This window comes from Pyrus communis, chromosome 4 (genome assembly GCF_963583255.1).
Source record: "Pyrus communis chromosome 4, drPyrComm1.1, whole genome shotgun sequence".
NCBI lineage: Eukaryota > Viridiplantae > Streptophyta > Magnoliopsida > Rosales > Rosaceae > Pyrus > Pyrus communis.
The window spans coordinates 11,315,102-11,573,710 of record NC_084806.1 but is presented as its reverse complement, the minus strand read 5'-3'; the positions used below and the strand labels follow the sequence as shown (position 1 = coordinate 11,573,710).

At 37.1% G+C, this 258,609-nt stretch overlaps 24 protein-coding genes and 5 pseudogenes across 28 annotated transcripts; 19 read left to right on the top strand and 10 right to left on the bottom strand.

Annotated features, from left to right (window-relative positions):
• Positions 1–5,344: 5,344 nt before the first annotated feature.
• On the bottom strand, positions 5,345–7,939 carry LOC137732166 (uncharacterized). The gene is made up of 2 exons (XM_068471465.1): positions 7,776–7,939; positions 5,345–7,607 (listed from the first exon to the last, which is right to left on the bottom strand). Exon 2 carries the CDS (start codon positions 7,595–7,597, stop codon positions 5,657–5,659), a length of 1,941 nt encoding a protein of 646 aa, XP_068327566.1. The 5' UTR covers positions 7,598–7,607; positions 7,776–7,939; the 3' UTR covers positions 5,345–5,656.
• An 11,594-nt stretch (positions 7,940–19,533) lies between these two features.
• On the bottom strand, positions 19,534–24,182 carry LOC137731751 (UPF0613 protein PB24D3.06c-like). Its single transcript, XM_068470947.1, has 9 exons — positions 23,830–24,182; positions 22,472–22,548; positions 22,145–22,250; positions 21,649–21,741; positions 21,473–21,538; positions 20,901–21,046; positions 20,571–20,679; positions 20,110–20,174; positions 19,534–19,863 (listed from the first exon to the last, which is right to left on the bottom strand). Exons 1-9 carry the CDS (start codon positions 24,046–24,048, stop codon positions 19,716–19,718), a joined length of 1,029 nt encoding a protein of 342 aa, XP_068327048.1. The 5' UTR covers positions 24,049–24,182; the 3' UTR covers positions 19,534–19,715.
• An 11,469-nt stretch (positions 24,183–35,651) lies between these two features.
• Positions 35,652–37,776, top strand: LOC137732532 (adenylate isopentenyltransferase 5, chloroplastic-like; annotated as a pseudogene).
• A 24,294-nt stretch (positions 37,777–62,070) lies between these two features.
• LOC137731468 (DUF21 domain-containing protein At4g14240-like) lies at positions 62,071–66,601 on the top strand. 3 transcript variants are annotated; one of them, XM_068470581.1, is made up of 13 exons: positions 62,071–62,407; positions 62,519–62,595; positions 62,866–62,949; positions 63,062–63,175; positions 63,735–63,818; positions 63,956–64,027; positions 64,420–64,487; positions 64,859–64,946; positions 65,082–65,155; positions 65,251–65,629; positions 65,718–65,764; positions 65,855–65,951; positions 66,104–66,601. In XM_068470581.1, the coding sequence occupies exons 1-13, from the start codon at positions 62,167–62,169 to the stop codon at positions 66,113–66,115; spliced, it is 1,437 nt and encodes a 478-aa protein (XP_068326682.1). In that variant the 5' UTR covers positions 62,071–62,166; the 3' UTR covers positions 66,116–66,601. The 3 variants fall into 3 exon arrangements, with proteins under 3 accessions (XP_068326682.1, XP_068326681.1, XP_068326683.1); XM_068470580.1 differs by having other exon boundaries at positions 66,100–66,601; XM_068470582.1 differs by lacking the exons at positions 65,718–65,764; positions 65,855–65,951; positions 66,104–66,601 and having other exon boundaries at positions 65,262–65,427.
• Positions 66,602–103,214: 36,613 nt separating this feature from the next.
• LOC137732032 (uncharacterized) lies at positions 103,215–106,312 on the top strand. Its single transcript, XM_068471322.1, has 6 exons — positions 103,215–103,507; positions 104,044–104,280; positions 104,969–105,080; positions 105,161–105,335; positions 105,425–105,662; positions 105,822–106,312. Exons 1-6 carry the CDS (start codon positions 103,333–103,335, stop codon positions 106,112–106,114), a joined length of 1,230 nt encoding a protein of 409 aa, XP_068327423.1. The 5' UTR covers positions 103,215–103,332; the 3' UTR covers positions 106,115–106,312.
• Positions 106,313–112,383: 6,071 nt separating this feature from the next.
• Positions 112,384–113,097, top strand: LOC137732683 (uncharacterized). Its single transcript, XM_068471978.1, has 2 exons — positions 112,384–112,646; positions 112,779–113,097. Exons 1-2 carry the CDS (start codon positions 112,384–112,386, stop codon positions 113,095–113,097), a joined length of 582 nt encoding a protein of 193 aa, XP_068328079.1.
• Positions 113,098–114,055: 958 nt separating this feature from the next.
• Positions 114,056–114,876, top strand: LOC137732682 (uncharacterized). Its single transcript, XM_068471977.1, has 2 exons — positions 114,056–114,463; positions 114,571–114,876. The coding sequence occupies exons 1-2, from the start codon at positions 114,056–114,058 to the stop codon at positions 114,874–114,876; spliced, it is 714 nt and encodes a 237-aa protein (XP_068328078.1).
• Positions 114,877–116,415: 1,539 nt separating this feature from the next.
• Positions 116,416–119,379, top strand: LOC137731895 (uncharacterized protein At5g19025-like). Its single transcript, XM_068471143.1, has 2 exons — positions 116,416–117,187; positions 119,222–119,379. Exons 1-2 carry the CDS (start codon positions 116,526–116,528, stop codon positions 119,247–119,249), a joined length of 690 nt encoding a protein of 229 aa, XP_068327244.1. The 5' UTR covers positions 116,416–116,525; the 3' UTR covers positions 119,250–119,379.
• Positions 119,380–120,436: 1,057 nt separating this feature from the next.
• LOC137731894 (pentatricopeptide repeat-containing protein At5g19020, mitochondrial-like) lies at positions 120,437–122,594 on the top strand (annotated as a pseudogene).
• A 1,384-nt stretch (positions 122,595–123,978) lies between these two features.
• LOC137732134 (mediator of RNA polymerase II transcription subunit 33A-like) lies at positions 123,979–132,351 on the bottom strand. The gene is made up of 12 exons (XM_068471434.1): positions 132,032–132,351; positions 130,707–130,817; positions 130,262–130,609; positions 129,615–129,931; positions 129,415–129,506; positions 128,406–128,766; positions 127,846–128,056; positions 127,095–127,209; positions 126,776–126,937; positions 125,859–126,519; positions 125,482–125,688; positions 123,979–125,338 (listed from the first exon to the last, which is right to left on the bottom strand). Exons 1-12 carry the CDS (start codon positions 132,304–132,306, stop codon positions 124,221–124,223), a joined length of 3,978 nt encoding a protein of 1,325 aa, XP_068327535.1. The 5' UTR covers positions 132,307–132,351; the 3' UTR covers positions 123,979–124,220.
• Positions 132,352–137,982: 5,631 nt separating this feature from the next.
• On the bottom strand, positions 137,983–142,404 carry LOC137732154 (ribonucleoside-diphosphate reductase small chain A-like). The gene is made up of 9 exons (XM_068471454.1): positions 142,089–142,404; positions 140,595–140,755; positions 140,363–140,411; positions 140,130–140,256; positions 139,380–139,445; positions 139,127–139,243; positions 138,736–138,898; positions 138,526–138,596; positions 137,983–138,423 (listed from the first exon to the last, which is right to left on the bottom strand). The coding sequence occupies exons 1-9, from the start codon at positions 142,258–142,260 to the stop codon at positions 138,309–138,311; spliced, it is 1,041 nt and encodes a 346-aa protein (XP_068327555.1). The 5' UTR covers positions 142,261–142,404; the 3' UTR covers positions 137,983–138,308.
• A 192-nt stretch (positions 142,405–142,596) lies between these two features.
• LOC137731914 (endo-1,3;1,4-beta-D-glucanase-like) lies at positions 142,597–145,514 on the top strand. The gene is made up of 7 exons (XM_068471174.1): positions 142,597–142,822; positions 143,123–143,144; positions 143,709–143,835; positions 144,156–144,246; positions 144,485–144,574; positions 144,675–144,775; positions 145,166–145,514. Exons 1-7 carry the CDS (start codon positions 142,675–142,677, stop codon positions 145,322–145,324), a joined length of 738 nt encoding a protein of 245 aa, XP_068327275.1. The 5' UTR covers positions 142,597–142,674; the 3' UTR covers positions 145,325–145,514.
• A 2,275-nt stretch (positions 145,515–147,789) lies between these two features.
• Positions 147,790–150,517, top strand: LOC137731507 (endo-1,3;1,4-beta-D-glucanase-like). Of its 2 annotated transcripts, XM_068470627.1 has the most exons (7): positions 147,790–147,972; positions 148,272–148,293; positions 148,705–148,831; positions 149,156–149,246; positions 149,474–149,563; positions 149,666–149,766; positions 150,154–150,517. In XM_068470627.1, the coding sequence occupies exons 1-7, from the start codon at positions 147,825–147,827 to the stop codon at positions 150,292–150,294; spliced, it is 720 nt and encodes a 239-aa protein (XP_068326728.1). In that variant the 5' UTR covers positions 147,790–147,824; the 3' UTR covers positions 150,295–150,517. The 2 variants fall into 2 exon arrangements, with proteins under 2 accessions (XP_068326728.1, XP_068326727.1); XM_068470626.1 differs by having other exon boundaries at positions 149,474–149,766.
• An 8,396-nt stretch (positions 150,518–158,913) lies between these two features.
• On the top strand, positions 158,914–161,205 carry LOC137732405 (endo-1,3;1,4-beta-D-glucanase-like; annotated as a pseudogene).
• A 1,585-nt stretch (positions 161,206–162,790) lies between these two features.
• Positions 162,791–165,843, top strand: LOC137731862 (endo-1,3;1,4-beta-D-glucanase-like). Its single transcript, XM_068471106.1, has 7 exons — positions 162,791–163,102; positions 163,694–163,715; positions 164,171–164,291; positions 164,612–164,702; positions 164,866–164,955; positions 165,215–165,315; positions 165,395–165,843. The coding sequence occupies exons 1-7, from the start codon at positions 162,955–162,957 to the stop codon at positions 165,533–165,535; spliced, it is 714 nt and encodes a 237-aa protein (XP_068327207.1). The 5' UTR covers positions 162,791–162,954; the 3' UTR covers positions 165,536–165,843.
• Positions 165,844–177,591: 11,748 nt separating this feature from the next.
• Positions 177,592–183,493, top strand: LOC137731117 (mitogen-activated protein kinase 16-like). Its single transcript, XM_068470208.1, has 10 exons — positions 177,592–178,346; positions 179,152–179,560; positions 179,693–179,820; positions 179,939–179,998; positions 180,633–180,782; positions 180,904–181,059; positions 181,139–181,350; positions 182,134–182,235; positions 182,394–182,554; positions 182,763–183,493. The coding sequence occupies exons 1-10, from the start codon at positions 178,323–178,325 to the stop codon at positions 183,053–183,055; spliced, it is 1,695 nt and encodes a 564-aa protein (XP_068326309.1). The 5' UTR covers positions 177,592–178,322; the 3' UTR covers positions 183,056–183,493.
• Positions 183,494–184,452: 959 nt separating this feature from the next.
• Positions 184,453–188,659, bottom strand: LOC137730943 (BTB/POZ and MATH domain-containing protein 2-like). The gene is made up of 4 exons (XM_068469961.1): positions 187,821–188,659; positions 186,796–187,144; positions 185,563–185,842; positions 184,453–184,801 (listed from the first exon to the last, which is right to left on the bottom strand). Exons 1-4 carry the CDS (start codon positions 188,240–188,242, stop codon positions 184,620–184,622), a joined length of 1,233 nt encoding a protein of 410 aa, XP_068326062.1. The 5' UTR covers positions 188,243–188,659; the 3' UTR covers positions 184,453–184,619.
• A 1,889-nt stretch (positions 188,660–190,548) lies between these two features.
• LOC137732239 (guanylate kinase 2, chloroplastic/mitochondrial-like) lies at positions 190,549–192,504 on the top strand. The gene has a single exon (XM_068471540.1). The coding sequence runs from the start codon at positions 190,670–190,672 to the stop codon at positions 191,555–191,557; it is 888 nt and encodes a 295-aa protein (XP_068327641.1). The 5' UTR covers positions 190,549–190,669; the 3' UTR covers positions 191,558–192,504.
• A 2,898-nt stretch (positions 192,505–195,402) lies between these two features.
• LOC137730468 (uncharacterized) lies at positions 195,403–198,522 on the top strand. The gene is made up of 2 exons (XM_068469459.1): positions 195,403–197,708; positions 197,906–198,522. Exons 1-2 carry the CDS (start codon positions 195,615–195,617, stop codon positions 198,329–198,331), a joined length of 2,520 nt encoding a protein of 839 aa, XP_068325560.1. The 5' UTR covers positions 195,403–195,614; the 3' UTR covers positions 198,332–198,522.
• Positions 198,523–198,698: 176 nt separating this feature from the next.
• LOC137732681 (uncharacterized) lies at positions 198,699–204,965 on the bottom strand. Its single transcript, XM_068471976.1, has 15 exons — positions 204,756–204,965; positions 204,596–204,670; positions 203,987–204,068; positions 203,619–203,722; positions 202,917–203,043; positions 202,417–202,511; positions 201,702–201,825; positions 201,369–201,449; positions 201,114–201,212; positions 200,661–200,819; positions 200,498–200,558; positions 200,319–200,452; positions 200,020–200,064; positions 199,570–199,740; positions 198,699–199,474 (listed from the first exon to the last, which is right to left on the bottom strand). The coding sequence occupies exons 2-15, from the start codon at positions 204,631–204,633 to the stop codon at positions 198,965–198,967; spliced, it is 1,830 nt and encodes a 609-aa protein (XP_068328077.1). The 5' UTR covers positions 204,634–204,670; positions 204,756–204,965; the 3' UTR covers positions 198,699–198,964.
• Positions 204,966–210,130: 5,165 nt separating this feature from the next.
• Positions 210,131–214,840, top strand: LOC137730724 (glutamine synthetase leaf isozyme, chloroplastic). The gene is made up of 14 exons (XM_068469683.1): positions 210,131–210,290; positions 211,786–212,055; positions 212,177–212,216; positions 212,308–212,411; positions 212,496–212,544; positions 212,638–212,744; positions 212,974–213,061; positions 213,190–213,318; positions 213,420–213,494; positions 213,615–213,668; positions 213,750–213,787; positions 213,897–214,056; positions 214,162–214,222; positions 214,402–214,840. Exons 2-14 carry the CDS (start codon positions 211,802–211,804, stop codon positions 214,539–214,541), a joined length of 1,299 nt encoding a protein of 432 aa, XP_068325784.1. The 5' UTR covers positions 210,131–210,290; positions 211,786–211,801; the 3' UTR covers positions 214,542–214,840.
• A 399-nt stretch (positions 214,841–215,239) lies between these two features.
• LOC137730525 (membrane protein PM19L) lies at positions 215,240–216,809 on the top strand. The gene is made up of 4 exons (XM_068469516.1): positions 215,240–215,506; positions 215,669–215,888; positions 216,090–216,135; positions 216,595–216,809. The coding sequence occupies exons 1-4, from the start codon at positions 215,380–215,382 to the stop codon at positions 216,712–216,714; spliced, it is 513 nt and encodes a 170-aa protein (XP_068325617.1). The 5' UTR covers positions 215,240–215,379; the 3' UTR covers positions 216,715–216,809.
• Positions 216,810–217,495: 686 nt separating this feature from the next.
• Positions 217,496–220,686, bottom strand: LOC137731596 (protein FAR1-RELATED SEQUENCE 7-like). The gene is made up of 2 exons (XM_068470751.1): positions 220,405–220,686; positions 217,496–220,033 (listed from the first exon to the last, which is right to left on the bottom strand). The coding sequence occupies exons 1-2, from the start codon at positions 220,446–220,448 to the stop codon at positions 217,705–217,707; spliced, it is 2,373 nt and encodes a 790-aa protein (XP_068326852.1). The 5' UTR covers positions 220,449–220,686; the 3' UTR covers positions 217,496–217,704.
• Positions 220,687–225,782: 5,096 nt separating this feature from the next.
• Positions 225,783–227,700, top strand: LOC137730597 (BI1-like protein). Its single transcript, XM_068469584.1, has 4 exons — positions 225,783–226,141; positions 226,723–226,836; positions 226,978–227,135; positions 227,226–227,700. The coding sequence occupies exons 1-4, from the start codon at positions 225,862–225,864 to the stop codon at positions 227,430–227,432; spliced, it is 759 nt and encodes a 252-aa protein (XP_068325685.1). The 5' UTR covers positions 225,783–225,861; the 3' UTR covers positions 227,433–227,700.
• Positions 227,701–227,995: 295 nt separating this feature from the next.
• On the bottom strand, positions 227,996–229,877 carry LOC137730596 (protein DOS2-like). The gene has a single exon (XM_068469583.1). It carries the CDS (start codon positions 229,531–229,533, stop codon positions 228,184–228,186), a length of 1,350 nt encoding a protein of 449 aa, XP_068325684.1. The 5' UTR covers positions 229,534–229,877; the 3' UTR covers positions 227,996–228,183.
• Positions 229,878–230,396: 519 nt separating this feature from the next.
• LOC137731738 (uncharacterized) lies at positions 230,397–234,602 on the bottom strand. The gene is made up of 11 exons (XM_068470930.1): positions 234,297–234,602; positions 233,483–233,647; positions 233,284–233,402; positions 232,607–232,681; positions 232,224–232,317; positions 232,066–232,125; positions 231,818–231,883; positions 231,629–231,727; positions 231,448–231,492; positions 231,019–231,121; positions 230,397–230,886 (listed from the first exon to the last, which is right to left on the bottom strand). Exons 1-11 carry the CDS (start codon positions 234,417–234,419, stop codon positions 230,804–230,806), a joined length of 1,032 nt encoding a protein of 343 aa, XP_068327031.1. The 5' UTR covers positions 234,420–234,602; the 3' UTR covers positions 230,397–230,803.
• A 1,631-nt stretch (positions 234,603–236,233) lies between these two features.
• On the top strand, positions 236,234–240,503 carry LOC137731985 (F-box/LRR-repeat protein 4-like; annotated as a pseudogene).
• A 477-nt stretch (positions 240,504–240,980) lies between these two features.
• Positions 240,981–245,581, top strand: LOC137731145 (AP-5 complex subunit mu). 2 transcript variants are annotated; one of them, XM_068470250.1, is made up of 8 exons: positions 240,981–241,192; positions 241,598–241,744; positions 242,144–242,455; positions 242,875–243,167; positions 243,306–244,201; positions 244,550–244,606; positions 244,760–244,807; positions 245,200–245,581. In XM_068470250.1, the coding sequence occupies exons 1-8, from the start codon at positions 241,125–241,127 to the stop codon at positions 245,299–245,301; spliced, it is 1,923 nt and encodes a 640-aa protein (XP_068326351.1). In that variant the 5' UTR covers positions 240,981–241,124; the 3' UTR covers positions 245,302–245,581. The 2 variants fall into 2 exon arrangements, with proteins under 2 accessions (XP_068326351.1, XP_068326352.1); XM_068470251.1 differs by having other exon boundaries at positions 240,984–241,192; positions 245,159–245,581.
• Positions 245,582–245,768: 187 nt separating this feature from the next.
• LOC137731146 (probable galacturonosyltransferase-like 4) lies at positions 245,769–247,197 on the bottom strand (annotated as a pseudogene).
• Between the last annotated feature and the right edge of the window lie 11,412 nt (positions 247,198–258,609).

Below are 258,609 nucleotides of genomic sequence, written 5' to 3'. Positions count from 1 at the left end.
ATGAAAGATACTTAGCCCTTGGTCGGCTTGGGACATGAACTGTTAAATACTCGACTAAAAATGAACACAAGAATATATAGTGGTTTACCTATAAACGGGATTACATCCATTCTAGTCTGTAAATACTGGGCTAAAAATGAACACAAGAATATATAGTGGTTTACCTATAAACGGGATTACATCCACTCTAGTCTGTCTATATATTTGCTTAAAATTACATAAAAATGGCTCAAAGCTCCCTCTTTTCTCTGCCACTCAGTACTATGTTCTGGTGGTATTCCTCTTCACTAAGAGGTCTTAGGTTCAAATATAGTAGATGGCGAATTCGATACAAAATTAGGTTGCTCATTGTGTGGTTTAGCCGAACTCCTTCTTCCCTTAGTGTAAAATATGTCGTTGTACTAAAAAAACAAAGGTGGTGTGGCATTTCCCTAACCACCCTATTAAATATGCCAACTAACATATCTAGTCTAATAAATATCTGATCTTGGTCATCGTACTGGTCGTCCGTAGAGCACTGTGTTCTGGTAGAGAGATGGTCTTCCTAGCACTATGGTGTTCTAATTAGAACACTTTAGTCTGGTGGTCTAATTAGAGCACCTTGGTTAGATGGTCTAATTATTTCTGGTGGTCTCGGTAAAGAGATGGTCTTCCTCACACTTTGGTGTTCTAATTAAAGCACCTTGGTTTGGTGGTCTAATTAGAGCACTTTCTGGAGGTCCCAGTAGAGCACCTTCTGGTGGTCTCGAAAAAGCACCCTTCTAGTGGTCCTGGTAAAGCACCCTTCTCTAGCACATTTTCCTAACACTCATGTCTAGCACTGCTGCCTAGCACGTTTTCCTAGCACTCCAGACATGGTATATCATGTGCTAAAGAGTTGTCTCCTCTTAACTCCTAAGGTCTTGGTTTTCCCCTCTTACTTTGGGCCTTGGTCTTCTCTTATTTCCTGGGCCTTTGTCGAGCTCCTTCTTGGGCTTGCACTGTTGTAAGAGCCTAAAATGACCGCGTTAACAATTAGAAATACACCATATGAGCATTATAAATGCATGTCGGACGGATTTGTAAATGATTCCTTTCAAATAGAGATTTGCAATTCTCTCACACGTTTTTCTAATGCTCATATAGGTTTTCGAATTCTATCTAATATTTTGTGACGTATTCCTTATTAACTTGATCAAAATCCTTTAGGGCAATGTTTGGTGGGTTGGATGAGATTGAGCTTTAAGTATAGGATTGGATTGGCATGAACTTGTAAGGCAGGACTTATAACCTATGTATAAGAATAAGTTAGATAACTCACTTTATTGTGGATTCAAACCTATCTTGTCAAATCCTGTCCATATCACATTTTGACATAGCAAACAACATACTAGACTCAAGTCCATTTTAATTGATCACAACCTATCCCATCTAACCCACCAAACGGATCTTATGACTTGGAAATCAATCACACAGATGTAGCCTTTTAAAAATGTCAATTTTTTTCATTTAAATATGATTTTGCTTTGAGTTTAAGGATCATAAAACTATGGTGTAATAGCTCGTCCCTAATTTTACGGTTTTCATAATTGTAAGTGCGATACCAGAATGCCCATTGAGGCAAAAAACGGTGACTTTTGTTGACCATCATGTCATGTCGCGTAAGACTCATTTCCTTAGCGTATTCTTGTAATGCTCGTTGCCACGAACGCATGGGCGCAAGAGGAATTAAATTTAGAGTTAGAACAAGGATTTTACGACTTTCAGAATGTTGAGGGTAAATTGATAATTTCACATTCGGGAGATATTTTATGTTTGTCTTTTATGGGCTTGTCTTTTATGCCATGTGGGACCCATATCCCACTCAAACTCTCATCCTCTCTTGCCCCGTGTCCTTCCTCCCCCCAAACTCCCAACTTTCTCTCTTCTCTTCCCCTCACTTATATCTTTCCCTTATCTCTCCAGTCCCTTTCCTCTTCTCTGTAACACTAACAGCGGCACCACCAACTCGCCACTTTGGCGAGCACCACCACCATCACCTCACCCTTTTTTTACTTCTACTCGAGTCTAAGAACCTCAGATGAAATGCTGGGCTCGAATTGAGACATGGGCCCCATTGAATCCGACAAGTTTCCACCATCTCCGACTAAATAAGCCTCGGGTCACCCTCTTTCTTCTTCCTTTCGTTGTGTACAATCGAATTTATGCCATGAATGTCTGATTTGGTGGAGATGGGATGCAGAAATAGCTCTGGGAAGGCTTACCCTGTTTTTCGGCAAGAACTGCGGCCTTGCAAGCCATTTTTAAGCCAACTCCGGCCATGGCAAAGAACTCTAATGGTATATTTCGATTCCTTATTTCCTGGGCTTCAAATTGGTATATTGGATTACTAGTTTTAGCTAAGTTTTAACCCTTAACGGAGCCTTTAAAATTTCGATTTTCTTCTTCGCGAAAACCTACGATAGAGATTAGGTTGACCCGACCCGACCCAATAACCAAGAACCTGTTGACCAGACCCTTTAACCCGTTGCCCTGGGACCCAACCAGTGAACCAGATCCAAACCCAGATCTGACTCGATCGGTTCCTAATTGGATTTGGAATATTCCTTGCGTTGACTTTTACAAAATTTTCTTGAGAATCCTCCTAGAGTAATTTTGATGTCCTGAATCTGTTTTTAGCATCCGTTTGGTGAAATTTTGAAGTTTTAACGTAGTTGACCGACTTAGCGTTTCGGTTGACTTTTCCGTTGACTTTTTATGAAATTTGCCCGATACCCTTTTTAGGGTATTTCGACACCCTGATTCCAAATTCGCGCTCCATTTTCCAAAATTCAATCATTTTAGTAGGGCTTTACTAATTGTTCCTTTTATGTGCTTAGGTGCGTTTGTTAGTGGCGATCCAGTTTTCTCTTCAGTGATGAAGTATTAGTGAGTGGACCATTTCTCAAATTGCATGATTTTATTAAAATGCTAGGATTGCATTCATGAAAAGCATGATTTCCTAATTTTACGTTTCATGAAATATATTTATGATTTATCGAATTTACGTTTTATAAAACGTTATGAATTATTGGAATTACGCTTTATGAATATGCTCATGAATGTGATTTATGATGATGATTTGAGCTAAAACGCTCTTATGGATTTATGATATGATGTTTGAGCTATTGAGCTCCGATGATATGATTTGGAAAGAATATGTTTATGCTTTTTGTGCTTACTTAGTTGGTAATCATACAACACATATACACAACATGAGTATGTATCTGTCTATGGCCATAGGACACAGTTGATAAGTAGTGAGATATTTATGACATACTCCCAGCTTCATTGGTGAAACCAGTGTCGGTGTCTTATGTACCTTTTCTTATCTGGCGTAACCCAGAGTCGTACAACTTCACATTCGGGTGATGGCCCACCATGTTTCTTCACTAGCGTAACCCAAAGTCGTACAACTCACTATCGGGTGATGAATATGCCTTGGGGTGACTATGATACCCCTAGTTAAGTACACTATTTTATGACTTACGGAGGTTTTATGGATTTGCCTTCGGGCGACTATATTACCCTTTTTTAGCATTGCTTTATATATAAATGTTTTACGAAGGTTATCATGGCATGTTAGGGTTTTTAGAAAACATACTAAGTAGTACTATATGTGTTTTCAAAACGGGGGGGTTAGTATTTTCAAAAAGAAAATTGAGTTTTCTTCTTATTATTATTATAAACTTTGGTCCACTCCTCTTTTTATTTTGTGCTCCCTTCAGGACTTAAGATTGAGGCGTACTACTACAACGTTGAAGCATTCCCGTATCAGTAGCTTCGAGTCATCCGCTTGGTGTAGGACCCCTTTCTTTGTAATCTCATTGTTATATAATATTCTTTTCATAGTATTTTTGATTAGTTGTATGTTCTGAACACGTTCCCGTATTTGCATATTTCATTATATTTAAATTTACATATTTTATTTACGTTCGTTCTTTCTTCATAACTTGCATGCATGTTATAATGACTTCGTCATCCTCGAATGTCGGTTAGCATGTGCCCATCATGATGTTTGAAGGATATCGAGATCGGGATGTGTCATATGGATAATCCATAGAAAGGCAAACGCCAAAGAAAGCAATCTTCACACTCCTATTTTTTCTAATATTCACAAATCAAAGGAAAGAATAAATATAGGTGGGCAAAAGTCAAGGGTGGAGCAAGAATTATCATTGATGAGTCCTATTTAATTTTTCTTACCAGCGGGATTGGGCTTGGTGTCTCTTGCTACATTGACTATATGTGAGTTTGGTGCAAATAGGTTTAGATTGGGTGGGCTACAACGATTAATTTGAGTGACCAGACCAACATTATGTGGCTACGCCATTGATATAAGAAAAAATGTGTGTGAAAATCATTTTTCGATATCAAAATATTCTCTAGAAATGACTCAATGCAAATGTAAGTTATTAAGACTGGAATATTAATGAAGAAAGTTGAGGTTTCATTATAAATTTAATTGGTAATATAAGAAGTAACTAATTATTTATAAGCATATGCAAAGTTCATTCTTTCACCAATGTGGAATTGATATTCTCAACATACCCTTCACATGCGGTGAATTTTAAAGCCTAGCATATGGACCCACATCCTAGGTGACTTAGGGTCAACACGCCCCCTTAATATGTAGTGAATTTTAAAGCCAAACACATGAACAACACAAATTGAGCAATGTGGAGTACGTGTGACCGTTAGGCTTCACATGCAGGACAACCTGCTCTTATACCATGAAGAAAGTTGAGTTTCCATCATAAAACCAAGAGATAATATAGAGAGTAACCCAATTATTTATAAGTACGTACAACTTCTATCTTTCTCCGATGTAGGATCGATATTCTCACCAATTTATGAATCAAGTTAAGCATATTATTATTCCCGCACGGACCACTGAAGCCTGTTTGAGTAGGCGACTGTCTTGATTACCATTAAAACTTGACCAAATCAAGCTAAACCAATCAAACCTTTCAAGAACCAATTAATGCAGCTCACTGCTTGGTTCATCAATGCTGCCATTCAACTTTCATCCGATTCATTCATATCTCATTTGCGTCTTGATTAGAATCAGAAAAGAAATTGATTTGAGGACGTAATCTGTGTGGTTTAGAGACTAAACACTGCTTGGCTCCTTAAATTTTAGGATTGATTTCAAATTAGTGTCATCAGAACCACATACCAAATTCAAAACTTAAATAGAAACTAATTTACCGAAAAATCTATAGTACTCCGGAGTATTTAATATTTTGCGACTTTGAGCACTTAAATCCGAAGAAATTTGGATAGCCAAAAATTATTTTGCGACTTCGAGCACTTAAAATCCGAAGAAATTTGGATAGACAAAAATTAGATATAAGAAGGATACCAAACAAGCTCGAAATATCCTGATATTGAACGATAACTTGGCTTTAGGAGGCTTAAACTTTAATTACTTGAAATACAAAATTCTCTAATGATGTACAAACGTGGTCTAACACCATATGTAACTATATATAGACAAAACAAATAAAGAATGCTAAAAGCTCAATCTAATGAACAATACGAATGCATCACCCTCATACTTTGCCTTCAAGCACCAGAAAAAACCTGCATTTGGGGAATCTCGTGTTCTAAAATCGCAGCAAAATTTGAAGTTGCTTCACATGTTTGCAGAAGCTTGCCTTCCTGCACAGAGTGCATTCAGCAGTATATGATCCAACATAAGGTCTACAAAATAATGGTGCCCGATTTCGCCATCTCTCCACTTCATCTTTACAGGAGCTCGGCCATAGTGCACCCCATCGTTGCACCGATTATCATAATGCCATGGGAAGGTCATGTCGAAATTGTCAATTACACCGGCGAGGAGCCCGGCTTCCTTCAATTTCTCTAACAATACCCAATTGAATGCCTCCATTTTACTAGGGTTATATGCCAGAGTTCGTGCATACCCACCAGTGGCTATTGTTGTCCGGTAAAAGACTTTTGGCACCGTCAATCCTCTCTGCCTTATCGACTCCATAATTTCCACCCAAAATGTTGCTGCATAGCTTGCCCCATTAGAGAATGATCTTATGTTGGACCAAAATACACCGTCGTGTAATCCAGAGTTCATGATGATAGTATCTGGAACCGTCTGTTCAGAGAAGTACGTCTTTAATAAGTTCCTAAATCCTTCATCTTTCAGAGAATTCAATCCTTGGTAATTTTGTGTCTCGTTCCAATGACCATTGAAAATGCTTGTGATTCGAACCGTCTGTGAAGGGTCTTTCGGGTTTGAAAAGTTCATATCAAACCGTCTAGGAACTGAGGGTATATCAGGCCGATCCAAGATAAAATTGAGAATGTTCCGTATTGAGTCTACGTGATTGGAGTCGCCCCAAAAGAAAATCCACCGGTTGCTCATGCAATTCCAAGCATTATCAGCCGAAAACAATCTAAACGAACAATGTGTGGAGTAAACCCAACCATTACTCTCCAACACCCCCAATGAACCATTGCACCATGGACCTTGGCAAGGATAATTCGGAGCTAAACAGCGATATCGACCATCATTACTGATTTCACAGTCATCGTTCTTCCCATGCCTAGTCCACCTTCCAGCCCAAATCTCTCTCCCAAAATCGGACTCTTCGCAAGTACGCAGCTCAGGCAACTTCGCCGAGCCTTTTACAAACCTGATCGGAATCTTTCGCAGCTCTCGATCATACGCAAACCTAGCTGGTGAAAATCTAAGACCCTCAAAATGCCTAAAGAGTAAAATAACAGTAAAATTGTACAACCCCACAAAATCCTGATGAACTTGAAGCTTAACAGAATAAGAACCATTGCCAAAGTCTCTCACCAGAGGCCTAGATTTCCATGAATCCCCAGAAAGATCGGTTTCGAAGTAATCCCCACCCAAACATCTAGGGTTCTTATCCTCCCCCAATGCCAGAAACTGAAACTCATACATTTCACCGGCTGATAACTCGATCAGATCCCTACCGTCCAAATCAAGAATTGAAATTTCTACTGTTTTAGAATCTTTACAGGGCTCTCCTCCCGGAGCAAGCCACCGAGCCAGAAGATTCTTTGTTAAATTAGGCTCCAATCCAGCTGCAACCCAACTCATACTTCCTGATTTTAGAGAAACCCCAGTTGGATTATGGGCAGAAATTGGTTCAGATTGGGAAAAATTTACTGGCTTTTGAAAATCCAAGTGGGTTTTGAACTGGGTCGCATTGATTTGCCTCTGGGTCGCATTGGTTTGGTTCTGGGTCGTCTTGATCTGGTTCTGGGTCGTATTGGTTTGATTCGGGGTTATCTTGGTCTGGTTCTGGGTCTGGTTAACCGCAATGTGGAAGGATTTAAAGTCGAGATTTTGATGGGTTTGGGCGAGATTAGCTAAAGCACTAACCTTTGTAGTGAGGTAAGCTTGGCGGGACCTCGTAGCTTCGACGAAGCTCTGCATAGTTGTGGCATCGACGCTCCAAACCACCACCATTCCGACGATAACCACCGCCGTTAACAACCCAACTCGCCATTGAAGCACATGACCGAACCTTTGACTCCCCGTCCACGGCTGCGAAGACGGCCAGCTCAGCCCCTTCTCCGGCATTTCTCACAGACTGCATCAACAAAAACAACATTAACAACAATACACTAAAAAACCAAACCCAGATGGTAAAAAGCTGTTTACTTTGACGACAAGGAATGTGCTTTTCTCGATTTGTTCGAGGCAGTGCGCGCATATAATAATACAGGGGAAAAAAAAAAAAAAAAAAAAAAAAACTCACTTGGTCTGAGGTTGCAGTAGTACAATGTTAAATTTTCCTTTTTTTCTGCTCCTTAAATTCTGAAAACAGAGAGAATCAATCTGTGAACTTGAATGCAGCTCTCTCTCTCTCTCTCTCTCTCTCCTATTTCTGGTTGCTGGAGTCCTACTCATGGAAGAAGAAGGAAAGAGGAGTCCTCTTTCTATTTTGTTTCTAATGGTAGCTGTTTATAATTTGAGGAATGTGAGGGGACTAAATTTGTAGATGAATGTGTTTATTTTTATTAATAATATATCATTTAGTTTAAAGGTTTTGTCTACAAATCCACGCTGCTTAACATTAGCTTTATAATTTATAAGCTATGCAAAAAACACATATATTTAAACTTTTCATAGTCCCTGATTTCTGAAAAGTTAGATAATTGGCACACTTTTAAAATATTTAACAGTATTACGTAAAATTGAATGATATAGAAGTGACTGCTGAGATTAAAAATAAAATATTCAGATAATTATAAAACTTAAATATAATAGCTTTAAATACCTGTAATGACATACCAAATTATTAGTAGGAAACTGGTAAGGAGTAGGAGGGCAAGTCAGTCTCAATTTTTATGGACGAAAATACCCTTGGATTTGGATGAAGATGGCGGTGCGGTTGATGAGCAGTGGGTCACCGACAGCCGACAGGGTGACCTACTGGAAGGAGCGTTGGCGGGTGTGAGATAAGGGTATTTATGTCAATTAATGCATTATGATTAATGATAAAAATATTGATTGTGCATGGTGACGGTGGTTTGGGATATCATGCCACCTGGAATCACGTGTAGATGTTCGAGTGGTTGTGATGCAAAAAAATATAAAAAATAAAAAGGCCAAAATCGAGAAAGAATAGTAATATTCACATATTAATTTTTATTTTATACGCACGTTTGTTAATTTTTTTTCAATTCATTTTATTTGAGATAAAAAATTAAAAATAATGTGTGAAAAGTAAAAATAGGGATATAGATAGCACCACCCATTGAGAAATTGAACCATTGATCGTTGAGCAGGAGCAAAAAACCCCGGTGGATTTCCACGTCATAACGCCGGCCTAAATAACCAGCAAACACTTGTATTTGAACTTTCTTAATCTATTTTTCTTAGCTTTGTTTTCTAAAATGTATTTTTACACAATGATCCTATTTGTGTGTTTGTCTTCAAATATTAACCATGTGAAAAATCAACCAAATCCTAAATAGTTTAGGGATCAAACACTAATTCATGAAATATTAATTTGTTAAACACTAAGGGCACATTTGTTTGCCCTTGCTAATTCTCATTGGACTGGACTGGACTAAGTGTTAGTCCAGTCCCCTGTTTGTTACCCATTGGGACCAACGTTAATGACACTAAACTCCACTTGCCTCGACTAACCATGGGATTAGCCGGTCTTAGCGAAACCCCTTAAAAACCATGGAATTGTTAGTCCCATTTCCAGAACTGCATACGATGTATGCATTGCAAGTCTGCAAGCATGCTTCTGGGCAACTCTGTTTGCCCACCCATGCCCGGATCTGAAACCCAATCCCACTCACAACCTAAATCTCAAAATCCAGCCACCAAAATTCGAAAAGAAAAAGCAAGACAATAACAATAACAATCTCAATAGAAAAATTCTTCCTTGGTCCCGAAACTTCCTAGAAATCTCCCAGATAATTTTTATTTTTCCCATAAAATTTCAGATAAAAATGGATAGAGAAGGGGAGAGAGTAGCTTTGGAGATAAAAAGAGATGGAGAAACGGAGAGGGAGGAGAGTGTCACGCCCCGATCCTGACATACGTCCAGGATCGACACGTGACGTCACCAAATACCCATGTCTCTAACATACCCCGTCACCGGATAATGGCAAAACACAACTTAAGATCCAACTGCTCAATATTTCTTCGTAGACTTTATGGCTGCATCTAACATCCTTATTAGACTACCTACATACCCTAAATAAGGATCAAGCCGTTCGTAGTTCATTATTTCACTACACTCGAATATTCATTACATAAATCGCTATATCTCAACAATTTACTACAATGCATATCATGCAATATTTCAAAGAACAAACAACGAAGCACAATCATATTCTCTAGCCATATTGATCAACAAATCTACTCATAGTGCCCACAATCACAATCAACATAATTCCACTTTCACATCATCAATAAAACACAATACACCAAAATGCAAGGCTAGTGCAACACAGTTCGGCTGAAGCCTACAACTCTGAAGCTGAACACAAATCCAAGGAACCCGCAAATCAAATGATGCGATTTCGGATCACTCAACGAAATCCATCAACATCAGGCTTCAGACCATTCAATGGAACCAAACACCAAGTAAGAGGAATTTCAGACCATCAATCAACGGAATCCAAACTAGGATACGATTTCGAACCATCACTCAACGGAATCGCAGAGTGGAGTAGGAAGGATTCCGGACCATCACTCAACGAAACCCAAACCAAGATACGATTTCGAACCATCACTCAACGGAATTGTGGAGTAGAGTAGGAGGGATTCCGGACCATCACTCAATGGAATTGTGGAGCACAATGCATAACAACCAATCAATGAACAACACATGAATCAAGTTACTCAAGTTATAAAGGCTCAACGAAACAAGAAATGAAATAATGGAACGAGGGGTGAAACACGGTTTGAAGCAACAAACCCCATGCCAATGGGTTAACAGTCCACCACTAGCCCTCACCGTTCATCAAATCAAGCCAATCATACAAAACAAACCATATTTCCAATATGCATGTCAAATCCCACTTCATAAAACGACATCGATGACTAAATATAAAAATTAACAATTTATAGGAAACATAATTATAAAACCATTTCATATTCACATGCATTAAAGTCACTCACATTTCATCATATCATACCATCTATGCAAATCATCCACCTTTCAAATATGCATGTCAAATCACATATCACTATCATCATCAGGACACAAGCCAAATCATGTTTAATAAACATAGTTCTATGGCTAAATATATATATATAATCACATTTCAATAGAAATCACATTATAAAACCAAGTCATATTCACAGATGATACCAATATAAGAAAATTAAGGTAATAACCATATTACATATGTTAAAGTCACTCACCGAGATAAGCCGCAAAGCCTCACAGAACTTCCATTAATACTAATTTTAACTAAATATAATGTTCTATAATGCATTGAGGTTTGGTGACAATCCAACGGTCGAACTATCGTCAATCACCCAAACAAGTGGCAGTCTAATTTGATCACCACACCAAACAATGGAATTTTAGGAAACCGAGCTAGACATAGATTCACAGGGTCACTAGAAGGATTTGGTACCTAGACAACACTCGTGGATGGTCCCACACATCGCCACACGCGGTGGTAGTCAAGGTGGAGGGTTTAGAAACCCCGAATTTTCCAATATTAACTAAATGAGTTCAAATTTACATGGTAGCTAGAGCTCAACAAAGGAAACACTTTTCACAACTAGGCTGATGATAAATTCTAACTGGAAACCGTCCAAATTCACCGAAGAAAATCAGATTTCTAGGGTTCTAAACACCTAACTCTAAAATGAATACGAAAGCACAAATTAAGCATATCAACTTGAAGATTATGAAGAGTAGATGAAGTATCATACCTCACTCGAAGGAAAGGGTTGCCGGAATCACAGGAAAAATGATAAAACCGTTGGAAAACTCATGGGCTTTGTGGCTTTGAACTGCAAAGATGGAAAAGAAAATGGGAAATCTAACCCTACAGAGATGTAGGCCTCGTCAAGAGCTTTCCATGAACACCAAAATCACCAAAAAGGGAGCTCGGATGAAGGAGATACAAGCAGGTCAAGTTAGTGGGTTAACGGGTCCAATTCGCCCCCAAAATGGGTTAGCAGCAGCCCCATTTTTTTTTTTTCCAGAACCCACCCCCACCCCCCCTCCCGGCGGGCGGGCCCCTGGCCCAACTTTTTTATTTGATTGGTCCTCTTATTTTTGCTTAAATTGATAAGCCTTCTTCCTTGTGGAAGTTTAATCGATTTAAAATTTATAGTTTAGTAAGACAACTTCAAATGTCCGTAACTATACCGTTATAATTCGAACTCGCAAACGGCTTTCTTTAAGCAATTAATTTTCAAACTTCAAACTTTGTAACTAGTTTAGTTAAAATCTAAATTCAAACAATTTAAAATAAATTCTCGAGAAATAATATAAAATCTCAATAATACAAATACATAGATTATAACAATGAAATTCAGGAACGAGATTTCACAGAGAGTAGCTTTGGGGATGATTTTGCAGGAAAATGGTTTTGAAGTGTTTTGCAAAAAAAAAAAAAAAAATGAAATTGAACTTTGACGCATTTTGAAGGAAAAAAGATGGGAGGAAAGGAAATAATGGCGATGAAACCAAAGAGGAAGAAAGTACTCTCTAGAGAGAGGTAGAACCGTTGAAGAGTGTTCAGAATTTTTAGAAGGAGAAGCTTGAATTCATAATAAAATATTATTAGATATATATTAAATATTATAATATTCTAATTTATTAATTATTATGTTTTTAGTCTGACACTGCATTAAACGCTTCACTAACTTAGTTTGGCTTAGTCTAATCTAAGCCAGTCCAATTTAGTCCACAAAGTTAGTCCAGTCCGAGATAGTTTAGTACAACAAACGCACCCTAAAAATTAATTTAATTGATTTATTGCAGAATTAATCCTTAAAAGGAAAGTATTTCTCGTAACTTGAACTTGTAAACTAATTGGAACGCCATTGTATTATATACTGACAAACCAGAATAAACAGTTATGTGATAACGCAATCTCTAAGCCAACCTTGAAAAGCAATCAACAAATTTTTAATGATAAATATATCTAAAATATGAGATACAATGAAAGGACAAATATTTTTATAAATACTTTTATATTTTTTTAAGCATTTTGATTACATAACATCTAATGGTTCTTATTTATTCATTAAATGACATAGATGCTTATGTGGATTTTAAATAATATTAAAGATAAAATAAAACTGAAAAAAAAACATAAAATCTAGAAAATTAAAACTAAAATTAAAAAAAAGGAAGAAACCCTAGTTGTACCAAGTCTGGAAAAAAAAAAAAAAATCAGTTAATGATTTTTTTTATTAGGGTTCAAAGTCTGAATCCAAGTTTTGATCAAAATGGAGATGGTAGAACCAATTTTAGTTAAAGTTTCTTCCCTTTCTAATTTTAGTTTTAATTTCGCGCTGTTTAGGAGTTTGATCTTCCTTGATCCTATTTCCATCGAAAGTGAAATGAATTACTTCAAACATAAGATTTTTACGTTCAAAATAATCTTGCATCAGATATTGGAGCGGCACAGTGCCACCATGCCTGTAGTACATGTCAGGTTCATGCTGTTTTTGCATCCTGAGAATTATTCAAACTTCACCTTCCATAAGAAAGAGAAAGCCTGATGAGGGATTCCTGGATGGTTGCCAGTTTTCTGTCAATTCCCACAACTAGTACTACTCGAAAATTCTCTGCTTGGAAAACCTTGCAATCCCTCAACATTGTATACGCACACACACAGATATATATTTTTATGTTTTTTTTTTTTCAGTTTTATTTTATCTTTAATATTAGTTAAAATCGACATAAGCATCCATGTCATTTAATGAATAAATAAGAACCATTGGATGTCATGTAATTAAAAGGCTTAAAAAGAGTATAAAAGTATTTGTAAAAATATTTATCCTTTGATCCTATCCCAATAAAATATATTCAAGAAAATAGTAAAGATAATACAAAGATAATGAAAAAGCGAATTTTAATTCATTTATTTCATATTACGTGAATTTTAATCAATAATTAGCACATGCATGGATTGCGTGGGAAATTAATAAGAAAACTCACTTGATCATGTGGCTCAATTTCCTCCTTGTGCGGTTGATCTTACGGTGACGAAGACGATGAACATCGCCGGACATGCAGCGGCGGATTCGAATGTAGCCTCTCATCTCTGCAGTTCAAACCCTAAACCATTTTTATTAATTTTTAAAGTCAGGGATCACTTCTATTAATTCGAATGCAACCTTTCCTCTGTGCAGTTCAAACCCTAAACCCTAAACCACTTCTATTAATTCGAATGCAGCCTCTCCTCTCTGCAGTTCAAACCCTAAATCCAAAATGATTGACGGTAGACAAACTTAGGAACCACTTATATTAATTTTCAAAGTCAGGGATCAAAATAAAGAGTTATGACAATATCAAAGACTATTTGGCTAAAATTTTTTTAGGAAAACTAATGAAAATGACTTCAAAATTTTGAGTTTTAATAAAAAAAAGAACCATCCTATAACTTTATTTAATAATAAGGACAAGAGAAAGAAATCAAAAGACCAAAAACAAAAAGCAAAAAAAAAAAACCTAACTAAAGGCACATGCAAAGAGCACCCAACCAATCCTTCAGTTGCACAACCCCTTGACCTAATCCAAGCATATTTTATTCCTCTAAAATTAGAATTTCAAATTGAAGTGGGTTTCGTTCGATTCAGAACCACATCTGAGGGGGTATGGTTGGAAGGGAGTTGGTCAGGTGTGGGTTGGGATGGTTGGGGGTAGGGGTGGGGCAACATCACTGACAACATCGTTGGATTGATCACCCATTTTTCTAGTAATGGTATTGAGCTATTAGCCATGCATGACTTTAACGACGTGGACATTGATCTTTATCATTTTTTTTTTTAAATCTTTTTATTGCAGTTTGGTGAAAGAACTTGAAAATCTAGGACGAGCATCTATCGTTAAGTTTCATAAACAGTGTAGTATCGTTAAGTTTCATAAACAGTGTTGTACCGTTAAGTTTCATAAACAGTGTTGTACATGTCAGGTTCATGATGTTTTTGCATCCTGAGAATTATTCAAACTTCACCTTCCATAAGAGAAAGCCTGATGAGGGATTTCTGGATGGCTGTTGGTTTCTGTCAATTCCCACAACTAGTACTGCTCGAAAATTCTCTACTTGGGAAACCTTGCAATCCCTCAACATTGTATACGCGCGCGCACACACATTATATATATATATATATATATATTTTTTTTTTTTTATGTTTTTTTTTTCAGTTTTATTTTATCTTTTATATTAGTTAAAATCGACATAAGCATTCATGTCATTTAATGTCATTTAATGAATAAATAAGAACCATTGAATGTTATGTAATCAAAAAGCTTAAAAAGAATGTAAAAATATTTGTAAAAATATTTATCCTTAATTTAATCCTATCCCAATAAAATATATTCAACAAAATAGTAAAGAGAATACAAAGATAATGAAAAAACGAATTTTAATTCATTTATTTCATATTACGTGAATTTTAATCAATAATTAGCACATGCATGCATTACGTGGGAAATTAATAAGAAAACTCACTTGATCATGTGACTCAATTTCCTCCTTGTGCGGTTGATCTGACGGTGACGAAGACGATGAACATCGCCGGACATGCAGCGGCGGATTCGAATGCAGCCTCTCCTCTCTGCAGTCCAAACCCTAAACCACTTCACTTGTATTTCTTTGATGAATAATGGAAGAACAGCTTCCTTCTGAGATAGATATCTTTTGGGGCAACGGAAGAACAACTTCCTTCTGAGATCGATATCTTTTGGGATCTTCATATGATATCCCTTTTGCATTGTCCGTTTAATTAGCTGCTAATTACGCGGCTTTCTTTTGATACTTGTTTCGCCCTTTTGGTTTTGTTGTGTTTTTATTTATAATTAGTTTATATTTTTGTGATTTGTTTTGGATTTGCATTTGGTGTTTTTGTCACAGAAATTGGCATCACTCTTTAGTTTGTTCCCTGATATTAAATTCGATAGAAGGGGTCCATAAGCTTGTCCACGGTTAATCATTTTAGTCATTTTGTAAAAAATCTCTATTAAATTGAGGGTATTTTGTCCAATCAATCATTCCACTTGCTTTTCTATTTAACGAAGATTTTTTATGAAAAAACCAAAATGATTGACGGTGGGCAAACTCACGGACCACTTCTATTAATTTTCAAAGTCAGGGATCAAAATGAAGAGTTATGACAATATCAAAGACTATTTGGCTAAAAAACTTTTAGGAAAACTAATGAAAAAAGTTTCAAAATTTGAATTTTAATTAAAAAAAACCATCCTATAACTTTATTTAATAATAAGGACAAGAGAAAGAAAACAAAAAAACAAAACAAAAAAAAAAAAAAACCTAATTAAAGGCTCATGCAAAGAGCACCCAACCAATCCTTCAGTTGCATAACCCTTTGACATAATTCAAGCATATTTTATTCCTCTAAAATTAGAATTTCAAATTGAAGTGGGTTCCGTTCGATTCAGAACCACATCTGAGGCAGTATGGTTAGGAGGGAGTCGATCAGGTGTGGGTTGCGATGGTTGGGGGTAGGGGTGGGGCAACATCACTGACAACATCGTTGGACTGATCACCCATTTTTCTAGTAATGATATTGAGCTATTAGCCATGCATGACTTTAACGACGTGGACGTTGATCTCTATCATTTTTTTAATCTTTTTATTGCAGTTTGGTGAAAGAACTTGAAAATTTGGGACGAGCATCTATCGTTAAGTTTCATAAACAATGCAATATCGTTAAGTTTCATAAACAATGTTGTACCGTTAAATTTCATAAAAAGTGTAGTACCGTTAAGTTTCATAAACATTGTTGTAAGTTTCATAAAAAGTGTAGTGCCATTAAGTTTTATAAACAATGTAGTAAATTTCATAAACAGTTTGTGTGAGGGCGCGCAGGTTCGTGCGTCAGTTTTTTTCTTTTTTAAAATATTAAAATGATATCTTTTTCATTAAAATTTAAGTTTTTTTTTTTCGTTTGTCATTTTTATTAAAATTTAAGAGTTTTTTTATATTAAAATCTAAGTTTTTTTCAATAAATAAAGTTATAGCATGATTTTTTATTAAGATAAACTTAATCCAAGCTTTTTTCATGAAAGTTTCCAAAACTTTTTATTTGTTTATGAGTTATTGTCTTTGATTAAGCTGTTGGTTGGTGTTTGGCCGTTTTTTCAGTTGGCTTTTGTTGTATTTTTGTATCGTTTAGTTTTTCTTTGGGTTGAATCTGTTCCCTTTAGTTTGGGGTCTTTTCTTTTCCTCGTGACCTTGTAATTATAATTAATCTATTCCAAAAGAGGGCTTAGGTAAGCAGGTTCGTAAGAATGGGATGCCAAATAATGAAATGAAAAGCCCCATAAAACAGATTCAATTTTTTATTTTATTTTAATATCGGTCTTTTCTAGGACTACATACTTTGTAATCTGTCTATTTAAACAATGTTTTATCAATGTTTCTCTATTTTTGAAAAAAAAAAAAAAAAAAGCCCAACATTTGGTCTAACAATTGGCAATTTTCCTTTTTTTCTTTTATGCCGCGGTTGCCTTTCGCGTTTGTATTGTTTGCAATTTTTCTTAAGTACTTACAATCCTTCAGCATTAGTAAATATTTGACGGTTGGATTTAATTCAATGGTCGTCGGTCACCCACCGCTGAATCCTTTCATGCGTACATTTGGGTTTGGGATAACAGTTGGCAATTGTGTTAAATGGCAGCACTGGTGAAGTGATGGTGCGCCAGCCAATGAAGGAGCAAGCCATGTGGCAAGTTCTAGGAATTTCTTCCATCCTCTATTTATCATCTTTCATTCTCTTCTCTTACATTCTCTATTTTTTCTTACTCTTTCTATAAAAAATTAATATAAGCTATTAATGTGGCTTAATCGTGACCGTTGAAATAGAAAGCGAGGGAAGGAGAAGGAAAAAAAGAGGGTAAAAAAATCCTACTCTATGTGGTAAACCTAAATGTCAAAGAAGATGATGGGAGTGGGGTGGGGCGGTGGTGGGCAGCGGTGGTGGAGCAAAAGGGCAAAAGGGCAAAAGGGCAAAAGGGCAAAAGGGCAAAAGGACAAAAAGCCAAAATGTTTGAAGTGTGTTGAGCTTTGATAGAATGGCTTTTCTTTTTTTGTTTCTTTCGAATGATGTTATCTACACTTTTCATTTTACATTCATCTTAATATCTGATTATCAGACTGAATAAATTAAAAATGATCTAATGACAAAAATTAACTCAGCATGTATGATAAATAAAAAAAAGACGTGTAAATAACACTTCTTTCTCCAGGAGAGAAGATAGCTGAATCAGTGTGAAAGTGTATGCTTTTAATTTTTTTTTCAAATTCAATTTAGGGCATTCCAAGAATCCATGATCTTTTTCTAGGGGTGGTTCGGTATGGGATACCATACCGAAACTAGTATCCCGAATCCCAAACCAAAATTTTTCAGTACGAGAATTTGAAGACCAATCCCAAACCAAATTTTCGGGAATCCCAAATTTCGGGAATCCTGAAATATTTTCGGGATTTTGGGACATATCGGGAATCCCAAATTGAAATATGAAATTATGAATTGTTCTTCAAATATATAATTCAAGAACACATTCATGAACTAGGAATTTCATTTCATCCACACTACCATTTAATTGAACACTGGCATGCCAGACTGTTTTTATCATAGTCAAAATTCGAATTAATTAAACCCTTTTTGCAATATGTTGAGAGACAAAAGAATCAAGCCTTCTAAAATCATCAGCCATGGCAACAGCAATAATAAAATCCACATGAATATCAAACAAAACATGAAAAATATGCAAGGTGTAGGGCATTCCAGGTTGCAGAGCATGAATTAAAAACTACTAGCATCAATTATAAAAGAATAATATATATATAATAATTAATATTATATATTTTCGGTTCGGTATGGGATTCCCGAAATATTGAGAAGCCAATCCCGAATCCCATACCGAAATTTTGGGATAGGTTCGGGATAGCATCCCAAAAATTTCGGGAATTTCGGTTTGAGAAATTTTTGGTTTGGGATCGGAATTTTTTCGGTTTGGTTCGGGATTTTTGGGAATTTTTTCCACCCCTAACTTTTTCAATCCAAAATCGTTTAGAAGTGGTGAAATTTGACCTTTCTTCAAACCAAATTTATGAGCACACAAATGGGTGGGTGCCAACCCCACCAGCTATCTACCAACCACCCGATTCCACCTTATCACTCGTTTTGTCCGTTGTTCTTCGCGAACAACTTACACAGCACAAAATCGTTATGTAAAATAAGGATAATACACAAAAGTTATACGTATCTTTATTTTATTAGCACGGTATACTTATGCCATATAACATGATATTTAGTCTTTGTTAATAGATGTTAATATCATTATCAATGACCCGTCGATATCATCCTAAATAATATGTCAATAACAAAACATGTTCACCCTACTTGTTAGGGAGATGTTATTCCACTCTACTTGTTAGGGAGATGTACCAAGTTACGATTCACGTAGATGAAGAGTTCAATACTTCGTTAGGATTGACCTACAGTGTGACTTAACCTAAATCTTAACCTCAAATATCATTGTCAAGACTCAAAAACACATATTAACAAGAAAGGCCGCCGGCAGAAATCACCAAACTCCCACAGCTAAAAGACATGTTATAAACGGTAGACACTAGACTCACACTGCTTCAACAGCCACAACAGCAGCAGTGTCCTATGACTCCGACTCGTAAATGACGATATTCTTTCATAGGAAGAAACGATCAAATGTGTGTAAACAAGAAGACAGCCCTAATTTGATTCCAGACTGCTAAAGCCAGACAATAGTGCAAAAAAATGTGATTTTCTATGTTTTCTTTCTTGACAAGTTCACAGAAAACGGTAATGTTCTCTCTATCAATGCAATTTCAACAATGTGAGTGAAACAAGATCGAAAAGAAGAAGAAGAAACTGGAAAAGCTCAGAAAATTGAAGACAAGAAATCAACGAGAATAGAATAAACGAAAGAACTTTAGAAATGAAAATAGGAAAACAGAGCAGCGCACTACAACTAATGCCATGGATCATCCCAGCCTTTCGGTCCATCTCTTTTAACAAAATCGATGATGGCATGGACAGCTTCATCAACTCTGTTGGACAGGGAGTGATTCCCGTATTCGATTTCAACTTTCTCAGCACCACCCAAAGCTTTGCACAATCTGCATGAGATCCACAAATAGCAGTACAATTATTTAATCGGATCAGAGATTAATCCCTTGCGCACGGACAGAGACAGATACAGTGTGCACATGCACACGGAAACACCACAGGAGAAGTCTGTTTTAAACGCATTATTAACCAGCAAGAGTATTAATTTGTTTGTACTACTTTCGTGAGGTTCTTAACAACACAAAATGTCATATAAAAAATGCACGTAAAATAAGCAAAAGTTTCTATATCTTAACCTTTGAACCAGTGCTTTCTTGTCAACATAGTCTGGCACATATTCATCAGCCATGGAAAATATAACCTACAAAAGAAATATGAGTAATTTAATTTGTATTCCATACACTAAACCAGAAAGTAGCATCGTTCTTATATAAAAGGTAAACAAAACTTATGCTTGTCACTAGAGATAACAACCAAGAGGCTCATTTGCCATTTTTATGTTGGAATCCTGAAGCAATGCAATTCTACCTTTGTCTTCTTATATTTCTTATCCTTTTTCCTATCGTCCCCTCTAAAAAATCTATGATTAAGTACTTTCCTAACAAAAATATATAATTATATTATTCTGAAATTACTTTAATTGTGTTCTTATCTAAAGTCGTTAACATCTTGCCTAAAGGTTTACTTCAAATCAAATTAAGTTACTTTAGAAACACTCTTCCTTGCAAATAAGAAAATAAAATAAGGGATACTCTACCTGGCAGGGTGTGTTAGTCATGTGCCCGAGTCTCAGCCTCAGCTGGTCATCAGTAAGGTCAGAACTAAACATGTCATCATCCCCGTTGTATGCACAAAGGGAGTGATACCTGCGAGGCATTTGTTTCTTTAGACGAAGACGAATAGCACTAATGAAAGGCAATATGGTATTTGATTGCTGAGCAGCAAGATGATCTTAATGTCATGGTGCAACCCATTGCAAGCCTCTATGTATTTTGAAGCCTATTCTTTCTAATAAAGCTCATTTCAAAACTGGTAATACTTTCATATCTTATTACTACGGATGATGATAATATGGGTGTATACCCACCGATAGGCGGTTATTGGGGCTCCTGGATCAGCTGCACTTGGCATTAATTCTGAACCACGTCCTTCAGTAATCATGGTTGAAGCCAAGTCAATCATAGCAGCTGTTTCAGGAAGAGTTGCTCTGTATTCCCGATCACTGACTGGGGCCTGACATTTAATTGGCATTATGACCATAGATTCAAGTATAGGTTCATAACTTCATACAGACAAGGATAGAAGATATTGCCGCAAGAAAGATTTAAGGACTTTACATCAATCATTGAGTCATCAGACATCAAATAAAAGATGGCTCAACACGATGTTGACATAATATGAATTAGACAAAATTTTTCTTTGATGAAAACTACGATCTTGTGAGTACAAATCTCTTAACATATTTCCAATCAACTACAATCTATAACTGATAATTTGGTGACAAGTAACAAGGGAGCCAGCTTAACACCCAAATGGCAAGATGATATCTTTAACACAAAGTCTGAACGAGGTGCTTCACATCTAGCAGTTTGAACTTATTTGCATTCAAATTTTCATTTCAACATGACCAAAAGAACCAAATTAAGGGAAGTGTAGTACCTGCAAAATGGCAGCACGAACCGCTCGGGAGCATGCAGCATTTGTGCGCATATAATGTACAATATCCTAGAGTCGGAACAAAAATATGGAATTCTAATTATATGCCTCAAAAAGTGATAACGATGAGTGCTCTCGTTAACTTCAGAAGCTCAAGTCTAAATGCAATCAACACAAACCTGACAGCCAGTACTATGGCCAAGCAGTACCACACCCTCGGAATCTTCTTTGTTTATAAAGTGACTGATCAGCTGATCAAGTTCAATTGCATCCTTCAATACATAAGGCGACAATATCTTATAAGTAAAAGCAGTAATATTTGTAACTTCAGCACCCAAACCCTAAAAATAGAGAGAAAAATATGTATATATAATATATATATATATATATGAATATTTAGAAAAAAAGTTGAACAACCAAAGTTCACTTTTCCAGGCCAACTTAGCCCACTTAAAAATAGAAAGCTTAAACATGTAATAACCTAAACAGGCTAAACTTGATGAAAAGGTCCAGGCAAGTCACCATGGATCCTTAAAACCATAATGATACAATACACTTAAAACTGTCGTGCAACTTGCAAGGGTATGTTTTACCCTATTGTACCTAAAAACATAGGAAACAGGCATGAATCAAGAACCTATATAAAAAAGCAAGGGATTAGTTGAGTTAAGTTACTTGTTTCAAGCTGGAAGTGCCATATCCACTGTATGAAGATGACAAGAGAGGTTGAACAAGTGACCATTTCTCCTTGTCCAAAGCAATTGCAAGAGGTTCCAAGTATCTGTAAATCACATAAAAGAAAGAAATGAAAGGAATGACACATTATTAAAATTTTCTTTAAGCACCTCGCAACATTGTGCAGTGAACTTCCGTTTATTGAATGAAGAAAACTGCTCTGAGTGAAAATCATATATAGGCTGAAATCTAGTCACATAAACAAGCGTTGGTGATGTAAGACAAAATATCACTTCAAATGAAAAGTTAACAAGCAATGTTACATACTCTGTTGCCAGAAAACCATCAGTCAGTCCACCAATAAAAATGACTTGCTGTCTATAATCACCTGTTTTAAATGCAACCTGCATCAAGGAAATTAATGTATAAGCATAATAAAAAATAGACTCCTAAGGCAAGCACAATAACTGTGACTAAGCTATACTTGACACCAATAACAAACAGCAAGAACTTTATAATTTATATTCAATGAAAATAGAGGATTTATCAGAACAGAATGACATATAATACATGCACTGGAAAAGAAAAGAAAAAAAATTCCATACTGGTTGAACTAGCCTATATACTAAGATGGTAACTTTTTCTGTTTGAACGGTGGACTTTACCCCAAAATCCAAAGTACTTAATTAGTTAATTCTATGAGCAATTTAAAGTTTAAAGAGAAATCTAGTTTACAAGTTTACTCTTGCAAAATGTTACCAAGTTAAACCAATATGCATGAAACTTGTGCTCTTGATGCAGCTCACTGAACCTTCCAACATTTTTTATGGAGAGCAATGGCTTCGATTGAACTAAAAGGATACAGGTACAATCGATAGAGAAGACACAACTGAATCTTCAAACCACAGAACCACGTAATTTCTCCTCTTAGTTTCTGTAGATAAATAGCATCCAAACAAATGATTTTGAAAATCCTATCATTTTTTAAATGCTGTTCTCTCTCAGTAGCTGCCAGTGAACTACTTCACATCTATCTTTTGCATGTTATCAAAATCCATCCTGACTTTCTAAGTTCCCACCCAAGCTCCAGCATTTCACCTCAAATCCCAATCTCAGTAATTGGCATAAACTTTATGCACCAAATTCAAATCTTCCCAACATCCCAACATCCCAATAACATAATTCAGATTAGCTAACAGTTAACAATTGCATCTTTCGACAGCAAAATGGCACCATATTACCCCACTCTTTCAAACTACCAATCTCAGTAATTGGAAACTGCTCAACAAAAACTTTACCCACCAAATTCAAATCTTCCCAACACCCATTAACATAATTTCATACTATCTAACAGCTAAAAATTGCACAGTTTTCGACAGCAAAATGGCACCAATTAACCCCATTCCTTCGAAATACCAATCTCAGTAATTGACAACTGCTCAAAAAAATATTTTATCCACCAAATTTCAATCTTCCCAACACCCCATTAACATAATTCAGACCACCAAAAAGTTAAAATTTACATTTTTTGACATCGAAATGGCACCAATTACCCCAATTATTTCAAATTATCAACTTCCAAACAGAGATCGGGCTCTCACAACTCAATCGCCACTCAAAATTCAAACACAATGCAGAAAAATCCAGAAACAAGAAGCATTAATTGGCATAAGAAATTGACAGACCTGAATAGGTTTGGGGCCGTACTTGAAGAGCACACCCCGGAACTGATTCTTCCGCACAACGGGACCGGAATGGTCGCCGGAACCGCCCGAAATGGAGTCTGCTCCCATCTTGACAGACCCGGCCCGGTCGGACCGGCCCCGGACTACGCCGGAGAACCAAGAACCGGAGGAAGACGACGAAGAAGAAGACGAAGACGACGCAGACAGTGAGCGATTCATGTCAGAATCAGGCGCTCCGATTAAATAACATTTTTATTTTTAATTTAATTTCGTATTTGAATGCAAATTTCAGGTGAAGATTTGACAAGAGAGACTGAGAGAGATTGAATAGTCTGCAAATCTGCATCAGAGATGGTCACGGTTGGCGGCCTCTCCGTCCCTGCCAACTACTCTCGCGGATGACGTGGCAAGTTATAGACACACACGCGCTTCTAGAGTGCGAGCGCGTGTATTGTGAAATATGGGCCTTTTCCCCCTTCTTTTGAAAAAAAAAAAATGTATATGGGCTTAAGAAGATAAACAAGAAGGCCCAAGTGGTATGGGTTATTTGTGTTCTTTGTACTTTGTTTTTGAAAATTGTGACATTTCATTCAAGAGGATTGCTCTCCTGCGCATTATTTCATATTAAAATATGGTTAAAATTTAATTAAATCTTATCTAATTAATTCAACTGTGAAAAAGCCACTTAGTACTACAGTATAGTGGTATTCCTCTTCATTTATATGCGAGAGTTTTTAGGTTCAATTATCGTCAAAAGCGAATTTGAACCACATTATTGCTAGTCCATTGTGAGATTTAGCCTACCTCTCACCCTTAGTGCAGATAATATTATTTGTTTAAAAATATTCAACCGGGAAAAAAATGTGCCAGAAAATATTATCTTTTCAATTTAATATGGAATATTACAAGATGTAGTGGCCCAAAATAAAAAAAATTCTAGCAACATAAGCAAGACCTAAATAGAACAGCTCAATACAAGATAAAATTGAAAACGCTAAAATGTGAGACTAGGGCACACCCAATAAAATTTGTTCCATTTTAAAAGCTCACGTTTTCATATTAATGCTTCATGATGCGAAATTGGTCTTGAAAACTATTTTGAGATTTGAAAATGATGATGCTATCTACACACTTATTTTTACTTATTACATACTTCTCTTAATTTTTTACCGTTGGATCAAATGAATTTGAAGAAAATCAATGGACAATAATCCATGCATATCTTACGAGGAAAGCTTGTTATGAGCCACTAAAATGGAATGAGATAAGAATCCAACCTCTCTACTTAATTGTAACATGCTTTCCTTTTGTCGAAGACTTCTTCCGAATGGCATAATTGTCCTTTTTTTTTCTTCTCATTTTAAGGAAGACTGACTCTCCCTTCTCCTCTTTCATTGTCGATCCTTGTTTCACTATTGGTTATTTCAATTAAACTTCAAGTCCTAGAAAGAAATAAACTTGAAGACTAATGGTTATGACATAGTCCAACTGTAAGGGTAGTGAAATGAAGAAAACCAACATCTGAGTGACAGATAAATCTATGACAAAAATGAATGACACTTGTCAAGAGATTGCATAGTCTGTTATAAGGTAGTTAGGCAGTTAGTTCTTAGCTTAGAGAGAAAGCTTTGTAACGAGATTTAACAGTTTTTGTAAACAGTGAAAATTACATACTGAAAAAAATACAATCATCTTTCTTTCTCTCTTTCTCAGCCTGATTCTCTCTCTAATTCTCTCTTCTTTCTTCTGCTTTCTGTATCTTTTCTTCAAGATTTCTGTAGTTCTAACATAGTATCATTGCCATAGGTGAATCCAAAGCTTCCGCATACTATCTGATACATATATTTCTTTCTCTCAACCCTCTTATTTGTTGATTTTGTGTGTTTTCTGGGTTCATCAAAATCCCAGTTCTTAAGATACTTGACTCCTAAATAGTTGCCCACCAACTGTTCAATAAAAGTTCGAAGTAAAGAAATTTCTTGATGTTACAACAATGGTTACCGCCGCTCAATTTGCAAATTGTGCAATCGCCCATTACAAGTCTCATCTCTACTGTGTCATCTTCTATTACAGTCAAATTGGATGACTCAAACTATCTTGTATAGAGTTTTCAAATCAATCTTCTGCTAGACAGTCATGGAATTCTTAGTTTTGTTAATGGATCCAAGCAATGTCCTCCACGGTTCTTGATAAGGCGAATCTTGAAGGAGTTGAAACAGATGCCTATCAGGTTTGGAAAATGCATGATTGTGCTCTTATATAGTGTCTCATAGCTACATTGTCATCTATTGCGATTTCTTATGTTCTTGGCAGTACTAGTTCTCATGCAATGTGGACAAATCTCAAAGAACGGTTTTATATGGTTACAAAGGCTACAATTTTTCAAATGAAGACAGAGCTTCAGAACATACAAAAAGGGTTTGATTCAATATCTATCTATCTACAAAAAATCAAAGATGCCAGAGACCATTTTGCTGCAGCCAGTGTTCTATTTGACAATGATGATATAATCATCCTTGCTCTAAAAGGGTTGTCTACTGATTATAATACATTTTGGTGTGTTATTAGAGGAAGAGAAACTGGGATTTCCTTGAAAGAATTTCGATCATAGCTTCTTGCTGAAGAAGCTATAATTGGATAGTCTTGTAAGTCTTCCTCTTTTGGAACTGCAATGGTTGCAAGCACTCAGTCTGAAAAAGGAAAAGCTCTTAGTCTTGATCACAGTTCATCTTATTCTCAGGGATTTGACATAGGGTCTTCGAGCCAAGGCTACAGTCTCAATGGAGGATCTACTTCTAATGGATATAACTCTGGACAAGGGTCATCTTCTCAATATGGCTCTGGAAATTTTAATGGCAATTATGGCAATTCATTTTCTTCTGGGGGATACCAAGGGACAAACTATAGAGGACAAGGAAGAGGTAAGTTTCAGTATAACAATGGTCCCATAATTGGCAATTATGGCAATTCATTTTCTTCTGGGGGATACAAAGGGACAAACTATAGAGGACAAAGAAGAGGTAGGTTTCAGTATAACAATGGTCCCATATTTCACTCTCCAGCATACAATTCTAGTCTTAGAATTCTTGGAGCTCCAAAAGTTTTTCAACACACCTGCCCTGATCATCCAAATGAGATTCCTACTTGTCAAATCTGCAACAAAAAAGGTCAAGTGGTTGCAGATTGTTTTCAAAGGCATAATATACCAACGGCTAGACATGAAGCAGCTATTCAATGTCAAATATGTTGGAAGTTTGGGCACTTTGTTACTCATTGCTATCACAGAAACAACTTTGCATACCAAAGAAGACCACCCTCAGTTAATCTCACCGCGATGCAAGCAGGTCACAATCCTTCTACACCATTTGAATAGTTTTGGGTTGTGGATACTGGTGCCACATCTCATATGACTTTAGAGCTTGCAAATCTTGATTTGGCTACTCAATATCAAGGCACAAATACAATAACCACTGCGAGTGGTGCAGGTTTGACAATTTCTAGTATTGGTACATCTACACTGCAAGCTCCTAGTCATACCTTTACATTGAAAATGTGTTGCATGTTCCTAAACTATCACAACACTTATTATCCATATATCAACTCTGCAAGGATAACAAATGTAGATTCATATGTGATGAGATTTCCTTTTAGGTTCAAGACAAAATCACAAGGAAAATTCTACTCGAGGGACTGTGTAAAGCTGGCTATTACCCCATTCCGTTTAAATCTCTACAGAAGACACTACTTGCATCATCCACATTACATGCATGCTATCTAGCCAAACCAGTTACTACAAGCTTATGGCATCAACGATTAGGGCATCCCTTAAATACAGTCACTTCTGCAATGTTGCAACACACCAAAGCTTTTGCATCCACAGATACTTGTCAAACCATTTGTACTCCTTGTTTGAAAGGCAAATTTACAAAATTGGCTTTTTCTTTTCCTGAAATAAGTTTGTAACCCCATCAGAGGTGATTCATAGTGATGTATGGGGACCTGCCCCTATGTTGTCTTTTGAAGGGTATAGGTACTATGCTAGTTTTATTGATGAATGTACTCGATACACATGGATTTTTCCAATGAGAAATAAAGCAAAAATATTTTAAATATTTGTTAAGTTTCATGCATTCTTAAGTACCCAATTTTTTACCCATATTAAAACCTTCCAAAGTGATGGTGGTGGTGAATATACAAGTCATCAATTTCAACACTTTCTAGCATCCGAAGACATTTTGCATCAAAAATCTTGCCCATACACTCTAGAGCAAAATGGATTGGCAGAAAGGAAACACATGCACATTCTAGAAACTGCCGTCGGATTATTGCAAACAGCTACACTTCCATCCAAGTTCTGGTTTTTTGCTTGTTCAACATCCATTTATTTGATAAACAAAATGCCTTGTATTTCTTTAAAAATGCAATCCCCTTACAAGTTCTTAATTGGTAAACCTCCAACTCTTACACATCTCAAAGTATTTGGATATGCCTGTTATCCTTTATTAAAACCTTATAACAACTCAAAACTACAACTCAAAACAACAACTTGTACATTTTTGGGATATGCAGACAACTACAAAGGTTTTCTCTGTCTAGATGGGATGACAAACAAGGTTTATATTTCTAGCATTCTAGTTGCTTATATTTCTAGCATTCTAGCAGTTCTAACACCAACTATGTGGTTTCTAGCATTCTAGTTGCTTATTTTAGTTTATCTCCTAGTAATTATGTGATATTCACTCTATTCGCCAGTTAACTATTAGTCTAATGATACTTCTGTTTCTAACGTGGGAGAAGGTTATATATACACATATATACATACTACCTCGTTTATATTGACATTTACCTACCCATTCTTAGACCTAACCCTTTGAAATACACTTATGCAGAGGCCTTGCGCAATGAGGCCTCTAATATGAAAATTCAGTTACACGCAAAACCAATGAATATTGGTGAATCGTGATGCATACAAAAAGAACCAATTCGGTAGTTTTTCATAATCTAATATTGGGCACCCATGACTTATTGCTTCAATATCTTGTCAAACTATTTTTCCCCAACCTGGTTTTGACAACTCTAAAAGTTTTCCTACTAATGTGGCACAAGTAATCATGAAGTTTTGAAAATAACCGTAGCCATAATTTGTAGATTTTGCTGCCATATGGTATGAATAACTTGGTGCATATTCAGCCAATAAATCCAAACCCCACCAACTTGAGGATGGAAATCACTTGAATGGTTATTAATCACATGCCTATCTTTTAATTTGTCTTAGTAAGTATGGTTTTGGAGCTCAATCCAAGTTGGGAGCAAGTCCCACTCAACTACTCTTCTAGTTAGTACTCCCTTAACTATGCTACTTTTTTTTAGAGATATGATTATTACAAAAAAAAGCTACCTTTTCAAACGAAAAGATTTCCGACTAAATAAGGATTTCGTGGTTAAAGGTTTTGCCATACATGATTTCGTCGGGCAAAGTTCGTACTTGAAATTTTATCCCGAAGAATAGATTGACTAAATAATCTTAGTTTTAATTCATTTACAGAGATGATTTTCATAAAGTGATGAACGGTTCTAATCATAACCACAAAACTCTGTAATTTGAACACCAAAAATTTTGAGTAGGAGTTTCTCTATTCATTCTTAAATAGCCAAACATTGTTGTATTATATATTATGTGGATTCTATTATATAAAGTGTATTTGTGTAAAGCTTGCTTATGATTGCTCCCGAGTCTCTTCATATTTTGGGTGCAACAGCTATCGTGATTCCTCAAAATACAGAAACTATACTCCAAATCAAAAGTTAAATCTAAGTGAAAAAAAAATGTCTTTTGATGGATATGTAGAAGGAAATATTTACTTATTTGTAGTGCGCTCTCTCTCTCTCTCTCTTTTTCATCATGTGTGTATATATTGCACATGCAAAATTGTAAATATACGATGATATACGTATAAGAGAATTACAAGCAAATTAACATTGGTTAAAACTAAACTTTTGTGTGTGTGTGTGTGTTACATTTACGGCCAGATCAATGTTGTTCCAAAATATTTAGGTTATGACTAATTAGGGTTTCGGTGTTATACTAACAAAAGTACGATAACAATATATATCATCGACACATAAACCCACCAAATGTTGAAAAGAAATGTTAATCCGAAGACTATTAATCGCGCTAGCTCTGTTGATGAAAAGGAAAAACAAAACTATTAGTCACGCTTGAATAAAGATTAGGAATCAAAGATTAGCTTTGTATGTTGATTAGTTTGAATATTCGAAGAAATGGAAGACTCTCTCATGCTCTCGATCGACTCCAACTCTAGACATCAAGATCGAAGCTTATTAATTAATTGTTTGACAATTTGTTCTACAACCTTTAATTAGATTATTTAACAAGTTGGTACTTCAGATAATGTTGATTATTCTCTTTTTAATGATTATTAATGTTGTATTATGTCCTATTGGTTTGGGTGCTAGCAGTTTTGTTCACATATATAACAGAAATTGCTCGTTTTACTACATGACATAGTGGAACTTGTTAATTTGTGTCGTTTCATGTTGGATTAACAAATCATATAAAAGAATCTAAGCTAGTGTGACAAGATAACACTAATATACACTATATCATAAAAAAAGGAGAATCAAACACAACTTTTACATTACACGCGAGAATAAATAATCTTAATCACTTGTATCATAAAAACCTTGCAAACAGACATATTTAGGAGTATATGAACTTCACCATAGAAGAGAAAAAACTATAGTGCTCCACTAAAAAAGAAAGGGTCCAAAAAATAAGTTCTAAATAAGGAAATAGTGTATCTATGCATGCATAGTACGTACAGTAGTTTAACAAAAGAGTTGCATGAGTTGAAGCAAAAGGGCATATATCATATATCGAGCTAGATTTGTATAATATTGTCAACACAGCCAACAGTTAATGGTCAAAGTGCATTTCAACCGGTAACGACCAAATCGTATTGATATATAACTGTCTGTGAGTGTATATAATAAGTTAATAACACGGCCAGTACAAGTGTGATCTGATGGTTTTTTCTTTCAAACTAGCTAGCTTAGCAAGATTTTACAGCTTTTTATATTCTCAATTTCACACACTATGATGAGTACTAATTAATATTCTCCTGCTTTTCCATGGCCTTATGATTCCTAAAGGTTCTGTTTGGCGTACCCACAAAGACCTGGTGAAAAGAACAGAAATCGAACTTAAGTTAACAGTTGTACACAATTTCTTCGCTGCTTCCTTAATTCTCTCTCTCTCTAAATGTTATCAAATTTACCGATTTCAATTGGTTATGAGCATTTGAAGTTCTAAGATCCTGACTCCCCTTCGCTTGTATTATTAAAAAAAAAAAAAAAAAAAAAAAATCACTCTAAACTTCAACAAAACATTGATGCATTGAGACATGTCAAATAAGCTTTTGGCTTTCTAATGTGATGAGGAGCCCACAACCATTGTTGGCAATGACTAATCATATATAGTGTCATTAGATTATTAAAACTCATTAGTTTAAAGAATACTTAATCCAATCGTTGTGGTACAATACAGATGGAGTGACATATCACTTGAGCTCGGTTTATTTTGCATGTGGTTTGAGAAGCCTCCGTATTTTCTTAGGTGGATTGAGTTTTGATTGTTCAACTACTACATTCGGGGTTCGGAACTCTCCCTTTTTTTATTTTTTTATTTTTATATTGTAGGGTACCAATATTTTGTTGACGCGGCGAGATATAATAAGAAAAATAGAATGATATATCACAACCTAGAATCCTCTAAGAAACCCTAGAATCGACTTGATCTTCAACACCAACACCAAAGAGGTGTATTTATACGTCCAAAACATAAGGCAAACCCTAGTAGGACTTAACATTCAAGGAGGAAATAAAAGAAAGGGTTAACAAAGTTCCAGAAGTATCCCAAAATTTAAAACGTTGTTTTGGGATGGTAAAGAAGGAATTTGGCCAAATTTACCCCTGATTCACAAGCCAAGCCAATGTGTATTGGTCCTCGCGTCATTCTCTTCCAAACGACATGTATTATGCATGATTCTGACACCGATCTACCATACCTACATCCCATAAGCCTTGTTGCCAACTTTGCATCATTCAAGCTGCTCTTCAATCTTCTCAACCATCTATTCTACATCAGTTTTTATGTTTCACATCGTAAATTTAATTGAATCGGCTTTGAATTTTTTATTTTTGTTTATGTAGTTCAACATCACTCTTAACTCTCCTCAGTTTCATGTCATTCAACAAGAAATATCATATCTTTTACATAAAAAAAATTAGAAGGACAAGAAAATGACAATTGTAATCAACATCCAAGCAACAGCTCATGCAAACGCTAAACTGTGAGACAACATTTTATCCACTTAAAAATTGTATTTTTGGTTGGTTTTAACAACCAATCGAATTAAATTAGTTCTTCAAATTTCTTGTATTCCAATTGAACTTATTCCCCAGCAACCAATATCGGATCTAGCATTTCTTTATCGATCTTCCTCCAATCAAATTGAAAGACTAGATCAAAATTTAATTCGCATATTATCTTTTGTTAAAATATATGAAAATTAAGCGCATGCACATCTTGTATGTAATGCCCACGTACATATTCTCGTCTTCTTCTCAACTTCTTTATACGAATTATTTTTTTTTTTTCAAGTTTTCTTCCTTCTTTCATTTTAATATACTTTCTTTTAATTAGTTTGTAATAATTAATAATTTTGTATAATAAACGACCCATCTTGACAAAGAGAAGATAATTGATAAGAACAAGAACAGTGGAATTCATAAAAAAGTATGAGAAAACCTGAATGTTTAATATTGAATAATTGATAAGATATCAATCTTGATGCCTGAACGGCCTATGTATAATGTAACTTAATCTTAGAAGCCCTATGAATCCAAAAAGTAATATAAAAAAGAAATAATAAAATACGAAAAACATCCGTAAATCTTAAAATCTTAATAAAATCTTAATATATTACGGCAAAGAGTTGAGTTTGTGTCCCCATTTTCGCCGAAGTGAAGCAGTACAGGCCCAAGTCAGACGCCCAAACCAAAATATACAAAATTTTATTATTTTAATCTAACTTACGCCTTTCGACTTGATCTTCAGTCAACTCCCCATCCCCATCTGATCTTTATCAAATAATGTATGGTGTTTCTTATTGGGAAATGTATTTTCATTTCAGTTGTAATAAGATTACATTTGAGTAATGAATTGGTGTTTCCTTTATAATAACGTAACCGTGTTTCTTTTATCAATAGGAACAAGAAGAGAGATTTTAATTTTAAATCCGTAATCAAATACTTATAAATAAAAAAGAAATCAGATGACTCGAGGGACTAGTTAATTTGGTTCTTTTTTCTTACTTCTCCTACTATTATGTAACATTGTTTCTCGAAGGAATAATAATTTTACTGGGAATCAAAGGACAGTGATTAAAGAGTGAATTATCAGAAACATAAGGCTAACACTTTTACCCTTCTAACACATTCTAAATTTTTTTATATTGATATCAAAACCGTAAAGAAAAATTCGTTTTGCCCACTGCTTTCCTGATACAACTATCCCATTCCCACCCAATATTTTACACCGTTGGTGATGCATACGTGTTCTTAATTTTTATTTTATGGAGAATAAGTATAGAATTAGAACCTAAACCCAAATTAATAAAAGTTAATCACTTAACAACTGGTGTATGCATTAGGGAATCATACCCTGAACCACATCACTTCCTCCTACTTTGAGTTGACTAATATTATTTATACTTTTAATTATATTATTGTACAGGTGGCTCCTCTTTAACACATTAAAATGACGATTAATTTGTAGCCTAGCTAGCTACCTACGTACACATTTTCATGTAATTAACAGATCATGTCACTCTTAATTACACTTAATTTCCATGAAATTAACAGATCATGCCCTCCTAATTGAGAAAAACTTGTGTGAGGCTTGGCTTGTCACTGAACTTTGTTGAGTGACATTACAATCCATTCAAAACTTGTCACATGGCAAGTCTTAAATATATAATCTTTTATCATTCTTTTATATTTAAAAGTCTCATAATTATTTTTTTACTAATTAATAAATTATATATATATATATATATATGTATATACATCAATCTAATGTTTTTTTTCCTTCTTCCCCCCCCCCTCCTTTTTTTTTCTTTTTTCCTTCTTTCCTTTTTTTTTTCTTCCCAAATTTCCCTCCACGTTGTTTTGTCCTTCTCTCTCTCCCAGTTGTGGTTCTTGCGTTTTATGAAATTCTGCACTTTTTTCTTCACAAAACTTCTTTGCTTTCTTTGCCCCCACTGTTTCTCTCCTCTCTCTCTAACACAAATCTTTCTTATTCCCTCACTGTTTCTCTTCTCTCTATAAATACAAAAGTGCACACTCCAGATTATTGAGTTAGTTTTTTCATAACCTATTTGTTATCCGTCACTTTGGATCGTAGCAGCTTTCTATTTGCAAGAAAGTACATCTTTACCAAATATAATTAAGAAAAAAAACCCTAATATGTGGGTTATTCATGTCAAGTTCTATAAAGAACGAAAAGAAACTTACAGATTCTTAGTTGCTTTTCATGATAAAATTGGAGTGGGTGCATAATTTTTTTTGAAGGAAAGCAAGAAACAAAATTGGAAGAGAAAGAAGTGGGAGAGCGTACTGAAGACCTATGGCAAACCAAAGTGGAGGGGAATTTGGGAAGAGAAAAAATAGGGGGAAAGAAGAAAAAAATGAAGAAACATTAGATTAATATATATTATTAGTACAAAAAATAATTATGAAAATTTTAAATATAAAAGAATGATAAAAGATTATATTTAAGACTAGTCACATGGCGAGTTTTGAGTGGATTGTAGTGTCACTCAGTAAAGTCTAGTTTCAATCTAAGCCCCACACAAGTTTTTCTCTTCCTAATTAGCACAAGAGGCCCATTTAATTGTTGGTATATGAAACCCAAAAAACTTGGTGTCGATCAATTCTTTCTATATGGTCCCTCCAAACGCTAAGAGCATCTTTGTTGTCCAAAAAAAAAAAAAAAAAATGCTAAGAGCATTTCTAATGGCAGTCTCTACTTAGGGATTCCCACCATCATCTTAAGGACTCATTTAAGAGCTTTAGAGGAATATTGGAGTCTCTAAAAGAATATTGTCTAATATGGTAATTCCTTAGAGTATAATCCCTAAATATAGGAACTAAAATATTAAAAAAATTATTATTCATTTCATTAAAATACGATAACCATTGATAAAAATTAAAAACTATCTCCATTGATTTTTCAAGAATTAAAAAAAAAAGGCAAATGAAAAGTTGCCCCACTTGGGTGGGTTCAAAAAAAAAGGAAAAAAAAAAGAAGAGCAGCATCATTTCCCACTCAAAATTAATATAGAGTCTACTATTTACGTCCTTATATATAGTTATTATATTTGAAAATTCTTTTGAGATATCCGGCGAGTCCTTAATGTATTGAGATATTTTGAGGATTTCAATTCTAGCTCATTAGAAGTCATTTGTCTCTATATTTAGGGAATATACAGTTATAGGGACTCCATTAAAAATGCTCTGAAGCCCTTCTTATTTTTCAATTAAAGAATATTCAAAGACTGTAAATCCACACTATAAGACAATACTTCTGCCCAGGACAATTCACCAAAAATCTACATGTGTTTTTCACTCCATTGAAGTCATAAGAAAACCCTATACAACCCTTCGTTGCTTTAGTTTTCTCCTACCACTATAAAATCCCCAAGCTCTCATCTCTTCTGCTTAGGCAGTGATCATTCAGCTTCAAAAACTTCATTTTCTCAGAAAACCCACAGTTTTCCTCCGCAACCGTTTTTTTTTTATTTTTTAAATGGGAAGCTAGTACAAGATATACCTAGAGAGAAAACCCATCTGTATAACCATCACCATTCATTCTACCGATCGATCACCCTAACTACCTTGCCAGTAGGCTAACCCCAGTGGCTTGCATCTCTCGGTGGCTCTCTCATCTTTCTTTAATACTCTACATCAAGAAGTTTTTGCAAGCCATTTTTTATCCAACAATTCGCCGCGTTTATTGTAATTGAAGGTAACGTGGTCCAAAAAGCTATGTGGGATATTTTGTCGGTTTTGTTGTGAGGACTGCGTTACATGTGTAACTTTGAATATAATGTTTCCATGAAGTGAATTCTCACCTGTGTTTATGGGTCAACCTTGCAGGTTTCAATTAATAACAAAATGAGAATTCTCATGTCTGCCTTCAAACAAGTAGTACAGCCGATGGTGAACTTCCATGGCCCCGCGCTTACCAACATCAACATGGATCCATTTTTCAGGAGAAAAGATAAGGTTGTGATCGTAATGGGAGCCACCGGGACTGGGAAGTCCCGGCTTGCCATAGACCTCGCAATGCATTATCCGGCGGAGATTATAAACTCGGACAAAATGCAAGTCTACAAAGGCTTGGACATCGTCACCAACAAAGTCACCGAGGAAGAGTGTAAAGGCATACCTCACCATTTGATAGGCAAAGTCGATCCCAACTCAAATTTTACTGCCAATGATTTCAAGCACCATGCGTCGTTGGCCATCGAATCCATCTTGGAGCGTGACAGACTGCCTATCATTGCGGGTGGTTCGAATTCGTACATTGAAGCCTTGGTGGATAAACACTCGGAGTTTCGAATGAAGTACGAGTGTTGCTTTCTTTGGGTTGATGTGGCCATCCATGTGCTCCACTCTTTCGTGTCGAAGAGAGTGGATCGGATGGTGAAGGTGGGTTTGGTGGACGAGGTGAGGAAAATGTTTGACTCTACAACTGAAGCAGAATATACGCATGGAATCAGGCAAGCCATAGGCGTGCCTGAAATGCATGAGTATTTACACTGCGAAGCGAGTGGTAGTAACGATGATGAAACCCAAGAGAGGCTTCTTCAAGCAGCAATTTCTAAAATCAAAGAAAATACTTGCATTTTGGCGTATCGCCAATTGCAAAAGATCCGCCGGCTGCAAGCTCGGCGGGGTTGGAACATGCACCGCCTTGATGCCACGGAGGCGTTCTTAAAGCACCAAGGGGAGGCGGATCAAGCATGGGAAAAATTCGTGGCAACACCCGCCACGCGGATGGTGGATAAGTTCCTTTTGGACCCAATTCCCTCCATTCTTCCGACAGAGGCCGTCATCAAGCCACCGCAATTCTTTCCACGTCTATGCCGACAATGGCTGCCGCAACACGGTAACTAGAGGAAGTAGGCCTTGGCCTAAACGTAGAATCTCCATTATCGCTCTAATCTGGTCGGCCATCTCTGCAGTAAAAAGGAAAAAAATCTTAAGAAGAAAAATATAGTTAGAAACGTTGCTGTCACTGTCCGGTGGTTAAGTTGAAAGGTAGCCGGATCCCCTCCAGATCCATATATACTGGACCTGCTGAGCATGCAATCCAGATCGTTGAAATTTAATCAAACGGTTACAATTATTATAATTTTTAGAGAATTTCCTGTTTATAACTGTTTGATCAAATTTTAACAATTCGAAACACATGCTCACTAGGCTCAATTTTATTAGATCTAGAAGCAACCCGGTTCCGTTGAAAGTACCTTTACATCTTTGGGTGGCGGTAAAGTTGGAAGCATTTTGGAAATCCGTGCTGGCTGCTTTGAAGTGCTTTCTTACAGTTCGTTTGTCCGTACGAACCACGGTGTGCCTGCGTCAAATCGTCATCAATCATGAATTGCTAAATAGGCTGTGGGGGTCCATATATTAGGGCCCATTAAATTCTCGTGTGTGAAGTAAATATATGAGAGTAAGTAGAGAGTGGTGTTTTTTTTGACCTTTTAGATTGTGTACCGTTTTTACACCGTGGGAGGAGATGAGTTGCTCTTTTTATTTTACATGTATATTGCTAATTTCCTATGGTATATATGCGATTGGGAGTTGGGAATTTCCCGAAAAAAAAAGAAAAGAAGAAGAGATGTGTGCGCATTTGGTTCTTCCATCCATATTCTAATTTCTAAAATTGAGTATACGTAACCATTTAGTATTACGATCTAATGGTATTACTCTTCACTTATAAGTGAGAGTTCTTATCTTTAATTCTCGCTAAAACTAAATCCAATTACAAAGTTCAAAGGAATTAGATATGATTGACATGAAAATTAAAGATATTAATTAAAATCTGTACTGGTTGTGTAATTAATGTACAATTTTCGTGAAGATTTTCAAGTGCACACAAAAACCGAATACGTTAAGGTCACATAAAACAATGATATCTGATTAAAAATGAGATAATTGTTGAACGACTCTATAAAAGTATAGGTCAACTTAATACGTAAAATCATTAAATTTAAATAATCAAGTTCGACCCATTATTTAGATTGATAAATCTGAATATATTGAGCTATATTTTGAATAATCTCAAGTATATGTGTGTTTGTTGTTACATATTTGTGAGAAATTTACCATGATACTCAACGTATCAGTAACTAATCACTCACATGAACATAATCAACTTGTACGCATGCGCGTAATTCATCCTAGCATATATATCGACTCATAATTATCTAGGAAAGGTGAACAACTATATATTTATGTATGTAGAATCTATTGTAAGATGCACACATCATTAGCACGGTTGAATAAGGTTCTTAAGATTATCCCTTCTACCCTATCAAGTATAGAATCATGACCAATAACCTTCTTGGACAACAGATCCAAAGGTGAAAGAACCTGCAACTTGCATGCATGGAAGGGACACACATAAACCTCTTTATTTGATGGAAGTAAATATGCTGTAATTGACAAATTTTAACATCTAGCTTTGAGCTGTGATTAGATTTTGGAACTAACCTATTCCTAATTGCCAAATTACAATTGGGAATCTTTGAAATTAAAGGGACAGCAAGGAAAGCTGCTGTAATTGGTAGGGTCGTCTATCCAAGAACCCTTGTCGTTTCATGCAAAAATGATTCCAAATTCCAACTATGCAGTTTTATATATAATTAATATGGATTGGCCTTTATACCCACTCAGCACAGGCACTCACTCACCACCTCTTATGTTAAAAGAGAATTTCAAATATTTTGCACTCAAAATTCTTTGTGACTTTTCTGCAATCTATTTCATTTGTTGATACTTAGCAAAATAATTTATCTTCTCAAAAAGAAAATTAAAATTTAAAGACATATTAAGTAAGAAAATCACGTTTCACTTAAGCTTCATTGCAACGCCATAATGAGGGTTAAAATCAACTTTATTAAAGGGGAGAAAGAGTTGGGGCTTAATTTTTCATGTATGTCAATGAGAGGGTGCCAAAACGGCAAATGCAATTTGCTTTTTAGATGAAAAGCCTAGAGAGGCCAATTGGCCAAATATATATATATATATATATATATATATATATATATATATTTAAACAAATGATATTATCTACATTAGGAGGAGGGGCGACTTAGTCTCACAATGGGCTAGTAATAATATGGTTTAAACTTGCCTTTGGCGAGAATCAAACCTAAGATCTCTCAGTTACAAGTGAAGAGGAATACCACTAGACCGTAGTACTAAGTGGCAATTGATCATATTTTTTAGTACAACAAATATTTTACATAAAGGAAAGGGGAAAATTGGTCATACTTTTTGATATTTCTGGAGAATGAATAATCGAATCTAAAAATTGTGGAAGAGTAATATTATGGGATTAAATATCATGGGATTGCTAGTAGTTAATTAATTTAATTGGTGTTACTTAAAATTCTGATTGTGTGGTTACTAAATGTTTTTATAGTGTTGATATTAACTGAATCGTTATGTTTATTAGAAATATGGTGATATTCTTTTTCATTTATAAGTAAGGTTTTATAGTTGAACCTTGTAAATCACAGTTTCAATACAATTTATTACATCTTATTCTCAAACTCTCCGTTCTTTAATATATTTTATATTGTTATATCATAAAACTTAGGAGATAGTATTAAAAAAACTTTATGGTGTCCATATATACTCTCTATATATACAAACCTATGCCTTACTTGACATCATCAAACCTCTACTCTTTTGATCAAAGACTTTAAGCAACTGAATGTTTGAACTTTGAAGACATAGCTACACCAGTCTAGGGTTTACCAAGTGAATGGTATGCACAAACCTTTTGTTTTGTTTTTTTGTTTTTTTTTGTTTTTTTTTTTTTTGTTTTTCTGTTTTCTCAGAAAGACAAAACGAAGTTAAGATCGTGAACGTAGCACTATTCCTTCTATCTTGTTATACTTTAGTCGATTTCTAATGGAAGAAAAAGTTAAGTTTGATTGGAATGGTAAACACATTCCCGTTGTCTTCAACGATGCCTAACACCGTCCATTCAACTCATCCGTTAATTTGTGCTAAACAAGGACAATAGAAAGAACAGACAAATGTGGCAGCTATCTATTTGCTTAGAATCTTAAGTTGTCATATAGTCGGGTACGCATAAAAGGACAGTCCACTCTACGGTAGTGTGAGGGTTGTCATGCCACTGCTATCACAATTAAATGTTCACGGGTTTTTCTTTTTCCTTTTCATTCTTCTGATCGTGTTTTTAATTAGGTTTCTTTCCAATTTTTCTGGTTTATTCCGATCCCTCCACTTTTAATCAACAAGTTTGTTTGAACTTGCAAGTTGTAAAGTGACATGAACCACAATATACATGTTTGAAATATCAATTTACAGTGCGCTAGAGCTAGGGTTTTACCAAAATGGCGTGTTTTGTATTTTAGGTTGTCGGCCTGGTAACAAACTTTTTGCTGTCGTAACATGAATATCGTTAGTTGGTCGAATGTCGTAAAGAGAAATATCAATTAATGTGACATCCGATCTTTTATTGTGTTTCCTTTTTTATGTTTTCTTGATTGAAGTGGTAGGCCTAAAAAACAAATATAATCCATGGTCCTCTAAAGTACAAGGCAATTATTGAGTGAACCATGCATGCCCAATCCTATCATCTTCGAAGCAGAGGACATGCAATGAAATTGGCTTGCTAGTATATGATGGGACTTTTAGATTAAAAAACGCAATGCCAACCACAAGTTCCTATGGACACCTGCAGTGTTGAATGAAGATAATGCCTCACATGAAACAAAAAACAATTGCAAGTATCTGAAAAGAAAAGAAACCTGCCAAGAACGCTGTCTTGGTCAACTTGAATCAATCAAACCCCACATTTCCAACCCTATTCCAAAAGAAAAAGAAAAATCTATAATCCCCTCTTGACTCTTGTACTCTTTTAATTCGTTTTGGCAACTTGTTTCTACTTGTTTTCGATCCGTAGTTTCTTGGAAATTTAGGTCAATTTTGTTTGTTCTTCGATGTCTGTTTGCTGGCGGTGGCATTTTTTTTTGAGTAATACTAACCATATTAAATTTTTAGATTAAATTTGCAAACTAAATGATGTGTCATCAATTAAAAATAAGCACGTTAATCAACACTTAAGTAGTAACCCAATTATCAATTTTTATGTCATTTAGTTTACAAAATTTTATCTACAAATTTAGTTTCCCTAGCATTACCCTTTATTTTTACGGCTTGAGCACCAAGTTTTTGTAGTCTTGTATCTGTATTTGGGTATTAGGGTTGGTCTCGTTTGCTGTCGTTAGCAAGTGATATAAAAGCTTCTGTGTACAACTCAGAAAAGCGTAGCCATGATTGAATGAGAGAGAGAGAGAGTTGATGCATTTTTAATATCAAGTTACTTATAATTGTCACTATTTATTGTTAGTGGGAAATTAAGATGATTGTCATTATTTGTTGTAATTGGAAAATTAAAATGTAATCTTTTAACCTTTCATTTTATGTATCTTTTGTAACTCTTTTATTGTTAATTTGTGTTTCTTACTCTATTCGCTAAGGTTGGTTTAAACCTATAATTAGTAGCATTTTTTTCATCAAATTTTTATTTATTATCCTACTACCTAATTTCTTCTACATCAATTATTCTCTTTTCTTCTGTCTTTTTGTTTTTACTTACTAGCCAAAGAAGAGTGTTCATGTAGTGGAGCTTTGAACTCTTCCTTTTGTGCATATAGGTTTAAGTCACACAATGATTCAATTGTGTTGTTATCTCTTGGAGGGGATGTCAAGTCAAATGATATACTCTTGCATCGGTTCATGGATCTCTCAACTGCAGTGGGCCTGCATATCCTTAAAGAGAGCGAGATACATGCACCTCAACCTAATTGTCAATGTGCTTCTTAGAAGAATATCATAATTTCCTTGCAACTTTTTCTAACAAAGAGCAATAAAACACAGTTTTTGGCAAGGGTTGTCGGGATTTCTACTTGGGCTATAAATAAAAAATACTGAAAATATGAGTATACCCCTTGGAATTCAATTTTCATTAACTAAAACCCACCATTGTAAAATTTTCTAATAAAAGCCCATTGACTAGGCTCTAACTAAGCAATATCTCTAATTAAGTATGACTTGGCAAAATTGGTATTTTTGTATGTCTAAATTACCCCTAATATCATTGACTTTGGGTCTATTACTTGTTATCTACATTTATTTTATATTATTTCATTCAATTAAACGTTTTGAAATGTTTATGTAGATTTGGAAAAGGAAAATTTTAGTGTCATGATGTCAACATATTAATAACAAAAGTTACATGATAATAGAGTTTTGATTCCTTATATAGTTGTTTCCACATTTATGTAAAAATGCGCATTTTTTTTCCTTTTCAAATAAGTGTAACAGGTAAATTGGTATTTTTCACAAATATACAAATGTTATTTTATTCAAAATTACCAATATTTTACATATATAAAATAACAATATAAGTTTCAGGTAAAATAATACATGCAAAATAATTTACCTACAAAATAAATAAATAAATACTGTTTGATTCAAAAGTTAATTAAGCTTTTTGCATACGCATATATATAATATTATCAAAACGTCCCTAACATATGTAATAATACATGCAAAATAATTTACCTACATAATAAATGAATGTTGATTGATTGCAAAAAACACATAATAATAACAAATGTGCCTAGTATATGTAATAATACATGCAAAATTATTTACCTACAAAATAAAAGGATGTTTTTAGCCAATTGATTCAAAGTTAACTAATTACCTATATTCTACTTAAAAATATAGGTAATTTATTTCACATAGATATAATGATAATAACAAAATGTGTCTTATGTATACATGCAAAATAATTTACCTATAATGATTGTCAAACAAATATAAGAAATGGAACAGATGATGGTAAGACAAGTATGAAGTAGATACTTTTGTAATTTACCTACAAAGCATAAAGTATAAAGTATAAAGTAGATGACTACCCCCTACAATTGACCTATCCATTGATGCAGTCATAAAACACAATGTGTTATCTTTCATGGATGAAAATGCTGGATATAATCAGATAAAAATGGCTAAAGAGGACATACATAAGATTGCATTCAGGTGTCCTGGACACGTAGGGACTTATGAATATGTAATATGTTGTGATGCCCTTTGGGTTGAAAAATGTGGGTGCTACATATCAAAGGGCAATGAATGCTATCTTTCATGACCTCATCTGGCATAACATGAATGTATACATTGATGACATTGTGGTGAAGTCTAAAACTGAAAAGCAACACTTAGAGGATCTTAGACAAGCTTTACTAAGAATGAGAACCCACAAATTGAAAATGAATCCTAGAAAATGTGCCTTTGGAGTTGGATCGGGCAACTTTTTAGGGTTCTTAGTTCATCAAAGAGACATGGAAGTGGATAAGAATAAAGCCAAAGCCATAATAGAGTCATTTGCACCTACCAACAAAGTACAATTGCAAAGATTGCTTGGAAAAATTAATTTCTTGAGGAGATTCATTGCTAACATGGTGGGCAAGATCCAACCCCTATCTCATTTGCTAAGGCTAATGAATCAAGAAAATTTTAAGTGGGGCCCTCAACATCAAGAAGCCTTTGATAAAGTAAAAACCTACATGATATCCCTTCCGGTGCTCATGCCTCCCTAAAGGGGTAAACCTTTAAAGCTCTACATTTCAGCATTTGAGAAGTCCATATGGACTTTATTAGCTCAAAATAATGAAGAAGGGAAGGAACAAGCAGTGTACTATCTCAGTAGAACCTTTACTGAGGTAGAAACAAGATACACCCCTGTTGAAAAGCTATGTTTAACTTTGTATTTCATTGCTAGCAAGTTGAGACATTACATGCTGCCTTGCCATACTCACATAATTGCTAAGACTGATGTGATCAAATACATGTCCAAACCTATGTTGACTGGGAGAATTGGCAAATGAATTCTGCCATTATCAAAGTTCAGTTTCCAATATGTGCTTTAAATGGCTACGAAGGGGCAAGTAATTGCAGACTTTTTGACAGAACACCAAGAGCCAGAAGAAGAGTTGATTAATATTCTTGATACTTTGGCAGTTGCAAGTATATGGTTTCCACTAAGAGAATGAGGCTGAAGCAAAGAGGCTTGGGTCCAACAAAAGATAAAAAAGGTATTCAGTCTCCAGATCACTCCATGGAAGCTATATTTTGATGGCTCACGCACACAGTGGGCTGCAGGCTTAGGGATAGTCATCGTTAATCCACAAGGTGCTCACCATTGTTATTCATTTTTCTTGGATTATGAAGTTATCACCAACAACAGAGTAGAATATGAAGCATTAATCATTGGCTTAAAGATTATGATAAAATTAAAGCCAAAAGAATTAGAGGTATTTGGAGATTCAGAGTTAGTGATTAATTAATTAAATGGAGAATACAAGTGCAGACATATCACAATGGCAGTGTATTACATGGCTGCTACTCAATTATTGGCATATTGGGGAAGTGAAGTCACAATTAATCATATTCATAGGGAATTGAATTTGGCTACAAATAAGATGGCACGACTAGCATCCGGAGGACAGGACTAGGGAGAAGCACCTGAAATAAAAGTGAAGATACAATCAAGAAGCCTTCATTATATCTTTGAAAGAGGATTCAGTTTAGATGTAATGACAGAAGAGCCTAAGATAGAAGATTGGAGGTCATCCATCATTCAGTATTTAAGAAATCCTTTTCTCCCTACTTGCAAGAAAACCAGACAACAGACAACTAAGTTTGTTCTATGAGAAGGAATTCTGTTGAGAAAAACCCCAGATGGGCTTCTGTTAAAATGCTTAGGTTTATAATAGTCAATAAGAGTGATGGCTGAGATACATAAGGGAATTTGTGGAGCTCACCAAGAAGGAATACAAATGAGATGGTTGCTAAGAAGATATGGTTATTTTTGGCCTAATATGGAAAAAGATTGTAAAGCTTATGCTAGAGGATGTGAAGAATGTCAGAGACATGGTCATCTACAATATACCCCATCAGTGCCTTTGAATCCAGTTATGAAGTCATGGGCTTTTAGATGATGGGCTATGGATTTCATCAGGAAAATATATCCAGCTTCCAGTAAAGGGCACACCTTTATAATTGTGGCAACTGATTACTTTACCAAATGGGTGGAAGCTTCAGCTATAAAAACCATCAATTCAACTACTATCAAGAAATTTATTGAGATCAAGATCCTACATAGATATAGGGTGCCTGAAGTCATTGTCACAAACAGAGGACCATCATTCATTTCAAAAGATGTAGAAGAGTTTGCGAAGAAGTTCAAGTTAAAAATGATCCAATCCAGCCCCTATTACCCCTAGTATAATGGTCAAGCAAAGGCTAGCAACAAAATTTGAATCAATATCACCAAGAGAATGGTTGTAGATAGCCCAGAGAAATGGCATAAGAAATTAAGAGATACTCTTTGGGCTTATAGAACTTCAAAAAGGGCAGGATGAACTACTCCTTATGCATTAACATTCGGGTAAGATGCAGTGATTCCTATGAAAATCAATGTAAGCTCTTTGAGAATACAGAACCAATTTGATCTACACAGTGAAATTTTATACAGGCCATATGTCAAGGGATAAAAGATTTGGATGTTGCCCGCATTGAGGCCCTGGACAAGATTCAAGAAGGAAAAAGAGTTGTTGCTCGAGCTTATAATAAAAGGGTAAAATTGAAGTCTTTTGAAGAGGGAGAGTTGGTGTGGAAAATAGTTCTACCATTGGGAGCACAAGTCAAAGGATTTGGAAAGTGGAGTCCTACTTGGGAATACCACTTTATGATTATCAAAGTATTAGATAAGGGGGCATATTACTTGGCAGATCTAGAAGAAGATCCACAGAAACATTCAATCAATCACTACTACAAAATTATCTATAGCTGGCGGTCCAAAAACAGATAAAAAAACGTATATTACTGTCGGATTTTAAGCAAAATGTAACAGAAAATGGATGCGGTGACGGATATAATAAGCAACAGAATTGCCAGCGTCAAGAAATGAATTTTCCGACAGAATATACTCTAAAACCGATAGAAATTGTGTCGGATATAACCGACAGAAAATATGTTAATAATGAATAAATAAGAGAATTTCTGTCAGCTAAAACCAACAGAAAATACTAAAACTGACAGAACTTCTGTCAGCATTTCTGTCAGATATAACTAACATAATTTATTAATAAGAATAAATAAAAGCCTTCTTGTTGGATAAAATCGATAGAAAATCTACTACTAATAAAAAAAAAAATATAAACAACCACTTTTTGCATCATATCCCCTGCATTCATTGTACTTTCCATATTCACATCAAAATTAGACATAGCTTCATTAGGAAGCGGCTTAGGACGCGTCATGCTAGCAATTGTTACAGCATCGTTTGTTTCTACCTGCATACATTCACATTTCATTAGAATCACTCAATCACAGCAAGCATTGCTCATTCAAATGAATCTCTCCTCGAAATCAAAAGAAAATCGAAATACTTACAGTGTTGATGAGATCTATGATAACAGAGAGCTCTTAGTGCGCTAGCTGTAAGTTCTCCACTATGCTTTGCCATTGCCACTGCGTCATCGCGCTCTCTTTCGAGCTCTTCTTCTACTTCTTGTTCTCGTCATTCTCCACAGCCCAAGTGAAATCGATTCTCCGAATCAAATTATGCCGCTTCTCTTCGTAGCCTACATCACTTTAATCAAAGAAATAGATAATTAGGAGAAAAGGGGGAAGGGAGGGGGGAGGGAGAAGGAAATGAGGAGAGAGCAGAAAAGAAGAGAAGAGATGTAAGATCCCACTCACCTTGATAATTCGAGCTTTGACAAGACAACCTATCTAAAAATCTCCATAACTTAAGCTTACATGAATACTAACTAACTCATTTGCATGATAACAAACGAGAGCCTTTGCTTTTATTCATACTCTTGGCCTCTTTCCCTGCTTCTCTACGTTGCTCTCTGTGCGTGCAGATGAAATGAAAAAGTTTGAGGGAAAGAGAGATAAAATAAAGAAAGATTAAGTGGCTGAGAATGACTAACGTGAGGGAGGGGAGAGCGCACGGGAAAGTGAGGTGTGTGTCAGAGAGAGAAAAAGATGTGAGGGAAGAGAACTGGTTGATGGGGAGAAAAAATAAAATAAAATTGGGAGGATGGGACATGAGAGAAGAAGTGATAGAGATTTAATAAAAAGTAATAATGGTGCTGTTGAAAAGACAAAAAGGTCATTATGATATTTGAAGAAAAAAAAAGAACGTCGGCTGTTGGAAGTGGGGAAGGAACCCATTTTCTGATCTTAAAACTTCACACAAACCTAACCAAAAACAGGTTTTCACAAGAGAAGTGAAGGAAATGTGAGGAGGAGAAAAGGGAGAAGGCATCGGCGCAAATGAAAAGATGAAGGGGTTTTAAGTTGGAAAATTTTTATTACTGTCGATTAAAACCGACATAAACATTTTTTAAAATATAAACCGACAGAAAATTTTCATTACTGTAGGTTATAACCGATAGAAAAAAAATGGCGGCAAAAATCCCCCCAAAATTCTCTCCCAAAATTTTATTACGATTTAAAAAAATAAAATAATTACTGTTTGGTTTAATAAATAAATAAATAATATGTATTTAAATATAATGCATTTTTAAAAATTAAATAAATAATTGTTTGGTTTAATAGATAATAACCCATGTAAAATATGAAATAAAGAAACAAAAAGATAATTGTACAATGAAAATGTCATCACACAAACTAAATATTATCTAATCAATACTTGAAAAACATAAATAAAAATTTAGCACATATTACTTTTCTCACACTTCAAAATTTAGGCAAATTTAACGGAGATATGCATTTTACGAAACTAGTTTCAATGATCTGACCGTCAAACTTGTTTGTAGATACTACGAGATCGCATATGTAAAAAATTGCAATAAAAAAAAAACATTAAGAGATTAGGTAACGGAACAAAAGTTTTCAACGGTTATAAACGAAAAATCACAATTTAACGGTTATTTTAGCTCCAATTTTGATTTTTTTTTACGGCTACACTCCACGGCCCTATAAGAATGCAATGAACGAATTCGATCTTCAATTTAAAATATTTACACTAGTGGATACCACAAAATCTTATTTTATACTTAATGGAAGTATAATATTAACTCTAAGTGTTTGTTTAATTTACCGTTTTGATGTGATATGCATTCTACGAAACTTTTTTCAACGATCCAACTGTCAAACTTATTTGTACACACTCCGATATTGCATACGTAAAAAATGGTAAAAAAGAAATATTCAGAGATTACGTAATGGAACAAAAGTTTTCGACGGTTATAAACGAAAAATCACAATTTAATGGTTATTTTAGCTCTGATTTTAATGATTTTTTACAGCTACACTCCTCGACCCTATAAGAAAGCAATGAATAAATTTGATCTTCAATTTATTGCACTAGTGGATACCACAAAATCTTATTTTATACTTAATGGAAGTATGACATTAACTCTTAAATGTTTATTTAATCTACCGTTTTGATGCGATACACATTCTTCGAAACTTTTTTCAATGATCTAACCATCAAACTTGATTGTACACACTCCAATATAACATACGTAAAAAATCACAAAAAACAAACATTCATATATTAGGTAACAAAACAAAAGTTTTTTACGGTTATAAACGAAAAATTATAATTTAACGGTTATTTTAGCTCCGATTTTGATGATTTTTACAGCTACACTCATCGACCCTATAAGAATGCATTGAATGAATTCGATCTTCAATTTAAAATATTTACACTAGTGGATACCATAAAATCTTATTTTATACTTAATAATTGAAGTATAATATTAACTCTAAGTGTTTGTTTAATTTACCGTTTTGACGTGATATGTATTCTACGAAACTTTTTTCAACGATCCAACTGTCAAACTTATTTGTACACACTCCGAGATTGCATACGTAAAAAATGGTAAAAAATAAATATTCAGAGATTATGTAACGGAACAAAAGTTTTCGACGGTTATAAACGAAAAATCACAATTTAATGGTTATTTTAGCTCCGATTTTAATGATTTTTTACAGCTACACTCCTCGACCCTATAAGAAAGCAATGAATAAATTTGATCTTTAATTTATTGCACTAGTGGATACCACAAAATCTTATTTTATACTTAATGGAAGTTTGACATTAACTCTTAAATGTTTATTTAATCTACCGTTTTGACGCGATACACATTCTTCGAAACTTTTTTCAATGATCTAACCGTCAAACTTGATTGTACACACTTCAATATAACATACGTAAAAAATTACAAAAAACAAACATTCATATATTAGGTAACAAAACAAAAGTTTTTTACAGTTATAAACGAAAAATTATAATTTAACGGTTATTTTAGCCCCGATTTTGATGATTTTTACAGCTACACTCATCGACCCTATAAGAATGCATTGAATGAATTCGATCTTCAATTTAAAATATTTACACTAGTGGATACTACAAAATCTTATTTTATACTTGATGGGGAAGTATAACATTAACTCTAAGTGTCGGTTTAATCTACCGTTTTGATGCGATACACATTCTACAAAATGTTTTTCAACGATCTAACTGTCAAACTTGTTTGTACACACTTTGAGATCGCATACGTAAAAAATCGCAAATAACAAACATTTAGAGATTAGGTAACATAACAAAAGTTTTCGATGGTTATAAATGAAAAATCACAATTTAACGGTTATTTTAACTCCGATTTTGATGAATTTTTGCAGCTACACTCCTCGATCATATAAGAATGCAATGAATGAATTTGATCTTCAATTTAAAATATTTACACTAGTGGATAAATCTTATTTTATACTTAATGGAAGTATAACATTAACTCTTAAGTGTTTGTTAAATCTATTAATTTGATAGGATATGCATTCTACGAAACTAGTTTCAACGATCCAACAGTCAAATACATTTGTATAAACTCTGAGATAGCATGTGTTAAAAATGGCAAAAAAAAAAAAAAAAAACATTCAAAGATTATTCTTGCGGCCATCCAAGATTTTGTTTTGTTCGTGTCGGTTATATCCTACCGGGCCATGAGTGAAAAAAAATATATTTAAAACATGTGTTTATTTATTTATTTATTTTTAACCAATATAACATTTTAAAATAATAAAATCAGACATGATAAAGTACACTAGATGTTCATGTGTGTTTATGTGCTAGACAATGTGCTTTGTGACGCATTGAAAGAAATTGTTTGAATTTCTTTGTATCTTGTTGCTTGCCTGTGAGGGAGCATAATCCTTATTACAAAAATGATAGTGCTTCAGATTGTAGTCTGTTGTTATTATTCTCTTAGAAAATTTATGGCTCGTGGGAATTGGGTTCATTAGACTTTAGGGACAAGAGTGAAAAAAATATATTTAAAATATGTGTTTATTTATTTATTTTTAATCAATATAACATTTTAAAATAATAAAATTTTCATTTCTGTCGGTTATAACCACCAGAATACTAAAATAATAACCACCAGAAAGTAAAATAATAAAAGAGTCAATTTATGTCGGTTATAACCATCACCATTACCTTAAAAACCGCCAGAATCTGTAAAAAATATTCAAAAAAAAAAAGGATTAAAAAATACTGTCGGTTATAACTGACATTATTTTTTTGATATCTGCCACTAAATATCCGCCAGGATTTTATGTCGGATATAACCGACATGATTTTTCTAATATCCACCACTAATTAAATGATGTGTCGGATATAATTTATCTGACAAGATTTTTCTAATATCCACCACCTAAAGCTAATACTGTAGTAGTGAATGTTAAGTTCCTGAAGAAGTATCACCCAACTCTTTGGGATGTTAGAGACTGCTATATTGATGAAGTTGTCATAAAGTGGTTTTCCAGAGATTCCTTGCATATTTAAAAAAATAAAAAAATAAAAATTTGCTTTTGGGTAAAATGACAAGCAATTATAAATGAGCAAATAAAGTAGCAGAACAATGGAAAGTCTTTTTATTTAATGATTGTGAAAATACAGAAGCTAAGATTTGTTTCACAAATTTACATCCTTGGCCAGAGTAGCTATTCTAGAAATATAAGTCTGCATTATGGTGAAGATGCAACTTGGCTCTTTTAGAGCTATGTTGCTGTTGGCTAGTTAAGCTTCTAATTCTTCCATCTCCTGGTTCACTTTCTTCACCTCATTTATTTTCTTGTAAAGTTTGTTGAAGAGGGTTATTTGCTCATCCTTTAAAGCAAAAAGTTGTTCCTCCAATTTTTGAATTTCTTTTGCCACCACCATTATCCTATCATCCATGGCCGACCCCTTTTTTATAAGCTGCTGAAGGTTAGTGGAAGTCCGAGCATGCTTATCTTTGTAGCACCTCACTCGATTGGCCTGCCTCTCAGGCCTAAGATGATGATTCCTCAAAGCCCTCAAATTCTCAAAGAATGAGAGGAAGGACTCATATTGCACCTTGGTCATTTGCTTGGACTGATACAACTCAGTTAGAGCTTTCTCAGCATCTTGAAGTGTCCTAAGACTGAATGAGGCAGAAAATTCCATCTGCATCCATTTTTTGAAAATCTTGCACTGATCTTGAATGTTTTAAGACTTATAATGGTGCATTGGGGATCTTAGCTTAGTCCTGATTTGCCCGAATTCTTTAACTTGTTTGGGCAATGAGGCTGTGGCTGGGAGAGAAGCCAATAGAGGGGCATGGTGCCAGCACCACCTGAAGCAGCAGCAGTAGTGGCAATATCATCAGCAGTAGTAGAGGAGAAAGAAGATTCGGTAGCAACCACCTTCCTAGGCCTAGGGATGGGAATCCCGGAAGCTCCAGTAGCCCGAGGAGGTCAAAGATGAACCACTTTGCTCATAGCGGGCTAAGAAAGCTTGCCCGAACCCTTGCCAGAGACATATTAGATGCAAAAGGAATACATTAAAAGGCTAACCTTAAGCTGAAATAAAAAAAAATAATGAGAGAAAGGGGACAAGTTGTTGAGTTAAGTATACCTTAGTAGAGCCTTGAGCCATGGTTGAAAGGTTTTCTAATGTAGTTGCTTTTAGATGAGATGGTTGATTTGATGGGGATAAAGCAGGGAAGGCTCTAGGACTAGTCACCTCTGAAACGACTGGTATTTCAGGGACTATTGGTTCCTTAATAGCTGGTGTATGAGACTTGGCGGCTTCTGGAAAAGGTGAAGACTGATAGAGACAAAGTTTAAAGCACTAGGTCTAAAAAAAGAAATCTTAAAGCGAAAAGCACCTAAAAGAAGAAAATTACAGAGGTGTTATCATTTTCTACAAAATGAAACAACTCTCTAGTTGCAGGGTTAAATTGAGAAGTGGGAGTCACTACTATGGCTAGAGGAACTTGAGAGGGAGATGGAGTAGGTGTTTGCTGAGTTGTAGGTGCTGGAGTGCTTTTCCTTATCTAAAAATAGCAAAAGTTAGGTTAGAGATTGGATCTTAAGAATTTGAAAAGTAACAAGTTTTGAGAAAAAGAATGTACCTCTGAAGGCTTGACTCGAGGAGGAGAAACATGTACAGGTCGGGCTGGAGGTGAAGAGGGTTTTTCCTGGGAGATTCCTTCTGCCTTGGAAGCTTGCTTTTAATAAAATAAAATAAAATAAAAACAATTGGAGTTAGTATATGAGGGTTAAAAATTGAAGAGGAAATAGATATTGAGTGTTCGAATAGTGATTACCTTCAGTTCCTCCAAAATCTTGGACAAAACTTCCTTGTCAATTTGTTGCCCTTCCTCACTGGCCTTCATTTCCTTAAGAGGAAAGTCAAGCTTCTTACTAGCAACAATCTTAATCATAAGGAAAAATGCAATGAGTTTGATATCTATGAGAAGTTAGTAGAGTGGTAAAATTTAAGGATTGAGTACTTACTGGTAGACTTTTGTTTCTTCCTGCCTACTTCAGCTGGAAGAGCAATAAGAGATTGAGCAGTTTGAGAAATCTGTGACCTTGTTCTTTTCCTGGTTGGAGTAGCTCTGGGGGCAGGAACATCATGCCTAGCTTTAGACCTCTTCTCGAGCTCTAAATCAGATGACTCAACCACTTTAAGATTGGCTCAACGAGATGTTCTAGTTTCTACCTCAGGTTCAGCCTTTATCTCCGATCCACTAAACATCTCATAGATGTTTTCAGCTTCTCCAAGAGTTTGGCTCGGGCTTGCCCATTGCCTAGTAGCTTCAGCGGTGGCTTCTTGTAAGATCAGGGCATCAGTAACATTTTCTTCTTCTTGCCCAAGGATTGCTTCGTTAGGATTGCCTTGAGCTACAAAATGAAGAAAACAAGATTAACATTGATAAAGATCATATAATCAAAGGAAGAGAGTAGAAAGGTGAGTTACTTATCAACAGGAGTTGGTTTTTTCTCGTTGATAGCCTCCTTCCAACTATTAAATTCTTCCTTTTTAGGGAAAGACTTGAAGAAAACTTGCCCGAATAACCTGTCATAAGCTTTTATGATGTCCCCATCATATTTGTTTGACCACTTAGCTTCCCACCAAGTGGTAAATAGAGCAGTACACTCAAAGTTGATGATGGTTCATCACTTCCAGGTTGCGCCTGCTTGCCTGAAACGTGACCTCAGAAGAGGATCGAGGCGACAAGAAGTTCCACACTGAACTAAATCAAAGAAAGAAATTGAGATAACATACCTAAATCCTAGTTGTCTACCACAAAAGTTTAGGTGGTAGACCTCCACTCCTTACTCACCAGGCTAAATCTCTTTGTTGGATGCAGCTTATGAACTTTTCCTTGCAGAATCTGCTGGCATCCGCCCCTAATGAATCTTGGAAAAAATTGTCTAAGAACCAATGATACCTCCTAAGCACAGAGGCACCCCATTCAAAGTCAGTTCTAGTTCTGCAGATCTTGAAGAAGTAGAGGCGAGAGAAAGTTGAGTGCCTGGTAGCTAGAGCCTCTACCAGAATTCGAGCAGGAGCTACTCCCTCAGGCAATTCCAGGTTTAAAGCCCGAAATTCAGGGAAGTACTGATAGATATTTTTACCACCTGCAAAATTAGGGATAAAAACACTTAAAAATACTTGCAAGATAACTAGGTAGTTGTAGTACAAACGACTCAATCAAGGTCGTTTTCTGTAAGGATTGAATGAATAATTTATGCAAAAACCAAATTCTTAGTTAATTAATTGAAAACAAAGATTGGAAAAGGTTGATTTTGAATTTAAAAATAATAAAAACGAATTTAATTAAAATGATTTAAAAAATTAGCAAAATAAAGAAAACAAAAGAAAATAGTTTTGAAAACCAAATTGTAAAAACCTAGGGTTCCACCATCCCCTTAACAATCCTATGTAGATTTATCCATTACTTATGAATTACCCATGCAACTTTGAAGGTTAGGTTTTCCTAATGCATATTCTACTCGTGGTATTCAAGCTAGAACGTATATCAAACATGCATTCCGTCTGTGGTATTCATATCAAATATAAACATGCATGACTCATTACGCTTTGTGAAAACCCTTTGAAAAATCATGCAACCCCTAAGATGTGGTATTCATCCTAGGTGAAATTACAACTATCAACCACAAGAAGCAATACTCAATCCCCTGGTGGTATTCCGATCGAATTGCATCCAATTACTTACCTAAACATCCTAATGGCAGCTAAGCATTAAGATATAGAGACAATTTAATGCACATTGATTAATAATTCAAAGCATGCATGCATAATATCATAAGCAATTAAATAAAAACTATATATTCATGCTAAGGCTCAAGACATTGCCCTAGCAAACGAAACTAGTTACGAACAACCATAAAACAAAATATTATTAAAATCATGGATTGAAAACACCTTGAATATAAACTTGAATCTTCAAAACCTAGCAAAGTATTGATGCGTGCGTTCTCCTTCCTCAATGTTGCGTAAAGAACCCTAATGGCTAACAAGCTTTATTTATACTACTCTAATTAAAATCCTCCTAGTAAAAGGTCTTAGAATAAAACTAGGAAACCTAATTAAATGATAAAACAGAAAATAAAAGGTTTCCTATTTGAACTAGAATTCGGAGTTCTCAGAAAATCACACTTTTGACTGACCAAATCAACTCCGATTTCGTCCCAAAAGTTTCTTTTGAAATCTGAAGACGTCCCCTACAAATCCTCAGAAGGAATCTTCCTCAAAATATGCCATCTTGACCTCCAAAATACTCAAAACGTCCAGAAACATCAATCTAAGAAAGTTGCGCACTGGGCTTTAATTTCATTACCATGGTTAAACGACTTGGTAGAAAAATCTGGAATTTTGACACAATCATTTTGAAAGGCACATGAACATCCATCAATTGGAATCACTCCAAAATTCATCTGTTTGATCATGTTTTACTTCAGAGGAAGTCGAGTACCACTGGAGCCAAATTTGGACCATCCAGGTTGGTTCGTTAAGATTAGTCTTGAAGGGCTGTCTCTTGGTTATCTCATAAAGCAGATGATAGAGATGGATAAAGGGCTTTGTGGCCACATCATCAAAAGAGTGCAGGACTTTTACCAAAGGGATCCACTTCAGCTTTACTCCCTTAGACTTGTTGGGAAACACATGTTTATTCAACCAATAGATGAGGAAATACATGTGTTCTTGGGCTTTGCCAGCATAAGGGGATGGTGGGCATAAATTCTTCTTGGCAAAAGGGATTAAGCCTGGAAAGGAAGTCTCATAACTTTTGAAGTTTATGGAATCATACTTCAAGCTCACAATGTCTTACGAGGCTTCAGAACTTCCAGTTGCTGGTTAAGAAGGGGATGGTCAGTCATGAGTAATGTCCACGCATTTGCCTGATAGCTTAAGCCCGAACACCTAAGCCATATCAAGAGCAGTTAGGGTCATTGGGCTCATTCTGAAGTCAAAAGTGTTGGTTTTATTGTTAAAGAAGATAATAGCAATTGATAGAAGCTCATGCTTGATGGGGATGATGATCTTGGACATCATGATTAGCTCATAAATACCATTTGCCATCCATTTCCCCTTCTAGGTGGGTTTTATCTCGTTCACCCACTTTGACCAAGCTGCATCGGTCATGGAAGGAAAACCTCTTTTGAAATTCGACCATTTGGCAGCAGAAATGCCCTCCTTAGCTTCATAAGGACAACGGGTGAACCATTACTTGGAAGGCGTGTTGTTTTCCACAGCAACAAGAACTCTAGTGGTTTAGGTCTTAGAGAGTGGGCCCCATCTTCAAGAAAGAAGATGGGGAGGTTAAGACTAGCCTGATGGCGGTGAAGGTTGTTGAGATGACGATGAAAAATGACAATACCTTTTCTAGACTTGCATGCTGAGCGTGATTTGGGAGCCATTGTTGGATTCAAAGAAAAAAGATGAAGAAAGTCTCTAAAGATTGAGTTAGGGAAAGATTGAAAAATCAAGAGAATTTGGTAGTTTTGAGAATTAAGCTTGTTGAAGGTAATGGCCGAAAAGAGTAAAGTAGAAGTTATATAACGGGCATGTAGTAACGTTGGAAATCGTGGGTTAGTGCAAAGGTTTAGTTAAAACGATTAAGATAAAAGACACTAATACCCAATTGCGGCATGCATTTAATTTTAATCATTATCAAGGTCTTGATTAGCAGAATTAATAATGATTAAAGAGGGCACTTTTGGGTGGATATTTAATGTTGGGCTTAGTACAATTGAAAGCCCAGGAATGCGAAAAATAGAAAGGGGTTAGGCTCGGATAGTTGGTAGCCCAGGAGGAATTTAAAATCATTTTTTACAACGAATAGGCAACAAGCGTATGTGAGAAATGACAAGTGACAGAGGATAGCTCACCTTTAGCAAAAAACACTTTTCCGTGGCATGCGTAGGTAATTAACAAAAGTTGATAATGACTCATCGTGCTCTGGAAGCCATCACCAAAAGGGAAGGCTTGGACAATCAGCTAGATAAGTCTACAAAAGCCATGAAGGGCACGAGAAAAAACGTTCTCTTAACCAATCAATCAAGCAACTCTCAATTCACTCAACAACAAAAACAAAAAAAGCTCTAGTTTGTTCATCCCTTGTCCCTTTCAAACCGTAGGTCCACCGTATAAAGTTCTCTTTTGTCTACTATTAGAATCTATGCTACCATTCCCTTTGTTGTAGTATCGAATCCCTTTAGTAAACCTCATTTATATTTACTTTTCCAAGATTGCAATCACTGTCAAATACAATGAAAGGTGTCTGCAAGAGGATGAACCTTGGCCGACAAGGTTGTAATCTTGCCTGAATCTCCTTTATTTGTATTTATGTAGAATAGATCTGTTATTTCTGTATCTTTAATTTAAGCCTCATGTCATTTTTAACTAATTCTGTTCAAGTTTTAGTTACGATTAATCTTATTAAACTAATTACTCTTGTTTCCTTGCCATCCGCCTAAGCTAATAATTAAGGAATTAATGTAAATGACCTTGAACTTCTTGTGAACGAACATCTGATGTTCTAAATGAAAGTCCTTGATCAAAAGGTAAGAAATCGATTAATTGAACAATCAAGTAAACAATCTGTTAGACAAAAGAACAATGGCATGCTTGGATCTATGTTAGTTTTGATTGTGAGCCTTAAGGCCTAATAAAGGCTCCACAAAGGCACCATTCAAACTAACAATAAATGTATATTGCAGAAGATTAAGCAACAAACCTTGCCCGACAGGCAAGACAATGGGAGTTATGTAAGGGACAGATCTAGCCCAAACAATACCACGTACATGTCTACATGAATTAAATTATGTTTGGTTTGTAAGAATCTCTCACAACTTCCCATGCGTGAGTAATGTACTCTCCTGTTAATTTTGAAATGTACCTTAGTGAAGCCTTTATTAGGCTCTTAGGCCATTTTACAAAATTAATAAAATGTCAGGCATGCCACTGTTGACCACAACATATTGTAGATGGAATTTAGATGTTTTATAGATCATTTGCTTGTGCCACAAGTTCACTGAGCCTCTTAATCAAAAGATTGTTAATGGAAGAGTTGAATTCATAATAAGTTCTTTTCTATGCCTTGAAGACACGGACTTTAAATTTCTTTTATGTTAAATACCAAAAACACAATCACAAACTGATCATCAGTGATCCAAATCAGCTTACAATCATTTATGAAAAAGTAAGACAGAAAGTAAAACAAAGAAGATAATAAGCAAGAATTAAAGGTAAAAAGCTTGCAGATTCATAAGTGTTAATTAGAATGGCAATAAATTGGGTAGAAAGACAATAGCTTGAAAGTAAATGACAAATACAAATGATCGGAAAAAGTTTTAGCCTATTCAAGCAAACTTAGAGGCATGTCAGGCAAGCTGTTTGCAATTACAAGGTACAAACGTGGGAAAGGAAATTGAAAGCAAGAAAATCAATACTACAACAGGAAGGTAGCATAGCTAAAACTATAAAGGAAGTGTTTAAACTACAAAAGGAATGTATGAAAAGTTGCAAAGTTTTTAGAAGTCTTTCTGGTTGTTTCAGTCAAGTGTTCATTTTTCTAATTCTCCTGCTGCTTTTATAAGAGCTTTCTTCCCTACGAATTAAGCTTCTTGGGCTCGATACATTTCCTTTCATCCTATGATATGATTGTTGGCAAATGATGAGTCCCCACTTGGGTACTTAAGCTTTGATTCGTTTGAATTTACGAGTTTTACCACTGAAAAATGCTTTTTCCTGCTAAATGTCATTTCTAGTGTGAACAAAGGTGGTCTTGCTACCCAAACTTGCCATGTCAAAAATACTTTCAAATTTTAGATCGATTACTGTTTAATAATGTCAAAATTAAATTCCCACCAAGAAGTGAGGCTGTTTCAAAAGATTGGATTTTTTTTTTTTTTTTTTTTTTTTTTTTTTTTTTTTTTGAAACCAAGAAACCATAGCATAAAAGGCCTACAGAGAGGCAAACATAATAACAAGACCAAGCAGTGTCAAGGGATAAACCACAACGACCCCTCCACCAAGTAGAGGCGTCATCCCCATCACCACCATAACCCCATTAATGAGGGCAAGGTAATCCGTCATTGTTCAATACATAGACCAACGAAGATGGGGGTCTGACTGAGCCCCATGCCCAATATCGGTCCAAACAAATTACATGCACAATTAAAAGAAAAATAAATTTATGGGAAGTGCTTACTCCTTAGGATTTGCATATGTACATGGCTTAGGATCTGCTGTCCCGAATTTCATGTCTTTTACGTGTTTCTTGTTTAGTTTTTTTACATATATCTTTTGATTTAACTCCACAAAAACACTGTTAACTGTTTATAAAATTAATAAAAAAATAAAGAAATGAAAAACACTCCCGATACCCCACCCCAAGAAACTCTCCCGACAGCCACCCCTCCAACCACATCACCCCAAATTCTGTTTCAGCAATTTAGCATCTTCATTTCCAAATTCTGTTTTTTTTTTTTTTTTTTTTTTTTTAAGGATGTTTTTTCATATTTCTTGAAAATTGAGTTGGATAGGATTGGATTGAATCACATGGAGGAAGATGGCTGTAAATTTTCAGTCGTGGATTCTGCGACGAGTTGGCTTCAGAAGTTCCAGCCAAGGGCGAAGAAGAAGGTGACGGCGGAGAATTCGAAGGACGATGATTCCGATGAGGCGTCGTCAGTAGTAGCCCAATTCACCTAGGGTCGACTCCTCAACTACCTTCTCAAGCAAACCCAAATCACTCTCTTTCAAATCCATTTCCCTAATCATTCCCCAAACCCCTCCGCCGCCTCCCGCTCCTCCGCCTTCGCCCAATTCAATTTTCTCGTCCTCTCTCTAGTGCGCCCGTCGATGAAATCCCACTCCCTCTCCTTCTCCCTCACGAAATCCTCCATCTCCGTCAACTTCTGCGCCCCTCGATGAAATCACACTCCCTCTCCTGCGCCCCTCAATGAAATCACACGTCCTCTCTCAACTGTCGCTTCTGAACAGCAACCTAGTCGCTGTGCTCTTGAATCAATGATTGGAGCGAGAGTAGAAGGGGAAAGGGTCGAACTTTTCCGGCATTCTTCATCTTTTCTTTAATGTTTAATTTTATTATTATTTAAATATATTGAAAGTTAACGGTGTTAGTTACTGGGTTAAGTAATGGACACATGTCAATCAAATAAGAAGGGAGACATAAACGAGACATCAAAATCGGGACAGCAGATCTGCAGCCTGACCTACGATGAATGTTTAATTACTGGGTTAATGTTTAATTTTTTTCCGCTGCTCATTGGATGTGAAAATTATATGAGATTAGAAAGGTCGGTAGTTTACGTGTTCGACGTGTCCTTGTTATAAACATTTAAGAAACTAACATGTACCATGTACGTGTCCAAATCTTTGTCATCACCCAACAATTGATAAACTTCAATTCTTGCGGTTTTGCTAACCATAAATTGTTAGGTGAATCCCAAATGGTTTAATCCCTTGAAGAGTACTCATTTTTCCGATATTACTATTTTAATTTAAAGGTTAATTTCAGTTTACTACCTAAAGTTTATAGGTTCCGATCGAGGACCGAGAGACAAAACTTGTGGGAAGGGAAAGCTTGCTTGTCTTGTTTTCTTTCTTTGTTTCTTTCCCATCGCAATTTCTTCAAATAGCCAAAACCTAGGAGGGAGAAAAAGCAAAAGAGGAGAGGAGACACAAAGCTCAATCACCGAAAGGTAAAATCATTTCCAATTTTTGGGTAAACGACCGGTTTTCTAGATCTGGGTCACCATGATTAATGCTCATTTCTTAAATTTTATCATTTTTTTTTCTTCTGGAATTTTCAATTCCATGGTTTTCTTCCCATTTTCTCTTTCTCCATTAATGCACAGCTAGTCCAATTTTTTATTTCTTCTATTCTTGGTGAATTTCAGGTGGGTTTTTGGTTTAGATTCAGAAATAATTTTTGTAATTTGAATTTGAATTCTCTTGAATCTTTGGCATGGTTAATTTCTCCATGGGTTTGGAATTTGCATCCCTTCACCATTGACTTTTAATCCAATTCCAAAATTCTCTCTTAACATCTGAATTTTCTTCCAAAGGTTAGTTTCTTCATTTTCCCTATCTTATTCGTTTCTGTTTGGTTGCTGAGAAAATCCCGGGCCAAAAAGAAAATAGGGGTTTTACTGTTTTGACGTTGCTCATAGAAAATGGGGATCGGCGTGGGCTCTCATTTTTCTCTCTCGGTCTCTGATTGAGACCCATTTCCGGCGGTTCACGGGGTGGGGTCGGTGGGGAAGGGTTGGTGGTTGCTGAGTTCTCTCGGAACAGGGAGATAGACAGAGACGAAGACAGAGGAGGGAAAAAAAAATATTTGTTTAATTTTTTAAACATATGACATCCAATCATTATTCACGTTGACACCAAATATCACTTAACCGAAGTTCTGACGAAAAAAATAATTATGTATCAAATAATTATTAAAAACACAGAAATGTCACACTTATATTGAGACATAAGATTTGATCTCCTATTTTTCCTCCACATACATTTTCAATTTTCTAATATTTATTTGTTTTTCTTCAAAAGCTCACTTGTATAAATAGGAGCTAAAAAGGTGAAAGCGTAAAAAGGTAGTAAATTAAAAAGAAGCTCAAAAAACCCTTGTACTAAAAAGGTACAGAAAACCTGTTCTGCTCCGGATCATGCATTCTAACAAATCAATATCCTCATATGATTCCACCACGTGTTCACTCCTATAAAGTACAAGAAATTTTTTTCAATGTAATCAATACACGGAACGACACATTATTTGTCAATATGCAAATAATGAAATATATGCGCTAAAAAAATTAATAACTTAAAAAATAAAATTTTTTATCATTTCTATTTAACATGTGCTGTATTGTATTCCGTTGTAATTAAAATTTTTTGATAAAGTACGAACAACCTCTCCCCTCGTCACACACTCACACTCAGATTCTATCGTTCTGAAAGACACACAGCGAGAGACACAAGAAGAAGAAGCAGCAGCAGCAGCAGCGATGCATCCGATAAATGCGATCATGATGACTCGGATGCTGACTCGGAACTCGGGCCTCGCATCAGAGATTGGCGCCATCCCCTTCGGATCCGCCTGGTGGTTCATTTACGCCGGCCTCTCCTGTTTCTTTGTCATCTTCGCCGGTATAATGTCCGGCCTAACCCTCGGCCTCATGTCCCTCGGCCTCGTCGACCTCGAGATTCTGCAGCGCAGCGGCTCCCCGACCGAGAAGAAACAAGCAGGTTCGTCCGCATCCATCTCGGTTCTCGCCGATTCTTGTATTTCGGTTTCGTTTCGCTCGCAAATCGCCAATTTTTCGTATGTATCTGAAAATTTTGTGTTTTTTGTTTCAGCTATTATATTGCCGGTGGTTCAGAAGCAGCACCAGCTGCTCGTCACTTTGCTTCTGTGTAATGCGGCTGCTATGGAGGTAAGTGGCACTCCATTATTATGATTTGGAGCGGTTTTCGTTCTCCATGCATTTGTTTTCGGATCGCATTTGGTTTTGCAAAAATTTAATTGAATCGAATCTTGTTCAAGAATGTCGATGTGATTCAATGCCGAATGTATTTAATTGAAAGCTAAAAGGTTGAATGTGTTATGATATCATGTTTGTAGATTTGATATGAGCGTCTCATTAAGCATTTAAAGTTTGAACATGCAATGTCAGCTATTAACTTTGGTATTTGTTGCTCTGCAGGCTCTTCCGTTATATTTGGATAAACTTTTCAATCAATATGTTGCTATAATTCTCTCTGTGACTTTTGTCCTGTTTTTCGGGGAGGTATGTTGTATACTAATTCTCCGATGATATAGCACTTTAGTTTTAAAATTTATACTTACACACGTGATTTCTTGAATTGGAATTGATTTGATCATTTATTTTGATCCTCCAGGTTATTCCACAAGCAATATGCACTAGATATGGACTTGCTGTTGGCTCGAACTTTGTGTGGCTTGTGAGAATTTTAATGGTTGTTTGCTATCCAATTGCCTTTCCAATTGGCAAGGTATAGTCTCTGGCCGATAGTTCATATTTGCATAAAATTTGGTATCACACCTGCTTCAGATGTTACTTTTCTAATGCCATGGCTATTCAGTTAATCGTATATAAGGAGTTTTTATCACTTAATGCTTCTGCTTGGCCTGGCATGTTCCTCACCTTAGATAGTTGTGAATCCCGACTCCTACAAGTCTACCATCTTTCCGTGTATATTTGATTAATAAGGACAGGAAACTGAGAGAGGAGTACTTGCTTTGCATGTTCATCCAATTTGATCTTCCTGTAGAAATTTTGTATTTACAATCGTATTTCTCCTTGTAGGTTTATATATTTGAATGACAAGTTCTTAGGTAATTAAGCTTGAATTTATATTAGTTTTCTTTTCTTTCACGCATATGAAAAAGGCCTGGATAAAGGAAACAAATGAAAAATAGAATTGTAAATTAACTAGAAATTGAAAATTCTCTTTATATCATTCTGCACCTTGTCATGTAAATAGCAAATTATTGGTGATGCTGTTTGATTTGGCATCTATGTGTTGACACTAAGAAATTTACGTGTTGCAGATCTTGGACTGTGTTCTTGGGCATAATGAAGCATTATTTCGGCGAGCTCAGTTAAAAGCCCTTGTCTCCATCCACAGCCAGGAGGTAAAGTGAATAATTCAGAATATATGTGACTTGGGTAAAACCATTTGATTGTGTAAGGAAACTAAAACGGTAATATATGGTAATACTATTCTTGATTTTCTATTTTTGAAAGTTGCCTTGTGTTAATGTCGCATTAGGAGGGCAAGGGTGGTGAGCTTACACACGATGAGACAACGATAATTAGTGGAGCCCTCGATTTAACTGAAAAGGTACGCATCATAATGAAACTGCCTTTCTTTTGGATGCTCAACTGTTGTGGTTTTCTGGTTTTTGTGATTTCTAGAATATTAGCCCTTCAATGCATAAAAAATGAATAGGATTTGCCACTGAGATGTTTACTATTATCCGTTTCTAATTTAATCTGACATTGTGAAGTTTACCCTTAAGTCGAGTAGAACAATTAGTAGCAACTTCATCGTGTAGCTAAAACTCATGATATTGGACTGTTGATAGTCTTCAGCATGAACATAATATTTTAGAAGCTCGCTTTGTATATTCTTTTCTATTTCATTCTTGCTCTTAAGTGATATAAATCTTAGAAGATATCGTGCAATGGGAGATCAAATTTAACCTATTTATTTTTGTTCTCATATATTAACAGACTGCTGAGGAGGCTATGACGCCTATTGAATCTACCTTCTCCTTGGATGTCAATTCAAAATTGGACTGGTAAGCTTTGTTCCTGAAAAATTAGTGTTTCGCGATCTCAATTAACTGTCCCATTGGTTCCTGTAAGAATCACACGTATGTTATGCTGCCAACGTCCTTTGGAGGGAACATTTAACATCATCTTAAATAAGGAGTGTACTAAATGATTAGAATTAGAAGCCAACCTTCCTACTAAGAAACTTTTCACGATTTCAATTAACTTTCAGAAAGATAACCAGGCAACCATTGTTATTGTCAATCTGTCGTCTCTACTAGGCATTTATTCTTATTATCGTTATATTATCTTGTTATTTTGTAAATTTATTTGCAGCAAAAGTTGTAGATTGTAAGTGTCTAGTATGTCTAACTATATTTTCATTCTTCCCCCTCAGGGAAGCAATGGGGAAAGTTCTTGCTCGTGGACATAGTCGCGTTCCTGTCTATTCTGGGAACTCAAAGAATATTATTGGACTTCTGCTGGTGGGTGTTAGAACTTAAATCTTTGGAGTTTGATATTATGCATTCGTTCTCTGGATTTCAAACTCACCACATCTGTAATTGGTAATTCTCATGTTTTTATTTTAACCCCCTTCTTGATGTTCATTTGGGGATTAGGTGAAAAGTCTTCTCACTGTACGACCTGAAACAGAGACCCCAGTTAGTGCTGTTTCCATCCGTAGAATTCCAAGGTGTGCTTCAACTTCTTTAAATATGCTATTGTTTCTTCTCAATTCCACTACTGAGTATGGGATATCCAGTTTTCATGTGTGGGTCATATTCTCAGAGTTCCTGCAGATATGCCACTGTATGATATATTGAACGAGTTTCAAAAGGGCAGCAGTCATATGGCTGCTGTGGTGAAGCCTAAAGCGAAAAGTAAAATTCCTCGACCAACCATTGAGGGAAAGAGAGATGAATGGAACGGAGACACTGGCATGGACTCCCAACTGACTACTCCTTTGCTATCCAAGCAGGATGGAAAGCCGGACAGTGTTGTTGTTGATATACCCAGGATACCAAGGCCCCCTCATAGACACAAGGAAACTTTTTCACCCCATAGTGATAAAGCAACAAATGGTTTGCTCCAGGTATCAGAGGATATAGAGGAGGGTGAAGTCATTGGGATTATCACTCTGGAAGATGTATTTGAAGAACTCCTGCAGGTAATGTACACGCAATTGATATTCTCATGCTTTCAGTTAATGAAAATTGTTTATTTGGTTGTAGTGATGATTGTCTTGAAAAATGCAGGAGGAGATTGTGGATGAAACAGATGAATATGTTGATGTACATAAAAGGTATCCTAGAGTGACAAAAGCAAATAGTTGGTTGACATTATGTATGAAAGTTATAATTTGAAAGTGGATTAATCTTCTTCTTCTTTGCAGAATACGTGTCGCTGCAGCTGCAGCTGCTTCATCAGTGGCACGGGCTCCATCGACTCGGAGGTTAAATGTGAACAAGGGACCTGCCACTGGACAAAATGTATTTCCCCTTTTCAATCTGTTATTTTCAAAGGGATCTGGGCAGTTGATCTGCCTCTCAACATTCACTCTTTTTTTAATGTTCAATTTTTTGTCCAGTGGTCGAAGCTGACTAATGTTTTCTTGTTCTTATTGTGATGATGCCCTAGGCAGGCCAAAAAGTAAGCAAGGACTAACCCTCAAGAAATCTGCTGATGATTGGTCCTCGGCAACATTGCAACGGACTTCTGGCGAACCCCGTCTTGGAAATAAGAGATGATTCATCTTGCTTATTCGTCATTTCCTGATCCGGTTGCTCCTCAGGGAATTGGCTTTGACTTGCATCTACGAAAGTTGTTTGCTTTTGTTTTCGATTTTTGTTCTCCGGGTGGCGGGTAGGTTTCGAGAGGTGGAGTTCTACATTAGATTGCATAGGAGGATATCATTGTAAGTTTAGTACCTTACTAATTATTTCCACTCGTTTTTTTGGTTCATATTAAATCGATAGGTCGAGCTGCCTCTTCGGCTGGCTCTACTTTTTGTTTTGTAAACGACGGTATATGGAGAAAGTAGTTCAATAACAAGTGCAAGGTTTCTATGCACGATTCTTTCTGCTATGCAAGTTTTCAGAAATATTCAGATCTGTACAATAAGAAGTAAATAAATGAAGACAGTTTGCTCCTTCAATTCTCGACTTTCAATTTCTGTTGTGTTCCTAGTTCGAGTTTAAACGAAGATATTACTTCAAGACCAAGAAAGAACATGCGTGATTCATGCTCGCTGAGGATTCCTTCAATATTTTTCTTGGATACAAGCGATATTGAGGAAAAGCAAAATCAAACAAGAGACCTTAGGCGTAGTGATAAATTCTCGCTCCCATCATGAATTTACAAATTTACAACTTGCATGCTTTGCAATAAATGGCCACGATACTATACAAGCCTTATTGGCATCAAATTTGCAATAAGCTTTTCTGGCACAACAATTAAGCTATTCTTTTATTTCTTTATTTCTTTTTTTAATATATCAACACACATTGATGACAGACTAATATTTCATGTAACTCTAATACCACATGAGACTGCATCGTACCTTTGATCCCCAAGTTAAAAGGTAGGCTAAAGCATGGTCAAGAGAATGCATCAGTGCGGAATTCATAACAATTAACCTATTATGGAGGGTGATATTTGCAGATAAAGGAAATGTCACCTCTATTAAATATGTGGAGTCTAAATGAGCTAAGTAAATATAGTACATTACATATAGTACTATCATTGAATTTTACATGTAGCATTATCGTTTAATTACATGGTTTTAGTATTTAAACTCATCCCAGACACAAGTAGCTTCACATTTTCTTGTAAACTATTTGGATCCAATTTCAATAGGAAATTCAAAATCACAAGAACACAACTTCAACCCTTTCATAGTAAAAGCAGTCACCTCTCCGTCACTCATCCCAGCTGAGAAGTATGATAGTGCATCTCCACATGATATAAAATCTCGTCCGCTGCTCCCTCATCAACCTCGAGCATTTCTCCCACGACCAGAGCTTGGGCGTTCGAACGGAGGAGGACAACTCTCCCTTCATGTTAGACGGCAACTGTTGAGACTATTTCAGGCAAAGTGAGAGAGAGAGAGAGAGAGAGAGAGAGAGAGAGAGAGAGGAATACTTGTACGTTGGTATGAAAAATTTCAAGGTTGTAATATTGGTCATGGAAGAACTTGAGCTACGTTGGTATGAAAAAATTTCAAGGTTGTAATATTGGTCATGGAAGAACTTGAGCTAGCTAACTTTGCATTATAGAGAGGCACATAGGAAGGATCTGATGAGGCAGTACATGGTAGGGTGACAAGTGTCGGCCGCTGAATGGGTTTACAAGGAGTGGGGGTCCCATTGAGAACAAAGATGTCAAAGTAGACACATGAGCTTTGTCTCCCTGTTCAATCACCTGAAAAACTTGACGAGGATTGGAGGTTTTCATCCTAATCTCAAGGCCACCTCTGTCCGCCATTATTATAGGCTGTAATTTGTCCATTGAATGAACTAACTATAGTACATGTGTGTGTGTCTAGCTATATATATATGTATATATGGATATATATATATATATATATATATATATATATATATTATCTATGTATGTTAAGGATATAGATGGCTTAACAAATTAAACTATTTCTCTTCCAGAATTTCAGGGAGCCTTTGGATGGATTCCTTAAAACTTATTTACAAGATCTGTACAAGATTTATCCATGTATATATATGAAGAATATATAAGACTGCACGCTTGAGTAGGTACATATATAAATACTGCACGCTTTGATTTCTCGTACTTTGTAATTTTATATAGTTACTGATCAACACCACAAAATAGACCTTGTTAGATCATGTTCCCATCTTGTGCTATATTATAGGAAACACAAAAAAAAACATACTCAAGCCAATATTTACAACTTAAAATTTGCACTTACACAAAAATATTATTATCGATAAATTGAGCTGATCACTATAAACATTTCACTCTTAACTAGAGAAAACATTAATAGAGTGCGTCAATGATACAACAAAACCTCTTCTTAATTAAGAAATTCACCATGCAACTGAAGACATATCCCTCATTTTCTTTTTCTGTACTCTCATCGAATGATTATGTCACGTGATAAGAAATATAAAAATAGTAAAATACATCTCTGATTACTCTTGAGAATTTCTCACAATCTAACATACATGTTTCTTCACATATCAACACCTAACGATCGATATAGAACGTACTAATTTTACGCATAAATATTATGGGACTGCATGCAATGAATGGCCCGAACCATCAAGCGTACTTGTGCCAACCAAGAAGCATAGAAATGCAAAGCCTAATAATATAGAGCTTTCCCTTTTTGTTGCCTCACCATTCTTTTCCACTTGGCAAGTCTCCTGCCCATGCTTCCCATGACCAATATCTATAGCTTTACCACTTTCACGAACAAATTCTGACTCTTCCTTCAATTCTAAACCCTAATTTAGTGGCTTAAGATCTCAAGCACTTGTCTTGGAATATTTTAACATCCATTCCTTATAAACTAGCTTCAAGCCTTCCAAATGGTAAGTCGCAGGGTCCACTTGTACCTTCACATCACCTCCATGCCACCTGCACTAGCAGCGTGTATATCTCTCACCTTAAAAGTCCTCATCGGAAAAATTTTGCCTGCCGTTAATGATTGTCCCTCTTGTTCAAACTAGTTCTAAGTGGAACAGTTGAGATTCCTGTTGCAGTTAGGTGCCCCATATGTGTTATGATTTTGCTTTAGAAAGTTTTTGGTGAGAATGTTTGTTATCACACTTATAGGAAAATATCAACTTTGATAGTATAACTCATATTATACACGTTCATTAATTAGTAATATCATGCGACGACTGAAAGTTTTTATTAAATAATGAAATTTTTGAAATTTTGGTGACTCTAGTTGACCAAGTTGGCTTCTGCAAATGGAGAAACACCATTGTAGTTTTCCAAACCAGTAATATAATGTCTTGTGAGAAAAGTTATATTACATAATAATTGTATTATTGATTTCAACGCTACGATGACATTTCATAGTGTAGATAACTCCTTCCCTCCAAAGATACTGTGACATTGTGTTCTCATTGCCAAGTCCCCCAAGAACATCATAGTCACATTTCCCACTTCACGCGTCTAATCATGTCTCATTGACATGTATACAATTAGCAATGGAAATGTTCTCAAACCTTATCTTATAAGTAGAAAGCATCAAGCGATAAGATTTTTTATTATACTTAAATCCATGCGGACCTATGAGACAATGATCTACTATTATCCAGCTGACATAGATCCAAACCAGATTGGCCCTATGAACAATATCTCAATGAGAGTCGTACATACTTAGAGATGAGGCAGGTGTGCGTGTTAGCAACTTGGGGACACCATCAAAATGTCACTGAGCTACTTTAGTTAGTAGATAATTAGAAGGATTGGAAAATTAAAGTTGGTGGGGAGTGCTTTCTTTTGTTGCCTTAATTTGTTGGGATGTTTAGGAAGTAAATTCTAAGGGAAGTGGGTTGATTTTTTGAGTTGAGACTGTGACTAACTGAGACACCACAATCACAACATTCCCTTTCAACAGACATAACGAGCAAATAGTTGCATCGTTGGACTGTCAAAGAGAAAAAGATTCGTATACCAAAAGATGGTGACAACCTACAGCTGGTAGGGTTTAGCTCATATTTGGGTGACTCTTTAATTACAGTTGAGACATGTCGTGGAGCATCTGTAGCCAGTGGCTTCTCTTTTGACAAATGGCACCCATCAACGGTTTCATAACATGGTTAATCTCATAACATGACAAAGGGCTTGTTGATCTAATGAAGTGTTGTTCATCCTTTGCATCTAAGCTCATGTATTCGCCTGTCCTCGTTGCTAGGGCCTGAATAAGAATTGTGTTCACAATAATAAATCTCACATTGATGGGAAAATGAACTTTCATGTGCTTATAAGTGGTTGGGCTAGTTCCTCCTCATAGTGCCAATTGATTTATACTAGAACTCCAACTTTCTTTATGGTATTAGAGCAGGTTGTCTCACATGTGACGACCCACGGCCACATGCACTCCACGTCACCCCCATTTGTTTATCCACATACTAGGCTTAAAAATTCGTCACATGTAAAAGGGCGTGCTGAGAATGCAGTCTCACATTAATGGGATAAGGGACCACAAATGTGCTTATAACTTATAAGTAGTTGGGCCCTTTCTTATATTGTCAATTGGTTTTATGGTATAAGACAAGTGATTCATCAAAGTAGACATACCTAGAGATATAAACCCTATTGGTGAGGGGATCCAGACATTGATGGGAGAAAGGACCTCCCTTGTGTGTGCTTATAAGTAGTTAGATCGCTCTTTATATTGCCAATTAATTTTATAATGAAACCCTAACTTTCTTCAAATTGGACCTACGCACGGCAATTCATTTTCGAATTCAAACCTCGGAGCATTTTTGTGTTGCAAAAATATTAGTTTAAGACCTTGTAAATCCCCACCGAAGTGCTTTTTCATAATCAAGTTGCTATTCTAGTCCGAGGTAAAGTCAAGTGATTCCGGCCTTTTTGATTTTACTGCAACTTAATCATTTAGATTAAGATCAGTTTTTAGACTTAGGCTTCTAGATTTTAATTGAGTCATTCACTGAAGATTATCTCACTTGTTGTATTTGGCATTCACCAAATAAATTATAAAGTTTTTATGTCTTTAAGGCATAAAAAGAATCGACACTGAGCCATACAAAAATGTATCCTCTCCTTGGCAAACTCTAGACTCCTTTTTAATTTTTTTTCCTCTCATTTACAAGTGAAAAGGAATACCACTAAACCGTAGTACTAAGTGGCGACTCCTTTTATAATATTAACGTTGTTGTATAGAGTCAGGTATAGGGTTTAGTGTACAATCTCAATCAACAATCATATGTATCATCTATCTAATATAAACTGATGAGGTAAGAGACTGGCCAACCAATGATCGGCCATGTGAGACTCCACGTAACACACAAGGAAGGGTGGAAAAGGAAGATAAATTTTTTTAGTGTGACAAACATATCAACATGAGGTGCCATAAATTCACATGATACATCATATTTATTATGAGTAATGCTATTATTGCTATCTAAATGTACCACTTTATACCATCTTATGTGGCAATTGAGGTGCGTAAGCCATAACAATTATAAAAAATATTGTGAAAAATAAGGTGAATCACATCAAAATCTCAAATTTCAAACCCTAGTTTTGTATGTTTTCATGCCTCCCTCCCTGTAGCCTTCTCCTCCCTCTCATCTGTCCACATTCACATCGCTTCGTCAACCTCCTGACTATTGGAACTCCAACCCATCCTTCTCCGGCAAATGAACTGATGGTGACTATTTCAGAGATTATACAGTTAGAAGTTCTCCAACTGTCAAGCATCGCATCGATTAATCGCTGCTAATGAGCGCTTCCCATCAGATTGTCAATTTTTCAAGTTATAACCCAATTAGTTATCAACAAAGGATGTGGATAATTCATCAACATGGACGAATGGTATGTATAACCTGAACAAATTAATCTTGAGTTAGAAGATATAATTCTATAGACATGCAGATCGACGACATTTCGGAGAAAAAACAAAATCGATCTTGAGAAGCAAGTTGATGACAGAAAGAGGTGAGGGAGGAAGATAAACTAAGGACACCTAAAATTTAGGGTTTGAATTATTTCTTAAACTCTTTGTTAATGAAAATTTGAGATTTATTTATGTGATTATCTACATCAAATTTTATTTATGTGATTATCTACCTCAACTACCACAAAATTCTTTTTAATTGACTTGATTGTCCACCTCACTTGTCACATCATGTGATATAAAATTGTGATAAATTTAAATGATAAGAATAATATTATTAATTTAATACATCAGAGCCTAATAAAATAGAAGAAATAAATAAATATACATGTTATAACACAAATGAGTAATATCAAGGGAGCTTTATATATAGAGACAAAAACTTTCACTATATTTCAAGACACTCCACTAGTTTTAAAACATGTGAATGAGAGGCATAAACATAAAAACAACTAAAGCCCATCCCAAAAACATGAAAACAATGTTTTAAAATACCAGCTATACCTCTATGCTTTAGGGCTGTTAAGAGAATCCAGCCCTCACAAATCCAACAAAATTAATATGTGCCATAAGTTTATCCTCAACTATTTATGCATAATTAGTCTTGGAATTTTATGCATAATCAATTTGTATCCTTTATTACTAGAATCAGTTCAACCCGTCATCGACCATTTATGTAGAGTCAGTTCAACTCGTCTTCAACCATTTTTGCAGAACTAGTCCAACCCGTCCTCGACCATTTTTGCAGAATCAGTCCAACTCGTCATCGACAATTTTTGCAGAATTAGTTCAACCCGTTCTTGATAATTTTTGTAGAATCAATTCAACCCGTCTTCGACCATTCTTACAGAATCAGTTTATCCGTCTTCGATCATTTTTGTAGAATCAAGTCAACCCATCCTTAACCATTTTTGCATAATCAGTTCAACCCGTCTTCGATTATTTTTGCAGAGTCCGTTCAACCCCTTTTTGACCAATTTAGCAGAATTAGTTCAATCAGTCTTTGATCATTTTTGCAGAATCAATCCAACTCATCTTTGACCATTTTTGTAAAATCAGTCAATCCCGTCATCAGTGTTCTAAAATTGGCCTAGGCGGCGCCTAGGTGCTGGACGGTGGGCTTCCGTAGTGATTTTGGGAAAAACGTTCAATAAAACGAAGAGGGTTTAGGTGGCCGACTAGGCAGCGTTAGACGGCACTAGGTGGTGCTAGGCAGCACTAGGCGATGCTAGGTGGCATGGTAAGCGGTTCCTTGTCTCTCTGATCTGTGTTTGTGCAAATTGCAAAACCAGAACATCTAGGTGTCTCTCATCGTGCTGCATCTCAGATTTGACCAGTATTGCAAACCAAAGACTTTTGTGCATGAAAATGGAGAAGCACGGTGATGGATATAGGGAGATGTGCATTGGAGAGATGAAGGGATTGAGGGAGTTGTTTTAATTTGGACGGATAGAGGGAGATATTTTTTATGTTTGATTTGTGGTTTTTCAAGAAAGAAGAAGATAGAGAGAGAATGGGCAACAGGGAAACCACAGATCAAAATCTGAAAAGATGCCTAGATTGGCATGAAGAAGAAGAAGATTGAAAGTGGAAAAGTCTGAAAAGATGCTTAGTTTGGCGTGAAGACCACCAGCCTTATCACAAAATAAAGGGACAAATAATATTTACCCATTATCCCCTAATAAATCAATTATATCGATAATATTTTATTATTTGTTTTTTTTTTAAAACAACACTATATTACACTCTTGCATTATATTATTTTATTATTTTTCTTTTTATGATCAGAATAAGATTAACTTATATTATACTCTTATGTTAGATATGTGTATATATATATATATATATATATATATATATATTTTTTTTTTTTTAAATAACGTCTTCCTCAATATTTAATCATCTACTATAAAATAAATTTAACTAATTTATATCGTATATAATATATTTATTCAAAGATATACAAGAATAATTTTTTGTAAGTGTCAATATGCACTTATTTACAAGATATACAAGAAATTTACTTAAATCCGCCAAGGCCGCCTAGGCGTTAGGCGCTAGGCGCTGCTCAACTAGCGCTTAGCATCTTTTAGAACCTTACCCGTCATCTACCATTTTTGCAAAATCAGTTCAACCCATCTTTGACCATTTTTGCATAATCAGTTCAACCCGTTCTCAACCATTTTTCTAGAATCAGTTTAGCCCATCGTTGTTCAACCCGTCCTCCACCATTTTTGTAAAATCAGTTCAACATATCTTCGACCATTGTTGCAGAATCAGTTTCAAATATGTACAACATGAACAAAATTACATACACGTCTTTAGCCCAACCGGACCTCAATCATTTTTGCATAATTAGTCTTAAATACATGTGGAGTCAGTTTTATATAATTTTTAGTAAAGCAAATTTGTATAGTTTTTAGCAAAATCAATTTTAACCTAGAAAAGATATTTAAGTCTTTCATTTTCTTTTCTTTCAGCAACAGAACTGACCTTCTTTACCATAAACACTCCATCATATATTGTTTCGATAACGAGAGGGAAAATGCGGTTAGAAAACTCCCCAACTTAAAGTACCAACGGGCTAAAGTGATTTTCTTATCGGTAATGGGTGCTTGAAATGCCTTTGAGTATGGAATGGGAAGCAACAAAAATGAAAATGAAATATTTAAGCAGCTTCTCATAAAGTTGCTAACCCAAACTCCACAATATCTCTCCACTACTTTTCAATCACCATCTGCAACGTAATCAGATTACACTTCGAATAAATTACAGGCAACGTACATAAAAAATCAACACAGCATTTCACATCGCACTGAGTACGCGAGTCAATGAACAACCAAATTAAAAACTAAAAAAATGGAACACCCGTCCACCTCTTCAAAACATCAGAGTCTAACTTCTGCACCAAGCCCTTATTATTGCCTGACAGTTTGTTGTATTGCCTTTTTTTTTTTTTACTAGGTGACCTTGCATGCCATCTAATTTCTGCACCAATATGAACAAGTCTTTCTTATTGCTTCACATTAGGTCGTTATTTTGGAGAAATTGGTGAGTCTGAACCCTGTGTAATCATAGGAGCACCATATCCATATGACACATGAGATGAGAACCACCATGTACTTCTAAAACTAATCTTGGAGACTTTAACGAAGCTGAAGGCAATCTAGTACACTAAAATGTTCCTGAAGAACTGCAACATGTAAATTGAAAGATGACCTTATAGTCCAAATTGACCATGCCATTAGACATGTGCGGCTCATTTGTAAACTGTAAATAAAAGTAAAAATAAATGGGTTACATCGCTACTTCCACAATTTTTCTACACAAGAAGAAAAGAAGGAACAATTTAAACCAAGGATGAATATTCACCTGAACATTAGCCTTGAGAGTGAGCCGGCGTCAGTTGTTGATCTTCCCTCAAATTTATAAAATTAACAAGACTAATTCTCTGATCAATGTGATCTGTTGAGCCCTATTGAAACCCAATCACCAATTCACACTTTGTAAACACGCATGCTTCCCCATTAACAACTCTACGAGTACACAATCCACATATAGAAACGTCACCGGATGCGGTGACAACTCAACTTTGCGATCAAAGCCTTCATCGGAAACGTTGTCGTCGTAAACAGAAGTCTGCTATAGCTTGGGTTTATGCAACTGCTCCTGCTGCTGTTGAGTTTGGTAGTACGCCAAAGCACCACTGGTGCTGCTCCTCCGGTTGAGAGCAGCAGCGGCAGCAGCAGTCTGGTTTTTTCCTGGAGCTTTGAGCCGATTGAAACATGGGAGGTATAATAGGGGGTGGTATTGACGGAGCAGAGGCGATGGTCGGGAGGGATGTAGATGGAGCCGTACGAGGAAGGAGGCCGGTCCTTCATCGCCATGAATGAAGGTTTGGAAGAGGAGACAAAGGGTTTTAAACGCTAGGCGGTGGCGCGTGAGGGAATTCCAGAGAAAAAGAGAGAAGGTAGCAACGATAAAGGATGGACGTGATAGACGTGTGAAAGAATTTACCACTATAAAGGGTAATTTTGTAATTTACATTCTACCAAAAAAAAAAAAAAAAAGGTTTGAGTGCTAATATCCTACCCTTGTGTCTTATTTTCCCATTGATATCTTAAAAAAAAATTCCTCGACCAACCATTGATGGAAAGAGAGATGAATGGAACGGAGACACTGGCACGGACTCCCAACTGACTACTTCTTTGCTATCCAAGCAGGATGGAAAGCCGGACAGTGTTGTTGTTGATATACCCAGGATACCAAGGCCCCCTCATAGACACGAGGAAACTTTTTCACCCCATAGTGATAAAGCAACAAATGGTTTGCTCCAGGTATCAGAGGATATCGAGGAGGGTGAAGTCATTGGGATTATCACTCTGAAAGATATTTTTGAAGAACGCCTGCAGGTAATGTACACGCAACTGATATTCTCGTGCTTTCAGTTAATGAAAATTGTTTATTTGGTTGTAGTGATGATTGTCATGAAAAATGCAGGAGGAGATTGTGGATGAAACAGATGAATATGTTGATGTACATAATGTTGGAAATTCAAATTAAAAGTCATGTGATCTGTCCATGTGATGCTAACCTTTCTTTACAGATTGTTTCCAGCAAAATATAATCATCATTGCTCCTTCATTATTCAGCCAAATGGTGATGAAAGACAGCAAGTGTGCTGCCATGTGATGTGCTAGCAGGAAGACAGCAGTGTACCTTCATGTGTTAGCCGAAAGGAAGGTATTACAACCTGCCATGATGCAATGCATGTGTATGCCAACTATCAAAGTTGCTGCATGTGTTTTGAAAGGGTGTAAAGATGTGGAACACCATCATTCATTATATGTATTGTTGGATTGTTTATTTTTTCAGTTTTTGTATAAATAGGCCATCTTGCTAAGCCTTAGAGCATATCATCCAAATCCCATTTCCCATTCTCATTTTCAGCTTGTAAGCTATTGATTTTTTGTAAACTCTCTTTTCATATATCAAAGTCCAAGTGCCTTGTTTGTCAAAGCTTGTTGCTTCCCTCCTTTCTCTATTTCTTTGTCCAATTTTATTGAGAGTGAAAGTGAGAGGTGTGATAGAGTTTGTAAACTTATCACCCACATATTTTGGTATTGAGTTAGCAAACTCTTTAGAATACCAACACATAAAAGGTATCATAAAGTGACAAAAGCAAATAGTTGGTTGACATTATATACGAAAGTTATAATTTGAAAGTGGATTAATCTTCTAGTTCTTTGCAGAATACGTGTCGCTGCAGCTGCAGCTGCTTCATTAGTGGCACGGGCTCCATCGACTAGGAGGTTAAATGTGAACAAGGGACCTGCCACTGGACAAAATGTGTTTCCCCTTTTCAATCTGTTATTTCCAAAGGGATCTGGGCAGTTGATTTGCCTCTCAACATTCACTCTTTTTTTAATGTTCAATTTTTGTCCAGTGGTCGAAGCTGACTAATGTTTTCTTGTTCTTATTGTGATGATGCCCTAGGCAGGCCAAAAAGTAAGCAAGGACTAACCCTCAAGAAATCTGCTGATGATTGGTCCTCGGCAACACTGCAACGGACTTCTAGCGAACCCCATCTTGGAAATAAGTGATGATTCATCTTGCTCATTCGTCATTTCCTGATCCGGTTGCTCTTCAGGGAATTGGCTTTGACTTGCATCTACGAAAGTTGTTTGCTTTTGTTTTCGATTTTTGTTCTCCGGGTGGGGAGTAGGTTTCGAGAGGTGGAGTTCTACATTAGATTGCATAGGAGGATATCATTGTAAGTTTAGTACCTTACTAATTATTTCCACTCCTTTTTTTGGTTCATATTAAATCGATAGGTCGAGCTGCCTCTTCGGCTGGCTCTACTTTTTGTTTTGTAAACGACGGTATATGGAGAAAGTAGTTCAATAACAAGTGCAAGGTTTCTATGCACGATTCTTTCTGCTATGCAAGTTTACAGAAATATTCAGATCTGTACAATAAGAAGTAAATAAATGAAGACAGTTTGTTCCCTTAATTCTCGACTTTCAATTTCTGTTGTGTTCCTAGTCCGAGTTTAAACAAACATATTACTTCAAGACCAAGAAAGAACATGTGTGATGTATGCTCGCTGAGGATTCCTTCAATATTTTTCTTGGATACAAGCGATATTGAGGGAAAACGAAATCAAACAAGAGACCTTAGGCGTAGTGATAAATTCTCGCTCCCATCATGAATTTACAAGTTTACAACTTGCATGCTCTGCAATAAATGGCCACGATACTAAACAAGCTTTATTGGCATCAAATTTGTAATAAGCTTTTCTGGCACAACAATTAAGCTATTCTTTTATTTCTTTTTTTCTTTTTTTAATATATCAACACAAATTGATGACAAACTAATCTTTCGTGCAACTCTAATACCACATGAGACTGCATCGTACCTTTGATCCCCAAGTTAAAAGGTAGGCTAAAGCATGGTCAAGAGAATGCATCAGTGCGGAATTCATAACAATTAACCTATCCTGGAGGGTGATATTTGCAGATAAAGGAAATGTCACCTCTATTAAATATGTGGAGTCTAAATGAGCTCAGTAAATATAATACATTACATGTAGTACTATCATTGAATTTTACATGTAGATTATCGTTTAATTACTTGGTATTTGTATTTAAACTGCTCCCAGACACAAGTACCTTTACATTCTTGTAAACTATTTGGATCCAATTTCAATAGGAAATTCAAAATCACAAGAACACAACTTCAACCTTTTCATAGTAAAAACAGTCACCTCTCCGTCACTCATCCCAGCAAAGAAGTATGACAGTGCACCTCCACATGATATAAAATCTCGTCCGCTGCTCCCTCATCAACCTCGAGCATTTCTCCCACGACCGGAGCTTTGGCGTTCGAACGGAGGACGACAACTCTCCCTTCATGTTAGACGGCAACTGTTGAGACTATTTCAGAGAGAGAGAGAGAGAGAGAGAGAGAGAGAGAGAGAGAGAGAGAGAGAGATACTTGTACGTTGGTACGAAAATTTTCAAGGTTGCAATATTGGTCATGGAAGAAATTGGGCTAGCTAGAGCCTTGCCTTATAGAGAGGCACATAGGAAGGATATGTTGAGGCAGTACATGGTAGGGTGACAAGTGTCGGCCGTAAATGGGTTTACAAGGAGTGGGACTCCCATTGAGAACAAAGATGACAAAGCAGAAACATGAGCTTTGTCTCCCTGTTCAATCACCTGAAAAACTTGACAAGGATTGGAGTTTTTCATCCCAATCTCAAGGCCATCTCTGTTCAGAGTAGGATTCATTCCCCCCTTTTTTTTTCTCTCTCTTTCCCTCCCCTCCTATTTGAATGGTCACGGTTTAATCACATCAACATCTTATATTATTTTTTTATAACAAGATTAGACAAAATAAGAGAATGTGAAAGGAGGAGATGGAAAGGGATGGAAAGAAGAGGGGAGAGAATCCTAGTTCCCTCTTTCCGCCATTATTATAGGCTGTAATTTGTCCACTGAATTAACTAATTATACTATATATGTGTGTGTCTAGCTATGTATATTTATATATTTATATTATCTATGTATGTTAAGGATATAGATGGCTTAACAAATTAAACCATTTCTCTTCCAGAATTTCAGGGAGCTTTTGGATGGATTCCTTAAAACTTATTTACAAGATATGTACAAGATTTATACATGCATATATATTTATATATATATATATATATATATATATAAAGAATATATAAGACTGTATGATTGAGTAGGTACATATATAAATACTTCACGATTGGATTTCTCGTACTTTGTAATTTTATATAGTTGCTGATCAACACCACAAAATCCACCTTGTTAGATCATGTTCCCATCTTGTGCTATATTATAGGAAACACAAAAAAAAACATACTCAAAACAATATTTACAACTTAAAATTTGCACTTACACAAAAATATTATTCTCGATAAACTAAGTTGATCACTATAAACATCTCACACTTTTAACTAAGGAAAAACATTAATAGAGTGCGTCAAAGATATAGTAGAACCTCTTCTTAATTAAGAAATTCACCATGCAACCAAAAACATATCCCTCATTTTCTTTTTCTATACTCTCATTGAATGATCATGTCACGTGATAAGAGATAAGAATAGTGGAATACATCTCTGATTACATTGGATAATTTCTCACAATCTAACATACATGCTTCTTCACATATCAACACCTAAGGATCGATATATAACGTACTAATTTTACGCATACATATTATGGGACTGCATGCAATGCATGGCCCGAACGATCAAGCTTACTTGTGCCAACCAAGAAGCATAGAAATCCAAACCCTAGTAATATAGAGCTTCCCTTTTTGTTGCCTCACCATTCTTTTCCACTTGGAAAGTCTCCTGCCCAAGCTTCCCATGACCAATATCTATAGCTTTGCTACTTTCACGAACAAATTATGACTCTTCCTTCAATTCCAAACCCTAATTTAGTGGCTTAAGATCTCAAGCACTTGTCTTGGAATATTTTAACATCCACTCCTTATAAACTAGCTTCAAGCCTTCCAAATGGTAAGTCGCAGGGTCCACTTGTACCTTCACATCACCTCCATGCCACCTGCACTAACAGCGTGTATCTTCTCACCTTAAAAGCCCTCATCGGATAAATTTTGCCTCCCATTAATGATTATCCCTCTTGTTCAAACTAGTTCTAAGTAGAACAGTTGAGATTCCTGTTGCAGTTAGATGCCCCGTATGTGCTACGATTTTGCTTTAGAAAGTTTTTGGTGTGAACGTTTGTTATCCCACTCATATGAAAATATCAACTTTGATGGTGTAACTCATATTATAACACATTCATTAATTAGTAATATCATACGACGACTGAAAGCTTTTCTTAAATAATGAAACTTTTGAAATTTTGGTCACTCCAGTTGACCAAGTTGGCTTCTCCAAATGGAGAAATACCATTGTAGTATCCCAAACTAGTAATATAATGTCTTGTGAGAAAAATTATAATACACAATAATTGTATTATTGATTTCAATGCTACGATGACATTTCATAGTGTAGATAACTCCTTCACTCCAAAGATACTGTGACATTGTGTTCTCATTGCCAAGTTCCCCAAGAACATCACAATCACATTTCACACTTCACGCGTCTAATCATGTCTCACTACCATGTATACAATTAGCAATTGAAATGTTCTCAAACCTTATCTTATAAGTAGAAAGCATGAAACGACAAGATTTTTTATTATACTTAAATCCATGTGGACCTATGAGAAAATGATCTACTATTATCCAGCTAACATAGATCCAAATCAGATTGGCCCTATGAACAATATCTCAATGAGAGTCGTACATACATAGAGATGAGGAAGGTGTGTGTGTTACCAACTTGGGGACACCATCAAAATGTCACTGAACTACTTTAGTTAGGAGATAATTAGAAAGATTGGAAAATTCCAAGTTGGTGGGGAGTGCTTTCTTTTGTTGCATTAATTTGTTGGGATGTTTAGGAAGTGAAGTTAAGGGGAAGTGGGTTGATCTTTTGAGTTGAGACCGTGACTAACTGAGACACCACAATCACAACATTCCCTTTCAACAGACATAACGAGCAAATAGCTGCATCGTTGGACTGTCAAAGAGAAAAAGATTCATATACCAAAACATGGTGACAACCTACAGCTGGTAGGGTTTAGCACATATTTGGGTGACTCTTTAATTACAGTTGAGACATGTCGTGGAGCATATGTAGCCAGTAGCTTCTCTTTTGGCAAATGGCAACCATCAACGGTTTCACATCATAAACTGATATGGTGAGCGTGTGTGTTTAACGGTAAACCATAAGATTAATTGGTTGTGTAATCATACGAGTGATTGTAACATGGTTAATATCATAAAATGACAAAGGGCTTGTTGCTCTAATGAAGTGTTGTTCATCCTTTGCATCTAAGCTCATGTATTCGCATGTCCTCGTTGCTTGAGCCTGAATGAGAATTTTGTTGACAATAATAAATTGGTAGGAAAATGAACCTTCATGTGCTTATAAGTAGTTTGGCTAACTCCTCCTCATAGTGCCAATTGGTTTATGCTAGAACTCCAACTTCCTTTATGGTATTAGAGCATGTTGTCTCACATGTGACGCTCCATGGCCGCATGCATTCCACGTCACCCCCATTTGTGTTGTCCACATACTAGCACTAGTACAAAGAACACTTTGCGCAACGCAGGTCATTCGTCGCGCAAAGTCCAAAAACGTCGCGCAAAACTTTGCCCAACAAACCTTCGTCGCGCACAAACTGTCACGGCAAGGCAGTGACAGAAGGCTTTGCGCGACGCATGTAACCCCTTCGTCGCGCAAAGACACTTTGTGCGACGAAGTTTGCGCAACTTAACATACGTCGCGCAAGTGTCTTTGCGCGACACATGTAAACCCTTCGTCGCGCAAAGCCACTTTGCGCGACATATTTTGCGCGACTCAACCTACGTCGCGCAAGTATCCTTGCGCGACACATGTAACCTCTTCGTCGCGCAAGACCTTTGTGCGACTTACTTTGCGTGACGTAGACTATGGTCGCGCAAAGTGTCTTTGCGCAACGCATGTTTCGAAGTTGTGCAAAGATACTTTGCGCAACTTAGGAACATGCTTTGCACGACGTATTGTATGTCGGGCAAAGTGGATTTTTGGTTTTGGTAAAAAATATTACTTTCTTAATTTTTAATAATATTGTAATTAAATTATAAATAATAATTAATTAACCAAGGAAAAGTATTTAATTATACAATATATGAAAATGTACATACAAGATGTCCAAATAAAAAAGAAAAAACTACAAGTAATCTTCTAGGTGAAGTGGCTACTGGGTATCGGCAGGGTGAAGTGGCTCGGAGGTTGAATGTGTAGCAAGATCAGGTATTGGTAGCGAGATTTGGAGGCCGGTCATCTGTATGGCTCGTATAAGATCTCTCACCTGCCCGGCATAAGTATGCAGCTGCTCGCCCTGGACCCTTATCTGCTCCTTCATATGCTCGCCCTGGGCCCTCATCTACTCGCCCTGGACCTCAAGTTGACCCTTTAGGGTTATCACTTCCTCCTTCAATGAATCGACCTCTGTGGTGTTCGATTTGGAAGAAGATGCACCAGTCTCACGAAGTCGTGCTTTCCCCATACACCGAACAACCTTGCCGTGACGACGACCGAAGTTCTGATCCAGGACATCAGTCAGGATCTGAAAACCTGCATCCTCAGGTACCGTGACGTCCTCAATTGGGATCTCCGGGGGAAGCTGCGATGTTGCTTCTTGGAGAACAATAGTGTTTTTTCCACCATAAGAGCCTGTAATAATAAAGAAAAACATATATATAAATAATATTTGAACGATTCATACATATAAGAATAATAACAATTACATATACTTACATGAAGATGCCCAGCGGTCTCATCTCCAGGTCGAGCGTAAACGTCCTCGAACATGTCGATCTCTGGGAACTTAGAACCCTCCTGAAGAAAGAAAAAAAACATTAAGAAAATTTTATTAATCAATAATAATAAATAAATTGTATAAAATTTCTAAATTAATATACTTTTACCTGACGTCGTGTCTGAAACCTATATGAAAAGGGCTTCGAACCGAAATGGTGGAAAAGTGTCTTTGACTCCCGAGCTATCTAGCCAACAACAAATTTCTTCTGTTAAACACACAATATACATGTTAATGCGACTATTTGAAATAAATTAATAAAAAAAAGCTTTAAAAAATAACTAAAACAATAATAAATTATTATTCAAATATTATGTACATACCACAAATTTTGGGTCCGTAAAATGTTTGCAGAGCCATTCCCAATCCTCTGGCTGGTCCTTCAACTCGCTTGGGCAACCATGTAGGCGAGCAATCTCCGGAGTATCCCATAGCTTAAAATGCGTGTGAAGATAGTTCTTCCAATGTTTGTACCGGATTGCTAAGGTCTCGTCTAAGTAGGCCTTGACCTCGGGGGATATATCATTAAGATCAAAAATTACCTACGAATATGAAAAACAATAAAGAAAAGAATGACATTGAATCCGAATTTGTTTATTTAGATGAAGAAAAGAATGCAAGAATCGGAAAAATAATTTATGAACCCAATGACATTCATGAACAAGCAACTCGGACATGGCATAAAGTACAAGATTATAATAAACAAGAATCAATAAGATTAGCTTATGAATTTGAAAAAGAAACAGAAGAGTTAATTTCAAAAATTGATGAAATAGATCAAAATGAATTAAATAACCAGATAAAAGAGTTGGATGATTTAATTTCATTACCAGATTCGATACATACCTAAGTAATCCAGTGAGTCAAAATGAATATACAGAACATCAAGAAGAACAATATTTTTATGCAGAACCAAGTAGTTAAAGGTTAAAAATTAATATACTAATCGACAACTTGTCTCGCACCAAATCCTTCGTCCAATCTGGAATTTCTTCCCACTTCTCCCACTGCATAGGACAATTTGTTTAATAACAACACCACAGCTACTAGCGACGATGCTATGTTGTTGTGATGTAGCCGTTCCACGATGTAGTGGGTCATACTCAATCTTGATCTTGGAGCCAGTCAGACGTACACTCTGTGCCGGCTTCAGCATTCGACTAGGCCCCCTAGTTTTTTTTTTTAGCTGGCCAAAAATACTTAAATGGTGAAAACCCAAAGCTTAAATTTGCACAAAAAATTTAACACAACTTCCCCTAATAGTATAGCATTTCCCAAAACCTTAAAACAGTAAAATAACAATAATTCACAACCCATAACACATTTTCACAATCCAGCAAATTTTTAGCATCATAAAAATAATAATTTTAAAATGAAAAAAAAAAAAATACAACGTAGTCATCAAGAATTAGAAAAAAAACTACCTGGATGGGAGGCCTCACCCTCGACTCTGGATGCTTCGGAAGTGTGATCAGAAGGGTCCAGCTCACGGCGGCGTCGGTGAGGCCGCCGTGCACTGAGCGGGTGAACAGATACTGATGACGTCGATGAGACAAGCACTTGGGACACCATAGGAGTAGCCTCAGTAAGGGGTGTAGGCTCCCCATTCAATAGAGCACTCACGCCTGGAGCAGTAGATGCTGATAATGTGGGAGGCGCATTGGTCAAGCTCCGATGATGAGTGATCAAATGCGACATCTATACACTTTTTGAATCATAAAATTATAACATTAGAAACTAATCAATTAGCATCCAAAGTAATATGTAGGTTACCAACACTCTTAATTTCAAAACAAGTACGGGCAATGTATATTTAGATTGAGCAAGTAACAAATTATATGCAACAACCTTATGAACAACCCTGATCACAAAAAATTATTGTATGTGCTTGTGTATATGTGTGTGGATCAACAATTAGATACACAAAATAAATGTGTCTGTTGTATGGCTGATATTATTCATTTGCAATTTGCCAGTGTCTGGTGATTCACTTCTTGTCAGCTACTGTCCAGAGATATCACTGGCAAGCACCAACTTTTACTTGTCCTAGAGTTGATACTTCATTTTATTTCAAGGGAAAAGGTGATACTTGTCAGCTACTATCCAGAGATATCACTGGCAAGCACCAACTTTTACTTGTCCTAGAGTTGATACTTCATTTTATTTCAAGGAAAAAGGTAATACAAAAAGAGGATGACGACAAAGAAGAAACAATATCTTCGCCAATATGAAGAATCAGAACGAAAAGCTAAAGCACATAAGTTTACCTTATTACAGATGACATTAATCTACAGAAAAAGGTCAAATTTAAGTCATTTTTCTGTATGAGGGATGAAGACTCAAATTCAAGTCTTACTTTTGGTGATCTAGTTATGTAGTTAAGAACTTTGATATCAAGCAAAGTAGGAAACCCATTAACCCATTTAAAAAGCAGAACTTAAATTACTGATATGGTTAAACTAATCAAACTATTATAAAAATTAAAATAGAACAAGAAATGGAAATTCCAAATTGCAGTGGCAAGCATTTTGCAATCCATCATCCAACCAACTAACAGGGGAAATTGACAAAAACCCATTGGACTAAAAACATTAGAATACTGCAGTTTCATTTCAACAATGCTCAAATCACATCACGAAAAAAGCAATTTGACAAAAACCCAACATGCAATTTGAGCCTAAACCCTAAATAACAAAAACCCATCGAAAATCAGAAACCCTCACCTTGATTTTGGGACTTAATTCGCGTCGGCTTCGAGTTTGGCGTCGATGCCTTGCGAACAAGAGGGAGAAAGATGAGTCTTAAAAACCAAATTCGGATTCAATAAAGGTTTATACGGGAGGGAAAGAGGGAAAGAAATAGGGAAAAAGGGAAGAGGGAAAAAGGTTTATACGGGAGGGAAAGAGGGAAAGAAAGGGGGAAAAAGGGAAGAGGGAAAGAGGTTTATACGAGAGTATGGGAAAGAGGGAAATAAAGAGGGAAAAAGGGAAAGAGGGAAACAGGGTTTTACGGGAATGAGGGATAGAGGAAAAATGGTCTATTAATTATATGGGAAAGAGGGAAAGAGGGAAAGAGGGAAAGAGGGAAAGAGGGAAGAGGTCCAAACTTAGGAAAATTTAAAAAATGCGCCTATTTTTCTCTATTTGACCGCCAAAATTATCATAACTTGCACAACATAGGTATACAATTTGACGTCGCGCAAAGTGCTTTTGCGCGACGGTCATGTTAAGGCGTCGCGCAAGGTAATTTTTTTTTTTCCAATTATTATAAAAATTACTGAAAATATGACTTTACTCTTTTCAAATTCAAAATTTTTTTACATAAACCCCACAATAATATATTTTTCTAATAAAAACCCACAATAAATTTTTTTTACATATATATTATTCAATTTCTTAAGTGTTATAATTTGAATTAGAATTTAGGGTCAATCAGCATTTTTTTTGGCGAATTACGTGGGATCAAACAACGGGACAAACCTTTTCGACGGCTATAAACGAAAAATCATGATTTAACGGTTATATTAACTCTGATTTTGATGATTTTTTACAGCTACACTCCTTCATCTTGTATGAATGCAAGAAACTCATTCGATCGTCGATTTCAAATATTTACACAAGTGGATACCACAAAATCTTATGTTATACTTGATGAAAGTATAAATAAATTCCAAGTGTTAGTGAATCTAATGTTTTGATGGGATACGCAAAGTACGAAACTAGTTTCAAAGATCCAACCGTTAAACTTGTTTGTATATGCTTCGAGATCGCATACGCCAAAAATCACAAAAAAAAACGTGTAGAGATCAAATAACAGGACAAACCTTTTCGACGACTATAAACGAAAAATCACAATTTAACGGTTATATTAACTCCGATTTTGATGATTTTTTACAGCTACACTATTTAACCCTATATGAATACAATGAACTGATTCGATCGTCAATTTAAAACATTTACATAAGTGGATACCACAAAAGAAAAAGGCAATGCAAGAACCCCAAAAGAAAAGGAAAAGGCCAAAAAAGAAAAATCACGATTTAACGGTTACATTAACTTCGATTTTGATGATTTTTTACAGCTACACTCCTTGATCTTATATGAATGCAATGAACTGATTCGATCGTCAATTTCAAACATTTACACAAGTGGATACCACAAAAGAAAAAGACAATGCAAGAACCCCAAAAGAAAAGGAAAAGGCCAAAAAAAAAAAAAGGACTTTTCGCGACGTAGGTACAATTACATCGCACAAGCCTATTTTGCGCGATGCAGTTGTACCTACGTCACGCAAAGTCCTTTTTTTTATTTTTTTTTTATTTTTTTATTACCCGTTTTGCTTATAAGTACAAAATAAATTAATTAAAATCTACTTAGTAAATACATATACCATTGAATTTGATAGGAAACGCATTGTACAAAACTAATTTCAAAGATCCAACCGTCAAACTGGTTTGTATATACTTGGAGATCCCATACGCCAAAAATCGCAAAAAACAAACATGCAGAGATTAAGTAACGGGACAAACCTTTTCAACGGCTATAAACGAAAAATCACGATTTAACGGTTATATTAACTCCGATTTTGATGATTTTTTACAACAACACTCATTGACCTTATATGAATACAACAAACTGATTCGATCTTCAATTTAAAATATTTACAAAAGTGGATACCACAAAATATTATGTTATACTTAATGAAAGTATAAATAAACTCCACGTGCTAGTGAATCTAATGTTTTCATGGGATACGCATTGTACGAAACTAGTTTCAACGATCCAACCGTCAAACTTGTTTGTATATGCTTTGAGATCCCATACGCCAAAAATTGTAAAAAACAAACATGTAGAGATCAAACAACGGGACAAACCTTTTCGACGGCTATAAACGAAAAATCACGATTTAACGGTTATATTAACTTCGATTTTGATGATTTTTTACAGCTACACTCCTTGATCTTATATGAATGCAAGAAACTCATTCGATCGTCGATTTCAAATATTTACACAAGTGGATACCACAAAATCTTATGTTATACTTGATGAAAGTATAAATATACTCCAAGTGTTAGTGAATCTAATGTTTTGATGGGATACGCATTGTACGAAACAAGTTTCAACGATCCAACCGTCAAACTTGTTTGTATATGCTTTGAGATCGCATACGCCAAAAATCGCAAAAAAAAAAAAAAACGTGTAGAGATCAAATAATGGGACAAAACTTTTCGACGGTTATATACAAAAAATCACGATTTAACGGTTATTTTAACTCCGATTTTGATGATTTTTTACAGCTGCAGTCTTTAACCCTATATGAATACAATGAGCTGATTTGATCGTCAATTTAAAATATTGATTTTGATGATTTTTTACAGCTGCAGTCTTTAACCCTATATGAATACAATGAGCTGATTTGATCGTCAATTTAAAATATTTACACAAGTGGATACCTCAAAAGAAAAAGGCAATGCAAGAACCCTAAAAGAAAAGGAAAAAAATAATAAAAAGGGACTTTGCGCGACGCAGTACAAAATAAATAAATTAAAATCTAGCTACTTACTAAATACATATACCTTTGAATTTGATGGGGGTACGAAATTAGATTCAATGATCCAACCGTCAAACTTGTTTGTATATACTTCGAGATCGCATACGCCAAAAATCGTAAAAAACAAATATTCAGAGATCAAGTAATAGGACAAAAAATTTCGTCGGTTATAACGAAAAATTACAATTTAATGGTTATATTAACTCCGATTTTGATGATTTTTTTACAGCTACACTCCTTAAGCCTACGTCACGCAAAGTTGGCAAAAAAAGGGTAAAGTATTCTTTGTTTGGTGCCAAGATCTTGCGCGACGCACAAAATGTCGCGCAAAAGTCATTTGCGCGACGGAACTTTGCGCAACTAAGGTTGGCACTGCGCAAAACACCTTTGCGCGGCGCAGGAGCTGATGCATCGTGCAAAGCTGTTTTGCGCGACGCCATCCTTAGTCGCGCAAAGTTCCATCGCGCAAATGCCTTTTGCGCGACGTTTTGTGTTTTCTACTAGTGTAGGCTTGAAAAATCGTCACATGTAAAGGGGTGTGCTGAGAATGCAATCCCACATTAATGGGATAAGCGACCACACATGTGCTTATAACTTATAAGTAGTTGGGCTCCTTCTCGTATTGTCAATTGGTTTTATTGTATAAAACAAATGATTCATCAAAGTAGACATCTACCTAGAGATATAAACCCTATTGGTGAGGGGATCTAGACATTGATTGGAGAAGGGACCTCCCTTGTATGTGCTTATAAATAATTAGACTGCTCCTTATATTGCTAATTAATTTTATGATGAAACCTTAACTTTCTTCAAATTGAACCTACGTACGGCAATCCATTTTCGAATTCAAACCTCAGAGTATTTAGGTTGCGAAAATGTTAGTTTAAGACCTTGTAAATCCCAATTGAAGTGCTTTTTCATAATCAAGTTGCTATTCTAGTCCGAGGTAAAGTCAAGTGATTCCGGCCTCATTGATTTTACTGCAACTTAATCATTTAGATTAAGATTAGTTTTTAGACTTAGGCTTCTAGATTTTAGTTGAGTCATTAACTAAAGATTATCTCACTTGTCGTATTTGGCATTCACCAAATAAATTATAAAAGTTTTATGTCTTTAAGGCATAAAAAGAATCGAGACTCAGCCATACAAAAATTTATCCTCTCCTTGGCAAAACTCTAGAGTCCTTTTATAATCTTTTTTTTTTCTTTCATTTATAAGTGAAAAGGAATACCACTGGACTGTAGTATTAAGTTGCGACTCCTTTTATAAGATTAATGTTTTTGTATAGAGTCAGGGTATAGGGTATAGTGTACCTTCTCAATCAACAATCATATGTATCATCTATCTAATATAAACTGATGAGGCAAGAGATTGGCCAACCAATGATCGACCATGTGGGACTCCAAGTAACACAGAAGGAAGGGTGGAAAAGGAAGAGAAATTTTTTTTGTGTGATAGACGTATCAACATGAGGTGCCATAAATTCGCATGTCACGTCATATTTAATATGAGTAATGCTATTCTTCCTATCTAAACATACCATACTTTTATACCATCTTATGTGGCAATTGAGGTGTGTAAGCCATATCAATTATAAAAAATATTGTGAAAAATAAGGTGGATAATCACATCAAAATCTCAAATTTAAAACCCTAGTTTTGTACATTTTCATGCCTCCCTCCATGTAGCCTCATCCTCCCTTTCCTCTGTCCACATTCACATCGCTTCTTCAACCTCCTGACTATCAAAGCTGCAACCCATCCTTCTCCGGCGAATGAACTGATGGTAACTATTTCAGAGATTATATGGTTAGAAGTTCTCAAACTGTCAAGCATCGCATTGATTAACCGCCGCTAATGAGCGCTTCTCAGCAGATTGTCAAATTTTTCAAGTTCTAACCCAATTAGTTGTCAACAAAGGATATGGATAATTCATCAACATCGACGAATGGTATAACCTGAATAAATTAATCATGAGTTAGAAGATTTAATTCTATGGACATGTAGATCAACGATATTTGGGAGAAAAAAACAAAACCAATCTTGAGAAGCAGGTTGACAAAAGAAAGAGGTGAGGGAGGAAGATAAACTAACGACACCTAAAATTTAGGGTTTGAATTATTTCTTAAATTTTTTATTAATGAAAAATTGAAATTTTTTATTTATATGATTATCTACCTCAAATTTCATTTATGTGATTATCTACCTCAACTGCCATAAAATTCTTTTTAATTGACTTGGTTGTCAACCTCACCTGTCACATTAGGTGATATAAAATTGTGATAAATTTAAATGGTAAGAATAATATTGTTAATTTAATACATCAGAGTCTAATAAAATAGTAGAAATAAATAAATATGCATGTTATAACACAAATGAGTAATATCAAGGGAGCTTTATATATAGAGATAAAAACTTTCACTATATTTCAATGAACTCCATGCTTTAGGGCTGTTAAGAGAATCCAGCCCTTACAAATCTAACAAAATTAATATGTGCCATAAGCTTATCCTCAACTATTTATGCATAATCAGTTTTAAAATTTTATCCAGAATCAGTTTGTATCATTTATTACTAGAATCAGTTCAATCCGTCATCCCATTTATGCAGAATCATTTTAACTTGTCTTCAACCATTTTTGCATAACCAGTCCAACCTGTCCCGACTATTTTTGCAAAATCAGTCCAACCTGTACTCGACCATTTTTGTAGAATCAGTTCAACCCGTTCTCAATAATTTTTGCAAAATCAGTTCAACCCATCTTTGACCATTCTTATAGAATTAGTTTATCCGTTTTCGACCATTTTTGCAGAATCAATTCAACCCATCCTCAACCATTTTTACATAATCAGTTCAACCCGTCTTTATCAATTTTGTAGAATCAATCAGTTTAACCCATATTCGATTATTTTTTCAGAATCAATTTAATCCCTTTTTGACCAATTTAGCATAATTAATTCTACCAATTTTTGACCATTTTTCTAGAATCAGTCCAACTCATCTTTGACCATTTTTGCAGAATCAGTCAATCCCGTCATCAACCATTTTTGCAAAATCAGTTCAACCCGTCTATGACCATTTTTTCAGAATTAGTTCAACCCATTATCGACCATTTTTCTAGAATCAGTTCAGCCCGTCCTCGTTCAAACCGTCCTCGACCATTTTCGCAGAATCAGTTCAACCCGTCTTCAACCATTGTTGCAGAATCAGTTTCAAATATGTACAACATGAACAAAATTACATACATGTCATTAGTCCAACCTGACCTCGATCATTTTTGCATATTTAGTTATAAATACATGTAGAGTCAATTTTATATAATTTTTAGTAAAGCAAATTTGTGTAGTTTTTAGCAAAATCAATTTTAACCTAGAAAAGATATTTGAGTCTTTCATTTTCTTTTTCTTTCAGCAACAGAACTGACCTTCTTTACCATAAACACTCCATCATATATTGTTTCGATAACGAGAGGGAAAATGCGGTTAGAAAACTCCCCAACTTAAAGTACCAAAGGGCTAAAGTGATTTTCTTATCGGTAAATGGGTGCTTGAAATGCCTTTGAGTATGGAATGGGAAGCAACAAAAATGAAAATGAAATATTTAAGCAGCTTCTCATTAAGTTGCTAACCCAAACTCCACAAAATCTCTCCACTACTTTTCAATCACCATCAGCAACGTAATCAGATTACACTTCGAATAAATTACCGGCAACGTAAATAAAAAATCAACACAGCATTTCACATCGCACTGAGTACGCGAGTCAATGAACAACCAAATTAAAAACTAAAAAAATGAAACATTCGTCCACCACTTCAAACATCAGAGTCTAAATTCTGCACCAAGCCTTTCTTATTGCCTGACAGTTTGTTGCATTCCCTCTTTTTTTAGTAGGTGACCTTGCATGCCATCTAATTTCTGCACCAATATGAACAAGTCTTTTTTATTGCTTCACATTAGGTCGTTATTTTGGAGAAATTGGTGAGTCTGAACCCTGTGTAATCATAGGAGCACCATATCCATACGACACATGAGATGAGAACCACCATGTACTTCTAAAACTAATCTTGGAGACTTTAAAGAAGCTGAAGGCAATCTAGTACACTAAAATGTTCCTGAAGAACTGAAACATGTAAATTGAAAGATGACCTTGTAGTCCAAATTGACCATGCCAATAGACATGTGCGGCTCATTTGCAAACTGTAAATAAAAGTCAAAATAAATGGGTTACATCGCTACTTCCACATTTTTTTCTACACAAGAAGAAAAGAAGGAACAATTTAAACCAAAGATGAATATTCACCTGAGCATTAGCCATGAGAGTGAACCGGTCAGTTGTTGATCTTCCCTCAAATTTTAATAAGATCTTATAAAACAAGACTAATTCTCTGATCAATGTGATCAGCTGTTGAGCCCTAATTGAAACGCAATCACCAATTCACACTTAGTAAACACGCATGCTTCCTAATTAACAACTCCACGAGTACACAATCCACATATAGAAACAACTCAACTTTGCGATCAAAGCCTTCATCGGAAACGTTGGCGTCGTAAACATAAGTCTGCTATAGCTTGGGTTTGTGCAACTACTCCTGCTGCTGCTGAGTTTGGTAGTACACCAGAGCACCACTGGTGCTGCTCCTCCGGTTGAGAGCGCAGCAGCGGCAGCAGCAGTCTGGTTTTTCCTGGAGCTTGGAGCCGATTGAAACATGGGAGGTATAATTGGGGGTAGTGAAGACGGAGCAGAGGCGATGGTCGGGAGGGATGTAGATGGAGCCGTACGAGGAAGGAGGCCGGTCCTTCATCGCCAGGAGTAAGGGTTTGGAAGAGGAGACAAAGGGTTTTGAAGGCGAGGCGATGGCGCGTGAGGGAATTGCAGAGAAAAAGAGAGAAGGTAGCAACGATAAAGGATGGAGATAGATGTCTGTGAAAGAATTTACCACAATAAAGGATAATTTTGTAACATACAATATAAAAAATAAAAAAAAATAAAAAATAAAAACAAGGTTAGAGTGCTAATATCCCCACCCCTGTGTCTTATTTTCCCACCCATATCTTAATAAAAATTGCTCGACCAACCATTGATGGCAAGAGATGAATGGAACGGAGACACCGGCACGGAATCCCAACTGACTACTCCTTTGTTATCCAAGCAGGATGGAAAGCCGGACAGTGTTGTTGTTGATATACCCAAGATACCAAGGCCCCCCTCATGGACACAAGGAAACTTTTTCACCCCATAGTGATAAAGCAACAAATGGTTTGCTCCAGGTATCAGAGGATATCGAGGAGGGTGAAGTCATTTGGGATTATCACTCTGGAAGATGTATTTAAAGAACTCCTGCAGGTAATGTACACGCAACTGATACTCTTGTACTTTCAGCTAATGAAAATTGTTTATTTGCTTGTAGTGATGATTGTCTTGAAAAATGCAGGAGGAGATTGTGGATGAAACAGATGAATATGTTGATGTACATAAAAGGTATCATAGAGTGACAAAAGCAAATAGCTGGTTGACATTATGTACGAAAGTTATAATTTGAAAGTGGATTAATCTTCTTCTTCTTTGCAGAATACGTGTCGCTGCAGCTGCAGCTGCTTCATCAGTGGCACGGGCTCCATCGACTTGGAGGTTAAATGTGAACAAGGGACCTGCCAGTGGACAAAATGTTATTTTCAAAGGGGGCTGGGCAGTTGATTTGCCTCTCAACTTCACTCTTTTTCTTAATGTTCAATTTTTGTCCAGTGGTCGAAGCTGACTAATGTTTTCTTATTCTTATTGTGATGATGCCCTAGGCAGGCCAAAAAGTAAGCAAGGACTAACCCTCAAGAAATCTGCTGATGATTGGTCCTTGGCAACATTGCAACGGACTTCTGGCGAACCCCATCTTGGAAAGAAGAGATGATTCATCTTGCTCATTCGTCATTTCCTGATCCGGTTGCTCCTCAGGGAATTGGCTTTGACTTGCATCTACGAAAGTAGTTTGCTTTTGTTTTCGATTTTTGTTCTCCGGGTGGCGGGTAGGTTTCGAGAGGTGGAGTTCTACATTAGATTGCATAGGAGGATATCATTGTAAGTTTAGTACCTTACTAATTATTTCCACTCGTTTGTTTGGTTCATATTAAATCCATAGGTCGAGCTGGCTCTACTTTTTGTTTTGTAAACGACGGTATATGAAGAAAGTAGTTCAATAACAAGTGCAAGGTTTCTATGCACGATTCTTTCTGCTATGCAAGTTTTCAGAAATATTCAGATCTGTACAATATAAATGAAGCCAGTTTGTTCCTTCAATTCTCGACTTTCAATTTCTGTTGTGTTCCTAGTTCGAGTTTAAACGAAGATATTACTTCAAGACCAAGAAAGAACATGCGTGATGCATGCTCGCTGAGGATTCCTTCAATATTTTTTTTGGATACAAGCGATATTGAGGAAAAACGGAATCAAACAAGAGACCTCGGGTGCAGTGATAAAGTTTCGCTCTCATCGTGAATTTATAAATTTACAACTTGCATGCTCTGCAATAAATGGCCACAATACTAGACAAGCTTTATTGGCAACAAATTTGTAATAAGCTTTTCTGGCACAACAATTAAGCTATTCTTTTATTTCTATATTTCTTTTTTTAATATATCAACACATATTGATGATAGACTAATCTCTCATGCAACTCTAATACCACATAAGACGGCATCGTACCGTTGATCTCTGAGTTAAGAGGTAGACTAAAGCATGGTTCAAAAAAATGCATCAGTGCAAAATTCACAACAATTAACCTATTCTAGAGGGTGATATTTGCAGATAAACAAAATGTCACCTCTATTAAATATGTGAAGTCTAAATGAGCTCAGTAAATATAGTACATTACATGTAGTACTATCATTGAATTTTACATGTAGCATTATCATTTAATTACATGGTATTAGTGTTTAAACTCATCCCAGACACAGGTAGCCTTACATTCTTGAAAACTATTTGGATCCAATTTCAATAGGAAATTAAAAATCACAAGAACACAACTTCAACCCTTTCATAGTAAAAACAGTCACCTCTCCATCACTCATCCCAGTAGAGAAGTATGACAGTACACCTCCACATGATATAAAATCGCGTCCACTACTCCCTCATCAACCTCAAGCATTTCTCCCACGACCGGAGCTTGGGCGTTCAAACGGAGGACAACTCAACTGTCGAGACTATTTCAGGCACAGACAGAGAGAGAGAGAGAGAGAGAGAGATACTTGTACGTTGGTATGAAAAATTTCAAGGTTGCAATATTGGTCATGGAAGAACTTGAGCTAGCTATAGCTTTGCCTTATAGAGAGGCACATAGGAAGGATCTGATGAGGCAGTACTTGGTAGGGTGACAAGTGTCGGCCGTAAATGGGTTTACAAGGAGTGGGGCTCCCATTGAGAACAAAGATGGCATAGCAGACACATGAGCTTTGTCTCCCCGTTCAATCACCTGAAAAACTTGACAAGGATTGGAGTTTTTCATCCCAATCTCAAGGCCACCTCTGTCCGCCATTATTATAGGCTGTAATTTGTCCACTGAATGAACTAACTATACTATATATGTGTGTGTCTAGCTATATATATTTATATGTTTATATTATCTATGTATGTTAAGGATATAGATGGCTTAACAAATTTAACTATTTCTCTTCCAGAATTTCAGGGAGCTTTTGGATGGATTCCTTAAAACTTATTTACAATATCTGTACAAGATTTATACGTGTGTGTGTGTGTGTGTGTGTGTGTAAAGAATATATAAGACTGCATGCTTGAGTAGGTACATATATAAATACTTCATGATTGGATTTCTCGTACGTTGTAATTTTATATAGTTGCTAATCAACACCATCAAGTCCACCTTGTTAGATCATGTTCCCATCTTGTGCTATATTATTATAGGAAACACACAAAAAAAACATACTCAAAACAATATTTACAACTTAAAATTTGCACTTACACAAAAATATTATTCTCAATAAATTAAACTGATCACTGTAGACATCTCACACTCTTAACTAGGAGAAAACATTAATAGAGTGCGTCAATGATACAGTAAAACCTCTTCTTAATTAAGAAATTCACCTTGCAACCGAAGACATGTCCCTCATTTTCTTTTTCTATACTCTCATTGAATGATCATGTCATGTGATAAGAAATATAAGAATACTAGAATACATCTCTGATTACACTTAGAGAATTTCTCACAATCTAACATCCATGCTTCTGCACATATCAACACCTAACGATCGATATAGAACGTACTAATTTTACGAATACATATTATGGGACTGCATGCAATGCATGGCCCGAACGATCAAGCGCAAACCAAGAGGCATAGAAATGCAAACCCTAGTAATATAGAGCTTCCCTTTTTGTTGCCTCACCATTCTTTTCAACTTGGCAAGTCTCCTGCCCAAGCTTCCCACGACCAATATTTATAGCTTTTCTACTTTCACGAACAAATTATGACTCTTCCTTCAATTCTAAACCCTAATTTAGTGGCTTAAGATCTCAAGCACTTGTCTTGTTATCCCACTCATATGAAAATATCAACTTTGATGGTATAACTCATATTATAACACATTCATTAATTAGTAATATCATACGACGATTGAAAGTTTTTCTTAAATAATGAAAATTTTGAAATTTTGGTGACTCTAGTTGACCAAGTTGGCATCTCCAAATGGAGAAACACCATTGTAGTGTCCCAAACCAGTAATATAATGTCTTGTGAGAAAAGTTATAATACACAATAATTGTATCATTGATTTCAACGCTACGATGACATTTCATAGTGTAGATAACTCCTTCACTCCAAAGATACTGTGACATTGTGTTCTCATTGCCAAGTCCCCCAAGAACATCACAGTCACATTTCCCACGCGTCTAATCATAACTCATTACCATGTTTACGATTAGCAATTGAAATGTTCTCAAACCTTATCTTATAAGTAGAAAGCATCAGGCGATAAGATTTTTTATTATACTTAAATCCATGTGGACCTATGAGAAAATGGTCTACTATTATCCAGCTGACATAGATCGAAATTAGATTGGCCCTATGAACAATATCTCAATGAGAGTCGTACATACTTAGAGATGAGGCAGGTGTGTGTGTGTGTGTGTTAGCAACATGGGGACACCATCAAAATGTCACTGAACTACTTTAGTTAGGAGATAATTAGAAAGATTGGAAAATTCCAAGTTGGTGGGGAGTGCCTTCTTTTGTTGCATTAATTTGTTGGGATGTTTGGGAAATGAAGTTGAAGGGAAGTGGGTTGATCTTTTGAGTTGAGACTGTGACTAACTGAGACACCACAATCACAACATTCCCTTTCAACAGACATAACGAGCAAATAGCTGCATCTTTGGACTGTCAAAGAGAAAAAGATTCATATACCAAAACATGGTGACAACCTACAGCTGGTAGGGTTTAGCTTATATTTGGGTGACTCTTTAATTACAGTTGAGAGATGTCGTGGAGCATATGTAGCCAGTAGCTTCTCTTTTGGCAAATGGCAACCATCAACGGTTTCACATCATAAACTGATATGGTGAGCGTGTGTGTTTAACGGTAAACCATAAGATTAATTGGTTGTGCAATCATACGAGTGATTGTAACATGGTTAATCTCATAACATGACAAAGGGCTTGTTGCTCTAATGAAGTGTTGTTCATCCCTTGCATCTAAGCTCATGTATTCGCCTGTCCTCGTTGCTTGAGCCTGAATGAGAATTATGTTGACAATAATAAATCTCACATTTTTAGGAAAATGAACCTTCATATGCTTATAAGTAGTTGCTAACTCCTCCTCATAGTGCCAATTGGTTTATGCTAAAACTCCAACTTTCTTTATGGTATTAGAGCAAGTTGTCTCACATGTGACGCCCCACGGCTACATGCATTCCACGCCACCCCCATTCGTGTTGTCCACATACTAGGCTTGAAAATTCGTCACATGTAAAAGGGTGTGCTGAGAATGCAGTCCCACATTAATGGGATAAGGGACCACACATGTGCTTATAACTTATAAGTAGTTGGGCTCCTACTCGTATTGTCAATTGGTTTTATTGTATAAAACAAATTATTCATCAAAGTAGACATATACCTAGAGATATAAACCCTATTGGTGAGGGGATCTAGACATTGATTGGAGATCACCCCCCTAGTATGTGCTTATATGTAATTAGACTGCTCCTTATATTGTCAATTAATTTTATAATGAAACCCTAACTTTCTTCAAATTGGACCTACGTACATCAATCCATTTTCGAATTCAAACCTCGGAGTATTTGGGTTGCGAAAATGTTAGTTTAAGACCTTGTAAATCCCAATCGAAGTGCTTTTTCAGTATCAAGTTGCTGCTCTAGTCCGAGGTAAAGTCAAGTGATTCCGGCCGATCTTTGATTTTACTGCAACTTAATCATTTGGATTAAGATTAGTTTTTAGACTTAGGCTTCTAGATTTTAGTTGAGTCATTCACTAAAGATTATCTCACTTGTCGTATTTGCATTCACCAAATAAATTATAATGTTTTATGTCTTTAAGGCATAAAAAGAATCGAGACTCAGCCATACAAAAATGTATCCTCTCCTTGGCAAAACTCTAGACTCCTTTCATAATCTTTTTTTTTTTTTTTTCTTTCATTTACAAGTGAAAAGGAATACCATTGGACTGTAGTACTAAGTGGCAACTCCTTTTATAAGATTAATGTTTTTGTATAGGGTCAAGGTAAAGGGTATAGTGTACCTTCTCAATCAACAATCATATGTATCATCTATCTAATATAAACTGAAGGTACGAGACTGGCCAACCAATGATCGACCTTGTGAGACTCCAAGTGACACTGAAGGAAGGGTGGAAAAGGAAGAGAATTTTTTTTTGTGTGATAGACATATCAACATGAGGTGCCATAAATTCACATGTTACGTCATATTTAATATGAGTAATGCTATTCTTGCTATCTAAATATACCACACTTTTATACCATCTTATGTGGCAATTGAGGTGTGTAAGCCATATCAATTATAAAAAATATTGTGAAAAATAAGGTGGATAAACACAACAAAATCTCAAATTTAAAACCCTAGTTTTGTACGTTTTCATGCCTCCCTCCATGTAGCCTCCTCCTCCCTCTCCTCTGTCCACATTCACATTGCTTCTTCAACCTCCTGACTATCAGAGCTCCAATCTATCCTTCTCCGACAAATGAAATGATGGTAACTATTTCAAAGATTATATGGTTAGAAGTTCTCAAAGTATCAAGCATCGCATCGATTAACTGCCACTAATGAGCACTTCCCATCAGATTGTCAAATTTTTTCAAGTTCTAACCCAATTAGTTATCAACAAAGGATGTGGATAATTCATCAACATTGACGAATGGTATAACCTGAACAAAATAATCATGAGTTAGAAGATATAATTCTATGGACATGTAGATCGACGACATTTGGGAGAAAAAACAAAATCGATCTTGAGAAGCAAGTTGACAACAGAAAGAGGTGAGGGAGGAAGATAAACTAAGAACACCTAAAATTTAGGGTTTGAATTATTTCTTAAACTTTTTATTAATGAAAAATTGAGTTATTTATGTGATTATCTACATCAACTGCCACAAAATTCATTTTAATTGACTTGGCTGTCCACCTCACCTATCACATCAGGTGATATAAAATTGTGATAAAGTTAAATGGTAAGAATAATATTATTAATTTAATACATCAACGTCTAATAAAATAGTAGAAATAAATAAATATGCATGTTATAACACAAATGAGTAATATCAAGGGAGCTTTATATATGGAGATAAAAACTTTCATTATATTTCAAAGAACTGCATTAGTTTTTAAACATGTCAATGAAAGATAAAAACATAAAAATAACTAAAACCCAACCCAAAAACATTAAAAACATGAAGCAATAAAAATGAAAATGAAATATTTAAGCAGCTTCTCATTAATTAAGTTGCTAACCCAAACTCCACAAAATCTCTCCACTACTTTTCAATCACCATCAGCAACGTAATCAGATTACACTTCGAATAAATTACCGGCAACGTAAATAAAAAATCAACATAGCATTTCACATCGCATTGAGTACGCGAGTCAATGAACAACCAAATTGAAAACTAAAAACAGGGTATGTGGGACCCACAAATCTAATAAAATGGTGATAAGTGGATTACACAAAATAAGGGTTTTTTTACCGCAAATAGTTCCTCCTATTGATCAAACTCCTCATTTTGGTCCCTGAGTTTCAAAAATCAATAAATTTGATCCTTGACTTTCACCACCACACATCAGTTTAGTCATTCCATTTAAATTTCATCAATATTTTTTGTTAGTGTGCTGATATGGTCTGTGACATCCCACATCGCCCAGGGAAGTGATCCTTATATGTATATTCTCATCCCTACTTAGCACGAGGCCTTTTGGGAGCTCACTGGCTTCGGGTTCCGTAGGAATTCCGAAGTTAAGCGAGAAGGGGGCTAGAGCAATCCCATGATGGGTGACCCACTGGGAAGTTGCTCGTGAGTTCCCAAAAACAAAACCGTGAGGGAATGGTAAGCCCAAAGCGGACAATATCGTGCTAAGGTGGTGGAGCGGGCCCGGGAAGTAATCCGCCCCGGGCCGGGATGTGACAAATTGGTATCAGAGCCAATCCCTGGCCGGAAATGTGCCGACGAGGACATCGGGCCCCTAAGGGGGGTGGATTGTGACATCCCACATCGCCCAGGGAAGTGATCCTTATATGTATATTCTCATCCCTACTTAGCACGAGGCCTTTTAGGAGCTCACTGGCTTCGGGTTCCGTAGGAACTCCGAAGTTAAGCGAGAAGGGGGCTAGAGCAATCCCATGATGGGTGACCCACTGGGAAGTTGCTCGTGAGTTCCCAAAAACAAAACCGTGAGGGAATGGTAAGCCCAAAGCGGACAATATCGTGCTAAGGTGGTGGAGCGGGCCCGGGAAGTAATCCGCCCCGGGCCAGGATGTGACATGGTCACACTAATCCAATCATATGGCATCACGTGGATTAACTATAAGAATTTTATTTTTATTTTTTTTAAGATTTAAAACTAAAAGTAAAATAAGAAATTAAAAAAACTAAAACTAAAAAAAAGGGAAAAAAGACATCATCAGAAGGAAGGCACCATGACACCACTAAAGCTCTTTGCCTCCACGAACTCACTCCTCATTTTCTCTAGTTGGTTATAATCCTATTAAATTTGAATTGAATTTAGATTGAATTTTTTTTCCAATTGGGATTGTGGGATGCAAGAGAAATGCCAGTGCAGAATACTCGTTAGTTGGTTCACTCTAAAAAATATAGTTTCTTATAGTTAATCCACTTGACGCCATATGGTCAATCTCAATGACCATTTGTAATAAAATTTCTTTTGTCGAAAGATAGACTTTATTATAATTCAATTGCAATATTTACATCTTCTGCAAGATTATTGAATAGAAATTTCAAGCCAATCTCGTTCCAAATGAACGCACCACCATGCAGGGCGATAAACAAGGCAATTACGTGGGCATCAAGATTACCACCCCGGGAAACGAACTCAAACTTCGCATCTCCAATTTTCATAGCTAATGATTCAATATCGAAAAGAAAACCTTCAAGAGTAGCATCGGCTCTCGCACAGGAGGGCTATTTGGAGAGGAGGAGTTTTTCTTTAGAAAATGATAACGATAACACCATATTAATTAGCTTTTCAAATACCTCAGTTTAATCTTATAAGTTAAGTTTTTATTTATACGATTCAATAATAAAAAATAAAGAAAATGTATGGGAAGCTAAAAATAGTGTCCGACAAGTAAAATCACCTTCCTTTCTTGTCAGACCAACCCGATGTGGTTTAGTGAGTTCTTTGGGCCTGGACCAAACCAAGTTTGGGCTAACAAAAGAAGAATCAGGCTTGTCCACCAAATTTACCTTTCTTCCACCTTAGTAAATGGTAAATGGTAAATGGTAAATGGTAAATTCCATCTCAATCATGCAAATTCACCTTTCAAATTACGTACGTAAAATACGCGATTCAAATTCAACAAAGTAGAAAACATATACCTGTTCTAGAAAACACACGAGAGCTCTCAGCTACCAGTCACTCCCTCTCACACCAACACTTCAAACCTTACTTCCCTCCTTCCCTGTGATTGCCAGTTGCCCAGAATTCTCAACAACGCCGGTACAGACAGATGTCGTGGTGCTTGTCCTGCTGCACCGCTTCCACCTGCGGCCTCTGCGGCTCCGTCGCCTCTGGGATTTCCAACAAGTCGGCCAGGCTTGCTTACTGCGGTCTCTTCGGGCTCTCCCTCATAGTTTCTTGGATTCTCAGAGAAGTTGGAGCTCCTCTCTTGAAGAAAATCCCATGTGAGTTTTTCGTTTTCCCAACAACCCTTTTCGTTTTTGGAGCTCATTTTTTTTGGGTACGTGAGGAATCGTCAGATTTTGCAGTTTTAGTGACAGAATTGAATTCGTCTCTGAAATAATGAACAGGGTTTGTTTTGTTTTTTTATTATCATGGGATGCATATTGTAGTTACTGTCAAGTTTTTGGATTTTAGAGTTGATTTTAGAAGATGAATGGAATACCAAATATCTGAATCATCTAATTTTCTTGATGTTATTCGTTGATTTAAATTAAGAAATCGAAATTCAGCGGCGTGATTGCATTTTTAACAGCTCTATCACGAGCATGCAAAACTGAAGTGCTATATTGGAATTCAGCCTAATTTGTTTTCGGATAGTCTTCAATCAAGAATTTAAAGGATTTCAAATTAGGAGTTTAATATTGGAAATGCTAGTGAGTGTATAACCGAGATTATGTTTCACTTCCCAAAATGTGTTGCGAGTTGCGACTGTTGTGGATTTGATTTTTGATATCCTTTTGGGGTTTGGTCTTTATAGGGATAAGCTCTTCTGAGACACACACCAAGGTGTGGTATCAAACACAAGCGGTTCTTCGTGTGAGCATGGGGAATTTCTTGTTTTTCGCAGCATTTGCGCTTATAATGATTGGAGTTAAAGATCAAAATGACAGACGAGATTCCTGGCATCATGGTGGATGGATTGCCAAGATGGTGATCTGGCTTTTGCTTGTCATTCTCATGTTTTTCATGCCAGACATTGTCATTACAATCTATGGTTAGTTTTTTCTCGATATATATATATATATATATATTTCAGTTTGAGCTATTAGTATTTTCTGCTTTCAGTTCTTTAACCTTCTGCAATAGAGAATGTTTTGAGCCTGACGTAGTTTGTTTGTGGGGTCAGTCATGAATCTGTGGCCATTTCTCGGCTTTACTTGATACTCACGAGTTTTTAGTTCTGAGACTAATAATGCCTTGATTTTCCCATGTTGTTATTGATACTATAAAAATGAAATTATGCACTTTTCTTTGTACAAATTTTCCATTATGTTTTTATAAATTTGGTGTGCATGATGGTAGGGGCGGAGCCACTAAAAGACCAGAGTGGTCACGGGCCCATCCTGCAGTTGTAGAACTGTGAGACATGAGGGAGAAGATGAATTGTCCACGTAAAGATGTGTCAAACGACGTAGTGTCTTATGTTTTTCTAACAATTTTGTTTGTTTTGTCTTAGTCTTTGTGGTTTAGTGAAATGATGAGTGTAGGGATGGGGTTTTAAAATCAATTTTAATGATATTTCTAAAGCAACCTAATCAACTATTATTTGCAGCTGTCTTCTTTGCCCTTCTTTTTTTGTCAAACGATTCAAATTGGATTTCTTTGTATTTTCTTTCTGTAATTTCAATTTTTTACTGGTTACCCTACTCTAGTTCCCACTTAGTTGTATGCTGGGTTTGCAGGTATCTTATCAAAATTTGGGGCAGGCTTATTTTTACTGGTTCAAGTGATTATCTTATTAGACTTTACTCACTCGTGGAATGATGCATGGGTGGAGAAAGATGAGCAAAAATGGTTAGTTTAAGTACAAATAGATAAATTTCACCTTCACTGGTTGAATTTCAGTTCTCACTCAAGGAATATGTATGTTTCAGGTATATTGCTTTGCTTGTTGTATCAATTGTATGCTACCTTGCAGCATTTGCGTTCTCAGGCGTTCTGTTCATTTGGTTCAACCCCTCCGGTGAAGACTGTGGCCTTAATATCTTCTTCATTGTCATGACAATGATTCTCGCATTTGGATTTGCAGTTATTGCATTACACCCGAAGGTAAGGATAAAAGGGTAAACTTCATTCGTTTGTATGAACTTTGGGACTTAGTAGGTCCGTGGATGATTTTGCCTGGAAATCTCAAACAGGTGAATGGCAGCCTCCTCCCTGCTTCGGTGATATCTGTTTATAGTGCTTATGTGTGCTTCACGGCTCTTTCCAGTGAACCTCGTGACTATGCTTGCAATGGTCTTCACCATTCCAAAGCAGTCTCTGTGAGTACCCTTCTTCTTGGGATGGCGACGACTGTTCTTTCAGTTTTGTATTCTGCCCTTCGTGCTGGATCATCAACAACTTTTTTATCACCGCCGACTTCACCAAAGGGAGGTACTCAATCGCTTTTTGTAATCCTTTATGTTCAGCCAAAAGTAATAAGTTCTTCCAAACTTGTTGAATGTTGCAATTTATGAAAGCTATCCTCGTGCTTCTTGTTCATAACGTATTTAAGTTCTTCCGAACTTGTTGAATGTTGTGGCACTGGTGCAGCTGCAAAGACACCTCTTCTTGACGGCAACAAATTGGAAGAAGGGAAAGAGAAGGAGGACAAAGAAGCAAAACCCGTCAGTTATTCCTATACGTTTTTCCATCTGATATTTGCCTTGGCTAGCATGTATTCAGCCATGCTGCTTTCGGGTTGGACCGACTCATCAGAGAGCTCAGATCTCATTGACGTTGGCTGGACATCGGTTTGGGTCCGAATCTGCACAGAATGGGTTACTGCTGCACTATACGTTTGGTCCCTCGTCGCTCCTTTACTTTTCCCCGATCGCGAGTTCTAGGTACCTCCTGCACTTTGTTTCTGAGGTTCCAAGAACTGTAACTATTTTTGTTGTTTATCTGTGGAGTATAAATTTAGTCATGTAATTATCTAATTAGCCTTTAGAAATAGTCATGGTTGGGAGTCTGTAATAAACTTGAGCTCAGCACAATTTCCATCGATATGTGATATAAATTTCAGGATTAAACATGTTTTTGCACATATGGAGCAAAAATTGCAATAAATTTTAAATTTGTTTAGACCAACCCTAACTTTTGGAGTAAGTTTTCTATCTCCCCAACATCATTCCAACCTTGTGCTAAAATGGGGTTAAGTGTTAGAACTAAAAAAAAAAAAAATGTCAAATTCCGGCCAAGATTTAGGTCCAAATTAGCGGTTGAGCCCACATGTGAGAGTGGAACAAGGGTAGTGAACTGGACTCGTCCAGCCCAAACGAGCACATGCCCCGCACACGTTGACCCGCCTCAGCATCGCTGGCCCACGCATGTGTGGCTGTCAGCCTTCTGTCACCCCGTGACACGAGCCCAACAACTCATTTTCTGATTCGACGGCCACAATTCAAATGGATATTCAATATCTAACGGTTCATTTTAATTTATTTAATTGTTAGTTTTATATTTATATATTTATTGAATCTAACGGTTGAGAATGAAATTATTTAGGTAAACTAATCTAATTCAAAATTATTACATTATGTTGAGTTATGTGTTGACAATCAAGTGAAAAAGAAAAGAACTTGGATTATTTAGATATGATCCATATGGAGAAGGAGATTGCGACTGGGAAGGAGATTGCGGGGCGAGGGCGCCGACGCAGCCGAGGAAGCACCAACTGCTGCTGCTGTTGTTTTACTGGATCACAACGGCTCCATCTTGCAGCCTAATCACGTGAAGAAACAGCGAGGGCAGGCCTCACGCGTCAGGAGTATCAGAGCAGACAGATTTCTACAAGCGAGCACAAGACAAGCATCCCTTCTACGGACCGATTATAGCGTCGTCGGCATCCAATCGTCGGTGCGCATCATGGATTTTGATCCAGTACGCCTTGCCCAGCTACGTCCCTTTTTAAATTTGACGACTTAAATCTAATTTAATCAATTTTAACGATAATTAAAAAGATTTAACGATTTAAATTTAAATTCAACAGTAAAAATATTATTACTAATTGATCCAAATTAGTTGCAATGCCAAAACTTGTTCAAAACTCTATAAATACCATCCATTTGATGATTAGTCCATAAAAACTCAATTTTCCTATATTTCACTACCATTTTTTTTTTTCTTTCTGGAATTTGAATTTTTTACATCAAAATGTTAGTAAAAATAAAATAAGGAAGATTATAGAAAAACTAATTCTAAAATTGTGACATCCCACATCGCCCAGGAGAGTGATCCTTAAATGTATATTCACATCTCTACCTAGCACGAGGCCTTTTGGGAGCTCACTGGCTTCGGGTTCCGTAGAAACTCCGAAGTTAAGCGAGAAGGGGGCTTGAGCAATCCCATGATGGGTGACCCACTGGGAAGTTGCTCGTGAGTTCCCAAAAACAAAACCGTGAGGAAATGGTAAGCCCAAAGCGGACAATATCGTGCTAGGTGGTGGAGCGGGCCCGGGAAGTGATCCGCCCCGGGCCGGGATGTGACAAAAATTGTTAGCAAAAAAATTCAAAGAAAATATAAAAGTTAAAAAAATTATAAAGTTGGGAGTGAGAATTAAATATCTCTTATTGAGAGAAAAAAAAAATTAATTAACCCTCTCAAACGTATAAATAAACAATAAAAATATAAGGCTAAATTTTGAAACTTATCACTGTTGAATTGAAGATAGCCTAATGAAGTAGTTTTGCTTCCTGTCCTTGGAAGAGAAGGAAATATCTTTAACATACAACTAAATATTTTGATTCGACCAAAAAACCAATTAAATATTTCTTTTTCGTTTTTATTAGCGTGGAAAGATTTCTTTTTCGTATGTTGATGATTTGATGCAAAATACGTGGGTCGGATTGATGCGACATGAATTTGTCTCTTCTATCCAATTTAAATTTTTCTTGTTTTTAATTTTTATTTTTTTAACAAGGGCGGCGAGTCAAAGAAGAAACATATCCAAACCATTCCAAACGCACTTCATTCGTTTAATTTTTTTTATTTATAAATATACGGTATCCAAAATTTGAAGTGGTTGTACTTGTGAGAATGAAGTTATACCTATAAAGTTGGTTTAATATAAATTAACTATATTTTGTTGTTGTCAGCCAAACACATAGCTTACTATAAAAATATTCGAACATATGTTTTAATCAGTTGTTCATGTGTGTGTAAGTGACTTTTGATGGTTAAATACATACGAGACCATGTAGATAAATAGCAGAATGATCAGCCACCTCTTTCATTTGTTCCAAAAACTAAGGTAAGAATTGTTGGTCCATTTGTTTGTTCTTGGCAGTGAACTAGCTAGGGTCATCACAACATTTGTTGTATCACAACATTCACGTTGTTAAGACTTTACTTGTGCTTGTGGCTATTAATACCGAAGTACTTTGTAACTCAATTGATTAAAAACATTCATTCTTACACACGAGATTGCGAAATCAAATCCTATCCTTTCAACGTCGCGTTGTATTAAATAAAGTAAAATAAAGTGGATGTTAGCTGGAATCACCAAATTTAGTTTTCACTTGAATTTGGTTTGGTTGTAGTATTGAAAAGTAACAAATGGTCAATAGGAATTAAGCAAAAATAGCAAAAAGGTTTGCCTTATTATGGTGTTCAATTAAGTTTATTTGATTTTGCCAATTTTTAGTATGAAAATTTTGTATCCTTCATCAAAATAAAATATATTATAGGTAGACTGCATTCATGTGACATAATCCGTAATACAACATATGAAAATCAGTAATTAAATTGAGTATTGTTTCTTATATGAATTTTATGTGTTCCTTGAATGGAGGGTTTTGGGTTTTGGGTTCCAGCCAGGGTTAGGGTTTGCCGCAAGGGTTCTACGATAGGAGACTTAGGGTTGGTTTAGGATAAGGATTATCGCAGAAGAGTGTGATCTGAAAAGAGGGTGGGGCTGGAACAATTTTGTACGGGTTTGGGGTATACGATACAAGTTTGTTGGTTTAGGAAGTTGCTGCTGTCATGACGGCAGATCGTGAGACGATGGATATATAGGAATTGGGGAACAAGTTTGGAGCCAATCTTCGACTGTCTGACAAGGAGCGGAATGGAATCACAATTGATCGAAAGGTTGTGGAAGCTGTTCTGCTAGGGTTCCAGTATACTATGGTTGCGGAAGTCTTTATGTCCAAGGAGGTGCATGGTGAATCATTTATTGATTATTTTACGTCACTTTGGTGAGGAAGGGAGGGTGTGTCTATTTGAGATATCGGTGACTGTAGGTTCTTAGCATAGTTTGTAGGGCAAAGTGACATGCAGAGGGTGTTGGATGCGGACCATCCTTGGACTTTCAAGAATGATCTGGTGTTTATGGCTAATAGAACGGGGAAAAGTCTTCATCGATGGAGCCCATTGTCTCTTGGTGTTTTTGGGTGCAAATTCATAATGTTCCACCACTCAGTATGACTGCGGCGGTGGCGGAAGCTATTGGGGGATTGATGGGTACTGTTCGGATAGTGGATACAATAGGGAGCCGTGACTGCATTGGCAGGTTTCTTAGAGTGAAGATACGGCTCAATGTACGTGAACCCTTTATGCGTGTGACATTTGTAGATTTCCCGGATGAAGGAACGGTTTGGGTGGATTTTAAATACAAATCTTTACCTAAATATTGCCTCATATGTGGGCTTATGGGGCATGTGACATGAGTTTGTAGAGATATGCAGAAAGATGATAGGGTGGTGGGTGAGGACTCTGCACATATAGGAGTGAAATTGGCGTACAGGGGATTGGACGCATAATTTGATCTCTGTGGTATTTCGAGAATGGTGTTTCAGGGTGGTGGATCAAGTGGATCACATGGTAGGTATTATCCAGAGGGACGAAGAAAAGAACGAAGTACTGAATGGGACGACTTACGAAGAAAGGCTCGGTCTCCGACGATATTTGTAACGGGGTGACAAGGCAGGTCAGGGGAAATTGTAACTCGACATGGCGCTGATTGTGTCACTCATACTCCGGGAGGGTGCTGAGGTATGTGACATGAAGTCTGGGCCTAGGGGTAATAACCTTAGTGATGTGATTCGTTGTCAGAAAGAAGAGGAAGAAAAAACGAGGAAGGCTCGAGATAAGGCTTTTGATGCGGGGTTGATTGGTCAGGGGATGATCGCGGATGGTGTTGTGAATGTGGTTCTAAAGACAATGTCGAAGGAGGATGAGCGAGTGGATGTGGTATGTGTGTCGTAAGAGACGAGATGTGAGATTGATTTAAATGTTGAGGTGCAGGTTAGGGAGGGAGTCGATGCTAGTGGACGAGGCATGGCGAAGGGTCCGGTGCTGCATGGAGTGGGTGGCGCGTTGGGAAAGGGAGGTGGTGTGAGGGAAGATGATCCTTTTTATTTAGATTCTATCATTGAAGTTGTGATGAAGCAACAAAAATGGAGGAAACGAGCTATCCAAGAGGTGGAGTATGTTAAGCCAGTGGAGTGCATTGAACCGCAAAGCAATTAACCACAGAAGATGGTATTTTCTAAGGCAGATGAGACCAGCCTTAAGGGGTCTCCCAAGTCCCCATGAAGCTAATATGTTGGAACAATTAGGGTATCGAGGGTGACCTGACAATTAACGATTTGATGAAGCAAAATAAGCTCCACATCCCTGACATAGTGATTTTGTTAGAGACTAAAAATCAAAGTAATCGTTATTTTTATTTAAAACGAAGGTTTGGGATGGAGTTCATGCATGCTGTTGAGCCATGGGGAATTGCGAGTGGCATGTGTATTTTTTGGAGGAGCTATGATCATGTCTTACTTGTCAAATATGTGGATTTCTTTATAGAGATTGGCATTAATGATGGGCAGAATAATAAACAATGGAGGTTGTTTGCAATTTATGCGAGTACGGATGAAAAAATGAGGAAGGAGCAATGGAAGGTGCTGTCTCGCCAAGTTGAGGCTGTTGGGGACAATTGTTTACTTATTGGTGATTTTAATGATATTATTGATGACTCAGAGAATGAATAAGGGAACTATAGGTCAGTAGCGAGTAGGCGGGATTTTTGTGATTTTATTGTTGGTAATGGGTTGCTTAACTTGGGGTTTACGGGATACCCATATACATGGAGGAACAGTAGGGAGAAAGGGCCCATACAACAACGTTTGGACCGTGGGTTGGCAACAAATGGATGGTCAATATGTATCTGGAGGCGAAAGTTATGCATGAAGTTTTAGAAGGGTCTGACCATGCTATGCTTATTCTGGATACAGTGGTCAGACTACTTATTCGAAGATGACGGTTTATCTATGATTCAAGGTGGAATAAGAAGGAAGAGTGACAAGGCATTGTGAAGAAGAATTTGGGACGTGGTTTTATGGGATCCTATGCGTTTAAAGTGGTCGAAAAGTTGAAATGGGTTTGCCATGGCTAGAAGGTTGGAGACGGACTAGCAGCAGAAACTCAAAGGTTCGTGATGAAGCTTTAAAAACTAAGTTACGGCAAGCCTATAAGTCTTTGGATTTTGCTAATGCGAAGATCCAACAAAAGAAGAGTGAATTAAAGTGTTTGATTAAGGAGGAATAGATCTATTGGAGGCTAAAGTCAAAGACTCAATGGATTCAGGAAGGGGATAAAAATACTAAATTTTTCCATGCTCAAACGGTGAAACGGTGTCGATGTAATAAGATATTGGGTATGGAGGATGCTTAGGGGGCTTGGTGTATTGATCCAAACCAGGTGGATGCGATTATTGTGAGCTATTTTCAGAATCTTTTTATTACCTACCGTCCGCAAATAGTGGAAGAGATCACGAGTTGAATTGATACTCGGATTTCGCGACGAATGTGACTATATTAATGTAGCCCATATCGGAGGAGGAGGTAAGTCAAACGGTTTTCCAAATCCCAGCGAATAAGTCCCTTGGCCCTGATGGGTTCACTGGGAGTTTTTACCATGAATATTGGGATGTCGTTGGGAAAGATATGGATGATATGGTGAGAGCGTTTTGGTTCTCTGGAAAACTGTTGAGGAAATTAATCATACTTATCTTGTTCTAGTTCTGAAGGTTTCTAGCCCACAGACTATGTCTCAATTACGGCTGATATCATTATGTAATGTGGTCTACAAGGTGATTACTAAATTATTGACTAATCGTATGAAGATGGCTATGCCACATCTCATTAGTGCGAATCAATTGACGTTTGTGGCTGGGAGACAGATTCAGGATAATATTTTGGTGGTACACAAGATATTGCATTCTCTTAATCAACAAAGTGATGGTGATGAAGTTTCTCTAGCTATGAAGTTGGATATGGTGAAGGCATATGATCGAGTGGAGTGGAGTTTTTTGTTCGCAATGATGGGTGCTTTGGGCTTTCCACTTGAGTTTTGTCAGCGGGTAGTGGAGTGTATTACTACTGTCATGTATAGTGTACTAATCAATGGTGCATCCATTAGATTCATTCAACCACAAAGAGAGTTGCGGCAATGAGACCTGATGTCATCGTTTCTGTTCTTGATTTGTGTCGAGGGACTTTCGACTTTGCTTTGACGTAGGGAGAAGCGAGGTGCATTGCATGGAGTTCGAGTAATTCCTGGTGGGTTGTCAATATCACATTTGTTTTTTGTCGATGCTGCTGTAGTTTTCTATAAGGCGAATGAGACTGAGGTTCAGGACGTTATGGAGGTATTAAGATGTTATGCAGAAGCATCTGGGCAAGTGATTAACAGGGAGAAGAGTTCCTTATATTTTGGGGCGAATTGTGAGCGGCAACAGTGGAGGAAAATTGCTCTTTGTACTTGGGGATTACGGCTGATTTTGGTTCATCTAAGAAGGTGGTGTTTGAGAGTGTTCGGGAAGCGTTGGAGGGAATGATCAATGGGTAGGCTGAGCAGTTTTTGTCGCTAGCAGGAAAAGAGGTTCTCATAAAAGCGGTGGTTATGACGTTACCAAACTACGCAATGTCGTGTTTTAAGCTTCCAATGAGCCTCTGTAAGGAATTGGAATCTACCATAGCTAAGTTTTGGTGGAAGGGGAATAAAAATAGAGGCGATATGCATTGGATATCTTGGAAGAAAATGAAACGTCAAAGGAGGTTTGGAGGCCTTGGTTTTAGAGACTTTTACATAATTCGGACACTTTGCTTGGAAAAATTCTTAAAGATAAATACTTTCTAGAGAGATCATTTATGGAAGCTAAGTTGGGGAGACATTCCTCCTAGGGATGGAAAAGGATTATTCAGGGGAGAATGATCTTGGAGAAGGTATGCATTGGCAAGTGGGTGATGGAAAGAGGATCTGTGTAGCCCATGATCCTTGGTTGCCCAAACCTCATACTTATAAAGTGAGATCGAAGCATATTGAAATGCCTGTAATGGTGAATAAGTTGATTGAACCTGCAGAGGGAGTGTGGAAGGGTGACTTAATTAGGAGATGTTTTGACGAGGAGAAGTGTAAGCTTATACTTGGGTTGCCAATCAGTTTAATGGGATGTGAGGATAGAATCATATGGCATTATGCTAAAAATGGATAATATACAGTGCGTACAGGATATGGAGTTGCCATGGAGATGCAGGAAAATTGCGAGTTTGGTAGGTAAGGGAAATGAGGGTAGTAGTCGTTGGGATATGGTTGATCAGTGTTGGAAGGACATATGGAGACTGGTGGTGCCAAATAAGTTGAAGTTCTGTATATGGTGATGTTGTAATGGCTCTTTAGCTGTGAAAGTTAATCTCATTTGACGGCATATGCAAGTGGATGGTAGGTGTATGATGTGTGGAGAAGCGGAGGAAACAGAGCACCATTTGTTCTTCGATTGTGAGTTTAGTAGGGCGATGTGGTATGGTTGTTCGCTGCAACTTGACATTGTGGCTTTGAAAGGAAGGGATTTCCGAGAGTATTGGGGGAGACTCTGTGATCGGTTCCGTGATAATGAGAGGCAAGATGAGTTGTTGCTGGAAAGTGTTTTTCTTATGTGGAGAATATGGAAGTGTCGATATGATATGATCTTTAAAAGGGTGCCGGCAAACCCAATAGAGGTGATTAATATAGCCAGACAGCAAGTAGTTGAATTTCATGCATGCCACGACATGAATAAGGTTGTTACTGGTGGTGTTGCATCTGGTGGGAATACAAGCTTTGCGGGTCAACAGGTACGGTGGAAGAGACCAATTTTTGAGGTGTTGAAGATTAATTGTGATGGGTCTTGGTGTGGGAAGACTTGCAAGGATGGCTATGGATGGGTATTAGGAGACTTTGCGGGGTTGTTCCAAGCTGCTGGTGGGGAATGTGCATGTTTTTTAATACTCCAAAGATGGCCGAAGTAGTAACAATTTGTGCAACTTTACAGGCCTGCCTTGAGTTAGGATGCACGGAGGTGGAAGTTGAGTTAGACTCTCAGCTAATTATTCGCATGGTTAATGAGGAGTATGTGATTGATGCTACTTTGGAATGTTTTCTTCATGATATTCGGTTCTTGGCATCTCAATTAGGAACGGTGACGTTTGCGTTTGTCGAACGGCATGGAAATACTGCTGCACACGTTGTTGCCTCGTATGTAACCTCACGTGGAGGTGCTTTCCGTTGGGATGCTATTGATCCGGAGTTTTTATTTAATATTTTGGCTGAAGATGTAAACATTACTATTCGAATTTAATAAAGTTTACTCCTTGAAAAAATAAAAAATAAAAAACGTTTAAATTTTTTCTTTGAAATCTACATTAAGGAGGGTGTAGTCAATTTGGATTTCACAGGAGTTAAAAAGATTTTGTTAAGTGATAGATTTCAAAGGATTGTAGAATCCTTACAACTTTCAAATGGATTTTCAAGCATTCTTATGGATTTTGATTAAAGATTTGAATGGATTTGGGGAGATTTCTTGTCATTTAAAGAATTATTTTTTAAATAGAAAAAAAAATTAAAAAAAATAAAAAACTTGAAAAAAAAAAATTTAAGAACTTTACTCAGTTCTCCCAATCCTCCATGTTTTCCCGATGCCCAGTTCTCCCTGACGAATTCCACCCATTAATTTAAAATACCTTGCCATCCAATGTAAAATGCCCAGTTCTCCCAATCCTCCATGTTTTCCGGATGCCAAGTTCTCCTAACCCTTAATTTAAAATGCCCAGTTGTCCCAACACTATAAATAGGTTCACTCCTATGTAAATAGGAAAACAATCTCAGTATTAGCAATGAATGCGTAGATTACCTCGTCAGGGAGGGATGCAGTCGATAATTAGCTTGATTTGCCTTTGCGTGTTATACACCTCCGAAAAAAGAGAAAGAATCTGGTTGCAGAGTGGAGAAAGAAAGAAAGCTTAATTGCAGAGTGGAAATTATTACCCTATTCCATTGAAATTATTTGATTTGCCTTTGTCCATTTCATTGAAAAAGGTTGCAGAGTGGATAATTAGCAGGTAAGATCAAATATTTTCAATGAAATGGGAAGAGAGTAAGAAAGAAAGCTCGGTTGTAGAGTGGAGAGAGAGAGAGAAAAGAAATCGAAGGGGGTTAGAAAGCTATCCTAGGGGTAGACGTAGGATTCTTTATAGTCTTTTTTAAGCTTACAATTTTTTCTCAAATCTTACAAAATCACTCGTTTAAAGAAATTTTTCAAAATTTATAAATTTTTGAATACATATAGATGTGCATAGACTCAATAAAAATCCTTTAAAATCCTAATTGACTACATCAGGATTCTAAAACCCTTTTAAAATCCTTTAGTTGACTACACCTGAATTTGAATAGACTCTCTTAAATTCTTTTAAAATCCTAATTGATTACACCTGTCTTCTAAAGTATTTTAAAATCCTTTAAAATCTATTTAAATTGTTATTTGACTACACCCCTAAATATCTAAAAGTTGAAAATCAAATTGACTACAGAGACTAGTTGATTTGATTACGTTTCCCTACTTGGCCTATTTTTAAGTTGTCGTATTTCTAACATCCATGATTCATGGCTTGTCTCGTTTTGATTAGGTAATATTTTCAACTAATTACCCCGGATTGATTCATAGGAAATTAATTAAAAATTAATAAAATGGAATTACTTGTTCACAACTTCACATAGTTGACGTAACAAGGCTTGCAAGGTCCACGCTATACTCGCTCCAGAAGGCGCGTGAGCGGAGTGCGCTCTCCTTCACCGGCAAGCCTTCTTCTCCCCCGTCCCCCATCGTTTTCCCGGAAGGACGAAACCTCTACCTCTACGTACCCAAAAATATAAATAAAAATTAAATATTATTTATGAAAAATAAATAAATTTGAAAATCACAGAAACCCCCGTCCTCCTTGTTTCTCTAACATGCGCCATTTGCTACTTGCCACCACCACCACCATCATGCCCTCCTCCTCCTTCTCTGCCGCTGCCACGTCATCCTCCTCCTCCTATCCAACCCCGAAACCCAAATCCTCAAACCCTAACCCTAACTCAAACCCTAATTGCACCCTCCTCTGCAAGCACTCGCCGTCGGCCACCCTCGACCTCCTCATCCTCATCCTCGTCCTCTTCTCCGGGACCTTCCTCATCACCTCCTACTTTTCCTACATCTTCAACTCCCTCTCGCTCCTCCTCTCTCACTCCACCCTCCACCTCCACCACATTCCCGTCCCCTACGTCGTCGGCTTTGTCGCCTTCTTCGCCGCCACGCTGTTCATAGTCGAGTTCTGCTGCGGCATTCGATCCAGGAAGTGCGATAGGCCCGGATGTAAGGGCTTGAAGAAGGCCATGGAATTCGATTTGCAATTGCAATCGGAGGAGTGTGTCAAGTCCGGGTCTAAAGATATCGATAGGCTGCCGTGGAAGGGCGGCAGCGAGGGCAATCCTGATTACGAGTGCCTCAGGACTGAGCTGAGGCGGATGGCGCCGACGAATGGCCGTGCCGTGCTGCTGTTCCGGGCGCGATGCGGATGCCCGGTGGCCAAGCTCGAAGGCTGGGGTCCCAAGAGAGGTCGCCGGCATAAAAAGTGAGTGTCTTTCTCTTTTCTTGTCTGCATTTTCTTGATTATTGATTAGATGGAAATTAATTGGATTGAGTAAATGTTGTTTGTATTGATCTGTGTAAGTTACAATTTTGTGTGGAACTTATTGGATGCTATGAATTGAACAATTGGACTTCAAAGGGGTTGATTAAATTTACAGAAATTTGCAAGTAATCTTTGATGGGTACTGGAAGGTTTATTGAATTCCTTGAGGCTGAAGAGGTAGAGCTTAGATCATATGAACTTCCGTTAGACTTAGGTTTGACCAAGATCGATATCTCTTATATGCACTCTTCAAGCAATCAGATGATCCCTGTAGAAGAGGAGAAGCATAGGTGATGGCATCAAGTCGATATTGCAGAAGGTAGGCACCAGGGGTTTTGGGGAAATGAGACCCTTTTGGTTTGACCTTTCGTACTTTGCCCCACCTAAAAAATTATGTGTACCTAATATGGCTTTTCACTTTGTATCCCTGGCTAGATCCGTTAGGTGGCTGTGCCGTATTTCATCTGGCATTTTTGAACATTGTAGGCTAGAATAATGTTTTGTTTGCTCAGTGGAGCCTGAGTAATCTGGAGTTTAATGGAAAATACTGTATATATGTTTTCGGTTGGACAAACATCTTAGGTAGTGCACCAATAGAATTATGATTGAGTTCAGATTGATCTGTGTAAATGGCATGTACATTTGTTAGTCATATAGGAGAGTACTCCCAATAGAGATAAGCAAGCTAGGTTAGTTCGAGTATGGTATGGACATGGCCTGTTTCAAAAAGTTTGGCATGATAAGGCCCTAAACAAGTAAAGAACTGAAAATAACCTTAACGAAAATAACTGAAAAAATGAGGTCCTGAAGAAGTGTAGAAAATTATGGCAGGATTAGGCACCACACTAATATGATGCATGAGCATGGCACGATTAAGTTGCCCCAAGTACCAAAGGAAGCACAGATGGACGGATTTTAATGACAGCCCCATTTTGCCCCAAGTACCAAAGGGAGAGAATTTGTTTGGGTCTTTAAGGTCCATAACCCAGACATCAACCTCAGTGGTATACATGATAGATTACTACAGGATTTCTGTGGAAAGCTTTTAATCAGAATATGAAAAAAGGCAGGATGAACATCAATGTAATGGTAGCAGTGAGTATATTCTGAAGTGCTAAATGCATGAAAACTACGGTATAATTTGGGGTGTATGCTATGAATGATCATTTCCCGAGTAACTGAGAATGGTTACTGAAAAGTGTTAGCTTCAGCACCATGGTTGACAATGTGGAATAAATCATGATTTGATAAGAATTTTCTCCACAAAATAAGTATATGCACAAACTTGAGTCCTCAACATAAACTGATAGGATGATCTGATGATATGATGGGGCATATACCCAGTCATTTTAGGTTCTAGATCTATCTGACCAGCCGTTTGCATTGTTCCAGAAGGTGACCCCTCATAAGAGGCATTCATGGATATATTTTCTGTTTGCGGGAGAGACTAGTTTGGCTCTTTATTTAGCACCGTACCTACAATGCACATGAGAGCAGGAGTGGTTGTCCGGGCAATACAGAGAAAGCAACAATATAGTTTAGGAAGACCTGTAAGCAGTTATGGTTCACTTTGTCCTCATTCAGTGTTGGTCCAGTTTAACAGCATCCCCTTTTGGGCTGCATTTCTGGTACCGATAGATCTGGCAGTTACGTACGACTCTGCTGATTTGGTTTTACCTATGGGACGTGTTTCTTATAAATAGAATTGAAAATATAATATGTATCTTGATTTGGCTTTAGTTATTTGCAGCTTGTCTTACCTTGTTAGAAGACAATGCCCTCAGTAGGTTTCAGATATACTTTGTTGGGTGCACTATCATGTGCTTTGTAGGTGAACTTACTGCTTTGTAGGCTGGCAAGTTTTGTGTCGTAACGATTGTACGACTCTGTCAAACCCTGAAAGTGGTATTGAGCAATTACTTAGAATTGTAACCATGCAAGTTTTATACTTATCTAGTCTCTTTGGTCTTGCAGGGCTCTGGCCAGCATGGCTCTTAATTGAGGAGATCATCGTTGATTGTTAAGGATGCTTTCGCCACCGGAGTTCCCATTACATGTTCGATCATTTACCTGTTAAATTATAGACGTTATTCTTGGCTTCACTCTCAATCAAAACAATTCTTTTTCATTAATCATATACTCCGGTGGCGCATTTATATGTAGAGTCTGTAGACGAGCATCTTCTCGAGCGATTGTCTCTCGTATGTGGAAGGGCGTAACAAGTTGAGTGAGAACAAATATATCAAATGTCAATTGGATATTGTGTGCCTAACTAATGGGTTTGAACTTCTATACCCCATCAATTCCTTTTTAGAACTGAGATGAGGTAAAGCTATGTACTCTTACCAAACGGGGGAATTGATGAATCGCTATGGATGAAGGTCTTTGTTCTCAAAATTGATGATTTTTATTTTTTATTTGTTTTAGTACATTGATATTTTTACATTAAGGGAAGGAGGAGTTCGGCTAAGCCACACAAAGGGCAATCTAATTTCGTATTGAATTCGTCATCTACGAAATTCGAACCTAAGACCTCTTACTTCTAAGTGAAGAGGTACCATCAGACCATAGTACTGAGTGATATTAGCTGTTCGAGTTTAATAACAAATTATCCATTACATGACTTCCCAATTTATTGGGCGAACTATTTAAAGTTAGCTTGGGTCCAAATTTACTTCCTTTTCGATTGGTTTTGCTTCGGAGGCAGATTGTCTGCTCTCTCATTACCATGCCCTTCCCATCCTCTTTTATATTGTCGGTCACGGTTAATTCATGATAATATTTTATATTATTTTTTTTATAGAGATAATAAAACATGTTGACGGGCTTAATTGTGACTACACAAATAAGAGGGGATGGGAAGGGCATGGTAAAAGGAGGGCAGACAATCTGCCGCCTTTTGCTTCATCACATTTAGGGCTGGTTTGATATTGTTATGTTTTGAAGAAAAAAAAAACTGCTTCTGCAGTGCTGTGAGAATAAATTCATATTTGCTACTTCATGTTTTCAGCTTTTTTTTTCACCAACACCTATGAAAATAAGCTGTTTTTAAATGTTTATCAAACACATTTTTGGGCTCATCTTTTTTTTACGCCCATTTTTTATAAAAGCATCTCACTGTCAAACCAATACTTACTCTCACCTTTTCAACTTCTCTACTTGAATTCACTTCCCTTACAAAAGCGTCTCATGCTCTCGTCGGATGCTCGTATCTCTGAGACCCAAATCTTTCCCTGGACTTCCAGACCTTCGCATTTCAGGTCTCAAATGGCTCTCCACTGCCGCCGCCACCCAAAATCCAGAGGACAATCTCCGTTCCTTCTTCACCGGCAGAATGTACCCAACCCAAATCGACTACAAGCTCGCTTTGGTTTCGGCTTTAAAGTCTCGCTCTTCCCTCGCGGCCTCCTTCCAAGGCCAGCAAATCCACTGCCTTGTTCTCAAAGCCGGGCTCGACTCCAACAATTTCATCAGGAACAGCTTGATTAATACGCATGCCAAATGCGGCTTCATTGCCGATGCCGAGTTGCTGTTCGATTCTTGCTATAAGTTAGACTCCGGTGTCTTGCAATATTATGGTTGCTGGGTATGTCAAATCGAGTCGTTTGGAGAGTGCACGCCAGGTGTTTGAGAAAATGCCGAAAAAGGGTTGTGTCTCGTACACTACTATGATAATGGGTCTTGCCCAGGATGAGCGTTGGACCGAAACCGTTGAGGTTTTCAGGGATATGAGGTCAGCGGGTGTGATCCCAAAGGAGGTGACAATGGCGACTGTTATCTCAACTTACTCACATTTGGGCGGTGTTTGGAATTGTCGAATGCTTCACGCTTTGGTGATTAGGTTGCAGCTTGAGGGGTTTGTTCTTGTCTCTACGAATTTGCTGCACATTTATTGGGGTTGTTAGAGTTTACGTGATGCGAGAAATTTGTTTAATGAGATGCCCGAAAAGAATATAGTTTCGTGGATTGTTTGACAAGATTCATGCAAAGGATGTGGTTTCATGGGGTACAATGGGTATGTGCAAGTAGAGTGGTTGAGTGAAGCTTTGATGATGTATCGGGCAATGCTGCGTACTCGGTTAGGGGCGAATGATGTTATGCTTGTAGATTTGATTTCGGCTTGTGGCCGGTCTAAGGCAGTACATGAAGGTCAGCAACTTCATGGGACAATTGTAAAGGAAGGTTTTGACTGCTATGACTTTATACAGGCAACAACCACCAATTTTTATGCAGGCTGTGGCGACATGAGCCCTGCTCATCATCAGTTTCAAAAGGGCATCAAGGAGCATGTTGCATCTTGGATGCCCTCATTGCAGGATATATAAGAAATGGAATGATCAACCAGGCAATTGCATTGTTTAATGAGATGCCTGAAAAAGACGTTTTTTCATGGAGTTACATGATTTCTGGTTATGCACCAGAGTGATCAACCTGAATTAGCTCTAGAACTCCTTCAAAGAATGGTAGCTAGTGGGATCCGACCGAATGAAATTACAATGGTGAGTGTGTTATCTGGCATTGCTTCATTAGGCACATTGAAAGAGGCAAGATGGGCACACGAATATATAGTTGAAAACTCCATTCCTCTCAATGACAATCTAAGTGCAGCACTCATTGATATGTATGCCAAATGTGGGAGTATCAATACCGCCTTTGAGGTGTTCTATCAAATCCGAGATAAAACCTCTACAGTCTCACCATGGAATGCCATCATATGTGGGTCGGCCATGTACGGACATGCAAAGTTATCTCTTGAAATATTTTCGGATTTGCAAAAGTGTAATTTCAAACTCAATTCAATCACATTCATCGGAGTCCTAAGTGCATGTTGCCACGCTGGCTTCGTGGAGGCGGGGGAGGTACTTTAAGAGCATGAAGAATGTTTACAATGTAGAACCAAATATCAAGCATTATGGTTGTATGGTGGATCTCCTTGGAAGAGCTGGTCGAGTAGAAGGTGCTGAGAAAATGATAAGGAGCATGCCCCTGAAGGCTGATGTAGTCATATGGGGCATGCTGTTGGCGGCATGTGGAACACATGGGAATCTGGAAAGAGGAGAAATGGCTGCGGAGAGTTTGACAAGGTTGCAACCATCTCATGGGCCAGTTAGAGTTCACCTATCCAATTTATACGCGGATGCAGGGAAGTGGGAAAAAGCCTTTTTCAGAGCGGCGAGCAATGCAGAGCCTAAAACTGGAGAGATCACCGGGGCACAGTGATGTTGTATGATAAGCGTGTTGGGGTTTTAAAACATTCAAAGTTTTCGTCGATGAGTTTTCGGCAAGCAGTTGCAGTCGCTTTACCAAAGCTTCCCAGTGTTTAATCCTGAGAATGTGGCAGAAAACTATCAAGCATTTATCCCCCATACAAAAAAACGTTTCTGAGGGTAAAATGATTACTTGCATTGCAAGGCAACATGCATGTTTCGTTTCGCCAAGTTAAGAATCTTGGAAGCCAATACATTTTGCAGAAACTGCGCAATTAACGCAATGGCCATCACAGTGTTCCGACTATGCAGTCTCTCATACTGTTCATTCCTCTCCTCATGATGATTTTCGAGACCATCTATGTCCATGTCTTGGGGTTTAGTTGGCCATACGGACTTCTTTTCCGGAACAAGTTCCAGTAATCCCTCATCGTCTAACGATGAATCAAGCAACTGCCACACGGTTGAGAAGATGAACGCAACCACAGTAGTACCAGCTTCACTTGTTTGCAACCCAAATATCGGGGGCAAATTAAGAACTGTATCTATCGATTTCATAACCCTGAATGGGGAAGATAAGTTATACATTGCAAGCAAAAATAATGTACACCAGGTGCTGGTTCGGAAGTGATTCTGGGAAGGCTAGAATTACTTATATAAGACAATGTAAAAGGTAATATTTTTCGTATTGTATCAATACAAGTGAAGAAACTAGAAACTTACTGTTGATGATTAGGCCGCTTAAGATTTGAGTGAAAAAACATGTCTCATGAGGAGCTCCATGTCAGTATGTTTTGTTATATTGACCATTCGATCTTTAACCAAAACAGACCTGGAATCAAGCAAAGCCAGAACAAGATGGAGGGCACCATGTTCAAAATCAATAATCGGCACATTGTTCTCCCAACAAATATGCGACACCAACACGCCGGCAAGCTCCATAGATAGCAGGGACACCCCGGCAGAGCTCAAATTCGATGAGATTTCCATCAACCAGAGACGAGGATCACTACCATTTTCTTGAGCTTCCTTGGTCTGCATTATCAAAGCGTCCCAGAGGCTGCTCTGTTTGGGCTCCGCCATTTCTCGATCACAATGGCCAGTGTTTCGGGCTGTTTCCGGTGGGAGGGAGAGAGAGAGAGAGAGAAAGAGAGAGAGAGAGAGAGATTTCGGATGGTGCAGAATCAGAACAACGTTGAAGGATTGTCTCTTGGTTTTGCTTCTCCTTCTGTGACAGTGCATGATGTGCAAGTGTGCTTTTTTGGTCGTGAAACAACTGAAGCGGTACGATCTGTCAAACTGGCTGTAAGATTGCCACTTGGAATTTGGATTCAATCTTGTTGAGGAAAAAAATTGAGAATTTAGAACAATTTTGTACAGATCTTTAAATTCAGTTAAACTGATTCATTTTTCTTGTCTCTAGGGATGACTAACATGTTGGTACATTTTGTTAATTAAAAGTTGAAATATTGTCAACACATTGTCGATGACGTACTCAATAAACGTATGTTCCTTATCCGGATTATACAACTCATATTGGGTTTAAAGGGTCAAGTGTTTAGAGCTTATTGCAAAACCAACAAATATGCTACAAACTCTCTTAATACAGTTAGGTCCTACATACAATGCTGAGATCCGATTGACTATTTGATTCAAAATGCTACGAAATGCTGCAAATGTTTCCGGCGATAAATCTAATCTAAAACCATTTTTAACATGTACATCCGACCTCCTAAAACCTTAAGGCTGTGCTGAGGAAATGGAGTCTACATCTCATTTTCGACTATGAGCTCAGCGGCCGCTCCCATTGTACCGACGCCTCCGATCCCCAGCAAGGCCAGAGCAAGCTCTTCCTCACCCCACTGCCTCAGACCGTTGCTCAGTCTCCTCAACACGTCTACATCCACCTCGAGCACCCAATTAGGCGTGCAACTCACCATTAGCGTTACAAACCCCGAGACATAGGCACGCCATGTTGCTGAATCACAACCAAGTGATATCTTCCCATCAAGTGCACTTGCAAGGAACTCCATGTGGATACGTAGGACTTTAGGACGTCGTTTTGATGCTGATGATGACGAGTCAACGCCCCACGCAAAGGCTCCACCAAGCACTGCAAAGTATGCCAGTGCATAGCCGCCAAGCATTGCAACAATTCCTTCTGACCCTTGTTCCTGCTCGGAGCCATGCATAGATATAAACCAAGAAGGCAAGGTTTCTGTGATCAATGACTGAACCAGACACAAGCCTCCTGTCAACCATACTAAAGATGCCCCGAGTGAAGCTGCTAGTTTCACCCGAGACATTGCTGCATCAAGTGAAACCTGTTCATATCTCATTGCGTTTCTTCTTGTCTCCAACTTCTCCAATCTCTCTTTAGGACAAGCACGGCATGCTATCTCTCGTACAGAATGCATCAAGATAGTAACAATCTCTTCTGTCATGAAGACAATATCTGTAATCGATCTGTAAACGCGCAGGTAAAGGATCCCTGGTGCAACGGGGGAAATCACACCACAGAAATGGGATCCAAATCCATGGCCAAGAAGTGCTCCAACACCACCATTGCTTGAGATAGGAGTGGCATTCAGGCCAAGTGTGGCAGTAAAGCAGCTTTTAAGAAGCTGGACCATTGAATCCCTGTTCTGGAGGAAAACAGTCCGAGAGGCAGAAAAAACAAGGAAGTCGCTCCATCGCTTGGCCTTTTGAGTCCAAAGCGATGCGACAATTGGCATACAAGGCCAGGGGCAACCAGCTGCAAGGCACTCCAAGGTGGGGCCAGCCAAACTGAGGAAGCGTTCTGATGCTCGGTCAATCTTGTAAGTAATAGTAAGACTCACGAAGGCAGCTAGGGGCAGTGGAAGTGTAGCTGGAGAGCTTCCACCTGCAATAGTTAAGTCTCAGTCAAAATATTAGAGGTGACGACATTACAAAACTAGCTCCACAGCATGGGGAAAATGGAAAACGAAATCACTCCCAAAACAATGTAATAGCTCATCTCGTTATAAGTTCGTAAGAGGAGAAAACCTGCAGCAAGGCTAGGGATATGAACACCGGTAGCAGCTAGAATTTTTTTGATCTGTTCCTCAACATAAGATAGATTCACAGCCGGACTGGGCCAATCTGTTCCATTCATAAAAACTGGTTTCCAAATACCCCGAGTTACCTCGGCAGAAAAGTAGCTCACAATGGTCGCCAAAGATGCCGGAAGAAAATCTACTAAATCCTTAAGCCCTGAAATAGGGCAAACTCTTCAGTCATTTTAAATTCAAGTTCCATAGTTCGCTAAATTTTAGCCATTAGTTTTAAGAAAAGTCAAAAACTAATTCATATATTTTCCGGAGTATCGGTGTATGTAAATAACAAAACATCAACAGAAAATGAGATGAGAAAACAAGGCTAACCTGTAGCCAGCTCACGAGGAGAAAGTTTTCCATGAGCACAGGCTGTTAGAGCAGCATCAACCACAAAGGGAACAGCTTCCAGGATATCCCAGGCTGGCAATTTAGGTCTTAGAGAGCTGTCTTCATTTCCAGGTCCCGAAGAACTACTACTTGGAGAATTGACAGAAGCTAAAGACTGGCTTCCACGATTAATCTTTGTGAACATCATGTTAAGAAGCTCATCAACAATCTGATGGACGGGTGTTCCATGAACAAGACCAGAGAGGGTTGAGGCTATACATGCTTGATGCTGCCGATACCAAACTTTTAATTTTGGAAACGAGTCCACAAATACGGGTTCTGGAGATGAAGAACTTGCAACAGCAGAGAGTCTCCTCTTATTTCGATCCTGGTGAGCACTCCCAGAAGATACTAGGTAAGAATTTCTCACTGACAGGAGGTACTCGGGTGTAAGTCGGGAAGCAACTGTGGGTACATCTCCCACCCCATGCTCAAGAGGAGGATGATTAAACCTCCACAGCTTCAAAAGGAGAGTAAATGCATTCGAAAACACAGCATGAGCAGAGATTTCTTCTCCTGTTGTTAGAATCCAGCAGACATTGGGAACACATGAACCAAACACCTCACAAATCGGCATCAATGAACACGCAAGTTGTGGAACCTGGTAAGAAAATTAGATGACATTAGTTTACAGCTGATGTGAGGGTCTCGTTACTAACACAAACATGGCACATCAAATTCAAATGCCAAACTGACTATTGAGGTAGATAATTTGATAACAGTCAATGTCGGAAATAATTAGTATAAGTAAAGGGTGCGCTCAATCACTGAATCTAGGATGTGACAAACCCTAACAAGATTATTCTGTGTCGGTCACTTTTGGACCTTTGGTTAAGTAAAACATATGCTATACATACCAAGCCATGTAAAGAGAAAATCTGAACGCAGTCAACAGATCCTATTCCAACAATGAGGACATTCAGCATCGGTGCATAACCTATTAAATGGCTGTCATCCCCAGAATAATTAGCAGGAACCGGAGGGGACAGTAATCTAATGATAAAATGAGCAGTATGTTCCTGCATTACATGTGAACCATAAGTTAATTAGAAAGTTGAGTGATTCGTAGGAAATGGCAAGAACTCTTAGTATTCAAACACGCAACTGCGAAAAAGCTACTGCATTGTGGGCAAAGGATTCAAAATATATATCAAGCATAACAATATTGTTTTTCACCTGTATATTCCATCCTCTAATTAATGAGGCGCCGCACAAAACAGTAGCAGCAGAAATCTTCTCAGCATTGGATCCATTGACCGCAACCTCAAATACTTTCTCGAGTTCTGCTAAGCTTCCATCAAATCCATGAGCTTAATTCAGTAGCTTTACCTTTGGGTAAGTTTACAAAAAAGAGCATCTGATAGACCTGGCTTCAGGAAAGAAAAAGGAGTAGCTGAAGACCAGGCCATAGTCAAAGAAGTTTAAAAAGGTAATCTAAAGGTCATCTATCTATACAGAGTTCCCCTTTTAATAGTTTGCACACTATCCCGCTACTTAGACATAGGAATCATAACGCCAGTGGCCAAAGGTATCCATGTACGACATCAGTCAGATTATTAGTTTCTTAAACTCCTGTGAACCAAATGCAAACCCGTTTAAAACCTCCATCCTAGTTAGTGCATTTAAGCGTGAACTGAAAAACCGATAACTTAGAAATCATCTATTGATGTGCCTTCAGAAAGTGGCAATCCAATTTAATGAATCAATTTTACCAGAGAGAGAAAAAAAAACTGCCTTTCCTCTCATTTGACTTATGTAGCATAGGAACAGCGGTTTCAAGCCCCAGAAAAGCAGCAAGGAACTAATCCTTGTAAGGAATTACTCATTGGCGTATAACGATGAAAAATTGTGGAAATGAAGTCCTAACCACTTAATTACAACATGAATTACTAAATGTAACATATTTAAAATGTTAAAGCTAGTATACCTTGAAGCAGGACTGGAAACCAAAGCATTAGCCATTGCTGGAGTAAGTGTAGCCCCCAACATAAATGACGACCAATCAGGCCCTTGCGTTGGCATGCCATGAGGTAACTGGTTGATGCATCCGTTAATATAACCTGGCCACGAATATGCAGAAGTGTCCAGTAGATTTCTAGCAATACAGGACTCAACTATCAGATGACGCATGTTTCCAGCTGTAAACAAATACAAAAACCTAAGATTAGAATACTAAACTAAAACATAGAAACAGGAACAACATCGGAAAATAAAATAAGACTGAAATGAAAAACTCAACAAGAAAAAGAATACAAGACCGCAACAACCATGGACAACAACATGCAACACAGTTCTAAGAGTTTTTATGTAGAGCAGTAGACATTGAAAAAATGATAAGAAACTTTGTAGTGAACCGTGTCGCCATGCTCCAAACAGCCTTTCATTTGATTTTTCTGCTGCTTCCAACTCTTTATAACAAGATACTCACAAAGTATTTTCATGTTGAAGTGACTTGTTGACATTGAATTAGAACTAGATATTACTCACAGAAGTTTATAGGCATGTTTTTCATACTGACGCACTCAAAGTAAGCACTCCCAACAGTGACACCCGAAAGGAATAGCATTGCTTTTGCAGCAGCCTGATTGGCAGCGGAAACAACACACTGCGGTGGAGTGAGCAAACCCTGATAATCACCCAGTGTCTGTAGGCTGGAGACTAAGTCATTGCAGCGCTGTCTTGGAACCTCTTTTTCTTTCCAGCCATTGATTGAGCCACATTCATTTTTGTTGGTTGGTGCAATTTCCTCCTCCTCAATCAGATCAGCAACCACAAGCGTAGTGATACTCAATAGCATGCATAAGCGAGTGTCTAGGCGAGGCACAGGACCTTCTATGGGATACCTTTCCTACAGGAATTAAAAATAAAAAATAAACAAAACAAAACTATAAACAAGAAGCCATAGCTAATATAATATTTAGAAAATTGAGTAAATCTGGTGCTAATTCTAAACATAGATAGAGTAAATTCTAACAGCAACAGCTTAAGATTTTTTTAGAGAAATGGTAAACCAACTTATTCATCAATGGTGTCATAGCAGAGCTGCAGAAGGTTCTGTGTTAAAATCCCTACAACCGGAACCTCCCAATTTATGTTGAATTTCATAGGTTGGACTTTCTAACGATGAAATGAGACCCGCATGTGAGAGAAGTGCTGGAATATAAAATAGTTGTGACTCACATCTTAAGAGAGTAAACAACCTAAGCTTTTGGGACCAGTGATAAAATACAACAAATTTTTCAACCGCCAGTAATGTCTAACTCATAAAGTTCTAGAACTTTGTAAGAAATTTTGCAAGTCAGCAATCAAGTTAACGGAAGTACCCAAAATCAAGTTGCTTAAACTTGTACAACATATGGGTCCAGTCGTGTTAAACTTCTATGACATATAGCTAGTAGAAAGTTTATAGGGAGTATTAAGATTTTTGTTCAGGAAATATGCTAACCGTTCAGACAGAAGAGGAGAAATTTTAAAGTTATTCAAAACAGAAACGAACCCTCTGTACAAGACGAAGAGCTGCTATCCAAAGGCCTAGAAAGGTATCATGCCAGCTTGTGCCATTTATTGCTCGAAGGGTTTTAATCAAACCTACAAAACGAAACATTGCTTTTTCATTCTCACAGAACTGGTTTCATAAGAACAAATCGTAATTTAAAAAATACTACGTTAAGCACAAGGGACAAAATTTGTGTTTACCAGTAATTACTTCAACAGAACTTGTTGCGTCAACTTGATATCCATCCATGGCATCTTCTAATAAAAGATCAAGAGGAAGCCACAGAGCAGAACGACTAGCCCCGTGACACAAACCAGTAGAAGTCAGAGATCTAGAAACCATCACTGCATGATACTTTAGCAAAGAAGTTGTTTTACATTCTCGAGGCAAGACCATGCAACTATCTGAAGTCAAGTTTATAAGAGCCTCTGCAGTAAGAGTTTTCGAATTTCTTAATGCTAATGAGTTTGATCCAAGAATCTGTAATCGTTGAATAAAACTTGTCCAGTGTACAGGCCTGAAAAAAAGTGGGATGGCATGTTAAGAAAAAACTTGCAGTCAAGGCCAAGATCAAAAAGGAAACTGATCAAGGTACTGGCGAAAGGAAAAGTTAGTCTTTAATATTCGGACTTGCTGGCAAACGAAATGAAAAAACACAATGCATACAACGAAGTTCCAACGTAAGTAGAAGGAAATCTGTTGAAAGCACATTCAAAAAATTCCGTATGCATATAAGTTGAGTACTAAGGCCATCCACTGCTTGAGAAAACCAAATATTAAAGTCGTATAAATTTAAGGGAACTAGGATGAAGTATAGAAGCAATTGCTAAAGGGAACAAGGACTTACAAGTTTCGGCGAGCCAAGTCAAGAATTCTTGAAGTTAAATTATTTTGAAGAAATTTCCCAATTATCTCAATGGCCATGACTGTATTTGTTTCCTGCAATATCTCATTGTATTCGCTCCTCTTCTCATAATAACTTCCATGACAATCTATCTCCATTTCTTGAGGTTCAATTGCCCAATTGGACTTCTTTTCGAGGGTACAGTTCAGCAATCCTTCATCATCTAATGATGCATCAAGCAATTGCCATACAATTGAAAATAAAAACTCAACCACAAGAATCCCTGGGTCACTTGCTCGCAAGCCAAAATTCCAGGAAAGATGAAGAATAGATTCTATCGATTTCATGATTCTGTCCAAAGAATATAGTTACAAATTCCAGATACAATGTAAGCACCATTGTCAGTACAATGTAAGTAAACAATCATTCTGTACGAGAGAAAACTTACATTTGATAATTTGGCCCGTTTATCTGAGATTTAAGGGTAAAAATGTGTCTCTTAAGCAGTTCCATGTAAAGTCTATATGCCACAGGCTGGGAATGTCGACTTGGAATGACCCTGCAGAAAGAATGGTAGACAACAGTAAGACCATTATGAGAGTTTCCACTTTCCTACAATGCGAGGGAGCAACCAGTTGCTCACAAGTGAAACCATACGAAGGCAAATTAAGAAAAAGTGAACATAACTAGATCCGGAGAAACAAACAGAACCCAACTATCCAAACCTAGTACCAGAAACAAAACCCGAAAATCAGTGGCAAGCAATGCAGCCTAAGATCGGTAATCTGCATTTCATCTGATACTTCAAAATAACTTTGCAAATACATAATAAACAACACCACACTCGCTCATCAATGTAGCACATTGCGATCCATGAATTCAATAGAGTTCACAAGCAAATGAAAATTAAATTAGGAAGATCACATCCACACGTCTAATTGCAATACAATAACTTGGCTCACTCATTAACCATTGTTTTAGAAAGAATTTCTACAACGTCGATCATACTGAATAATCAAGACAGGGAAAACCGAGATGGAAATTAGAGAAGAATCAAATTGCATTTACGAGAGAAAAAAATCAAGTACAAGGGCAAACATGTGAGACCATTCCACAATTTGAAAATGTGGGGGGGAAAGGTGAGAAAAGGCTTGAATTTAAAAACTCAAAAGCGAAATAGAAAAGAGTATTTGTACAACACATTAACTTCTCCTCCTAGTCAACTGAACACGCAAGTATTTGCAACAATTCAGCCAACATATCCTCCACTTGTCCTAAGCAACGCGCCATCACCAACATATTTAAGATTCTGGTATTACTTTCCCTTCCTTGATTTTCTAAGCAACCAAACAGGCAGCACAGAAAACAAATCATTAAACACAGAAAGCCCATTGAAACACAAAGAGCAATGAATCAAACATTCCGCAGCGGCCCCGGGGGTGGGGGGCACTCTGTGTGTGTGTGTGTGTGTGTGTGTGTGTGGAAGGAAAGATGAAACCTTTAAACAAATTCACAACCTTTAACTGATCCCAACTAAAAAATGCCTCAAAAGAACATCATTTAAAATCCCAAAAACCGCAGAGCTCGATTAGCCAAGTTGGCTAGAGTGCTCCAAAGTTTGAGTTCCCTTCTTCGCAGTTAAAGACGAATTTAGTGTAGATTATCTTCATCGTTTATCAAAAAGTAATTTCCATTAATCCGAACCCACTCAGAAAAACCAAAACCCGAAACCAAAAATCTTCAAACAGCAAATTTGAGAGCAAAAGCACAAACTTTTGTGAAAGCAGGGCAAGAACAAGCATGGGGGGCACAATCTTCAGCATCAGAGCCTTCTCCAGAAACTTCCAAGTGATGGGCACGTTGTTTTCCCAGCAAATGTGAGAGACCAACACATTGGCGAGCTCCACTGAGGGCAGAGAAACTCCCATGGAGTTCAAGTTGGAGGACAACTGCATGACCCAGAGCAGAGGATCACTGCCCTTTTGCTGTGCCCCTTTGGTCAGTTCCACCACACTGTACCAGAGGTTGCCTTGTAAGGAGACCTCCATTTATGAGACAGATTTTGATTATGGTTCTGGAATTTGGAATTTGGAATTCGGAGTGGTTTGGTGAGTGTAGAGAGAGAGAGAGAGAGAGAGAGAGAGAGAGAGAGAGAGAGCAGAGCAGAGCAGATCAAAATAGCAGAGTGGTGACTCTGATGAGTGAGAAAGGATGGGCGAGAATAGTATCATGGTTTTATCTTATGCTTTGGGTATAAATTGGTGTTAAGAAACGGTGAAGTTAAAAACTGTGAGGAGTAGTATTGGGATTTAGGTAATGTCTTCTACCTGTACATGGAGAAAGTCTCTACCTGTACATGGAGAAAGTCTTAGGTACGACAATCGGACCACATATCTCATAACACATAATTTTTTATTTTGAGACTCACCATTATCTCATGTAATGATCATACATTCTCTCGTATCACTCTATAACACATCACATAGTATACAAATTTAATTTAAACACTTGATCTACCTAACATTACTCTTTTCGATTTGCTCACATAATCTTTCCTATACATGGAATGTGTGGACAAATGAAATGTGGTTTCATTAGTCTAATCAGATTTTCCTAAACATCTCTAAACATCTCTATTAACCGTTGTAGCCTTTTTGTGCTGACGTTTGTATCTATCTATTAATCCTTTTGATAAAGATGAAGCAAATTTATGTCGTTTGGTATTCGAATAGGAGAATCTGTCCCGTCACACTGGGCTAGTAGGCTTAGGTTTATTGTAAAACCTCACGTATGTTTCTTGTATGCCAAGTCACGAATGTCTATACAAGTGTAACCCTATACATCAACACAATCATTCAATATATGACCAATGTATAAGACTGGGCGTTGGTCTAAACGGGTGATTATATGCAAACAGATTGAGATTCTCTCCAAATATCACACTTTGAAGCTCATAGGTTTAGCAATCTGGACCGTTTAAAAAAGAAAGATATATGAGCATTGAAGAGAGATTATGTGTGAGATGGACCAATGAAATGGAACGAATAAAAGTCATGAAATATAGTCCGAATTGTTAGATCTGTAAACTTCATAGTGTGAGATTCGAAGAGGATTTATATGTAGTCATTCTCTTTAATATTATCGTGTACTTACAAATGTTATAACCAAAATCATGTCCCCACCAATGTCTTAGGTACAAGCTATTGCATCCAACTCTATACAAGAACCAGAACAGCTCAACTTTTAAGTCGGAAGTAAGGAAGGGTAAAGATGTAATCTTATGCTAACCTTTCTCATGTTTGAGGCCAACCCTGGCCCACAAATGGTAACCGATCCATAGGGTCCAATGGCCTTGCCACCAGGAGATGAGGATCTTCAAATCATTTTCCTAATAATTTCTTTTCTTAATTTCTACATTATTCTTCAGTCCTAGAAATATAATAATTGAAAGACCATAGTGGACGGTGGTAGGTGGTGATTAAGTCCACTTAAGAGTTTGAGTGAGTAGCGTGGGTCCACCTCCAAGCAAAAAAGTGACAATAGAATGAAAATATTTTTGCCCACGATCGGTAAGTGATTGTGATGCTCATTACTATTTTTACTACCATTAAAAGAATTTAAATTTTGAGATCTGTGTAGTAGATAGATACAATTATCAAAATTTAAATTGAATTAACAATAATAAATAAGGTAGTGAGTATTAAGACAACTTTAGAGTGGTGAGAAAAAAATACACCACAATGAAACTGGCATGTTAGGACTTATGAGGCTTTAGGTATGGGAAAGGTGGTCCTCCTTTTCCCCCACTTCTTCAATTGAGGACCATTTTGGGAAGAACTATTTGGTATGTTGTCACAAGTTACAATCCTATATCATGTTGTGTGTGGATATTATATAATATATACTATGCATGTCTTGGTAGGTAAGCAATAGTATTAGTGCATGCCTTCATTTGGGCATCTTATATATTAACTACTATGTTTTGGGCATTAATCTTGAAAAGTCTCAACTAATGTGGTTCAACCTCCCTTACCAATCCTAATTATAATAATTCTTCATGAGAGAGATTGGATTATGTTGTGGAAAACATGGTGTAATCACCAATGAGAAACAAATTAACAAAATATTGCAGAAAGCATGTAAGTAGCGGAGGTAGCATGAGGTCATTGGTTCCACATAATCTCAACAACTTCATATTTTTCTTCTCTTTGAATTTATATATGACCTTTATAGACAATAATTCTCGGTGTACTTGTTTGTGACATTTACATTTATTTTACTAGTTGCAACCACTCTAGCTAAAAGATCTTTTTCAATTATGAATACCATGAAGAATTCACATAATGAATGAGAGATCAATGGTTGAATAATAGATTGGTTATTATACATTAAGAAATAACTTGTATTTGATTTTAGTGATAACGGTGTTGTGATATGACATTAGGGTATGGTTTAAGATAATAGACATTGTGATATGATGATGTTGTGATATGACATTCCCAAAACTTGTCGTGGGAAACAACATTTTTCCTATCAATTTGTTGGTAGGAAAGTTGCTCGTGGGAGTCGAAAGAAATTTATAACGCACACATAATCTTATTAGGGACTGCCTTAAGATAATAGTACAGGACAAAACATGATATTTTCCTATCAATTTGTTGGTATTTGCCACACTAAAAAGGCTTTAAACTCAATTTCGGAGTTTGTGAGCCAATTAATTGCAAAACATTGGGATAGATTAGATATGACATAGAAGAAAGTGAGTTAGGTGAATTGGTCCAGTCATCTCTAAGAAACCACATCAAGTTCAAAGTTGTTATGATATGATTTGAAGTTGGTAGAGTGGGAGAGGATATGGTTGACAAACCCACATTTTATTTGGAAGATGATGTAATTTGCAAGGGATTGAAGAACCAATCAGTCTCGTTCTCCTGAACTTTACCGTTTAAAAAAATTGTACTAACTTACTGTTTGATTTTAATCCAGCAATATGGGTAAAGAAATAAAACACAAACGTTCGTCTTCTTCCACCGTTAAGATAAGACCGATGATAGGTGACCACACTTACTTCGAAACTATAAAATTCAGGAGATTAGTGTCGAAGAAATTAGTGCATAAGATTAAAATTGTTGTCATCTTTTTAATTAGTAAGCATTGTTGTCATCTTTTTAATAGACCATACAAAATGATCCAGTTGTGCTCACAAGATGGTTGCTTGGCACCAAAAATCAAGGCGGCCAAGGCAAGCAAAACATAAATCAAACTAAACTATTGAGATGCAAATTTAAAATTGAGAAAAGCATCACCTTCTCTCTAAATTGATGGGGCACCTAATAGTAATAATTACTAGGAAATTTGGATAATACTAAAATAATAAGAAAGGGAGGTAAAGGTGGTGGAGTTTTGGTACCTAATCTTAGTGCTTGTGGTCACCTCAAGCGCACACCAAACTAAGAGAATAAAGACACTATGCTCCTTCGACAAATTCTATCTTGTAACTAATTAATGTTCGTTACGTCGTCAAGAAGTAAGTACTTGTCCAATAAAAGCTTTGACACATATCTTGCGCCACGAGAGAGATATTGGGAAGATTGAGTCGCCAGGGCAGCTCTAAAATCGACTCATACAATTTGGGAGATGTAGTACGAAAATACAAAGCTTTACTTTTACGAGAGTTGTTATATGAATGACGTGATCATAATCTCTTACTAAGTTTTTCCATGTCTTTCAAGCATACAACCGATAATATATATTTTTGTCTCAATATGTTTGTGAGACTTGTTTTGGTCACGTGATATGTGAATTAGAAAAGTATCGTGTGATATGAGAAATAAAAGAAAAAAATTGATATATACACTCTCGTGGATAGCCAAAAAATCAGTTCTCAAGTAAATAATACATATTTATTTTTCATACATCACGCGAAACAAGGTAAGTTATTGTCCATCAAGTGCAAGTTGTGACGTGGAGATGAGTCCAAAAGGACAAATTGGGAGCATTAGTAGCTTTGTTGGTTGGTAGATGATGATGTGCCTTATCCTCCCTCTACCATGAAAAGGCAGTGACGAACACTAGTGGTGAACGAGCTTGCACATAATAGCATTAAGATGAAATTAGCATGTTTCCAAAATATCAACATCCTTACACCATCTCCAATGGGAGATGCGAAGTCCCAAATTTAAGATTTAGCAACAAAGTATTTGTCCAACCCAACCCATTTGATGCCAAAAAACCAATTGACAAGGACGCCTAGAATTGACACGATACGATAATAATTTTCTCTTTTTTTAATCTCTTTTCTTTTTTCTTCTCTCAGATTTGAACGATTACGATTAAGATACGTTAAAATCTTATATTAATTTTTTATAGAGACATACAAAAAATAAAGTGTGAGATGAGAGAAAGAAGGAGATCGGAATAAAAGAAGAGAAAATCCTACTTAAAAAGGAGAGCCAATGGCTCTTTTTTATCCAAAAGGTGGTATCACTTCGTTGGGTTATCCCATCGCGAGTGAGGATTTCTACTATTTATACTAGTTTTGATGGGTTTTCTTGTGAAGCATATGAGGGTTTGATCTTCTATTGGGATTTTACTTTATATTTACACAACTACATTCTTAATTAATAATTTTAATCACAACAATCTCAACATCAGTTTTCATTTTTATTTTTGTCTTAATTCTTAGAAACATTTAACGGATGATATCAAATGTGATCAAATTTAATAGTGATGAATCTGATCAAATGATCCAAATTTATATCAAGAGGCTAAAATAATAATTAAAAGTATTTAGCTCATACGTCTGTCAAACTTTGTCGGAAATTTGGATTGTTTTACTTATATTTTTGTAAATCTCTACAAATTAATGAAACTTTATTTGTCAACCAAAAGAGGGTGAAAAGACAATTTAGTCTTTTATCACACAAAAAAAAATGATGAGCAATAATGTAATTTCATAGGTCCAAATTTACTGTTTTTTATTAAAGCCTTACCTACAAGTAATGTTAAAATATCTCTAATATTTAAAATTAAAATTAAAAAATAAAATTAAAACCAAAAACAAAACCCTCCCACACCCCCCCCCCCCCCGGCACGTTCTCTCTCTCTCCCCTTCTCATTTTCTAAAAAAATGTGTTCATACACATAAAGAGACAAATACTAGTATAAATAAAGATAACCTAAAGAAAAAGAATTTGAAAAAAAGTTAATAAAATATAAAATAATGCTAAAACACTTGTTAATATAGCTAAATTGCTAAATTCAGCACTAAAAGGTTGGAAAAGAAAGACAATTTGTCAATTCATAATTTGTCTTTTGTGTGCCAAATTTTAGCAATTGACAACTCCCCATTGGAGTTGGTGAAGGAAAACCCTTAATGAGGAAATATGCTTTTGGATATTAGCAAATCGCTTGCTTTAAATTAATTGGGCAATAAATTGTGACATCATCTATCAATATCAAAAACCTTTAAAGATAACAGACTAAATCAATATCTGAAAATCACTCGCGTGTGTGACGCTATCCCGAGCAAAATCTTAAACCAAATTGGAAAAAATGTTGGTGTATGCAGAGAAAAAAAAAGTACATGTATGATTTCAAGCAAAATTGGGAAAAGGGTGCACCCATGCCATAGTCAGAAGGCTAATAATCAGAAGCACTGATGAAAAGCAGCTGAAGCATGTACCATTTTTCAAACACAATGATGATATTATGCACATTCCAAATTATGATAAATAATAAGACTTAAATTATAGAAACAAAAAATTCTTTATTGATAATGACAACCACCTAAGTTAACAGAATGAATATATGAAAAATACTAGGATTGATCCCACGAGGCCGGGTTTTTGGTCGTTGATGTATATGAGTCCACTGAAACCCACGTACATCTACTCGTCAATACATACTATCACGTGTCGGTGACTACGACTACCTCGAAATACAATATACAAATTGCTACCACAAAGAATAGTAACAAAATTTTAGTTAGTTTCAGATAAGAGTCAGTACAATGCTGGTGGAAGTTGCAGGTTGCAACAAATTTGGTGAACTAGAAGTCGGCGTCCAACTTGAAGATGAAGTTTTTGCCACCATCTTGGAGGCCTGACATGACAGATGCTTTTTGATAGTCACCGACCCTTCTCTCGAAAAAGTTCGTCTTTCCTCTGCAGAATCAAGCAAACGAGATCAAGATCATTTATCCGTCAACCAGTTCCAAGAACAGACTAAAGCAGGCAAAGCAAAACCACATTCTCAGAAATACTCACTGCAAAGAAATAAACTCCATCCAGTCAAAAGGATTTTTGACATTGTACTTCCTCTGACAACCTAACGCAACCTGGAAAGGAGAAACATTCTACTATATGAATATTGATACTAACGCGGAGAATAGTTATATAAGTTAAACGCAACTCCCCCTATCATCTAGGAATTAAAGAAATGAAAAACGAGGAAGACATCATCAGAGAGATAATTACCAAGAGTCGATCAGCAACATATTTTATGTACTGGCTCATAAGATCTGAGTTCATGCCAATCAATGCGCATGGGAGGGCCTCACAAACAAATTCAGTCTCAATCTCGACAGCTTCATTTATAATTCCATGAACTTTTTCCCAATTTAGTTGCTTCTGCAACAAACTAATAACAAAACAAATATAGTTTCCGTCATTTGCATATCTAGAATTGGAAAAGAATTTTAAATCTCTCTTTTTTACCCAAGTTTCTCCAATTCCTGGATTCTGCGAGGACTAAAAGTAATAAACCACTGAGTTCTAAGAAGGTGAAAACAACACCGTATAACTATTATCTTGTGCCTAGCAACACAGGAAGCTCAATTTTGGGAACCAGAAAGAAAATAGATATTACCTGTACAAAAGGCAAGCAAAATCACAGTGAAGACCCTCATCTCTAGATATAAGCTCGTTTGAGAATGTCAATCCAGGCATTAGTCCCCTCTTTTTAAGCCAGAATATGGCACAGAAGCTAAGAATGAACAATAAAGTAAAAAACATGAGAGAAAAGGGTGATGAAAACAAAAGAAAAGATCCTACAAGCCTCATAACGAAAAGTATCAATTAAACATATAAACTCAAGCATATATAATGCAAGCCCAAATTACCTTCCGGAGAAAAAGATTCCTTCAACACACGCAAAAGCAACAAGTCTCTCCGCAAATGAATTGGAACTGCACATCATGCAGAATAAGAAATTGGTTTATGGAGCATTTTCCATGCTTCTAATCAAACAAAGATTATGTACAAGCTACACATGAAGCTTGATGATAACAAGCAGACAGGGTATAGAAAGGCGCCTTCTAAATTTGCAGAGTGAAGCAGATGGTACTAAGTTTGAATCTTGTGATATCAACATATGATACAGCATAGACTACCGAAGGAGCTCTTCGTTTTGTTAGAAACTGAATGATACATGGTTAAAGAGCCACTCCCGTTTTCCCTATGCGCATAAACCTCCTCTTTGGAAAGACCAAGTGAATGTTAAAAACCCACTCCCCTTTCCAATACCATACACACTTGAAGGTTGAACTGACAGTCATTACGTATAATTTCACACAGAAGGAAGTTCAAAATTACTGCAGATGTCCAATACCGAAGTTTGACATAAGCGGCCCTCCTACACTTCTAAACAATCTGTTCTCTTCTCAAACAAAATCTAAACATTTAATCTTTGAAAGGACCAGAGGACTTCTATATTAAAAATTCAAGTACCTGAGTTGTACAAATTAATGCTCATATACTACCGCTTGTGATCGCATATATCATTCAAAAACACGTCCAACCATACAAAATTGTCAAAAGTACTATCTCCCTTATTAGCGATATTATATTCACTCATAGGAAAGCATGAGTACCTGTGTATCCAATCCAAAGCCCACTTAGCCTTCTTAGACACACAAGGAATGCTTTCAATTGCATTGAACAATCTATGCTTCTCTGTAGAATCCTTGATGTATGTCTCCAAAAGCAAGCTGTACATCTCTGATGGTAGACAGTATTTAAAAAGGAACAAGGAGAAAATTCCTTAGACAGGTGGCCATATACATTACAACTAAGGAAACCAGAGAAACTATGTTTTAAGCTCTACCCGAATGGATATTCTCCATTGCAAGTTGAAATCCATAGAATGCCCGAGCCTGTGAAGAATGAGAAACCTTGATGTTAGTAAGTCAACCAGGAGGAAAAAAAAAAAAAAAAAAAATTAAATATCTGAATCTTAGGGGTGAAACTAAGGAGATAAATAGTTGAAACTTAGGTCTTGGGAACTTCAAACACTCTTCGCATCTTATCTAAAGAACAGACCAGAGAAAAGAAATCACCTCTGGAATCTGAACATCAGTTAGAAATCTTGCAGCCAAATTCTCCAAAACAATCCCATCAGATGCAGCAAAAAATGCAAGGACATGGCTTATAAAGTGTCTTTCAGAGTCAGACAAAGTGTCCCACTGCTGTATATCATGGGAGAGATCAACCTCCTCAGCTGTAAGCCAATTAACATGTCATTAGAACATATACCATGGCAAAAAAATAACGGGAACATCTACTCAACAGCATAACATTGATAGGATACCAGAAAAGGTTAAATAAATTAGTGCGTATGAGTATAATTCTACTAGCTCAAGGGACCCTTGGTAAATGTTTGACACTTGTCGATAGATTAGAAAGATTAGTTGTGGTGGTAATTGTTGTAAAAGCTTAGCTTGCAAGTCTGAGCTGGATATATATCAGACTAATTGTGCAAGGAAGGTTGTTGTTAAAAAACTACATGTTGTGGATAAATACAAACACAGTTTCCATGCCATGCGTTGAATGTTAGAACAAGGTTCTTATTAAACATAAGGAATAAAGTTGCTGAAATAAATGCCTTCTGCCCACATTCTACACCCGCCAAAGACTAGAGCTGTCCGGTAGAAGGTGAAGAACTTATATGCTCGAGATTGTAGACTCAGAATTCTCCAGAGTAAGACGCTATATGCTAGTGCTATTTACCACAAACACAAACCAAGTAAATCAGAGGCAATGCTACCCACTTATACTGTATTTGACATATCAATATGCCTTCAGACATCAGATTGCAGTTGGAATTCGCAGCCCCCAAAGGGTTTGCGTTCGAAAATGTTCCGATTTTGTTGGATTTTCATACAGTTTGATAATTGCTTCTTCATGTAACAATTCAAAAACAAGTAATGTACAATAAACTTAAGAGAGAGAATAAAGGTAAATAATTTATTTCCCAAAGCACAAGAAAATCCCAAATTTGTTCCCCTTAAGAGAGACAATGCAGACGCCATGACTATAATTTTTAACTAATATTCTTGCGGATCCATTTAAGGAAAAGAAGATACTACTTTCATGAACCAACAGTAACAATATCTTCCAAGTAATTACACAGCTGAATTTTGGAACCAAAATAAAAGAATTAAAAAACCCCACCTCATATTTCTTTTAAATTCCAACAAAGACAAAGGGAAAAACACTAACATTGCACAGATACAAAAACAAAAAGTAATGAACTTGAAGAAAATGAAGAAATACCCACTTCAAAACACATATAGAAAAGCAAGAAAAAACCAAAATTCAAAAGAAAATATGGGAACCTTGTTGTTTCTTACAAGGAGGATTAAAAGAGGGAAATATGAACAAGTTACCAGTCCAAAAACTGAACTTTGAAAAATTAACAGAAACCCACTTCAGAAAACACACAGATAAGCAAGAAAACACCAAAATTCACAACAAATATTTAGAATATTTTCCCTGGTTTTCAAAAAAGGATTAAACTTTAAAGAGGTAAAAACGAAGAAGTTACCACTTACCAGTCCAGAAACTGGCCACGGCCTTCTTGTACATCTCCCAGACTTGCTTGTACCGAACAGGAAACATACAGAACCTCTGCGTCTGCTCCATTAATATCGGCTCCTCCTCCTCCTCCTGCTCTGCTCCTTTCTCTCCATTTGCTCTCTCTCTCCCATTTCCCAAAGAACCCATGTTTTTGCAGTTTCCAGATGTTGGGTTTTGTGGGGGGTAAGGAGAAACCCTACAAAAACCTCGACGCTAGAAAAAATCACTGACGATGTTGAATTTTGATGGGATAGCGTATCAGACAAGGCCGGTCGCAGATAGATTTTTATTTTATTTTTATTTTTTTAAATTATATTTCTTTTTGTTTGTTTTCGTGCATGGTGGTTTATGTTTGGGATTCCATTTGCGACCGGCACGGAATTTCTGTAAAAACGGCGACGTAGTGAGGACGGTTATATTTTTGGCGGGTTGGGCCAGTCGCTTTTTGCCTTGTGAGAACTGGGCTCTGTAAAAGAAAAAAAGAACCCAATTTTGGCGGGTTTGGAACTGCTTCTCTGGTTGCCCGGTTTTTTACGTTATTTTGCTACACCGGAAGAAAGAATGTCAAGCTCCGAGTGCTGCTCAAACCCTCCGACCCTGAACCCCTCCAGCGGCACCGGCCATGTCGAAAACCTCGGCGGTCTCGACTCCTATGTCACTGGCTCCCCTCACTCCAAACTTGCCCTTCTTCTCGTCTCTGATGTTTTTGGTAACTTTCCCACCACTTCAAAAACCTCTCCTTTTTTCGTTCAACGACATGGGTTTCTTTCCTTATTGTGTTATTTTTATGGGTTTTTGGTTTAATGGGTATTCATTTTTAGGTGTGTTTGTTGTTGATGGGTTTCCTAAATTTATGATATTTTCCATTCCTATTTGAATTTTTGGATTTTCTTTCCTCCTTTTCTGATTGAGTCTTGATATTCTAGGTTATGTGATGTTCATTTCTGTGATGAAAGTTTGTGTTTTGTATAACTGCTTTGTAATGTTAAATGTTTGCTTTGTCATGCAGGATTTGAAGCTCCAAACTTGAGGTATGATGACTAGTTGACTACTCTCTTTATTTGTCTTTCGACTGCTAATTTTATATGCAGTGGATAATGTGCTAGATGAATTCTACGAATCGCTTTTACTTGAATCCGAACGTTTTATGCTGTCCCTTTTCGCTTTTGGATATTGACGCGGGGACATTAGTTACAGTTGCTGGTTAAATTTGATGAATAATTTACTTGAAATTTTACAATTATTAAGGAAGGAAAAAAAAAAAAGTTACAGTAGGTCTATAATCTATGATTCTATATCTATATCTAACTTAATTTTGAAAGATAGTTACAACCAATAGTTTCGGATTGTATATCAGTATGAGATATTGTCCAATCCCCTGCCTATACAATGACGTTTTATGATAATTTGAAGATCTATAACTGTATTTTTAGGTTGTTCACTCTATAATCTGTAGAACGATAAAATTTCACATGCTGGTTACCGACATCAGCTATTTTCATCGAAGAACAAAACTGTGGCATCACTTTGTAGTTTCTGTGTTTCCACAATATTGTATACCCTTTAACTAATGCCACCTGCCTTCCATTTTGAAGGAAGCTTGCTGATAAAGTAGCAGCTGCTGGGTTCTTCGTTGTGGTTCCCGACTTCTTTAACAAAGACCCTTATGCACCTGAAGATGCCAATAGACCTCTTCCTGTTTGGATAAAAGATCATAGACCGGTTGGTTCTTTTGTTCTTATGTCTACTTTTATGCATATCTGTTTTGTTTCTTTAATGATCGAAGTACTTTTACAAGCCTCCCTATGCAATTCTTGAGTTTACTAAAATATATTAGATGCTTATCTGTGCGGGTTCAGCTTGGCAATCCCATGATTATTTATGTCAAAACTTTTTATGGTTGTTCACTACTAGGCTGATTCCACCTTTTGTGACAATGGTTAAGTTACGAGTCCCTAGCATTGGGGTGTTATAAAACTTTCTCTGCAATTTGGGTATGTTCAAGTATTGTCAGCTTCTGAATCTTGTTTTTGGATTGATAGGACAAGGGATTCGAGGATGCAAAGCTAGTTCTTGAAGCTTTAAAAAGAAAAGGCGTTTCTTCAATCGGTGCTGCAGGCTTCTGTTGGGGAGGTGAGTTCACTTTCCTTTCCTGTTAACATCTTGGTTGCTCTATTTTATTTTTCCTTATCTCCATAATCCATTTACTTTGTGGGTTATTTGTTGCTTTTTCAGTGTAACAAAAATGTTTCTCGTTTGGACTTTTGGCTAATGTTTAGGCAGTGTTTTACTTATCACTCTTGTTTCAATAGCTCAACCAATATGGAAAATATTCTTTCGGTCGACATTGAACTATTTGCACTGTTTTCAGCCAAGGTTGTGGTTGAACTTGCAAAGCGCGCTTTAATTCAAGCTGCTGTTCTGTGTCATCCTACATTTGTCACTGTGGATGATATAAAGGGTAAGATATCTGTATTAATATTCAGGAAATATCTACTTAGACACCATTATTGGAACAAAAAGTTAGTCTCACACTCGACCATTCCTGGAACTACTTTCAGAGGTTAAGGTTCCTATTTCTATACTTGGAGCTGAGTTTGATCGGATATCTCCACCTGAAGTTGTGAAACAGTTTGAAGAGGTTTTAACTGCAAAATCTGAGGTAGGAATATATCTTTCATCCGAACAGTCTTCGGTACTTGTGCTTTTGTTAGTTTGTTTATTCTAGTCACGGACATTCCTCAACTTGAGATGCCATAATGAAATATAATTGTGCATGGCTTGTAGTTATAGGTAACTTGCCCTTACAAAAATGACTTGTAACTTTGTAAGGGAAGGGTGCCAGAGAGCTTATATGTTATGAACTTCAATCACAGTCATACACCATTTTGTATGAACTTCAAAAACATTTTAATTTTGTTCTCTGTGAAGAAATGATAGGACAACACCAGGAGCACACACCCCCTTCACATTAGGGTTCACCACAGTGGTAGCTTGTAGTGGCAAACTTTTGAAATTTGTTGAAAAGATGGTTGGTTTTGCGGAATCACAGGTTAAGAGCCGTGTGAAGATATTCCCGAAAGTGCCACACGGGTGGACGGTGAGATACAATGTTGAAGACGAAGCAGCTTGTAAATCTGCCGAGGAGGCTCATCAAGACTTGTTGGAGTGGCTCATGAACCATGTCAAGGGAGTGACATCATCACTGTAGTGGATTTCCTTATCCTATCAGCTGCTTTCTATTGGTAGTGGTTAAATAATGCCTCTGGAGTTCTATGAACTAGTGTTTGATTGTAAAGTTGTGTAGTTTGAACTGACGGTCCTCGACTGGCCTCCTCCATGTAACCCGGAAGAACCTCCAACGCCATTTTTGGTGTCATGTAAGTTAAGTACTAGTTGGAGATGCCCAATGGGTTATGCCCCCCACCACAAAAGAGAGCTTTATAAACTTCATGATTTTGTTTCCGGCACCTGATAACCAGTTTTCAAACTTTGGTTGGGAACATAGGGGAAGTACAAAGGAGAAAAAGAGAAACTAAATGATGTGTCGCTAATAAGAAATAAACACGTGAATCAACACTTAAATAATAATCCAATCATCAATATGTGCTTACATATTTTACCTTCTTTCTTCAATGTTTCGCGTTACATAATTGGAATGACCGTTCGTTTTATGAAATCGCAGATTGAAAGCCATGTGAAGAATTTTCCGAAAGTGGAACACGAAGTAAGATGTTGAAGACAAAGCAGCTTGTAAGACTGCCGAAGAGGACCATCAAGACTTGTTGGAGTGGCTCTTGAACCATGTCGAGTGACTGGTATTGTCATCATTGTGAAGCATTTTATTGTTTCTGAAAGACAAGAATTATTTAAACATTATCGTATCAACAACATTCTATTACTATAAATCAGAATAATGCCAGCACTTTTTATAGTACCAATATTTGTATGTAAAATTCGTTGCTTGGAAGGGTAGAGGTTTGAGAACGTGATTTTAGGCTGGACATTTGGCGAGTGGTATAATTTATGCTAATAAGTTTGATGAAGTTGATTAGTGCATTATAAAAAATAAATAAATAATTAAAGAAAATTAAAAAAAAAAATTGTTTTCTAAATCGAATTAGGCTTACGTCATTCATCATGTCATTCATCCCGTCATTGAAAAAGTAAAAAATTCAATAAAAACAAAATATAAAAAAGTCCCATGTAGTGTTCTAAAAATCGGCCTAGGCGGTGCGTAGGCACTCGGCGGTGGAGTCCCGATCCGATTTGGGCTAAATCGTTTAGGTAAAGCGGGAATGATTTAGGTGGCCGCCTAGGCGTCTCTAGGCGCTCAAGGTGGCCTAGGCAGAGCTAGATGGCGGTCGATGCTCTGCAAATCTTCTCTCGCATCCGCATGATCCACCACCCATAACCCAAATCTTCAAACCTGCGCTCTTGCACCCAACATCAATCGATGAATCCAAGTAGATTGAGAATATATAGGGATGAACAATACACATAAACCGTCCGTTGGGTTTTACTGCAGAGAGAGAAGAGGATCTGTTTGAAGATATCCGTTCTTTGGGTTTTACTACAGAGAGAGAAGGGGATCTGTTGAAGAGATCCATCTGTTCTATTGAAGAGAAGAGGAGAGAGAGAGAGAGAGAGAGAGAGAGAGAGAGAGAGTCGAAAGAAAAACTGAAAATGGGAGAGAAAGGCATAACTAAAGAGAGAGAGAAGGGGATCTCTCTGCACTCTGCAGAGAGAGAAAGAAGAGGAGATCTGTTGATAATAAATGCAAGCCTAGAGCCGCTAAACAAGTGATGGTTGATTGGGACTAACATTGGAGAAATCGAGAAAGGCTGTAGAAAAGCTGTCAGCTTAATTGAAAAAAAAGGGGCTATTCTTTCAAGTTGGGTCCATTTTGTGGCCCACTATTTTGTTCAAAGAAAAAACAAACTAGGCCCAATATTCTTTGTATAAAATTAGAAAAAAAAAGTTCTAAAGTTCTAAAATTATACACATATACTCATATTTTATAATATATAGTGTAAATTTATGTAAATCCATCTAGGCGCTAAGCGTTAGTCCATCGCCCAACTAGCGTCTAGCGCCTAGTGTTTTTTAAGACCTTGCACACATGTACTTGAAATTCAATGAGAATCAATCAAAACAAAAAAGAATTGATATTTTTTTGCAGAAATATTCACGAAATTTAATTGTTTGGAATGGAAATGGGAGACGGGGATGGACGGGTGATATTTTCTTTTTATTTAATTTGTAATTTTTTAAAACAAGTTGTAAGTTCAACAAAAAAAAAAAAAAAAAAAAAAAAAATAGTTCATCGCCCGACTAGCGTCTAGCGCCTAGCGTTTTTTAAGACCTTACACATATATACTTGAAATTCAATGAGAATCAATCAAAACAAAAAAGAATTGATATTTTTTTGCAGAAATATTCACGAAATTTAATTGTTTGGAATGGAAATGTGAGACGGGGATGGACGGGTGATATTTTCTTTTTATCTAATTTGTAATTTTTTAAAACAAGTTGTAAGTTCAACCAAAAAAAAAAAAAAAAAAAAAACAGTTCACCTTATCAAATTATAAATGAAAGCGTCATTGATGACGTGATAGTACTGTACTATTTAATAATTTTTTATATTTAAATATAGTCTCCGTTGTCCTAGCTCAGGCAAACACCGACGAGGAGTGATAAGGAAAGAAATCATGGCAAGCTCTGAGTGCTGCTCAAACCCTCCGACCCTCAACCCCTCCAGCGGCACCGGCCATGTCGAAAGCCTCGGCGGTCTCGACTCCTATGTCACTGGCTCCCCTGATTCCAACTTTGCTGTTCTTCTCATCTCTGACGTTTATGGTAACTTTCCCACCACTTATAAAACCTCTCTTTTCTTCGTTCTACGACATGGGTTTATTCCCTTGTTGTCTATTTTTATATGGGTTTTTGGTTTAATGGGTATTGATTTTTAGGCTATATTTGTTGATTGGTGTCCAAATTTATGACATTTTCCTTTCCCCTTTGAATTTTTGGATTTTTTTCCCCTCCAATTCTGACAAAGTCTTGATAATCTAGCTTATGTGATGTTCATTTCTGTGATGAAAGTGTGTGTTTTGTATAACTGCTTTGTAATGTTGAATGTTTGCTTTGTCATTCAGGATTTGAAGCTCCAAACTTGAGGTATGATGACTTTTCGCTTGGATATTTACACTTGCTGCTTAAATTTGATGACCAGTTTACTGGAAATAGTACAATCGTTAAGGAAGAAAAAAAAGAAGTTACAGTAGGTCTGTAATCTATGATTCTATATCTATATCTGACTTATTTTTGAAAGATAGTCACAACCAATAGTTTCGGATTGTCTATCAGTATCAGATATCGTATAACAATTGTCGGATCCCCTGACTTTTACAATAACCTTTCATGATGGTTTGAAGATCTATACCTGTATTTTTAGATTATTCACTCTATAATTTATAGAAGGATAAAATTTCACGTGCCAGTTACCGACTTCAGATATTTTCATGTTGTTCGGTGTTTCCATAATATCCTGTACCCTTTAACTAATGCCACCTGCCTTCCATTGTGAAGGAAGCTTGCTGACAAAGTTGCAGCTGCTGGGTTCTTCGTTGTGGTTCCCGACTTCCTTAACAAAGACCCTTATGCACCTGAAGATGCCAACAGACCTATTTCTGTTTGGATAAAGGATCATGGACCGGTTGGTTCTTTTGTTATTGTGTCTACTTTTATGCATATCTGTTTTGTTTCTTTAACGATCAAAGTACTTTTACAAGTCTCCTTATGCAATTCTTGAGTTTTAAAAAATATTTTATATGCTTATGTGAGTGGGTTCAGCTTGGGAGTCGCATGAAGACTGTTGTTATGTTAAAACTTTTTATGGTTGTTCACTACTAGGCTGATTCACCTTTTGTGACAATGGTTAAATTACGAGTCCCTGGCAGTGGGGTGTTATAAAAGTTTTTCTGCAATTTGGATATGTTCAAGTATTGTTAGCTTCTGAAGCTTGTTTTGGGATTGATAGGACAAGGGATTTGAGGATGCAAAGCCAGTTCTTGAAGCTTTAAAAAGTAAAGGTGTTTCTGCAATTGGTGCTGCAGGCTTCTGTTGGGGAGGTGAGTTCACGTTCATTTCTTGTTAACATCTTAGTTGCTCTATTTCATTTTTCCTTATATATATATATATTTAATTTGTTGCTTTTTGAGTATAACAAAAATGTTTCTCGTTTAGACATTTGGATAATGTTTAGGCAATGTTTTTACTTATCACTCTTGTTTCAGTAGTTCAACCAATATGGAAAATATTGTTTCGGTTGACATTGAACTATTTGTGCTGTTTTCAGCCAAGGTTGTGGTTGAACTTTCAAAGCACGCTTTAATTCAAGCTGCTGTTCTGTGTCATCCGTCATTAGTCACTGTGGATGATATCAAGGGTAAGATACCTGTACTAATATTCAGGAAATATCTACATCATTATTGGAACAAAAAATTAGTCTCACACTCACTTTATGATCTATTCCTGGACTTACTTTCAGAGGTTAAGGTTCCTATTTCTATACTTGGAGCTGAGATTGATCGGATGTCTCCGCCTGAAGTCGTGAGACAGTTTGAAGAGGTTTTAACTACAAAACCTGAGGTAGGAATCTCCTTCATCCGAACAGTCTTCAATACTTTTGTGGCTTTGTTAGTTTGTTTATTCTAATCGTGGACATTCCTCAACTCGGGATGCATGGCGAACTTTTTCTATCATATTATGAAATATAATTGTGCATGGCTTATAGTTATAGGTAACTTGCCCTTACAAAAACGACTTGTAGGGGAAGGGGGCCAGAGAGCTTATATGCTAAGATATTCTGTTTTAATTTCCAATCAGGGTCATATACCGTTTTGTACGAACTTTGAAGAAATGATAGGACAACACCAAAAACACCCCCCCTTCACATTAGGATTCACCACTGTGGTAGCTTGTAGTGGTAAACTTTTGAAATTTGTTGAAACGATTGTTGGTTTTGTGGAATCATAGGTTAAGAGCCATGTGAAAATATTCCCGAAAGTGTCGCATGGGTGGACGGTGAGGTACAGTGTTGAAGACGAAGCAGCTTGTAAATCTGCCGAGGAGGCTCATCAAGATTTGTTGAAGTGGTTCTTGAACCATGTCAAGTGAGTGGCCTCATCAAGATTTGTTGAAGTGGTTTTCCTTATCAGCTGCTGTCTATTAGTAATGGATAAATAATGCCTCTGGAGTTTTATGTTCGTATTTGTTTTTAAAGTTTTGTAATAGAATTTTACGGCTTAATTTTCATGTATTCCATAATTCTGAATATAAGTACGTACAATTCTTATTACATAAGGAAACAATAAGGGACACTAATATTACCTTCCTAAAACATGACTAATATTTACACAATATTTACATTCCCTTTTCCTTACATTGACTCACGCAATACTCCCTTCTCAAGTTGGTGCATAGATATCACACATGCTTAACTTGATAGGTGAGTCATCAAAAGCTCTACTACACATAGCATGAGTAAGAACATATGCAAGTTGTTCTTCCGAGTTCACAAACGGTATTGAAACAATCTTCTCAAGCTTTTCTTTAATGAAATGTCGATCAACCTCAACATACTTAGTCCTATCATGTTGTACTAGATTCTCTACTCTCTCTCTTGCCGACTTGTCACAATACAATTTCATTGCCTCTTCTTGTTTAAATCTGAGACTCCAAAGCAACTTCCGTAGCCAAAGAATCTCACACACACCATGCACCATGCCCCTGTATTTGGCCTCGACAAAAGATCGAGACACCACCTTCTGTTTCTTGTTCCGCCAAGTAACCAAATTACCTCCAACGAATGTAAAATATCCAGACGTAGAACGCCTATCAGTCACATCACTTGCCCAATTAGCATCAGTAAATCCCTCAATCCTCATGTGTCCATGAGGCTTATACAGAATTCCTTTTCCAGGAGCAGACTTTAAATATGCTAGAATCCTCATAACTGCCGCCATATACTCCACACTCGGCGAGTGCATAAACTGACTCATCATACTTACTGCATAGGCAATATCCGGACGAGTGCAAGACAAATAAATTAGTCTCCCTACCAGTCTCTAATATCTACCATTGTCAACCGGTTCTTGATCTGGATCAATCCCTAAATAATGCTTCTCTACAATAGGAGTGTCCACTGGTTTACATCCCAGCATGCCTATCTCTTTTAATAAATCCATAACATATTTACGTTGAGACAAGAAAATACCTCAAGATGAACTAGCCACTTCTACTCCAAGAAAATATTTTGTCTCCCAAATTCTTTATCTTGAACTTGGCGGCAAGACTTGCTTCCAGCTTCATCATCTCTTCTGAATCATCACCTATTATTATCATGTCATCCACATAAATAATTAAGGCTGTCACTTTACTGCTTCTCTGTTTTACAAACAACGTATGGTCGGGGTGACTTTGATAATATCCATTCCTTCTCATAACTTGAGTAAATCTACCAAACCATGCATGAGGTGATTGCTTAAGTCCATAAAGCGACTTTTGCAACCTACATACTCAGGTTTTCCCTTCGGCATTATACCTGGAGGAAAATCCATATACACTTCTTCTTCCAAATGCCCATGAAGAAAAACATTTTTAACATCAAATTGTTTCAGTGGCCAATTCAAATTTGTAGCTATTGAAATAAGAACCCATATTGTATTCATCTTTGCTACTGAAGAAAATGTTTCCTGGTAATCAACACCATATGTTTGAGTATAACCTTTTGCCACTAACCTTGCTTTATACCTGTCTATTGATCTGTCGGCCTTGTATTTAATTGTAAAGACCCATCTACATCCGACCGGCCTTTTCCCCTTTGATAGTTCCATTACTTCCCATGTATCATTCTTATGTAGTGCCATCATTTCTTCATCCATTGCATCAACCCATTTTGGATCCTTCAATGCCTCCTCAACTCGGGTTGGTACTTGAATTGCTTCCACATTATTCACCTATGCTTGACGTTTCAGTGCAAGGTTCTTGCATGACACATAATTTGCTATTGGATACTTTATTTTTCCTTTAGAAAAAACCTGTCATGCGGAACACCACGATTTTACCTTAGCGGCAACTTATATGTACTTACAACATTATTTGGATTAGTTACATGATCATCTGTTGTACTTACCTCAGGGACATTCAGAGAAGACACATTGGGTAGTGAGCTAGAGAGAGAGAGAGGGTAATGTAGGTTCGACAAATAACACTTTTTCCCCTACTGCACTTGGTTCGGCAACAACTAGTTGCTGGGCGGTTAAACTTAGATCGGCAGGACTTTACCGATTTGTTATACCTGTCTCGGCAGACTTTCGCTGATCTTCTCTACTTGTCTTAGCAGAGTCTTGTCGAACTGCTGCACCTATCTTGACAGACGACAGTTAAGGTGGTTAGTTCATTATCTCAGCAGCTTCTTGCCAATTCCCTTGATTTTCATTATTGTCAACACATGCTCCCCCTGAACTACATATCACACTTTCTGGTATCTCTAACCATCCAAGATCATTCTGATCACCACTAGTGTTCTCCCCCTGGTGATCTGAATATGACGGGGTAGAAGAATAAAAATACTCGGATTCAGAAAAAGTAACATCCATGGTCACATACATATGGCGAGTTTCAGGATGATAACACTTGTACCTTTTTTGTTGAGAGGTAAGCTGAAAAAAACCACATCGAATGGCACACGAATCCAATTCACTACAATGAATCTTGTGGATATGAACAGATGCGACACATCCAAACACATGAGGAGTTAAAGTATTGGTAGATACTATGGGAACATGTTCAGTTAAGACTTGGAGAGGTGTACGGAAGTCCACAACCTAAGATGGCATACAGTTAATCACATACACGGCATAGGTAACAACTTCAGGCCAAAAATGTTTAGGGATGGACATACCAATAAGCAAGGCACGAACAGTTTCCAAAATATGACGATTCTTTCTCCCAACAACTATATAGAGACAATGACGATCACTTGCTCCATTAGTAGCACGCTCTTTGGCACGTAACTTTTTCTTTAATTCCAGAAACCACTCAGGGACTCCATGTTTTTTAATACAGTTATCTTCAGTATGACGGGTTTGACCGCAGAAAGTACACTTTAAATCATCTTTATTTTCTCGAGTAAAAGGAAGAGAAGTTGTTGATTAAAGTGATGCATATGGGCGGCCAGCAGGGAATGGTCGAGGCATCATGGCTACCGTCGATGTCAAGGCTCCTCCTTGGCTGCTGACACCACTTCCTCCTATCATGGTAGCATGATGTTAGGCTTCACACCTAATCACAAAAAACACCTCCTCGACAGATGGTAGGGGTTGAGTTCTCAAAATATCACTACGTACCTTATCAAATACATCATCAAGTCCCGCCAAGAAGGCATACACTCGGTCCAATCGGATCTCTTCTCGACGTGTCTTCAAATCAAGAGCAAACTCCATCTTAATCGGTATTCTTTGATCCAGTTTTTGCCATACTGCCTTGAGATCGGCATAGTACACATCAATAAGACGCCTTTCCTGATGGAGTCGAAACGATTTTACCTTCAACTCATAAATCTAAGAGATATCAGAACCATCATAATATGTCCTAGCAACTTCTTCCCACACTTCTTTAGCAGTACAAAGATGGATGAAAAAACCCATGTTGGTAGGATCCATGGAATTAATCAACCACCATTTCACAATTGCATTCCCAATTTCCCAAGCTTCATACTTGGCATTTTCTTGCTTGGGCTCCTTAATATTCCCTATCACGAACCCTTTATTACCACGCCCAACAATATGCATCTCCAATATTTTGGAACAAATAGGGTAATTTGATCCATTGAGCTTTACGGTATTCGGTATGTTTGAAGCATCAATATGTATCACAACAGGGCTCACAACTGAATTGTCAGTGGTTGTACGTAGACCCCCTCCAACTTCAGCCGTGAGTTTTCTTCGACATTGACCATCTTGATTCACGACACACACATCAGCGTGACAATTTCCTGCGAATAGCAAAAAAAAAGAAACACGGCAGGGACACAAGACCCACGACAGGGCAGCAATCATAGCCCTTGCAGTAGTGGCACGATACATAAATTGTTTTCCAGTTAAGGTTACATCAACAAGGTTTCGATGCCAAATAGAATTTTATTGCTTAATTTCCATGTATGCCATAATTCTGAATATAAGTACATACAATCCTTATTACATAAGGAAACAATAAAGGACACTAATATTACCTTCCTAAAAAATGACTGTAATATTTACATTCCCTTTTCCTACACATTGACTCATGCAATAGTTTGAACTGAAGGTTCTGGACCGGTCTCCTCCATGTAACCCCTAGGGACCCCCATCACCATTTGGGTGTCATGTAAGTATAGTACTAGTTGGAGATGCCCTATGGGTTGTTGCCACCCACTCCCCCCCCCCCCCCCCCCCCCCCCAACCCAAAAACCAAAAAAGAAAGTTTTATAAACTTGATAATTTTGTTTCCGATACATGATAACAGTTTTCACATTTTGGTTTGGAACCGAAGGGAAATACAAAAGAGAAAAGAGGGATGAACAAATGTAAACGAATGTTGGTGGAACCACAAGAAATGTGTGCGGTAGAGAGTGCAGTTTGAAAATTAAAAACTTGAAAACATATTTATTTATATACTCAAATTACTAATCACTATTATCGATAATTACCTAACTAATCATTTTTACACTAATTAACTTGTTGAGCTGTCACTTGATTTTCAATAAAAGATGCATGCTAACAAATATGTCCCCACCTGAAGTCGTGCAACAATTTGAGGACACTTTAACTGCAAAATATGAGGTAGGAAATGAGTCTAGATCATTGCCGTATCCTCTTTGTAAGGATCCTGAGAATCCGTAAATCGTGTCCGTTCATCGTATATCATGCGGTCAAAAATCATTTTAAATATTTTTAATTTAAAAATAACATAAACAATTTTGACAAAAACTAACCGCATGATGTACAATAAATAGACACGATTCACAAATCCTCAGGATCCTCACCAAAAGGATCTGGAGAGGACCGTGTTGGATAGGAAATATCCTTCATGGAAACACTCTTGTTAGGGTGCAAGATCCCCACACAACTCTTCCCACGGGTTGCAAACACTAAGTTAATTGAAGGTGTCTTGACAAAACCTTGAATAGGCTCTTAGGCTTTCTTGCAAAGTTAGTTATTGTCAAGCATGCCATTACTGGTCAAGTCCAATAGGTTGTTTAATTAGTTTAGATGTTTATAGGTCATTTGTTGATCTGCAAGTAAACTGTGTCTCTTAGAAAAGATTGTTTAATGGAGGGATTAAATCCATATTAGGTTCTTTTCCATGCCTTGAAGACAAGGACTTTATATTTTTTGTTTGTTGAATGCCAAAACAATGACCGCAAACTGATTAGAAATGGTCCAAGCCAGTTTGCAATCTTTGTGAAAGATTAAAGAGATAAAGCAAAGTGAAACAAAGAATAAGTGAAAAATTGAAAGTAAAGAGCTTGTAAATTCGCATAAAGTGTTAGCCAAAATGACAATAAATTGCATGAAAAGTAATAACTTGAAAGTAAATGATAAATACAAGCGATTAGGCAAAGTTTCAACCTATTCGGATAAGTTATGCCAAGTACATAGAGTGTTTTGAGAAGTAAAATCTAATACAGGAAATTAATACTACAAAGGAAGTAGCGAAGCTGTAAATACAAGGGAATGTTTGAACCACAAAAGGAATATGTGAAAAGTACGTTGCAGAGCTTTTAGAAGTCGTTTTGTATGTTGGGTTGAGTGTCCTTTCTTCAATCTCTTCATTGTGCCTCTTTCTTCTTAAGTATGTTCTTAGTTCTGGCCCAAGTTGTTGATGTGATTTTGTTAGATGGTGAGTTTTCCACTTGGATACTTGAGCTTTGATCATCTTGTATCTACAATTTTGCATTGAAAAGTGATTTCTCTGTTAAAGAAAAAAAAGGGACTGCAAATCCCTCTTTTAGTGTGAACAAGGATGATCTTGCCGCCCAAACATAGCACGTCAAAAATACTTTTAACTTTGGCTACTTACTGTTCATCTATGTTAAAATTAAGTACTCAATAAGAAAACCAAATTAATTTTAAAGAAAGGCCTTAGCAAGGCCCAACGCCTAAATTCAATTCAAAAAACTCTCAAATGATTTTCATGTATTTGTTGAAATGAATCATGGATATCCTTACAGGTTTGGTCCTTATTTAACATAATTTTTCAAGGAATGATCAAAATGATTGATGGTGGACAAAAACAGGAACCACTTCTATTGATTTCAAATCTCAGATACAAAAATAAGGAGCTATGTAAATCTTAGGGACCATTTTGGCTAAGAAGTCATTAGAATATGACTATTGGTTATAAGGAATTCCAGATTAAAAGACATGTGGAGATTTTCCCGAAAGTGGAACACGAGTGGAGTCGGTGGGCCTCGAGGTAAGATTTGTTAGAATGGTTCTTGAACGATGTCATGTGAATGGTATCGTCATCATTATGAAGCGTCTTATTGTCAAGGAAAGACAATAATAATTTAAACCTTGTCATATCAACTGTATTCTATTTAGAGCACTTCCAACCCTATAAAATTCCCTAGGAGATAGTGGATTAAATCCACTCCCCACCCCCAAAGCTCCTCCAGCCCTTTGTAATCCGCTAAGCTCCCGGGGAGCCCAATTGTTCACCTAGGCAAAAATCGATAAGCCCAACTCCTAAGTGATCAGAAATGTTACCATTGGCTACATGTCAAAGTATGACCTGTTGGATTTTAATTTTTTTTTATAATCCAACTGTCCAAATTAATTAAGTTAATAAAAATTATCAAAATAATACATAAAAATATAAAATAAAATAAAAATAAAAATCCTTCTTTTGCAATAGTAATTTTTTGCTCAGGAATGAGGCCCATAACATGAAAAGCATTCTTCTTTTGCACAAAATATGGATCATGGTTGCAAACAGCAATCATGATTTTGTTAACAAACTTCATTGCATTTTAAAACGACGTCTAAAATACGCATTAAGGCATGCATTGTTTGGGATAAAATAATCGTCTAAAAGGTCCTTACCTTGATGTTCCCTCTTTCTATTAAGGTTTGCAGAACGCCTGGGTTTAGGGGATCTCACCCTCAACTTGCATGACACGGCGGGAATGTGAGGCTCTCCCGCTTCTACGTTCTTCATCCTCTTTCTCTTCTATTTCAAACACCGCATTTTCACCCTCCTCGAGATCGAACAATCTCCTTGCTTGCCACGTGGCACACCGTGATTGATGAAAAATCTTATTGAAATTTATTTTCAAAGATTCTAAACGGATAGTGACAAGTGACACGATGAGATTGGTTAAAAATCTTAGTAGAAATTTATTCACAAAATTCTGACAGAATCATGACACTTGGCACTACGAAATTGGTTAAAAATCTATTCGAAAATCTATCTATAAAAATTGTACTTTCGGATAAAAATACATGGAGTGACGAGATTGGTTAAAATCCTATCTGAAATTAAAATAAATGATTTTTTATTATTTATAAAAAAATATTAATAATATTTTAAAACAAATTTCTTGGCTATTCAATTTAGGATGGAGATGTATTTGAACAAGTTCACTTGGGGGATTAATAAGAATAATGTCTACTATTGCTCAAGAGGCTTTTTAGGGGTGGAAGTGCTCTTACTATGAATAAGAATAATGTCTACTATTTTATAGTACCATTATTTGTATGTAAAATTTGTTGCTTGGAACAGTGGGTACTTTTAGGTTTGACATTTGGTGAGTGTTATAATTTATGCTAATAAGTTTGATGAATTTGAGTGGTGCATCATAAAAGAAAAAGAGTGCTATTCACACTTTTTTTTTTTTTTACTTCTCACACATTATTGTTAAGTTTTTATCATTGATCTTCTTCAATTCCTTCGGTTTGATGACAAAAAATTATGAGGAGTGTTGTGAGAGGTGAAAATGAGTGTGTGGATAGTATTACCCAAAAAAAAATATTTTTTTTGTTATTCAAATCCAATCATCCGAACAGAACCACACATTAAGCGTTTTTCTCCAAGCAGTATTTAGAATATCGATGTAGGTGGAAATGTCGATATGCAAATTATACAATATTAGTTGTCTTCAACGAAAATTATAGAAATTTGCAACGGGGGCTTGTATCAACTCATTCAAAGTTAGTCAAAATTAGAGAAAAAATTCTCAATTTTTTTTTTTTTTGTAAAAGTTCAAAATCTGCAATGGGTTTTGACAAAACTTTTGTAATAAATTGGAAAATATCGTCTATTTTCATTGATTTTTGTATATCTTGTTGATACAAGGTAAAGTTTGCATTTCATCTCTTTCCATATCGATATTTGATTTTTCAGACATTTCAACAAAAATATCGATAATTTTGCGAATATTATAAATACTATCTCCAATACAATCTTATCTGAATAATTATTAGATATGAGTATCTGATGGACATGCACAATACAAGTCAGTTGACTGGTCGCTCAACTCACATAACATACTTTCACTTGCTGGGTTTGGAGTGCCAGTCTTGGAGTCTTGGACTTTTCGCATCAGGCTTACGCATTCATCCCGTCATTTCAAAACAAATCACAAATTCAACCCAAAAAAGTGGTTGACATATTATGTGGTAGTACCGTACTACGTACTTGTCTATTAGTAGTAGCTCAATCAAACACCAACAAAGAGTGAATTCAGAGATCATGGCAAGCTCTCAGTGCTGCTCAAACCCTCCGACCCTGAACCCCTCCAGCGGCACCGGCCATGTTGAAAACGTCGGCGGTCTCGACTCCTATGTCACTGGCTCCCCTCACTCCAACCTTGCCGTTCTCCTCGTCTCTGACATTCATGGTAACGTCTTGATACTGTAGCTTATGTGATGTTCAATTCTGTGAAGAAAGTGTGTGTTTTGTATTACTGCTTTGTCATTCAGGATTTGAAGCTCCAAAATTGAGGTATGACGACTTTTCGCTTTCAGATATTGACTCGGGCTCATCAGTTACACTTGCTGCTTAAATTTGATGAGCAATTTAGATTGTTCACTCTATGATCTTTACAAGGATAAAACTTCACTTGCCAGTTACAGTTACCGATATCAGATATTTTCATCACAGAACAACAGTGTTGAATATCACTGTATAGGTCGTTGTTTCCATAATATCTTGTATCCTTTAACTAATGCCACCTGCCTTCCAGTATGAAGGAAGCTTGCTGACAAAGTAGCAGCTGCTGGGTTCGTCGTTGTCGTCCCCGATTTTTTTTACAAAGACCTTTATGCACCTGACGATGCCAATAGACCATTTGATGTTTGGAAAATTGATCATCATCCGGTTGGCTCTTTTGCTATTATGTCTACTTTTATGCATCTCTCTTTTGTTTCTTTAACGATCGAAGTACTTTTACAAGTCTCTCTATGCAATTTTAGATGCTTATGTGTGTGGGTTCAGCTGGGCAGTCCCATGAATGTTGTTGTGTTAAAACTTTTTTATGGTTGTTCACTACTAGCCTACTAGGCTGATTCCACCTTTTGTGACAATGGTTAAATTACGAGTCCCAGGCATTGGGGTGCTATCAAAAATTTTCTGCAATTTTGATATGTTCAAGTATTGTTAGCTTCTGAATCTTGTTTTGGGATTGATAGGACAAGGGATTTGAGGCTGCAAAGCCAGTTCTTGAAGCTTTAAAAAGTAAAGGTGTTTCTGCAATCGGTGCTGCAGGCTTCTGTTGGGGAGGTGACTTCACTTTCCTTTCTCGTTAACATCTTTGTTGCTCCATTTCATCCTTGTTGCACTGAAATAGAGCAACAAAAAAGTTTCTCATTTAGACACTTGGATAATGTTAGGCGATGTTTTACTTATCACTCTTGTTTGGTCGACATTGAAAAATTTGCGCTGTTTTCAGCCAAGGTTGTGGTTGAACTTGCAAAGCTCCCGTTAATTCAAGCTGCTGCTCTGTGTCATCCTGCAGTAGTCACAGTGGATGATTTCAAGGGTAAGATATCGGTATTAATATTCAGGAAATATCTCTTTAAGATACCATTATTGGCACAAAACATTAGTCGCACACTCACTTTATGATCTATTCCTGTTATTACTTTCATAGGTTAAGGTTCCTATTTCTATACTTGGAGCTGAGATTGATCAGATGTGTCTGCCTGAAGTCGTGAAGCAGTTTGAAGAGGTTTTAACTGCAAAACCTGAGGTAGGAATATCGTTCATCTGAACAGTCTTCAATACTTTGTGCCCTTGTTAATTTGTTTATTCTTATCACGGACATTCCTCAACTTGAGATGCCTGACGAACTTTGTCTGTCACATTGTGAAATATAATTGTGCATGGCTTACAGTTATAGGTAACCTGCCCTTACAAAAACGACTTGTAAGGGAAGGGTGCCAGAGAGCTTATATGCTACGCTTAGATTCTAATTTAATTTCCAATCATGGTCATATACCGTTTTGTATGAACTTCGAAAACATTTTATTTTTGTTTGAAGAAATGATAGGACAACACCGGAAACACCCCCTTCACATTTGGGTTCACCACTGCGGTAGCTTGTAGTACTAAACTTTTGAAGTTTGTTGAAACGATTGTTGGTTTTGTGGAATCACAGGTTAAGGGCCACGTTAAGATATTCCCGAAAGTGGCACATGGGTGGACGGTGAGGTACAATGTTGAAGACAAAGCAGCTTGTAAAGCTGCCGAGGAGGCTCATCAAGACTTGTTGGAGTGGTTCTTGAACCATGTCAAGTGACTGGCATCATCACTGTAGCGGTTTTCCTTATCTTATCAGCTGCTTTCTATTGGTAGTGGTAAAACAGTTCCTCTGGAGTTTTATTAAACAATGCCTCCGGAGTTTTATGTACTAGTATTTGTTTGTAAACTTTCGTAGTTTGAACTGCCGGTCTTCGACCGGTCTCCTTCGTGTAACCCGGAAGAACCCACAACACCACTTTGGTGTATAAATAAAGTACTAGTTGGAGATGCCCTATGGGTTATGCCGCCACCAAAAATGAGAGTTTTATTAACGTCACAATTTCGTTTCCGATACTTGATAACCATTTTGATTTTAGTTGTAGTTTTCACTTTTTTGTTAGGAACGAGGGGCAGTACAAAGGAGAAAAGAGGGATGAGCAGGGGTAAACGAATGTTGGTGGAACTGGAAGAAATGTGCACGGAAGATAGCTCAAATTTGGTTTTTCTTTCCTAGTTTTGGTTTCCTACATTCTTCATCGTTTCCCCTTCCATCCTCTCTCTCCATCCTCATCCACGATTCAAAGGACCACGTCCACGTTCACGTTCCAGTTTGAACCCCAATTCCGATTCAAATGACCACGACCGTGCGAGAAACCAGAAAGTTGTGAACCAGAAGTACTATCCTTAACATTTGGACAAGCAGATTTCTGAGTCATCATAGCAGTGAACATAGAAGCAGTGTCAAGATCATGTCCTTCTTCAAGTAATAAATCTCAGCTCAATAAGAGCGATACGAATTGGTCTTGCACGAATGTGAGTGGAAGAAGTTATATTCAATGTCCAACCCTTTTAAAATTAATGACGATGACCATGTCTTGATAGGAAATTGTTTCACCAACAGCGGCAAGTTGTTGTCTCAAAGCTCAAACACGCTTCCAGCACACATCAATGGACTCAGTGCCTTCCTGCATTGCACACAAATTATTCTTCAGGTGCCATAGACATGCTTGGATATTCTACCTTCTTAATGCCGCTATGTTTCTTCAATGTTTTGCGTTATGCATTTGGAACGACTGTTGGTTTTATGGAATTGGAGATAGCCGTGTGAAGATTTTCCTGAAAGTGGAACACGAGGTAAGACGTGATGATGAAGCAGCTTGTAAGGTTGCCGAGGAGGCTAATCAAGACTTGTTGGAGTGGTTCTTGAACCATGTTAAGTGAATGGTATTGGCATCACTGTGGAGCGTTTTATCGTCACTAAAAGACGAGATTAATTTGAACCTTATCACATCAGCTACATTCTATTTACTATGAATCAGAAGAATGCCTGCACTTTTATAGTACCCATATTTGTATGTAAAATTTGTTGCTTGGAAGAGTAGAGGTTTGACAACAATGTGGTGCTTTTAGGTTGGCATTTTGTGAGTGGTATAAATCATGTTAATAGGTTTGATGAAGTTGATTAGTGCATTTAAAAAAAATATCTTTTGTATTCTAAATTGAACGAAACTACAGATCAAGCGGTTTTCTCTCTCTAATACGGTCATTTTTGGATAGTTGTATAGTGTGAGTAACTAATCGATATGCACAATACAGTCTTTTCTGAATAGTTGTGGAGTGTATGTAACTAATCAACATGCACAAGTGTAATTTGCTTTGAAGTTTTGAACCATAACATACTTTCACAAATAACCAACGAGCTGTACTGGTTTGGTTTGGAGTGCCAGAGTCCTGGAATCTTGGACTGCGGCTAATACTTATTCTCCTCAAACTTTTCGCATTAGGCCTACGTCATTCATCCCGTCACTTCAAAAGTAAAAAATTCAACAAACAACGTCCAGACTCATATATCGAAGCATTGACTTTCCAATTTGCCACCAAAATATCAAATTCTGATATATTTGCTGACCATTTCCAAACTTTCATATTTTTTTATTGGCCGGAGAATGATTTCCCCTCTATAAATATAGCCTCTGCTATTCTAGCTCAATCAAACACTGGCAAAGAGTGGTTGTGTTTGTGAATTCGGAGGAAAAAAAAGGAAAAGAAATCATGGCAAGCTCTGAGTGCTGCTCAAACCCACCAGCCCTGAACCCGTCCAGCGGCTCTGGCCACGTCGAAAAGCTCGGCGGTTTCGATTCCTATGTCACTGGCTCCCCTGACTCCAAGCTTGCCGTTCTTCTCGTCCATGACGCTTTTGGTACCTTACCCACCACTCCAAAAGTCTTTCTTTTTTCTACTTGTTTCAAAAGCTTGCATTTTTTGTTCAGTTTGTGATTTGGGTTTGTGGGTTTGAGTGGTCTGTGTGTGGTTTTAGCTTAATGGGAACTGGTTTTTAGCTTGTGTAAATTTATGGGTGCAAGAATCTCCATATCGGAAAATTGACAAATTATAACTTATATCGAGTGGTTCTACTTCTAATTATATCGAGGTCTTGTAGTGGAAAGCTGGCCTGTATTTCTGAAATCTTTGACACTGTTGCATATGTTTGATTAATTGATGAAGCAATCAGTTCTGGCATTTTCCTTTTCCCTTTGGCTTTGTGGGTGCTGTGCATATGTTTGATTAACTGAGCAACTATTTACTTGTTCCCCATTTTCTGTTTTTTCTTTCTTCTGTTTTTGCATGATTGTTGTTCTTTCTTTTCCCGTTTGCTTCCAATTGGGAATTCGAATAGCGTAATTGATTTTCGATCATTCAAACCATATGTCTCTCTCTCTATTGTACAGTTGCTTTCTGTGATGTTCTATCACCAAACCACTTTTTAATGTTACATGTTTTTGCCATGCAGGATATGAAGCTCCAAAGGCTAGGTACGACTGATTCCCACATCTGATAGATGAGTTCTCAGAAATCGATTGCTTTTCTTGGATTTTAAATAACACTTTCTGATTAAATTGATGACTTGGTGAACTTTTTGAAATTATTTACTCAGAAGTACAATCCTTGAGGAAAAAATGGTTATGATTGGTCTATGTAAAGAGAATCACTAGTTTTGAAGAATAGTTCAGAATCAGGTTGTTTACCATATACCTGTCGAACTTCACACTTTTCTCTAATGCCCTCTCGTTACGCTTAAAAGTTCCACACCTGTATTTTTTGTGTCAACTCTTTACAATAACAATGCATAGTTGGTCCTTTTAGTTTCCGACATCAGAATTTTTTTGTTTGAAGAAACAGTTGTGATATTTACCTGAATCACTATTAAGTTTGCAAGATTGCAAAGTGCCCTATACCCTTAAACTAATGCCACCCGTCTCTTGTAAAGGATGCTTGCAGACAAAATTGCAGCTGCTGGGTTCATTGTTGTGCTCCCGGACTTCTTCAACCGAGACCCTTTTAATGGGGACCTTGCCTCTCTACCGGTTTGGATAAAAGCTCATGCACCGGTTGGTTCTTTTTGTTTTGATGCAGATCTCTAAGTATTTTGTTTATCTGTAATTTAAGTACTCTCACAAGTATCTGTGTGTGATTCGTGAATTTTACGTACAACTTGGGGGACATTTTCATTTCAGCTTAGCATCCCGGTATTGTTATTGTTTTGAGCTTCAAATGGTCTTGAACTCTGGGATGTTTCCACCTATTGAGACTAGTGTGACAAAAAATACAAGGACCTTATATAGTGGTGTTTTAAAAGTTGATATGGAATTGTTGAGCATACGAGTGCCGCTAAAACTGAGGTTATGAGCTCTTGTTTTCGTATCTACAGGACAAAACAATCGAAGATGCAAAACTGGTAATTGAAGCTTTAAAAAGTAAGGGTGTTTCTGCAATTGGTGCTGTAGGCTTCTGTTGGGGCGGTGAGTTCATTTTCCTGCTCTCCGTTATGTATATCTATTTCCTGGTTTATTAGTAGTATTCAAGTTTAACAATGTCTCGTAGGAGGAAGTGCTTATTTTCCTGCTCAGTTCATTATGGCATAGGTTGTTTCACATGACATTGAATTATTTGTGCTGTTTTTAGGCAAGGGTGTCGTTGAACTTGCGAAGCATGACTTTATCCAAGCTGCTGTTTTGTGTCATCCTTCATTTGTCACTCTGGATGATATCAAGGGTAAGATTTCTGTATTTACAGCCAAAATGTTTCTCCGCACCCACTTCTCTCTATTCCTACTAGCAAAATTTGAAAACGATAAAAAAACCTGCGTTGCGCGATGGCTGCACAAACCTGCGTTGCGCGATGGCTGCGCAACCCTGACCACCACATCTGCTCATGGCTGCAAAAAGAAACAAAATGTGGTATTACAATTCTTTCAAGAAAGAAAAAAGGTATTGTGTGTTGATTATTGATCTGTTCCCGGTATTACTTTCAGCGGTTAAGGTTCCGATTTCTGTACTTGGAGCTGAGATTGATCAGCTGACTCCACCCGAAGTCGTCCAACAATTTGAAGAGGTTTTAACTGCAAAACCTGAGGTAGGAATATCCTTCAATGATTTTGGTTGTGATCAATGCACATTCCTTGTAAGTGACTGTCTGCATAATGGAATCACAGATTAAAAGCCAAGTGAAGATATTCCCGAAGCTCGTACATGGGTGGACGTTGAGGTACAACGATGAAGACGAGGCGGCTGTCAAGGCAGCTGAGGAGGCTCATCAAGACTTGTTGGGGTGGTTCTTGGAGCATATCAAGTGACTGGCACCATGTATCACTGCTGAAGTGTTTTATTGTCACTTAGGAAGACAGTTTGGAGTACCTTAAATTCTCTTATATGTTGTTTTTTATTTGTAAGCGGTGGATTGCCCTAGTGACTCAGGCATTCCTCTTTGACCCGCTACATCCCGTGTTCAAACCCTCCTCTCCTCTTCTCTTAATGTAGATTATTGTTTGTACTCAATTGCTTTTTATCTATTTAATTTATCTGTAATGTTACTTGCTTGGAATAAAGAACAACAACTAAGGTACCTAAAGTTCAAATTTTAAATGTAGACTTCATCGTTTTATGCCTTGGGAAAGTCCCATTGTCCTTTGTGTAATCTTCTTGATGAGACTATTTCTAGCTTACTTTTGAGTTGCCATGTTAGTTGTCATGTTTGGAATAAAGGTTATACTAATCACTTTTGAATCAGACATTGTCCTCCACATCACAGTTTTGATCTGTTTCAAGTGCCAAGTTTTAAATTGGAATTTTATTTCGATTCTATTTGCGATGCGCACGGACAGTTTTTCTTTGGTTGATCATATGCAATGCGCCTTTTGATTGGAAATTCATCCAATACAATCGTATAACGGTTTTTATAGAATAATGAGGTATTGTATATCCACTGCCAAATGTGCTGCTGAATCAACATGGCTTCGATTCTCCTCCTTATTTGTCAGAATACAAATACATAGCTCCGAAAGAACCATTCGATCAACTCGATCATTCCATTTGATGACAACATAACTTCCACAAAGTGTGGTTCTGTTTGGACCCAAAATGACAGTTTTGGGTCGAGGATTATTATGGGCTCGGCCCAGTATGTAAGACAATGGGCATCTCAGAATATTCCCAGAGAAGGCCCAGCCCAGTAAGGTTTGGCCAAATCCTATCAGAAAACAATCTTATTTGGATAGGAGGTCTAACCGAATCCTGATATAAGGAGTCCTCGGATGCCAATTATGTTTCGAATAAAGAAAGGTGTCGAGAATCTAGGGTTTGAATCTGAAGGATAATAGGGTTGGATCCAGAGTCCTACATGAATTAAGACTGGCCGAAGCCCATTCGGATTTGATCAAGGAATTATAGTCTGAGTGAAACTCTACTTCAGCATGTGGGTATTACTACTATAAATAGAGAGGGAAGTGCATCATTCAAGACCCATCCAAATCAACACACAAATATGCCATGCACAAATTCTCGCTCTATGCGAAACCTCTCAAACATCTTGAGATCTTTTGATTTTACCCTTTTTTCGCCAACATATCTTCAGTTTGGATAAACAACATTGTGTTGGCAACTGGCAATATCTTCAGTTTGGATAAACAACACTGCTTCAAGACCGACTGGTTATCTATCCAAGTCTCGGTCAGTAAGGATTTCCTGAGTCCTTGTTGGAAGATGTCATCTTATTAGCCTTCTCGGCGAAGTAAGGTGTTACCAAGTTGCTTAATATTCGGCATACTGAAAGAAGAATTTGATATTTTATGATTGGATACTCATAAGTGTATGTCAGAGTTCGACACATAGACAGCCGAATCGTATTTACAATCAAGACACACATTTCTTTCGAGTACTTGTGTCCCTACAGTCTGGTATTGATTCGGCACGCTTATATTCTCGTGAATATAATTACAGTTGCCGAATCTGGTGCTGACGATTCATGAACTTTGCATAACTAGCAGCCTTCTCTTCAAGCTCTAAAACCCAAAGGCTAAGACGTGTTCCTTCCTCGGTCACAGTCGCAAGATTCAGAAGCCATCAGCGCACCCAACGCCAAATCAACATTCATTCACTCCCCGACCGAGCTCAACCAATGAGTTGGCATGCCCTGCATTCAACCGACAAATGTAGTTAGCTTATTAGTAATTCGGCATGCGCACCACGTAGGCTAAGTAGTTTTAGAGTCAACAGTTATTTACACCACTTGTTCATTCTTATGCATGTATTGTTCATTCTTCATTCATGGCTTTCATTCATTGGTCATCAGGAAAATGGATAATTTGATGAAATTTATGTATTTGAGAAGGAAATGTAGAACCTTGAAGGGAAACTTTTTTTAGAAGGAAGCAAGATGACTGCCGAAATATCTCTTGATATTTCTTTAAAATGGAGTTGTTAATAATTGATAATGGCGAAGCAATATCTACACATAATATCTTCGAAACTTCGGAAATATTTTGGGCAATATCTAGAATTTCAGTAAAATTTCGATACTTCGGTCCTTTTTTTCAATATAAGTGTCATTACTGACACAAAAAAATGAACAATTGAAATTGAAAATAGAAGATTTAATAATTATGAAAATTATATCTAATAGTTAAAATACCCACAATACTAAATGCTACATCACATCAAAACCACACCTCAAAGTATGACATAAATCGGTTAAGAAGTTGTGACACAACAATGGTTTGGTATTTTAAATGTTTAACCGAATTAAAATAAAATTTTCAAAGAAGTTTAATGGCTTCCAATCAAACTAGAAAAGGAAGTTTGGTGCTATTGGTCTAGAAGTTTTGACAGATATCATGTTACAAAATGAACTATATGTTGTAGGCTTATTTGATTGAATTGTATTTAGAATAGAGAAGGAGGGGCCGACAGTAATAGAGAGAGAAAAAAGAGATGTAATTCTGAGGTATATGTTGTATCACCTCATTGTGCCTTTATTTATAATAGTAGGGAAGGTGTATTCCTTACCCTAATAGGATTATAACTCTAATAGGAATTTAACTACTAAAGGGAATATACAAAGATACTCCTAGATACATTAGGATTTACACAATCATATTCCTAATCCAATAGGATTGCAGCACTCTCCTTTGAGTGTATAAAAACTCAACAAAACATCACATCAAATCTTCAACAGATAAGGTAGAACAGTTGATGAAGTTGTCGGCACAACAGGTGAATGCGAGTCAAAAATTTAAAAGAAAGTATGCATTGGTAGTAAAACTCAAAAAACTTGCTATAAAGCCTAAGGTAGGTGAAAACCCATAGACTAAGGAGAAAAGTGAGAAGTATGCATACTGTCTACAACAAACATCAAACAGGATGAAAGTAGTGAACTCAACGAAGTATAATCATCCCAGGATGGATGCCTTATCAAAACCTCGTTAGGTAGCAAAAATCTAGTAGGAAAAATGCTTCTAATCGTAGAAAAAATAGTACATTAAGATCAAGTGAGTATGCTTCTGGATACTCCCCCTGAGTTAGACATAACTTTCAAATAAGAAAATTACAAGCAATTCAACTCAGATAATTTACGCATACCGATTCCTTGGACAATCTTCTGAAAAGTAGACTTGGGTAATGATTTGGTGAAGAGATCGGCCAGGTTGTCTGGGAACGGATTTGCTTAACTTCAATGTTCTGATGTTGTTGTTGGTGAGAATAAAATAACTTCGGAGCTATGTGCTTAATGTTGTCTCCCTTGATGTATCCCTTATTTAACTACTCGATACATGCTACTTTATCTTCAAATATCGTTGTAGGAAGGTCAACAATGGAAGTAAGACCACTAGTGCTTCGAATATGTTCCATGACAACTCTCAACCAAAATGACTCACGCAATGCTTCATGCAGGGCGAGAATCTCAGCATGGTTCGAAAAAGTCGTAACTAGCGTTTGCTTGGTAAACCTCCAAGATATAACAGTGTCTCCAACAGTAAAGACGTAGTCCGTTTGAGAACGTGCCATGTATGGGTCAGACAAATAACCAGCATCTATGTAACCAACGAGGTGAGAATTAACCTAAAGACCAAGGAGGGCGGCGGCTCTTCTCGAGGATTCATGGGTGTAAAACAAGCCCAAATCGGTCGTACCCTTAAGGTAGCAAAAAATGTCTTTAACATCATTCCAGTGTCTGCATGTAGGTGCATTGTTGTATCTAGCCAAAAGATTAACATCGAAGGAGATGTCGGGTTTAGTGCATTGAGCCAAGTATAATAAAGCACTAATTGCACCTAGGTATGGAACTTCAAGCTCCAAAATCTTTTCCTCATCCTCCTTGGGACGAAAAGGATCTCATTTAGCATCTAGAGTCTGAACGACCATAGAAGTACTCGAAGGCTTCGCTTTATCCTTATTAAAACGTCACAACACATTTTGGGTGTAGTTCGAATTGATGTACTAGGATTCCATCCGAACAATGCTCAATCTCTAGGCCGAGACAATATCAAGTTTTCCAAAGATCTTTCGTTTCAAATTTTGATATCAAGTGAATGGCAATTTCCTCAAGCTCTGCAGGAGTTCCAATGAGGTTCATGTCGTTGATATAAACTGCAATGATCGCAAATTCGGAATGTGACTTCTTTATGAACACGTATAGGCATGATTCACATAACCCTGACTTCTCAAATATTCAATCAGACGGTTATACCACATCCGCTCGGATTGTTTCAATCCATAGAGTGATCTCCTCAATTTAATCGAGAGAGTGTTCCGTGGTATAAAACTATTTGAACCAGTCAATGGAAGTCATTCTGGAACTTTCATGTAGATTTCCGTATCTAGATCCCCATAGATATACATGGTTACCACGTTCATAAGCTGTATATTCAGTTTTTTGAAAACTACTAAACTGATAAGGTAGCGGAACGTTATGACGTCCATTACGAGGGAATACGTCTTCTCGTAATCAATCCCAAGATGTTAAGAAAAGCCTTGCACTACGAGGCGTGCTTTGTATCGTATTATTTCATTTTTCTCATTACGTTTCCTCACAAAAACCTACTTGTAGCCCACAGGCTTCACATGTGATAGAATAAGAGTTACAGGCCCAAACACCTTACGTTTCGTAAGCGAATTGAGTTTGACCCGGATTGCTTCTTTCCAGTTTGACCAATTCATTCTACGTTGACATTCATCAACGAAACGTGGTTCAATGTCATCGTTAAGCCTGATGTCGGAAGCAACAGTATATGCGAATCCATCATCGACAATCATCTCATTCAGATTCTAAACCTCATCCAATACTACGTAATGGATAGAAATATCACGATTCTCGAGAAGCTGGTAGGTCACATCTAAGACATCATCGTAATCTAGAATAACCTCATGTGTTGGAATAGATGAGTAAGCAATGGTCAGATTCAGACTAGGGTCACTAGTTTGTGTCGTTTTCCTCTTCCGAGATTGTGAATCTTTTGAACCAGGGGGTCTGCCATGCTTCAGGGAGGAACAGAGGATTGGTTAGCCGCCAATGTACCGTGCCGCATGGGATGTGTAGTTGCCCCACTCTCGATGATGGTTCAGCCTTCCAAGACAATGATAGGACATACGTTAAGAACGTCCATCCTTGCAGGTGCATTTGTTGCAGGTATATGTGATCTCATCACCTTTGCTAGATTAGTAAAAGCATCTGGCGTGCTTTGAGCGATGCTCTAATGATCTAGAATACATCGCACTTCAGTTTCAGATTGAGGGGTGCAGATATCTAAATGAGACATAGTGGGAGTAATCCCCGATTATTTGCGGTGTTCTACAAAAACGTTAGTGATCTTATCTCCCCCTAACGATGGGAAGATTATCTCATCAAAGTGACAATTCGCAAAACGTGTGGTAAAGAGATCTTATGTCAAGGGCTCTAAGTAGCGAATAATGGATGGCGAATCATAATCGACATATATTCTTATTTTTCTCTGAGGGCCCATTTTGGTACGTAGTGGCGGAGCTATTGGCACATAGACTGCACACCTAAACACACGTAAATGCGAGACGTTAGGCTCGTATCTAGTAACTAACTGTAATAACGAATGAGGTTAGGTAGTGGTAGGCCTCAAGTGGACCAACACAGCTGTGTGCAGTATTGCATGGCCCCATGTAAATACCGGCAATTTGGTTCGCATAACCAAAGTCTGAGCTATCATTTGAAAACGCTTTATAAAAGTTTCTGCCAGGCCATTTTGGGTGTGAACATGGGGTATGAGATCTTCAACTTCAATCCCAACAGACATGCAATAATTGTCAAAAGTCTATGACGTAAACTCTCCAACATTATCCAGTCAAATTGACTTAATCGGATAATCAGGGTGGTGAACCCTAAACTTAATAATTTGTGCTAGAAGTTTCGCAAATGCAGCGTTGTGTGTGGACAATAAGCAGACATGTGACCATCGTGTCGATGCATCAACTAACACCTTGAAGTATCTAAATGGTCTGCATGTTGGTTAGATAGGTCCACAAATATCCCCTTGAATATTCCGAAAAAAACTTAGGGGGGGTCGTGAATAATCTTTGCAAGTGAAGGTTGAATGTTCAATTTCTCCAGGGAGCATGCTTTGCAAAGCAGATAGCCGTAATAAGATTTCAAATGCTGCACATGTGATACTTTAAGGATACGGTGCATCATATCTCGTCTAGGGTGTCCCATTCGGTCATGCCAAAGCAAGAGAATGATCTGGAACCCAGCCATAAGGCCAGCCACGTGATGGGTTTCAATGGCGCAAATGGTTGTTATGTACAACCTACTCGAGAAACGTTCCAGCTTCTCGTGAATACGCTTCTGGCCATATTCGTAAGAAGTGATACAAAGACATTCAAAACCATTATCTTCAGTGGTTTCAACATGATATTGATTATCTCGAATATCTCTAAAACTCAACAACATTCTTCCGCAACGTGGAGAATAGAATGCCTCTTTAATGGTTAATTCAGTACCATTGGATAACATAATACGAGCATTGCCATATCCTTCTATCAGGTTGGATGAGTCTGAGAGGGTTTTCAGAGGTGCATTTTTAGGTACGAAGTTAGTCAAATAGTGTTTCTCACGAAATATAGTGTGCGTGGTGGCACTATCAGCCAAACAACTAACTTCCCCACTAATCATACTTAGAAATAAATTAATTGAATCGGTCACATGCATAAAAATAATTCCATTCATTCAATTAATCAATTCGAGATATCATATGCATAAAATAATTATCCATAATTCAAAACAAACCAAAACCAAACAAATAATTCCAAAGACTTAGAAAAATTGTTCGAAATTAAACTATAAACCTAAAATTTAGGGGGAGGGGTGGTTTCGGCCATTCCTAGTGGGTTTGGCCACTAAGGGTGTAAAACGCCCTAACATGTCTTAGAAAAATAAAACTTTATTCTTCCATGGGAGCGGATGCCTCTTGAAAATTTGAAACCTCCAGAGTTGTAGTAGTATCTTCGGGGTGTTTTACATGCACAAAGTTAGTCTCATGACGAGAATGATACTGGGCAATAGCCTCTAGGGTAGCTCGGCATATGCGTGACCAATGATCCTTTGATCCACAACGATAACACATGTCTAGTTCAATGGAAGCCGATTGAACGGTAGCTTTTCCCTTATTCTTGAAGTTTAGGGCCTTAGGGGCAAAAGTTTGGTGCTTCTAGGTCAAATTTTTTCCATTAGTTGAGCCTCTATTTTGTTGACCTTGGGCCCGTGGTGGGGCTTGCCACCCATTTCCACGGCCACGACAAGGTTTTCGTTGGTTGTGGCTGCTAGAATTAGTCGCATACGCTTTAGGCGGAGTGTTCGAGCCAGTGAGTCGAGTTTGATAATTCTTCATCAAAAGCTGGTTTTGCTTTTGAGCGAGAAGTAAAACAGATATCAAATCCAAAAATTTGGTGAACTTTTGTAACTTATATTGTTGCTGCAGCACAATATTGGTGGCACTGAAGGTCGAATAGGTTTTCTCTTAGAGATCATGTTCAGTTAAGTGCTCTTTACAGAACTTAAGTAATGATTAGATTCTACAAACTTAGAGTTGTTTTCATTCACAGACTTAAAGTCTTGGAAGCGTAAATGCTACCAGTCATGTCTTGCTTTAGGCAAGTAAATGTCTTTTTGGTGATCGAAGCGATTGGGCAGAGCAAGCCAGAAGGTACGTGGATCCTCATATGCGAGGTACTCGATCTGCAGTGCATCATAGATGTGTATGTGGATGAAGATCATAGCAGTAGCTTTCTGAGCTTCATCGACGGGTTCGTCATCAGTTGGTTCCTACATAGTAGCTCGAAGATTCTTTGCAGTAAGATGGAGCTTCATGTCTTGAATCCACTTTAGGTAGTTTCTTCCAAAGACTTCCAGAGCAGTGAAATCGAGCTTGTTCAAGTTCAACATGTCCCTAAACAGAGCATACAACAAAACATGGTTAGTCGTATGGAAAGCCATAGACATATATCGTAGAACATGCGGGTTTTATAGACATGTATTGGTTTAATTTAAACATGAAAGTTACAGGTTTCATGTGGTAAGTTTTAAATGAAAACTGCAGGTTTTCAAAGGCACTAAATTCGAAACTACAGGTTTGATTTAGTTATGAACATTCGGTTCATATATAGAGGTACCTGCAAGAACACATAATACAATATGCAATAAAGTGTACTAAATTTGTAGATTGCTTCAGGAAACCAAGTGTGAATGCATCGAGACTACGAAAGATAATCAACGGTTCAAAGAAACGAAATAATTTATTGAATCGTTAATTTCCAAAAAGTGAACTTCAGCTTAATAATTTTGGATTAAATGTTTGATTAATGGACTGCTGGTCACTTTAAGTAATTGAATAGATTGTAACCATTCAGGTTTGATCGTAGAAGCAAAAATAATAATAACATTTCGGTTAAAATTATAGAGAATGCCAAAAATAGTATTGGATTCGAAAAGCCATAACCCAAAATCAGTGGGCTTGGGTTCCTTGTGCAAGGCTAGGCCCTAAAAAGGCTTAGTGGGCCACGAGTTGCTATGGGTAGCCCAATCATAGATGCAGGCCATGGGCCATTTCTGGGTAAGCCTAGTCGTAAAGGCTGGCTTGTTGTGGTCTCGGGCTGGAGCGCTAGCAAGCCCAACCTAAGCTAGCTTTATGGTTGGGTCGTGACATGGTGAGCCCAGCAGATATGGCATCTGCTGCAGGTGAGCCCGGGCAAGAGGACGAGCTCAGCAAGCTTCTGGCATGCTGGTGATGGGTCTACGGTTTAGGGACAAGCCTAGCAGAGCTTCGGGCTGTGCTGAAATGTGTTAGGGCTGCAAGCCTGTTTCATAAACCCAAACCAAGCCTTCGACCTGGCTGTCTAGTACGTGCAGCAAAGCCCAAAGGGCTGTTGCAGAGGTCTATGACGTCAAACGGCGTCATCCCAAGGTGGTGGCATGGCTGCAGGCCAACCAACTTGGCTCGATGCCAGCAGCGCTACGGCGTGTAGCCGCGGCTTGGCCACCAAAAACAAAAAAAATCTAGGGTTAAAAACCCTAATTTCTTCTAAATTAATTTCAATGCTTTGACTCACAAATTCCACATAGCATAATTGCGTATTGCATGAACAAATATATATATTGACAAAATATATGAACACATATACAATATATATAATTGAAAGGAAAATATAAATATAGGGGGTTCATGCATCATGGGGAATGTTTTCATGCTTCAAGGTTGTTTCAAATATCTTAATTTATTTTAAAAGAACCTGATTGACAGAAAATAATTGAAAGCCTTTGATGTTGTAGAAGAAAGCCTCATCCACAATCATTCAGTTTCTTAGCTTCTGGTAAGAACGTCACATTGTTAAATCATGGGAAAAACGCGTGGATTCATCATCTGTCCCAGTTTGACTGCAAATTCACAATTTTATCCTCTTTTATAATTTCAGCCTTCCCACATACCGTCTTAAACGATAATGCCCCTGTTCTTTCCAATACTACAAATCTGCCATTTGCGTTTTTGGTCGGATTTTCTTTTATTTTATGTCCATATTTGAGAAATAGAAAGAGTAATGTCACAATTATGTGTCAAAATTCTATCATGCATCTACATTGATGCATTAGACGATTGGATTTGCATGGTTAAACATTAGCAATTTTAGTCCAGCCATTCACACACCAATACATTTTTAAATAAGAAAACATCAATGTATATACCATACACTAGTGTATTAGAGAAAAACTCCTTTTTTTTTTCCGCTAATTTAGAACTTGTGCCTAAAATATACATTATTGTATAAAAGTTAAGAGTCAAATATGTTGTTGTTTTCTCTTTCCAAGATTGATTTAATTTTTATTGTGATTTCTTTTCTTAAAAGGGGACCAAAGTGTCTTAGCCATGATAGTTCACCTTTTTAGTGGTCGGAAAGACTCACAAAGGTATTTCATTGTGATTTTGACTTTTTGTTGTTTTGTATTTTGTGAAAAAAGAGAGGTCAAGATGAAGAATTAGAACTAAGACTCGGATGCGAAGGTAATATTTAGTAGAAATACAAACCTCATCTCAACGCACGTAATTAAGTCAATAATTCAGCTCTATCGAGTGATGGATTATAGCCTTTATTCCTTTTTAACTCACTACATTGCAAGCCAAAATTCTCTTCCTAAGCCTAATTTAGAGTGATAATATTATTTTAATAATAATAAAAGTCAATAATTAAGTTCATAATGTTTGTTGCATATGGACTATGAAAACGCTCGTTTTTGGAAGAAAATAAAAAGGGGTTTTGGAAAATTTATCCCATTATTATTGCTATTCGTTGGATGGCGAGTTTATTTCGTTTAATCTTTAGAAGTGGTCTTCGCGATCTTCCAATCAAGCAGCCCATGCCGCTGTAGCTTTAACCAATTCGAGGGTGCGCTTTATGAGTTGGGCTACTATGACTCCTCTCTCTCTGGTGATGGTCTTCTCTCGCGACAGACTACCATGTCCTCCAATTTTATAGCTTTTGATGGGCTTCTCCCCTCTTATTTTGGTTTGCCTAAAGGGTATTTGGCAGCCTTTGTCTCTCCTTTCTAGATTCTTTGATGCTCCTTGTGTACTAAGGCAAAACTTTTCTTTCCCATTGCGGGACTAGGAGTTGTAGTGGGATAATGCTAGGGTCCAAAAGATCAAATTTTTAAACCAAATAATGTGTCACAAATAAAAAAGTAAGCACATTAATTAAAATTTAAGTAATAATTCAATCATTAATATCATCTTCAATTGATGCATAAAATTTAATTTAGAAATTTATTCTCTCTAGCATTATCTATAAGATCCCACATCACCCAGGAGTGATGATCATGTAAGCCTTATATGTATATTTTCATCTCTACCTAGCACGAGGCCTTTTGGGAGCTCACTGGTTTCGGGTTCCGTAGAAACTCAAAAGTTAAGCGAGTTCGCCTGAGAGCCTCGTGTGAGTTCCCAGAAACAAAACCGTGAGGATGTGGTAAGGGCTCAAAGGGAATAATATCGTGTTACGATAGAGTAGAACCTAAAATATGATTGATGCCCGGACCGGGATGTGACATTATCCGTAGTAATGTGATTCCTTCTTATGTTCCGCTTTACCGGTTTCAATATATTACTATCTTTCTAAAAAAAAAAATATATATATATATATATATATTATTATTTTATGGCTTGGCTGTCGGCTCCCCAATGATGAAAAACAAAACTGAAAGATAAAGTACTTTTGTTTATTTTATGGCTACCAATTCATGATTATAAAAGATTATGCTTTGGAGCTCCCATGTGATGCACGCATGCACCTGCGCCGCCCGCCTGGGGTATGCAAATTAATGTTGGATTATTATTAGTACAATAATTACCTCTTAATTTATATTACCAAAATAACAGGCAAAACTTAATTTCAGTTCGTAAGATGTTGCTATTCACACATTAATTTTTAACTCTCATACATCTTTCTTAATTTTCGATTGTTGAATCGAATTAATTAAAAAATATCAATAGATAAAAATTAACAAAAGTATGCAGAAGATTAAAAAAAAAGTGTGATTTCATAATTTCCTCATTCCGAGCAAGTAAACATGCCATCAATCAATTCTCATTTCTCATACCTCTTTTAGATGATCTGCTAGTAATTCATGATTCTTTGATCAATGTCATCTTAAGTTGAAGGCAAATGCTCTATTCATCTTAGTAAAGCAAAAAATTAAATAAAAGCCCAAACTGAATGGCAAAAAGGTCTTTTCACCTAAATATAATTATTTTGCAAACCCCTCTCTAAAATTATTATTTTATCAGGAAAGCAAAATAATGCAAAATAATGGCCATCTTTAAACAATGTGCTGTTTTCTGATTTTAGTAATATTTTACTGTTCTTCTCTGTTTTTCTCTGTCCCTCTCTCTCTCTCTCTTCGCTCCAAAAAGCTGCGACTTGGAGTACGCCGTTCTGCGATTCTCTCTCTCTCTCTCTCTCTCTCTCTCTCTCTCTCCTCGATTTCTGTTCGAGATCCAAAAGCACCTCCACTCAGAAATCTCCAGCCCAATCTTCAGATATCTGCCGCTTCTTCGACTACCAATTTCTGTTGAATCCGAAGGCACTCCTACCATGCTTTTTTAAAACCCATTACTTTCTTCTCCAAAAGCATCCACCTTTATTTTTATATTTTCCTTAGGAAACGTTAGAGATTACCGCCTTCTTTAGATCCTCCAAATTTAGTTATTTCCGCTCGATTGCTTTGCACAAGTCACACTCCAACTCTGTGATCTGTAAAATCTTCGTTTCCAACTAAATTAGATACTTCCGCTATCTATTTTAGCTGTCTTATTTTGGACTAAAGCTCTTTGCTTTCTTCTTGCAACTTCCGAATTCGAATTGGATTTTAATCGGTATTGTGTTGGGTTTTTTGTTTTGATCATTAGTTGGTTATATTTGGGAGATTTGGTCATCTGGGTATATTTTGATTTTAGTGGGATTTGGGTTTTCTTTTTGCTGTTTTTTGTGATCTGGGTCTGGGTTTTTTCAACTCAAGGTGTTAGATGCACCTGTTGGATTGTTGCTTAGAAACCCTTTGGATGCTTTGTTGTTAAGATGCAGCCGGATCAAAGAAAAAAGGTATATTCAATGACTTCTGATGTCCTTCCGATGTTTGCAATCACACGTTGATATTAGTAGTTATAGTTGATTTTATTCGAAGATTTGGTCTTGCATTTGTTAACTATTTCATGATAATTGGAATCAAAACTTTCTTGCTGGTGCAGATTTTAGCGTATTATTTCCTGCTGTATTATGGTGGTGTTCCGATATATGGACTGTACAGTGTTCCTGTTCATGTTTCATTTCTGTGCCATATGCTTTTGTGCATTTGGTTGTATGGGTAAATGCCCACTTATAATTTGTCTTATGAAGCTGTTATTGCTTAGTTTCGTTTTGTATCATAAAACATTTTATGGTTTGTTCATGGGGTAAAGGTTAGTCAAACTGAAATACAACACATTACATGAATTTCTTGTATTCTTAACCAGGAATCTAAGTTTTCTTTAACTAAAGAATAGTCAGTGTCATTTACAAATCTCATGTTATTGTTCTTTACATTTTCTAGCCGTTTACCTACTTGATTATGGTAAGTACTTGTAATCTTCAGTCAAGATGTAGAGGGAAATATTTTAAGAAAATAACTAGTGGGTGTTCAGCCTGATTTGGTGATGTTCTTACTTTGACTAACAAGGGTAGAGATTGACTTGTTTCATATTCTTCTACTTAAATTTGCAAAATACGAATTATTTGATTTTTGGGTCTCTTTTAGTCGTCCTTGTATTGTGACCAACTGCTTCCACCCAATGTTATGAATCATTTTGATTGCATACTGACTTGTCTTATGGTATTGTGTTGATGAAATGGTATGTTTGTGGCCATGCAGTCGTCTGCAGATGTGGACTTCTTCACAGAATATGGTGAGGGTAGTAGGTATAAAATAGAGGAAGTAATTGGTAAAGGAAGCTATGGCGTTGTTTGCTCTGCATATGATACACATACTGGAGAAAAGGTTGCAATAAAGAAAATAAATGACATCTTTGAACATGTATCAGATGCCACCCGCATTCTTCGCGAGATTAAACTTCTTAGGCTCCTACGCCATCCAGACATTGTGGAGATCAAGCACATCTTGTTGCCACCATCCAGAAGGGAATTCAAGGACATTTATGTTGTCTTTGAACTCATGGAATCTGATTTGCACCAGGTTATTAAAGCAAATGACGATTTGACACCAGAACATTATCAGTTCTTTCTTTATCAGCTTCTTCGAGGCATGAAGTACATACACACAGGTAGTTTTATACTTTGACCTTGTTTGCAGTACATTTACAATATTTAGCACTACTGTAGATTCTTTTTACCTCAAACTCAAATTAGATCATGACAATACATGTTCTTATTTTCTTCATATATTGGTTTTGTAGCAAATGTCTTTCACCGAGATCTAAAACCCAAAAATATCTTAGCAAATGCTGACTGCAAACTCAAGATCTGTGACTTTGGTCTTGCAAGAGTAGCTTTCAATGATACTCCTACTGCTATATTCTGGACAGTAAGTCTTTCTTTAATAACTTGGGAGCTTCGATTTCCACATGATATCAGATTTGCACGTTTTCCGAAAATGTAAGTTGTTCAGGTCTCATCTCTAACTTCATTTCTTATACATGCAGGACTATGTTGCCACAAGATGGTACAGGGCCCCTGAATTGTGTGGATCATTTTTCTCAAAGGTGAAAGAATCATTACCCCTTTCATCATTTTGGATGCTGTTGGATCTTTTTGTCTGGTACTGTAGTTGTAGCTCCGTGTGCTAAAATGATTCTTTAAAAAGTTTCCAACTGAATTTTATTATGTTATTGCACCATTGCATGTAATGCTTCCTCACCTCTTCTTTTCTCCAATTTACTTCACATTTTTACGGTAAACATTAGCCTGTGGAGATCTCACAATATGTCCCTTTCTCCTTAACTTATTTTCAGTAGGGTTAGAACAATTTATTTAATCCGCTGTTAACCCTTTTGCTAACAAAGGCATTGCCTGAGAAACAATGCTGCATCTGTAACCCTTTCTATATTGGGTGCTGTTTGACAGATATTTAATAATTTTATACACTACAATACAAAACAATATTAGAATGAGCCATACCTTTGCTATCTTCTAAATCTTAATTTGCTTGGCCTTCCATTGATTACCTTACCTCTACTTCCTGTAATAGCATTGAACAGTAACCATTGCAAGTTATGTCATGCAGTCACCCAGTGATAGCCATCTCAGTCTGCTGCGATAAATGTGTTTCTTTTACTTTTCTGCTTTCTTTTCCAGGTGTGATAGTCAGTCCAGTGATACTCTTGTTTCTATTTTCAGTATACACCTGCAATAGATATATGGAGCATAGGGTGCATTTTCGCAGAGCTCTTAACTGGGAAGCCTCTATTTCCTGGCAAAAATGTTGTTCATCAATTGGATCTGATGACTGATCTATTGGGAACACCATCTGCTGACACAATTGCCAGGGTCAGTTTACTGGAATATATTTATTTACAATATTAACAAATTCTGACTATATGTTGTTGTGTGTACATTTCATTGTCTGAACTACTCTTATCTGAGTCTAATTCTAAATTTTATCAAACAGGTACGCAATGAGAAGGCGCGCAGATACTTGAGCAGTATGCGAAAGAAGAAGCAAATTCCTTTCTCCCAGAAGTTCCCTAATGCAGACCCACTTGCACTTCGTTTATTAGAAAGAATGTTGGCATTTGAACCGAAGGATAGACCTACTGCTGAAGAGGTAAATGTTCATACAAATTCTTCATTTTTTTACCATGTAAATTATCCTGCTAATGAAGATATTCTTCTGCTTCGTTTAGGCCCTTGCTGATCCCTATTTTAAGGGTTTGGCAAAGGTGGAGAGAGAACCTTCTGCTCAACCAGTTACCAAGATGGAATTTGAATTTGAGAGGCGAAGGATAACCAAGGAAGATGTAAGAGAGCTTATTTACCGTGAGACTCTCGAGTACCATCCAAAGATGTTGAAGGAGTACTTAGAAGGATCTGAGCCAACTGGCTTCATGTATCCAAGGTATTCTCATCCGAAATTTTAAAATATCAACCTAGTTTAAAACATCCTAACTCATACATTTCTCTTACAAGAGTCTTTATATTTGTAGTCATGTATATGTTCATCATCTGGTTAACATCTGTGTTTCTCATAACATAAAATGTCTGGCCAACATTGTGGGTATTTTAATAGAACTGTTACTCTGAGTTGTGAAAAGTTGAAGCACCTCGAATTAAAACCCTTAGTGCTCTTCCCAGCGAAGTAGATGATATCTCGTGTTTATGCAATGAGGATCTAAACAAACTTTAACACTGTTCCAGGTTTCCATAAGAATAATGTATGTGTTATCACTTCTAAAGGGTATAAACAAAGAAAGCTAAAATCCGCAACCTGAAGCCTATTTTGTTAATGAGTTTCCCACTGTAGTAAAGTGAACTGTCAGTCTCAGGAACCATCACAGTTTGCTCTGGAAGCAGGATGTATGTAAGGTACAGGAGTCGGTATACCAGTAAGATAGATATGCACGTCGTACAATCTTGAAAAAAGCAAGAAATATGGCATTATAATGTTAGTAGACACAATATTAACAGATTTTAGGTTGATTTCATGTAATCAAGTATTTGATTTGGTTGCTAAACCTTGAATATCAAATTTGGTGGGAGAATACCATGCAAACCATCGGGACAGTATGCAGACTACCGGGAGAGCATGCAAACCAAGTTTCCTCTGATTTGCAAGCTTTATTGCTCTTCAAAGGAGAAGGCTTTATCTTAATTTTTAATTTACTTAACTTTTTCAACACAGTGCTGTTGACCATTTCAAGAAACAATTTACTTATCTTGAGGAGCACTACGGAAATGGCACAACAGCTGTTGCGCCTGAAAGAACACATGCATCACTGCCCAGGTATCCCTTGTACCATCTGTTTTCTAAGCATCACCTGTAAATTTTATCAGCATTCTTGTCTAATTGCTCACAATCTGAATTCGAAATCTGGGGATTGACTGAAATTTGTGCTAATCTGATTTCGAAATCTGGGTATTGACTAAAATTTGTGCTTGCAGGGCATGTGTTTCATATTCAGATAACCCGGTACAGCATTCAACAGATGTCACAGATGACCTCTCAAGATGCTGCATCAAAGAAGTTGAGAAGCCACAGACAGACAGGAGCAGTGGGATCCCTACGACAAGGCTCCCAATTCAAGTTCCTCATACCATCCAAGGTGCAGACATGATTACAATAAATTACAAATTGTTGTTAGGGTGTCTGCTTTTTCGCACTCCAAATGCACTTGCAATATTTCTCTTGTTCCCACTATTCCTACTCTTGCGTTTTAAAATTTGAGTTATATTTTTATCTATTTAAACTGCTGTCACTTTGCTTTTTTGGTTTTTTTTTTTTTTTTACTTACATGCTGCTTTTTGATGCAGGAGCTGCAAGGCCTGGGAAAGTTGTGGGCTCAGTATTACGCTTTAACAATTGCGGGGCAGCAGCTGCAGCAGAGGCTCTTGAGCAACGAAGGGTGATGAGGAATCCAGCTGCTCCAACTCAATATCCTGCTGCAAGTGCAGCTTCATATCCTAGAAGAAATATGCCCTGTAAAAATGAAAGGGGAGATTGTGAAGGCGTTGAAGGTTCCAACCGGCTGCAGCCAAAGCCTCCTCAGTACATACCAAGGAAAGTTGCTGCTGCTCAGGGTGGATCTGGTAGCCAATGGTACTGATTCCATGGGAGGTTTATATGGTGGAATCCGCTAACCATAACAGATGTTAGATGGAGCAGTTATCCACCGCATACTAACCGGGATCGATCCATCACTAATTGAAACTTCATCGATTTAAGTAGTTTGAATGCCAGTTCCGGATAGTGCCACATCTGCGCGAGAAAGATTGAGGCCTTTCAATCTCCACTGGAGGAAGAAATGCTAAGCGATGCGTTGACGTACCCGATTCGTTCCATTGCTCGGTAACTTGGGTAATTTTTCGTTTCATCCTTTATGGCGTAACATCAGTGTTTGTATATTCACCTTGTATTATTTTCTACTTGAAATAATGGTCTCTCTAACGCTCCTTTCCTTGATCATGTTTGGACATCTGTGGCGATAACTGATTTGGTTTTGTGCTACTTTACTGGCAAATTTAAACGTGTTTTGCTTTGTTAATTGGGTTGAGTGCTTCAGTTTCTCATGCATGCGCCAATGCACCCAAGTCCGCCACAAAAAATGGAGTGTGAAAATCATTTTCCTTTCGTTATCAGTGTTGAACCATTGTGAAGGTGTTGAAGACCATAAATAAATACAAGTTAAAAAAAACCTGATCCTCACGATGAACTGTTTCATTTTGTCCATTTTGATTCAGTTTATGTTAAGGGCTCGTCTGGTGTCTAAGACTCGATAATAATTGAATTGTTGGATACATATCCCATCCCATCCTCCCAAATTTATTCTAGTCCTATTCTAAAAGTAAATTAGTGTAATGGTCCTTCAATTTTAATCAAGTTGATGCAATGGTCCCTTAACTAAAAGTTCAATACTATTGGTCCCTTGGTTCATTAAATTGTGTAGTTATAGTCATTTTGGTCAATTCCGTTAGAATTTTGTCAAAATAAGTTATGTTAGTAAGATCATTACTACAATTAGGTTAAGGTTAAGAGATTATTGCTTTAATTGGGTTAAAGTTAAGGACCGATTTCTCCAGTTGAAGTAAAGTTGAGGGATCATTGATACATTTTTTCTTATTTGATTTTCCATGTTTGCCCTTTGATTTAGCCTCATTTGAATGACATGTTTGCCCTTTGATCAAATTGTATTCTGTCAAACTCTTGGGAGTCGGAACGATCTTAGAAAACCTCACTTGTACCCAAATTTCTTCAACTTTGATCTCCTCTAGCAAAACATAATATTGATCTCCATTTCTAATCTCTAAGTGATGAATCCTCACACAATAGAATCAATATGTCAAATATATTGTATCAAAGTTGGAAGAAAATGAGTACAAGTGATATATATATATATATATATATATATATATATATATATATAAAAAATCAAGCGTCCTGTCCTGTCTATACGAGTAAAGATGCTGCGATCTTTCATTATCTATAAAAACGACAACTCCAATCTGGACCAAGAAAAAATGCACACACATTATAGCCAGCCATCAACAGAGGTTTACAAACTACATCGCAAACAAATCCTTGGCAACACGAGATATTACAATCAAACAAGAAAACACAAATGAACCAAACTCTCGTTTTTGTTTTATTATTCTAATGGCTTATTTTCCAAATCAATACAACCTTGCCTTAACCCGCCTTCCGTTCCCATCAGTGCCGTCTGATAAGTTCCCTTTCCCGTACCCAGAAGTAACAAAAGAATGCTCACCAATACTTGCAACGTAACGCAGTAGCTCAGTGATGACAGAAGGGCAGCTTTCCCTCAAGTACTTGAATCCATCAGTTTCAATCACAGCTGAAAACAATTTACCACCTTTCTTGTCAATATAAAGTTATTCAACGGACAGCAACACATACATTCAATCCACATTAAACCTCTCGAAATATTTGCTACCATGAGTTAATTAAAGAATAAATGAAAAGAAAAACATATGCTCGAGAAGTTCTCATTTTCCAACCAACAAGTGAAGCATCTTTAATTCCAAACCAAACCCAAAACACACCAAAATGGAAGTCCCCTCCACAACCACAAGTCTTTTAAAGCGACTCATTGAACACCAATAACTGATTCTATATTTAAAATGAAAGAAAGCTAACTTCAGGTTTGTTTATTGAAAATCTACTCAAGAACCTGGTTTGCTCGAGTGTTATTCAATGGCCCACAAAAGAATTAAATATTTTTTAAATTATGAAGACAAGCTTTTTTACAGATCAAAAAGGAGATAGAACAGAAAGAAGTTCATCAAAACCAGATTACACTCCTCAAAAAAGGAGATAGAACAGGAAAGAAGTTCATAAAAACAGATTACACCCCTCGAAGATCCTCGAAGAAAATTACTGCAAGCCAAAACTTCCCCACTCCCACCAGAGTTGAATCTTTTCTGATCTCATCTCCACATCATTCATATTTGAACAGAAGAAAAAGACATTGAAGAACCGAGGAACAGTGGGAGACCAACAATGGACGATTTTTCTATTTTAAAAAAATAGCTCTAGAAATATTAACACAGTAAGAACATATCGGTTAAAAAAAAAAAAAAAAAAAAAGAAGTATACCTCTTAAATTTTCAGGCACTGCAATAAATTTGAGGCATACAGCTCTAAGTTGTTCACATTGGTGTTGCTCTGCCAAAGCTAACGTTGTTGCAACATTATTTATGGCAACATTTTCGCAAAGTTTAGCCTCACACATCAGTTTGAGCCTCTCGAGGGCATAGCGATCAGCTGCTGCCAGCAGATGTTGGGCCATCATTGTAGACACCCAATTTGAATTTAGCGGCCCAACAAGCTCTTGCATGTCTGGTAGAGAATCCCAGTAGATGTAGTGGAGTAATGCCTGCAGACATCCAAAACAAGAAATCAATCAAGCTCATATGTTCCCCTTTACTTGAATAACAGAAATCAATCAAACTATTAGCAACCGTTTTCTGGGAATAAAAGATGTATTGAAGAGGGAACAGGGCATTGTCAATGCTAATGCTAAATATGCAGTAAAAGAACAAAGACAGAAGCAACACAAAGAAATACTTGGTAAATACGTTTCCATTAAATATTTGAATAATTTAAAACATGCATTTCATAGTTGAGTAATGCAATAATGCAAAAACAAAACACCTGGCTGCCACTAGCCAAAATCAGATACACACTTGGAGGTTGCATTACTTGAATTATTTATCCTTCAGCAAATAAAAACTTACATTTATAGTCCAAAAGAAAAGCTGTAATATAGGTACCATATAATCAGCCAAAACGGGGCCTAATTCTCCTGAACATATTGAAGTCTGCACTCTAAAGCTAATAAACAAAAATGACATCCCCTTTATCATCTGTTCCTGATTTATATGATTTCTGATTGTCATTTGAACATGAAGAAGAGAGAGTATTTAGCCCTAAGCCTACTCACCAATCCATATATAAACAATAAAGTCAAGTCGTAAAAAAAAATAGCATGAGCAGCTTTACGAAATTGGTGATAAAGACAGAAAAATTCATGTGTATGATCTCCAAATACGTGCTTCCTATAGCAGGGTCCTACTTCATACCAAAACATGAACACTTCATTCAGGAAAATCAAACTTCTGTTAAATTTTGAAATAATTTCTCAGCCATATGCGTCAAAAACAAAAATCAGTGCATATTACACACCCCATTGATGTTAACAGTTTACACCTCTTAATGCTTCTTCCTGGGGGAGCAAAACACGCAGGGGCACGGGCTCGCGCACACACGCAGACACACACACACAGAGACAAACCCACATAGAGAGAGAGAGAGAGAGAGAGAGAGAACCTTAAATACGGGAGCTTCAATGTCTTCAACTATTATGGAATCAGTGTTCTTATCTTTTAATGGACCAAAAAGTTGTGCCTTGAACACACGCGAGCGTGCTGCGAGCACCACTTTGTGGGCAGCAAATACTTCTTCGTCAACTTTGAAACTTACATCAGTCAACTTTCCACTTTCTAAAAGCTTACCAAAATGTTGGCCGATATTGGAAGGTGGTTCTGCTATATTGTACGTTTTAGGTCCTTCTGTATTCGTCTTAACAACACCAACACGACATTTTATTATAAGACAATCATCTTTAAGGTAGTCTGATGCCTCTAAAAGACTTCTCTTGTAAAAGCGTTTATAACCCCTGCAACATCCAAAAGTTGAATCTACTCAGTTATGTTTTTCACCCAAAACAGTACAGGCAACAATTTATGTTGTATATATTGTAATGACAAGGCAAAGAACAGCTTCTTTATTTGCGGAAATCCAGGCCCAAACAATTACGTTGTTTTTCAATGCTCACTAACAATGCTGATGGCAGCTTTGCCAAAACATTAAGGAGTTATCGAGTTGTCAGGCATGGTTAGAGACAATATAATAGTAGATAATACCATTTTTTTATTTTACTTTCATTATATTTAGAGTAGTGCTATCCACACACCCATTTTTACTTCTCACACACCCCTGGATCCAATAAATTGAAGAATATCAATGGCCAAAATTAACAAGGGTGAGTCAGAGGTAAAAATGGGTGTGTGAATAACACTATCTTACATTTAAACATTTCACACACACGGTATTTTATCTCCGAATTGCATTCAAGGAGCTTTAAATTTGTGGTCAAAGTCGAACTAAAATGATTAAACTTCAAACCAACAACATTTCATATCAAAGACACACCTATCATCATAAGTTTAACCAATTCAATGAAAAGTTTCACACTTTTACACACACAATATGCAATCAGAATCCAATACACACACTTATACATACAACTTATACAAAATTATACATCCAAACAGTAATTTCAGAATACATACCACATGCTTCCCCGGTATTTAAGCGTATAAGGACCGCCATCGAGCATCCTCAGAAAATGGCTATGCACCTTGTGCCGCTGCCTCTCGCTCTGATCCAAAAGCGTCAATTCGAACAGAGCCCTGACATCGGTGCCCTCGCTCGCCAGAGCTATGAACACCGACACGTACCCGGCATTGTCCTCGACGCTCTTGCCATCCGGGTAGAAATATATAGCCCATGTATAACCACCGACCACAAACGAATCGGAGGCGACGTATTTGCCGATTCCCATGCCCTTGGCGAGCGAGTACCCACTGATCTTAAACTCGTGGCACCCATTTACGGTCTCCGTGCACGACGTCGAGCACGTGACCAGCGGAGCCGGCGGCGGCGGGGATGAGCTGGGCTTTAATGCTTCATTTGGGACCCTGATTCTGTCCATCAACAATTACTGGCTGGTGGCGCGGAAAGGACCGATTTTGATGTTCTGGGGCTTCTCGGGGTGGGAATTGTGAAGAGGGTTGGATTGAATTGGCCCGTTGGATTGGATTTAGAATTAGGGTTTTGAACGAGGATTGCACTGTTAAATTGGGGGAATTGGGGGTTTTTGGGGTTGAATTTGGTGGTCCAGAGAATTTGAAGGGTTGGAGGGAGAGAAATGAATTGGCGGGAGGCGGTGATGGCGGTGGTGGTGATGTGGATTCGTGGTGGATTGGCGGTGGATGGTGGTGAGAATAATGTTTGATTCTGATCGTGTGGGGTAAAGGTTTTTATATGGTTGAAATAAAGTAGGAGTTTATAGGAAACAGGACGACGCCTGCCAAAAACATATATCACACATTGATAAAGTAATTAAATGTGAATATTTTGTATTTCGGAAGAGATTTCTTTTAAGGAAAAATACGAGAGAGAGAGGAAAAAAAGAGGAGGAGAGAGAGGAGAGAGGAAAGAGAAGGGGGGGGGGGGGGTGTGGTGTGTGGGAGTGGACATAGATCGAGTCGGATTTATTTTTTATGGATTTGGATTTGAATTTTTTTTCAAACGAGTTTGAGTTCATTTAGGTTTATGTTTTTTTATTTATTAGTAGAATCAATTCATTTGAATCTGTTTGATACGACCTCGTTCTTATAAATTGAACAGATACATTTTCAATAATATGTTGTATAATAAAACAATAATTTTCCGTTAGGAAATAATTACATTTATAAAGTCAATACCAACAAATGTTCTAAAGGAAGAAGTTTGATTGTTGTTTTACTTTGATATATATGGAATTATCAATCATGGGCTTCATCCTGGACTATTAATAAAATGACAAGTTCTAAGACAATCTGTAAACGGTTCGGACCAGATTTGCTTGCACATAAGAAATATGGACTCAGTTTTACACAAGCCGAGTCCAGCTCATACCGTTTTGAAAATTAAAAGTAAGAACCAGATGATTTTATATCAGGTCGGATAATACGTTTTGGATCCACGAGTTACAAGACCCATATGCCCACCTTTAAGAGAGACCATGTTTTTAGACCACTTGATGCAGCGGTTCATGGTTGGATTCCTCCTTCAATGATATAACAATGAAGTCAAACATCAACTGTCATATCATGTGGTCTACAAAATATGGTCCAAGACTTCAAGTGGATAATCTCTTTAGCATCACCCTCATTTCTATAGTGATTTAATCAAAGAACCCAACAATCAACTGCCACGTAATGTGGTTTATAAAATATGATTCAAATAGATAGCCTCTCTAGCATCACATTTTGGAAAGTACTAGGTATTCAAGAGGTACTCCACATTTCATAATACAAGTGGAGGAAAAATGTTATACTTTTATGAATCTCTCTACTTCTTTTATGATACGTGAAGTACTACTTGAATACCAAACAACATTTGACACTCATTTTCTCATATGGAAATACTTTTTTAATTTTGAAGGAAGAATGTTGCAATTTGATCGTGTGTGTTGAATTTGGAATTGTTCTTTCCCCGGAGAGCCATTAGCTAGGGTTGTTGTTTCATGCTATATACCTAGTTGATAGGCCGGTCTGCGTCTAGGACAACCCTGCACCACCTTCGCATCACCGGCATTAATTAGTAGCTCTTCCGACTGATCGCCTTCAAGCAATGGTTGGTTTTGGGGTCCTCCTGTCTTCGTCTCAGCTTCGTCTCAACAACACCAACACGACATATATTAAAAGGCAATCGTCTTTAAGGTTGTCTGATGCCTCTAAAAGACTTCTTTAAGGTAGTAGTCTGCAACATTCAAAAGTTGAACCTACTCAGTTATGTCTTTCACCCTCGACAATGTCGAAATCCAGGCCCCAACGACTACGTTGTTTTGCATTGCCCACTAACAATGCTAATCACAGCTTTGCAAAACATCAAGTACTATTTACACACTGCAAACAATGGCCAAAACTTGGAAAATGCTTTCCTTCATGCATTAAATGCTACAAACTGAATTGTTTTGGATTATTGTTTTTATTGTGGTCCAATTCCAAGTCAGCTATCTGCTCATACCTCCGGTGGGATTTTAGAACATTTCCAACGGAATTTTACACTTGTTTTATGGATTAGCCGTACTATATGTACACATTCAAGCGCTCAATCAGTCACTTGTTGATTGTAAGAATCTTTTCACAACTAGGAAAAACGAATAATGAAATGTTTAGTTTTAGTGGTATTAAGCATTTATCCCACGCCCGAGGACCGAGTTTCGAACATTCCCCTCCCATTTTTGCCTCCATTTAGAGAAAATTAAGATTATCAGAGAGTTTAATTTATCCGATAACCACAGAGCTTCGATTCCATGCTCTGCTTCCCCAACCCCATATAGTGCACTCCCACATTCTCTCTCTCCCTCTCTATGTTTCGCAGATTCCTCGCCACCTCTCTCTCTCGCTCCTCCCCTCCTCCCCTCCTCCACCTCCGCCCCAAAATCCTCCAAACCCCCAACTCCCTCCTCCGCCGCTACCCGAAACCCACCCCCTCACAGTCACTTCCCCCCAACACCCGATCCTTATCCTCCCATATGGGCGACGCCCGCCGACCCGGTTCGGTTCCCATTCCCCACGTCGAAAGAGCCGACCGCTCCGAGCTCCTCCGCGCTCTGGAGGCCTCTCTGGGCTCGGCCTTCAGCTCCGAGCCGCTCTGGCCCAGCCCCAGCCCCCTAATCATCGTCATCAGTGGCCCCAGCGGCGTCGGGAAGGACGCCGTCATAAAAAAGCTCAAGGATTCCAACGAGAACTTGCATTTCGTGGTGACGGCGACGACCCGCCCAACGCGGCCCGGCGAAGTTCACGGCAAAGATTACTATTTTGTGAGTAAAGAGGAGTTTTTGACAATGGTGGAAAGGAACGAGCTTCTGGAGTACGCGTTGGTGTACGGGGACTACAAGGGGATCCCCAAACAGCAGATTAGGGAGGAATTGGGGAAAGGGTACGACATCGTTTTGAGGGTCGACATCCAGGGTGCTCAAACACTGAGGAAGATTCTTGGGAATTCCGCCGTTTTCATATTTTTTATGGCAGAGAGTGAGGCCAAGCTTGTGGAGAGGCTGATTGATCGAAAAACCGAGACAAAGGAGTCGCTTCTTGTGAGGGTTGCCATGGCTAGGGAGGAGGTGAAGCATGTTAAGAATTTCGATTATGTTGTGGTGAATGCGGAGGGGAGGTTGGACAATGCGGTTAAGTTGGTGGAGTCCATTATCGATGCGGAGAAAGCTAAGGTGCAGCAGAAGAGGTCTGTGATATAGCTGTGGAGGTAAATGTGGTAGCGGATCGAATTTGTGTTTTTCGAGTTTAATTTTAGTTATAAATTGTTCAATTTGAATGGATTAGTTTCGCATGTGGAACAATGAACGCAATAATCCAAGTTCTAATTGTTTCGTAGGAAGTTGTTTAGTTTGTGGCAATTGGAATGTGAAGTTTAGAACTTGGGAAAATCAACTGCTTTAAGTAGTTGCAGTTCACAGAATCACAATGTGTTACATCATTTTTTGCAGTCATTGTGTCTTTTAAATGCGATATATTAAAACAATTTGTTCAAGAAATCGGAACCAAGCTATTATGTTTATCGAAGTTCTCTTTATTAATCATGCATCCGCACTAGTGATCCTTAATCGTACAGTGTTAGATATGGTCGGACTTGATGCACTAAGTAATGAAAGGTACTTTGATTACGAAATATTCAGGTTCGTTGGAGATGTTTATGGCATGAAGTTTTAGTAAAATGAGTTTGTTACAAGATAAGCATTAAGAAGTGACATTCGTTTTTTTGCTATACAACTCTTTGATAACTAATGTGCTCCATACTGAACCAAAGTGCTTCACTTTGCACTGGCTTTGCTGGTTTAAGATACATTTGTAACAACTGACTCATATGTTAGCCAACGTTTACAGAAGTCCTATCTTTGTATATTAGCCGGCATTTAAATAGGTGAATTGGAGAAATCAATATATTAGCTTGGCATGTTTAGAGTGAAATCTGGTTTCAATCTCCTTGCTATCAGATATCATTCATGGCCGTCTAAAGGTCAAATCATGTGTGCTCAACCTGCCTATTCCCCATGTTTTGCTCAACTGGTTCAAAGAGTTTATCTGGTTTTGTTTGTCAATTTTGTGTTTTGCAATATATAGACGGCTATGTTTCATGATGATGTTAAAGTGGTTAAGTTCATAATTCAACCCTACCCCGTTGTCATCTTGTTGTTTGTATTAAATTTTATTGATTAAGCGCTGACGTTTGCTAACATTGACTTCCTCTAGCCATCCTATAGCTTAACAAGCTTCCAGGTACAATTAAGTTTTTTCTACTTTGAGCTGGAATTTGGCTAAGAGAGGGACCTGAAGTGCCTAGTACTGCTTGTTTTTGCTGCATTCTGTTTGTTGTGAAAAGGCCAGAGAACGTTGTCATATCAGTTGGTACATTAAAAGGTATATGCTGCTATCTGTTTTTTACGTATGTTAGCGACTGGTACTACTATTCTAGATGATAACAGTGGAAAGACATGGAAATGGTAATCTAGTTGCTTTTGTAGCCGGCCTCTTGTTTGAGTTTTCTGAAAGTCCCCACGTTCTAGAGATTTTGTGGAACACCAAAAGAAGAAGAATTATTCGTCTATGACTATCTAGGTGTATTCGGTACTTGCGCTACAAAAGCTTTGAATGGTGATGAAAATTTTCGTCTCTAACGACATATGTATCTCATTCTGAATTGAAGATTCAATTCTACGTGTTGAGTTGATATCGTTGATAGTTTCGAACTTTCGATGCAGCCCCTCGGGAAGATTGGTCATGACCGAGCTCCCTAGCACAGCCAGATTAGGTAGAAGAATTTGATCAAGTTGTCTAAAGTATGTCTTCCTCCCTAGCACAGCCAAATTATCTTACTCAAGCATCTGCCCTCCTAAACCTACTACCACCAACATTTGAACACACCTAATCCACAGGGACTCATTCAACGCCCAGCACCTTAAACTTGAAATCTACCCAAAACAGCAGACTCAATCAATACCCAATTCTTAAATGTTGCTTCCACCACTCATTCCACTATTACGGAAAGATTACCTAAAACTTAGATGCAATTGTGGCGGTGTCCCGAAACAATCAAATACTTGATTGGTTTGGAATACAATTACAATGGCGTCCTGGTTGCAGGTAAGTTCTTCTCGGTATTTTGTTTTTCTCATTGATCATACAACATTCTTTTTTTCCTTCTCTCTGCTATGAGTTATTTTCTATTAAATGTGCTAAATTGTTTCAGGCTTGCAGGATTGATTGCAGGTTTGCATTGTTCAAAGACCAAGCAGAAACAAGAATGTTCTGATGTTGATAACATAAAAAATAAAAGTCAACCAGTATAAGTTTAAAGTTTTATACAAAACACTTCAAAGTTCGAGAAATCTATATATAAAATCCCAATTCCCAAGCTTGAGTAATTTTCATGCGTATCTAGAACACTAGTCACGTAATGTATCATTTTACATGTATATGGTATGAGAGAGTGACACTGATGCTATATCATATTTCGAGATTTATTAATAGAAAACAAACACATTTAACGTAATTTAATAGATTAATAAAATCACGAAGTGGTATTCCAAATAAACGGAAACTAAAAGCCACTGCCTTTTTTTAATTTTTTTAAACAAAACCCACTGCCTTTTAGTTGCAGCCGAAAATACTCTTCGACAGAGATGGGGATCCGTGCACTCAAACTCAGAGGGATTGTAGGGGCTGGAGGAGAGCAGGGAGTGGGACCCATCTGAGCCCTTAACTTAACACAAATGAACTCGTAACCCTTTTCTGCAAGCCACAACCAACTACTTTGCCAATCGGATCCTACATATTAAACGATTTTATTTTATTTTTAATAATCCAGTTTTTTTATCTTAGACGAACAGTGATGCTGGCTTATGCATGTATATGATTAGATGGAGTTTTAAATTATTTAATTAGGATTCAAATTTTGGTTCATCAAATCTTAATTAGCGTTGAACAAGTGGTTAGTTTGATAACATTAATTATGTCCTTATATCCTAACTATCTGCAGATGCTTAGTTGGCATAATTAGCATTTCATTGGAATGTTTATCCAATAAGAGCAAGACTAGGAGAAAATTATTGATTAGAAGCTACTTGTATATAATTAAAAGACATGTCAATTAACCATGCTTCGTTGATGAAATAAGAGCAGCAAGTGCTTTTGAAAAGTCAATCACAAATGGACACGTGTCTAAATAATTGAAATTAGAAACTATAATAGGACACTTGTTCGTTTGTAATTGGATTTCATCAGCACTTGCTGCTTTTCTTTCAGCAGTGAAGCATGGTTCTATGTCAATATATCTAAAAATGGTCAAACCAGAAGGAAAATATTTGGCTTCTTCTTCTTTATAGACCAATTATAGTTTGACATGCATTAATTTTTTTTTTTGTGTGTTTAATAAATTGTTTTTATATATAGATCAAACTCTTTGCAATCGAATAAGAGTGACTTTTTGGAACACATTGTTTTTAGAGAGATTAAAAAATAAAAAAAAAGTAGAAGTCAATGTCTCCAACAAGCTATGATGCATGGAGAAATGGTAAGTTGAGAGAAAAACACCAAGCAATTTCTTGAGCTGGCACCACCCTTTTTTTCTTTTTGGTTTTCTCATAAGCGATTCTAAGTTATGAGAGCAAATTATATAGTGCCATATATACAAAACTTACACACATAATTATATGATTAGTACGAGACACTACAGCAACAGTATTCTCATGATATATATACAAAACTTACACGCATAATTGTATGATTGGTACAAGATGTCATAGCAACAATATCCTTATATACTCAACAAGAGAAAGATATTGCTCGAACTAATTTGGCTAATCCACAGAGAGACATTGAATCTAGGACGAGCAAAAATTGATTCTCCAACAAAACATAACAAACTTAGGAGGAAAACAAGAGGGAAAATAGAAAAGCAAAATATGACGTTCACTCTTTCCTCTCCATTTCCACAGATTAAACGTGCTCCCCAAGCTTCTCTTCCTCCCTCCTTGTTTATAAACCCATCCCCTCCTCCTTTTCTACAACTTCAAAACCAAACCAAAATTCTTTCATCTTCTTCTTCAACACAATCATATTCCGTCGAAAATCGACACACAGATAGAGAAAGTAGCTTCGGATTTGAGGGTTGCGGGTGTTTTTGCGGCCTTCAAACTAATTCTGAAGAGCTAATATTACCTAATCCTCTATTTACTTTTAAAGTAACAAAGAGAAGGAGAAAGAGAGAGAGAGAGAGAGAGAGAGAGAGAGAGCAACATGGTTGAGTGCGATAACTCAGGAGAAGGTGAAAGAAGCATTCATTTGCAGATTGACGAGCTTCTTCATCGACGTCTCAACGAAACAAGCAGCGCCACTTTCAGCACAATGTTCGAGCCTCAGAGCAGCATTGAGAAGAGAGACAGCAGCGCAGCAGCTTCCGTTGCTTCTCCAACTGCACAACCAGTTCCAGCACCAGAGAAAAAACTGACCCTTTTCGCGCTCCGCCTAGCAGTGCTCGAAAAGGTAGCAACCGGCCTAGGAACCCTCGGGTTCATCTGGGCAACGGTGGTTCTGCTAGGCGGTTTCGCCATTGAATTAGACCAGACCGACTTCTGGTTCATCACAATCATTTTGCTGATAGAAGGGACACGAATCTTCAGCAGGAGCCACGAGCTTGAGTGGCAGCACCAGGCCACATGGTCCATAACTGACGCTGGAATCAACAGCTTTCGCGCTCTGCAAATCAGCTCAAGCTCCGTGATCCACAACATCAGAGCAGTTTTCAGGCCTGTGCAGAACCTTGCACTCAGGAAACAAAGCCAACACAGCAGAGACATTGCGAGGACCAATGACAATTCAGTGTTTTCGCGGAACTCTGATCTTCAGGGGAAGATAGACCGGACTTGGACAAGCTCGGAAGTCCCTCTCCTGCCTTACGCACACTGGTTTTTTTGCGCAAAACATATAAGTAAGCTGCTCTACTGGCTCCAGCTCCTGTCCGCCTCATCATGTGTGGCTCTTTCGCTGGTGAAGCTCGTGAACCACAACTATGGAGAGGTTGAAAAGGGGAACACTAACAAGAGCAACAGGCAGTTTGCACTGAGTATTTTTTATTCGTTAGCATTGGCGGAAGCTCTGCTGTTTCTCATGGAGAAAGCTTACTGTGAGTTTATGATAAGCTGTTGTAAATTGTTGGAGGAGGTGAACAAAGAGTGTGATTTGGGGCCTTCGGGGATGGTCTCGATTAGGAGATTTTTTTATGACGCGTATTCGAGGTGTGTGAATGGAAGCATTTTTGATGGACTGCAGATGGATATGGTTACTTTTGGAATGGACTTATTGGGCTCGAATTCCACCGATGAACAGCTCATTGGAGCAAAAATTCTTCGACAGTTTTCAATGAACCAGCGGTATTCAGATGATACATTGCAGAAGATTGGTATTAATATTGCAGTCATTGAACGATTGGTTGAGATACTGAATTGGACAGATCAAGAGGAGGAGGAAATCAGACGGTCAGCAGCAGAGATTTTGTCGAAACTGGCTGGCAAAAAGCAGAACTCCATTCGAGTAGCTGGAGTTCCTGGCGCAATGGAATCAATCTCATCTCTGCTCCAAACATGCAGGAGCTCAAGTGGTCCAGCTGATGAGATCAGTGAGAAGAGGATCATTTCTGACCACGCAAACTACGGATTCTTGACATTCAACCATTTGGGATTGCTTATTCTGAAGAAACTTGCGCGTGTCCACGACAACTGTGGGAAGATTGGAAACACAAGAGGCCTCCTGCCAAAGATCATAGATTTTACACATGCCGACGAGAGGATCCTAAAAGACGTGACTGTTATGCCAAACGATCAGACACTGACGCTGAAACGATCCCTCCAGTTGGTGAAGAGGCTTGCAAGCACGACCGGCAACACAGGAAAGAATCTGAGGAGAAATCTTTCGGAGATAGTTTTCACAATCAGCCATATCAGAGATATTCTGAGATATGGAGAGAAACAGCCAATGCTGCAACAATTGGGAATTGAAATCTTAACAAGTTTGGCGTTGGAAGAGGAGGCAACCGAGAGAGTAGGAGGAACAGGTGGAGTTCTTAAGGAGTTATTCAAAATTTTCTTCAACAAGGGAATGCTGAAGAATGATAAAGTGAGGATCAAAGCCGGAGAAGCACTGGCTATGCTGGTTTTGGAGAGCAAGAATAACTGTCAGCGGATATTCAAATTGGGGGTGCTCGAAAGCCTTGTTGAAGCTCTAGAGGTTCGACTGGTTAGCGTGCATGCTGCTAGGATTCTGAGGAATTTGTGCACCTACAATGGCTCGAACTGTTTCCACCAGCTAAAGGGGATTACAAATGCAGCACCTACAGTAAGTTCTTCCTTGTCACATTACCTGCCTGTAATTTTATTCTGCACTAACAAATGTTACGTACAAGTAATGTTTTTTTGTCGAACAATCTGATATATTAGATTGCCAAATCGACAATCTGACAATATAACATGTCAAACTGTGACAATAGGTCTGCACTAAAAACTCATCTCTTATGCATTTGGCTTTGATTGCAGGTGCTTCGAGCAATTACTTCAGAAGATCACAAACTGCAGGAAGTAATGGTAGGACTAGCTGCGCCGGTTCTAGCATTCTTGTCTCCCGAAGAATCAAGCCTCATGTTTAAGAAAGCCGAAATTACTGAGGCAGAAGTGGCTAATGAACTAGTTCAGATCCTGAAGAGGTACAGGCATCCACCAATCAAAGTTCCAAGAATAAGGAGGTTTTCCATAGAACTGGCAATCTGGATGATGAGACACAAACCGGAAAATGTTCAGATTTTCAGAACTCTGGAGATGGAAAAGGAGCTGGATTTTGTGCTGGACACAACCGCAGAGCTCGAAAGCTTCAGCATTTTCTCTGGTACCGTAGGAATGAGCCGGCACAGCACGACGATCCATTCATTGGTAGAGACTGCATTGGGGTTGCTAGCTGAAGGGTGAAATAATGCAGAATAATGCAGTGCATCACCAAATTCAATACATATGTGGGAATCCAATAATCTTTAAGTTAATCACTTCACGTAACACATAATTAAATTCTTTTATTTTTTGGATAAAGCTTCTTGTACTGTAATCTGTAGATGTGATTATATTATACCATCAACATTCAAATTTCTACTTAATTGAGGAAGTTGTTGCCTTCTGTCACGAGATTATCACTTAATTAAGAACATTCAACTCTTTGCACCTGAGGTCTCGAGTTCGATTCTGATTCCGCTTCTGCTTCCCCACTATCACTTGTTTAAAATTAGACATGGCATAGGAAGATATATTGAAAAATAATTTCCCATATCAGAACACCAAGAACAACAAAACAATATATTCATTTGTGTTGTGTACACTGAACAAGAATCTGGAACCAGAAGAAACCATTTTTTTTTATGTTACAACTAAAAATCAATACAATTTTACAAAGCAATCTTTCTACTCTTTTCGTTCTTTTTTTTTCGGTTTGGTTTTTGCTTTTCCAGACGAGCATTTTACAAATCATGAAGCCTGACACTTTAGTTACAAACAAATACAATCATATTGTCTACGGAGAAAACGAAAAAATAAAGGAAGGAAAAGAGTCATCTATCGGCTGTGGTTGTTTCTAAAGAAGTTAAAATCCCAACGACGTATCAAACCATCCATGACATTGCTTGCAGGATTTTTTACCACCGTTACAGTGGCTGTCGTCTTGGCTGATAAGTCACCATCTGAAGAGCTTTGGATGCTTTCTGATGCATCGCTTCGGCTGGATGGCCCGGCGCTCCCATTCTCCATTATGGATAGAGGCGTTTGTAATGCAGGTTCTGTGGACGGAACTCTTGTACGAGACTGATCTTCAGGTCTCGAGTCGTGGGATTTACTTACTGAAGTGGAAGAAGATTCTGTTTTCAAGGATCCAAAGTGCCCAACTGAAGTGGAAGTAGATTCTGTCTCCAACAGCCCTCGCTTCTCTGCAGGAGATGCATAATCCTGCTGGTCATCTTTTTGTGACGACTTTAAGGAATCCGGGGTATCTCCTGGTGGTTGCTCTTCTGCCTGAGGGCCTCTCATTTCTAAATCTTTTAGCGACAAGATCACTGCTTCCATGAACATCTGGTAGTTTGGACGAGTTAAACGTTAATTGATTCATCAGTCATTCAAAAAATGTCCTGTATCCAGACCACATCTAGGTCAATTATATGACTCACCCGTTCTTCCTCATCAACATCACTTGGAAAACCTGCCAGGTCATCAAGCTGGTATTCTACATATTGATCATCATCCATCGTGGTCGGAACATGGGGCCCACAAGGACTGCCATTTGCAAATTCAAAGCTAATCATATCAGAAGATGATGGGCCATTATCGCTTTTTCCATCCTGCACCACCATGGATAGTCAAGACGTTTAACTCTGTTACGTTTCTAGTTAACAGATAAAACCAGACAAGATGACTTTGAACTACTCAGGCACCAATGCACCATAAAATTTCTGAGCCACATCATGTACCAATCTGTCACAAGTATCTGCTACAGTGGCACATAGGTTTCTTTTTTCTTTGCGTGATCAGGCATATGTCATGTTAGTGCGTAATGTTAATTATGAGGCAAAAAAATTTGGGATTTTGGAAGCAGTTTAAGAAGAGAAAAGGCAAAATACCTTGGATTCAGATTGGCCATCGGTAGATGAAATACCAGAAGGTACCTGAGGAAAAATGATAGAAGATAACAAAAGAGAAAAAAATATATATATAGTTAATACACCTGCAGAACACTAAACCATCATTCACAAAAAAACAAAAAAACTAATTTCTGCCTTTCCCCCCTCTCTAACAGTTGTAAATATCTGCAAACTCTTTTTTTTTTTTTTTTTTTTTTTCTTTTTTAAATTAAAAAAAAAAATTAATGCAGCAGTTTTTCATTTGTGGAAGAAAAATTAAGAACGAACTAATTACTAACATCCATCCGACTCATGGGTCTTCTTGACCGGAGTTGTCTAATGGCATCCTGTTGGCCGCTGCTCGGTGCTGCTTCTGCAGGTAAGAAGTAATCAACAGGGCAGTGAGTAAGAAAGAGGTCGCCAAATAAGGAGCCTGTGCACTTGCGATGTTAAAGAGACAATAGTGCACTTTAATCACCTGCAGAAGCAGTTGAACGTCCATGATCATAATCAGCAGCGTGCACACTTCTCCAAGTACCCTGCATGCAAAGCAGTCAACATTTGAGAAGGGCTGTGAATATAAAATCTAGCAATTTTAATACAATAGAAACTTACAGCCAGATGAATTACAGTTTTTTTACCTTACCAAAGGTACCATGTAGAGTGTCAAAAAATGTTCCCCCAACCTCATCTTCGGGGGGTTGCAAAACATTGTGGAAAAAGATGTTTATAGAATCAAAGTAGAATTGAGGTCGTGGAGAATTGTGATCTCCCTCAAATTTGATGATATTTTTGTCTCCCTGCAAAAGTTCTTATTTACATAAGGATATTTGGAAGACAGAATGATGAAAATCAAATGATAGTAGACCCAGGAGACATCTTGCTTTTATCATCGGGGTGGGGTATCGAACTTGGGAGCTCTTCCGCAATTGGGAAGAGAAATACCATTGGACTAAGAGCTAGCTGGTATGTGTAATGAATACTAAACTCATTAAACGTCACAGAGAATTGAGAGTTCTAATTTGTTTCAACTCCATGTAAACAATGTACGAGACACAGTACAAAATTATGGTAATCGCATTACGAATATTTACCATATAAGCCTCAAATATACGATCTGAATGATGGGGTTGTATGAAATCATCATCAATGGCATGCCCAAACAAAACTGGAACAAAGCAAGAGCTTGCCACCTAATAAAAAAACAGAGTCAACCAGAAACGTCCACTGCTTAAGAGAACTTCAAGTGTATGAAAGATTGTGACAGAGAATGTAAATTTATGTTTTCTATTCTAACGTGTTTAGTCACAGAATCAAGATAACAAAATAAACATTCATGGATAAAATACCTTAATGGTGTTCAATTTCATTATGTCAAATTTTGCTTTTTTCTGGATAGCTCTTCGCATGTATTGGATTGCAAACTTCACCTAAATAAGCAAAAAGAAAAGGTCAAGGTCAGAGTATATAGGTCCTTGCAGTCAATTAGTTAGTGCGCCGCTAAAACTGATAAAATAAAAAATAAAAATAAAAATAAATAAATAAATAACTTAATTGCCCAATATAGGCGAGTACTGATAATGACTATCAGAATGGCCTTAATTAATAGCAATCTATTCCCGAATATGCACCAAAATACAGTTGCAATATCCCAGAAAATCATACATATAGGATCTACTTACAGTGAACTTCGGCAAACGAATTTTGTAGGTGTCCACCAATTCCATCATCAAATCAACCAAATCAGAGAATGGACTGTCAAGAACCATTCCTGCTATTGAAGGATCCTCAGCTCCATACAAAAGACTGCCAAATATGTATATGGTTAATAGCAGATAAGCTGACCCTCAAGTAATAGCCTACTCAACAAACATCCAATTATTGATGCAGAGCGTACATCTGCTTTCATATATTGTTCATATGCTAACATATCTTATATCCACCTTACGTGCCACAATCTCTTCAATTATTCTTGTTGCTTATCCTAATGGACTCTTCAACTGTTGTTATTATGGTCATCATTAAGATCTCCACTAACACTTTCAATGCTACCAATATTTCATTATACAACACAGTTGAGGAGGACACTGGCTACATGCAAACACTTGGGTGAATCTTATATATCATACAAGCAAGAGTACAGATTGACTAGATAATTTAAAACCACGCATGCCATGTGAGGCTTTGCACCATCAAGTTATAAGCTCATGAAATGGTCCTAATTCTTCGATAACCGGAAGAAATTTTACTGACCATAAAAATCTTCAAGAAACCTTGATAAACACTATTTTGTGTTTAGAAATTTCTTCAACCTATAATACAAGAAATGGAAAGATCTCCAAAATTTACATTCGTATATGCAAGCTTACAATTAAGCAATAAGTGAATGAGCAAAACCTGGTAACAGCACCCATTGAACGGCCCCACAAGCCAATTAAAGATACATTTCCATCTGCTCGCAAATAATCAACCACAGTCTTCAGGTCATCCTTCTGAAAAAACAATAAGTCAGATGTCAATTCCCATGATGCAGAATGGTAACCACATGCATATACAAGGGGCAACAGGGTAAATGTCATAAAGAAGTCAAGGCATTCACAATCATAAATATGGTTTGGACAAATGGAGAAAAACGTAAGAATCACCCTCATGGATATATTGACTTCAATTTTGGATATTCATTGGACCAATTATTAAATATATACATATATATATATATATATAATTAAGATCTCTCTTATGCTGCCTCATTAGTAAACCTTCCATTTCAACATACAAATTATTTAAGCCAATAGTAGTCATCATACAATCCAAAGCTAACGTGGAACAAACACAGCAGAATTGTAGTCCAGTCGTTATATGATGAATCTGTTTAAAATACTTAATTGAGTACTTACTTCATTCCACCCTAAAGTCACGTGATCTCCTCCGGAGATTCCGGATCCTGAGAAATCAAGAGTGAAAACTGTAATATTTGATGGAAGCAAAATAATAGCTGCTTCACTGGCATCAGCCCTGCACCCACTGTCAACACAATATACTGCAGTCAATCACGTTATATTCTATGAAGGCAAACAAAAAGGCATAAAATGTCATTTAGATTATCAGAGGCACATAACTTTCACATACATAAGTGTTAACATAGCTATGAAGTATGAAATATCATGGAAGTGTAAATGTTGGTTGATCATTTACTGATGTGCAATAATTATAGGTTGGAAAAGGAAATACAGCACTCTGACTGTTTCTACAAATTCAACTAGCAGTACAAAGAATCGAAAAAATGTGAGACCAGGTAACTAGGGCCTTAGTATTTGTCAAAATTATGATTCCCATTTACTTCATCATTGAAATACGTAACAGTAAAGCAACCTCATCTTCCTGGTGAAGATTAAGGCCATTTAGAAATTGTTTCATTGCTAGCTACTAATGAAATCCATTTATGTAAATCACAAGGAAGGCAATTATGTAGTTGACTACTGAAATTTAAAAGTAAAATCTCATTCTTCCAAGTTCTGAAATGTCATAAAGATTGTAAATACAGTATGAAACACGCATGAAACAAACACGCAACTCCAATCAAGCATAAATTTTCAGACCTGTTTCCATGACAATATATTACACAAGGCAAAGGCTTTTCTCCTGGACTAACAATGGGCGTGTAATGACTACACTTCAGGACATCTCCCCGACCATTTTTCACCTGCAGGATTTTCAAAGACCAGTATAATTTTTATATAAGGGAGACAACCACATGGAATTCTGAAGTCATAAGCAGGCAGAAAATGAACACCATTCAGAATTAGAAATAACGCGCAAGATAAAAGAAATTCTGAGGCAAACAATCATAAAAGTTGCATATCCAGAAGGTATTTACGCCCTCCAACAAGACGAAAGCTTGTAAGTTCAGAAACTGAATAAAATACTAATCTACCTCTCATGGACATACAAAATATGGAAAGCTTACCTCCACATCCTTTCTTTGGTACCATTTCCCTTTCAGTATGAACTCTTCATCCAACAAATCATTTTTTGGGTCGTATTCAGCCCTGATACCAAACACGCGTAAACTCATGTACTCTTCTAATAATTACAAATCATTTTGGTTTCTAATTCTGAAAGGCAAAGAAATCACTCAAATTTCACTAATTCAGTACAGTTTCGCGTTCAACAAATAAACTTCCAAAATCCTAAATTTAACACCAGTACAAAAAATGGAGAAAACAGAGACGAGGTTCAACTCCACCTTTACCACAAAAAAAATATGCTAATCAAATCATATGCTCCATACTCTATTTCTTTCTACTAAAAAAAGAGGAAATAGGAGGAAACTACGAATTTTATGTAAACAAACAGTTGAATTGGGCTAATTAAACAAAAGGGTTCCATTTCCCCAGAGAACCCAATTAGGAAAGCAACTAAAGATTCAAACTTTCAGCTCCAAATTCATCTTTCCCAGCAACCAAACGCAGTAAAAACAAAAAACCCATCATGAATCCAATCCCAAAATCCAAAAAAATAACACAAAATCTAAGAGCTACGAAGTACATAGAGGGCTAAAGGGTAAATTGCATACCTGGGAGGCCGAATAATAAAGTTGACAAGCTGCTCCATAGATTCCAAAAAAGGATCTCCCTCTCTGAGCTCTTTGCTGTTCTCCCACAAATTTAACTTCTTTCAGCAAAAAATTCAATAAATATTGAAAAATACACAAATTAAATTACAAAAAATAATACCCGAAGAAACAAAAATTGAACTTGGTGGGTGATGCGGAATTGCAGAGACCAATACGAAACAAGAAAGAAGAAGAAGAAAGGAGCGGCCTATGCTGTTGGGGGTGGAAATATAACAAGAAATTTGTGTGTTCGTTTCCTTGCAAACAAGAAGAACAAAAAAGATTTATTATTTTATTTATTTGAGTATTATTTCATTTTATTATTATTTAGTTTATTTGTTTGCTCTTTGCCTCTCTGGCTCTTTTCTTTCTCCAACCTCTGGCGATTCGCACGTGTTATGCGTATGTATCCGTTTCAGAGCTGGAACCAGGTACGGGCCGGGTTCCCAGATCGGGCTTGGTTCATAAAATATATTAATTATTAGTATATGGATGAATTATTAATACAATTAATTATATTTTTTTTAATACAAATGATATTACTATTTTAATTTATATAGAACAAATGGAGGATCTCAATCCAAAATGCAGCGGGTTGAAAAGAAAAACTCTAACCACAAGACAATTTAAGACTTGTCAATTAACAATATTTTATCCAACAAAAAACAAACTATAATCTTAGTTTCATATTGAGTTTAATTTTAAGGTAGTTTTACTGCTCTCAAGTATCATAAATTTCATACCCTTGCTACCCTTAGTTTTTTTTTTGTTTCAGTTTCGTACCCAAACTTTGATTTTTTGACAATTCAATATTTCCATTAGGCTGTCTGTCAAGTTCTCCTATAAGTAATGAGGTGGCATAACTTTGGCTTATCATATTTGCTATGTGGATGAGAGATTCTCTCGTAAATCCAAGCCACCATGTCTAGTGCTAATTCTTGGAATATGATCGGCTAAGGTTATGTCGTGTCATCACTTAACAAAGAACTTGATAGAAAGCCTAACGAAAATATTAAGTGTCAGAAAAATCATTTAGGTATGAAACTTAAACGAAAAAAATTTAAGAATAGTAAAGTGCGAATTTCACGATACTTAATGATAGTAAAGAGAGAACTATCCTTAATTTTAATAATAAAAGGAGTATTAAGTTGCATGATTAGTCGATGATTGGCTCATATGCGTAGTTTAACTCGCCTAATTTTCTATGACTCAAATCAACTCCCTTTTCCGTTGTAATCTTTCTATCCTCATTCATCAATATGGTATTTGATTTCCCCTATAAAAATATAAATGTTATTGACATTCTAAATAAAAAAATTTCTACTTATAAATTTATATTTATACTTTTAATTTTTATTCAAATTTAAAATCATGGCCCTGAGCCATTTAATATTGTGATGTAGTGGTATTTCTTTTTATTTGTAAGTGTGAGGTCGTAGGTTCGATTCTCACCAAAGGCGAATTTGAACCACAATATGGCTATCCCATTGTGAGGCTAAGCTCACTCCCCACCTCTTTGGTGTAAATAACATCGTTTGTTAAAATATAAATAAATAACTTCTTTTGAAAATATAAATAAATAAATAAAGAATGAGAGCACTATAACTATTTTGAAGTGAACAACAACTCCCAAAATAATTTGTATTGAAATGACTTATTAACTTGTTGGTTTATATTTATGGGTTACAAAATGTTTAGAGGAAGGGAAGGCTACCCCATTTCAGGATCAAGGCATATCATAAGTTTATTTGAGGACTTACATATCTTAGTTTTTTTGTTTTTTCTTAAATATGTAACTGATTAAGTTAGTTCATTGTATTATTTTGTGAAGAAAAATGGTCATGCAAGACACATTTAGAGTAAGATAATATGCGTGTGTGGGAGTTCTAATGAGCAATATATTGTTAATAAAAGTACAATATTTTTTTCATGAAAAATTACTGTAACTTTGGAATTTGAATCCATATCTACTTTTTGCACAAAATCAATCACTTGCATCATATTGTTAAAATGTTTTTTTGAGGGTATATATGGCATTTAACATGGTCTAATTTATTTCCAAATGGAAGTAAAACAAATACAAATGTAAAGGGAAACTAAGAAATTGGCAAAAAAATCCAAGTTAGTGGGATTCAAGGGTAGCCTCTCACTTTTGCATCAAGGTTGAATAGATAAAGTAAAATAGGTAATGATAATGACCATATAGCAATGTTGGGAAATTCATGATGTGAAAGAAGCACCCACCTTACCAAATGGTTTCCACTAGCTTTATACTTGTGTCACCAACACAATAAGGATCACTCATTTGCCTTCAAATAATAGGCAAACCAATCACTCCAATCCAAAGACATCCCAATTCTATGCCAACAATCTTAAGGCTCATTTGAAACTGTTTTTAAAATGACTGAAAATACTTTAGAAAAAAATATTTTTGGATTCCAAAAGCACTTAAAATGTTTCTTGAGAAGCACCAGTTATGTGCTTCTTTTGGGAAACACTTCAAAATATTTTTCTATGATTCACTTGCATTTTTACTAAAAATTGGTTCTAAAAATATTTCACAAAAAAACACTTTTATCCATTTTAAAAATAATTCCAAACAAACCCTTAGTCACAAAATAAATGCTAAAAGCAATATAAAAAAATTAAAAGAGAAATTGTCTGAAAAGTCGAATAAAAATGCTAAAAGTAGACGCTCACTTGCACGTAAAAGACTAATTCTAACACATTTCTTGTCCAAATTCAAATTCAAATTCAAAAATAAATAAATAAATAAATAAAAAGAAGGGCATATAGAGTGCATCTCTAGAGACAAATATTCCCACCTCCGTGCCCGATAACACGAACAATTTGTGCATTGAATCGGTTTCTCCCATAAAAAATTTGTATACACAAATAACCAGTGTATAGAAAGAATGAGACACTCACTAATTGAGCTAAACGTATTAATTTTTAAGACAAAAATAGAAAACACAAATCATTATTGTAAGGGAAGAATAACAATTGGACATTTTTTAATCATGTTTCATGGAAGTGATATAATGCACATAAACATAACATGTTGTTTTTTTTCTAGCCCACCATCTTACCTAGTTTGTTTTTCTTTAAAAGAGAGACCAGCTAGTAGGGAAGTCACGACAGTTCACCCTTTTGGATGTCGACAAGACTCACAAAAGTTGTTCAAACCATCATCGCGTGATTCATTAATACAAAAAATCGAACCCAGGGCTTAGTTTGTTGGATTCGAGAACTTTGGGTTTGTCAACCCTTAATTTGGATTTTTCAGATGAATAATTTGGTTATTAAAATAGGATTTGGATCCCACCTGGATTCAAATTGTGGAGATCTTAGGAATCATCACATCTTAACCATTCATCGTATATCGTGCGGTCAGAAATCATTTGAATTTTATTATTTAAAATTAAACAAAAATAGTAACTAATAAAAACTGATCGTACGATATACAATGAATGATTAAAATGTGAAGATCCTTAGAATCCCAATAAAAAAAATCCGAAAAAAAATTCTCATCTATTAAAATATTTTAGAGGGAAGGTCACTTGCCGAGTAGTATATCGGTCACCAAGGTCCAAAAGTAGGCCGAAAACCAAGAAAGATAACGGTCCAATTTTGCATCCTTTAATTTTAGCTTTAACAAACCATGTATTATGGGTGGAAAACTTTAATCCATATTGTTTTTGTTTTTTCTTAAATAAAGTATAATTAAAAATAATAATAGTTAAAGTCATCCCACTTCATTGTGGCCCATTTGGAAGTGGACCTGCATCAAGGGAAAGTTGGGCCTGCAACCTAAAAAAGAAGAAAGCCCAATTTCTAAATATTCATTAGGTTTTTTAAAATGCAAAATATGATAGTTGACAAATGTGAGTTACCAGTAAACTAACCACTTATGCCGGTAAACTAATCATTTACGGCTCGTTTGGAAGTTTTTTTTTTAATGAGTGAAAGTGTTTTTAGTGAAATTTTTTTTGGAACCAATCTTTGATAAATATGCAAGTGAATCACTTCAAGTACTTTTGGAATCCAAATTTTATTTTTTTAAAGAGCTATTTTATAAGTACTTCTAAATGAGCCCTTATATCGTGTAACTATTCTATATTGAAGAATTTAAATATATCCATTACTTATCGTCACTGAGAAAGTTCTTATATAGAACATAGAAGAATGAAGTATTGAGAAAAGAAAATGAAGTTAAGAGAAGTTCATTAATAAGAAATATTTGTTACATCAATCTCACATTGGATCCCACTAGTGAGTCACTTTCAACCGCTACTTATTTATACTTAGAATGTCACTGTAACGGTATCTCAAATTAGCGAAGCACAATCATGTGACGAAGTTAAATATATTAAAACACCGTCACAGTTACATCCTAGACGTAAGTCTCTTTCCTTTCAAGTAATAGAATAAAGTAACCTATCTCTTAAACCAAAATGGGTGAGCAAATGTGTTATATTATTATATGCAAGTCCAAATTTTCTTAACTGCTTTGTACTCTTAAAAGCTAAGAGCTTTGTTGGAGATACAGAAGTGCAGATGCTAGCAAGACAAATACAGAGACTCTCCACACAAAGGCTTAGCTGGAAAGCATGTGAAAAACTCAGCCACTATGTAGTAGAGTTGTGAGGTCATTCGAAGGAATGGCATTTGACATGTGCATCTCAAATCTTTATATAAAGACACACCATGACCATTTACCCTGTGGTCCCAAAAGTGTAATTTACATAATGGTGGGGTATTGGTGGTGGTGTTAATAGTGGGTTGTGAAAGCTAGAGTGTAGAGGTAACAATGGTGGTAAGAACAGTGGCAACAATAATTATGGTTATGATGGTGGTGACAGCGATGTAATGTCCATTTCTCCAGCAACCATTACCAAGCATTTGTTGGATAATTAGAAATTAAGAAAAAGAGGGCTTACACCTTACTATATATCAACGGAATTGATTTTATCACATGTTTGTTTTTATCTATTAATTTTATTTACTTTATTCCATCTAACAATTAGAAATAAGCGTAAAGTATGCATGTGGAAAAAAAAAATTAAAAAAAAGTGTGCTGAAATCAGTTCCATGTATCAAGTATTATACAACCCAATTATTAGTTCATGCAATGAATTTATGATTTAAGTATGAATTTAAAAACAATGGGAATTCAGTCCTCATGACTTTCTTGTTCTAGAGAAGTAAATATATTACTTGACATGCAATATCTAACCTTGACCAAGCATTCACACCATAGTTTATTACTTTACATGCCTATCAAAAATATTACATAATTCTCATTCATTGTACTAAGAAAATTTGGTGGGGAGAGAAAGAAAGTATAAGAAAAATTGAAGAACCTTATCTTGATTTTACTAATCCAAAACCTTTCTCTTGGAGCCTCTAAAAGCACCAAAAACTATTTTCCTCCACACATCCACACATCCACACACACCCCTATCTGCTGAGGAAAGGCCAACAAATCTTTTACCCATCACCCACTATGTTATACGTAAACTCCCCCGACCAAAAAACACATCTCCTCTCTCTCTCCTCCTTCTCTCCCTCTCTGTCTCTCTCTCTCTATCTCTCTTCATCTAACTCATAAGCTCTGAGCAGTTCCAGCCAAGTTGCAGCGCTCTTCTTTCTTCAGGTAAATGGCAATGAACATGTTTATGAATGGGTAATGGGTTAGTCAAGCATTCATTCAAAATTAACAATGTCTGATACATTTGACCGTTTCTTGTATGAGCCTGTTACTCCTGCTGCAAAAAGTAAGACAAATGGTAGATTTTAAGTATATTTTCTTTCTGTGTTTATTCTTTTTATTTTGTGAGAATTATTACTATCTTGTTTATTTTTAGGTGGGGTTTTGTTTTGTCTTTTCTTTTTTTTGTTGAAATTGCTTAATCCAATCGCTCATAAGTTTTATGATGATGTTACTCATACACTTTTTTTTACTTCTCACATACCTCTTTTGATTTTTTATTGTCGAATCAATTGAATTGAAGAAGATCAATGCATAAAAGTTAATGAGTGTGTGTGAATAGCACCGCTCTAATACGAAAAAGGGAAAGAGTTGGGGTCTTTTTAGTCATTTGGTACGTGCTTTACAATGTCAAATGTGCCTTATTCCTCTTCAATTCTTTTCCACTTGTCCCACAAATACTAAAGCTGACTTGTTTGATTTTTATTTAGGTCTCTAAATTATTTTTTTGGATAAAATAAGTCTTTAAATTCATTAAAAATTGTTATTTTCATCCCTATTGTTATATTCAAAGCTATTTTATCCACTTTTTTGTCAACTTAAGTCAGTTAACATATTTTAGAGTGTAACACCGTCCTTTTCTCGCCTATAAGCCCTTAATATTTCATATAGGTTGTGAATCAAACATCTAATTCACTATCCAAAGTTAACTTCATACACTATTTCAATATGAAAAATTACTAATCTACTCTCTAATATTGTATCACAAGCAAGTAATATGACTTAAATTGACGGAAAATTGAATATAGTAGTTTCAAATCTAATATTAGGGATGTAATTAACAAATTTTTATGGTTCAAGGACTGATTTTTTCTAAAAAAAAAAAAATATAGTTTAGGGATCTAATTTTCACTCAGTGATAATTCAGAGACTAAATTGGCAATTCATCTTTTTTTTTTTTTTTTTTTTTTCATACAACGATATTCACCAATAGTAATTTCTAAACGCTAATGTGCACTGCTAATTAGTGCTAATTTTCTTTCGAATGTTGGAAGAGGTCACAAGTTCAAGGGCAAGACAATACCGCTAACTTGAAAAGTTCACGAGATGTTAAGCATGGTAAAACAATTGCGGTAATGATAAGAAAGCAATGCATAAACAAGTGCTTAACATAGAATTTGGAGTAGCAAGAATAGACACTGCATATCCATACAAAAAACAAAGCAGAAGGAGAGACGAGGCGGTCGATTCGATGAATTTCATAGTTAAATTGTATAAGAACTAGAAAACACTTGGTCTGTCATGTTATATAATGGAAGGAATGCAATTTCGTCAGTGTTGTGTTTTGATGTAAGTTTCGCAAGTTCGATAGATCTTGATGTTAAGAGGCCTTGATGCGTTTACTTACAAGTCCTTGATGATGGTTTACACTGTTTTTCAGTGAGGAGTAGGCCGAAATGGCGCAGATTTTGGCACCCACTTCACAATGGCAGATGAAAGTTACAAAGAGCTCAGCAACTGCCAGTCCTATGACAGCAAAGATGTGGGGTTCTCTTGTGTTGAAACAGAACAAGAAAGGACCAACTCGGAGCTCTACTAAATTTAGAGTGCTCGCCACCAAGTCCGAAGGTTATACCATAAACAGGCTAGAGGGTTTACTAAACCTGGACCTCACTCCATTCACTGACAAGATTATTGCCGAGTACATTTGGTATGCCTCATCTTCTCTGCTAGCATCTGATATTCGTAATGCATGTTAACATTGTTCATTCTTTGATATCACGGTAGGTTTCTTCCGAAAAATGTTTTGATCTTTTATCATTTTGAAACAGGATTGGAGGGTCAGGGATTGATGTCCGTAGCAAGTCAAGGGTATGATAAATGTCCATGGACTTTTAAATTTTAACTTGAAAGTTTGAAGTTTGATTAGTCTCATGCATATGCTTGTTTACAAAATTTTCAGACAATTTCAAAGCCTGTTGAAGATCCTTCTGAGCTTCCCAAGTGGAATTATGATGGATCAAGTACCGGACAAGCACCCGGTGAAGACAGTGAAGTAATCTTATAGTAAGATCTTCAGCACAAAACCACGTTGTTGGTTGTTTCTCTTCATTGTTACAACAGGAACTTGATATAACTTCTATTTTCCAGCCCCCAGGCGATATTTAAGGACCCTTTCCGTGGTGGCAACAATATTCTGGTAGGCATCATATATAAATGTTTGTACCATGATGTCCGGTGAATTTAATCATATAAAACTTAACTGACATCATTCTCTGTGTGCTATGCAAAGGTAATTTGCGATGCATACACACCGCAAGGCGAGCCTATCCCAACAAACAAGCGCGCCAGGGCTGCTGAGATTTTCAAGAACAAGAAGGTTATAGACGAAGTACCATGGTAATTTCTCCTTTGATACTTTTGCCTTGGTTTTAAGTTGCGTGTGTGTGCGCCTGCCTGCGTGTCGGGTAGGAGATTAGGACTGGAATTATAATTTTCATCTCTTTGTATTGATGCTTAGTGATTAACAGCGTTGTCAAGTTTATGTACATAAATGTGTCAAGTATGTGTTACACTACGATTACATATTTGGATTCGAGAATCTACTAATCTCGACCATTATTTTCAGGTATGGGATTGAGCAAGAGTACACATTACTCCAAACCGATGTGAAATGGCCTTTGGGTTGGCCAGTTGGAGGTTATCCTGGTCCTCAGGTTGTAATTCTGTTTGCAAGTATCTGTCAGTTTAGCCTAAATAGTTTCATTTCTAGTAATTAAAGTCTGTCTTATAAAATCTTTTGCCTTCAGTAAGTATGGGGTAATAATGCGTCTATTTATCGCAGGGTCCCTACTACTGTGGTGCTGGTGCTGACAAGTCATTCGGCCGTGACATATCAGATGCTCACTACAAGGCTTGCCTATATGCCGGAATTAACATCAGTGGCACCAATGGGGAGGTTATGCCTGGCCAGGTTCTCCTCTTCCCCTTCTCTATCTCATCCTGTTTCGAAATTCAAGTACTGTAGTTACCTTGCTTCATCCATCAGTAACAATTATCGGTATTATCATGTAGTGGGAGTATCAAGTTGGTCCGAGTGTGGGAATTGAAGCCGCAGATCATATCTGGGCTTCACGATACATTCTTGAGGTAACTCATCCCGGCCATAACTTGGCGGCAGTTTTGCAAATGAATGGTATCATTGAACTAGTGTTGGTGTGTCGATGTGTCCTATGATTTACTAAACATTGTCTTTCCCTACCCCGGCAGAGAATCACTGAACAAGCTGGTGTTGTTCTCACACTTGATCCAAAACCGATAGAGGTAAATAGTTTTTGCCATATGCCGGTATTTTCTGTAAATATGTGCAGATGAAAGAACTTGTCTCCTATTTTGCATCGACAGGGTGACTGGAACGGTGCAGGATGCCACACCAATTACAGGTATTTGGACGATATAACATTGATGAAATGGACAATATAGATGTATAATTGGATGGTATGCTATAACTGTTAGGAAAAATAATATATCGAATAATCATTGCTTTCACAGTACAAAGAGCATGAGGGAAGACGGAGGCTTTGAAGTTATTAAGAAGGCAATTTTGAATCTGTCACTTCGCCATGGTGAGCACATTAGTGCCTACGGAGAAGGAAATGAGAGAAGGTTGACAGGAAAGCATGAAACAGCCAGCATTAACACATTTTCTTGGGTATGCCTCAAATTGTTACCTGTTGGTATTGAACTTTAATCAATGGAACAACGGAATTTGCCATCATGTATTCATTACTATATACCGGTTCACTGGATTTTGTAGGGAGTGGCTAATCGTGGTTGCTCAATCCGTGTTGGTCGTGAAACTGAGAAGCAAGGAAAAGGTACTAGTACCAGTTTCAGTATTACTATCTTAACCTGTGGTTAAATGTTAAATATGTTTCAGCGTTGTCTTTTTTTCGTATGCTTCACCAGTATACTCCCAGCGTTTGCCTTCTGATATGTCACTTTTATAAATGACCTGCGCAACTGAACCTTTCGATGTTGCTTGCTCTTGTATTAGGTTATCTGGAGGATCGTCGTCCAGCTTCAAATATGGACCCATACATTGTGACCTCACTGCTGGCAGAGACTACATTGTTGTGGGAGCCAACCCTTGAGGCTGAAGCTCTTGCAGCTCAAAAGCTTGCATTGAACGTCTGAAACCAATTCGTCGAAGATAATCCACTGGGGCTGCAAATGCTGTCAATTGGGACAAAACAGCCAAATGTGGGAAGCATTTTCCCTCACCTTTTAAATCCTTTTGAGAAGATCCTTTGTAAATAAAGGTCCCATTGTCAGTGATTGTTCATCTCATGCTCAACTGTCAACTTTGTAGACTATTTTCTCGTATCGAAGAAATTAATTGTGTAGATCAGAGCGCCTTAATTGAATCATTTGACAGTTTATTGGATAATTTACTTAGCATATGAACTCTGGTTTTGTGCATAAAAACTAAAGTTTGGAACTGATTGGAACGGTTCATCCTCGTTCAAGTCTTCTGTTAGCTCCAAATCCTCCGTTCCTACAAAATTCACCAAAATCTGAAAACACTATGTTCATCTACTTTTATAGTCACGCATAGACAGCTAAACGTTCTTCATTAGATTCTGGTACAAGTGAGCTTTCAATGAACGATTTCAGATCATGGGATACATTTTGTGTCGAACTTATTAACCGGTTAGCACTCAAGCCCTGCTGTTTACAATAACGCTCGTTTCTTTTGCCAATAATCATTGAACAGAGAAAAGAAAAACTTTATTCTTTTATTTTGTGTGCTTAGCAAGGAAACTTTATTCCACCAAAAAATAAATTAAAAAAACCAAAAAATTCTTTGCCCCTTCCCTGAGGCAATCCCCATGAAGGGAAAGAATGTAAGCCATTTCTTTGAATTAAAGACAACAATTTAATATCCAGAATATATAGTTCTGTAAGCTAAGCTCAATAAGCGTGACAGTATTTAGTCCTTCTCTTTCCATCTCCCCAAACAAATTCAAAGGCCATGGCTTCCGGAGGGTCAAAATCTGCAGCATCAATTCTCCTAGTTGTTAATCTTATTCTCTATTTCATTGTCATTGTCATTGCTTCTTGGGCTGTCAACCATGGAATCCAAAGATCTCGCGAAACTGGTAATTATCGATTTGCATAGTCCTTCAATTACGAGAAATCTTCTGGCGTGACCATCATCACAGCGTCATGTGATTGAATTGTGGCGGTCACGCTGAACAATTTCTCGTCAATTACAACTTAGTTGTGGTAATTAACAACAATTAATGTGCTTGCATATGCAGCATCTGTTCTGTCAATTCCAGCTCGGATATTTCCAATATATTTTCCATTTGGGAATTTGGCAACTGGGTTCTTTGTGATCTTCTCCCTTATTGCTGGAGTTGTTGGATTTGGGACCTCACTCACCGGGCTCCACAACGTTTTTCAATGGGACGGTCCCAGCTTGCACACAGCTGCTGCCTCTTCTCTTGCTACTTGGTCACTCACCCTTCTTGCCATGGGGTGAACATTTCTGCTGCTGCTTGTTTTTTTTTTCTTTGTAAATTAGAAAAAACACCCCGACAACGATAAATTTAATATAAAAGCATTTTAAGAGCTCAATTCAAGGGGAAAAACCGTTTTTCTATCTACTTGTTATCCTTCTAAAGTGCAACGTTATCAAACACTTAATTGCAAATTTCATCTCCACTTTTGCTGTTTCAGATTGGCTTGTAAAGAGATTGAACTTGGTTGGACAGATGCCAACTTGGTAAGTTGCTGCTTTTATTTTTGAAACATAAAACCAATGGGAGGGTCATTGGATTATTTGGCGAGAAAAACTTCCCTATCACCGATTTGTATAAACTGTCATGTGAATTCTCTCTCTCACTATGTGACTCTCGTGTTATAACAAATATAGATACAACCGGTTGCACTTAGACCTAAGCTTTTCTTGTACTAGGCACACTACAATTAGTACTAGCAGCCTTTCTGATGAAATAGATGCATATACATTGTCCTTTCGCACACGATCCTCACCCACCAGTCGTCACATGATTAATAGTCGTGAAAAGAAAGTTATATAGATAATACATTCTTCACACGTAAGAATTTTCAGGCGGATCATACAGGGAAAGAGCATAGAGTAGTAATTTTTTAAAGTTTTATTGCATAAAGACATGAATCTTAATTACATGACTAATCATGGTATTATGTATTGGATTAACAGCGTATTTTGGAGGTCATAACAATAATTGTGAGTGCAACACAAATGTTTTCCACATGTGTCATTCATGCTGGGGTTGAAGATGCTATTGCTCAAGAAAGTGGACGCATTAGAAGAGTTTAAGTACATGTATAAAAAAATTTCCTACAAGAGAGATTTTACATTAAATTTATCTAAATTATACGAGAAAAATTTAAATTTGCGCACAGAATAAGAAGCATATGTATGAATGAATTACGCATTTTCGATATGAATGTTTGTTCATAATATCACTGTGTGTATTGATTTCTACACTCTACTTTTCTTCGTTTGTCGTGTTTAATTTTTGTTTATTAATTTCTTTATTTTCGTCTTCATTTGCGTATTTTTTGTACGGTGCAATTTTTATTTTCGATATTCACGTTGGTTTTTGGATTGCTTCTTTTGGCTATCCATTGTATTATCGTATGATGTTGCGATGCTTTTTCGACTCCATACAGGCTGCCTCGGTCTGAGTATTCATAAACCAAGAAAATGTAACTTGTCCTCGATCAAAATCCATATCTCCTTATGATGTTGCGACGTCAGATGTTTGTCGAAATTCGGATTTCATTCTCAAAACTTGGGAGATTGATTGCTGAAATATCAGTAAAATCTTCGGTGTTACGTCAAAATATTGGGTGGGATACCAATAATATAAGAATCAAACTCCTAAAATGGGCCGGAAAATATGAATGCTACGAGATTGATTCTTATTTTTAATTCAATAGATTGAACTCATGACTATAATGCCTATACGAGAGACAGAAAAGAGATGACCAATCATAAAACAATCAGTACAAACACCAAACTTTGAAGGCAAACTCGTGCCATTTCCCAACTATTGCTTAGAAATTAGACCCCATTTCTCACCTGCACAAGTAACTGGAAAATCATGGTAATCTTCATAAACAACCAAATATTTACATGACTGGTACATATCAACAGCAAATTATCCAAGGCAAATCAATGGTCTTTCTGTTACAAAACCTAGACCGACTGTCAAAAAAAGGACTAGCTACTTATGCAGCTCAAAAACTTCAAAATCTATCCATACAGACTGTCAGAGATGACTGACTCTTGTTCCCCACACACTTACCTCTGCCAACAAAGTTTTCGTCCGCCCTCTCGCATAATTTCGTAGGCGAGCTTGTGCTTTTCAAGCGATGTTGCCCCAGCCTCTATGTATTTACAGGCTGCTTCTCTCAAACTCCACACCATCAAGGCCTTCAGCTCTTGAGGGTTTCCACCCAATTCAGATTCACAAGGAATACCATATTCAGCATTTCTAGTCCAACGGCGTAAGATATAGCAATGGGGAACTTCTTTTATGTCCAAGATTTGGAAAACTCTCAACACATGCCTACATAGTATACCTTCAAATTCAAACATTCGACAGCTACAGCCCACTTCGGGAATGGCCGCACCAACAGTGACTATAGATTTCTCATCGTCATTCCCACACTTGCGGACCAAATACCTGATGATTGCCCCTTCATCATAAATCTTAAATCCCAGATAACTATAGGATTGTAGAAGTTCTTTCTGAAATACCCTGAATGTGTTCAGTGTATAAAGTCTTCTACATTGTTCTTCTAATGGTTCTTTCGTCTGCAAGTAAGGTTTCAAGTTAAAAGAGTTAAAATCCTCTTTTATTTCTTCTTCACGCCGTCGCTCAAGGCCTCTTTCATATTGTGAAACAAACTCCTTAAGTGGTGTTTGGGCATTGAAATGTGCACCAAAGAATGATTCTATACTTTCATTGAAGGGGATGCCAGCAAAGAATGTAGCTCGTAAGTATAATGGAACCCAACTCCTGCGCTTTTCGTACATTGCTTTCAGCCAAGCGTTATCCTTCAACCCATACCTGCTGAGGAGTGCATTCCATGCGGTTTCAAATTCATTGGCTGTTTGACACTGATAAATGCACTTTTCATATTCATATTTAAAAGAACCATTCATTACACTTAGATGCTCACTTTCTTTTGCCTTGATCTGCCATAACGAGAAACGATGATGGGTTCCTGGAAGAACTTGCATGATGGCCTGCTGGATCACATCATCTTGGTCAGCTATTATTGACAGAGGACGACGCCCTGACATTGCCCTAAGCCATGTTTGAAACAACCAAGTAAAAGATTTCTCAGACTCATCAGCAACTAGGGCACAGCCAAGAAGCACCGGTTGCTTGTGGTGGTTGATTCCAATGAAAGCGGCAAATGGCACCAGATAAATACTTTTCCGATATGAGGTGTCGAAAATAATGGCATCACCAAACTGGCTGCATGAAAACCTAGACCTCCCATCAGCCCAGAAAATACTCATGCAATTACCATTATCAACTTCTACTGCATAAAAGAATCCTGTATCTTCAGCCTGTTTGGTTTGAAAATAGTCAAACAGCACACTGTACCAATCACTTCCAATGTGATTTTCTCTATGTCTTTTGACAAGGTTACCATTGTTTATGTCAACAATATCTTCAATCTCCAGCCCTCCGATCTCCTCTTCTATGAACTTTTTTGAAGAAAAAAGATTTTTCTTTTGAACTTCCAGGTGAGACTCAAACTCATGGTTATGATTTTTATCAAAACGGTCCACTACCCATCTTCCAGAATCTTGTCTCTTAATCCTCATGTATGCCCCACAACCAACTCGTGATGGATGCTGAAACCCTTCCTTTGAACACACAAATCTCCGAGATGTAATTGAACCATCAAGCTTTGAACGAAACAATTGACCAATCCTGATTCTAAATCCTGCATTCTCAGCATATGCATGATAAAATTGGTATGCTTCATTGGCTGAATTGAACTCTAGACCTGCAGATAGATCAACTTCTGACTGCATTTCATCTCCACCCCGTTTTAAGCGCTTGGCAGTTATAACTCCAGATGGGCAAGGTGGTTTATCCTCAATTGCCTTAATCAATTTGACTTTTGGCCTATGAGACACTTCAACAACCGAATTTGTTGGCATTGAACTCTTCTTCTGAAAAATCGGGGAATGATTTTCCTCTGTAGATGATCCAAGACCATGATTGTGATCCTTCAGGAAAAGGTCTACAACCCATTTCCCAGAATCACGTCTCTGCACCCTTATTAATGCCGGGCATCCTGTCCGTGAACTAATCTGAAACCCCTCCTTAGAGCACACAAATCTTCGAGAAGAGACTGATCCATCAGTTCTCGAGCGATACAACTGACCAGTTCGAACTTTAAACCCCATCCGTGCTGCATAGAGAGTGTAAAAATCACGGGCAACATCTGCTGAATCAAACTCTAACCCCACATACGGTTCAAGTACTCCAGACTCTCCCTCATCCTCTGTATCGACAGCATTCATCGGAGGCATCATTCCTAAAGGGTACGCCTCGATAACTAAGTTGTTCCCACTGTCTTCAATCTTACAATCAGTATCTAAGCTGCGTCACACGAAATAAAAACGACATGAAAAATCACAAATACATTAGCCACAACAACTTGATTAACAGTCTGAAACAACATTAACCGATCCTCAAAAGCAAACTTTATGCAAAAACTAATCTATTAACACGTTCAGCAACTCAGCAGCGCATGAATGTGAATAGTGATTAGCAAAATAATAAAACAAAAAACATAATTATCAAATCAATAAAAACAATTTGTCAGCAACCAAACACAGCCTTATCCAATTAAATTAAAGAAAAATACTCAATTTCACAAATACAAAATGCACGACAAAGAATTAAGCTTGATTGGGTAAGACAAATCAAATTGGGGAAAAATCAAACTTAGGGTTTAAGTTTCAATTTACCTTCTGATATTTGTGAAGTGGGTGGAGCTGGATTCCATGCCCATTTCTGAAATTAATAACACTACCAGTGGTGAGCGATGATTTCGAAGCTCAAAACGCCATTTGAGGATTTCGTGAGCGTATTTTGGCGGGAAAATTGATTGAGGAAAAAAAATCAGAGGGCGCCCTTTCGGAAATCTGACGAATTTGTGAAATGATGAATGGGAAGTGTTTTGGGTTTTGGATCTCTCTGCTCTGGCGTTCGTTTGCTCCTAATTTCAGGGTTTGACCTAATTTGATTGTCATTTGGAGCCCATTTGGGCATCCACTGACATCACCGTCATCCAATTTTTTATGCTATTTTATTTTTTGATTTTGGGAACTTGCATGATCTCTCTTGTACTATTTATTTATTATTATTATTATTTTTTTAAGAGGTATTACTTTTTTGGGTAAAATACAAAAAACTACTTTAACTATTGGTATCACGACACTTTTATATCTCATCTTTTAAAATTGACAATGTCATACCTCATTTTACGAATTTGTGCCAATGTCAGACCTCTGTCAGTTTTTCTGTTAATTTATCTGTTAAATGCTGACGTGGTCAGTGACATGACCCACTTACTACTCCAACTAGATTAAAAAATAATAAAAAATATTTTTAATAATTAAATATTCAAAAATTAAAAAAATTAAGAATAAAAAAAAATTTAATGGCCTAGAGGTGCAGGCCTTCCCTTTCCTCCACCCGCACTAACCTTTTTTCTTCTTCTCTTCGACAGTCCCCAAACCCTTCCCCATCCCCCAACCTTCCTCCACCACCATCTCTCTCTCTTCTCTCTCTGGGATACAGTCTCCCTCGTCTTCTTCTTCATTCTCCGACCACCCTCCCCACAACATTTGTGACGAGGCTCGCAGCCACAACACCACCCACTCTTAGTACTGGCGCAAGAGAAGAAGAGAGGGTGGCAAGTACTGGCAGGCCCCTTGGTGTCCCCGCCGGAATGATTGCCTCGCTTAAGTGGGACGAGGGCAAGAACGAAGGAGTGAGGCCGGTTGACGATGCGCAAAACGACGGGAGGGAAGGCACTTATGTGGACCTTACCGTCCAGGACCTCAGTTTTGTGAGGGGCGGGATCGACTGCTACAGCGGATGGGGGGTCGCGCTTGGGTCGAGCTCGTTGTCGTCGTCTTCGGCGGCGGCATAGGCGTCGTCTTCGTTGTCCTCGCGCTTGTTCCAGCGAATATGGGAGTCGCGCTTTCGCTTCCACCATTTGTCGTGTGAGTCTGGAAAATTGAAAACAATGTTGGAGTGAAAACAGAAATTGTGGAGTACGAGTTGCTGTGTGTGTAATCAATTGAAATGTGTCTGAATTTCTAGAAAGAGAAAAAGGTGTAGAGAGAGAGGGTTTAGGTCTGAGTTTTACCTGAAGGAGAAGCTGGCATTTTTAGAAGAAGGAGTGAATTGGAGATTTGTGGGGACTTTGATTGGCTCAAAATTAGAAATCAAAGGCAGAGACACACATAGAAGAGAGGATGGTGGATGAAGGTTGAGGGGATGGAGAAGGGTTTGGTGGTTATCGAAGAGAAGAAGAAAAGGGGTTGGTGCGGGTGGAGGAAAGGGAAGGGCCGCATCCCTAGGCCATTTTTATTTATTTTTTATTCTTAATTTTTTTAGTTTTTGAATATTTAATTATTAAAAATATATTTTATTATTTTTTAATCCAATTCGATTAGTGAGTGGGTCTCGTCTCTGCCCATGTCAGTATTTAACAGAGAAATTAACAGAAAAACTAACGGAGGTCTGACATTGGCACAAATTCGTAAGATGATGTATGACATTATCAATTTTAAAAGATGAGGTATGAAAGTGTCGTGATACCAATAGTTGAGGTAGTTTTTTGTACTTTACCCTACTTTTTTTGTAAGAATGGGTAATGTTAGGGAGATTAAATTTTTTCAACTAAATTTGTAAATTAAATGATGTGTTGTGGATGATTGGATTATTAAATAAGTGTCGATTAACGTGCTTATTTCTTATTAATGACACATCATTTGGTTTAAAAAATTTAGTCTCCCTAGCATTACTCTTTAAAAATTCATTTGCCTTTAATTTCCATAAAACTCAAAGATAAATGTCAGCTCAGATAAACCTAGAATATTTTTTTACAAAATAAAAAAAACCTTACGCAACTCGCTTATAGCTCAGGTGATTAAGAGCATTCGCTCATGCACTCGAGGTTTCATATCAAAATAGATGGTTCACTTACTATTCGTTTTAATGTAGGATGTGGTGATGTATGATGAGTTTCATTTTCTTATTAGATAAATGAATCACATATGTTACCAAAATTGAAAAGAAGAAAACTCCTTCTATCTATACTACTCATTAATAGAGAATAGAACACTCTTTCTCAACCGAAAGTCTAAAAATTATCATTCTTAACACTTTCTCCAAAATTGAACAAAAATAAAAAAATTATGGGGGTAAAACATTGTTTCAGTGCAGGCCGCGAGAGTATATCAAATTGAGGCAAACTCTGCATACTAGATATGACATCAAAATAATAGGTGTCAAGGTTGGCAGTGAGACAATGGAGGAAAAGCTTCATTGTTAAGAGGGAAATAGCCTGGTTCATTAGCTAAGGCCCCTAAATGACCGCTCAGTGATAACGGAGGCAAGGGTGCAAAGATAGCTAAGAGGTTTGCCTAGAAGCAACCACCCTTGAAAGAGTGGCTAATAACTCACTGATCTCTTGAGCCAATGATGAACGGGGCTGAGTGATCTGCCGAAGCTGTGGGATGTAAAAATGCATCGGTAGGGGAGCGTTCCACCTAGAGGGAAGCACCCACGCGAGCGGTGATGGACGAAGCGGAAGCAAGAATGTCATCTTGAGTAACGTAAACATTGGTGAGAATCCAATGCCCCGAAAAACCTAAGGGTTCATCCTCAACGTTCGACCAAGGAAAATGAGTCAGGGCCTAAGATTAGGTCGAAAGACGTATCGTTAGACCTGACCTAGATTCGATTACAATCGGACTCATATCGGATAGGATCTTTATCAAATTTAATTTAAGACATATAAATATTAAAGGATTGAGTACCTAAAACCCTCCAACCTTTTAGTGTCATTCCTAAGGGCGTGAGGGGTTATGGGTTTTCAATGATCTTAAGGATAGAGGATATGCTCCAAATATTTTCATGTATACTACCATGATTCAGGGTCTTTGCACAATGGGTTATATTGGGGAAGCAATGAAGTTGTGATTTGAGATGATTGAGAAGGGATATCGTCCAAATGATTACATATACAATACAATGATTCTTGGATTCTGTAAGATTGGTAGTATACAATACAATGATTCTTGGATTCTGTAAGATTGGTAGTTTTGAAGAGGCCAAGATCTTTTACAAGGAGATGTGTGATAAAGGTTGTAAAGAAACCACAGTTGGTTGCAACGCAATGATGAGAGGACTATGATTACATGGAAGGCCCGATGAGGCATATAGATTGTTCACTGAAATGCCCCATAAGGGTATTGTTCGTGATTTGATAACATTCAACACTCTCTAATCCAAGGTTTCTGTAAAGAGGGCAAGATAGTAGAAAGTAAGAACTTATTCCGAGAGCTCCTGACTCAAGGCTTACAACCATCAACTTACACATACACCCCACTTATAGAAAAGCTTTGTTAGGTTGGAGCTGTACAAGGAGCAAAAAGTTTGTGGAATGATATGAAGAGTAAAGGTTTGGAACCAACTTTCGGTACTCAAGATTATATCCTCATTGGATTTCGTGATCAAGGATATGCTGCAGAGGGAATGGAATGGTTCTTAGACATGTTAAAGAGTAAGCTTAAACCAAAGCGCAAAACTTTTGGGTGACTGGTTGAATGTCTTTCACAAGGAGATAGGTTGGATGTTTAGGGCAGATTATACAGTAGAAAAACATATATGTTATTCTCTGGTCAATAAGCGGGTGAACAACCATTTTGTTGAAACATGTCTAGGGGAGATCATTGAACGAAAGTGATGTTTCAAACCATCTTGATATGTTCCTTGTAACTTTTGTAAGTTACTTCTTTTTTACATGAAACTTGCGTAAGTTACAGATATCAGTAGGTATAAATGCAAAAATGATATGTGCCTTTCTTTCAATTGTTTTACGGCTAGTAATCATTTTGCACCTTGTTTTGTACGTTTACTGTGTTATGTGTAAAGGTCCACTCCTACGAAATTAGTTTATGAATAGGAGGCTCTTCTGTTTTTGGACGAAGAGACATGAATGAAAGTTATGAATCTAAACTAGATGGTTAATCGATACTTTGAGCCTCAAAGCATCCTTATGCAGTTGTTTATTTTACACACATCTCTTATATGTTTTAACTCATCCACACCCTCACCTTGCGCTTCCAGCTTAACTATACCTGAGAATCATAATATGCTTTGTTTTGAGACAGTGTTGTAGCTCTGGTTACTCTGGTCCCTCTGGTCTGGTGTGTTTTTGGACTTGTATTCTGGGGTTTGGTTGGTTATCTCGGTGAGCACCGGCGCATTTATGCTTTGTTATTTTGGTTTGCTCAAACTTTGGCAATGGTGATAAAATTCTGATGTTGGTTTTCTGGGTTTTGGTTTGATTGTTAAATCACAACACCACATAGTTTTATTAATTCTTATAATATGTGCGGACAATACCAATCGATATTAATGAACAACATCACGTGAGTGTGGCACGGTCTCACCAAAACATGCGTCCTGTTTTTCTTTGGGACAATGGTTAGTACATTGTTTTAGACTTCCAATTACACAAAGCAAAACAAGTCAACTTGAATTTGTACTTTTTCCCCATGCGAAAAGACAATGTTTCCCCAAACTAAAATACTAGAGTTCATACACAGTATTAATACAAACAAATTTAAACTTTGAGAACTCATCAATTTGACGAATAAACAAGGCCTTCGATACTAACTTGAATACCAATTTGCAATATAAAATTTTCATAAAAAATTACTTTTTTTTTGCCTGACGGTGTGACCATTTCATAAAAATCGATTAATTTACAATTTTTTTTTTTTAAATCACATTTTACATAGGATTTCTCATTTGGAGTCATTTACACCCAAAATATAGATCACTTTTCCCATGGGAATATAGGATATTCCGATCCCTTCCCCATTTTTATATGACAATTCGACATTATCGAATATGTCACTGCCACTTGACCTAATCTTATGTTAATGAATTTTAAACCATTTAATTAAAATTCTAATTAAATTCTATTTAGCGCAGCATCACAGTCCAAACGACACCCGCATGTCACTCTATCAAAACGCCAAAAAGTCCAATTTTTATTTTTTACTGAATTATTATATATTATCCGCCAACCAGAAGAAACAAACCCCATCATCATTCAACAACGACCTTTCCCCTCGCCCAGAAAATTCCCGAGAAAGTTCTCGAGCAACAGAGAGAAAATGATGAACAAGATGCACGGGTACACGGAGGTGGGTACGAACAGCGGCGGCAAGGCGGCGGAGGTGGACATAGAGTCGGGGGAGTTGCTGTACCCAGGTCTGAGTAAAGGCGAGAACCAACTCCGATGGGGATTCATCCGCAAGGTGTACGGAATCTTGGCCGCCCAGATGGTTTTGACCACTATGATCTCCTTCGTCACCGTCCTCTACGCTCCGATCAACGATCTCCTCAAGGGCAGCCCTGGAATTCTCCTCTTCTTTGCCATCCTTCCTCTAATCTGTACGTAACCCTAATCTGAAAAACCCTTATTTGTTGCATTAGTTGTGGGATTTGCGTTTATGGGTGTTGGTTTTAGATCTGAATTTGGTACTTTGAATCAAAGATCGAGGCTTTTTCTTTGAATTGGGGTTTTGCTGGGTGGTTATTTGGTACTAGATTTTGAAATTGATTCAGATTTGACTATTCTGTGGGCGATCTAGGTCTTTTTATTTGGTGATCGAATTTGGGTATTGTTTGATTTTTCTAGTTTTGTTATCTATGATGCGGTTACATGGTTACAAATGCTTGGAAAATTTGAGAAATTTATCGGGTCTGTGATATGAATATGATCGTTTTGATATGAAACTCGAAAATTCCTGTTTTCTAAGGTAGATTTTCATTGAATTACCCATTGATCTAATTGTTTGTTGGTTGAGGGGTTTTTTTATGAGTTCTTGGAAGTTTTTTTCTATAAAATTTATAGTTTCTTCTTTCTTGGGGTGTTTTTTTTTCTAATTACTACGATATCCACTACTGGGTTTTTGTTTTCTACATTATTTTCTTATTTTGCTTTATCTTATTAACCTTGAATTTCGACGCAGTGTTGTGGCCCCTGCATGTGTATCAGCAGAAGCATCCCCTCAATTTTGTCTTCCTTGGACTTTTCACTCTGAGTTTGAGTGTCACAGTTGGCGTGGCCGTCGCGAATACGGACGGTTAATCTTATTTCCCGACATTTTGAATGTTTTTATCGACATCTTGCAATCCGAGATTGTAGGGGGTTGCTGATTTTTCATCTTTGTGGGAATTCCTTAGCTTTTGGAATTACACTCATCCGATTATGTTTGTGCTTTCAGGAGCAATTGTGCTTGAAGCTTTGATTCTAACCTCAGCTGTGGTTGCATCCTTGACTGCTTACACCTTCTGGGCGTCTAGGAAGGGCAAGGACTTCAGCTTCCTCGGACCAGTGTTGTTCACTGGCCTCATTGTCCTCCTCCTAACTGGTTTCATGCAGGTCGGATTGTCTTTCTATTAATTTGTTCAGTACTTTTCCCTAAATACTTGAAATATCGACCTGACTTGGTGGTCGTGTACCCTCTTGCAGATGTTCTTCCCTCTTGGCCCTACAACTAATGCCATATATGGTGCCATTGGCGCTGTCATTTTCTCTGGGTACATCGTCTATGACACTGACAACCTGATCAAGCGCTTCACGTACGATGAGTACATTTGGGCCTCCATCACTCTTTATCTTGACATTCTGAACCTCTTCCTGACCATATTGCGGATGCTGAGGCAAAGCAACAATTAGTCATGCCAATTACCGACTACCGATTCAACTCTCTGCAGTCTGGTTTTGGCTAAACTCTGTGCGGACATAGTATATATAGTCCGAGCCTGAACATAATCATTGTGGATGTGGCGTATATGTTTCCCTTTTACTCTTTAAACAGTTTCTAAAGCCGAGTGAGCTGCCTCGCGTTACGCCGATTTCTTAGTATTTTTACTTTTGCCCAAACTAAGTGTGCTACATCTCATTTATGCGAAACATTTTACATTGTATGGATTTGGTTACTCAACTTGTTCGAACACCGGATTTTCTCATTTTCGCTCACACGACACACTATTTACCGGCAAAGCCCCGGCAATTGCTGCCATGAATGTATCTCACACGACACGCTATTTACCGGCAAAGCCCCGGCTATTGATGCCAAGAATGTATCTACCAGGTGCCGATATAAACGAGATAACGTACTTGGTTTTTAAGGATGATTCTCCATGCTCAACTCCGAAGCATTTGCACGGTGCACCTTTGAAATTTGTACCCGAAATGTAACATAACGTGAATTGAAGGGTGCAAGGAACTCCGTTGAATGTATAGCGAAGGAAACCCCGTATCGGGTTTCTAATTTTATTGAACTATAAAAGGTGACATAAACGCAAATGTAAATCACTTAAAACTTCACAGAACAGACGAGAGAACATATTTACGTCGTATAACAACCAACCAAACAAACAATTATCTTCACAATGCTTGCCATCTTCTTGTGACCGCAGTTTCATCATGATTTAATAGCGCCGTCGTCTTCATCATCTTCGATATCCCAGCTCAAATCCTCCTCTTCCTCTGCTGCACTGAGCCGCTTATGTAAATTCGCTCTATTCGCACTGCTCCCCGTTGCATCCCCTTTGCTCTCATCAATGCTTCCTAAATCTTCAATCTCATCCCACCCAAGATCCTCCTCCTCAGGCATTGAGGGCTGGCTCGAAACAATCGAAACATCACTCTCCTTGCAAGAATCACCACCATCAGTCTTCCCTTCCGACACTTCATCAGATTTCGACTCTGCCTTATCCCCACCATCACTACTCACAGACTCCCTTGCAGCATCTTCAACACTCTCAACATTGTCACCCTCCCTTGCAGCACCTTCACAAGAAGCTTGCCTTTGCTTCTCCAACTCTACACTCGAACCAACCTTCATATCCGACCCATCACCCTCTTCCTTCCCTACATCTTTATCTTTATCATCATCACCATCATCATCAAAATCCCAACTCAAATCCTCTTCCTCACCCAAAATTGCGCGATTCACGAGTTTCGCTCTCGCCTCCTCAGCTTCCTTCAGCTTATGCACCCGATAAAAGTACCTAGACCAGAAGCTCTCACTATCAACCTTACCAGGCACAATCTCCGCATAAATCTCACCAAGCCCTCCATTTTCCCTCATCAAATTCTCGACTTCCTCCACCTTTTCGTCCAGCACAAACCCTAATTTCCAGCTCCCATAGCTCTCCAAATCCTCCGGTTCCTCCAAATAAGTATTCAAATTACTCTGAACCGCACGCACCTGAGCGTCAAACCTACTGTACTTTCTCAAATCACTACCACTGCTACTCAATCTCTTATTATCACCACTACTCTCACGATTACCACTAACATTATCATCCAAATTATCGGATTCAACATCAACATCAGCTGAGATTGCGTCCCTACCGTGAGAGATGATCTCCGCCGTCGATTTCCAGACGGTGCCTCCGATATCATCGATCGCCTGGCCCACCGTCTCGAGCGATTCCTGAGCCACCGACGCGCCGACCTCGAGCGAACCCGGAAGATCCTTGACGGCGCGCGAAGCCACCTCCCGGATCACCGCCGTCTCCTTCTTCAACTCGGAGCCGAACTCCTCGAGATCCCGGCGGTAGTTCTTCATAACGGATCCGGACTTCGTCGCCAGAGTCGTGATCAGACCTCCGAAGCTCCATGCCCCGGTGCCGGAATTCGGACGTGGACTTAGTTCCGGTTCCGGATCCGACACCGGGTTCGGGTCGACGCCGTCGTTTGGGGCGTCGTAGTGCGGATCGTCGGAGTGAAGGGGCTCGTCGGAGAAGACCGAGTTGAAGAAATTCATCCGTGATAGGAGGAGAATTCGGGGTTTTCGAGATTTTTGTGGAAATTTTTGGGGCTCAGAGATTTTCTGCAATCGGATTCGGAGTCCGAGATTAACCCGGAGCTCTATGCGTACCGAATAAATACTCTTTACAATAATAGTGACATGGGTGGCTTAATCTAGCTTTTAATATTTTGAAAATATGGAAATTTGAATTAAATATCCGTTTAAATGCTAAAATTGATATTTTTCTGTTTTTTCATTGTAGCGGAAGGGGTGGATCACTCAAATACTACGAGTCCTATCGTACCATTAAATAACTGAGTTCCGTTCGGATCAAGAAAATTCTCAAAATAATGGTACCTAAGATGCATATTATAGCTTCAATTGCTAATGTTATTTATAACTGAGTTTCGCTCTAGTAAAAAAAATTCTTAAAATAATGGTAACCAAGATGTATATTATAGCTCCAATTGACAAATTATTCTCTCACGTAACTTAGATTTCAAATTAGCCATAAACCAAACTGTAACATCTAGATTAAAGGAGAGCTGCACCTATCTAGGTATTCCCATCAATTCCCAAATTCTCCTTGCTCTTGCGCAATCTCTAATAATAAGAAGAATGGTCTCAGAAGTCCAAGAGCATAAAGAGCAAGAGGAATCCACCGTGAGGTCTCTCTTGGCCCATCCTCGTTTGTTAAAAACTTATTTTTCTGTTTTTAGTTCTTTTAAAACAAAACGCATGTTAAATTGTGAGTTCGATACTAGCTTATTCCTTTCATCCCTTAATGTAAATTTATCGTTGAAAAAATAAAAGCTAACTAAATATCCAAATCAATCATGACTTGAGGAAGCAATGCAACGCTTCCAAGAATCATATTCACGGGCAACTTCTAGAAGCAAACTACTTATAAAATTCATCTCACAATCATTATCATGTACAACTCTCCATTCTGGAGGAGTTTGATCAAACAAAGCAACACACAAAAGCAAACCTACAGAACACAGATATAATTCATAAGTGCTCGTGAGCACACAAAACCAACCATTTTTACGTACTTTTTCGAAGATTTTACATGTATGTCAAAAGACACTTCCTTTTTTCTTCTCGTTTTGTAATTCAACAAAAGATTACAAGGGCATACAGATCTTGACACACCCCACTCCTGAAAGCATTATACTCCATCCATTCTCTTTTCCCTTTTCTTGGCACATGGCATTTTGTCCGACAATCATTGCAGAAAATACGATTTCAGAACAAGCACAACAAGCAGATGTGAGGTAGTATTCTACAGGTTAACTAGTTGAGATACTCTTTCGATTTCCTTGATGATCAGCTCCTTTTCCTCTTCAAATTGCTCGTCTTCATCACCTACAAAGAGACTATAAATCAGCGGGGATAAACGTGACATGAAAGTTTCAATATTTTTGGAAGCACCATCATCCTTTCACAAGCCAATTCACACAAAGAGTTGCATGGTCAGAAAAGTAACAAGTTAAGAACCTTTTCCAGCAGAAAGATTCTGAAGCAAGTCCATCAACTTTTCATGGTTTTTAGCCAGGATAAGTTTTACTTCCCGTGGCTTATTAGGATTCGCAACAAAGACCTGCATTTAGAACACAGATATATAATAATCAATAACGAACAAAATGCAAAAAATGAGAAACACGGGTGGGAACCAAAGTAATCTCAGACTTTCATTTATGAAGTTGACAAATGAGAAGTTATGGCATCAATATCAGACCGCCGGTCAACATTCCCATCATACAAAATTGACTCATACGATATATGAATCTGTACGTTGTTCCAACCCACATCCCTCATTGCATGAAGTTCAAAAAGCAGCGTACAAAATGCACTCCATATTCTATCAAATTTATACAAACACACATATCTAGGGAGCAGGAGGGGAAAAATGAGCAGGGGACGCACCTTGAAGATGTGGAAGGCAGAGATTTGGATGTTTTTACTTGAATCCTGCTCATATTAAAATAAAAATATTAAACAGCATGCTAAATGCACAAAGTAACACTATTTGCGTACATTTCAATGTAGCACCCATAGCTTGGTCATCCATAGTCCTAGAGAGTACTGGCAATAATAAATTCAATACCTTGAGCAACGTCATCATGACTTTCAGGTACCGAACTTCTAAAATGTAGCGCTTCATTATATGTGAATTTGGAGTCTCCAAGAGGAATTCGGAGAGAAGCTAAAATCCATATACAATTTATCCTTTAGCGCATCTCATAAATCAAAAGAATAGTAGACAGAAGCTGAAAATTTAGATACAAGAACCAACCTTCAAAGATTGCCTCCTGGTCACATAATTTGGAGATGTCAAGAGCTTTTCATATAGATCAAAGAACTGGAACAACAATTTATTATCAGATAAGCTCAGAATAATATACACTAGAATCTAACAATACACCAGTGAAAAAGCATCTTAATCAAGCAGATATCATATGTGTAAAATATTTCATTAACATAAACATATGAAAAGTCCTATATTTGTACAGAAATTTATAGTAAGATAAAGTGTAAGCAAACCTCATCATAGTGAGCAGTCAAAAATTCAGATACCACTGTTCCATGTTTAGTAAGTAGATCCTGCCAAATTCAGGACATATTATGAGAGAACAGATAGGGCCACAAAAGCTCAGAAATGTTTAGAAAGGTCCAACATCAAATAAGTTCATGATTCTGACCTTAAAGGTAGAGAATGCATCAGAAGCAACGTCAAAGTTAGGCAACTCCACATATTTGAAGAACAACTCAAAGCTCGCAGACTCCAGTATGTATCTGAAAAATACTACACAAATCAAATGCGTGAATAAAAGAAATTTGCTTGCCAGTTAGAAGGAAAATAGAAACACTTCAAATATAAAAAGAATGAACAAAAGGGGGTAGCAGCTCTACTGTACCCACGTATTAGTTATTCCGAAAATTTCCCGTTCTGCAATCATTAATTATCATTAATGGAAAGTAACAGAGCATCTCCTTTTACAAAATATGATCTACTTTAGCAAGATCACTACTGACCTGCAACAACCATTAGCAGAAAAAAAGATAAAAAGTTTGAATGTCTTACCTTGCAAGTGCAGGGAATCTAATGCAACCCCTCAACATATTCCCACAATTCAAAGCAATTTCCTTGTTATCATAGCTGTTTGAAAAAGAAACCAATAAGGGTCGTGCAATACTAATCTACCAGTTTGAAAAGTATGACGACAAGTATAAAACATTAGGACAATATCCCAATGTCCCATTGGTCACAGCTGGTGGTGAAATTACACCTAGCTACATGCATGAGTCCGTCGTTTACTTACTGGAACTTTATAAAGAAACTGAATGTGACAAAAGTGGCAGAATTTGGACAAGACAACTCTGGTTGTACAAAATGTTTTATTAACAAATTTTAAAATAGTCAAAGTTATTAATGGAAACATACATGCATTCATGAAATAGAATGTATAAGTAAGTAGCATCTGAGAATCAATGCTAACTGTAGTTTATTACATAGATAGAGAACCAAAATTGTGACATGACAATAAACAAAGCGGCCTTGCCAATTAACAAAATTAGTTTGTAACACAGACACACGGTTTGGCAGCAGAAAACAAATTCTCCAAAAATTGAAGGAGAAAGGGACTAATCAAATAAAATTTACAAACCTCAAATAAGTGTGGGAGGAAACAAGTGGTAAAAACACAAAGTAAAGAATCTCTATTTTACACAGACGTACTAATAAAACATTAACAAACTTACTACACGACAAGAAAGTCTAATAATTCCAAATGGTTCTCCATGTATTCTGCACAGCAATAAGTCGATTCAACCTTTTGCTTCATCAATATGGACCAACAATGGACCAAATCCTTTCTTGCCTGTATTGAAAACAATTCATCATCACGTGCAACCACTGCTTCATATGCTAGGCAGTATGACAAAAATTACCGTAACTTACTTCCCATCCCAGTATAGGTAACTTGTGAATTAGAAGATCAAGAACACCCTCCTTACAAATCTCAAGAGCAAGCTGTGAAACGTGATCCATATTTGGTTCGGTCTCCCCATCTCCAGAAAGCATACATTTCATTGTCGTGAAATTCTTTTCAACCTCTTCCAAAGCCTATAATAAAGTTAAGCAACGTCTGCTTAAAAAACCTAAACTTGCATATCATTAATTAAAACCCCAACACCTACAAGTTTTATGTAAAACATTTCAAGAGCACAGTTCAAGAAAAACCCTCGTCCATCCACTTGTCATGCTCTAATTGATTCTTAGTCGTGAAATTCCTTTGGTTCCCTTCTTCCTTTACAAAGTAAGTACAGTTTTTTTCTAAACTAATGGGGTGTTTTTCGCTAAAGTGTAAACCCCAACTAAACTAAATCCCGACTACATCTCGCATCAAGCTCCGGTACACCAAAAACAAAATAAAAACAGATTATGAATCTCCCAAGTAGTAGTGCCAAGTGCCAACAAAGTTGGGAAAACGAAAGCTAGTAACTTTGCCTACCAAAGTACGAAATTCGATCGGGATAAGCACTTCTACACTTAAAATTTTGCTTGCACTAATCGAAGTTCTTAGAATTATGTCTATCTAAATCAACGCAATTGACAATTTCCCATTGATTTATGCAATGCTGCAAAGACACACACCCACAAAGCAAAACCAAGCACCCATTTGCCCCATTTGCATAACCAAATTACAAATGCAAGTTTGGGAAATTAGAACAAGAACAATAAATCATAAGCCCTAGAAATTGAGAAAGAGGACCTTTTCGAGGGCTTTGACTTCGACAACGGTCTGGATGTCGAGGGCCAGGAGGCTGTCGTTGATGGCCTTGGCCACCTCCTGAGGGGTTTTGGGCCTCGACGGCTTGAAGAACGAAAACGACATGATAGTCGGTGTCTCCCTATCTCTCCACGAAGAATTATTGAGGGAAATTCAACGGAGCTTTTGTCAATGGCGATTGTGAAAAGCCAGTCTTTTTCCGGCTCAGTGAGATAAAACGCGGGTACGTAGAAATGAAGGCAATGTATTGAATTGGGATTTTGAGGGGTTTTTCACTCAAAAGCTGTTTCTCAATTCACAACTCTAAAATTTAGGCATTTCCTCAAAAAAATTTAACTCAAAAACTGTTTGCCAATTTACAACTTAAAATTTTAGGGGTATTTAAGGGGGTGTATTCAATTTAGAATTTGAGAGATTTGGATTTATAAATTCATAGGTTTTTATAGAGTTTAATTGATTTGTAGAGATTCCATGTAAAATTTTGATTCAATTCTCTCGAAATCTCATCGGAAGATGTGAGATTTATGGATGCTTAAACTACACTACGAAAGCTCTCCAATTCCTTCTAATTCCTCAACTTTTTCAAATTCTTTAACATTATGTTTGGATGGGGGAAATAAACTTGGAATTTAGGTAAAAATCAGAATTTATAAATTGACATGCACCAATTCCTTTGTTTGGATTCATAAACATAGAAATTTAGATTTCCGCATGGAAAAAAACTTGGGATTTGGGATTCATAAACTTTTTGTTACCAAAAAAAAAAAAAAATCTAAATTGGCAATTATGTGTGAATTCAAACACACCTAAGAATTAAGAAGTTGAAGATAAATTAAAAAAGTTGAAGATAAATTATGGTATATAACTCATTTTTGTAGACTCTTCGGGCTTGTTTGGGAGTGTAAGAGAACATAGTGACTTCTCATTCGAAGCAATTACAATGTCTTTGGAATCACTCTCAAATAGGCCCTTAACATTACTTTCAGAGGTTGAAGTACAAATACTCGAGTGGACCGAATAACATTCGTTTTTTGGTCAAAACGTGGAATAATGTTTGATTGTCAATCTCCCTCATCAATGCATGATACAGGGTAGATGGACATTGGGACCAAGGTGATCCCATGATTACCCGAAGTTTGGAACAATATATATGTGAAGGTCTTTTGAGGATTCTCAAAAAATTTGGTCCATGTTACTTTTGTGCCTATTAAGTGTTTGATGTAATGCTTACTAGGCATATCTCAATAGGTCGCGTCGACATCACTCGACAATTTTTTTCTATATTACTCATCAGATTGCTTTGACATATGTTGATATTTATTGACATGTGCACAATATAGTTTGGCTAACGACAAGCTCACTAAGTGTTCGACAAAATGCCTCTGTGAATAAATACTTTTTTTTTTTGCACGCTCCAGGTTTCTGTTTTACCTAAAAAATTTGTATGTAATACGACCCCAAGGTTCGAATCCTAAATTTGCTAATGTGCACGATCCTTTTGATTATTGCTCTAGCTGCGTCTAGATTTCAATGCTTGTGCACAAAAGATTAAAATTTTCTTTTCAAATTTTATGTAATCGTGTTAATAAGTCATTCTCTCATGTTGTGTTTGAAATTACCACTTTTTTAAAACATAAATTTGTGAAAACCTATTGATTTATTAATGAATGATAACACAACCCTGTTTAGTAATTTACACTGAGAATATTTACTAATCGTTTTGAGTTCTAAGTATTTTCATTTTTATTTTTAAAAGAAACATCAAAAGATATGAAATTTAACTTGATTCGAGTTTTTATTTTTTAAAATAAAAATCCATAAAAAAAAAAAAACTTAAAACTGAAATAATTTTTTTTTTTTGAGAAAAAAACTGAAATAATTATACAGAAACGAAACTGACATGGCACTCCATCAAGAGGAAAGCAAAGCATGTTTCAGGTGGAGGTTAAAGAGGACCGTTGGCTTGGAATCCTGGCAGGGACATTGTCGTCAAACCACCATGCGATTAACCGCCGCCGCCTCCACCTATCATCCCCTCCATAAAACACTGAAAACGCACGCATTCATTCGTCCATTTCGATCCCCCACATAGCTGAGCTCAGGAATCTCGAATCTCGACGCGATGCGAGGCCACGATCGGATCAATGCGTGTCTCCCCGACGAGCTGATCGTCGAGGTCTTCCGGCTCCTTGACTCCAAGCCCAGCCGCGACGCCTGCTCTCTCGTCTGCAACCGCTGGCTCTCCCTCGAGCGCCTCAGCCGCACAACCCTCCGCATCTGCGCCACCGGCAGCCCCGACTTTGTCGTCGACCTCCTCGCCCGCCGCTTCCGAAATGTCCGCACCGTTCACATTAACGAGCGCCTCAGCATTTCGCTCCCTACTCCCCCCGTAATCACTCAGTCGATTCGATCGATCCCCAATTCGATACAAATCGACTTATTCTAATCCGTCAAAACAAACAGGGCCTAAATGATTTTGGTTGTGTTCTTGAAGGGGAGGAGGCGCGCGACTGACATTGCGGCGGTTTCTTCGGTGAGGCTGCATTCTGCCAATGGGTCCGATGACGGCGTGCTTAATTCGAACAGCTTATCGGCGACGGATTCCCCAAGCTCGAAAAGTTGAGCTTAATCTGGTGCTCCAGTGTCTCCAGTATCGGGCTAACTTCGCTCGCTGATAAGTGTAAATTGTTGAAATCATTGGATTTGCAGGTGAATTTTTGCTTAATTGACCTTTAATCTCTTTTGTTATTGCTTTGTTAGAGTTAAATTTAAATGCTTGAAGTCTGCAATTCCTCGTTTGGACACTTAATTGGAAATTATGAGTGCATTCCTACATGGGTTTCTTTTGGGTACTGTCTTGCAATCTTGCTTTCGTTAAAGGTGCATTCTTTACCGTAAGCATTCAAAAAATGTTTTCCTGTACTCCTTGTAAAAACATAGGAGAGAAAATGCACCTGTATCAGTGTCCGATGAATTTTTTGGGGTGCCAATAATTGTTCCTGATAATTTTAAAATCATATTGATATTTGCTATTTGATATACATGTTAAGTGCATGACATGACGTACCAGCTAACCTTAATTTTCTGTTTATGAAGGGTTGCTATGTTGGAGATCAGGGACTAGCTGCCGTGGGAAAGTGTTGCAAGCAGCTTGAATATTTGAATTTGCGGTTTTGTGAGGGATTTACTGACGTATGTGTGGTTGAATTAGCCCTTGGTGTTGGGAATTCATTAAAGTCTCTTGGTATCGCTGCCTGTGCAAAGATAACTGATGCTGCAATGGAAGCAGTGGGGCTACACTGCAAGTCTCTTGAAAACTTGTCGTTGGATGCAGAGTTCATACACAACAAAGGGGTGGTTTGTGTGGCCCAAGGATGTCCTGCTTTGAAATCTTTGAAGCTACAATGTATTAATGTCACAGATGAGGCTTTGACTGCTGTTGGAACTTCTTGTTTGTCGCTGGAGGTGTTGGCTCTATATAGCTTCCAGAAATTTACTGATAAGTCAGTACTCATTATTCCTAATATGGCTCTTCATTTATTACATGAATGTAACAGGACTTACATATTAAAAAATTAAGCATAATTCTTTATCTTCTCTTTGTTCCCTAGTAGTTTCTTATTGAGGCTTTCCAATAAGAAACTTCTTTATGGAACGAAGCGCCACAGTTTCTCAACTTCAGATTGTACCTGCACACATCATTTTTTAAGATTACTGAAAAATGATGAAGTTTTGAGCTTGTCTGTTTCATTTTATTAATTCAGCTCACAGTTAAATGACTCTCTCTTTGTTTTCATGTCTGCTACATTTCAAAGGTTAACGGGCTGTTGGAAAGGATGTAAGAAGTTAAAAAATATTATTGTTAGTGACTGTTTCTTTCTGGGTGACAATGCTTTGGAATCAATTGCAACTGGCTGCAAGGAACTTACACATCTTGAAGTGAATGGTTGTCACGATATTGGAACATTGGGTCAGGAATCCATTGGAAAATCTTGCCTGTATGTTCCTGTCTCGGTTTAACTTAAATTGGTAATTTAGATGGTAATTATATGGATGGTTGGAGTGGTTCTCATGTTTAGCTTATTGATGCTACTAAGCTGTGGGAAAATTCCATTGAGCTACATGCTTTCACTAGTATTTTTCTTTGAATGGGTTATAGGATACAATTAGCATGGATGTTTAGCAGTCAGTTTTGCCCGTAGGTGGAAACTTATGTACGTTCAGAAGTTGTATCCTTGGAACTGTTTACATTCAGCTCAGTTGGCAGATTTGATGTGTGTGTTCGTTAACATAATTTCTTGCATGCCTATGGTAATAGCTAGTTGATGTTACATTCTTGTTATGTATTCATTTATCTGTTGATGATAAGTTAATCCGAAGAATTTGAAAATGTGCAGGCGTCTTACTGAGTTAGCATTATTGTATTGCCAAAGGATAGGCAACTTTGCACTTTGTGAGGTTGGACGAGGCTGTCAGTTCCTGCAATCTCTTCGTCTGGAAGATTGCTCAAGTATTGGAGATGAAGACATTTGCAATATAGCTAAAGGCTGTAGAAATTTGAAGAAACTTCACATTAGTCGATGTTTTGAGGTTCTCTCAAACTTAACAAAGTCTTGATCACCACCTTTTTTATTCTTCATTTACTGCTTACAGAATATGATTATAGTTAATTTTGAATTTTTTTTTTGCTGTTATCCAATATTTCCTTTTGTTTGGAAGAACGGAACAATATGCAGGAACAAGAAAATGCAATGCTTGGTTCTGTATTTGACTCGTATTCCCTTTTTTGAGATGTTATCTTCAACAATAAATGTGTTCTTTTAAGTTAAAAGATTCATTTGTATATGGCTTCTGTAAAAAATTCTTTATTCGTTACTTATTTGGATAATATCTGTTGCCTTCTGGTATAGATTGGAAACAAGGGAGTTGTAGCAGTTGGAGACTATTGTAGGTCACTCACAGACCTTAGCCTCCAGTTTTGTGAGAGGTAACTTTTTCGTTGTTTTGTGGATCAGAATCTACATTATGTCTTTAACGTTGTATATCCCACGGGTCATCTCCTAATCTTATCTACATTACGTCTGTGACGTTGTATATCACACTGGTCATCTCCTAATCTTACCTTTTACTACTAGAGTTGGGGACCAGGCCCTTATTGCTGTTGCTCAGTGTAGATCCCTACAATATCTGAATGTCAGTGGATGCCACCAAATTGGTGATGCTGGATTGATAGCCATTGCAAGAAGTTGCCCGCAAATTAGTTACCTAGACGTGAGCGTTCTTCAGGTGTGTTCTCTCTCCCTCTCTCGCACTTTCTCTTCTCACCCCCAACAAACACATGTATCTTGTGACTTATATCTGAAGCACAGGAAGCATCCTTGTTACATTTGAAGAAACAGTGGAAGTTTTCGTGTTCATATTGATGCACACGCAACCTAACATGATTGCGTTTTTCCAATCTGTGTTCAACCTAACATGATTTTCGTTTTCAAAAGAATTTGGGGGACATGGCAGTGGCTGAACTTGGAGAAGGCTGTCCAAACCTGAAGGACATTGTACTGTCACATTGCCGTCAAGTAACAGATGGTATAAACCATCTTGTTAAAAATTGCACAATGCTTACATCCTGCCACATGGTTTATTGCCCGGGCATAACTTCTGACGGAGTAGCCACGGTGGTTTCGAGTTGCCCCAACATAAAGAAGGTCCTGGTTGAGAAGTATAAGGTTAGCCCAAGAACCAAGCGGAGGGCAGCCTCTGTCATTTCCTACCTTTGCGTGGATCTGTAATGTCCGCAATCCGCTTTATGTACATACCCTGAGCTTGCTGAATTCAGGACAGCAATATATAGAAGACAACATCTGGAGCCAAATCCTCTCTTAGGTCTTACATGAAACGGATTCACTGCCACTGAAACATTCCATTCTAATAGAACAATGACATGTGTAAGTTAATGGCACGTTGTCAAAACGGATTGGAATGCTATGTGGTGGTGAACCCATCGCATGTAAGAACCAGTTATTTACGCATGCCCAAGATCTTTTGCTTATTTTTTTTTAACTTTTTTGTTGTTTATTTTTTGTGGCCGTACTGTAATATTAGCAATAAATGTTTGTAATGTCTTTTGTAATAATAGTAGTATTCCTATTCCGAGTGTTGGAGAAAGAAATAAAAGAAGTAATGCTCTGATGGTGTAACTATCTGGCCAATTTTCTCGAGTATTTTCATTTTCGCACAGTTTCTTACAACAACGAGACTCTAACCTAAAATCTTAAACTTCTGTCTCGTCTTGCGTATTTCCTTTGAGCTAAAACTATGGGGGCAATTTCATGGACTCGTAGTTTTAGTGGTTAAGAATATTCCTCTTCACATACAAGTTTTTGAAGTGCAATTACAATCTTGTCACGAGAAAATGGATCCACCTAGCAAAAAATACGAAGTTGTAATTCAGTATTTCTTCATGGGTAGTGCTATTCAAATGCCCATTTTAATTGCCCACACATCTTTGTTAATTTTCATCCATTGATATTCTTCAATTCATTCAATCTAATGAACGAAAATTAAAAAGTGTGTAAGAAGTAAAATTAAATTTGAAAATAGCGGTACCCTTTCCCCATCACTTCCCCTATTGCTTCCCCAAGAGAAAAATGAAAAAGAATATTTTCCCTTTCTTTTTCCTTTAAATAAGTGCATTGAAACGACGGCGTAGTGACGGAATTTAAAACAGTGAGTCGAAGATTTAACGTTTCCGGAACCCGCAGAGCTGTGTGACGCTGTTTTCTGTCGGATAATCGGTTGCTGAGAGAAGCCATGACGGGAGGTTGCAGCATCAGAGCCATCTGGATCCTCAACAGTCTCGACGCCGTCGTTTTCTCTAGGTCCTCTCCGAACAAATTCTCACGCTACCCTCTTTCCATATCTATCCATCTATTATACTGCACAACCACAACGAGCTAATCTTAGATACAATTCTTCTGCTTCAAAATTCCAAATTCGATTCGAATTTGGTAACCCTAGATTTTGGGATTTTGAAATCCAACGCCCTAATTTGCTCCTGTGGAAAATTCAGCAACATACAAATTGTTGTTGTTTTTTTCCTTTTCAAAAATTATTAATTTGATTGAGTAAAGCTAACTAATCTGTTAGAGGAGTTTGTGTACTGGTGTACGGAAGCTATGATTGATAACTGGAGTCTATGGTTGTGTTTCTTGGCAGCCAAACAGGAATTTATAAAATCCGAGTTTTGCTGAATTTGGTTTTGTTTTGTAATTTTTACTACTCAGGAGGTTTCCAGTGGTAGAGAAGCGGTGGAGGGGGGTTTGCAAGAGCGAGAACGAGATTTCGGCCGAGGGTGATCTTAATTCGAGTGTTTTTCCTGTACTTCCTAGTGATTCAGAGTTAGCCGCTGCATTTGTAGATAGAAAAAGAAGGTCAGTTGAGATTCATTTCTGCTTTGTCACTTTTTTCTCTTGTTTCTTTTTCTTGGGCTGTTTCTGTAAAAATCATGTGAATATGTATTTTGCTAAAATTTTACATCTTGATCTATCAGATTTTATTAGCCTGCTTGATTGAATCACAACTAATGTGCTAAAACGTCTTTGTTTGTTTGAACATGTTAGTTTTGTGACTTACATCTAGTGTGTAGTTTTTCTCTGTTACCTCACTCTCACTCTCGCACTTGTTCGGGTTTTATGGGTTTCGTGTATTATGTTATTACAAGTGATTTTCTCATTATAAGTGTTGTATCCCTCCTTTTGTAGATTATGGTAACTTTATTACTATGTTTTTTATTTGTCAATGTTACTAGAATTTTCTTTTTATGCATGTAGGGAGGGGTCTCTTCGTGGGTTTGGGGTACGCGTAAGTCAGTCAGCTGAAGGCTCAGATTCTTGGGTTGATGATCCAATCACACGTCATATCATTGGAATTTACATTAGCAATGAAGATGGAGGGGACGATAATCTGCTCTGGCCTTTAATCTTGCATACAAAGGGCCATTATTGCATCCTTGTATTGCCTATGGTGGAGCCCAGGCATTTAAAGGCATTTGTAAAGTTATGTAATAGATCTGATTGTGGCAATGCTGTTGGAGTGGAGGACAGTATATCTACCATTCTGCTTGATCTTCCGTCCATCACAGGGTATGGTAAGTTGCTTTCAATAGTGTTCAGGAAGAATATCATACGAGAAACCATAGTTGTTTTGTCATTCCTCTCCATATTTTTTAAATTGGCATATGAGCAGTGCCTCAATTAAACTCGTGAAGGGCACATAAATTAGATTAAAATGCATAAATGAGATTAGTGTGTCCCAGATGTTTGTGTAAATTTAAAACCTTGCACATTCCGTTTTGCTTTCTATGGATGGGATGCACTGATTCCAATTTTTTTCTTTTCCTGTTTTTTCACCACATTTCCCTTTCCTCCATTACATTTTCAAAGGGCTGGCATTGCATGTTTGTATGAACTCTAAAGTATAAATTGAATCAACTGTGTAAATGGAACGTGCGACTTTCTTTAAAAACAGTAAGCAGTTATTTTTCTTTTTTGTTATCCCCTAGTGCTTTTATGGTGGCACATGCTATTGGTGACATAATAACTGGTGATGTGGCGGAACCTGAAGTGGTCGTAAGTGCATCCCCATCTGTCGGAGGATTGTTAGACTCACTAACTGGCAGCATAGGAATATCAAGCATCTCCTCAAGGGCAAAACCTGTAGCTGCACCAGTTGCATCCTCAACCCCTTCCGGCATTTCAGCAACAGGAACTGTTACATCAGATGCTTACAAGACTGGTTCTAGGCCTTTAGATAAAGATGCTCTCCGAACTTTCATAAGTAGTTCAATGCCCTTTGGTTGGTACTTCTTACTATGGTATTTCTCATCTTGGATTTTCTTTATTATCATTATCACTATTGACAATTTAGTGGTTCACCTTTGCTTTGACCTGTTGCTGGTTTAGTGTCTGATGTGCTTGCTGATTGTACATATAGGAACACCGTTGGATTTGAGCTTCCCCAATATTGTTTCCATTAGGGTTAATGGCTTTTCTTCGTCAGATCTTCCTCCTGCAGACCTGAAGCAACCTGCTTGGAAGCCTTACCTATACAAGGGAAGGCAGAGAATACTGTTCTCAGTTCATGAGACTGTCCATGCTGCTTTGTATGATCGAGACGAGATTCCAGATAGTATATCAATTTCTGGTCAAATAAATTGCCGAGCAGAATTAGAAGGATTGCCCGATGTGACCTTCCCCTTAATAGGGTTGAATGCAGATCACATTGAAGTTTTATCATTTCATCCTTGTGTTCAAGTTCCAGAACAAGGTTCTGACAAGCAAGCTGTGATATTTTCACCCCCGTTGGGTAATTTTGTTCTAATGCGTTACCAAGCAGTTTGTGGTCTTGGACCACCCATAAAAGGATTTTACCAGTTGTCTATGGTCTCCGAAGACAAAGGTGATTTCTTATTCAAATTACGGCTACTGGATGGATACAAGTCTCCTCTCGCTATGGAGTTTTGTACTGTGACTATGCCTTTTCCAACAAGAAGGGTTGTATCTTTTGATGGCACTCCATCGGTTGGAATGGTTTCCACTACAGACCATTCTGTGGAATGGAAGATTGTCATGGGTGGGAGGGGCCTCACCAAAAGTATTGAGGCAACTTTCCCTGGGAAAGTTCAGTTTGCACCATGGAAACCTCAAAAATCACCTACCTCTAGTTCAGCCTTTGGAAGCATAGCTGATGAAGATAGCGATATTGAGACAGATGGTAACAATAATAATATGGTAAATGTAGATGAGTTCCTAACGGAAAAAATGAGCAAGGATCTTCATCCAGCTGATTTGGAGGAGCCATTTTGCTGGCATGCATACAATTATGCCAAGGTACTTGCTTCGTTTTTGTTTTTTTTTTAATCTCAAAATCAGTTGGGATTTCTTGCAACAGAGAGTGATGTCTTATCCAAAAAAGTCTGTTAGAAATTACAAATTAGAGATATGGCTTCCATTATATTGATCGAATTGGTTTCATTGGTTTTGTTCTCTGTTATTGTTACTATTCTCTTGCCAGTGTCTATGTGGATTGAATACTAAAATAGTAATGATAATACAAATTTTGTCAAGTGTATATTTTGTTTGTGTCAGTCAAGCATTCTTCTGTACTTTAAAGTGTTTAAGCATTTATTGAAGACCTAGCTTTAACAGAAGATGGCGTTTCCTGACTCATGTTTACAGGTGTCGTTCAAGATTGTTGGGGCTTCATTGTCTGGAATGTCATCAGATCCAAAATCTGTAAGTTTTGCTTCCTTTAATTCTCCTGTCATGGCCTGGTTCGTTACACGAACCCAGGGATAGGCAAGAAGAGGAATAGTCTTGTTGTATTTAGCTCATATTTACTTGTATTTTTTGTTTGCTGGCTTTCTTAATTGTTTCTTCTACACGCAGGTAAGCATTTATCCAACCGTTAAAGCACCAGTGGAGTTCTCTACTCAGGTGGGTTTTTCCTCAGACTTCTCTATCTTCAAGCTTGATATATTTGTATTACTCTGAGAATGCATGCTGCGGAAAAATTGTTAGAAAATGTTTGCTGACGTCACTGTCCATAGCAGTTCATTTTTGCATCTTCTTGTTTGAATCTGATTTGTGCTCATCATATAGAAACTAGCATAAGTATATTATATGTAGTCATGGCAATGCTACAGATGGACCAATGATTGTTTCATAACCTGTGAAAGTAAAATTCTCATTGGTTTCTTGTTTCTTCTAATAGTAGCAATTTCATTGTTTAAATGTGAAAGTTGGGTATACTTGTCATTCCATTGTTCCTTTTCACTTGTTAAACAGGTTACTTCTGGGGATTACATTTTGTGGAATACGTTGGGTAGGTGCCCGTCTGTTGCTGTAGCAAAAGTATAGGGATGGATATCGATGGCAACCCCGGAATATATAATGTAAATTCAGGGATCAAGAATGCTCTCTTTATGTAATCCAAGTACACCAGATCCGTGTTTTAAAGTCCGATGTGTGCTGGGGGGACGGATTTTTCAAATTTCGGACCTCCTATTTTGGCATTGATGGGCGTAAACCTTTGTTCTTTGCTAGAGATGGTGTTAAAAAGAAGGGAGGTCAAGTTTATGGTCTGATTTGTTATGAAATGGCGTCTTAAATTTTCTGAATAGATCACTCGTAATTTTAGTTAGTGTTGGAGGAGAAGCCAATCTACCTGTCGTTGCTTATATGCTGTTAATTACATGAATATTATTGGTTTGAAAGCTAGTTTTCGACAAATTGTCCTTCCTTTACATTTGTTCCTTGAAACACAAGAATTTACAGGTTCCTAACCATACAAAGAAGCCTTCAAATGGCCATTTACAAGTTGGATGGTCTACTCTTGGCAACAAAATTTTGCCATCCAGGTCCCAACTTCGCAGGAGCCAGCGGACGAAAAGGCATGGAGAACCCGAGATCTCGTCGCGAAGTTTGCCTCCTCGGAACACACTCCATTCAAGGACTGTTATGATGTGCATAGTTCATGACTCTGCATTTTATCTCCTTTCATGCTCTCTCTTCATGGTTCAACTTTCTTCTCTCTTATTCTTCCAGAAAGTGTCTCGACGAATGGTAGAGATCGTATGGTGCCCAGAGATGATCGACGGTGCATGGCTTCCGGGAGTCCAACCTCAACCATGGCTTACCCTTCCCGCTCCAGTGCAAAAGACTAATGGGACCAGGGTGGAGGCTCCTACACCTTCCTTCAAAGTTGTCACCTCCTAAGCCATGCTGGTTCCACCGGTGATCGACAGCCTTGATGTTTCCAGCCAAAAGCAGCAAAAAGCGCGGCAGAGACCCCAAATGGTATAGCCTCTTTCGCTTTTGCAACGCCATCCACTCCTCAACCTTCTGCGTATACCCTCCTTTCCTCCATTTATCCACATTCACCACCATCACCCGTGTTGAAATAACACGGGTTTCTTCCTTGGAACGTCTTCAACAAATCCGGGTCAGACCAAAATGCGTTAGTGAAATACTTTGTGAAATTTGCCCGGCAATATTCCGGTGCAGCCACCACCTTGTCTTCCATGTCCACACTCCATAGCTTGGCAATGTCATCCACCACAACGAGGTCCGAGTCCAAGTATATAACACGTCTCATCTCATTCGGAAGGATGTCAGCAAGATAGATTCTAGCATAATTCATGGGCTGATCCAATGCTTGTCTTATAGATTTTGATATCTTCCCGCGCACCCGGTCCGAATCAAAGGCATACGTCTTGAAGTTCAAGTAAGGGAACGTAGACTTTATGCTGGAAAAGAACTTAGGCGTCGTATGCGCGGAGAGGAAGTGAAAGTAGAGATTTTCAGGGCATGCCGAGTGTTGCAACAAAGAGAACACGGCAGCCATTGTGCCGCGAATGTAATTGGCATCTAGGGTCATGGCAACATGGATGCCATCCGCGTTTTCGGAGCCACATTGCTCCCCGTTTCGGAAGGCAGGCGCTTTGTGGAAGACGGGAAGGTCAGGGGAGGGACGGGGAACGAGGCCTAGGCGAATGCCGGAGGTGGTGGTGATGGGGTGGAAGAGGAGGATGGACAGGAGGCCAAGGAGTATTGGGAGAGAGGTTGGAGTACTCAACAAGGCCATCCTGTCAAAGGTGTTTTGGTATTAGTTTTTTGGGGACTTTTGGGAGGTTGTCTCTAAAGACGTAGGCAACGGAAGCGATTTGAAACATTAGAAATTGGGGGTTTTTGGATGTGAGAAGTTGGGATGTTAGAAGTTGGTAGAGAGAGAAAATCTCCGAGTATAATTGTGAGGAAGAGAAAATCTCCTAGGATTTTGGGTTGCCGAAAAGTCGAAAGAGGTCATTTTTTTTTCTTTTCTATTTGTGGCAAATTTGGATGATCTTAGTTAGGCGTTGACAATGTAAAAAAGAACCCAAAAAGTACAGGGTTTAAGGGAGTCGTTTGTGCATACACAATTTCACGTTTTGCATACTTGTTTTTCACCTTCTGCACTTCCCTGGTTAATTTTAGCCTTTGATTTATTTATTTGTTCAGCTTAATAGCTAGAATGAAATAAAAAAGCTATACATATGCAAGAGGTGAAACATGGTGTGCATAAATTATTTTCTTATGTTTAATTTTTTTACTACCCATAATAGTGTTCGAGCTTTTGATTAAAAAAAATATGGGAAACTATCCAAAACATCTTAGAAAACTTTCATTTAACCATAAGGACAAATAATTTCAAAAATATCAAAATTGCCCTTGAAAACCTTCAGACAACAACTGAATGCAAAAGATAATAAAGTATGGGCATGAGCTCTAAGAGACAAGGCATGCAGGAAGTACACATGCATTTAGCAAGTTCACATGCCATTCAAAACGAAAGCAAAAGAAGACAAATAACAGTCCACTTTTAGAAACAGTAACACCGACAGTTTTCAGAAATAGTGCAAAGTTACTATTCAAAAAAGTTGTAAATAGTTGTTTGCTTTTTGAAAAATTGTGTTTTGTCACTTAGGAAATTGATTTGTATATAAAGGAGCCTTTCCTCCCATGCAAAAACACACCATATTCACACCATACTTCAATCTTCATACACTCAAGCATCCGAAGCCTTCATAGCATCCTTCGTAAACACTTCTCTTTGTAAACATTTTGCATATCAATAAAAGTTCAAGTGTACATATTTAAGAAATCTCCAAGTCTTAAGTACGTTTTCTTTCTTTCTTTAGTGTATTTGTTTAATTAAACTTCTAGTCTAAAATAAGGAAACACTATTGTAGTTATATTATTAACTTGCTAAACTGACGATCATACTTTGTTTGAGCACTCTATTATAGTTGAATGCTTGCCATACAAATAACTGGACATTGACTAGGGTACCTCTGAGTTCAGCTGTTAAGGCCTTATACTTGCATTGTGAGTGATTGTCATGCTGAAACATGTCGAGTTCCATGTGCAAGGTTTTACGTCTAGTTGTTATAATGACCATCTGACTATTTAACCAGGCATTTGCTTTGCGAATTTGGTATCAAAGCCAAGTTTAACATTTTAATATAATAATTATAATAGTAAAGTACATTGAGGATGAAAGTCATTAACACAACTGATATTACACACTTGTTTAATTTTGTATGAACAATAGATATTATTGTCCTTGCAGACCTTGTTAACCACAACCACTAGGTATTTATTGTCCTAGACACCCAAGTATAACTAGCATAAAGAGAAGATTAGCATATACATCCAAAAGAATTAGTAAGACTGAAGAAGCAAAAGTTTTATCTTGGTTATCTTGAATACCCTTCATTTATTAGCAAATATAATAATATAGAAGTGCAGCATAGAGTTTTAGAAGCCAAAAGAGCAACATATCAAACTTCAGAGACATTGAGAGAAGAAAGAGAGTTTCTAAGAAACCAGTTAGCCATAACTTCAGAGAAAGGTAGAGTGTAGTTTATGATAGATTATCTTAATTTAAAAATTAGCGAACCACAAAAAAAAAAAAAAAAAAAAAAAAAAAAAAACCTTAGACCAAAATAGTTTAGTTCGTTATTTTCCATTAAGAAAGCATAATCATATTTTACATAGTGAAGAAAATCCACAAATTAATAGTATTGTAGATCTTATTATTAGTCAAACAGAAAATATAAAATTAGAAAATAATAATCATAATCATTTGTTAAGCCAGTTGTTAGAGCATTTTCAGAAAAATTCCACATAAACAATTAGACAAAATTTAGTTTATATTACATCTCAGTTAAAAGATAATAATAAAAATATTCAAAGGTTTCCTAGCAAAAGAGAGATAAAGAGCTTATTAACCTCATAGATAGTAAGCCTAACCATGTAGAACTTAGATTGCTAGAGATAGTTTAGCAATTAAAATTAGAAGTTCAGAAAATTCAATTAGTACAAAAAAATTTGAGTGAACAAGTAGATAAGTTGCATAATAAAATAGACAGATTATTAGTTTAATAACCGATTATAGAACTAATAGAAAATATATCCAAGCTTTGAAAGAAATTAGTAAGTTAGATAAAGAACCAATAGGTTTAACATATTTTTCAACACTAGTAGCTAGTAGTAATATCCCTATTAGACAAAATAATTTAATTATCCAATTAGTTTTAATAGCTGAAAAATTAGATCAAGTTGAAGAACAAATACCATAAATAAATCAAGTTTTACATAACGTATCTTCATCACTTCCACCATCTTTGTTAGAAAAATTAGAAAATTTAACTTTAAGTACAAATAATCATATTAGAAGACCTAAGATAAATCCTTTTGATAATAGAAAATGAAACTCTTTAGGAGAAAATAAAAAAGAAGTAGTTGGAGGTGAAGATATTTATCCAAATGAAGAAGAAGCCCAAGAATTTATTAGAAGAGGTTTTGAGAGAACACAAAGAAATAAATATAATTTGTATCAATTAGGTTTATTTGAAAATAGAAGTAGAATTGTAAGTAGCATTAGTTAACATGAAGTTAGTTGTATTGATAAAGAAGTTACACTTAATTTACTTAGTAAAGAAGCAGTTACCCATTTCAGAAAATCACATTTCGGTCAGATTCACATAGGAACAATCTTAATTGGAATAGCAGGATTAACTAGAGCACAAGTCGGCACAAAAGTTTTAGTATACATATATGATGATAGATGAGATAATCATCAACAAGCAGCAATAACAACAGTTGAAGTAGACTTAAGTTCAAACTTAGCAGTTATAAGATGTATTCCAAATTATGTTATGACAATAAATGAATTTAGTAAATATATTAAAGTAAGCATAAGAACAAAAAATTATAATATGAAAGAAGAGTATAAAAAATTGTGTATTAGCTTAATGTATATTGGTAAAGTGTTTGATAAATATAATCTTAAGTTTAATTTAGAATTTCAAAATTTAGTTCAAACATTTGGTAGTAATCATGTAAATATGACAGAAGCAAAACCCTTCGAGAATAGCTTTTTAAAGGAACTCAATGGATATTACTTAATTTACAAATAGCAAGAAATCGACAACCAAATAGAGTACAAATATATGAAACTAGTATAGGTGAAGCAACAAATAGATTTAGTAATTATAAGCTATTAGAAAATATAGAAGATGATGAGAGTGAAATTGAAAATGAAAGTATTCATATGGCTTTTGATAATTTAGATATTAATTTAGTAGAGAAATTTTTTGATCATATTGTAGATAAGCTTATAGAAGATATTGATCATTTAGATCAAGAACAATACTTAGAAAAAATATAAGACATATGATTTAGGACTACATAGAATTTCAAATGAAGAGATAAAAAAAAAATTAATTTTAGAAATAGGAGTAGAACATATTTTAGGATAAAAAGAATATAATAATTTATTAGAATTGAAAGTAGAATTTAATCCAACAAAAGAAAGTAGTACATCATGAGTAGAAAATATGTAGGTAGAAATGATCAACAATTTTTGAGACAAACAAATGAACAATATAATGAATAAGTAGGAGTAGATTACATTGAAGAAAGTATGATGAAACCATCTAGAAAAAATAGGATTCCATGTTTAAGAGGATTAAAACAAATTAATATAGCAGGTAATATATTAAACTTAGACAATGTAGATCCACAAGATTGAGAGAGAACAATTGATAGATGGGAAAAATGTTGCGTACATGCATCATTAATGTTATATTTTAGTAATTCACAAAATATGTTAGATTATTTTGAGTATACTTTAGATGGTTTAGTTTTTGATTATTTTCAATCATGGAAAGTTCAAAATCCAGAACAACATCAAATAGCTAAAACATATTTTAAAATTGATGGTTTTGTTACTTTAATTAAACGAGAATTTTTAGATCATAATAGGTTAGATGGTAGAAGTGAACAAGAACAAATAAGAGCAATTAGAAATTTAGAACAATTACAAATTTGTGATTTACCATATTGAGCTGAGTATACATAAGATTTCTTTAAATATTTAGGAAGAACATGTAGAATTAGTAATATTAATTTATTAGATACTTATATGACAAAAATAAAAGGACCAATAGGTGAAAAGATTTGGAATGAATAACAAAAGCATCCAAAGAAAAATGATATTGCAATAGGACCTAGAATTCAACATGTATATGACATACTTAGACAAGAGTGTAGCCAAATAAAAGTTAAGAGACAAATTAGGAAACAATTTTATATGAGTTATAAAAATATAAATTTACTACAATAATATGGTTATTACAAGAAAAATAAGCATAAGAAAATATGCAAAAAGAAATATAAGTCATACAAACCATATAAACAACATAAGAATTTTAGCATAAGACCTTCAAGAACATATAGAAAGAGAAAATATATTCCAAAACAATTTAGGAAAAGAAATGGTAGACATTGCATTAGAAAATATAAAGCACCAAAAAATAAGAGTAGTTGTAAATGTTATTTATGTGGAGAAGTTGGATATATTAGACCTAAATGTCCAAAATTAGGTAAAAAGCCGAGAGAAAAAGTACATTTGATGGAACTGTTTAAGTTAGAAGAAGATGAAGATATTCAGTCAATATATAGTTTAAATGATTTAAGTGATAATAAGAGCATTTACAGTATAGAAAGTATAAATATGATAGCTTCAAACTCATAGGATTCAAGTAGTTCATATAGTGATTTAGAAAAGTACATGTGTGCATTCATAGAAGAACAACATGAAGAAGAGTATAAATATATAAATTTAGGTTGGCCATAAAAATGTCATAAGTGTAGCATGTTAGTTGCAAATAAATATTATAATACATATTCAATATTGTGTGAAAAGTGTTATAATAATAGATTATTGGAAGTTAATTTAGCAGAATTACAAGAAAATAATGAAATATTAGGAAATACTGTTCATAGTATAGAAAAACAAAAAAATTGACACACCCCGATTCGAAATGTCTACCTGGGCTCTGAATCGAGTTGTGCTGGCAGTCAATAGGAGGATGACGAAGCCATAAAGTATAGTGATGTGGAAAAGGTGAATAAATTTAAACCTAAAGGTGCCTAAATATAAGAGTGCGCTTCTGAGCAGGAATGAACCCATTTCACACGCGATGCCAGAGCATAACTAAAGTACGGTAAGGTAGGATGAGAATCATACCATCTAAGGTAACCTCCTATACCAGGATTTGCCATCGTCGACACGAATGCTCAGCCATTAAAACCTGGAGGAGTGAAAAATAAGGTTGAGTGGGCCTAAAAATAAAAATTTATAAAAACCTTTTTGAAAACAATATAACCCTTCACCGTAAAACAAGTATAGTTTCCAAAATATACATACTACGTATAGTATGAAAATACTTACCAGAACTAGCAGTATCTAAAGAAATGTAATACGTCACAAACTTTCGTAAATAAACACCTGACGTCCGTAATCACATATTCTTGCATAAATAAACATATCATATCTAGTGCTCATCGATATATGCTGACACATGAGTTCATGTAGAGATATTTTGACATGAACAAGAGTGGGTGTAATAATGATATACGCTTTAGTACTACAATCAGAGGAAGACTAGCACTATGCGTAGCACATACGAGTCTTAATTGCCTATAGCAATTTAGGACATGACTGGCACCTACAATGGATCCAAAGTGAGCGTACGGTGCGACGTGCACATACACTTGAAAGACTAGCCCTGACCCGGGCGAGTACTAACACCGGTGCAACAAATGATGAGCAGATAACATAAATGTAGTCATGCCACAATGATTTAACTATTCAATTACACTATGTTTGGATGAGGGAAATAGACTTAGAAATTGAATAAAATCAGAATTTATAAATTAACATACACTAATTCCCTTGTTTGGATTTATAAACATAGGAATTTGGAATTTTCGCGTGGAAAAAAAACTTGGAATTTGAGACTCTAATTCCCAAATTTAAATTCCATGTAAATATGTGTCATTTTCCAATTTCTATAATTGAGAGCTTAAAAATAACAAATTCTTTATTCAATTTTATTGCTATTTTAGGTTAACCAAACAAGAAAATTCACAAATGCTAAAAAATAAAATCCTGTCATTTCAATTTCCGTCATTTTAAAATTTCTTAGTAATCTTAAATTTCTTCATCCAAACATAGTGTTAAGGCATCCCGTAAGATTTATAGTGATTTCCTAATTCTCACCATTACATCATTTCCTATAAATGTTAATTTAATTACGACAGTCGTAGAGAAAATTCATTATTAGATGTATATATGGAAAGTAAATAAATATATGTATATACATCAAAGAAAAGACCCACTCACAGATCATGTCGTAAGGTCGAACCTGCCTTACAGGTTTCGAAGATCCTTGCGATGCATTTCACCCAAAAACGAAACCATTAACGTAAATATATAACATACTAATGTATAAATGCATTTTTCGTACAAAGTGCGGCTAATAAAGGAACTATTTTTAAAATGTCGAATTTTGAAAAACGGAGGGTGGATTCGGATCCGGCATGTCGAGAAACCTAAGTTGGGACCTCGGGTTCCGCCACGCACTGCCACAAGTTGACTGCATTGGCAGCCACACGTCACCATGTTGTGGCTTCCCACGCGTACCCACGCTTCTTCTTCACGAAACCTGCAGTTTTTGCAGGTTGCATGCCTTACTTTTAGAGCTCCAAATGAACTCATTTCTCAACCAAAATCCATGATTCAAAAACCTAAATAAAGTTAGGAATGCAGGGAATAAATCTATACCTATTTGAGGTCGAGTCATAGTCGGAGTTCGCCAGAAAAGTGGTCTGAAAATGGTTGGATGACCATAGTTCAAATTCCAGAAAACTGGAAAAACTTCATTTTGTCATTTCAGTCACTAAACCCTACCAAAACAAGTTTAAAACCTTAAGATATTTCACAAACATCGAAAAGGAACGGAAAAAAAGTGTTCCTGATGTTGGAAGTATGCCCACAAAGCCACTCATTTGATGTAATAGCTTTTTGGAATACTTATTGTGTTAAACTTTTATATGTTTAATAGAGGGCAAAGCTTATTGTTAATCACTATTTATAGTATCTTGTGTTTAAGCAATAAGGGAATCCAAGGAATGTAATTGATCTAAGAGACAAGTGATTTAAGTTAGTTAAATTAACGAGACCTTTCTCTTATGTTCATTCCTAAAACGTTCCTAGCCATAGGATTGCCAATTGGGCATTGACAATCCGCTAAGGTTAGTATGTGTTATGTCGACTCAAGCGTGAGTATGAACTAGTCTCAAGTCATTTGGTGTTGGACACTAAGGCAAACACATAGGTGCTCGAAAGAGTAATCGAGTACACTGAACAACGATCAAACGAGAGTTCGAACATACATGTCATGTGAGAACTCAATAGTTGCAATATGCAAAGTAGTCCTTTGACCTGAGGCATCATTGATGTCTAATGGTTAGGTCCTTGATCTTTGATTATGTCAACGGCATTCCATTGGAGTGTCCACGACATTGTTGGGGTCAAGCTATCTAGTCATGTAGGCATATGAATGCACAACAAGGGATCTCTAACCTTCCATAGTGGAAGGAGAATACTCTAAGATATGATTCGAGAGTCTTTGGCCAAAGCATATGAATATGACTAAGGAAGGTTGTTCCAAATCTTATTCAATTGAATCATATAGAGAAATATCACATTGGATAGTAGACATGAAACAAACTATCACTTAAACAATGTAATTAAGAGTATTGTATTAGAGAAGGACCGTATTGCATTGTAGTTGTAACTGGATAGGTTCTCCAACCACTTCTACTTAGCTTGGGTAACCATGACATGCTGCTAGGCGTCACCCATGGTTTGTGGAAGCCCTAAAGATTAGCAAACACTAATTTTAAGGGAGAATTGAAATGTGGTTTCAATTCACAATCGATCGTTAAGAGTAACATCGCCCACTACCTCGCTAATTGGAACCTAATGGATCGTACACCGAGTAAGGATATAAGTGAAGAAATTATATGAAATGGATAAGCAATTAAATGGTTTAATTGAAGAATGGTCAAGATTAATTAAATAGTTAATTAATTATACGAAACGTTCGTATTGGGCGTTTAAGTTAGTTTTGGGCTTCGGGGCACAAAAACGTTTTGGTCCACAAGGCCCATTATGTTTAAGTTGTATGACAACTAAAACAAAATGGGAAATTAAGCCCAATAACAACATATGGCCATAAGGGTGAGGGGTAGCAAACTTGTATTAATTACAAGTTTGCCACTCACATGAAATGAAGTGTAAAATCAACATTATAGCTTGGTTTCACATTAAGGGGTTTTCTAATTGAATTTGGGTGAAACCTATTCTCTCATTTTCTACATAGAGGCCGGCCACCTTAGGGGAAGAACATCTAGCAATCTTTCTTCCCTAAGTCATCCATTTCATCTTCACACAACATCTTTGGTGTGGAGACTTAGAGACACCAAACTTTTGGTGTTTTGGAGAACAAATCCTCAAATCCTCAAAGAAGAAAAAGGAGCACTAAAAGGGAGGAAATCACAAGGAAGATCCAAGGAGCAAGGAGGTGACTTGAAGGCCCTCCACTTGGGTGAATCCCTTGTGCAATCAAGGATGAGCTTCAAGGGTAAAGAATCTCTAAATTCTTATTCTCTTTAATATTGTTAAAGAGTCTTATGGTTCACCATATACTAGGCTTTGAAAATCATGGGTTTTATGAATTGTTTTTTAATGCATGCCTACTTTAAAGTGTTATTAGTATGCCTATGTATTCAAATGTTCATGCATGTTCTTAGCTAGGACAAAATTTTTTCTTCACCTGAGGCCTACCTTAGTCAGAATCGACGAGAACTCATCGGAGAATATGATAAACAATGGTAATGGCCACTATGCAGTGCAAGCTCCATGCCTGGGTTTGATGTTCAGGGTCTAGGCTTAACAAAGATAAGGAAGGACAAGGCGCGGTGGTGGTCCAATGGTCTAATTTGCCGGAGTAATCGTGTGGTGCTGGTTCGGTGTTACTGTGCATGGGGAGTGTAGAGAGAGTTTGAGATGAGAGAGTTTTAGAGAGTTTGAGATGGGGGAGCAACACGTAGCTGTCCTCGATGTTAGTTCTGTGATACGGGATCTAGCTGGATTGGCGAGTGGTTGTGCTTTGCTGGTCTCTGCAAAAACAAAGAAATGAGGGAGAAATGGGAAATGAAATAAGAGAGAGGAAGTGAGTCATAGTGAGAGAGAAAAAGTTTGAAAAAAAAATGTGAGAGATAACAGGGATAACGGGTAGGAAGGACATGGGGACAAGAGGGATAGGAGACCCACGTGGGTGGGTCCCACCATGCAGAAAATCATACAAAAATTATTAAAATAATAAGGGTATTTATCTAGAATTATAGATTTACCAAAATACCCTTGAACATTAAGTTCGTAAAATTTTAACCATAACTCCGGTTTCAATTCCGCTTGCGCCTACACGTTAGTACCGTTGAGTACTTCGAGAATACGATAAAATAATAACTTGTATGCATCATGTAAAGACGGTCAATGAAAGTCAGCAATTCACCTCAAGGGGCATTTTGGTCAATTCACACTTTAAAAATTTATAGCATTGTAAAATTAGGGATGGGTTGTCACAATCTACCCACCTTAAAAAAATTTCGTCCCCGAAATTTGAAATCATTTGTTATACAAAAATAGTGAAAAGATAGTGCAATGATTCATCTTTCATGCCTCCAAACTCATATTTTCCTTCTCCTTCAGTACAATACTATAATATAATACTTTTTATAAAAACATAAAGTCAAAAATCTTTCTATATGTATAATAACATCACGTCAAAATACATATATATAATAACGTAAAGTTATATTTAATATAAAATATTAGGGAGTGGTTGCATGAAAAATAATGCCATTCCGACGCGATCGGTGTGCAATGATTCCTCATTCATGCCTCCAAATTCATATTTTCCTTCTCCTTCAGTACAATACTATAATATAATACTTTTTATAAAAACATAAAGTCAAAAATATTTATATATGTATAATAACATCACGTCAAAATACATATATATAATAACGTAAAGTTAAAATAATTGTACTGAAATTAAAATTTAATATAAAATATTTTTCACCTACGCACTCGTTGCGTAACGTACTCTGAAGATAAATGTGTAGTACCTTTGGGTCAAGCCCAAACAATAATTAAATAAATAAATAAATAAATAAAAATGCTAATGTAGACGAGTCTACTTGTTCACTTGCTTAACGATTCCAACAAATAAGTTATCGATATTATAGTCAGCAACCCGCGATATCGACAGCTCACTGTTGTCTCGATAAGCAAGCAACAAATTTCGAGGGTGCAATATTACTATCTTGCCCCTCATTGGGAAATACATATAAATCGTATGATTAACGTCTCGATCGCGTTCACATACTACTCTCTTGGGCGACATCGTCAATAGCTCATAATTTGCTACATCTTAAACTCGATCATTCGAATACTTGTTTGCAATATTTGTCTGTCAATCATCTACTATGCATGAAATCTTTCTACCACGTTTCAAATGGTGTCATCTAAAAAACCGAAAGTGTAACCGTAGTTACACACAACTTTAACAAAGATAAGTGTCTATTATAATCATGCCAAAACAATAGAACGGATAAACGCAACATGCCACGAAGCTCCAGATAGTTCGTTCATACTAGCTATTAGTCGGAGGGTGAAATATGGTATTGGACAAAAACTTAGTTCGCATGGCCTTCAAGAAGACTTCCCAAGACTTGGAAGTGAAACGCGCATCATAGTGAGACACATTAGTGAGATACATACCATATAGCCAAACAATATAGTTCACAAATACCTTGGCGAGCCGATTCATTGTGAATTTCCCTCAAATTTAGCGAAAACTATGTCAAGAAGGCTAAAAGAACAATCAAGAATTTGAGGGTCAAACAAGTCCATCAAATTTAGAATGCAAGGTAGCTGAAATTAATGCATGACATCTCGCTACAACGGTAGCTTCTGGAATATTCAATCACCAACGATAAAGATTAGCTTAGCAGAGTATTTGTTAGGTGATTGAAAAATTAATGTTTACAACTGCAATTCCAATGATAACGGTTTTTCTAGACAGTATATCGGCTTCAAAATAATACGAAGTATAGTAGGGTAGACATGTACCCATGGTTGACTGGAATGCCTTTCGGCACAAAGGGGCGAATATGGAATCATAGTCAGAGTAGATACTGATCGATACATCAGAAAATCCGATAAATTCCAGAATGAGTAAATTTTACCAACTGGTCAAAAATGTAGTCCCTCTGGA

What these genes read in the sequence shown, in the direction of transcription:
- LOC137732166 (XM_068471465.1), bottom strand. Translation starts at nt 7,597, where the DNA reads ATGCCGGAGAAGGGGCTGAGCTGGCCGTCTTCGCAGCCGTGGACGGGG.
- LOC137731751 (XM_068470947.1), bottom strand. Translation starts at nt 24,048, where the DNA reads ATGAATCGCTCACTGTCTGCGTCGTCTTCGTCTTCTTCTTCGTCGTCT. An exon ending in GCCATAGTACTGGCTGTCAG is followed by an intron (nt 21,539 to 21,648) that starts GTTTGTGTTGAT and finishes TTCCGACTCTAG; the next exon opens with GATATTGTACATTATATGCG. An exon ending in TGACTAACACACCCTGCCAG is followed by an intron (nt 20,175 to 20,570) that starts GTAGAGTATCCC and finishes TTTCTTTTGTAG; the next exon opens with GTTATATTTTCCATGGCTGA.
- LOC137731468 (XM_068470580.1), top strand. Translation starts at nt 62,167, where the DNA reads ATGCATCCGATAAATGCGATCATGATGACTCGGATGCTGACTCGGAAC. An exon ending in GTCAATTCAAAATTGGACTG is followed by an intron (nt 64,488 to 64,858) that starts GTAAGCTTTGTT and finishes CTTCCCCCTCAG; the next exon opens with GGAAGCAATGGGGAAAGTTC. An exon ending in TATGTTGATGTACATAAAAG is followed by an intron (nt 65,765 to 65,854) that starts GTATCCTAGAGT and finishes TCTTCTTTGCAG; the next exon opens with AATACGTGTCGCTGCAGCTG.
- LOC137732032 (XM_068471322.1), top strand. Translation starts at nt 103,333, where the DNA reads ATGTCGTGGTGCTTGTCCTGCTGCACCGCTTCCACCTGCGGCCTCTGC. An exon ending in TTATTGCATTACACCCGAAG is followed by an intron (nt 105,336 to 105,424) that starts GTAAGGATAAAA and finishes AATCTCAAACAG; the next exon opens with GTGAATGGCAGCCTCCTCCC. An exon ending in GCCGACTTCACCAAAGGGAG is followed by an intron (nt 105,663 to 105,821) that starts GTACTCAATCGC and finishes GCACTGGTGCAG; the next exon opens with CTGCAAAGACACCTCTTCTT.
- LOC137732683 (XM_068471978.1), top strand. Translation starts at nt 112,384, where the DNA reads ATGGCTATGCCACATCTCATTAGTGCGAATCAATTGACGTTTGTGGCT. An exon ending in GAGTGTATTACTACTGTCAT is followed by an intron (nt 112,647 to 112,778) that starts GTATAGTGTACT and finishes GCTTTGACGTAG; the next exon opens with GGAGAAGCGAGGTGCATTGC.
- LOC137732682 (XM_068471977.1), top strand. Translation starts at nt 114,056, where the DNA reads ATGTGGTATGGTTGTTCGCTGCAACTTGACATTGTGGCTTTGAAAGGA. An exon ending in GCAAGGATGGCTATGGATGG is followed by an intron (nt 114,464 to 114,570) that starts GTATTAGGAGAC and finishes GCAACTTTACAG; the next exon opens with GCCTGCCTTGAGTTAGGATG.
- LOC137731895 (XM_068471143.1), top strand. Translation starts at nt 116,526, where the DNA reads ATGCGCCATTTGCTACTTGCCACCACCACCACCATCATGCCCTCCTCC. An exon ending in AGAGGTCGCCGGCATAAAAA is followed by an intron (nt 117,188 to 119,221) that starts GTGAGTGTCTTT and finishes TTGGTCTTGCAG; the next exon opens with GGCTCTGGCCAGCATGGCTC.
- LOC137732134 (XM_068471434.1), bottom strand. Translation starts at nt 132,306, where the DNA reads ATGGAGGTCTCCTTACAAGGCAACCTCTGGTACAGTGTGGTGGAACTG. An exon ending in CTTGCCCTGCTTTCACAAAA is followed by an intron (nt 130,818 to 132,031) that starts GTTTGTGCTTTT and finishes TTCTTTCTGCAG; the next exon opens with GGTCATTCCAAGTCGACATT. An exon ending in GTTTCCAGTCCTGCTTCAAG is followed by an intron (nt 127,210 to 127,845) that starts GTATACTAGCTT and finishes ATTTGATGGAAG; the next exon opens with CTTAGCAGAACTCGAGAAAG.
- LOC137732154 (XM_068471454.1), bottom strand. Translation starts at nt 142,260, where the DNA reads ATGGGTTCTTTGGGAAATGGGAGAGAGAGAGCAAATGGAGAGAAAGGA. An exon ending in CTGATGTTCAGATTCCAGAG is followed by an intron (nt 140,412 to 140,594) that starts GTGATTTCTTTT and finishes CATTCTTCACAG; the next exon opens with GCTCGGGCATTCTATGGATT. An exon ending in ATGGAGTTTATTTCTTTGCA is followed by an intron (nt 138,424 to 138,525) that starts GTGAGTATTTCT and finishes TTGATTCTGCAG; the next exon opens with AGGAAAGACGAACTTTTTCG.
- LOC137731914 (XM_068471174.1), top strand. Translation starts at nt 142,675, where the DNA reads ATGTCAAGCTCCGAGTGCTGCTCAAACCCTCCGACCCTGAACCCCTCC. An exon ending in TCTCGTCTCTGATGTTTTTG is followed by an intron (nt 142,823 to 143,122) that starts GTAACTTTCCCA and finishes TTTGTCATGCAG; the next exon opens with GATTTGAAGCTCCAAACTTG. An exon ending in GGATAAAAGATCATAGACCG is followed by an intron (nt 143,836 to 144,155) that starts GTTGGTTCTTTT and finishes TTGGATTGATAG; the next exon opens with GACAAGGGATTCGAGGATGC.
- LOC137731507 (XM_068470626.1), top strand. Translation starts at nt 147,825, where the DNA reads ATGGCAAGCTCTGAGTGCTGCTCAAACCCTCCGACCCTCAACCCCTCC. An exon ending in TCTCATCTCTGACGTTTATG is followed by an intron (nt 147,973 to 148,271) that starts GTAACTTTCCCA and finishes TTTGTCATTCAG; the next exon opens with GATTTGAAGCTCCAAACTTG. An exon ending in TGCAGGCTTCTGTTGGGGAG is followed by an intron (nt 149,247 to 149,473) that starts GTGAGTTCACGT and finishes TGCTGTTTTCAG; the next exon opens with CCAAGGTTGTGGTTGAACTT.
- LOC137731862 (XM_068471106.1), top strand. Translation starts at nt 162,955, where the DNA reads ATGGCAAGCTCTGAGTGCTGCTCAAACCCACCAGCCCTGAACCCGTCC. An exon ending in CACTCTGGATGATATCAAGG is followed by an intron (nt 164,956 to 165,214) that starts GTAAGATTTCTG and finishes TATTACTTTCAG; the next exon opens with CGGTTAAGGTTCCGATTTCT. An exon ending in TTTTAACTGCAAAACCTGAG is followed by an intron (nt 165,316 to 165,394) that starts GTAGGAATATCC and finishes ATGGAATCACAG; the next exon opens with ATTAAAAGCCAAGTGAAGAT.
- LOC137731117 (XM_068470208.1), top strand. Translation starts at nt 178,323, where the DNA reads ATGCAGCCGGATCAAAGAAAAAAG. An exon ending in AGCCGGATCAAAGAAAAAAG is followed by an intron (nt 178,347 to 179,151) that starts GTATATTCAATG and finishes GTGGCCATGCAG; the next exon opens with TCGTCTGCAGATGTGGACTT. An exon ending in ACTGGCTTCATGTATCCAAG is followed by an intron (nt 181,351 to 182,133) that starts GTATTCTCATCC and finishes TTTTCAACACAG; the next exon opens with TGCTGTTGACCATTTCAAGA.
- LOC137730943 (XM_068469961.1), bottom strand. Translation starts at nt 188,242, where the DNA reads ATGGACAGAATCAGGGTCCCAAATGAAGCATTAAAGCCCAGCTCATCC. An exon ending in AAATACCGGGGAAGCATGTG is followed by an intron (nt 187,145 to 187,820) that starts GTATGTATTCTG and finishes TGGATGTTGCAG; the next exon opens with GGGTTATAAACGCTTTTACA. An exon ending in TTGAAGCTCCCGTATTTAAG is followed by an intron (nt 185,843 to 186,795) that starts GTTCTCTCTCTC and finishes GGATGTCTGCAG; the next exon opens with GCATTACTCCACTACATCTA.
- LOC137732239 (XM_068471540.1), top strand. Translation starts at nt 190,670, where the DNA reads ATGTTTCGCAGATTCCTCGCCACCTCTCTCTCTCGCTCCTCCCCTCCT.
- LOC137730468 (XM_068469459.1), top strand. Translation starts at nt 195,615, where the DNA reads ATGGTTGAGTGCGATAACTCAGGAGAAGGTGAAAGAAGCATTCATTTG. An exon ending in TTACAAATGCAGCACCTACA is followed by an intron (nt 197,709 to 197,905) that starts GTAAGTTCTTCC and finishes CTTTGATTGCAG; the next exon opens with GTGCTTCGAGCAATTACTTC.
- LOC137732681 (XM_068471976.1), bottom strand. Translation starts at nt 204,633, where the DNA reads ATGGAGCAGCTTGTCAACTTTATTATTCGGCCTCCCAG. An exon ending in ATATATTGTCATGGAAACAG is followed by an intron (nt 203,044 to 203,618) that starts GTCTGAAAATTT and finishes TTGTGTTGACAG; the next exon opens with TGGGTGCAGGGCTGATGCCA. An exon ending in TGAAATTGAACACCATTAAG is followed by an intron (nt 201,213 to 201,368) that starts GTATTTTATCCA and finishes TTTTTTTATTAG; the next exon opens with GTGGCAAGCTCTTGCTTTGT.
- LOC137730724 (XM_068469683.1), top strand. Translation starts at nt 211,802, where the DNA reads ATGGCGCAGATTTTGGCACCCACTTCACAATGGCAGATGAAAGTTACA. An exon ending in GGGAGGTTATGCCTGGCCAG is followed by an intron (nt 213,319 to 213,419) that starts GTTCTCCTCTTC and finishes ATTATCATGTAG; the next exon opens with TGGGAGTATCAAGTTGGTCC. An exon ending in CTTCACGATACATTCTTGAG is followed by an intron (nt 213,495 to 213,614) that starts GTAACTCATCCC and finishes CTACCCCGGCAG; the next exon opens with AGAATCACTGAACAAGCTGG.
- LOC137730525 (XM_068469516.1), top strand. Translation starts at nt 215,380, where the DNA reads ATGGCTTCCGGAGGGTCAAAATCTGCAGCATCAATTCTCCTAGTTGTT. An exon ending in CTCACCCTTCTTGCCATGGG is followed by an intron (nt 215,889 to 216,089) that starts GTGAACATTTCT and finishes TTGCTGTTTCAG; the next exon opens with ATTGGCTTGTAAAGAGATTG. An exon ending in GTTGGACAGATGCCAACTTG is followed by an intron (nt 216,136 to 216,594) that starts GTAAGTTGCTGC and finishes TTGGATTAACAG; the next exon opens with CGTATTTTGGAGGTCATAAC.
- LOC137731596 (XM_068470751.1), bottom strand. Translation starts at nt 220,448, where the DNA reads ATGGGCATGGAATCCAGCTCCACCCACTTCACAAATATCAGAAG. An exon ending in CACTTCACAAATATCAGAAG is followed by an intron (nt 220,034 to 220,404) that starts GTAAATTGAAAC and finishes CGTGTGACGCAG; the next exon opens with CTTAGATACTGATTGTAAGA.
- LOC137730597 (XM_068469584.1), top strand. Translation starts at nt 225,862, where the DNA reads ATGATGAACAAGATGCACGGGTACACGGAGGTGGGTACGAACAGCGGC. An exon ending in TGCCATCCTTCCTCTAATCT is followed by an intron (nt 226,142 to 226,722) that starts GTACGTAACCCT and finishes ATTTCGACGCAG; the next exon opens with TGTTGTGGCCCCTGCATGTG. An exon ending in TCCTAACTGGTTTCATGCAG is followed by an intron (nt 227,136 to 227,225) that starts GTCGGATTGTCT and finishes ACCCTCTTGCAG; the next exon opens with ATGTTCTTCCCTCTTGGCCC.
- LOC137730596 (XM_068469583.1), bottom strand. Translation starts at nt 229,533, where the DNA reads ATGAATTTCTTCAACTCGGTCTTCTCCGACGAGCCCCTTCACTCCGAC.
- LOC137731738 (XM_068470930.1), bottom strand. Translation starts at nt 234,419, where the DNA reads ATGTCGTTTTCGTTCTTCAAGCCGTCGAGGCCCAAAACCCCTCAGGAG. An exon ending in AGATTCCCTGCACTTGCAAG is followed by an intron (nt 232,318 to 232,606) that starts GTAAGACATTCA and finishes AGTATTTTTCAG; the next exon opens with ATACATACTGGAGTCTGCGA. An exon ending in TCATGATGACGTTGCTCAAG is followed by an intron (nt 231,493 to 231,628) that starts GTATTGAATTTA and finishes TAATATGAGCAG; the next exon opens with GATTCAAGTAAAAACATCCA.
- LOC137731145 (XM_068470250.1), top strand. Translation starts at nt 241,125, where the DNA reads ATGACGGGAGGTTGCAGCATCAGAGCCATCTGGATCCTCAACAGTCTC. An exon ending in GATCTTCCGTCCATCACAGG is followed by an intron (nt 242,456 to 242,874) that starts GTATGGTAAGTT and finishes GTTATCCCCTAG; the next exon opens with TGCTTTTATGGTGGCACATG. An exon ending in CAGTGGAGTTCTCTACTCAG is followed by an intron (nt 244,808 to 245,199) that starts GTGGGTTTTTCC and finishes TACGTTGGGTAG; the next exon opens with GTGCCCGTCTGTTGCTGTAG.